Source organism: Mobula birostris, chromosome 26 (assembly GCF_030028105.1).
Source record: "Mobula birostris isolate sMobBir1 chromosome 26, sMobBir1.hap1, whole genome shotgun sequence".
Classification (NCBI taxonomy): Eukaryota; Metazoa; Chordata; class Chondrichthyes; order Myliobatiformes; family Myliobatidae; genus Mobula; species Mobula birostris.
In genome coordinates, this window is record NC_092395.1 from 46,136,553 (window position 1) to 46,424,910 (window position 288,358).

The 288,358-nt window shown below is 42.7% G+C and overlaps 2 protein-coding genes across 7 annotated transcripts in view; both read right to left on the reverse strand.

The window, feature by feature from the left end:
- Positions 1-63,265: 63,265 nt before the first annotated feature.
- On the reverse strand, positions 63,266-218,813 carry LOC140188390 (zinc finger and BTB domain-containing protein 7A-like). 6 transcript variants are annotated; one of them, XM_072244617.1, is made up of 4 exons: positions 218,682-218,813; positions 181,701-181,822; positions 86,888-88,039; positions 63,266-74,932 (listed from the first exon to the last, which is right to left on the reverse strand). In XM_072244617.1, the coding sequence occupies exons 2-4, from the start codon at positions 181,790-181,792 to the stop codon at positions 74,452-74,454; spliced, it is 1,725 nt and encodes a 574-aa protein (XP_072100718.1). In that variant the 5' UTR covers positions 181,793-181,822; positions 218,682-218,813; the 3' UTR covers positions 63,266-74,451. The 6 variants fall into 6 exon arrangements, with proteins under 6 accessions (XP_072100718.1, XP_072100720.1, XP_072100722.1 ...); XM_072244619.1 differs by lacking the exon at positions 181,701-181,822; XM_072244621.1 differs by lacking the exon at positions 181,701-181,822 and having other exon boundaries at positions 218,741-218,808.
- A 61,829-nt stretch (positions 218,814-280,642) lies between these two features.
- Positions 280,643-288,358, reverse strand: part of map2k2a (mitogen-activated protein kinase kinase 2a) — a 95,029-nt gene continuing 87,313 nt past the window's right edge. The window contains exon 11 of the mRNA XM_072244032.1: positions 280,643-283,889. Within this exon, the coding sequence (XP_072100133.1) occupies positions 283,779-283,889 (111 nt within the window). The 3' untranslated portion in view covers positions 280,643-283,778. The remainder of the gene's footprint in view (positions 283,890-288,358) is intronic.

Consider the following 288,358-nt stretch of genomic DNA (forward strand, 5'->3'; position numbering starts at 1 on the left):
TCGGATGGCAGAGGGGAAGAAGCTGTTCCTGAATCGCAGAGTGTGTGCCTTCAGGCTTCTGTACCTCCTTCCTGATGGTAACAGTGAGAAATGGGCATCTCCTGGGTGTTGGGGATCCTTAATGGTGGACTGACTCTGCCTTCCTAAGACACTGCTCCTTGAAGATGTATTGGATATTACAGAGGCTGGTACCCATGATGGAGCTGACTAATTTTACATGTTTCTGCAACTTACTTCAATCTTGTGCAGTAGCCCCCACCCCCACCAGCCAGTGATGCAGCCGGTCAGAATACTCTATGGTACATTTATAGAAGTTTTTGAGTGTTTTAATTGACAAACCAAATCTCCTCAAGTTCCTCATGAAATATAGCCACTGTCTTGCCTTCTTTATAGCTGCATTAACATGTTGCATCCAGACTAGGTCCTCAGAAATATTTGGAACTGGTATAATTGTTGCCCTTTTGAAGCAAGTGGAATCTTCCAACCGTAGCAATAAGAGATTGAAAATGTCTTTGAATACCCCCGCCAGTTGGTTGGCATAGGTTTCCAGAGCCTTACCAGGTACTCCATCAGGCCCTGCCGCCTTGCAAAAGTGAGCATAAAAGGCGTTGAGCTCATCTGGTAGTGAAGCATTAGTGTGATTCATGACGTTGGGTTTTGGTTTGTAGGAAGTAATCCCTGCAAACTATGCCAGAGTTGATGTGCATCTGATGTCGCCTCCAGTCTCCCTCAGAATTGCTTCTTGGCTCTTGAAATAGTCCTCTGCAAGCCATATCTGGTTTTCTTATACAGACCTGGGCCGTCACACTTAAATGCCACAGATGTAGCCCTCAGCAGGCTATGAACCTCCCAGCTCATCCACGGCTTTTGGTTTGGGAACATACAGTAAGTTTTCGTCGGCACACACTCATCCACACAGGTTTTAATGAAGTTGGTGGACAGCTGCAGCATACTCATCCAGACTTGAAGACGAATCCCTGAACACAGTTCAGTCCACTGATTCAAAGCAGTCCTGTATGCGCTCCTGTGCCTCGCTGGTCCACACCATCTTGCTCCTCACTACTGGTGTGCAGAGTTCAGTCTCTGCCTATACTTGGGGAGAAACAGTACAGCCAAGTGATCAGGCTTTCCAAAGTGTTGGCATGGAATAGCATGTCAGGCATTCTGGAACTCAGTGTAACAGTGGCCCAGTGTGTTATTTCCTCTGGTACTGTTGATAATAATTATTTAGTGACTTTATCAAGCTTGCCTGGTTAAAATCCCCCATAATGATGGGGAAGGCTTCAGGATGTGCTGGTTCATCCCTGTTGATTGCATCAACAATGATTCCCCGGTGAAAAAGCAATGGTCTGACTGCTTGGAGAGCTGGCGAAAGAGTTGGAGGACACTGGATGAAAATCAAGGTTGCCCAAGTGGTGTATTAACTGCAAACAACACCCTTTGGAGGGTGGATGGAAGTTTGAACTGCAACCGGAAAGAGACCTGTATCTCTTTTGCTTAAATTTTGGAGGTGACTATGTAATGTGTGCAATTTTTGTCATTTTTCCGATGGAAGGTTATGGAATGAAGAGAAGATTGACCAGAATTATCCCTGGGGTGGCAGGTCTGTTATATGAGGAGAACCTTTATTGTCCAGGCTTTAGTAACATGCAGGTGATCTCATTGAAATTCGTAAGAAGCCTTAGTAGATAGATGAAGAGTGCATATTTCACCTGTTAAGGAGTCATAGGGCAGTACTAAAATGAAACAGGCCCTTCTGCCCATCTAATCCAAGCCAAATAGTTATTCTGCCCAGTACCTGGTCAATAGCCTTGTATACCCTCATAGCTGTCTACTTGTCCAGACTTATGTACTATACTTAGATGTTGCAATCGAATCAACATCCACCACTTACACTTGCAGAACTATCTGAGTGAAGAAGTTCCCCGTCAGGTTCCCCTTAAATATTTTACCTTTCACCATTAACCTCTAATTCTAATCTCACCTAACATCAGTGGAAAGAGCCTGCTTTGCATTTATCCTATCTATATTCTTCATAATCTTCTTGTACTCTTTCAAATTTCCCCTCATTCGCCTGTGCTGCAGGGAATAAAGTCCTAACTTACTCAACAGTTCCCTAAAACTCCGGTCCTGGCTGGTACAAAAAGAGGTGTAAGCCATCTATCTGTTTTCTGTCTGTATTAATCATAGTCATTGTCATAGTCATACTTTATTGATCCTGGGGGAAATTGGTTTTCGTTACAGTTGCACCATAAATAATTAAATAGTAATAAAACCATAAATAATTAAATAGTAATATGTAAATTATGCCAGGAAATAAGTCCAGGACCAGCCTATTGGCTCAGGGTGTCTGAGCCTCCAAGGGAGAAGTTGTAAAGTTTGATGGCCGCAGGCAGGAATGACTTCCTATGACGCTCTGTGTTGCATCTCGGTGGAATGAGTCTCTGGCTGAATGTACTCCTGTGCCCAACCAGTCCATTATGTAGTGGGTGGGAGACATTGTCCAAGATGGCATGCAACTTGGACAGCATCCTCTTTTCAGACACCACCGTCAGAGAGTCCAGTTCCATCCCTACAACATCACTGGCCTTACGAATGAGTTTGTTGATTCTGTTGGTGTCTGCTACCCTCAGCCTGCTGCCCCAGCACACAACAGCAAGCATGATAGCACTGGCCACCACAGACTCGTAGAACATCCTCAGCATCGTCCGGCAGATATTAAAGGACCTCAGTCTCCTCAGGAAATAGAGATGGCTCTGACCCTTCTTGTAGACAGCCTCAGTGTTCTTTGACCAGTCCAGTTTATTGTCAATTTGTACCCCCAGGTATTTGTAATCCTTGACCATGTCCACACTGACCCCTGGATGGAAACATTTCTGGTGCATTTATTATGGTAATCTGTCATGTGGACAGGGGTGTAGTAGAAGCAAATGACTGTAGCTACATATTCTCGTCTTGTTAGTCGAGTGGGGAGTGAGTAAACCATGGGGACAATATTTTTTGTTGACTGCTAAATGAGATATTATTGAACACTAACTGGATCACTAACTTTGCTTAATATTGCTAATTAGACTGTTATATTGTGAATTTAGTTTTATTAGATTTTTATCGGTATAAGATCGCTCATCTTTTGCTGGTTTCATAATAAAGGATCGTACATACTTTTTTCGATTTGGAGATTTGTTATTTGTAACTGCATCACAGAATGTTGTGTACCCTGCCTTGGTCTCCCAATGGGTTTGGTTTGTTTTTAAGTAACTACTACAGCTACTTAAGATCGAGATGGGAAATTTTTCTGAGTATCATTAACCTTTTGAATTCTGTATCCTGAGGTGCTGTGGAGACTTTGTTTGCATACGTCACTGATCAATTTCTGGATGTGAAAAGATTCAAGGGACATGGTTCTGGTACAGGAAAATAGTCTTAAGGTAGAAGATCTAAAATGACCTTACTGAATGATGTTCAGGCTTGAGGGACTGGATAGATAATCCCAGTTCTGTGTTTGTGATAGAGTGTATGCTGAGAGAAGGGAAATGAGTAGCTGATTAAAGTCCCACTCTGGAGATTTGTGCTCATAATTGAGATGGGCAAATGTGCAGAAGCTTTGCTGTATAATCTGATTTGCCTTCTTTCCAGATGAAATGTTGTTCTGAAAACTATCATCCCTCTCAGGGAGATGCAAAGTGAAGAACACAGCACTGTTTTTGAAGTGGAGTGAGATTATTATGATCATACAACAAACTGTTAAAGACTTTGCTTATTAAGCTTGTACTGCACATGTCTGAAACATATTACTTAAATACTGCATCACTTTTTGTCAGCCACCTTAAGTACAGACATTCCTGTGCCTAGTGCACTTTATGAACATATGATCTACTGTATACATAGCCACACGCATACAGTGGCATGCAAAAGTTTGGGCACCCTGGTCAAAATTTCTGTTACTGTGAATAGCTAAGCGAATAAAAGATGACCTGATTTCCAAAAGACATAAAGTTAAAGATGACACATTTCTTTAAAATTTTAAGCAAGATTACTTTTTTATTTCCATCTTTTACAGTTTCAAAATAACAAAAAAGGAAAGGGGCCCGAAGCAAAAGTTTGGGCACCCTGCATCGTCAGTACTTAGTAACACCCTCTTTGGTGAGTATCACAGCTTGTAAGCACTTTCTGTAGAAAGCTGAGAGTCTTTCAATTCTTGTTTGGGGGATTTTCGCCTATTCTTCCTTGCAAAAGGCTTCTAGTGCTGTGAGATTCTTGGGCCGTCTTGCATGCACTGCTCTTTTGAGGTCTATCCACAGATTCTCGATGACGTTGAGGTCGGGGGACTGCGAGGGCCATGGCAAAACCTTCAGATTGCGCCTCTTGAGGTGCTCCATTGTGGATTTTGAGGTGTGTTTTGGATCATTATCCTGTTGTAGAAGCCATCCTCTTTTCATCTTCAGCTTTTTTTTACATACGGTGTGATATTTGCTTCCAGAATTTGCTGCTATTTAATTGAATTCATTCTTCCCTCTACCAGTAAATGTTCCCTGTGCCACTGGCTGCAACACAAGCCCAAAGCATGATCGATCCACCCTTGTGCTTAACAGTTGGAGAGGTGTTCTTTTCATGAAATTCTGCACCTTTTTTTCTCCAAACATACCTTTGCTCATTACGGCCAAAAAGTTCTATTTTAACTTCATCAGTCCACAGGACTTGTTTCCAAAATGCATCAGGCTTGTTTAGATGTTCCTTTGCAAACTTCTGATGCTGAATTTTGTGGTGAGGATGCAGGAAAGGTTTTCTTCTGATGACTCTTCCATGAAGGTCATATTTGTGCAGGTGTCGCTGCACAGTAGAACAGTGCGCCACCACGCCAGAGTCTGCTAAATCTTCCTGAAGGTCTATTGCTGTCAAAACGGGGGTTTTGATTTGCCTTTCTAACAATCGTAGGAGCAGTTCTCTCAGAAAATTTTCCTGGTCTTCCAGACCTCAACTTGACCTCCACCATTCCTGTAACTGCCATTTCTTAATTACATTACAAACTGAGGAAACGGTGAACTGAAAACGCTTTGCTATCTTCTTATAGCCTTCTCCTGCTTTGTGGGCATCATTTATTTTAATTTTCAGAGCGCTAGGCAGCTGCTTAGAGGAGCCCATGGCTGCTGATTGTTGGGACAAGGTTTGAGGAGTCAGGGTATTTATAAAGTTTGAAATTTGCATCACCTGGCCTTTCCTAACGATGATTGTGAACAAGCCATAGCCCTAACAAGCTAATTAAGGTCTGAGACATTGGTAAAAGTTCAAAAGCTCAAATCTCTTGTTGTGCCCAAACTTTTGCATGGTGCTCCTTTCCTTTTTTTCACTCTAAAATTGTACAAAACATAAATAATACACTAATCTTGCTTAAAATGTTGAAAAGAATGTTTCATCTTTAACTTTATGACTTTTGGAAATCAGTTCATCTTCTACTCACTTAACTATTCACAGTAACAGAAATTTTGACCGGGGGTGCCCAAACATTTGCTCCTCTATTGGTCATGGATCCAAGCTGTCTACATGATATGCAAGCTAGGACAGTACGGTATGGAGAGCAAGCTGTTGCCCACGTAGCAGACTCCCCCTCTCTAAGCAGCTGATGAATCCAAAGGAGTGGCAGATTCCGGTTCAGTTAGACACCAGTGCTGTCTGGAGTTGCCAGTTCAGTTAACTTTGAACTCAGTGTAGAACTGCCTTAGGGAGTCCAGCTCCAGAGTTTTCCCTCAAGGTTTACTCTGAAGCCTTCCCCATGAGTGGGTATAGCTGCAAAGCAGCAGAGGTTTAAGATCAGTTTTCCTTCTAGATGGGCTTAGGAGGAGACAATGGCACCTAACAGCAACTTCTTTAGTTATATCTTCGTAAACAGTTCTGTTTCCATTTTTAATATCTCTATTTTTCCCTATCAGGGTTCTTTTGAAGCTCTCGTTTTGTTAGTCGAGTGGGGAGTGAGTAAGCCATGGGGACGATATTTTTTGTTGACTGCTAAATGAGATATTATTGAACACTAACTGGATCACTAACTTTGCTTAATATTGCTAATTAGACTGTTATATCGTGAATTTAGTTTCTCGGGGTTTCACAACTGGTCATTATTCAGCATGCCAAGGGCACGGCCTAAGAGCTTCACTTGCCTTTGGAGGTTTGAGATTTTGTGGATCTGGAGAGGGGTGGATCAGAGGTCAGTGTCCGGGCAGGAGTCAGTGTGTCGTTGGGAGATGGAAGATCTAAGGCTGTGTGCCCAGAGACCCAGGAGTCGGTGTGTCGTGGGAGATGGAAGATCTAAGGCTGTGTGCCCAGAGACCCATAATCTTTGGGCACAGAGCTCAGAAAGAGCAACGCAATGGACTTTTAACATCGTAAACCAGCCAGTTGTTTGTTATGTCTCCCCTCTCGCTGTGAAGTGGGGACATCTTTTTCTCCCTTATTGGGGAGAGAGAGAGCCTGTGGTATGTCGAATACCAGGTGAACAAGTAGTCTTCTGGGTACTGCAAGTCTGTGTCTTTATTGATGCTTTGCTGCACGCTTGAGTGCTCGGTGGCGAGTGCTGATGCTCTTTTTTGCTGGTGGGGAGGGGGAGGATTGTTGCTTGCTGCTGCTTGCACGCGGGAGGGAGGGGAGCTGGGGAGGACTTTGGGGTTTTAACATTTAACTGTCATTCATTCTTTGGGGGCACTCCTCAGTTTTCGTGGATGGTTGGGAAGAAAAAGCATTTCAGGATGTATATTGTATATATTTCTCTGACATTAAATGTACCTTTGAACTGTGAACCACAGCTGATGAGTCCCATCTGCCCAAAGCGACTGGTTTTAAGGCGCCAGTAACCCGTCTTTGCCCCTTCTCCTGTGAGTAGAAACAGTTCTGCCGGGCTTAGTAGCTAAGCCACACGTGAAGGCCAGGCACTGGACTTAGTTGTCAGAGGCTATTTGAGACGCACACCATTGGGAGCACTTCATTGGTAGTGGGAACTTATTCCCACTACCTCCCCTGACCATAATAACCTTAAGGAACCTTGAATCTATCAATCTATCTATCTACATATGAGTCAGAGCTTACTACAGCATAGAAACAGGCCCTTTGGCCCATTTAGTCCATGATCTTCTGCCTAGTCCCATCTACCTGCACCCAGAGTATCCCTTTGCAAACCCCTCTCGTCCATGCACCTATCCAAACTTTTCTTAAGTTCTCTATTTGGTCGGGGATATCTAGTACTCGACGAGGCTGTGATGAGGTCTGTATTGTCTCGATGAAATTCTGACCAAGCTTTTGTCTGCAGATTATTAGCAAGTAAATTTAGACCAACCTTATTAGATAATCTTTATATCAGAAATAAATCAAGAGAATCTAGGGCCACTGTGACTGCAAGGTCAGGTGTTCCAGTTAACATACAGAGACCAAAATGCCACACGGCGGTCAAATGAAGTTTCACCATAGACGTATACAATTTCATAAAGACTTCTTGTTTTTTAGTATTCCAACCACTTTGCAATGAAGATGAACACACAGTTTCATTTCCAAGTTGCTCTGAGATTACATTCTATAAACATAACCAGTACATACAAATTTCTCTATCGATAAACATTTACCAGTTTTACGCCAATGGTGAAATATTCTGTTTTTCTGTTCTTCCTATCAATGTGGGGAATCTTACTTTTTCATATATTACACTCTTTAAGCTCCCTTTTTGAGCCCTCACTGAGCTAGTTTCTATGTATCTGCAATGTCCACACTGTCTTCATGACTGATTCTCCAATCTGTCCTTGTGAAATATGTTGGGGCTTCTGTGTTTTGGCTTTTGGTTCAGCTTGCATGTGTTTTCTCGGTTTCTTTTAAATTGCTGTTTGGTTAATTCTGTTTATTTGAAAAGTCTTTATTTGGTCTCTCAAACCGCAACTGAATCAAAATAGCATAATTGTTAACATTTAACATCGACGTTTTCAAATTAAAATATTTACTTACATTCAAAATATATACTTGCTCACCTATATAAAATATATGGTTAGGTATACATACTGTATATAGGAAAGAAGTAGGTTGATACTATTGTAACACACATCAAAGTTGCTGGTGAACGCAGCAGGCCAGGCAGCATCTGTAGGAAGAGATGCAGTCGACGTTTCAGGCCGAGACCCTTCGTCAGGTCTCGGCCTGAAACGTCGACTGCACCTCTTCCTACAGATGCTGCCTGGCCTGCTGCGTTCACCAGCAACTTTGATGTGTGTTGCTTGAATTTCCAGCATCTGCAGAATTCCTGTTGTTTGATACTATTGTGCACATTTGAGACTGATTCAGACAATGCATTGTAAGAAATCATGGGCTACATTTTCCATGAGTCTGGAGACGTTGGTGTACTTTCCCTCTGGTTACTGATGACAGATCTCAGAGAAGGAATTCTCCACATGTGTACGAGCTACATGTTGGCTATTACTGGCCAGTAGGTGTGTAACGCTTTACAAAATACTAATTCTGAAACATTTTAATTCTTATGTGAGCATATTCTGATTCTTTAACAACTCTTAATCTCCTTCCTATACAGAAAAACGATGGAAGAACAAATTATAATCTTTCATGGTTTGGGGAAAAATGTTCCTTGCCTAAAGATCAGAAGTCCCCCTATTTCAATCCATTGCACTTCAATCAGTGCTCACAGTTTAGTATTCTCTACACTGGAGAAATCAGATCGTTACCTGTAAATGGACTTTGTGGTCCTCGTGTCCTGTATTTTCTCTTCCTTTCCATGACTCTATAATTATTCCTCATTTTTCTTTGGAATGCTTTATAGATGATTAAATACATCTTAAAGTGTAATGCAAGAAACACAACAGCCAATTTGTATACAGCAAATTTCACAAATAAAAATAAAATAACGATCATATTATCTGTTTGGCTGTTGATAAAGTCTTATCCAAGCAATATCCTACAAGTGCAGCCCCCTGTCAGGGCTATAATAAAGTTTTAGCCCAGATGAATTCTTTTGTACCACCCCTTAAATTCTGCCTAAATGCTGTTTATGGAAAAAAAATTAGTCGCAAAAATAACAATATAACCTAAAAATTTGTTAAACTACTTTCCTTTTCAGTTAGAGAAATGGTGTTGGTTTTCCCTTGGATTTATAAAGGCCATGTAAGGATTGCTGTTAAGTGACTGACAGCATGAATAATTTAAGAAGTTTGTCTTTAACTCTTTGGTGGATTTTGACTCTTATCACAGAGTCATAGAATTGTACAGCTCTAAAAGCAGACCCTTCAAAACACATTCATGCCAGACTATTCCATATGCACTAATCTAATATGCCCACATTATGTCTTGATCTTTCAGTCCCTTGCCAATTTAAGTGTCTACCTAAATATATTTTTCATTTGGGGGGGGGGATCGCTACGGTAGCATTGCGGTTACCATAACACTTTTACAGCTGGGGACATTCTGGAGTTTTTTGGGGGGAGTGTTTACACAGTTAATGTAACACAGTTACTGTAACACTATTACAGCTCAGGACATTCTGCAGTTTGGGGGGGGGGAGGGTTACGGTAACACTTACAGCTCAGGACATTCTGGAGTCCAGGGGAGGGGGGGAGGGTTACTGTAACACTATCACAGCTCAGGACATTCTGCAGTTGGGGGAGGGTTACGGTAACACTTACAGCTGGGGGCATTCTGGAGCCCAGGGGGATTACGGGTTAGCGTAACACCATTACAGCTTGGGACATTCTGGAAGTCGGCAGTCGGGGGGGGGCGTGGTTATTCATGGACTATTTTTTTGTGTGCCTGTATTTTACTGATATCTTATGTGCTTGCTATCTTACATGTGTGTGCCTGTTGGTACCATGTGTCGAACCTTTACTCAGGGTAATGCAGTCTCCTATGGCTGTATTCATGGGTATTCATGTACGGTTGAATGACAATTAAACTTGAACTTTGAGTTTGGAGTTCAATTCCAGCACTGTCTGTAAGGAGTTTGTACGTTCTTCCCGTGAACCACATGGGTTTCCTCCAGGTGCTCTGGTTTCCTCCCACAGTCCAAAGATGTAGCGTTTAGTAGGTCATTGTAGATTGTCCTGTGATTAGGCTGGTATTAAATAAGTAGGTTGCTGGGGTGGGTGCAGCTCATTGGGCTGAAAGGGCTGGGACCACACTCTATCTCGAAATAAAATGAAATAAATAAATAGAGATGGTGTCTGACTCACCACCTTCTATGGCAGCCAAAGTTCCAGATACTAACAATAACCCTTGGAGTGTCAGAGTGGGCCTGATTTTCCTCAGGTTAGTCCTTTTGAAGATACTGACACAAAACAGGGTAGCTACTGAAAATATGACACAAAACCATATCTGCTGGAAACACTCAGCAGACCAGGCAGCATCAGTGATGATCCAGTTTAATATCACTGGCATATTCTGTGAAATTTGTTGTTTTGTGGCAACAGTACATTGCAATAGATTGTAATTTAAAAACTGTAAGTACATTAAGAAATATATATATATATAAAATAATTAAAATCATACAAAAGAAGGGAAAATTACTGAGGTATTGTTCCTGGGTTCATTGTCCATTCAGAAATCTGATGGCAGAGGGGAAGAAGCTGTTCCTGAAATGATGCATGTGTGTCTTCAGGCTCTTGTACCTCCTCCTTGATGCGGCAATGACAAGAAGGCAAGAGGCCTGAGTGATGGGGCCCTTTTGGGGTATCGCCTTTTGAAGATGTCCTGGATGCTGGGGAGACTAGTCCCCATGAAGGACCGGCTGAATTTACAACTTTCTGCAGCTTTTTCTGATCCTGTGTGGTGGCCCCCTCCCCATACCAGAAGGTGATGCAACCAGTTAGAATGCTGTCCATGGTACATCTGTAGAAATATACAAGTGTATTTGGTGACATCCTTATACTCTTAATGAAATATAGCTGCTGCCGTACCTTCTTTGTAATTGCTTCGCAGTGTGGATGATCATTGAAAGGGTGATGTCTACCCCTGCACTCTCATCTCATCCCCCACACCCAACTCATTACATTCACTCCAGACAGGGAGATTGTGTTTCATGCACCTACAGGATGCAGTCAGCCACTGAATAAAGGAAGTGGATCCACTCTCCTGAGTTGGAGTTGGACCCATCAATTAGGATATAGCTGGAGGGAAGTGAGACTTCACTGAGCTATGTAGGATATTCTACTTCTGAGTCTGATCACTATCCACATCTAGGAATGGTGTTATCTCAAGTTGTACCAGTAAGTTATAAGAAGCGAAAATTTTGTGCTTTATTTGGCAACTGTCCTATGAATCAAGTTAAAAATGGGGCTGTAAAGCTCAGTACATAATTTAGGGTGCCACCAATGCTGGACTGAGAATCACAGTACTCTGGTATTGAGTCATTTTGTCTGTCGACAATGAACAGCATTCTCAGAGTTAGAAGGATGCTGAATAATTGAAGCTTCTTCGGTGGAAGATAAATAATACTTCTATTTCAGGACATGAAATGACGGTATTTTTCTTGACTATCACAAGTTGCTGTGTACATCTTTCATGAAGTTTTATTATCACTTTAAATGTAGGTCAATGTCAAATGAGCTGTGAAAACCTAAAAACTTGGGGGGAAAAAGTGTGGGGATCAGGGAACATATATTAATCAATTTCAGCTAATGATAATTGAAGCCATAGAAGCAGAATGTGATACTAACTGATACATTAATTAACTTGGTCTCAGCCTTTTAGAGATATTCCCTTTGCTCTTCCTATTCCTATTCACCTTCTCTACTGAAAGCTAACCTGTTTTATCTCTGTCCCAGTACTGATGAAGGGTCTGGATCAAAAACTGTTTCCCTTTCCACAGTTGCTACCTGACCTGTTGAGTATTCCTGATATTTTTTTTGTTTTGATCATTGTTGACTATTGTGCCTGGTGACTCCAAAGGAGAGTGAACTGTCACTACTTATGGGGAGAGTTATTGCCATGACCTGGGCTCTACTCTTACTGAAGGCCATTAACCCAGAATATCCTAATCACTCCAGGCAGTGAAGTTACCACTATACGCCATGTCTCACAATTAGCTGAGAGCCATAACACGAGAGAGGCTGCTGATGTTCTCTGGTCAAATAACAAGAAGAAGTAGAAATGGGAATAAGCCATTCAGCCCTGTGTGTTTGGAATTTCTTGCACTGATGCCTTTGTTTCCCTTATTATCTAAAAATCTACGTATTTATCTTTCTCCAGAATATACTGATAGCTGGCTGGTGGCGTAGTGGCATCAGTGCCGGACTTCAGAGCGAAGGCTCCTGAGCTCAAACACAGCCGGCTCCCCAGGCACGCTTTCGATCTGTGCTGGGTTGAGTGTTCAGCTAGCAACTCGACCTCGTAAAAAAGAAATTGCCTGCTACAGAAACATCAGCAGCAAAAAGTTGATGACCTATGCTCTCTCATGAGTTTAAAAGGCAATTTCCTTTTTTCTTTGTATATACTGAGTGACTGAGAGAGAATTTCATGTAAGAGGGTATGGGCCCAGTGTTCCCTTGAAACAAACCTGCCAAACCAGGAGCAGAGCTGGTGAATCTTTGCTCACTCCCTCAATTGCATGTACGTCCCTCCTTAGGTAGGAAAACTAGACTTTCGCACCAGAGTTCCAGTTTCAGCCCTATTACCATGATATTACTACATTTGTACTCAAATCCTAGTTCAATAAATGGCAACATATTTCTCTATTGTTCAATTGATTGATATGCCTGCATATTAACTTTCAGAGATTGGTGTTCAAGATCACCTAGGATCCTCTGAATACCAACTAACCCCATTCAAACCTTCACCATTTAAAAAAAGCGCTACCTTTCTATTTTGTCTACCAAAGTGGATGAAATCATATTTTCTATTTCCCATTTACAAAACCTGTTCATGTCCACCTGAAGCCATTAGGTCTTTCTCACAGGCAACACTGCACTGCCACTCATTTTTGTATGTCAAGAAACTTGGATATATTGTCCCTGATGTTCTCGGTTCCCCTGAACAGCTGAGCCTCGCCGTCATATTTTTCACACTCAAAATTGATTGATTTTTTTCATTTCTCTCTCTCTTACTCTCTTGCTTTTTTCTCCCTCTCTCATTTCATCCTCTCTCCCTCTCCCTCTCCCACCATCCACTACCCAGCACATGGTCTCTTCTTGGTGCTGCCAACAGGAAGAAGGTACTGGAGCTTCAGGAATCACACCACCGAGTTCAGGAACAGTTATCACCCCTCAACCATCAGGCTCTTGAACCAGAGGGGATAACCTCACTTAACTCCACTGGTCCAGTCATTGAAATGTTCCCACAACCAATGGAGTCACTTTAAAGGACTTATCATCTCATGTTCCTGATAAATTGCTTATTTATTTATTACTATTTATTTATTTTTGTATTTGCACAGTTCATTGTCTTTTGCACACTGGACAGAGCCAATGACCTTAATTTGTTCTTTAACAGATTTGACATTGTGGCCCCTGCCCATCCCCCACATGAGCCATCTGTTGTCGGCCCCCAACCAACACATATTCCATTCTCGCCTCCTACCCCTCCTCACAGTCCCCCACCCTGCTCTCATGACTATACCCCTCCCCCAGACGAAATCACCACGGTGGGCTTCACAGCTGAACAGGTGAGAAGACAGCTGAAACGTCTCAACCCGAGCAAGGCTGCAGTACCGGATGGTGTCAGTACCAGGGTGCTCAAAGCCTGTGCCCCTCAGCTATGTGGAGTACTTCGCCATGTATTCAACCTGAGCCTGAGGCTCTGGAGGGTTCCTGTACTGTGGAAGACATCCTGCCTCGTCCCTGTGCCGAAGACATCCTGCCCCAGCGGCCTCAATGACTACAGACCGGTGGCATTGACCTCCCACATCATGAAGACCCTGGAGACACTTGTTCTGGAGCTGCTCCGGCCTATGGTCAGGCCACACTTAGATCCCCTCCAGTTCGCCTACCAGCCCCAACTAGGAGTTGAGGATGCCATTGTCTACCCGCTGAACTGCGTCTACGCCCACCTGGACAAGCCAGTGAGCACTGTGAGGGTCATGTTTTTTTGACTTCTCCAGTGCATTCAACACCATCTGCCCTGCTCTGCTGGGGGAGAAGCTGACAGCGATGCAGGTGGATGCTTTCCTGGTGTCATGGATTCTTGATTACCTGACTGGCAGACCACAGTACGTGTGCTTGCAACACTGTGTGTCCGACAGAGTGATCAGCAGCACTGGGGCTCCACAGGGGACTGTCTTGTCTCCCTTTCTCTTCACCATTTACACCTTGGACTTCAACTACTGCACAGAGTCTTGTCATCTTCAGAAGTTTTTGGATGACTCTGCCATAGCTGGATGCATCAGCAAGGGAGATGAGGCTGAGTACAGGGCTACAGTAGGAAACTTTGTCACATGGTGCGAGCAGAATTATCTGCAGCTTAATGTGAAAAAGACTAAGGAGCTGGTGGTAGACCTGAGGAGAGCTAAGGTACTGGTGACCCCTGTTTCCATCCAGGGGGTCAGTGTGGACATGGTGGAGGATTACAAATACCAGGGGATATGATTGACAATAAACTGAACTGGTCAAAGAACACTGAGGCTGTCTACAAGAAGGGACAGAGCTGTCTCTATTTCCTGAGGAGACTGAAGTCCTTTAACATCTGCCGGACGATGCTGAGGATGTTCTACGGGTCTGTGGTGGCCAGTGTTATCATGTTTGCTGTTGTGTGCTGGGGCAACAGGCTGAGGGTAGCAGACACCAACAGAATCAACAAACTCATTCGTAAGGCCAGTGATGTTGTGGGGATGGAACTGGACTCTCTGACGGTGGTGTCTGAAAAGAGGATGCTGTCCAAGCTGCATGTCATCTTGGACAATGTCTCCCACCCACTACATAATGTACTGGTTGGGCACAGGAGTACATTCAGCCAGAGACTCATTCCACCGAGATGCAACACTGAGCGTCATAGGAAGTCATTCCTGCCTGTGGCCATCAAACTTTACAACTCCTCCCCTGGAGGGTCAGACACCCTGAGCCAATAAGCTGGTCCTGGACTTATTTCATAATTTACTGTCAAAATTTACATATTACTATTTAACTATTTATGTTTCTATTACTATTTATTATTTATGGTGCAACTGTAATGAAAACCAATTTCCCCCGGGCTCAATAAAGTATGACTATGACTATGGGTTGGACTTCCAAGTCAGTGCAGTCTTTCATTGATTCTGTTATGGTTATTATTCTATAGATTCATTGTATATGCCCACAAGAAAATGAATCTCAGGGCTGTATATGGTGACAGATATGTATTTTGATAATAAATTTGCTTTGAACTTTGAACTTTTCTGTTTGTGGTACTCTTTTTTTTTTAAGCCACTAGTACTCTGAATAGGAATGTGAATTTGTGAATATTTCTTTATGGTCCATGCTGCTTAAATGAAAGTAGAACTTAATACAACTTTAACTTCAAAAGGATTTTGTATGACCAACAACTACTCCTTGAGCACCACCATTGAACGTATTTACAAGGAACCATGCCACAAGAATGTAGCATCATTCTCACTACTACCACCAGGCAGTAAGTACAGGAGCCTTAGTTCCCACACCACCAAATTCAGTAACGGTTGTTACCCTACAACTATCAGGCCCCTGAAACAGCGTGGATAAGTTCACGCGCACCAACTCAACTGATTTCTCAAACTACTAACTCACTCTCAACCGCTCTAAATCTCATGTTCTTGGTGTTATTTATGCTTTTATTTGTGCAATTTGTCTTCCTTTGCTCATGGGTTGTTTGTCAGTCTTTGCTGATATATAGTTTTCATAAATCCTTTACTTTCCTCTAAATATATGCAAGAAAATGAATCTGAAGCTTGTGTGTGGTGACATATGTACTTTGATAATAAATTTTTCCATTATGGTCCCATAGATAACAGATCCTTCTAAACTTGTCCTGACGAAGGGGCTCAGCCCGAAACGATGACTGTTTACTCTTTTCCATAGACGCTGCCTAACCTGCTGAGTTCCGTCAGCATTTTGTGTGTGTTGCTTTGGATTGCCAGCAGCTGCAGATTTTCTCTTGTCTGAGGTTGGATTACTTTGACTTTGACAAGTTTGTAGCTCTTAGCATTCACTGAGGAATCATTCATTTCAATTAAGTATATTCATTAAGGATTCTCACAATGAAAAGCTGTGACTACAGTATGAATATATGCAAATTTGTAGCATTACTTATTATGTTAAATACAATAGGTTCTGCTCTATTGGCACAGATCCAAACTTAGAATGCTCTGTTCTCTGTGGGACCATAAATGAAAATTAGAAGATTGAAGATTCCAGAATAAACACAGGAACTGTTGCAAGCACTCAACAAGTCAGACAGCAGCTGTGAGAAGAGTAACACTGTCCATGTGGTGTTCTGACCCAAACTGTTGACAATTTCTGACCCCCTCCCGACAGATGCTGCCCAATCCTCTGAGTTCCTCCAGCAGATTGTTGCTGCAGATTCCAGCATCTGCACTCTACTGTTTCAGGTTCATATTCTAACAGGTGGTTTTCCCACTTGAATTGTTCATTCGGTTTCCTCTTCATTGCAAGTATGCAATCTGCCTGTGAGTTTCCAACATTTTTAAAATTTATTTTTTCACTGGGCCTAGCATGTTTTTGTATTATAAACACACGAGATTCTGCAGATACTGGAAATCCAGAGCAGCACACACAAAATGCTGGAGGAACTCAGCAGGTCAGGCAACTTCTATGGAAATGTATGTTTCGGGCTGAGACACGTCTGAGTGTGTTGCTGTGTATTTGTATAAACTAGTAACTTTGGAAAAAGCTATTTTACTGCATGGAGAATCATTATGAAAAGGCAGAGCCACACAGAGGTATATCAGTTGTTGGCCAAATCAAAGGAGGTGACAAATTGACATGTTGGAGGGGGATTGAAAATCTGGTTGAATGTTGCTACAACAACAACCCCTCACTCAACATCAGCAAAACTAAAGAGCTGGTTATAGACCACAGGAGGAAGAAACCAGGGTCTGTGAGCCAGTGCTCATTAGGGTATCAAAGGCAGAGAGGATCGGCAGCTTAAAATTCCTTCGTGTTATTGTATCATAGGATCTGTCCGGGGACCCGCACAAAAGTGCCATTTCAAAGAAGGCATGGCAGCGTCGCTACGTTCTTATAAGCTTGCACAAATTCAGCATATTATCTAAAACCTTGGCAAACTTTTATAGATGCACAGTGGAGAGTATACTAACCGGTTGCCTCATGGCCTGGTATCGAAACACTAATGGCCAAGAATGGAAATGACTTCAAAAAAGTGATACAGCCCAGTCCATCACAGGAAAAGCCCTTCCCACCACTGAGCAAGTCTATAGGGAGGACTGTTCATCAAGAACCCCCACCATCCATCCATGCTCTCTTCTCACCGCTTCCACTAGGAAGAAAATACAGAAATCTTAGGTCCCACACCACCAGGTTCAGGAACAGTTAATATTCTTAAACCATCAAGCTCCTGAACCAGCATGGATAACTTCACTCACCTCAACACTAAACTAATTCTACAACTTAAGTACTCACTTTCAAGGACTCTACAACTCATGTTCTTGGTATTTTTTTATTTATTATCCTTTTTTTTTTATTTGCACAGTTTGTCTTCTGCATGTTGGTTGTCTTATCAGTCTTTGCATGTAGTTTTTCACTGATTCAGTTGTATTTCTTTGTTCTCCTCTGAATGCCTGCAAGAAAATGAATCTCAGGGTAGTGTATAGTGACATAGACTGAGTGGTCACTTTATTGGGTATACTTGTACACCTACTCATTAATTAATGCTTCTCCGTGGATTATCACCCTGTCGTGGTGGAGAAGCTTGTGTGGTCCTGTGATCCCGAGAGCAATGCCGTCTGGAGCTATGCTCCTGGTAGGGTCACCCATGGTGGTAAGGTCGAGGGTGAGGTCCCTGACAAAGAACAATCCAACCAAGACCTCAACGGTGGAACAGGCAGACGAAGTTACTTCAAACTCAACGGCTGTGAAGGCGGATGAAGTCTGCAACAAATCCATCAGCTCCAATCGTTGTGATTTCCATGCCACTGGAATCAGTTGGTTGATTTGTAAAGTATCATGTGCTTCTTGGAGTGCAACATCAAGTACACATTAAACAAATACACGCACAGGTGTCTTCGCTCTGTGGGCCACTTCTTCAGAATGAAAACCATCATCCTCGACCTCGAGGGATAGCCACGACGAATGCAAGTATCGAATCAGCCAATTATGTGGTAGCAACTCAATGCCTAAAGCATGCAGACATGGTCAAGAGGTTCAGTTCTATTCATCAGAGTGGGAAAGAAATGTAATCTAAGTGACTTTGGTGGTGGGATGATTGTTGGTGCCAGATGGGGTGGTTTGAGTGTCTCTAAAACTGCTGATCTCCTGCACAACAGTCTCTACAGTTTACAGAGAATGGTAAACAACAAAAACACATTCAGTGAGCAGTAGTTCTGTGGGCTAAAATGCCTTGTTAATGAGAGAGGTCTGAGGAGAATGGCCAGACTGGTTCAAGCTGACAGTAAGGTGACAGTAACTCAATTAACAAGATTAGTGTGCGGAAGAGCATCTCTGAATGTACAACGTCAAACCTTGAAGTGGACAGGCTATGGCAGGAGCAGCGGAAGACCACAATGTGGTCCAAGGAGTACTAATGAAGTAGCACTAGGTATTACATAGACCATAGAACAGTACAGCACAGTACAGGCCCTTCAGCCCACAATGTTGTGCTGACCCTCAAACCCTGCCTCCCATATAAGCCCCCACCTTAGATTCCTCCATATACCTGTATAGTAGTCTGTTAAACTTCACTAGTGTATCTGCCTCCACCACTGACTCAGGCAGTGCATTCCACGCACCAACCACTCTCTGAGTAAAAAAAACCTTCCTCTAATATCCCCCTTGAACTTCCCACCCCTTACCTTAAAGCCATGTCCTCTTGTATTGAGCAGTGGTGCCCTGGAGAAGAAGTGCTGGCTATCCACTCTATCTATTCCTCTTATTATCTTGTACACCTCTATCATGTCTCCTCTCATCCTCCTTCTCTCCAAAGAGTAAAGCCTTAGCTCCCTTAATCTCTGATCATAATGCATACTTTCTAAACCAGGCAGCATCCTGGTAAATCTCCTCTGTACCCTTTCCAATGCTTCCACATCCTTCCTATAGTGAGGTGACCAGAACTGGACACAGTACCCCAAGTGTGGCCTAACCAGAGTTTTATAGAGCTGCATCATTACATCAAGACTCTTAAACTCTATCCCTCGACTTATGAAAGCTAACATCCCATAAGCTTTCTTAACTACCCTATCCATCTGTGAGGCAACTTTCAGGGATCTGTGGACATGTACCCTGAGATCCCTCTGCTCCTCCACACTACCAAGTATCCTGCCATTTACTTTGGACTCTGCCTTGGAGTTTGTCCTTCTAAAGTGTACCACCTCACACTTCTCCGGGTTGAATGCCATCTGCCACTTCTCAGCCTATTTCTGCATCCTATCAATGTCTCTCTGCAATCTTTGACAATCCTCTACACTATCTACACCACCACCAACCTTTGTGTCGTCTGCAAACTTGCTAACCCACCCTTCTACCCCCACATCCAGGTCGTTAATAAAAATCACGAAAAGTAGAGGTCCCAGAACAGATCCTTGTGGGACACCACTAGTCACAACCCTCCAATCTGAATGTACTCCCTTCACCACCACCCTCTGCCTTCTGCAGGCAAGCCAATTCTGAATCCACCTGGCCAAACTTCCCTGGATCCCATGCCTTCTAACTTTCTGAATAAGCCTACCATGTGGAACCTTGTCAAATGCCTTACTAAAATCCATATAGATCACATCCACTGCACTAACCTCATCTATATGCCCAGTCACCTCCTCAAAGAACTCTATCAGGCTTGTTAGACATGATCTGCCCTTCACAAAGCCATGCTGACTGTCCCTGATCAGACCATGATTCTCTAAATGCCTGTATATCCTATCTCTAAGAATCTTTTCCAACAGCTTTCCCACCACAGATGTAAGGCTCACTGGTCTATAATTACCCGGACTATCCCTAATGCCTTTTTTGAACAAGGGAACAACATTCGCCTCCCTCCAATCCTTCAGTACCATTCCCGTGGACAACGAGGACATAAAGATCCTAGCCAGAGGCTCAGCAATCTCTTCTCTCGCCTCGTGGAGCAGCCTGGGGAATATTCCGTCAGACCCAGGGGACTTATCCGTCCTAATGTATTTTAACAACTCCAACACCTTCTCTCCCTTAATATTAACATGCTTCAGAACATCAACCTCACTCATATTGTCCTCACCATCATCAAGTTCCCTCTCATTGGTGAATACCGAAGAGAGGTATTCATTGAGGACCTCGCTCACTTCCACAGCCTCCAGGCACATCTTTCCACCTTTATCTCTAATCGGTCCTACCTTCACTCCTGTCATCCTTTTTTTCTTCACATAACTGAAGAATGCCTTGGGTTTTCCTATACCCTACTCGCCAAGGCCTTCTCATGCCCCCTTCTTGCTCTTCTCAGCCCCTTCTTAAGCCCCTTTCTTGCTTCCCTATATTCCTCAATAGACCCATCTGGTCCTTGCTTCTTAAACCTCATGTATGCTGCCTTCTTCCACCTGACTAGATTTTCCACCTCACTTGTCACCCATGGTTCCCTCACCCTACCATTCTTTATCTTCCTTACCAGGACAAATTTATCCCTTACATCCCGCACGAGATCTCTAAACATCGCCTACATGTCCATAGTACATTTCCCTGCAAAAACATCATCCCAATTCACACCCGCAAGTTCTAGCCTTATAGCCTCATAATTTGCCCTTTCCCAATTAAAAATATTCCTGTCCTCTGATTCTATCCTTTTCCATGATAATTATAAAGGCCAGGGAGCGGTGATCACTGTCCCCCAGATGCTCACCCACTGAGAGATCTGTGACCTGACCCGGTTCATTACCTAGTACTAGATCTAGTATGGCATTCCCCCTGGTCAGCCTGTCGACATACTGTGACAGGAATCCATCCTGGACACACTTAACAAACTCTGCCCCGTCTAAACCCTTGGAACTAATCAGGTGCCAATCAATATTAGGGAAGTTAAAGTCACCCATGATAACAACCCTGTTATTTTTGCACCTTTCCAAAATCTGCCTCCCGACCTGCTCCTCTGTATCTCTGCTGCTAGCAGGGGGCCTATAGAATACCCCCAGTAGAGTAACTGCTCCCTTCCTGTTCCTGACTTCCACCCATATTGACTCAAAAGAGGATCCTGCTACATTACCCACCCTTTCTGTAGCTGTAGTAGTATCCCTGACCAGTAATGCCACCCCTCCTCCCCTTTTTCCACCCTCTATCTCTTTTAAAGCACTGAAATCCAGGAATATTGAGAATCCATTCCTGCCCTGGTGCCAGCCAAGTCTCTGTAATGGCCACTACATCATAATTCCATGTATGTATCCAAGCTCTCAGTTCAGCACCCTTGTTCCTGATGCTTCTTGCATTGAGGTTTAGTTTGAGCTACAGGCTAAAGCCTGGGCTGTCAGCAGTGCAGGCAATGCATGTAATGCGGATGGCCAGTCAATGTACATGCTGATTCCATCCTTGCTGCTAACTTTACAAATGCAAGGTATTTGGGAAGAACTTTGTTGGAGTCATGTATCTATCTTCTATCTGTATTTTATTTTGTGGTGTATTTATTATGGCAATCTGTCACATAGGTTGGGGCGAGGGAGAAGCTAATGAATGTAGTTACAAATTCAGCCTTTGTCTTTAGTTGTTAGTTAGAAGCAGCCAGGAATGACACTTTTTTGCTAAGATTGCTAACTTTGTTATTTCACTAATTGTTATTACTGCTTAGTATCGCTAATATCGCTAATAGTCCGCTAATTAGACCCTTACACAGCTAATTTAGTTTTGTTAGTACTTTTATCACAACAAGATCATTCGTGTTTGCTGGTTTTGTAATAGACGATCAAATGTACCTTATTTTTGATTTGGAAATTCATTATTTGGAAGCACATCATACAATGTCAGTTGCCTTGGCTTAATCTCCTAGTGGTTTGGAGTCGTTTTCAAATAACTGCTACATTTTGACAACAAAAAAATAGTAATATCAAACACCAGTCTACAGTGAAGGATTGCTTGGGACCTGTTGGCAAAACTCAATAAACTTGCGGCAAGTACACAACCTTTTGGCGGTTCGTGCTGTGTATTTGTGATTCGAATACAGTTTTGTATGGTCAGCGTTGCCTGTCCACTGGGGACCTTTGCTCGATTATGTGGTGTTTGCACAAGGGTTTGTGGCTTAGTTTTATTGAAGTGCAGAATATTCTGGTGGCCAATGTTTGCACTGAAGGCTGTTTGTTTGGTCTGCTTTAAGCGGTGTGGATGTGCAGACAGCTTGTTTATTGCCCGTGTTATTGAATATCACTGGTGCTGAGGGCCAAGGGTTAATTGCGACTTGTGCAACTAGAAAAAGTAACTTCAGAATCAGAATTAGGTTCAATATCACCAACATATGTCATGAAATTTGTTGACTTGCATTGTACTGCTGCCACAACGTCAAGTCAAGTACATTTATTGTCAAAGAATGTATAAATTACACAACCTTGAGATTTGCTTGCTCTCAGGGTGCCAAAAAGCAAGAAGCCTAAAAGAACCCAATTAAAGGAAAGATCAACACTTGATGCGCAGGAGAAAAAATGTAATGCAAACAATTGAAGAAAACACCAGCATTCTGAGCCAAAATGGAGTCCTCAGATCTGAACCCAGGAGTAGGCCCAAAGCCTCACTTATTGTATTAGCGGGCATGGAGCACAGCAGCCAGGACACTCTCCTCAGTGCCGTGGAGATGATTCGTGAAGAACGAGGAAAATCGACTGTCGTCCTAGTCTATCTGGCCTGGCATTTAAACTGACCCAACAATGGGACAGCAAAAGTCTCCGCGCTCTGGAGAGAAGAGTGAAGATCGCGGAGAGTGAGTGAAATTGGTTCTTGCCTCTGATCTCACCAGTATTAAAATTTAAACAGTGAATTGTACCTCGCACTAGGACCAAGCTGCAGTGAAAAGCTCTGGGTCTAGGCCACACGCCCAGCAAATTGCTCCGGGCCCAAATTTCGTCACCCAGCCCGAAGCCGCTCTCAAGCTCTTCAAGTTAGCTCGGCGCCCAGAGCAATCCAACCTCACATCTGGGCCAGTTGAATGAGCACTGAATCTTCTCTGCCTGAGTGTGCCCAGAGTGGCCCAACCTCATTCCCTGGTCAGATGTAAGGGCATTGGAGGTCAGAATTCCATCTTGCTCACCATCGCTCATCCCTTCACTGTTGGTGGCAATAATTTAACACAATTTACCCCCAAAGGAATTTTTAGTGAAGTTTTTAGTCGGAATTTTTAGCTTTTTGACTACCAGAAGTTGTTGCACATGTTTGGTAGCACCATCTTTATTGGAAGCAATAAATGATAATAAATGCTTTATTTATCCCGACTGGGAAATTATTTCGTTACAGTAGCAACATTTGAAAACACACTTAGCAATGCTGATAAATAGTAATAATATTAAATAATAATAAAGTATAGAATAATAATATATACAATAATAATTCACCAATATGCAATAATAAGGTGCAAAATATAGAAAAAAAGATGGGAATTACAGTTCATATAATAGCTAAATTAAATAAGCAGTGCAAAAACAGAATTAAAAGAAGTAGGAGGTAGTGTTCATGGGTTCAATGTTGATTTAGGAATCGGATGGCAGAGGGGAAGAAGCTGCTCCTGAATCATTGAATGTGTGCCTTCAGGCTGCTGTACCTTCTCCCTGATAGTAACAATGAGAAGAGGGCATGTTCTGGCTAGTGGGGGTCTTTAATGATGGACGCCGCCTTTATGAGGCACAGTTCTGTGAAGATGTCTTGGATATAATGGAGGCTAGCGCCCATGATGATGCTGACTTAATTTACAACTCTCTGCAGCTTACTTCAATCCTGTGCAGTAGCAACCCCCCCCCCCCACCCATACCAGATGGTGATACAGCCACGGTACATCTGTAGACATACCAAATCTCCCCAAACTCCTAATGAAATATAGCCACTGTCATGCCTTCTTTACAACTGCATCGATATGTTGGGACCAGATTAGGTCCTCAGAGATATTACTTCCAGAAACTTGAAATTGCTTACTCTTTCCATTTCTGATCCCTCTATGAAGACGTGTTTCTTCCCTCATCCTACCCTTTCTGAAGTCAACAATCATCTCTTTGGTTTACTAACATTGAGTGAGAGGTTGTTGCTACAACACAACTCATCTAGCTGGTATATCTTGCTTCTGTACGCCCTCTTGTTACCATCTGAGATCCTGCCAACAATTAGCAAAATTATAGATGGCATTTGAGCTATGCCTTGTCACACAGTCATGGGTGTAGAGAGAGTAGAGCAGTGGGCTAAGCACACATTCCTGAGGTGTGTCAGTGTGGTGGAGATGTTATTTCTGATCTGTATAGATTGTGGTCTTCCAGTTAGGAAGTCGAGGGTCCATTTGCAGAGGGTTCAGAGGTTCAAAGGTTCAAAGGTGAAATTTAATGTCAGAGAAATGTATACAATATACATCCTGAAATGCTTTTTCTTCGCAAACATCCCGAAAACAGAAGAGTGCCCCAAGGAATGAACGACAGTTAGATGTGAGAACTCCAAAGTCCCCCCAGCTCCCCCCTCCCGCACGTAAGTGGTGGCAAGCAACAATCCCCCCTCCCCACCAGCAAAACAAAAACCACACCCACTACCGAGCACAAGCGTGAGCTAGGTGATAGCAAAGACACAGACCTTGCAGTTACCCCAAAAACTATCACAATTCATCTGGCATTCAGCAACCCACAGGTTCTCTGTCTCTCTCTGATTTTCACAGCGAGCGAGAAACATAACAACAACCCGCTGGTTTACGATATTAAAACTCCGTTTCTTCGTTTTTTTCAAGCTTTGTGTCCGAAGATCACAAAGACCTCGGGTCTTTGGTCCCACAGCAAAAGATTTTCCAGCCTCCCCGACAACACATGAGTCTCCTGCTGTGACATTGACCCTTGATCCACCCGTCTCCAGAGCCCTGAGATCTTAGGTTTCTGAACACGATCGAGACTCTCAGGTCAAACCCTTGGCATGTCGAATAATGGCCAGTTGTGGAACCCCGAGAACAGGTCCCATTCCCACAAAGAACCGAAGCCTGCATGTAACTCCAAGTTAGGGTCTTCTAGAGAACCCTGAAAGGCAAAAATAAAGATATTAAAGGTGGAAATAGAGCTGTTTCTGAAGCTGCAAACAAAGGAGTCACCGTTAGGTGCCATTATCCCTCCTAAGGGAGGTACAAAGGCTCATGTTCTGTAGCCTTTTGATCAGAACTGTAGGAATGATGGTGTTAAATGCCAAGCTGTAGACAATGAACAGCATCCTTACATAGGTATTTCCATTGTCCAGGTGACCCAAGGCCACATGGAGAGCCAATGACATTGTGTCCACCGTAGATCTATTGTGGCAAGAGGCAAATTGCAGTGGGTCCGGGTCCTTGGTGAGGCAGGAGTTGATTATAGCCATGACCAACCTCTCAAAGCACTTCATCACCGTAGATGTGAGGGCTGCTGGATAGTAGTCGTTAAGGCAGCTGACACTACTCTTCTTGGGCACTCGTATAATTGTTGCCCTTTTGAAACAGATAGGAACTTCTGATTATAGCAATGAGAGATTGAAAATATCTTTGAACACCAGGCACTCCATTAGGGACTGCCACCTTTCGAGAGTTAACCCTCCTGAAAGACAGAATGGCGTCAGCCTCTGAAACAGAGATCACAGAGTCACCGAGTACTGCAGGGATCCTCATATCTGTAATTTTATTCTCCTATTCAAAGCAAACATAAAAGGCTGTCTTTCAGGAGTCTTTTATGCTTCAAACATGAGTGTATCAAAGCATGGAACTGGGGGCAATGGCCCTGGATTTGGGGCATGTGAAAGAGAAATTAAAGCTAAAGCTAAATCTAAGGCTAATCTAATTGAAAGTCTTCAAAAGGAGTATGAAACAAATGTGAACAAAATTAAATGTTTAATACCATCAACTGATGATCTCATGAAAAGTAAAGAAAATGCCTTGTAAGTACAATCTCATCTTGAGGACTCCAGATGAGAATCTCTGTGAAGCTATTGCTAAGCAACATCACACTGCTAATCTCATTACTTCCCAAGCTTGAACAGAAGAGCAGAAAAGAGAAAATAGATATTTTTCAAACAATGATTGCCTTGTTGTGCATTCATAGGGGATGTGAAACAATGGCTGAACGAAACATGTTATATTGAAGGTCATGTTGCTGAAACAAGTGAATATGTGTCTCACTTTCCATCAGACAATGTTTCTCAAATTCCATGCCAAGTTTTGCCTATGCAGGTGACCCACAGGCTGACATGAAACTGAATGTCAGCGCTCGAAGTTCTGTTGCAGGAAGAAAATCTTTTCAATTAGGTCAATGATCAAGATTTAAATAGCAGAGATTTCGGGCAGTTTCTCTGAGTAGTGCAGCGACTAATCAACAGAAAGGGTGTTATTAAAAGGGACGAATAAAGATAATGCAGGTAGAAGCAGAGCGTCCATTGCTTTGAGTGTGCCACTCTTTAGAGAGACTTTGGCTCATCAGGCTTGGGCAAAGTAAAGTATCTGACAACTTTCTTATTGTTCTGTTTACTTTGTTCTTCATCTGTTAGGGCATAGTACTGTAGTGAGAATGGCTCCAGGGGCAGTGTTTTGTACTGTGTGTGGAATGTGGGAAATTCGGGAGTCCTCCAGTCTCCCAGATAAACACATCTGCACCAAGCAGCATTTTCTGAGAGGACATGTTAAGGAACTGGAGCTGCAGCTAGGTGACCTTTGACTCATATGGGAGAATGAAGAGGAGATAGATAGGAGCCCCTAGGTTGCAGGTAACTGGTTAACTGTCAGGAGAAGGAAGGGAAATGCACGGTTAATGCAGAGTACACCTGTTCCCCTAAATAAAAAGTATACAATTTTAGATCCTGTGCAGGGGACTGACTTAACTGGGGTAGCAAGAGTGACCAGCTCTCTGGCACTGAGTCTGGTGCTGTGGGTCAGATGAGCAGAGAAGTGAAGAGGTCTGCAGTGTTGATAGGAGACTCCATAGTCAGAAGAACAAAGACGAGATTCTGTGCGCGCAATAGAAACACCCAGATGCTATGTTGCCTCCCTGGTGCCAGGGTCAGGGATATCTCAGATCGTGTCTACGGCATTTTCAAGGGTGACAGAGAGCAGCCAGGAATTTTGGTGCGTATTGGCGTCAGTGACATAAGTAGATATGTGAGGAGGTCCTGAAGAGAGATTTTCGGGGGCTAGGTAGAAAGCTGAAAACAGGACCTCCAGGGTAGTAAGCTGCCTGGGCCACACGCCAGTGAGGGTAAGAATGGGATGATCTGGCAGGTGAATGCATGGCTGAGGACTGCTGCAAGAGCGGGGGTTCAGATTTTGGATTATTCTTACCTCTTCTAGGGAGTATAAGACCTGTACAAAAAGAATGGGTTACACCTAAACCCGAGGAGGTCCAATATCCTTGTGGGCAGATTGGCTAGAATTGTTTGGAGGTGTTTAAACTAATCTGACAGGGAGATTGGAACTGGAATGATATTGCTGGAAATAAGGTGGTAGTGGTGGCATCTGTTAGTCTCGTGAGACCATTGATCTGCACCTGGAAGGTCTTGCTTCAGTCTGTGTTGGTAGAGCAGTGTCTGTTGTGGCTGTAGAGGCCCACACGGGAATGACAGTCTCGGCTGCAGCAACTGCACTTGAAGGCACTGTCCTCCAGTGTTGTCTTGGTGCTGTTTTTCCGACAAGTGTGCTTTTCTTCAGCAGCAAGCCTCAGCTTCTCTTCTCCTCTTTTTAGACCTCTGCGTAGTTCCAGCCTCCAGTGAGAGCAATGTCCTCCCACCTCTCGACGTTCATGTTCAGTGACTTCATGTCTCTCTTGCAAACGTCTTTGAATCAAAGATGGGGCCGCCCTTGTGCTCTCTTGCTAGAGGCCAGTTCAGCAGATCTTTCCGGATCCTCCCATCTGACATGTGGTGTACGTGGCCCAGCCAACGGAGACGGTGTTGTTGCAGCAGGGTGAAGAGGCTGAGTATATGGGCAAGACCTCATTGTTGGTGACTCGATCAATCCACTTGGTGTCCAGGATGCATCTCAGGCTGTGAAAATTAGGTAGTTCGTTTATAAACAGTGGCAGTGTGTAGTGAGACTCCCAGTGAGGTGAGACTGATGATAGGGCAAAATTGCAGTCAATAAGATGAGTTGCAATGTTAAAGGCAGGCAAGATCGAAAAGGGTGAAAACAGGACTGAAGGTGTTATATTTGAATGCGTGCAGTATATGGAATAAGGTTGATCAACCTGTAAGCAGTTACAGGCAGGCATGTATGATGTTGTAGGCATCACTGAATCAGGCTGAAAGAACATTTTAGCTTGGAGCTTAACATCTAGGGATACGCGTTGTATTGAAAGGACAAGCAGGTAGGCAGAGAGGGTCTGGTGGCTCTGTTGATATAAAAAATGAAATCACATTATTAGAAAGAGGTGACACAAAGCCGGAAGGTGTTGAATCGTCATGGGTAGAGCTAAGGAAATGCAAGGGTAAAAAGATCCTAATGGGAATTAGATACAGACCCCCAAACAGTAGTAAGGATGTGGTCTACAAATTACAATGGGAGATAGAAAATGCATGCTGAAAGGGCGATTTTACAATAGTCATGGAGGAATTCAATATGCAGGTAGATTGGGAAAATTAGGTTGGTGCTGGATTCCGTGAGGGGGAATTTCTAGAATGCCTACAAGATGGTGTTTTAGAGCAGCTCATGGTTGAGCCCACTAGGAGACCAGCTATTCTGGATTGGATGTTGTGCAATGAACTGAAATTGATTAGAAAGCTTAAGGTAAAAAAAAAACCTTAGGGGCAAGTCATCATAATATGATCAAATTCACCCCGAAATTTAAGAAGAAGCAGCTAAAGACAGATGTATCAATATTACAGTGGAGTAAAGGGAATTAAAGAGGCATGAGAGGGGAGCTGGCCAAAATTGATTGTAAAAAACACTAGCAGGGATGACATCAGAGTAGCAATAGCAAAATGACACAACTGCAGCTAACAAGGGAAGTCAAAGCCAACATAAAAACCAAAGATAGGGTGTATAATAGAGAAAATATTAGCGGGAAGTTAGATGATTGGGAAGCTTTTAAAAACCAGCAGAAGGCAACTAAAAAAGGAAAAGATTGAATTTGAAAGTAAGCTATCCAATAATATTAAAGAAGATACCAAAAGTTTCTTCAGCAACATAAAGTGTAAAAGAGAGACAAGAGTGGATATTGGACCACTGAAAAGTGATGCTGGTACGGTAGTAATGGGGACAAGGAAATGGTGGACAAACTGAATGAGTATTTTGGATCAGTCTTTACTATGGTATGGTGGAAGTTCCACAGTGTCATGGTCAGAGGTGTGTCACATTGCCATTACTAGGGAGGAAGCTCTTGGGAAAGTTAAAGGTCTGAAGGTGGATCTATCACTAGGACTAGATGGTGTTTATCCTAGCATTATGAAGAAGGTGGCTGAAGAAATTGCGAAGGCATTAGTAATGACCTTTCAAGAATCACTAGATTCTGGAATGGTTTCAGAGAACTGGAAAATTTCAAATGTCACTCCACTCTTCAAGAAGGGAGAGAAGCAGAAAAAAGGACATTTTATAGACATGTTAGTCTGACCTCAGTGGTTGGGAAGATGGTGGAATTAATCGTTGAGGAAGTGATGTCCAGGTATTTGGAGACACATGATAAAATAGGCCATAGTCTGGCATGGTCTCCTCAAGAGAAAACCTTGCCTGACAAATCTGTTGGAACTCTTCGAAGAAATAACAAGCAGGATAGACAAAGGAGGATGGGTTGATGTTGTGTACTGGATTTACAGAAGCCCTTTGACAAGGTGCCACACATGAAGCCACTTAACAAGTTAAAACCCATGACGTTACAGGAAATATTCTAGCCTGGCTGATTGACAGGAGGGAAAGAGTGTTAAAAAAGAGAGCCTTTTCTGGTTGACTGTCAGTGACCAGTGGTGTTCCGCAGAGGTCTCTGTTGGGACCGCTTCTTTTCACATTATATGCCAATGACTTCGATGATGGATTTGATGGCTTTGTTGCAAAGTTTGCAGATGATATGAAGATAGGTGGAGGGGAGGTAGTTTTATGGAAGTAGAGAGGTTACCCAAGGACCTAGATTAGGAGAGTGGGTAGAGAAGTGGCAGATGGAATACAGTGTCAGGAAGTGTATGGTCATGCACTTTGGCTGAAGAAAAATTCACTATATATGCCTACAACGTCATACATGCCTGCCTGTATTCACTAGAATTCAGAAGAATGAGGGGTGACCTTATTGAAACCTATTGAGTGGTGAAAGGTCTTGATAGAGTGGATGTGGAGAGGATGTTTCCTATGATGGGAGAGCCTAGGACCAGAAGACACAGTCTCAGAATAGAGGGGTGTCCTTTTAGAACAGATATATGGAGGAATTTCTTCAGCCAGAGAGTGGTGAGTCTGTGGAATTTGTAGCCACGGGCAGCTGTCGAGGCCTTGTCTTCATGAACATATAAGGAAGATTTTGATAGATTCTTATTTGGTCAAGGCATGAAGGGATACAGGGAGAAAGCAGGAGACTGGGTCTGAGAGGAATAAAAGATAAGCCATGATGAAATGGTGGAGCAGACTCGATGGGCCAAATGGCCTAATTCTGCTCCTATATCTTATAGCCTAATACTTACCCTGCACGTAGTCAATCAGAGACCAATAAAGCAGAGGCTGACTTGGCTCCATTAATTGCATGTCAACTTTTATTGAAGGACAAGCAAGAGGAACAGTTATGGAAAAGGAAGGAACAGTATAAGTGGAGGAAGAGATTGCCACACCCGTCCAAAGTTACTGTGCTAGGAGTTTCAAGTGTGATGAGTGCTGAAAGTGCTCCAGCAGGATGGTCCTATGGTGAGAGTTCCTACACTGATAGGGCACAGAAAAAAGCAAAAACATTCGATGTCAATGTTGATTCATTTGTTCCTCAAGTATCTGTGAAACATGAGCTAGACCCTCAAGAGGTAGTTCAGGGTGTTTACTCTCAGCATATCCTAATGAGGCACTCTGAACCTACGTCATATCCAACAGCTCAAAGGGTTCACTGGGACATTCACTTACAGCACGGAAACACTCTTGGTTTAGACAATAGTATTAGTGATATTACGAGGAAGCAAAATGAAATGACCTTGTAGGCACAACAGCTTTGCCTAAAACAGATTCACATCTTCAACGGTGATCCATTACAGTATTATGCATTCATGAGGGCTTTTGAAAAATGTTGAAGGCAAGACTAACAGCTTTAGTGACTGCCTTTATTTCACTGAATAGTACACTAGAGGTCACCCTAGAAAACTTGTCAGACGTTCCCAGCATGTTGGCCCTAAGACTTGTTACTTGTTACATACACTTGTTAGGGTGCATTCTCCAGTTAACTTATAAGGTAACCGTAGCCTTCAACCAGGAGCAGATGTCATCAGGTGGTTCCCAACCTTCACCGAGTGTTTCGACCCTTAACCACGACACTCTCCAGTTGGTGGGTCTGCAGTGGTGGCCAAATCACTGCCCATCTGCTCCTGGCTTCCAGCTCTCCTCCTCTCGCCTACTCCAAATCCAACAAGAAGCTCTTTCTGCCTCTTCCCCCATCCTACGAGCTGCTTGTTTTTTGCTCCTTTCATCCAGGCCCAGATCTGACAACAACCGCCATGCTGATTTGGCTGGAAAACCTCTGCAGCAAAGGATATGTCAAAGCTAAAGCTTTACTATAGGTACACTTTGGTAATGATCAGAACATTACATCCATCTACATGCAAAAAGCCCTTTCTTGGGTACTTATCAACTCCAAAGACGTGAAAGCTCTTCAAGACTATAGTGTTTTTCTTAGAGGCGGTTGTAATGCCATGGAAGAAGTGCAGTACGTGTGTGAACTGGACCTGCTTGTCAATATGATGATTTGTCATAAAGAAATTGTCCACTTTACTTTGGGAAAAATGGAGAGTGATTGTCTGAACTGTATGAAAGGCACAACCATAAGATTACTTTCACTGACATTGTTGATTTTATAGAGAGGCAAGTAAAGATTGTTACAGACCTGGTGATCGGGAATATACAGAATGCTACATCACCAGCAATAAGAAAAGCTGTGAACAAAACCAAATCACAATTTTGTTCTCACTGTTGTGTCTGTGCACAACTACATACCAATTAAATAAAGGCATGCACACAGCTGATGGCTTTAACTGGTGTGTTCACATTGCAGCAAGAGGGCAAGAGATCAATGCCCATGCACAGTCAACAGATCAATATGTAGTGCTAAGGGGGGGGGGTCATTTCTCTAAGAAAAGTAGATCCATACATTACACTTCCTCCCACTTTAAATTAATGCAACATAGAGCTGTATATGTACAAAACATTCAATTTCCCTTTGATAAACCCATATTCCAAATAAACATGTTTTCACACTAATACTCCATAACTAACTTCACAGTTCTAAAGATTCAGTCTTTTGGGTGGTGCTCTGTTTCTTTCAGAATAGCTAGCACCTGGGGACCTGTGGAGTGGCATCAGGTTTGGCAAGTGTCTTATCAACGATAATGTTCTCATCGCACCGCTGGGCCTGTGGAGAGACATAGGGGTTGGAAGGTGTCTTGACTAGGACGATGTTCTCAGCTTCAGGGGTTACATTGTTATCTGTGACATCATCACTGAGAGGTAAGTCTGGTGACTGTAACGTGTCTGCCTTGTTGGATGCAGTCGACTCAGGTGTGTTCTTCGGCTGTGCGTCCAGTATCTGGTCCACATGACGTCTCCATGTCTGATCTCCAACATCCACTGCTTACGTCAGTGGTCTAGTTCTTGTAGCTATCCAGCAGGTGTCCACTTGTCTTCTCGGTAATCATGTGCTAGGGCTTTCTGTCCAATCTGCTTCACCTGGCTATTGGTTGAACTGTTTGTTCTGTACTTCTCTCCGTACATCTGGTTCCAGGAGGTCTATGCGAGATCTCAGGTTCCTGCTCATGAACAGCACTGCCGGAGTTCCGATACACAAAAAGGATGTTGCCCATCTTGCGCTGTAGAGAAATGTCCCCCTTGTCCATCACTTTAATGGATTTCTTAAAAGTCTGGAGAAACCCTTTCAGCTAACCCATTTGTTGCTGGGTAGCGAGGAGCTGACTTGAAATGCCTGATGCCATTTTTCTTCCTAAACAGTCGGAATTCTTCTGATGTATATTGTGGTCCGTTGTCACTCACAATTTGTTCTGCTAAGCCATTTCTGGCGAAGACAGTCCTCAGAGTGGAGACAGTCTTTTCTGACGTGGTTGACTTCAACGGTATGACCTCCGGCTACTTTGAATGAGCATCCACAGCAATCAGAGACATGAAGTCCGTGAGTGACCAGCAATGTCAATGTCTCTTTGCCATGGTGGCGGCGGCCTCTCCCACGGCTGTAATGCTGCCTGCAGGGCGCATTTTGAACTTTATGGCATCCCAAACAGCTTTTGGCCAAGTCTTCCATCTGTTTATCTATTGCCTTCTCAAGCACCTTCTCATTAGCTTTAAGCAGCTGTGATAGCCTCTGGTTAGTGCTACCATTTGGGCTGCAGATGCCTGTTGATGTCACACTGAGAGCTTTGATTATGTGCCAGTCTAGTTGGATTTTTCTCAACCATTCATGTCTGAAAAGTGCTGGCTCTCCACTTTCCAATACATAAAGCTCTAAATGTTGTGTTTGGCCTCCATACAAAGCCAAATAATCGGAAGATTGCTGAACAGCATGTTCTATATCTAAGGAAGAAGTTTAAGAAGGATTTGTCATTTCACACTGACTATGTAGTCTTCATGAAGGATGTCACCGCCAAAGGTTATGCCAGCAGAGGATCTGGAATGCAGTGATGGGCAAGTGTGGTATATTCCACATCATGGTGCTTATCACCCCAGAACATAGAACAGTACGGCACAGGAAAAGGGAAACTTGGTGTGGTGTTTGACTGTCAGGCAACCTCTCAATGCTCAGCTCTTACAGGTACCAGATCTTACTAGCTCACCAATTGGAGTCATAACCAGATTCAGAAAAGATCTAGTGGTGATCCTGGCAGGCAGTGAATCAATGTTTCATCTGGTTAAAGTACCAGCAGAAGATGCAGTTCTGTGGAGGTTTCTCTGGTGGCCTAATGGTGATCTCAGCCAAAATATGGTGGACTTTAGAATGGTGGTACATCTCTTTGGAGCAACTTCATCACTGAGCTGTGCTAATTTTGCTCTTAGGACTTGCATAGAAGACAATGAAGAACAGTTCAGCTGAGAGACGGTGGATAAGGTTTTGGGCATTGCTTTCATGTTGATGACTGCCTTGTGTCATTGTCCTCTGAGTAGAAAGTGGTGGCTGTCTATCACAAACATATCCATTTGTGCTAAAGGTGGCTTTCGACTCAGAAAGTGGGGAGGCAACAGATACAATGTACTAACTGGGATACCAGAAGAACGAAGAGTGAAAGACATGAAAGATTTGAGTTTCGATCAAAATATACCTTTAGAGGAGAGAGTACTGGGCGTGCAATGGTGCATTCAGTCTGGTGCTTTCAAGTTTAAGATCACGATCTGAGATAGACCACTCACCAGAAGGAGGATCCTCTCCAAAGTTAGTTCATTTATGCTAATTTAGGAATCTTGAGTCCGGTGGTGCTATCTGCTCAGAAGTTCCCATAATATCTATGGAAGAAAGCTTGTCTGGAATGACACTAAACCAACATCAGTTGCTCATGAGCAGACAAGCTGCTGGAAGAACTCTGCCAGTTGGAAAACATCAGGACTGTTAGATGTTTGAAACCCCTAGATTTTGGAGAAACTGCTGCTGCACAGTTATACTTCTTTACAGATGCAAGCGAAGATGGCTATGGAGCAGAGACCTACCTGTTGTTGCACAACACACACTCTTAGGTGCAGAACTTTTATCATGGGAAAATCTAGGGTAGGTCTGTTGAAGTCAGATTCCATCCCTCGTATTGAGATCATCACTGCTATGGTGGCGAGCTGTATGGACACATTGTTGAGGAAGGAGTTGTACATGCAGCTCAGGACTCAGTGTTTTGGACTGATGGTACTTCTGTGGTGAAGTACATCAAGAATGAAACTATCATGTTCCAAACCTTCACTGGAATGAGAGTTCAGAAATTCTTGAGGTCTCACAAGCATCTCAATGGAGGTATGCAAATGCTTCAAGCAGCCTGGCAGATGTGGCCTCTAGAGGGTTGAAGGTTAGATTAGATTATTAGATTAGATTAGATTAGATTATGAGGACACTCAGTCCTCATTTATTGTCATTTAGAAATGCATGCATGCATTAAGAAATGATACAATGTTCCTCCAGAGTGATATCACAAAAAAAACAGGACAAACCAAAGACTAACACTGACAAGACCACATAATTATAAAATAAAGTTACAGCAGTGCAAAGCAATACCATAATTTGATAAAGAACAGTCCATGGGAATGGTAAAAAAAGTCTCAAAGTTCCAATCGACTCCCGATAGTCCCTGATAGCAGCTGGCAGAAGGGAGAAACTCTCTCTATCATAAACCTCCAGGCACCGACAACTGTCGATGTATTGGAAGTGCCCGAACCCAGCCGATTCTGAGTCCGTCCGAAAACTTCGAGCCTCCGACCAGCCCTTCGACACCAAGCACCGAGCACCATCTCTGCTGAGTACTTCGACTCTGTCCTGGCCGCCGAGCAACAAGCAAAACCGAGGATTTGGGGCCTTCCCCTCCAGAGCTTCAGGATCACACAGTAACAGTGGCAGTGAAAAAGGCATTTCAGAAGTTTCACCAGATGTTCCTCTGTTCTCTCACGTCTGTCTCCATCAAATCAGGATTGTACGCGGTACCCTACTTGACAGATTACAGATATCATTCACCGGAGTGGCCACACAAGCTGCGTCGTGCCGCCATCTTCTCCTCCTCCTCAAGAAAGTATTCTTGAAGAATGGAGCATGGGTGTCAGGGCCTCAGTATCTTCTTCAGCCTGAATGGGAATGGCCTGTGAATCCCGGTGGTTCTGGAGAACTCGTGCTAGATGATCCAGGAGTCGAGAGGTGTGTTACAATGAATGCTATGCAGATTGAGGAGGAGGTGGTCGTGGTAACATGTATAATCTGTCACTCCTCGTCTTGGACCCATTTGAGGCAGACAGTGGCCCGGATTCTTCGCTTTAAATACTGCGCTTGTTTCCCAGTCAGAGGAGGAAGCAATTGAACATCGCTCTTGCTCAGTCTGACTGAGATGAAGAACAAGGGTATTCTTCATACCCTACTCCTCAGCACATCTGGATGACCCACCCAGCCAACACACTTTTCGTCCCTCTTCCCTCCGGGAGAAGGCTCAGGAGCTTGAAGGCTCGTACGGCCAGATTTGGGAACAACTTCTTTCCAACTGTGATAAGACTGATGAACGGATCCTGACCCGGATCTGGGCCATACCCTCCAAATATCCAGACCTGCCTCTTGGTTTTTTTGCACTACCTTACTTCCCATTTTTCTATTTATGATTTATAATTTAAATTTTTAATATTTACTAATTTTAACTATTTTTAATTGTTTAAATATTTAATATTTGTAATCCAGGGAGTGTGAAGCACAGAATCAAATACCGCTGTGATGATCGTACATTCTAGTACCAATTGTTTGGCGACAATAAAGTATAAAGTATAAAGTACAAAGATGCCACCACGTATACACATAGTGGCCTCTGGGGGGGCCAACCAAAGGTGTTTTTTCCCTTGTTGAATGTGTTTTTATACATAGTAAGACTATTCCTGACTACGTGCATGCCAGGTACACCGCATCAGTCAGCTGCTCATTGTTTGGAGTAGCTAGCCTGGGTGTCGTAAGAGCTGGCCGGCGGTTCAGAGAAGGCGAGCCCTCTCGTCACCTTGGGGAAGATCAAGCCGGGCCGTCGGACGGGGGGAGGAGCTGGACTGGGTTTGGAAGAGCTGACCTGGGTACAGACCATGCTGCTGCCTGCTACTTGTAGGCACCGGAGTTAGTGCGAAAGTAGCGTGCAGTGGAACCGTGAGTGACTGCCTTGGACATTTCTTTTGCAATTGCAAGACCCTGTTGGACACTGGTTGCCGCAGGCCTGCTTCCCTTGTTTGGTGGAAAGACAGGCGGCAAGGCAGCTGTGTCACTTTTGTTGTAGCGAGGACCAGGCCTCAGTCCTCAGACTTGCGTTGTAGTGTGATGCCCGGCTCGGTTGGGGGGTGGCCTCTCCCGTCAGGGCTGCCCTACAGTATTGGATTGGTGGAATTACAGGCTGGACTGCCAGGAACCGTCAATTTGCAAGACTTGTCGCTCAGGGATTTGGACTAAAAATTTCTTTTCTTACATGACTACGTTCTTCATTTTTCCTTTCTCATTATTTTGAATGCGTGTGTATGTTTTTGTACCTTGGCCCCAGAGGTAGGCTGTCTCATTCGACTGTTTCCATGTATGGCTTGAATGATAATTAGCTAGATCTGATTTAATTTTGATTCTTTGGGGAGAAAGAGAGATTGAGAAGATCAAAGGTCAGGTCAATCGAGATTATCTCTCAATAGAGGAGCTCAGAAAGGCTGAGGTGGAGATCACTGGGTTTTGCCAGAAAAAAGAGATTTCCAGTTAAATTCTTAAGTTTTCAAAGGGCAGAAAGTGTGAAAGGAAAGAGCCATATTTTCAAGCTCAGTCCAGTACTTGAAGGTGGTGTCTTGAGAGTTGGTGGACAGTTTAGCAGGGTGGCCATGCCCAAATATCCTGTTACACTGGCAAAGGATTTCCATCTCAGACATCTTTCTGAGGCATGAACAGCAAGAGATGGGACATGGTGGCCATAACCACGTTATCCAGGTTGAGTCAAAATTACTGAACTCTCGGCACTAGTACAGCATAAGAAGGGTCCTGTCTAATGCTTTGTTTGTCGACGGCTGCATGCAACTCCAGGATGCCAGCACATGGCAGATCTCTCTGGACATGGTCTCTCCAGATGAACCTCCATTTACACGTGTAGGGTGGACTACTTTGGACATTTTGAGGTGAAGAGGTAAGCAGTCATATTCACCTGTCTAGCTACACGAGCTGTTTACATGGAAATAGTACCTTCTTTAGACACAGATTATTTTGGTAATGCACTTTGACGCTTTATAGCAAGATAAGGACAGGTTCGTGAACTACGGTCTGATACTACGACAAACTTTGTTGGAGCTGAGCATGAGTTAAGAGAAGCCATTGAGAAGTAGAATCATTCTCGGATCGGTGATGTCCTACTGCAGAAAGGAATTCTGTGGATTTTTACACCACCCCACTCCCCCAGCTGGGAACACGAGAGAGATTGATCAGGTCTGCGCAAAAGGTCCTCAATTCCACCATGTCTTTGAAAACCCCTCCAGGTGGGTGGCACAGGTTTCCAGAACCTTACCAGGAACTCCATTGGGGACCTGTCACCTTGAAGTTTCAGCCCTTTGAAAGACAGCCTGTTGTCAGTCTCTGAGACAGAGATCACAGGGTCACTGGGATCCTCATTGCTGTAGTTTTATTCTACCTTTCAATGCAAGTATAAAAGTTGTTGAGCCCATCTGGGAGTTATGCTTTGTAGGAAGTAATGGCCTATAAAACCTGCCAGAGTTGATGTGCATCTGATCCAACCTCACTTGGAATTTTTCCTCAGCACTTGAAATATCCCTCTTCAAGTTGTACCTGGTTTTCTCGTACCGACCTGGGTCACCAGACCTGAATGCCACTGATCTAGTCCTTGGCAGACAATGAACCTATGAACCATCTGGTTCACCTGTGGCTTTTGTAAGTTCCCATAGGCACACACTCGTCCGCACAGGTTTTAATGAAGTCAGTGACAGCTGTGGTGTGCTCATCCAGACTTGAAGATGAATCCCTGAATGCACTCCAGTCCACCAATTCACAGCAGTCCTGGTGCAATCCTGGATCTCTCTTGTCCATACCTTCTTGGTCTTTATTGCATTTGCTGCAGTCTTCAGTCTCTGCCTTTATTCAGGTGACCAGACTTCCCAAAGTATGGGTGGGGGCTAGCATGTTAAGCGCTCTTGATGGTGGTATAACAGTGCTCCAGTGTGTTGTTTCCTCTGGTACTGCAAGTGATTTTTTTGGTAATAATTATTCAGAGGCTTTCTCAAGCTGGCCTGGTAAAAATCCCCTAAATGATGGGGAAGGTATCAGGATGTGCTGTTTCATGTCTGTTGATTACATTGGGGGACTTCCGGTAGAGCTCATGGAGTGAAGTCGCGTTCTTGACTCGCTCCATTACCTCTGAGTTTTTCTTCTTATGATCAGCTGTATTTTAATTAACCATTAAGGCATCGACTTTTATAATAATTTGAAACAAATTGGGCTCTTTGATAATCGGATGCGTTTAAGGTCTGCTATGTCTAAGAATGGAAAAAACGGGAAGGACGGCAAACCTCCGGTTAGACCGAAAGGTACCGATTTCCCTCCGACTGAACCACCAGTGACTTTGAAAGCTATATCGGAGCTAATTCAAAGGGAAATTTCAACCTCTATTACGGAGCTGATTCGTGAGGAAATTTCAACTAGTTTCCAGAAAATTGCCGATTCAATCGAGAAGATACAAATATCTATTACAGAACACCAGTCGGCTATATCTGATCTTCAAAAATCCACGCAACAAAGTGAGCTCAAGATGGAGAAAATCGAAGAAACAATTAATGTAATGAAGAAGAAACTCGACTTTCTGACCTTTAAAAACTCTGACTTAGAATCCAGAATGCGACGGCAGAATCTTCGAATGATTGGGGTGCGTGAAGCTGTTGAATCTCATAACCCTATGAAGTATTTTTCTCAACTTTTAAAAGATGCATTTCCTACTGTATTTCCTAACCAACCACCATTATTGGATCGTGTTCACAGAGTTCCATCATACTCGCTTAGGCCAGATAAACCTCGACATGTCATTTTACGTTTTCATTACTTTCAAGACAAGGAGAAATTGTTTCGTTTTGTTCGATCTAAAGGTTATATTGATTTTCTGGATCTTAAGTTCCGATTCGTGGAGGATTTCAGTAAACCAATCCGGGATCAACGGGTTCGTTACAGATCTGTGATGTCGGAACTCTACAAGATGGATTTAAAACCAGTGCTGCTTTACCCTGCACGTCTAAGGATTCGTACGTCGGATGGAGCCCTCCGCTTTTTTGAATCTTCTTCGGATGCCCAGAGTTATCTCGATCAATTTTCACCTTCAACATCTTAATCGTAATTTTTAACTATCTCCGTTGAGCGGAGGTTGTGAATTTGTCAGTCTTAATGTTTTTGTGTCCTATATGGCCAGAAAAGTTTATTTTTGATTATTTAATATGGTTGCTAAACTTTCCTTTCAACTGCGTCATTCCTTTCTTTTTCCCAGGGGATTCTGGGTGGTTATTCCCTCACTGTCATTTTACGTATTTCCTCTGTGGCCTTAAATTTTGTAGTTTTTTTTAAATCAACTTTGTTTTGTAGGTTTTCGTAACTAGTTTATGTTAGTAATCTCAATTTTTTTTTGTTTTGTTTACTTATAGGGTCTGGGGTTTGATGCGTTTTTTTTATATTTTCTGGCTTTTACTCTGTTATATTATGTGTTTGTTTTAATTGAGTTACCTTTTTTTTATTCTCTTACTGTTTTATAATTAGCTGATCCTTTTTTATATTTACACTTTTTTTAGGGAGCGTATACCGGAAGTCATGGGGGTAGTTTTAGTGCTTGCTTCTTTCGGGCTGGTCTGCGTTAGATTTAGCCTTGGGCTCATGGGGTGGGGGGTGGAGGGAGGGGCTTCACGTTTTAGTTTCTTTCTTCTTGGACTATGTACATTATTGAAGTATTGGTTGCGTTCTTCTTCCCGGTATCTCTTATTTGTTCTGTTCCCTTTCCGGGTTCGTGGGTCGAGCCTATCGTCAATCCTCCTTGATGCGGGTTGACTTTAGGGTTTATGGAGTCTATTATTAATTTTGTCTCCTGGAATACTAATGGTCTTAATCATCCTATTAAAAGGAAAAAAGTTTTTAAAGTGTTCCGGAGACTTAAAGGACAAATTTTATTTTTACAAGAGACCCATGTGCGGAGGGGAGACAGACTTCGTTTTTTTAAATTCTGGAAGGGTCAACAGTTTCATTCGAACTCCAATGCTAAGATTCGAGGCGTCTCTATTTTTATAGACTCCTCAGTTACTTTTATACAACATGATATTATTTCTGATCTGAATGGTAGATTTCTATTGGTTACTGGTCTACTATTTAATAAAAAGGTAGTTTTGGTTAATGTTTATGCTCCTAATATGGACTGTCCGGAATTTTATAAATCATTATTCAATCAGTTCCCGAATTTGAATGAGTTTTCATTGATCTGGGGCGGAGATCTTAATACCTGTTTATCTCCAGCTTTGGACCGTTCGGCTCCTCTACGGACTTTACCTAATAAATCTGCAACTTTGATTAATTCATTCCTCTCTGATTCTGGGTCGACGGACATTTGGCATTTTTTGCATCCTCAGGAAAAAGATTTTTCTTTTTTCTCACATGTTCACCATTCCTATTCAAGAATTGATTATTTCTTTATTGATTCTCGTCTTATTTCTTCAGTGATTAAATGTGATTATGACTCTATAACCATTTCGGATCATGCTCCACTTAAGCTTTCTATTAAAATTCAGGCCAATACACAAAATAATAGACAGTGGCGTTTTAATTCGTTGTTGCTTCAGGACTCGGACTTTGTTAACTTTATGAATGAACAGATTGATCTTTTTTTTACAATTAACTATACAGAGGATATTTCTGTGAACATTCTTTGGGATACTTTTAAAACTGAAATTCGTGGTCAGATTATCTCGTATTCTGCTGCTTTGAGGAAGAAGTTGAAGCAGGAGGAGTTGGTAATCGTGGACAAGATTAAGGAAATTGATAAGAAATATGTTATAGCTCCTTCTGAGGAGTTATATAAACAAAGAACTGAACTTCAAATGGAACACAGTTTATTACTTTCGTCCTCGATTGTAAACCAATTAAAGAAAACAAGAAGTGAATTTTATGTACACAGTGACAAAATTGGCAAACTGTTGGCTAATCAACTGAAGTCTAATTATGCTAAATCTCAAATTAATCAGGTTTATAACCAAAATGACCGACTGATACTTGACCATGTGGGGATTAATCAAACTTTCTGTGATTTTTATTCTTCCTTATATCAATCAGAGTCTCCTCGAGATTCTAAATATATGAATGATTTTTTAGATAATCTAGACTTCCCTGAGATTTCACAGGATATATCTTCTATGTTAGATACTTCCATTACCACGGATGAGATTAAGAATGTTATTTTCTCTATGAATTTGGGGAAAGCTCCTGGCCCTGATGTGTTTACCGTAGAATTTTATAAATGTTCCGCACCTTCATTAATCCCTTGGCTCTGTAGGGTTTTTGAGGCTTCATTAAAACTTGGTAAACTTCCTGAATCTTTCAATAGAGCGTCAATCTCTCTAATATTAAAGAAGGATAAAGATCCTGCTCAATGTGCATCTTATAGACCAATATCTTTATTAAATGTTGATTCTAAAGTTTTTTCTAAGTTATTAGCAAATAGATTAGAAAAAGTACTTCCTTTTATTATTTCGGAATACCAAATGGGTTTTATTAAGGGTCGTTACTCTTTTTATAACATTCGCACACTGTTAAATATTGTTTATACCCCCTCACAAAATGTTCCTGAAAGTGTTATCTCTTTAGATGCTGAGAAAGCTTTTGATAGAGTAGAATGGCCTTATTTATTTAAGGTGCTTGAAATGTTTAATTTTAGCTCGAAATTTATATCCTGAATTAAATTGTTATATCATTCTCCTGTGGCCTCGGTCCGTACTAACTCTTTAAGCTCACCTTTTTTCCCTCTTTTTCGAGGTACTCGACAAGGGTGTCCTCTTAGTCCTTTATTATTTGATATTGCCTTAGAACCTCTTGCAATTGCCATTCGAGAATCTCCAAATATTACTAGGATAACTCGGGGCTTAAAGTCCCATAAAATATCACTCTATGCTGATGACTTACTTTTATATATTTCTAATCCCCAAAAATCCATCCCTGCTGTTTTAGAGTTATTAGCACAATTTGGTCTTTTTTCAGGTTATAAATTAAATCTTAGTAAGAGTGAACTTTTCCCGATTAATAAACAACTTCCCTTATATCATAACTTTCCTTTTAAATTGATTAATAATTATTTTTCATATCTTGGGATTAAAATTACTTGTAAATACAAAGATTTATTTAAGATTAACTTTTTACCCTTAATTGACCATATTATTCAACGTTCATCTAAATGGTTTCCTTTATATTTAACTTTGATTGGTCGTATTAATGCAGTTAAGATGTTTTTTTTGCCAAAATTTTTATATATATTTCAGGCATTACCAATTTTTGTTCCAAAATCTTTTTTTGATAAAGTTGACTCCAAAATTTCTTCATTTATTTGGCCAAATAAAAACCCGAGACTGGGTAAAATACATTTACAGAAAGCTAAGAGAGATGGAGGCTTAGCATTACCTAACTTTAGATTTTATTATTGGGCAATTAATATTCGACATATGAAATTTTGGTTACTTGACCAGGATATACTATCCATTCCTAAATGGGTAGCATTGGAATTACAATCTGTTCAGGGCTATACACTTGGCTCTATTTTAGGTTCCTCTCTTCCTTTTGATTTGAAACGCCTTAAACAGGTGTCTAACCCAATAGTTAAATATACCTTACGTATTTGGTTTCAATTCAGAAAATTTTTTGATCTTAATCAATTTGGGCTAGCGATTCCTATTTTAGGTAACATATTTTTTCCTCCCTCTTTTACGGATCATGCTTTTCAAATTTGGAAGACTAAGGGTATTTCACGGTTTTTGGATTTATTTTTAGATGGTTCCCTTATGTCTTTTGAACAATTATCTAATAAATATAATTTATCAAGAATACATTTTTTTAGATATCTACAAGTTAGAAATTTCCTAAGTACCATACTTTCTTCCTTTCCAATGCTTCCTCCTACATAGATTTTAGATACTATAATTAACCTTAATCCATGTCAGAAAGGTGCATCGGTTATTATTTATAATATTATTATGAAACTTAGGAAAGCTCCATTTGATAAGATTAGGTCAGATTGGGAACAAGAATTGGGATCTATTATTTCTGTGGATGACTGGGGGCAGATTTTACAATTAGTCAATACTTCCTCTATCTGTGCTAAACATTCCCTAATTCAATTTAAAGTTGTTCATAGAGCACATATGTCCAAAGATAAATTAGCTCACTTTTATTCTCATATTAATCCTTTTTGTGATAGATGTTCGGGGCAGATAGCTTCTTTAACTCATATGTTTTGGTCTTGTCCTACTCTGGAAACTTTTTGGAGAGACATTTTTAATATTATTTCCAAGGTATTGAATATAGATATCTCTCCTCATCCTATTACTGCTATCTTTGGACTACCTAAAACTTCCAGTAATCTTTCTTCTTCAGCCCGTAGAATGATTGCATTTCTTACTTTAATCGCGAAAAGATGTATTTTACAACATTGGAAAGAGCTTAATGCTCCAACTACCTTTTTTTGGTTTTCTCAGACGATATTATGCTTGAATTTGGAGAAAATTAGAAGCAATCTTTATGACTCTTCATTTAAATTTGAACAGACCTGGAGATCTTTTATTCAATATTTTCATTTAATGTAATATATACCCTTCTTGTTTTTTTTTACTGTTTTTAATGGAGGTTGGGATTGAGGACGTGATTTTAAGTTTTTTAACTCTGTTTGGTTTCAAGTTAGCCCATTGCTTTGTTTTGCTTTTAGTTAGTTGCACGGTGGGTTTTTTTTGGGGTTCTTTTTTCCTTTTCTCTATTGATATACATATAAAAATTAGTATACTGCTATGTTACCTTGGTACGTTATGTTTAAATTACATTGTTTGTATTATTTTTTTGTATTAATATCTCCTGTAATTTTATTATATTCTAACAGTGTATTAGTGCCTATATGGCTTACCTTTTGTATACTTATTCAATAAAAAGATTTAAAAAGAAAGAAAGGATTACATTGCTCAGTTTGTCTAGAGGCTGTATATATTGGCCTGAGGTGGGATGTACACTGCTACCACGATGATCGCTGAGATCTCTCATGGCAGATGAAATGGATGACACTTGATCGTGAGCTGTTTCAGGTCTGGCGAACAGGACTGGGACGGCACCACCATGTTTGTACACCACCAGGAGTTGATCATGAAGCACTCTCCTACTCCCTTGCCTTTGAAAGACTCAGCAGTCTTGTCTTGGCAGTGTAGTGTGAACCCTTCAATGTGAATCACTGCATCTGGAATGGAAAGGGTTAACCAAGATTCCGTGAAACAAGAAATGCAAGTGGTCCTCATATCCCTCTGGTACAGAACTCCAGCTTTGAGATCTTCAATTTTATTTACCAGAGACTGGTCGGTATTGGGAGTCAAAAGCCACACTTCCTTAAACAAACTTTTAACCCAGCTCGGCACCCCTTCTTCTGCTGTCTTAGAGGAGAACCGCACCATCGACTAGAGTCTGTTCTTTTTAAGAAGCAATAGGTATTTTAATTGCATTAAAACCAAGTTACTAACTGTGCTAAATGTTAAGATGCCTGTCCTTGATGATTTCAGGTTTCCTATTTTAGGAGTATGTAGTTGTAATTATTATAGTGTAATAATTAGGGTCTGGGATGGAGGAGCCAAGTATCTATTTTCTGTCTGCGTTGTATTGTGTAGGGTGTATATTATGGTGATCTGATTGGGACATGGTAGAAACAATGGCTATAGTTGTGTTAGTTGTTAGTTAGAGGCAGCCAGGGAAAATCGCTAACTTCATTATTTCGCTAACTGGAACACCTAATTATGCTATTATGCCACTTAGTACGACAGTCTCAGTTACCCTGGCTTTGTCTCTCAGTGTTTTTGGTTTTTCAAGTAGCTGCTACAAACAGAGAACAATACAGTGCAGAACACACCATGTAGCTCATTATACTGTGCTGACCTTTTAACCTACTCCAAAATATTTCTAACCCTTCTCTCCCATATAGCTCCCCATTTATCTTTCATCCATGTGCCTCTCTAAGAGTTTTAAAATGTCCCTAATGTACCCGCCTCCACTACCAGCCCTGGCAAAGAATTCCATACAATTACAACTCTCTGTAAAAAAACTACTTCCGATACCTCGCCATACTTTCCTCTGATCATACTAAAGCTTTGCCCTATCGTATTAGCCATTGCCACCCTGGGGCAAAATGTATCTGCTGTCCACTTGGTCTATGCCTCTTATCATCTTGTACACCTCAATCAGGTCATCTCTCACCCTACTTCGCACAACCTTTCCTCACAGGACATACTCTCTAGTCCAGGCAGCATCCTGGTAAATCTTCTCTGCACTCTCTCTAAAGCTTCCACATCCTTCTATAATGATACGACCAGAACTGATCACAATATTCCACGTGTGGTCTAACTGGAGTTTTACAGAGCTGTAACATTGCCTCACAGCTCTTGAACTCAATCCCCTGACTAATGAAGGGCAACATCATCTGAACAACCCTATCAACTTGCACAACAGCTTTGAGGGATCCACAGACATAGACACCAAGATGTTTCTGTTCCTCCACATTGCTATGAATCCTGCCGTTAACCTCAATCTCAGGCTTCAAACTTGACCTTCCAAAGTATCCCTTAAAAACTGCTGCGTTCACCAGCAATTTTTATGTGTGTTGCTTGAAATTCCAGCATCTGCAGATTTCCTTGTGTTTGCAAAGTATCCCTTCACACTTTTCCAAATTGAACTCTATTTGCCACTTCTCAGCCCAGCTCTGGCTTCCGTCAATGTTCCATTGTAACCTATGGCAATCATCTACTCTATCTACAACTCTACAAACTTCATGTTATGTGCATATTGACCAGCACGCTCTTCCAGTTCCTCATCTAAGTCATTTAGAAAAATCACAAAGAGTAGGGGTCTCAGAATAGATCCCCGTGGACCAACACTAGTCATAGACCTCCAGACAGAATACTCTCCCACCCTCTTGCCTTCTATGGTCAAGCCAATTCTGAATCCACAGAAACAAATTCCCCTGGATCCCATGCTTTCTGACTTTCTGAAGGAGCCTACCATGGAGAACCTTGTCGAATGCCTTACTAAAATCCATTTACACCACGTGTATTGTTTGACATTCATCAATTCATTTTCTAATTTCCTCAAATAATTCATTCAGGCTCATGAGGCATAACCTGTCCCTCACAAGTCCATGCTGATGATCCCTAATCAGACTACATTTCTCCAAATGTTCACAAATCCTTTCTCTAAGAATCCTCTCCGATAGTTTGCTCATCTTCCATGTAAGACTTGCTGGTCTGTGATTCCCATGATTATTTCTAGTATCTCCCTTGAACGCAGGAAAACCATTTCCCACTCTCCAGCCATCTGGTACTACTGCTGTGGCCAGTGAGCATGCAAAGATCTTTGTAAAAGTCTTCCATAGTAAGCTGGGTTAAAACCCCTGTCTGGACCCTGTGACGTATTTACCCTAATGTTTTACAGAAGTTCCAGCAATCCTCTTTTTTTAATGTTGACATATTCCACCACATTTGCCTGATCTACAATGACTTTACGTTTGTCAAGGTCCCCCTCACTGGTGAATACTGAAGCAAAGTATTCATTACGGAACTCCCCTAACTCCTCCAACTCCAGGCATGTTTCCTCTTCTATCCCTTATTGGTTCTAACCCTCCCTCTAGTCATCCTCTTGTTCTTCACATACTTGTAGAATGCCTTCCCCTAACTCCTCCAACTCCAGGCATGTTTCCTCTTCTATCCCTTATTGGTTCTAACCCTCCCTCTAGTCATCCTCTTGTTCTTCACATACTTGTAGAATGCCTTGGGGGTTTCCTTAATCCTACTCACCAAAGCCTTCTCAAGTCCTCTTCTAGCTCTCCTAAGCACATTCCTAAACTCCTTCCTGGCACCTTGTACTCTCAAGATCCCTATCTGATCTTTGCTTCCTAAACCCTAAGTATGCTTCCTTCTTCCTCTTAACTAAATGTTCCATTACTCTTGCCAGCAATGGTTCCCTCACCTGACCATCTTTTCCCGGTCTCAATGGGGCAAACTTATCTGGAACCCCATGTAAGTGCTCCCTAAACAACATCTAGATTTCTGTTGTTCATTTCCTGAGTACATCTGTTCCCAATTTATCCTCCCATGTTCCTGCCTAATAGTATAAAAATTTCCCTTCCAAAAATACTTCCACTTGTCTTGCCAAAGACATATCTGGCAAGGTCAAGGAGTTGTGGTCACTGTCTCTGAAATGCTTACCCACTGAGAGATCTGTCACCCAGCCAGGTTCATTGCTTAGTACCAGATCCAGTATGGTGTCTCCTCCAGTCAGCCTGCCCACGTATTACATAGAACAGGAACTGGCCATATGGCCCAAAATGTTGTGCCAAATCAGCTAGTAAGCAAATCAAAAACACTCAAACACTAAACCTCCTACTTATGCAATATCACACCTCCACTTTCCTGACATCTATGTGTCTATCTAAACGTCTTTCAAATAGCCTCTAATGTATTTGCCTCTGCCACCATTCCAGGCGTCCACCACTCTCCAAGTAAAAAAACTTGCTCCTCACATCCCCGTTGAACCTACCCCTCTCACCCACAATGCATGCCCGCAGGTATTAGACATTTCAACCCTGGGAAACAGATGCTTATCTATGCCTCTCATAATCTTATGAACCTTCATCAGATCTTGCCTCAGCTTCTGCTGCTCCAGAGAAAACAACCCAAGTTTACCTAACTTCTCATGATATCACCTGCCCTCTAGACCAGGCAGCATCCTGGTAAATTCGCACCCTCTACGAAGCCTCAATATCCTTCCTATGGTGGGACGACCAGACTGTATGCAATACTCCAGATGTGGCCCAACCAGAGTTTTATAAAGTTGTAACATAACCTCTTGACGTTTGAACTCAGTGCCTTGACAAATAAAAGCCAGCATTTCATAAGCCTTCTTAACCATCTTGTTGATCTGTGTAGCCACTTTCAAGGAGCTATGAACTTGGATCCCAGGATCTCTCTTGCATTTTGCCTTACCAAGGTGCAACACCTCACATTTACCTGGGTTAAACTCCATCTGCCATTTCTCTGCCCATATGATCTATATTGCACTGTAGTCTTTGCCAGCCTTCTACACTATCCACATCCACACCGTCCTTCTTGGGCACACCTAACAAACTCTGGCACCTTCTCAGTGCAAAAGGTTTAGATAGGGCAATCCATATTAGGGAAGTTGAAGCCATCCATGGCAACAACCCCATACATTTCCAAACTCTACCTCCTGATCTGCTGCTCAGTATCCTTGTTGCTATTTGGAGTCTATGAAATACTTTCAATAGAGTGATTGCTGTCTTCCTGATTATGCCTTCCCCCCCCACCCCCCACACCGACTCGTGGACAATACATCCACAACATCTTCCCTCTTTGCAGCTGTGATACTCTCCCTGATTGGCAATGCCACTCCCCCAACTCTTTACCTCCTTCTGTTCTCTTTGGAACATCTAAACCCCAGAACAGGCAACAGCTATTCCTGCCCTTGTGTCAACCAAGTCTCTGTAATGGCCAAGGAGGTTCTAGTGTTCATGCTCAGCAAACACAACGGCCTTTCCGTTCAAATTCTTGTTGAGTTCTGGTTTCTCACCTGATCTTTAGAATGCCTTCACCTCTCAATCTCCTTACGGTTAATGTCAAGATGTGACTTTCCAGAAATTCCATGGTGCTGGGTCATGACCAAAGGAGCTCATGCCCTTAATGGTTTGGGGGAATCTACCACAGATACACGGCTGGAAAAATTTACACAGACTTAGAAAGCAAAATGATTTGAGTGACCTGCAACATTATTGCTTCCTGTCACTACAACAAATTTCATCACAAAGGATGAAAGGAGACCTTTGGAATCTGCTTACATTGAAGAAGGATTACCTTTCAAGCACATTCAAAAATGAATGAGTAATTACAATTACACAAATGAAAATCACATATTGTCAAGCACTTGGATTGTCTAGACATGGAAGGATGCAAGAAAACTGATTAATATAGATGGATGTCCATTGGTAGGCATGGACGTGCTGACCCTAATGGCCTGTCCCATGGTTTATGACTCTACGAGTCCAGCATTTGGAAGATACTCAGTCACTCCTCTAAATTTTATTAAATATTTTTTAAATATCTTAATAAAATGCCAATGACAAGAAAGGATATGTACTTTACATTATTATTAATTAATCACTATGGTGGTTACCATTCTGCATATATTCTAATATGCTTGCTGATCGATTACTTCCAAGCTGTGTCCCCATCGTGGGTGTATCCAGCTTGGTGACAGGCTCTCCTGCATTGGTTGGGAGGACACAATGGGCACAATGGTTGCCCATGGACAACTCTGGCCCAGGAATGGCTGCCTGATAACTGCAATAGCTCAGTCTGTGGGGCAGAGATGGCCTTTTAAGGTGGCAACCCAATTCCACCTGTACATTCGTACGCTGACTGCAGTGAAATGGCATGTCATGTGACAGCTGGGTGTACAAGTGCATTAACAAGGACTGATTCTCCAGTTTCAGGCAAGTGAGCTCACTCACTGGCCAGGTCACCCTGGGTGATCTTTCTTCTCTCCCCTTCCACCGAGAAGAAGACACAAGAGCCTGAACAAACGTACCACTGGGCTCAAGGACAACTTCTACCCTTCCGGTGTAAGACTATTAAGTAGTTCCCTCGGATGATAAGTTAAACTCTGGACCTCACAATCTACCTCAATATGATCTTGTACCTCTTTCACTTTCTCTGTAGCTGTTGCACTTGATATTGTCTTCCCTTGCTCTTCTTTGTTGTACTATGTAATGATCTGATCCGTATAGACAGTGTGCAAGACAAGCTTTTTCACTTTATCTCAGTGCAATACACTAATTCCAATTTTCATCCTTCAGCCACTGCCACCAAAACCTGCCTATCTACTCAGATACTTTATTTGCTGTTCATGGGGAGTTGTCTTTGTTGGTTCGTGTAGCCTCATTCATGTAACTCATGACTGTGATATCCTCCTGTTTGCAACATGCTACATGATTTCTCTCTCTTTGCAAGCCCATGACCTCAAGCATTTGGAGGACTAGGAGCATGGGATCACCACGTGGAAACTTGCCCTCCATGCTGACCAGGGAATGTATCACTCTTCCTTCACTGTCACTGGCTCAAAATATCATGGCTTTCCAAGACAGGTAATTCCACACATGTTGGAATATTATTGTGTTGCACCTGCAGATGAATTCAAGGCACTGGCAGCAATTAAAAGACCGTGGATCATTTAGTTTGCCCACTACACCACCAGTACAATTTATAAAGACAAGAGATTCTGCAGATGCTGGAAATCCAGGGTAAAACACTGGAGGAATTCAGTAGGGCAGGCAGCATTTATAGGAGGATTAAAGAGCCCATGTTTTAGGCTGAGACCCTTCATCAGGACTGGAAAGGAAGGGGGAGGAAGCCAGAATAAGCTGGGTGGGGGGAAGGAGTACAAACTGCTAGGTGATAAGTGAAGCCAGAGGAGGAGGGTGGATGAAGTGAGAGGTTGGGAGGTGACAGCTGGAAAAGGTAGAGGGCTGAAGAAGGTATCTGATAAGAAGGGAGAGTGGACCATGGGAGAAAGGGAAGGAGGACAGGCCCCAGAGGGAGGTGAAAGGCGGGGGAGGAGAAGAGAAGGGTTAGAAGAGGAGCTAGAATGAGGAATGGTAAGGAGATAAGGGGGAAGTAGGAGGAATTACCAGAAGGTGAAGAAATTGATGTTCATGCCATTAAATTGGAGGCTACCCCATATGAAATATGAAGCGTTACTCCTCCATCCTGAGAGTGGCCTGACTGTGGCAGCGGAAGCTGACTGTTGGAACAGGAATGGAGAGTGGAATTCAAATGGCTGGCCACTGGGAAATCTCCCTGTTGCAGATGGTGTGAAGGTCCTCGACTAGGCAATCACACCAATCTACATCGCATCTTACCAATGTAGAGGAGACCGCACCAGGAACACCAGATGCAGCAGATGACCCTGACAGGTTTGCAGGTGAAGTGTGGCCTCCCCTGGTGCTGATGGATAAATGGATAGGCAGGCGTAGCACTTGTTCCGCTCACAGAGATAAGTGCCGGGCTGGGATGAATGGACAAGGGAATTACGGAAAGAGCAACTCCAGTGGAAAGTGGAGAGTGTGTGGGGGTGATGGAGGGAGAGAGCTAAAGATATGTTTGGCGGTAAGATCCCATTGCAGATGGTGGAAAGTTATGGAGAATGATGTGTTGGATACGGAGGTTCATGGGGTGGTAGGTGAGGACAAGAGGAACTCTATCCGTCTTAAAGCGGCAGGGAGATGGAGTGACGGAGGATGTCTGGGAAATGTAGGAGAGGCAGATAAGGGCAGAGTCAATGGTAGAGGAAGGGAAAACCTGTTCTATGAAGAAGGAAGACATTTCAGATGACAAGTTATCTTTTTTTGCAAACAGATTGGAGTTTAAGAGCAGAAAGGTTTTGACACAGCAATATGTGGTGGTGATGAGAGTATACGTGGCACATCATGCACAGACGTGGTCCCTTTACTTTAAAAACAGCATTAAGCAGTCCATAGGAGGTTCACTGAACTAATGTCTGGGCTGAGAGGTTTGTCCTATGGACAGAGGTTAGTCAGTCTGGGTCTGTATTCCTTGGAGTCTAGGAGACAGGGGGCGATGTTATTGAAACACACGTGATCCTAAATGACAGGATGTTGGGAGATGTTTTTGCTAAAAAGAGAGTCACAAACAAGGGGTCATAACTACAAGGGGCTGGTCGATTAAAATTGAGGTGCATAGAAACTTCCTCTACCAGATGGTGTGAAAGGAGACATTGAGGGTAATGGGGAACTTGTACAGGAGTTGAGGCCACCTGCAAAAATCAGCCATGGTCATGTTGATTTGTAGGACAGACCTGAATGGCTGGTTGCCTATTTTCTTGTGTATTAACAATTAAACTCTGTTAGTCTGGATTAGCCCCACACGTGGAGTTGGAAAATCTCAGAGGGAAATGTCTTGGAGAATTATTACTTTACCTGTTTATCCTCACTCATCTTGTTATCTTTCAGGTTACTCGAAAACTGAATTCTAACGTAAATATTAGATTAGATTAGATTAGATTAGGTTAGATTCAACTTCATTGTCATTGTGCCGAGTACAGATCCAAGCCAATGAAATGCAATTAGCATCTGACCAGAAATGCAAAGAATAGTGTTATTTACAAAGTAACTGTGAATAAAAAGTAAGTGCTACAGCACACAAATATAAAAGTACTGAGACAGTACAATATGGGTGCAATACTGCTTAGTGCTGTGATGTGAGGTTCAGCAGGGTCACAGCCTCAGGGAAGAAGCTCTTCCTGTGCCTGCTGGTGCGGGAGCGGAGGCTCCTGTAGCGCCTACCGGATGGGAGGAGAGTAAAAAGTCCATGGTTAGGGTGAGATGCATCCTTAATAATGCTTTTTGCCCTACCCAGGCAGCATTTATGGTAGATACTCTCAATGGTGGGCAATTGAGTGCTGATAATCCGCTGGGCAGTTTTCACCACACGCTGGAGTGCTTTGCGGTCTGATATGGGACAATTGCCATACCACACTGAGATCCAGTTGGTGAGTATGCTCCCAATGGTGCAGCAGTAAAAGTCCGTCAGTATCCTGGGACAGAGGTGAGCTTTCTTGATGCTCTGCAGGAAATAAAGGCGCTGTTGCGCCTTTTTGATCAGGATGGAGGAGTTCAGGGACCAGGTGAGATCCTTGGAAATGTGGACACTAAGGAATTTGAAGTTCGATACACGCTCCACTACAGCTCCGTTGATGTAGATGGGGATGTCAGTGTGGCTCCTAGCATGCCTGAAGTCCACAATGATATCCTTGGTATTCTGGGTGTTAACGGCCAGGTTGTTGTCGGCACACCACGCGGCGAGGTGCTGGACCTCGTCCCTATAGGCCATCTCATCATCCCCTCTGATCAGGCCAACCACCGTGGTGTCGTCTACGAACTTGATTATGGAGTTAGAACCATGTACAGGAGTGCAGTCATAGGTGAAAAGGGAGTACAGAAGAGGGCTCAGCACACAGCCTTGAGGCACGCCGGTATTCAGGGTGAGAGTGGAGGAGGAGAGGTTGTCTAATTTAACAGATTGGGGTCTGTTAGTCAGAAAGTCCAAGGTCCAATTGCAGAGGGATGAGCTGTTACGAAGCTGATGAAGTTTGACCATCAGCTTGGAGGGGCTCACAGTATTGAATGCCGAACTAAAGTCAATGAACAGCATTCTGACGTAAGAGCTGGGGCTGTCCAGGTGGGTCAGGGCGGAGTGAAGTGCCGTGGAGATGGCGTCCTCTGTTGACCTGTTGGTGCGATAGGCAAATTGATGGGGGTCCAGGGTAGTGGGCTGACAGGATTTAAGATGTGATAGAACCAGTCTCTCAAAGCACTTTGCAATGATGGGGGTGAGTGCAACTGGACGGAAGCCATTCAGGCCCGTGGCAGTGGAATGTTTCGGCACTGGCACGATGGTAGCGATCTTGAAGCTTGTGGGGACAACTGCCTGGGCCAGGGACAGATTGAAAATGTCTATGAAGGCCCCGGCCAACTGCCCTGCACAGACTCTGAGCACGCGGCCAGGTATTCCATCCGGACCAGGTGCCTTCCGTACATTCACCCTGCTCAGGGTGGCGCAAACATCAGAGGTGGAAAGTGAGAGAAGCAGTTCACCAGGTGGGAGATCCACTTTGAGGGTGACCTCCTTGTTCTCTCGTGGAAAGTGAGAGAAGCAGTTCACCAGGTGGGAGATCCGCTTTGAGGGTGACCTCCTTGTTTTCTCAGCCAAAGTGAGTGTAGAAGTGATTGAACTCATCAGGGAGGGAAGCAGAGCTGGAAGGGGGCACAGTACTAGGTGGTTTGAAGTCTGTAATAATCTGTATGCCATGCCACATGCTTCGGGGGTCCGAGGAGTTGAAATGCTCCTCGATTCTCTGTTTGTATGTGTGTTTAGCCTGAGAGATTCCCCTCCTCAGATTGGCCCTGGCTGAGCTGTAAGCCTCCTGGTCTCCAGACCTGAAGGCTGAATCTCTGGCTTTGAGCAGGAGGCGAACTTCTCTGTTCATCCATGGTTTCTGATTGGGGAAAACTTTTATTTGTTTTTAGAACATAGAACATAGAACATAGAATAGTGCAGCACATTACAGGCCCTTCGGCCCACAATGTTGTGCCAACCCTCAAACCCTGCCTCCCATATAAACCCCCGCCTTAAATTCCTCCATATACCTGTCTAGTAGTCTCTTAAACTTCACTAGTGTATCTGCCTCCACCACTGACTCAGGCAGTGCATTCCACGCACCAACCACTCTCTGAGTAAAAAACTTTCCTCTAATATCCCCCTTGAACTTCCCACCCCTTACCTTAAAGCCATGTCCTCTTGTATTGAGCAGTGGTGTCCTGGAGAAGAGGCGCTGGCTATCCACCCTATCTATTCCTCTAAAGCCCTAGCTCCCTTAATCTCTGATCATAATGCATACTTTCTAAACCAGGCAGCATCCTGGTAAATCTCCTCTGTACCCTTTCCAATGCTTCCACAACCTTCCTATAGTGAGGTGACCAGAACTGGACACAGTACTCCAAGTGTGGCCTAACCAGAGTTTTATAGAGCTGCATCATTACATCGCGACTCTTAAACTCTATCCCTCGACTTATGAAAGCTAACACCCCATAAGCTTTCTTAACTACCCTATCCACCTGTGAGGCAACTTTCAGGGATCTGTGGACATGTACCCCGAGATTCCTTCTGCTCCTCCACACTACCAAGTATCCTGCCATTTACTTTGTACTCTGCTTGGAGTTTGTCCTTCCAAAGTGTACCACCTCACACTCTCCGGGTTGAACTCCATCTGCCACTTCTCAGCCCACTCCTGCATCCTATCAATGTCTTTCTGCAATCTTTGACAATCCTCTACACTATCTACACCACCACCAACCTTTGTGTTGTCTGTAAACTTGCCAACCCACCCTTCTACCCCCACATCCAGGTCGTTAATAAAAATCACGAAAAGTAGAGGTCCCAGAACAGATCCTTGTGGGACACCACTAGTCACAACCCTCCAATCTGAATGTACTCCCTCCACCACCACCCTCTGCCTTTTGCAGGCAAGCCAATTCTGAATCCACCTGGCCAAACTTCCCTGGATCCCATGCCTTCTGACTTTCTAAATAAGCCTACCGTGTGGAACCTTGTCAAATGCCTTACTAAAATCCATATAGATCACATCCACTGCACTGCCCTCATCTATATGCCTGGTCACTTCCTCAAAGAACTCTATCAGGCTTGTTAGACATGATCTGCCCTTCACAAAGCCATGCTGACTGTCCCTGATCAGATCATGATTCTCTAAATGCCCAGAGATCCTATCTCTAAGAATCTTTTCCAACAGCTTTCCCACCACAGACGTAAGGCTCACTGGTCTATAATTACCTGGATTATCCCTACTACCTTTTTTGAACAAGGGGATAACATTCGCCTCCCTCCAATCCTCCGGTACCATTCCCGTGGACAACGAGGACATAAAGATCCTAGCCAGAGGCTCAGCAATCTCTTCCCTCGCCTCATGGAGCAACCTGGGGAATATTCCATCAGGCCCCCGGGACTTATCCGTCCTAATGTATTTTAACAACTCTAACAGCTCCTCTCCCTTAATATCAACATGCTCCAGAACATCAACCTCACTCATATTGTCCTCACCATCATCAAGTTCCCTCTCATTGGTGAATACTGAAGAGAAGTATTCATTGAGGACCTCGCTCACTTCCACAGGCTCCAGGCACATCTTCCCACCTTTATCTCTAATCAGTCCTACCTTCACTCCTGTCATCCTTTTGTTCTTCACACAATTGAAGAATGCCTTGGGGTTTTCCCTTACCCTACTCGCCAAAGCCTTCTCATGCCCCCTTCTTGCTCTTCTCAGCCCCTTCTTAAGCTCCTTTCTTGCTCAATAGACCCATCTGATCCTTGCTTCCTAAACCTCAAGTATGCTGCCTTCTTCCACCTGACTAGATTTTCCACCTCACTTGTCACCCATGGTTCCTTCACCCTACCATTCTTTATCTTCCTCACCGGAACAAATTTATCCCTAACATCCTGCAAGAGATCACTAAACATCGACCACATGTCCATAGTACATTTCCCTGCAAAAACATCATCCCAATTCACACCCGCAAGTTCTAGCCTTATAGTCTCATAATTTGCCCTTCCCCAATTAAAAATTTTCCTGTCCTCTCTGATTCTATCCTTTTCCATGATAATGCTAAAGGCCAGGGAGCAGTGGTCACTGTCCCCCAGATGCTCACCCACTGAGAGATCTGTGACCTGACCCGGTTCATTATCTAATACTAGATCTAGTATGGCATTCCCCTAGTCGGCCTGTCCACATACTGTGACAGGAATCCATCCTGGACACACTTAACAAACTCTGCCCTGTCTAAACCCTTGGAACTAATCAGGTGCCAATCAATATTAGGGAAGTTAAAGTCACCCATGGTAACAACCCTGTTATTTTTCCATCTTTCCAAAATCTGCCTCCCAATCTGCTCCTCTGTATCTCTGCTGCTACCAGGGGGCCTATAGAATACCCCCAGTAGAGTAACTGCTCCCTTCCTGTTCCTGACTTCCACCCATACTGACTCAAAAGAGGATCCTGCTACATTACCCACCCTTTCTTTAGCTGTAGTAGTATCCCTGACCAGTAATGTCACCCCTCCTCCCTTCCCCCCCCCCCCCCCCCCGATCCCTTTTAAAGCACTGAAACCCAGGAATATTGAGAATCTATTCCTGCCCTGGTGCCAGCCAAGTCTCTGTAATGGCCACTACATCATAATTCCATGTATGTATCCAAGCTCTCAGTTCATCACCTTTGTTCCTGATGCTTTTGCATTGAGGCGCACACATTTCAGCCCTTCTACCCTACTGTCTTTACGCCCTTTATTCTGCTTCTCTTTCCTCAAAGCCTCTCTGTATGTTAGATCTGGCTTTACTCCATGCACTTCTTTCACTGCTCTATCACTCCGGGTCCCATCCCCCTCGCAAATTAGTTTAAACCCTCCTGAACCATGCTAGCAAACCTACCTGCAAGGATATTGCTCCAACTCAAGTTCAGGTGCAACCCATCCAATCTGTACGGGTCCCACCTTCCCCAGAAGAGATCCCAATGATCCAAAAATCTAAAACCCTGCTCCCTGCACCAACTCCTCAGCCACGCATTCAACTGTCATTTTGTGAAGTCACTCTATCAACTCATTGATGTACTCAGGGACAGAGGTGACAATGTTAATCTGAGAGTCTGTGGTGGTATGGGCAGCAAACGCACTCCAGTCTGTGTGCTGGAACTGGTGCTGAAGAGCAGAGTCAGCACCCTCCAGCCAGATCTTAATAGTCTTCATCGTGGGTTTCACACATTTAATGACTGGGCTACACTTAGGGAGCAGAAACAATGAAAGATGGTCGGACTGTCCCAGGTGGGGGAGGGTAGTGGCTTTGTAAGCATCAGCCACATTTCTGTAGACATGAGCTAAGGTTTTATTTCTCCTTGTGGTGCATGATACATTTTAGTAAAATCTTGGAAGCACAATATGTAGGTTGCAATGATTAAGGTCCCCAGCGACAACAAAGTCTCCGTCTGGATGCATTGTCTGCAGCTTGCTAATAGCAGCACTAAAATCCTTCCTGGCTACTTTAGCGTTAGCATCCGGTGGTACAGAAACTGCGACAGCAATGATGCATGTGGTTGATAAAAATGTCTGCACTTAATAATCAGGTATTCCAGATCAGCAGAGCAGTAAGTGTCAGTAGTGGTAGAGTTAGTACACCATGATCGATTCATGTAGACGCATAAACCACCTCCTCTACTTTTACCTGTCGCTGTTGCAGCTCTGTCAGCCCTGGAGACCGAGCGCCCTTCCAGTTCCACCACGTTGTTTGGGACATCACTGTTTAGCCACGTCTCTGTAAAAAACATGACATTGCAATCCAGAAGCCTTCTTTGTGTGAGGGTCCAACTCCTTAGTTCGTCCAGCTTGTTCATCAGAGACCGAACATTGGTGAGGAAGATGCTAGGTAGCGCTGGCCGGTGTAGATTTAGCGTTAGCCTAGCACGCAAACCTCCAGGCTTCCCCCGTCTTTGTTTACGGTCTCGATGCCGGCGCCCGGCCCTTCTGGTCGGAGCGAGTTGAATGTGAATCCGCGGTGTCCTTACTAACTCCGGAGGTAGTTGGTCAAAACTATGTTGGTGCATCGGTAGTTAATGTCCACAAGTGACTGTTTGTTGTAAAGCAACACACATAAAAGTTGCTGCTGAACGCAGTAGGCCAGGCAGCATCTCCAGGAAGAGGTACAGTTGACGTTTCGGGCCGAGACCCTTCGTCAGGACTAACTGAAGAAAGAGCTAGTAAGAGATTTGAAAGTGGGAGGGGGAGGGGGAGATCCAAAATGATAGGAGGAGACAGGAGGGAGAGGGATAGAGCCAAGAGCTGGACAGGTGATTGGCAAAAGGGGATACGAGAGGATCATGGGACAGGAGGCCCAGGGAGAAGGAAAAGGGTTGGGGGGGGAACCCAGAGGATGGGCAAGGGGTATAGTCAGAGGGACAGAGGGAGAAAAAGGAGAGAGAGAGAAAGAATGTGTGTATATAAATAAATAACGGATGGGGTACGAGGGGGAGGTGGGGCATTAGCGGAAGTTAGAGAAGTCAATGTTCATACCATCAGGTTGGAGGCTACCCAGACGGAATATAAGGTGTTGTTCCTCCAACCTGAGTGTGGCTTCATCTTTACAGTAGAGGAGGCCATGTATAGACATGTCAGAATGGGAATGGGACGTGGAATTAAAATGCGTGGCCACTGGGAGATCCTGCTTTCTCTGGCGGACAGAGTGTAGATGTTCAGCAAAGCGGTCTCCCAGTCTGCGTCGGGTCTCACCAATATATAAAAGGCCACATCGGGAGCACCGGACGCAGTATATCACCCCAGCCAACTCACAGGTGAAGTGTTGCCTCACCTGGAAGGACTGTTTGGGACCCTGAATGGTGGTAAGGGAGGAAGTGTAAGGGCATGTGTAGCACTTGTTCCGCTTACAAGGATAAGTGCCAGGAGGGAGATCAGTGGGGAGGGATAAATGGACAAGGGAATTGTGTAGGGAGTGATCCCTGCGGAAAGCAGGGTGGGGGGGAGGGAAAGATGTGCTTAGTGGTGGGATCCCGTTGGAATTGGCGGAATGGGTCCGAGCTATGCCCGTCTTTTTGTTGGCTTTGTGGAACAATCTATGTTCCGTGCTTATTCTGGTATCTGTCCACCACTTTTCCTTCACTACATTGACGACTGCATTGGCGCTGCTTCCTGCACGCATGCTGAGCTCGTTGACTTCATTAACTTTGCCTCCAACTTTCACCCTGCCCTCAAGTTTACCTGGTCCATTTCCGACACCTCCCTCCCCTTTCTAGATCTTTCTGTCTCTATCTCTGGAGACAGCTTATCTACTGATGTCTACTATAAGCCTACTGACTCTCACAGCTATTTGGACTATTCCTCTTCTCACCCTGTCTCTTGCAAAAATGCCATCCCCTTCTCGCAATTCCTCCGTCTCCGCCGCATCTGCTCTCAGGATGAGACTTTTCATTCCAGGACGAGGGAGATGTCCTCCTTTTTTAAAGAAAGGGGCTTCCCTTTCTCCACTATCAACTCTGCTCTCAAACGCATCTCCCCCATTTCACGCACATCTGCTCTCACTCCATCCTCCCGCCACCTCACTAGGAATAGGGTTCCCCTGGTCCTCACCTACCACCCCACCAGCCTCCGGGTCCAACATATTATTCTCCGTAACTTCCGCCACCTCCAACGGGATCCCACCACTAAGCACATCTTTCCCTCCCCCTCTTTCTGCTTTCCGCAGGGATCGCTCCCTACGCGACTCCCTTGTCCATTCGTCCCCCCATCCCTCCCCACTGATCTCCCTCCTGGCACTTATCCGTGTAAGCGGAACAAGTGCTACACATGCCCTTACACTTCCACCCTTACCACCATTCAGGGCCCCAAACAGTCCTTCCAGGTGAGGCGACACTTCACCTGTGAGTCGGCTGGGGTGATATACTGCGTCCGGTGCTCCCGATGTGGCCTTTTATATACTGGCGAGACCCGATGCAGACTGGGAGATCGTTTTGCTGAACACCTACGCTCTTGTCTGCCAGGGAAAGCAGGATATCCCAGTGGCACACATTTTAATTCCACATCTCACTCCCATTCTGACGTGTCTATCCATGGCCTCCTCTACTGTAAAGATGAAGCCACACTCAGGTTGGAGGAACAACACCTTATATTCCGTCTGGGTAGCCTCCAACCTGATGGCATGAACATTGACTTCTCTAACTTCCGCTAATGCCCCACCTCCCCTTCGTACCCCATCTGTTATTTATTTATATACACACATTCTTTCTCTCTCTCTCCTTTTTCTCCCCCTGTCCCTCTCACTATACCCCTTGCCCATCCTCTGGGTTCCCCCCCCCCAACCCTTTTCCTTCTCCCTGGGCCTCCTGTCCCATGATCCTCTCGTATATCCTTTGCCAATCACCTGTCCAGCTCTTAGCTCCATCCCTCCCCCTCCTGTCTTCTCCTATCATTTTGGATCTCCCCCTCCCCCTCCCCCTCCCACTATCAAATCTCTTACTAGCTCTTCTTTCAGTTAGTCCTGACGAAGGGTCTCAGCCCGAAACGTCGACTGCACCTCTTCCTAGAGATGCTGCCTGGCCTGCTGCGTTCACCAGCAACTTTGATGTGTGTTGCTTGAATTTCCAGTATCTGCAGAATTCCTCGTGTTTACGTTTATTGTAAAGTGTATTTGGCATAGCTGAATCGAGCGAACATGCAGGGAACAAGCAGATAAGGATCATTATTTCTGGAAGAGATCTAACAGGTGGATGAATCAACTGCCTTCTTTGACTGTGCCCTTGGGGAGCTACATGGTCCGGGCTGCGTAAGCTCTGCTTTCTCTGATCAACTTTTAATTGTAAGAGGGTAAGTGGGTACAAATTGATTGTTCACTTTTGAAATGTGCCTTATTGCTGGAGGACCAGGGCAATCTGCAATATTGATCCAGTATGGTAGTGTATTGCAGCATACATTCTGATAAACAGCAGTCGACAGCACTCTGTTAATAATTGCACATTTCTTTGGAGTGAGCAAACAGTTTGTGAACAGTTAGAGAGCTTAGTGAATAATCAGGCACCTCTTCCCAGTTTACAGAGGCACGTGCACTAGCCAAACCCTGCCCTCCTGAATCCTGGAAACAGGCAGAAACGAATTGTGCTGAAACTGTAGCTGGGACCTGTTATCCCAGATGGCATGGCTGCTAGTGATCTGTGCTCAGTCACTGGCAGAAACTCTCCCGATTTCTCGGATTTCATGGTAAATGCTGGGTGCAGGAGTGGTGCAGCAGTTAGTGCTGCTGACGCTAGGTACCTTAGTGGAACTTGCATCCTTTCCTGTCACTGCGCGGGGTTTCCAGCCTCTCCACTTTCCTTTACATCCACAAGGGTAATTGGTGGCTGCAAATTGCCCTGGTGTAGGTCAGTGGCAAAAGATTCAAGGGGACCTGACGAGCATGTGTAGAATTAGCTGCAGGGAGCCAGGAGAATAAGGAGAGAGGGAATAGGATTGAGGAGATTGCTCTGCTGGGAGCCAGCATGGTTCAATGGACCGAATGGCTTTCTTCTGCGTCGTAATACGTTATAAATACTCAATAGAAGACTGAAAAAGCAAATTAACCCTATAATTAACCTTATTATTTCAACGCAATCTGGAAAGTTTACATCTGTGAACTGTGAATGGAAGCCACACAAGGACATAAACAATTAAAAAAAGTCACACAAACACAGCTTGGGGAAACTCAAAAGTCTATTAGTGCAAAAAAACATATCATTAAACAAGTTACAGTACAGTCTTCAAAAAGTAACAAAGTCTTGACTGCTTTGCAAAACTAACCCTGAAGAGGAGTGAAAACATTACTTTTGTTTATAAATGGGTTTGAAATCTGCTCGGTGCCTGTAATGAGCCTTGGAAATCATCTGTAGGGATGAGTTCCTCTGTTGCACTCTGGCATCCTGCTGATTTGGAGTTGATCCAGCAGAAACTATTGAACTGGGAGGCACAGAATGCTGTCAGCCTCAGCAAAAGAGACCGTAGGAATTAAAAGTTTTAGAGAATTCAAAAATGAGGCAAGAAAAAACACCTCAGTCCCAGGACACAAATTAGACTTAACAGAATGCCAGACTGCATTCTAACTGCCTTTGTGGCCCTGAATTACTTTACTCCAAATGCTTCTCATGGGTTTGCAACTAGCTCAGATATTCGAAGGGTTCTCCCTCCCTATTCAGAGCTGGTAACTTTTGGGAGGTATTGGCAGCATGAATTTGCATTTTCAGTGGGTGGGGGAAGCTGATCGAGTCACCGCCTTCTGCCTGATCTTTGCCCTCTCTCAATGGCTTCTGCTAGCCCATGATAAGATGTCTTGACTACACTCTCAAAATGCACCGTGCACAGAGTTTGTGTTGCATGAAGCTAAATACTTTAATGGGCCATTAATGGGGGTGAAGAGAAACAAATGTTTCAACAGAAATCTTGTGAAATCTGCTGCAAATATGGATGTGTTTTGCTTTTGTTGTTCCAGTCCTATTCCGTGACTGTGCAGATCAATGGGGTGATTAATATTGACACCAATGCACGAGGAAAAGCCTGACATACGTGCTGGAGTTTTTGGTATCGTGGAATATCAAAGGGAAGTAGCTGTGTCCTACTCTGATGATGATGTTTTTGATTATGTGGTTCCAGTTGTTTATTTCAGGGCTACCCAGTCAGAAAATGGGCTTTGGTCAGAGTGAAATGGGACAACGACCATTCTCGGGTCATTTCGTGTCACGTGAAAGGACTTCCCGGCCTGAATTGAGTTTGCCTGTCTGCTGCCACTTCAGTGCTGGGGAAACCGGGCTGTGTTGTCCGGGCGCGGCCTCTGTCAGTCACTTCCAGTGACCTGACAAGAGGTGTACAGTTCATCAGAGTCAGGGACAGGGTGAAAGGGCAGAGCACTCCTTTCCCTAACAAGGACTAAAAGCAAGAGGGCATACATCAAAAGTTAGAGACTTAAAAGGGACATCGGGGCAGTTTCTTCACGCAAAGATGATGTATATTTGGAGCTGCTAGAAATAGTGGCAGGCACTTTGGCAACATTTAGAAGACATCTAAATAAGTACACAGGTAGGGGAAATGTAGAGGGATTTGGGTCAAATGCAGACAGGGGCTAGCTCACTAGGCATCAGTGGACCATGTTGTGTGACTCCAAGGTTTCTGTTGCCCAATGCTGGACTGGGATCTCACCAAGCCCCATACTTCTCTCCTCCACTGATTGGCCCAGCCTGCAATCACTGCGAGCATCTGATCCACTGATAGACTTGATTTCACCTTAAACTCCCGGCACCCCAAAAGGGCCTGGTCTTCCCCCAGTAGAGCTCCAGACCATCAACCCTGACTCCAGTGTCCTATTAGCCCAAATTGACAGCCCTTTCATCACCCTCCATCAACTCTCAGCAGCTCCAAACCTCTGGTTCCACCATCGCTGTCTCTCCTCCCCCACCTCATATCTGATCACCAACCCAACCCGCACCCAAGGGAACCCACACTCTTTCTCCCTCTCTCTTCCAATGCCTCCTGTCGCCCACTCTGCCCTGGTTCAGGAAGACCCAGGATGTAAAGGAAACTGTTCAGAAGCAAAGTTCTGGTCTCAGCTCAGCTGATGTTCACTGCAGTGAACTCACGACTGACGATTGCTGGTGTGTCACACAGCAACCGTTCAGCGGGCCAACAGAAGACAGTGCAACGTTGTCCACACTTACAGCCCTGGCTTAAGTTTGTGGATTGGCCACGAGAGGGGAGTAGAGAGCAGTGGGTGTTTATATAACCCTCTGTCTGGAGACAAAAGAAATGAGAATTAGAGGATAACCGCGACGAACGATCCCGATAAAAGACAGCAGCCACACTTCAGTGGTTTGTAGGCAACTCAGGAGCTGCACATTTAAAATATCTGCAGACCACTTGGCTTTCCTAACACGTTCGCCATGATTGATGATCATGGGACAGCCTCACTGAACCAGCAGACTCATTGCTCAATGTACACCAGGACATCCCATTCAGCCACAGTGTCAATCTCCCTTGGCACTGACCTGCAGACTTTCTGTCATCGTTCGCCCAGTTCAACTGATGCTACATCGCTTGTTAAATGGAAGAAACTGGAGATTTGCATCTGCTGGGCTGGACTGGATGGATTGGAATCCCTCACATTTGACACCAATAGTCACCAAAGGCAACAGGTACGAACCCACATAGGCTGCTGTGCTGGTGGTAAGCCCTGCCTTTCCCATACTTCCAACCACATTAGGGTGAGGGGAGGAGATCAGTGAAGGCGGGGAACGGAGAACAGTCACAGCAGAGATGGAATGAACCTCATTTACAATATGAAGCTCCTACATCATGAATGGAATTAGACTGGGACTTACTGACCATCCAAACTTTACATCAAGATTTTAATGCAAGAAGTTGGCCAGTTGTCAGTCAACACTGATCGTATAGGGCAAGCAGGAACTGGGAGAGGGGTCATTATATTTCCCACCAATCTTTAGATCACTGTTAGTTGTGGATGGGAAGTATTAAGTTCACCAGGCAGAAGAACAAAACTTTTTAATCATGGGGTGCTCATAATTGAACTCAAATCCATGCAAATTTTGCTGAACAATTCTACCAAATGGAAACAGGAAACAAGTTACTGGTGTGAGAGAGAATGTAACATCCAAAGCAGTCCAGAAAAGTAATTACACAGTTCATACTCATATTATCACAATATACAGAATACAGATTTTATTTTCCATACTAATTTTGGAGAAACTTAAAAAAAGACATTCAAAGTATTTAAATAAAAAAAACTTTACACTTTCAGGCTACACCCAAGGAATATTTCTTTAAGATCTATGACAGAATTTTTTTAAATCAATTTTCTTTAAAAAGATGAGATGCAGGTTTGGTAATTGGAATAACCAAATTAAGAAAATAAATATAGTTGCAGACAGTTGGTGTCCTACAGGAGTTATTTTGATGGGCAGTTTTAGGGAGGGGTGAGAGGAGGGAGGGTGATAATGAGATGCTCATCCAAATTTCTCGAGCAAATTTCAAACCTTGGATCCCACCCTATGATAGAACCTGAGAAAATACCCATCATCTGTTACAGTACAGCATATCATTACACAATGATAACAGTAAGGCATTACATCACTCAGCCACAGCAAGAAAACACAAGACTTTGGAATCTACTGGACCTGGTTTCCTTCCCAGTTCTTGAGCTCCAGTGACATGGAGAAACCAAAGTAAAGGTGAAAAAAAACCTTTTTCCAAATTCTGAACTCTGTTGTTTTATATTTGACCAGCATGATATGTGAACAAGGAAGGCATTTGAAATGTTATGCAGGTAACCAGGCAGCAGGTGTCAACACCAGAGAGGGCAAGTATGACTACAGAAGAGAAATGAGACTCTCGGGGACAAAGATTTTATGCATTCATACATCATTCCTGTCTGTTACATCTCTAGAGGACATGTTGTCCCATTAGCACTAGGTTAACTTTAAAACAAGAAAGGAAAAGGAATGTCAAACATATTCAGCATTTATTCAGGAACAATGACATCACAGACCATGTAAAATGCCAAAAAGGTGCATTCCGCTCCCCCCCCCCCCCACCTTGGGGTATATGTTGGATAGTGGATAGAAAAAGATGACATACAGAGGCATTCTCATACAGAGGACTGGCAGGCTCATGTACATCAGAGACCGACCACCCCCTCCCTCTGTAATTGTAACAAGTAGCGGTGCCGACCACAGAAATGCCAGGGTCATGCATACCTCATTCCAATCTCCAGAGACAGTACCATACACTCCTTTTTTTTGCTGTATATTTGCAAGGCATCTCAAAAAGTTTAAGGAAAGTCCACATGGCTGCCAGCACAGGTCGGCTTTAATCCAGCCATCCTTGTGATTTTTTTTTCCAGCTTTGAAACAATTGCTTTCATAGTTTTAATTCTTACAGAGTAAATCAGCTCTCTTGTTGTCTGTTGCATTTTAGTGTAGATGATGTGGTGGGTTCAAGTTATAAGGAACCATGAGACTGTGCAGGTGACAGCTTTCTGTACGAGCTGGGATGCCCAGTTCGAAGAAGTTTGGGAAGGTGAGGAGGAGATGAGGGAGTTTGTGTCAAAATCATGAGAGTGGCAAGCCCCCACAGGGAAGAAAAGCAGGAGAAAGTCTAACATAATAGCAATATTCTGCTTTTGAAATGATTAAATATAATGCTAATGAATGTGGTGGAAAACATTACAGTATATTGATCAAACTCAACTATTATAATGAAAAAGCACTTTAAATCAAAAGACAGAACTAATTAGGGATTTCACTCATCAGAATCATTAAAGCAAAATTAGGAGCTTCAAGAACTGACAGAAACAGTTTCCACTGAGTCCCAAAGCCCTTATTCCAAAGCGCATTATTATAAATACAAGTCTCCAAACATTCCCAAGCTGCCAATTGTGTAGAATAAAATCCTGTAATCTTCACATGCTCCCTATTTTGCTTGTGTGTTTTTTTATCATTTTTTAAATCTTGCCCGTTGTATTTTTTGTTGTATAATTTATAAGGTTGTGCAGCAGTCAAATGCAAGATATGAAACTTAAAACTGGAAAAATTAATAATGGGCAGAAAAATTCAAAGTATACAATATATGCATAACAGTTCTCAATTTCTTTGGATTTTTCAGTATAAAAGCTATGTATTTTGGACTATGCTGATTGATTTAGTGGTTTTATTTACAACAAGATTTACCGATAGCCCAAAGTGCAATTTGAAATTCTCTCTATTTCTCCACATACCCAGTTTAAGAGTCTATGCACACACAGTATGGAATGTCCCCTCTCTGCTTTGGCAATGCATTACACACAACATGCCACCTTGCATCTAAGCTCCTTTGCTCGGATTTTGGAATAAAGAAGGGAAACTCATGAAACACAACAGTAAGTTTTCTAAAACAAACTGCTGGAGGAACTCAAAGCGGCATCCCTGCATTGACATCTGAAACATCAACGATTCCTCCTCCCACCCCCCCCCACCCGCCAAACAGATGCTGCTCAATATCCAGAGTTCCTCCAGAAGTTTGCTCTCTGCTCCAGATTCCAGCATCTGCAGTCTCGTGCCCCCAGTAAGTTTTCTAAACCCTAATTAGCTTCTATTACTGCATTTCATTCCAGATGTTACATAACTTTAAGCTTTAAGCTCGAGAGGTGCACGCAAAGCCATTTAGCCCAATGAAGATTATTTCTCTAATACATCAACTCTCCTGGCATTGCATCCAACTGCATCTTGAAGTCCTCTGTATCTTTTGCTCTTCACATCATTGCCAGACAGAAGATTACAAAAACTTTATTTCTGGGCTAACAGCTAGTTTTCAGATGCATCTTAATTTCACTTCTCACTGATGAAACAGTTCTGACAACGGGTCCTGGGCCAGAAACTTTAACTGTGTCTACATTCCGCCTAACCTGCAGGACGGCTCCACACCTTCTGTCCTTGTTGTTGAAACAGTGATTTATTCATTCTACATTTTACCGGCGTCTTTGGGATGCAAAGACCTAGCCTTTCTAAGCATTGCTCATAGCCTGTACTCTCTATGTGTACAATTGGTTTTGTTGCATTATGCCTCCCCTCTACATGCTCCATCTGGTTTACTCAGTTTTCCAGTAAAACTCCAAAATGAATTTAAAATATTCATTCTAAAGTACGGTACAAAAAATGTGATATTCTTGCGATCTCAAACTCTAAAGTTACTGGATGTCACAATAAACATCTCAGGGTGGAGGGAGATTCTAAATGGACACAGTAAGGAACTAGACAATAACTCTTTGCTTTTGTCTATCATTACATGTGCTAAGATGTGGAGTGGCCAGAGTGCTGATTCAGCTAGCAGGACTGAACAAAAATGAGCAGATTTAAAAACGATTAGACCATTTTCAAAATTCAGACAGAAATAAATTACATGAATTGTTACGTTGTGATCAAATCGATCTCAACTCCTTCAGTGGATGTTAGAAAGCTACAAAACAATATTTGATCCACTAAATGACCAACAGGGGGAGTTCAGTTCTATAAGATTTCCAATGTACTGCTTAGAAATAGTTTGCACTATTTCAGTTTCTGGATTCTAACAAATTAAAAGTTATTACATGTCAGTCATTATCTGTTCACATTATGGAAAACCAGGAATGGGAGAGGGTAGGCTTAACAATGTGCTTATTAATCTATCAAAGACTCATTAAAAATAATTAAAATTCCACAATAGGAATGTTTTCTGACTATCTGTTCACAAGGCACCAGTAAATAAAACCTACCAATACTTACAGCTACTAAAGGGATTTATTAATCATCTTCCAAGGAACCACAATTGAAATGATGCCAAATCAGAGCATTTTAATAGTTTTAGAGCATGTTTACACTACAGATTAATTCTAAAGGTGTGACACAAATCTGAAGTTGTACCCAACCCAATTCTACAGTCAAATGCCCCGGAGGGGCAGCCTCTCACTTGACAAGATATGGTGGGGCAAACACAATGTGGCACCAAAATCAGCTTCAAGAACTGATGGTTTAGCTTTGCATAGATTTGAAGTGTTTTAAACGAGAGCTGCTGGTTGCACTGGCCACGTTTGACTAAAAGGGACATATTCAGAATGATGTGATAGCAACATTTGTCAACAGCACATAATCATCACACACCGCTTCCCCAAGTATGCACTAGAGGTTTACAACGTGTGCGATCCAGCTGTTGTGCGACTGACAATATCCTAACTTGTATCCAATATGGTTTTGAATCAGGACTGCCAATTCTTGTAAACTGTTCTGGATTCTTATGGGATTATAGATAGGAAGTGTGCATCTTTCAATTCATTGAATATTTTTATTTATTAGATAGTTTTACGAAATATCTCTGCCTTTCTTTCACTGTTTAGAATGTTTGTAGATCATCCTCAAAACGGACCACATTAACCAAGCCCCATTGCTGTGCCCTAACTGCTTAGTAACCTAACCTCTTTCACTAATTTACTACCAAGTTTTCCTGTATGTGCTGGGGTGTGGAGGGTTACTACATTAAAGGTGCTATACAAATGCAAGTTGAGATAGGCTAGTGGGGTGGGGCTGCTTAAGGTGGCAGGTAGTGTGATGGAATTCTCCACTGCGCTTAGCCAAGGTTGTACCGGCTGATCAGGAGAAATCTGAATGTTCGTTCCCATGGCCTGCAGATGAAATGGGACAATGAGGGAGGCCAGGCACCACATGGAAAGCCTGGAGTTAAAGAGGTGACAAAACCCGAGAGGCCACGGCTGAATTTCAGGGAGTTGAGGAGATATAAGCTGGCATAGTTACGTGGCCAGTAGGGTTACCGTCTCACAGCGCAAATGACTTGGTTTAAGTCTGACCTCTGGCACTGTCTCTGTGCAGTTTAAACGTGTTCCCTGCAACCATGTGGGTTTCCCTCCAGGAGATCTGGTTTTCTCCCACATCTGCAGTGTAGTAGATTAAATAGCCCTGTAAGTTGTCCTGAATAGTAGAATCTGGGAGACTGATGGGAATGTGGGAAGAATAAAATGGGACTTGTGTAGGATTAGTGTAAGTGGATGTTTGGTGGTTGGAACGGACTCAGCAGCCTGAAGGGCCTGCTTCTGTTTTATATGATGCCATTTCTCCAAATCATCAAATTCACAAATTGTTTAAAGTGAAGTGAGAGGTGTGCTACTCCGAAACTGAACTCTACATTGAGCCTGTGAGGAGGACACGGAGACACAGGTTCCAACTCGTGAAAGGTACTTCTGACTGACATCAGGGACTCTCCCTCAAACCACCTTGCATCCATCACCACACACAGTGCAGGCTGAGTGTTGGAGGGGCAAACACAAGTTCATTCAAGGAAACAGCAGCTAGGAGCTTGCAAATGTAGACCTCCTTCAGGGCACAGAAGTTGTGCTTAAAGAGAAAAAAAAATCTATCCAACAGTACCTGAAACCCAATTTCCAATTTCCTTCAGCTATTGAAAAAATGTTCAAGCAACGATTTAGTGTATGGCTTCAGCAGATTAAATGCAGCAAGGGGGTGATTATGACAGGAAAGCATAATTAAAACAAGATCAAATACAACATATTACCAGAACAGAAAGGCAGACAGAACAGTTTATAATAATCCAGTGATTTGACAAAGCTCCACAGGGATAGAGATTGGGTGATTAGGTTAGGGGAAGGAGAAAGGGAGATTTTTCAATATATTATATATGTACATATATATCTGATTGCCCACATTTATATGGCTATCCACTAATTATTCTGTTCATTAAAAATCTATCATTGCCAAGGGCACAAATATTTGCAAAGGATATGCCTGTCAACCTGGCACATCAGTAAGTCCAGTTAAATGGTCCAGACGTTTTCGAGACCACAACTAACTGATGCTGTGTTTCATGAGGATTCCAAGTACAATGTTACTCTAATATTTATGACACTTCATCACATTTGTCATTGGGATAAGAAGTTTACAATTACATTACGAGCCTTTTCATTTGAACACTCTCAAATATACCACATTCCTGCATAAAACATGCATCTTGTTTAAACAATTCTAAAATAGTTTCTCTATCAAGAGAAACTACTGTATATTTCAGAACAAAGATTTAAGCAAAAAGAGAGCCACCAACCCTTTTCATTACACACACCTTGTTCAAACACATTTTCATACAACTTCCAAAGACACAGTCTATGGCTTGTATGAAAATGACAAAACGCTCCAAGCACAACATAAAATTGGGTTTTGACTGTTGGTATTTTTGACCTTGCTGACTATTTGTCAACTAGAAATGCATGCTGAAGGTGTTTTCTGCAGCCAGCCGTGCCTGCTACTGCACGCTGAAGTCTGTTTTAGTGCAAAAAGAAGGAATGTGGTAAAAGGTTGCCTGTAGTGGTGTCTAACACTCATTTCCCTCAAAGCTCCCACACCTGCTCCTTTTCATACAGTGCTGAAATACACAACTTGCCCCATAAATTCACTATCAAAAAGTAAAAGGTCAATCCATTAAATAAAATCTCATTAAGTGAAATACATATTATTTACAAACCCACACTAGGACTTGGTAGCCAGAACAATTCACCCAATGTTGCTTCAGTTCTCCGTATGAGGCTAGATATGGTTGCAGGGAAGAAGCCCAGCTGGAGGGGATTTTGTGCTACAGATAACCAATCAAGTTACCAGGCAGTTCTGGAGGAGCTGGTTATTCAGTTAAATACTCAATAGAAATTGGGAGATTTTGTCATCAATAATAAACTCCAAATCTATTCTTGAATGATGAGGGCTTAATTAGAATATACATTCTAAAAAACGTTGTTAGAACTCTTCTCTTTCAAATGTCCACCTATCTTTAAAACTCTGCTTTAAGGGGTCAGTAAACTGTCCCAATCTAACCGTGATAGAATGATATGAATACTTTAGGAGGTGTATTGTCTGCCTCACACATTGTACTTGGTAGTAAATTATTTTATGAGAAGTGGAGGAGTCATTATAGAAATATTTTTCATCTTGGCGATTCATTATCAACTTTCAGCAATCGTTTTCACATTTTGTTTGGTTGGATACAGTCTGACAAAGCTAAAATTATTCATGGGATGTCACTCCATGCAAGAGAGCTCTGTGGCTAAATTTAATTACTTGAAAACAAATTCCTGATAAATATTCTTGATTAACTGGGATAAAATATTTTTTCTTCATAACACTTTAGGCCTCTAAGATTTCTCAGTTCTCACGATTTTCAAGAGAGAATAGCTACAATAAAATAATTTACAATTTCTGCCTTAAAATTAAATAAAACCTCATTTCTTAAAATTACTTTGCAATTTCATTATTTTACCCCTTTCTCATATGGACCAAACTGATCAACACTGGGCAAGGGCTTTGTATGACCCAGCCCAAATTAAGCTCTTGGCTATAAGTGCAATGAGCTTAGAGGGTCTATATAATTATTATGTTACAAAATAGAATTAGTAGTTTTCTCACCCTTTCCCTTTCTCCATATTTGATTGATTAGGGATATCACTTGTAAACATTTTTACAAAGGGTCCAGATCAATAAACTGATTGAACCCTCTATATAAAAGTGCTAGGCCTTCCAAATTTATTGCTAACCTGAAAAGGTATAAGCCCTTTCCACACCGTCTCACTCCCGAATCCTTTCAAATTCACTATTGTCACACATACCATACATTCAGTAAACGCTCTTTTAAAAACAACTAAATTCTTAGATTTCAAACCAGTTTGCAAAATTAGCAAAAAGGTTTGTTTTTAAAAAATAAAATGACTTGGAACCTGACTTTTGAAACAAAAAGCTAAATTTTCTTTTAAAAACTCTTAAGAAACTTATTTTACCATAATTGATCTCATTACTGCTGTTCCTGTCCTGTGTTTGTACTGTATAGTCATAAACTTGAACACTAAAAAAGTTACTTAAATCAAACTATGAATTTTTTAAAAAATCATAATTTAACGTTATTTTCTAGTTGATTAATATTAGAAGTTGACCAATGCTAATACTGGGATCTGTGGCTTTGTTGGGATAAGTACCTGTACTAGCCTTGGTCGCTGATACATTTATCAATTAGCAGAATCTGCACTGATAGCAAGCATCTCACTTTGTACCAAGGATCAATACTCAGAAGTAACCAGTGCTTCATGAGTGTAGCATAGATCAACTCCTACTTAAGATTCTAGCAGTGATTTCCTTTGTCTAAACTGTAAAACAAGAGGTCTAGCACTGTACTACTAAGCTATTTCTGAAATAAAGTAAAAAAAAATCCTTCTCGCCCATTTTTGTTTAAAAAGGATGAGGAACTACTAATAGAAGAAGATTTGTGCCCCTTTACCCTGCCCATCCCACCCACCTTCTTGTTACCATAATTTGGTTTAGCTTTCACACAATTGGCTTTTGCCTTCTGCAATTAAATCCTCATTTACATTCAGCCTCTCAGACTCTTCATTCTCCAAAAGCTTGGAATAATTTTCTTCAGATTGATTTTCAAAGTGCTGCGGGTTGCTGTTTTCTTCCAACTCCATGCTTGTGTTGGCAGCCTCTTCCACGGTGCCCTCTCCACTGACAGGATCGTTTGATCCCTCGGACACAAGGCCACTGGTGTCCCTCACCCGAGGCTTGCGCCCTCTTGTGGAGGGGGTGCCGTTGCAGCCCTCCTTTTTAAGGTGCCTGTGCAGGTGGTCTGAGCGAACGAAGGTCTTGAAGCAGGCGTCGCACTGGTACGGGCGAAGACCTGTGTGAACGCGCATGTGATTCTTCAGGTCGTAGTTGTGCGCAAACGCAGCTCCGCACTCGATACACAAGTAGGGTTTCTCTCCTGTGTGCTTCCTCATATGAACTTTCAACTTGTCCTGTCTGGGTAAACAAGGAAAAAAACATTGGTTAGAAAAAGTAAGGTGTTCACTTCAAAGAAATGGAGTTTATCTCTGGGCCCATCAAATAACCTTCAACCTTCCTTCCATCTTTAAAACACGCATTTTTAAGCCGAACCTTTGGCTGTACTTTGCACCATGAAGCTGGCTGTCATATTCGACCACTTCTGCACTCCAGCATCAGACTCAGAGCTCTTCATATGAGATTGTTTCATTGTGCAGCTTTTGTAAAAGGAGTATCTAATTGGGCTCTTTAAGGGATGGTATGGCGTAAACACGTTTGATAAAATGCAAGAAATTCCAGAAAATAATGACTTACGAAAAATATCTTTATAGACGATAGTTTCATATTCAGAGAAAATGGGTGTCGTAGCGGTGGGAGCAATGTGAGTGGGTATTGTGTACAACGGGAACATCAGGTGGAGGTGATCAGAAAACGGGGCAACACAGAACGTTAGCAAAGCAGCCTCACACCTTTCGGACAAGGGCTGTGGGTTCCAGTCTGGCTACACCCAAGGCCATTAAGACCATACCTCTTCCACTGATGTTAATATTCAGAAGCTCGCACTTTTACATATTACCTGGCCCTGTAAGAGGATTACCAGAGCTGCAGCCTCATGGTTCCAGTGGCCCAGGTTCAGTCCTGATTTTGGGTGCTGCTTGCAGGTTCTCCCTTTGATCACTCCCGTTTCCTCCCGCTTTCTAAAATCACGTCAGCTGGTAGATAAATTGGCCATTTAAATTGCCCCTGGTACGTAAAAGTATAGCGTAACTTGAAGGAAGGGAGGTGCTGATGGGAACGCAGGGAGAATAAAACGGGTAAAACCTGTGTGATAGGTTAGTGCAGACTCGATGGGCCAAAGGGCCTGTTTCTGTGCTTCTATGGAGGCAGTCCACACTGTGGCTTTTTGAGTAACAGAAAGTCTCCCTGAGCACAGCAGCCCGTACACAGGACAAGGGCCTTGGCCCAGAACCACACCCCCACCCAGAGGTAGAAGAAAACCCCAGTTACCAGAATACAGTGATGTTACACTTTCAAAGGAGGTTCTGGAGGGAGATTCCTGGGGACAGGGATAATAAACGTAAATTACACAGCCCATTCTCAGTACTAAGTTAGCAGCTGACTGTATTCCAATCACTTCTGCAAACGTGGTACAACAATACAATGGCTTGTTTCTTCTCTCCACCCGCACTACCCACTAATTGGCACCATGCAGGATGGGGACATTCTTAATATGTGGCAGTAAACACTGTGTTATGTTGCCAAACCACTCACACATTCCTTCCTAAAACCCTTCCTCCGACAATGCCTCTGCTCAAAAGTTGATCTGCTGATGTCACAACATTAGAAACCTACTTCTGGATCAGAATTTCATTCTGTGCTCTCCTGCTTGTCCTGGGTGCAGCAACCTGGGTATTGTGCTTTAATAATAAATGCACCCAAGACTCCAGGCAAAGCCACTTAATTCATTAAAAATTACTATTCAACTTGTTTTAGTAAAATCTGTGCCTTTGAACATTGCTCCATTTACTAGTTGAACAATGCTGACTCTCCCCCACACAGCTTCACTGCATCATACAGAGTTGGGTGGAACAGATAATCTGCTGGAGGGGAGGGAGCATGTGGGGTGCCCAGCACTCCCCCCACAGATGCTGCCTGACCCTGAGCTCCTCCAGCAGATTGTTTGCTGCTCCAGATTCCAGCAGCTGCTGTGGAATGTGTTTCCAATACAAAGGTCAATGTTTAGCAACAAAATCATTTTGTGAAAAACCAGCTCTCTTCAAACCATGCTAAACTGCAGGATGCAACATTATTGTTTGGTAAATTTAGGAAGAAAACAGAATCATGCAAGAACTTTCTAAGTGCTGTTAATGTACCTGTCTCAACCACTTCCTCTGGCAGCTTAGTCCATATACTGACCACCCTCTGGGTGAAAAGATTGCCTCTCAATTTACTGCTAAATCTTTCCGCCCTTCACCTCAAGCCTGTGCTCTCTAGTTCCTGATTCCCCAAACCTGGGAAAAAGACTGTGTGCATTTATCCTTTCTCTGCCCCTCTCTGTTTTATACACCTGCATTCCAAACTGTGGTAAAAACAAGAGGGCATATGTTTAAAAACAGAGACTTAAGAGAGACATCAGGGCAAACTCTCCACGCAAAGGGAGGTGCTTATTTAGAACGAACTGCCAGAAACGGTGGTTGAGGGAGGCACATTAGCGACATTAAAAGCCCATCTAGATAAGTACGGTACCTGGACGGGAGAGGTTTAAAGGGGTACGGGCCAAATGTGGCCACTTGGGACTAGCTCACCGGGCAACGTGGTTGGCATAGTCCAGTCGGATCAAAGGGCCAGTTTCCATGCTCTATGACTCAAGGACCCCACACGTTTCCATAACTCAGACCCTCAATTCCCACCAACATTTTTGCAAACATGCTACAAAACTAATGGCCCCAAATCCAAATCAGCTTCTGCTGCTAGTTGTGAACCATTGAAGGGCATCAGCAATTTCTCTGGAGTTGCTTTAGAAAGTTGTTCTCCTTTGCACCGGACCCCAAGCTTCTCAAAAAACAACCTCAACCAATAAACTTGAACAAGAAATGAACCAATAAAAGTAGAAATGAAAGAAAGAAATACGTGCAAAACACCTTCCTTACTAGGCCCTGGCAGGTTGCCTAGTAACCTTTGTGCTGGCAGATTCAGAGGTGTTCTGTGTGAACTTGCTCTCAGATTCCATCCTTTTCCTGGATGTTACAGGAACCTTGGTAATGAGTCATCGAAATCTGACTGATGTGATGCATTGTAAGAAAGTGAATCCACTGAATGTAGAGGAAGAAATGTACCACAAACAAGAGAAACTCTGCAGATGCCGGAAATCTGAGGAACAGACACAAAATGCTGAAGGAGCTCAGCAGGACGAAGCGTTGACTGCACTTTTTTCCATAGGTGCTGCCTGGCCTGCTGAGTTTCTCCGGCATTTTGCATGTGTTGTGAAGAAATGTATCAACTCTATTTACTGTGTATGGATAAAGTACATGTTTGAAAATTTAAAAAATGAATTGGTATGTTTGTGATGGACAAGGGAGGTCACCTCAGAATGACCCTGACAGCTACATTTCTGTCTAGCTACTCAGTAAGGAAATTTAAGTGTGTTGTCTCTGAGAGAGGATGCTACATTCTGTTCTCCCGCACCAAGCAGCCACACAAAGTTGCACTGGGTGTAGAACAGTAACAGTGATGAGCACGTTTCAGGCCCAGGGGAGCCATGGACTGGATCGATGTTACAATATTACAAGAGCTTGGTATAACTCTCAGTGCACAGTAACTAACAATGATGAGACCTGCTGGAGGGTTTCTGCCCAAAACATCTACTGTCCCTTTTCCCCTGTAGATACACCCCGACCTGCTGAATTCCTGCAGTGTTTTGTTGTGTTGCTCCAGATTTCCAGCATCTGCAGACTCTCGTGTGCCCTTTGTAGTAGAGTGGTGGGTTCTAACCTGGTGCCAACTCTAAAGTCACTCTCAGTTGTGCCAACATCAGACACCAAGGGCAACAAGCATTCAATACTTAGTGTCAGTCCACGTAGGACTGCTCCACGACGGCATTCTTGGTCCTCCAGTTCCAACATTCACACCTATGACCCCACCTGTACTTTACAAACTGCACAGCCCCATTACCCATTTCTGAGCTGTTTCTGTTAGTGCTCACATTCCTCGGAATCCACCGAGTACAAAGTGAACAGTCAGTGCAACAGTGAAATACCCTCAGAGACCATAAAACCAAATGACATAGGAACAGAATTAGGCCATTCAGCCCATTGAGTCTGCTCCATTATTCACTCATTGCTGATTTAATTGTCCCCTTCAATCCTGTTCTCCTACCTTCTCCCCATAACCTTTGATGCCCTTACTAACCAAGAACCTATCAACCTCCACTTTGAATATACCCAATGACTTGGGCATCCACAGCCACCCATGGCAATGAATTCCAGACATTCACCACCTATTGGCTAAAGAAATTCCTCCTCATGTCGCTCCAAAGGGACATCCTTGTATTCTGAGGTTGTACCCTCTGTTCTTAGACTCCCCCGCTACAGGGAAACATGCTCTCCACATCCACTCTATCTAGGCTTTGCAATATTCATTAAGTTTCAATGAGATCTCCCCCTCTTTCTTCTAAACTCCAGCAAGTACAGGCCCAGAGCCATCAAATGCTCCCCATACGATAATCCTTTCATTTAAGGAATCGTTCTTGTGAACCTCTTCTGGACCTTCTCCAATGCCAGGACATCATTTTGAGATAAGGGGCCAAAACTGCTTACAATTACACTACTGAATAAAGCCTCAGCATTACAACCTTACCCTCATATATTCTAGTCCCCTTGAAATGGATGCTAACATTGCATTTGCCTTCCTCACCACCGACTCTACCTGCAAGTTAGCTTTTGGGGAATCCTGTATGAGGATTTTGCACCCCTGGTTTCCAAATTTGCTCCCCATTTAGGAAAGAGTCTACACCTTTATTCCTTCTGCCAAAGTGCATGGCCATATATACTTCCCTACCCTTTATTCCACCTGCCACTTCTTTGACCTTCAGCAGTTTCTTTGCTTTCTCAACACTATCTGCTCCTCCACCTATCTTCATATCAGCCGCACTCTTGACCAAATCCATCAATTCCGTCATCCAAATCATTGACATATAACGGGAAAACGAGCAGACCCAGCACCGAACCATGCAAACACCACTAGTCACTGGCAGACAACTAGAAAAGGCCCCCTTTATTCCTACTCTTTGCCGGCCAATCTTCTATCAATTCTAGTATCTTTCCTTTAATATCAAGGGCTCCTACCTTATTAATCAGCCTCATGTGCAACACCTTGTCAAAGATCTTCTGAAAATCCAAGTAAATGGATCCACTGACTCTTCTTTGTCTATCCTGCTTGTTACTTCATCAAAGAATTCCAAAAGATGCGTCATTTCTCCTTGAGGAAACCATGCTGACTTTGGCCTGCTTTATCATGTGCCTCCAAGTACCCCGAAACCACATCCTCAGTAATTGATTCCAGCATCTTCCCAGGCTAATTGGGCCATAATTTCCTGCCCAATGCTTCATCCAAATGGGGGCACACTTGGAAGGGGCACCCTAAAGGGTGTCTACCCTATCAAACTGTGGCCAGCTCTTATCTGATGGCAGATTGCCTCTGAATCCTGTCTAATTGGAGGAGATAAGAATGCCCCCAGCTTACTAATGACTGTTTGTGTATGGATGGATGTGGGTCTCCAGAGTGCCTTAGTCATGACTGAGATTTTACAAACATTCAGGGCCTCCGCCACGTTGAAGGCATAGTGTTTAGAAGCTGAAAGATCTGCACTGATCACATCTTTAGCTAGTTGGCCCAAATGTCGGTAGAAGACACTCATCTAGTGAACACCACACTGCACAGGACAACACCAGGACAAGAAACTACAGCTTATTCCTTTAGCTTTATGATAACCTGGATGCCATTTATTGTCTGTGTATAACAAATAAAAGCTCCTCAACTTCAGTGGTTTCAGTAACAGAGCTGAATTGGACCATTATCCAGACCAGATTAAAGTCTGTCACGAGCCTTGTGGCCCATCAGGCCTGTGCTTATGCCTGTTTCTGTGGCGTGAAGCAACTGAGAGTACGAGACTCACCTCCCCGGATAGGACGCCAGTCTATCGCGAGGTTACCCCCCAGCATTTTGCCAGTACCCATTCTCAGCTGGGTAGACCGGAGCATTGTGTGGTTAAGTGCCTTGCTCAAGGACGCACACACTGCCTCGACTGAGGCTCGAACCCACGACCTTCAGATCGCTAGTCTAATGCCCTAACCACAAGGCCACACGCCACACTATTATCCAGACCAGACCTTGTATCAATAGCGTCAGCAATGCTCCCCACTCTCCTTGTATTTTGAAGTTTATGTAATTATCATTCAAAGATATTGTAAATTGTCTGACAGTCAAATCATGGACCAGGCTATTACACTGTAGTGAATTCTAGATATTTAGATAATATGACAAATAACTTATTTTAATGGAAATATGTGGAGTGTCTGATAGGTAGAATATTAATACTTGTAACGAAACTCTCAATGTCCTGCTCCCAATTAACCAAAGCCCAACCTGCTGCTAACGGCTAGGGCCTGGGAGATGAGGGTCGATGTGGAAAGGAGGTTGCAGTTCCCGGATGTGGTGTACACAACCCCACGCCTGGACATTGTACTGTGGTCAACCGAAGACAGGAAAATCATTCTGGTTGAGCTGACTGTGCCATGGGAGAAGGGATGGGAAGAGGCCCATGAGAGAAAGGCCTTGAAGTACCAGCCCTTAGTGCAGGAGTGTAAAGACAAGGGATGGCAGGCATCGTTGTTCCCTGTGGAGATCGGCCGCAGAGGTTTCCCAGCCAAATCAGCATGGCGGTTGTTATCAGCTCTGGGCCTGCACGAAAGGAGCAAAAAGCAAGCAGCTTGTAGGATGGGGGAAGAGGCAGAACGAGCCTCTTGTTGGATATGGAGTAGGCGAGAGGAGGGAAGCTGGAAGCCAGGAGCAGATGGGCATGTCTTTCACAGTTGGGGTTGCCAACTTTCTCACTCCCAAATAAGGGACAAAAGTAGCAGTCAAATCCCGGGACACTTTACCCCAAGAAAGACTACCATGACCATTAAGCCTTGTGCGGGCACCTGTGTGCGCATGCACGTACGTGCCGATTTTTCCCCCCCACAAATCGGCTTTGCCTTCATCTTCCCGACTATACTGTACATACATTATTTCTACTTTATATGGGCTGTGTATTTATCATATCATTCCTGCTTTTACTATATGTTACTGTGCTTCATCCTAGGTCATATGTGTTATTTGGTATGATTTGTTAGGTTATTTTTTGGGTCTGGGAATGCTCAAAGATATTTCCCATATAAATTAATGGTAATTGCTTCTTTGTTTTACGCCATTTCGGCACGAAAGGTTTCATAGGAACACTCTACCTTAGCGGGGGAAATACGGGAGAAGGGCGGTCCCATACGGGACAAACTAATTTAGCCCAATATACGGGATGTCCCTGTAAATACGGGACAGTTGGCAACCCTATGTTCAAGTTCAACAGTGTGTGACAGGGAATGAGGAAAGGTGTAGCTGACTCATATCGTTTTCCTCTCGGCCCGGTGGTTGGGGACCGCTGTCTTAAAAGACCCTATCATATCTGCCTCCACCGCCGTCGCCGGCAGCCCATTCCATGCACTCAACACTCTCTGAGTAAAAAACTTACCCCTGACATCTCCTCTGTTCCTGCTTCCAAGCACCTTAAAAATGTGCCCTCTCGTGCTAGCCTTTTCAGCCCTGGGAAAAAGCCTCTGACTATCCACACGATTAATACCTCTCATTATCTTGTACACTTGTGTAAACTTGGAAACAAAAGTGTAAACTTGCCCACAAAACAGAGGACAAATCCAACCTACACAGCTACAGGCAATCAGTCTTCAATAGCATGGTGAGGAAAGCCATCTTACAACATTTCTTTGCGAATAACAATAACAACAAAACCCTGCTTTACACAGTCCTTCATAGAGAGAAATCCCAAGATACTACATGGGAGTATAATATTAGGTCGATTAGGGTGAATAATTGGCTTGTTTATCGTTGCAATAAGCACTCCTGCTCAGGGCTTAATTTGCCAAATCCTGCCCGTCCAGCTTGCTAACCTTGTGGTCTGCATCACTGGCCCTCACATCTCCTTCGGGAAGTCCATTCGCTTATGAATGAAGCCCCTGCCAAAGATGAGTGTATATTGGACGAATGCATCTACACTGTGCTGGTGAAGGAGACCTGAGTGCAGGATGACGACGTGTCAACTGCCCAGTTCAGAGGGGAATTTGCAACCCCTCCGATAATACAACCCGTATTATCCTGAATGACTTCTCCAGGCTTGGGTTTACATGGTCAGCAACATTCATGCCTCATAAGTGTCAGGAAATGTACCACAGAAATTCCACAACGCACTTCAGCACAACTTCTTACCAGTTACAGAAAGGTCAGAGAACAAGCATGATTATATTCTAATGCTCCCAAAGAAAAAACTAGATTATATCAACAATAAGATCCTGTGAAGGCTCCCGGACATGATATTATTCCAGAGAATTTATGTGCTGGGATCTACAGTGACACGGATGGGTCCTGAAGTCAGTCTGCCAGCAAATAATAGTTGACCCTTCTCGCCAGGGTGGTCAGGCACGATGGAATCCACAAGTAACCATCCCACTGAATTACGTTCCCTCAGGCCAGTGGCAGCACAGAAAATGGTGGCCATCATAAACAGAACACTGTTGGCTTGATCTTACTGTGTGGCACAATGTGTGTTTCTCTTCCACTCTCTTTCTCTGTACAGTGTGTTTTTTTTTTGTTTTTTTTTAAATATTATTTTATTGCTTTTTAATTGGGTTATTCGAGTTTCTTGCTTTGTGGCTGCCTACAAGCAGACAAATTTCAAGGTGTATAATTCATACATTCTCTGATAATAAATGCACTTTGAATCTTGAGTCTTTGAATCTATTTAATTCTACTCACCACCTTGAATGGTGTTGGGTTTTAATCTGAAAAGACAGCTCTGGATTGTCTATTCAGAAAACACAATGTACTTTTAAAGGGACGATGAATACTTTTGAATGATATTACTAGAAACTGGACTGTATAAGTCCAGTTTCCACTCATATCCCAAAGATGAGTGGATTGGTGAATTATCTGCTCCCAGTGTGTGGGTGACTGGTGCAATCTGGGGGTGGCTGATAGGAAGGTAGGAAGATTGGTTACAAAGAAAACTAGTGGGAGAAATGGATCTGCTCTGCGACCTGGCATAGGGTAGATGGGCTGAAATGGCCTCCCATATCTCACTTCTCAGCCTGCAAAAATACAAACGGGACAAGGAGTCGGTTTTGTAGAGAGATACAAGAGAATTTAGAGCTGCACTGTTTCAGAAGACACAATCTGGACACCCAACTACACAATCCAGGACTATTTTGTTTCCAATCTGTAAAACCAGTAAAAGGCAAATCAAGTGGTCGTGTTTCTGGTGAGGTAAATGCTGTGAAATCCAGTGGGCAAGTTGTACCCTGAGATGGTCAGAGTGCGGAGGGAGATATTCTCTACAGCAGAGTGAGTTCATTGTTCCTGAACGCTGCCCTCAACTGTGCTACAGACCATGGGTCTCCACCACCCAATTACACTCGCGTGACCTCTAAACCAACTAACCCATGCCTTTGGAATGTGGCAGGTCACGGGAGAAAGCGGCGGGAATTGAACCCAGGTCACTAGCGCTGAAAGAGCATTACGCTAACCGCTAGACTACCATGCAGTCTTTTTCAAACAACATTCACTGAAAGATCGAAGGGTCTGACAGTTATACAAGAAAGCTGATTATTGTGGGTACACAGCCTACAATTCTCCATCTGTTCCAGCCCTAAGTACACTTGTTTAAAAATATCTACAAATCTGGAATAAAGATTTCATTGTTAGTGTTGTGATGCACTCCTGTCAGTGGCACTTACAAAGTTGTCTCCTCACTGTAATGTGCTTTGTATATTGGTATACCAATGACCTCTTCTACTTGTTTGTGAAATGATTCATCAGCAGTTCACACCAATGGTAACAAGTATTGTGAGTGGAACTAACTCCGGAAGTTTACATTCTTAAATTTGACTGCTTGAGGAGTGTCAGAATGGCACTTAAATTGACGCTGGCATTAGCTTCCTAAACACAATATATGCAATCAAAATGTTGCTGAGTCTTTGCCAGAAGATGCTGTCTGCTATTTCAGATAAAATATTGTGCCCACTGGCTGCAGAAGTTTAAGTACAATCAATCCGTGTAGCTGGACACAAACTCTTTTTGGGTTCTGTGCTAATTTGCCCCTTTTGCTAATTGAGTTCAATCTGAAACCACCTTCAGAAATTAGAATAAAGCAGGCTACATAGGTCGGCTCTGACAGGCTAACACATTAAAAGATACGACAGTAAACAAGTAATGACGGGCAGTTACTGTGTTAATACACAGTTTACATGTAATATTTATCCCTTGGAGGTAAATAAGAATCCAACAGGAAAAGCAATCCAGCCACAGTGATCAAGAGAAGTTAAAGGTAGCATCAGGTCAAAGGAAAAGGCTTATAATATTGCCAAAATATATAGCATTCAACCAAGGAGGATGGAGGTCGGGGTGAAGGGGAATATGATAGTTGTCTGGAAGAATTGCAAACTGATGGTAAGTACAGGTGTCCCCCGCTTTACGAAAGTTCGCTTTACGCCACTTCGCTTTTACGAAAGACCTATATTAGTGCCTGTTTTCGCCAACCGAAAGAAATCCGAAGAGGATTTTCACTTTTACAAAAAAAGGCACCCACTTTAAACTTGTGTTTACCCCGAGAAAGGCTACCATGACCGTGAAGCCTTGCGCGGGCAGGTGTGTGTGCATGCCTGTACGTGCCGATTTTTTTCTACAAATCGGTTTTGGCTAAATCTTCCCGATTCTGATAAGTGAAACTACACTGTACATTCATTATTTCTACTTTATATAAGCTGTGTATTTATCATATCATTCCTGCTTTTACTATATGTTACTGTTATTTTAGGTTTTATGTGCTATTTGGTATGATTTGGTAGGTTATTTCTTGGGTCTGGGAACGCTCAAAAATTTTTCCCATATAAATTAATGGTAATTGCTTCTATACTATACGCCATTTCGGCTTACGAAAGGTTTCATAAGGATGCTCTACTTTCGGATAGCGGGGGAAACCTGTACTTCTATATAAAAAAGATTTCCTGAAGTTAATATGGGCCTCTTGCTGACAGGGGTAGGAGAATTTACACTGGGCAATAAGGAAATAGTAGGGAAATAATGAAAATATTTTGTGTCTCTGTCTTCCCTGGAGAAAATATGTAAATATCTGAGAACCACAGAACTGGAGTGAACGAGGAGCTGACAGAAGTTAGAAAAATATTAATGGAGAATTGAATGAGACAGGACCCACAGGGCCGATGTCCTCCATCCTAAAGATTTGAAGGCTGCAGTGACAATGGAGAAAACAGATGCTTTCTTCCAAAATTCCACAGGAAGGTTATCACAGATCAGATGTAACAAATGTAACTATTATTTAAAAGAGAAAAGAGGAAACAGGGAACTATGGGCCAAGTAGTTTGACATCTGTGGTAGGGAAAATGGCGGAATCCATTTTTAGAGAAGTGATAACAAGACAGTTGAGGAGAAACAGGACAGTGTGAAAATAACGAAAGGGACATCACATTTGCTGAACCCAGCAGAGTTCTGTGAAGTTGTAAATAGAATATATAAGGACAAACAGTTGAAATGCTACATTTGAGCTTACTGAAGGCCTTTGAAATGGTGCCACTTGGGGATATTAAACAAAATTGGCGCAGAAGGTTCTTGTGCTGGAATTAATTAGGGATTGGTTAAAGAACAGAAAAGAAGATAAAATATAAGTGGGTTGGGTGGCTATGACTACTTGAGTGCCAGAAGAATCATTGCTATGGCCTTAGCTGTTCACAGTCTAAATTGGTTAATATCCAAGTTTGCTGAGGATATTAAACAGAGTGGGTGGCAGTAGGTTTTGTGGGTGCATGGCCATGCAGTAACTGAAATGCCCCCACACACATACCCTTTGTTGCTGTGCAGCTGAATGGTAGCGGAAGCAGTAAGGGCTTCTGTTTCTTAGACCCTTACTGAGCTGACCCAGGGGCCAGCTACCCTTTATGTACTGAACAAAATTTTGGAAATGATATTGATGTTTGGTTTAGTGAAAGGTTAAATCTCACCAGGTTTCTGCTTTGAATTATCGAAAAGAGGAAATGAAAAAAAAAGGAAACAAAACCAAGTTAAAATCCCAGTATTTAAAACAACACTATGATTTACCTTGTAAAGCGGACACTGCAAATGTTACACTCGTAGGGTTTCTCTCCCGTGTGAGTCCGGATGTGACGTGGCAGTTTTCCAGCTCCCTGGATCACCTTCTCGCAGATTGGACACTTCTGGAATGCCTTTGCTCTCACTTTTTTCTCGCCTTTTTTAGACCAGGAGGAGTAGCCTTCAACCTCAAGGGAAGGGTTGAAAAAATTCAAGTATGATTCGAGATCATTCTCTTCTTTTGCCAAGTTCTTGGTGTCGTACGTCTCATCGACTGAGTTGATGATCTGTTCGAGGAAGGCTCGAGAGGAAAGGGTATCATCGTCTTCCTTGGTCATCTCTGGTTTTACCTCTTCACCTGGGGTGAAGTTCGGATGCATAGGTTGGTGTTCCAGAAGTCCTTCTTCCTCAGGAAGGCGGAAGTCACTGTAGTCCCCGTTTTGTGAAGGGGAAAAGGAAGGGCCGGTTACATCTTCTCTCTTGAGCCACACCAGGGGCTTCTCCACTGTTTCTGTTGGCTGCTCACCTTCCATCATTTCTGCATAAGCCCCCTCTGCCTTCGGTGCCAGCTCCTCGCTAACTCCATTTTTAAAGTGCACTCTTGGAAGGTCTTTTATCTCAGGACCTGTCCACTGGCTGTCGACATGTCCATTTGCCGGGCTGCATTGGAAGTACTCTAGATATTCTTTTGCTCGTAGGAGGTTTTTCTGATCAATTTGATCTACGTAATCTGCCATCTCCTTATTGGTCAGGGCATTCGACACAAGGAGATCATGGCAAACGTTGCTCACACATTGGATCTCCAGTAGTCTTGCCGCATTTAAAATCTCATTTACATTCGAAGTGCTTATAGTCAGGGTTGCCGTGTATGCAAATTCCAAGAGTGCAGACAGCGCTTCTGCCGAGACAAAGTCTATTTCGTAAACATTCTGTTGGTCCACAATGGCCCCCAGTGTGAAGAGCTTCTTGAAGTATTGACTGCAGGCTGCCAGGACAGATCGATGGGTCCGAAATTCCTGACCATCCACTATGATAATAACGTCACAGAGATAACCATAGTTCCTCTGCTCATTAAGACTACTGAGAATCTCACTGCTGTGATCTGGGAATGGGATACCTATAGGGCCATCTACTCCATTGGCCATCTTCATGGACAAAAGTCTGGAAGGGAAACAAAGTAGAAATAGATTTAGCAGCATAATTACAGTCATTTGCAACGGTATAAACATTAATCAAGTGTTTAATAGAACATGAATGCATTTACACAACACACACAAAATGTTGGAGGAACTCAGCAGGTCAGGCAGCATCAATGGAGGGAAATGAACAGTTGAAATCTCAGGCATAGACTGGAGTGAAAAAGGACTGAAGGCAGATTGAAAGAGTGGTGAAGGGGAAAGCAGCTTGAACTGGCAGGTGAAGGTGTAGATAGGTGGTAGCTGAGGGAAGAGGGAATGATGGGAGAAGCTGGGAGGTGTTAGGTGGAAGAGGCAAAGGGCTGAAAAAGATGGGATCTGATATGAGAGGGCAGTAGACCATGGAAAGAGGTGGGAATTAGTAGGATGATGGGCAGGCTTTGATGGTGGGGGAGGGGAAAGGGCCAGAGAGTTAAGGGAAAGCAAAGAGGTTACCAGAAGTTAGAGAAATAAATGTTGAAGGTGGCAGGTTGGAAACTACCAAGACACCACACTTACAAACTTTGCCCTCTCACCTGGATTCACCTATCACCTGACATTCCCTCCCCCATCATTTTATTCCAGCTTCTGGCCTTGTTCTTTCTCATGCTGATGAAGCCCAGAATACCAGCTGTGTATTTCCTGCTATAGACGCTATTGGACCTGTTCAGTTCCTTCAGCATTTTGGGTGTGTTTCTCCAGATTTCCAGCATCTGTCACAGTTCTGTTAACATAAACTGTGGAATAAACTTGTGAAGGCATCAGCTTCTCTGCCCAGAAGCAGCTCTCACAAACAGCAAACTGGTAACAAGAAGACAGGTTTCCTTTTCCTAAATAACTTCTGCCTGGTCATCAGGAATTTCCCTACTTTTCTAAATTTTGGGATCTTTCACATAACCCAAGGAAGCAGACAAGGCCTCAGTTTAATATTTCTACGTGAAGGGTGGCAACCCCTCAGAACTCTATATTAAGAACTAAACCTTCCTAATGAGATGCACTGATTGGGCCTTGGCTGCAGCGTCAATGGCAAGCCTTTGCTATGTTGCAGCACTGCACCTGTTCCAAAGAGCCCAGGTTCATAAAAACAACCCCAGATAAAGCAAAAGGTTGAGATCCTTATCACAGTACAGATAACTATCAAGGTGTGCGTGGAGTGCTGTGATTCACAGAGAATGCTATTTCAAATCCTTCCAAATCTGCGAACTTCAACTGACCTTGATATAATCACAGCTGTGACAAAATTCAATTCAATACTGGGCAATGTCTGGCAGGTACCAGCACTGAGATAGCACCCTCCAAATTTACATGCATACCTTAAAGAGGAAAGACATTGCAGGAATTTGGGACTTTAACCCACTTGAAGCAGTCTACTGGCCTGCTGCTGGAGTTAGTGGAACATTTGTTCTCAGTTACACTGCATACCTCCCCCACACCTGACCCTTCAACCCTGTCGTTCCATTAATAACTAACTAGTTACCCAGTTAGATTGTGATGGTAATTCAAGATCGTTTCCAGTACACAAGTGTAAAGGGAACAAAGTAATTGCTACTCCAGATCTGTTGCAGCACCGAAAAACCTGGTAAGATAAAGAACGTGGTAATAAAGAGACACAGTCAATAAAGTTACACGCGTAAGGCAGCTTACATACATAGACTGAGTATATGCCCATGACACTAGGCACAGGGCTGTCTACATTAGGTGACCGACAGGAAGTGATAAACTAGTGGTGTGGGGGTGTGGGGTGGAGCTGTTGATCAGCCTTCCTGCTTGGGGAGAGCAACTGTTTTTGAGTCTGGTCGTCTTGATGTGGATGCTACGTAGCCTCCTCGCTGATGGGAGAGGGACACAGAGTCCATGAGCAGGGTGGGGAGGGATCCTTCATGATGTTTCTGGTCCTTTTCTGACGCCTTTCTGGGTAGATGTCCTTGATGGCACTTAGGCTAGTGGGGCTGATGCACTGGGCAGTTTTGGCTACCTGTTCACTAGCCTTCCCCTCCACTCCAGTGCCTTTTCCGTACCATGCAGCGACGCAGCGTGCTAGGATGCTCGCTAGTGTTAATCTGTAGAAGGATGTGAGCTTTGATCTGCCTCCTCTGAAAGCAGAGGCGTTGGTGCACATTCCTGAGTGTGTAGGATGCGTTCTGGGACCATGACAGGCTGTGCAAGAAGTGCCCTCCCAGGAGTTTGAAACTGTTTGCAGTTTCCACTGCTGTGCTGACAATGTAAAGGGGGTTGTGAGTGGTGCAAGTTCTCCTGAGGTTGATAACCATCTCCTTTATCTTGCTGATGTTAAGGAAGAGGTTATTTGCCTGGCACCAAGCCTTGAGCTCTTCCACCTCCTCTCTGTAGGCTGTCTCATCGTTGTTGGTGATCAGCCCCACCACTGTCACACCAAGGACATATTTGACAATGTGATTACTCGGCTGCTTGGCCGTGCACAGTGTACAGCAGTGGACCCAGCACACAGCCCTGGGGGATGGGGGGTGGCACCAGTGTTGAGGGTGATGGGGAGGGAGGAGCGACTGTGCATCCTGACTATCCGAAGTCTGTTGACTAGCAAGTCCAACTCCCAGTTGTACAATGGTTTATTCATCAAGGCCTGTGGGACCAGAGTGTTGAGTGTCAAACTGAAATTCAGAAACAACATTCTGGCACAAGTGTCCTTGCTTTCTAGGTGTGCCGGGACCAGGTGAATGATAGGTGCTATAACATCCGTCACAGAGCGGTTCTATTGGGAAACACATCGGTGAGTGTGCAATGTGGCAGGAATGGAGTTTCTGATATGTGCCATTATCAGCCATTGAAAGCCCTTTATGATGATTGGCGTCAGTGCAACCAGGCAGTAGTCATTTAGTTCTGAATGTGTAGAGTTCTTTGGTACAGGAAAGATGGCAGTTGCTTTGAAGCGTGTGGGGACAGCAGCCTGGATGAGTGAAGTGTTGAAGATGTCCTTACAGAGGACAGAGAGCTCTCCCTGGGTACACAGCCTGGGATGTCGTCTGGCCTGGCCACCTTATAGTGGTTGACTCTCCTCAGAATCCTTCTCACATCTGCTCTGTTACAAACGGTGGCTGTTTGCCTGGGGTGAACAGAGCTGGAACAGGTTGTAAAGCAACTGGAATTACTGTCTCCCTCTAACCGTTCAAGCTTTACCATGAACTCTGTGCCCCCTAAATTTTGACATTTCTCCTACTGGAAACGGGCTTCTCCAAGCTACTCTAAGCCATCGTAACTTCCTCTCAGTTTCTTTCATTTCACAGAAAGCAACCTTAGCCCAGTCCTGATGAAGGATCTAGGGCCAAAACATCGACTCTTTATTCTCCACAGATGCTGCCTGACTGCTGAATTCCTCCAGCGTTTTGTGTGCGTGCAACCAGACAGCCAAACTTTTTTCTGCTCTCCTGATCCCTCCCCAGCGCAGCCCCGGGGTCTTTGATTATGCTGGCAGCTTTACTGAGGCAATGAAAAGTACAGTGTTTAGTAGTAACAAAGAACATTCTTGCAATCGTTGATCTACTTTAGGGTCACAAGATAAAACACTTAGCAGAAGTTTACGGTGCACAGCCAGCAGAATCAAACCACCCCAAACATTCCCTCTTCTCTCCCTCACTGGCCAGAGAATACAAAAGCCCAAAAGCACATACCACCCAGCTCAAGGGCAGCTTCTAGCCCACTGTTATCAGCCCCTTGGACTTCACAATTTACCTCATTATGATCTTGCAGTGTATGGCTTACCTGCCCTGCATTTTCTCTGTAGCTGTTACACTCAATTGTACACTATTGTTTAACTCTCTCTATTGCAATGCACTGTGTAATGGTTTGATCTGTATGAACAGCATGCAAGAGAAGCTTTTCAATGTATCTTGATAATAAACCAACACAGTGTTTAACAACCTCAGTGAAATCAAGGTTCAAAGTACATTTATTATCAAAGTATGTATACAGTCTGCAATCTTGAGATTCATCTTCTTGCAGACAGCCACAAAACAAGGAAACACCACAGGACCCGTTTAAAGAACACACCCTCCCAACCCAGTCACACACACACACAAGACCATCAGACATGTGAAATCACGCAACTAGCAAAAAGCCAAGAAATAACACACAAAACATTAAACGTTGAACTGCAGAGTCGTCAAAGGTGAGTCCACAGCTACGAGCCGCTGAGGTGAGCAAAGCCAGTCCAGGAGCCGATGGCCACAGCCACAGCTGCCCAGTGAGTCAGCTCAGAACTGCGTCGACGACTTTGGACTACAGCCGCAGATGCAGTTCCACGCTGGAGCGCCACGATCCAATCGCGCAAATAGTGAAGTGTGTTCGGCACTGGAGATGTTAAACATCAAACCGCAACTGAAAGTGAGTCTACAGCCACGAGTCATGAGCCGCTAGATGCCGTGGGACCCAACACTCCTGCAGTTTCCGCTGGCAACAGCGAGCAGCACACCAGTCAAAGCAGGCAGACGGCACTGAACACCCACTCCTTTTCCACTCTCGTCCTCGCCAATCTCAATCTTGCTCGGCGCAGAGTAATGCAGCCAACCAGTGGTTCATATCCCGCCATTAGCAATGGATGTAGCGCACACCCCCAGTGAGGGCCACAGCTGTACTCCATGCCAAATCCCCTGGAAAATCGCAGAGGTTCCAGACTGTCCAGTCGGTGCAATAATACGTTCTTTAACAGGAAATTACAGCCTGCAATTGATCCCAGCTGAGAAGAAGAGTGTCCAGCAGTTTTGTCAGCTGTCTGCGAAAAGTCACCATTGGTCACTGGTGCCTTCTTGCTAGAAATGTGAATTCTCTGTGTATCCAAGGAGTTGGGAGGGTCTTCAGAAAGCTGCTCCAGAGTTATCTGATAGTCAAAGTGTGAGCCGTTTCAAGTTCCTGGGTGTCAACATCTCTGAAGATCTATCCTGGGCCCAACATTTTGATGTAATTACAACAAAGGCATGACAGTGGCCATATTTCATTAGGAGTTTGAGGAGACTCTCACAAATTTCTACAGATGTACCGTAGAGAGCATTCGAACTGGTTGCATCACCGTCTGGTACGGAGGGGCCACTGCACAGGATAGGGAAAAGGCTGCAGGGGGTTGTAGACTCAGGCAGCTGCATTATGGCTACCAGCATCATCACCATCGAGGTCATCTTCAAGCAATGATGCTTCAGAAAGACAGCGTCAATCATTAAGGACTCCCACCACCCAGGTCATGCCCTCTTCCGATTTGACCATCAGACAGGAGGTACACAAGCCTGAAGACACACACTCAGTGCTTTAGGGACAGCTTCTTCCCTTCTGCCATCAGATTTCCGAATGGACAATGAACCCATGTGAACTCTACTTCACTATTTTTTTCTTTTTTGCTCTCTTTTTGCACTACTTTTATATTCAGTAGATTCCAGTTAATTCCTGAGATCGTCAGTATCATCAACTTTCTCTCCAACTTTCACCCTGTCCGTAAATTCACTTGGTCCATTTCTGAAACCTCCCTCCCCTTTCTTGATCTCTCTCTGTCTCCATCTCTGGAGACAAACTGTCTACCGACATCTTTAATAAGCATATCGATTAACATGGCCATTTTGTCTATATCCCTTCCATCCCGTCTCCTGTAAAGATGCTATTCCTTTTTCTGAATTCCTTCGTCTCTGCTGCATCTATTTCCAAGATGAGGCTTTCCTTTCCAGGACATCAGAGATGTCTTTCTTTTTCAAAGAACAGATTTCCGTTCCTCCGCCGCTGATGCAGCTCTCACCCACATCTCCTGCAGTTCCCAGACATCTGTGCTCACCCCATCTTCCTACCATCTTACCAGTGACAGAGTTCCTCTTGTCCTCACCTGCCACTCCATGAACCTCTGCAACCAACACTCTCCACAACTTCCACCATCTCCAAAGGGATCCTACCACCAAACACATCTTTACTTCCCCCTCCCAATCTCTGTTTTCCACAAGGATCACTCCCTCCGTAATTCCCTTATCCATTCATCCCTCTCTGCTAATCTCCCTCCCAGAACTCATCCCTGTAAGCAGGCAAAGTGCTACACCTGCCCATTCACCTCCTCCCTCACCTCCATTCAGAGCTCCAAACAGTTCTTCCAGGTGAGGCGACACTTCACATGTCAATCTGCTTGGGTTGTTATTGTGTCCGGTGCTCCCAATGTGGCCTCCTCCACATTGGTGAGACCCGTCACAAATTGGGGGACCACTTGCTCAAACACCTCTGCTTCATCTGCCAAAAGTGGAACTTCTGACTGGCCAAACATTTTTATTCCAATTTCCATTCCCGTTCCAACATGTCAATCCACAGCTTTCTCTTGTGCTGTGATGAGGCCACCCTCAGCGTGGAGGGAGCAATACCTTATATTCCATCTGGGTCGCCTCCAACCTGATGGCATGAATATCAATCTCTCCTTCTGGTAAAATAAAAATCCTCTCCTTCCCCTCTTCTTCTATTCATCACCCTGGCATCTTACCTCTCCTCACCTGTCTATCACCTACCCCTGGTGCACCTCCTCCTTCCCTTTCTCCTATGGTCCACTCTTCTCTCGTATCAGATTCCTTCCTTTCCTACCCACCTGGCTTCACCTATCACGTTCTAGTTATTTTCCTTCCCCTCCCTCCCACCTTTTTATTCTGGTGTGTTCCTCCTTCCTATCCAGTCCTGAAGAAATATCGACTGTTTGTTCCTTTCTATGAATGCTGCCTGATCTGCTGAGTTCCTCTAGCATTTTGTGTGTGTTGCTTCAGAAAATAGCTGTGATTTCCTTCCGTTTATTTAGGGCACTATGCCACTTAATTGGCACAGGAGGTTATCCCTGAACAGGTTTTAACCACTGTCAGTCGCATCATTTTTGTGGCCGTTAGGCACTACACCGTGCTTAGAGCAAACAGTTTTTAAATAGTGTCACTTACAAGTGTTTGTGTTCAAAAAGCAGTAGTTTTTGTCACTGATAATTGGCGAGAAATAAGTAGTAAGACAATACAGAACACTTTTGCTCACTGCAGTTTTGAGCATTCAGCCTTGGAGAGGCTTTTAAAAATGGCCAGGAGTGAAAATGAAATGATTTCACTACTTCAACAAATTAGGAATTTATGAAGATTTGAAGGTATTGACAATCATCTTGAATGTTCCAATGAAAACGAATATTTGGAGGATGTACTGTATGAAGACACTCCATGAGATGTCTATGCTTTTTTTCTTCATTTACAGTTAATCGAAAGAACGATGGCATGTACGCCAAATGAATTCCTCCATTGATAACTATTAGGAACTTATATACAACTTTATAGTACTGTAATAGTGTTCTAATTTGTTCTACATTTCGTTTAAATACATAATTTGTTACTCAGTTAAATGGTAGTTTGTATTTTTTATACCTTTTTAACTATTTCCATGAAACTTTGGCTAACTGGTCCAAAATATACTGGTCCCAATATGTCTTAAATTAACTGGAATCCACTGTGCATATATACTGTATGTATTTCTTATTGTAATTTATAGTTTTTTTTAAATTATGGATTACAATGTTCTGCTGGCACAAAACAACATACTTCATGACATATGCCAGTGAATTTTAACCGATTCTGATCCTGCATCTGAAAGCACACGACTGTATTGTAGTAGTTTATAGGGCAACACGAGTGGTCAGTGATGGCAACCCTCAACAGGTACAATCACACAATGATACAGCAAAGGAGAATCCCATTCAATCCACCTTTGACAGAGACATCCTACTAATCCAAATCCTCCATTCTATCCCCTTTGTATCCCCCTTCCAAGATTCATTCAGTTCTCTTCCAGTGCTGCTATTGAACACAAGTTCATTGTCATTTCAGGCAGTACATTCACAACTCACAGAATTAAGGAAAGGTTTCATGTATATTTGGAACTTTGCCAAGCTCATTAAATTGCCCAAAAGCTAAAAATCTGTCAGAAATCGGAAGTATAACTGAAAATAATGGAAATGTTCACCAGAGAGCTTGCTGCACCTGTGGTGAGAGAAAGAACTGTGTTTAAGGCCACTGGTCATTCATTAGAACAGGAAAAAGCTAAAATACAGCAAATTTTAAGATGTAGAGTTAGGAGAAGGGGAAGAAAGTTATACACAAAAGGTGGTTTGTGACAGGGTGGACAATGGGAGAGATTACATGACAGAAAGGAATGTAACGAATAAAAAGTTGACCCATAAGACATAGCAGCAGAATTGGACCATTTGGCGCATTTGAGTCTGCTTCACCGTTTGATCACAGCTGATTTATTATCCAAGGATTCACCACCTCTGGCTAAAGAAATTCCTCCTCTTCTCCGTTCTAAATGGACATTATTTTATTTTGAGGCTCTGCCCTCTGGTCCTAGACTCTCCCACTATTGGAAACATCCTCTCCACATCTACTCCATCTAAGCCTTTCAATATCTGGTCAGTTTACCCAGAGGAAGTGTAAACTGCGTTGAAGCAGAATAATTAATAGAATTTTTAAGAAAAAAGCTCTAAATGAAGGAAATATGAAAATATGAAAAGTTAAAATGGGAATGGCTGATTATCAGGAATTGATGACCTCAGTGTTGAGTCTTGAAGTCAATGATTTGCCCAGTAAGAGGACAAAGTGCTTTATTGGAATGGGAGACTGAAGTTGGAGAATCAGATAAAGAGAAAGATGAAAAATTGCAGGGATGGATGGAGAAGTGGAAGTTCAGAATTCACACTTGCAACTGAACAGAGGTGTTCCACAAATCACCTACCCAATCTGTGTAATTTCCCTCATGTGGGGAAGATCACATCACAAGAAGTGAATGCAGCTTGGTAAATTGCAAGAAGCAAGTAAAACTGCTTCACCTGGAGGGTCCAGTAGTGCGGCTGGAGATGACAAGACAGATGGAGTATCACTTGCAGTTGCACAAGAAGATGTCGGGGAAGGGGAGAAGATACTGGTGGATCCAGAAGAGTGAACCAAGTGTTTCCCAAGGGGATAAAGTCCCTTCTCAATGACAGATGGGGAAGAAATATTTCTACTGGTGCCTTCATGTTGAAAGTTGCCAGAAAATACTGAATGTGGAGGCTGACGAATGGAAGGTGAAGACGAGGGGAAGCCTTTGCTGGTTCTGCACGAGAGGAGATGGGGTGAGACAGAAGTATGGAAATGACTGACTATGTTGGGGAGAACTACACAGCTGAGGAAAGCAGACATATCTGAAGACCCTGTTGGAAGGTCAGAAATGGAATCAGGTTTATTATCATCACAACAGTTGTGCCAGGATGGAGAAATTAAAAATGCAAATAGACTTGGATTCCTACAATGAGTCGGATGTCACCAACATTAATAAACCACTGTTGGGATGGCTACATGCAAATTAGAGGAAAAGGACTTCATATTCCACCTGGATAGTCTCCAACCCAATGGCATGATCATCGAATTCTTCAATTTCAGCCAATTTCCCCTCTGTTCCTTTCCCTCTCTCACTGATCTATCCAGTTCCTCTACACACATCCTTTATTTCAAACCCTCCACATTAGCCCAACATCTTCCCTTCTCTTCCTCAATCACTGCATTTACCTATCACTCACATACTCCTCCTACTGGACCCCCCCCCCCCATCTGCTCTCCACTCCCTCTTATTTGGTTCTATGCTTCACTTCCATGTTCCAAACCTTCACTGGTTATGTCCTACAATTCTTTCTACGCTACATTCATGACTGCATTGGTGCTGCTTCCTGCACCCATTCTGAGCTAGGCAATTTCATTAACTTGCCTTCAACTTCCACTCGGTCCTCCAAACCTATTTGGTCCATCACTGATTTTTCTCTCCTCTTTCTTGATCTCTCTGTCTCATCTCTGGAAATAGGCTATCTACTGATACATTTTACAAACCCACTGACTTGCACCATTATCTCAACTATACCTCTTCCCACACTGTCCGTTTTCTCAGTTTCTCCGTCTCTGCCGCATCTGTTCTCAGGATGAAGACTTCCATTCCAGAACATCTGAGATGTCTTCTTTATTTAAAGAACTGGGTTTCCCTTCCCTTCGATGCTGGTCACAACCACATCTCCTCCATTTCCCACATGTCTGCCCTCAATCCATCATTCCGCCACCATAACAGGAATAAGGCTTTCCTTGTCCTTACCTACCATCCTACAAGCTTCTGTACCATTCTCCAGAACTTCTATGATCTGCAAAGGGATCCTACCACTAAACACATCTTTCCCTCCCTCCTACGGTCTGCTTTCCAAAGGGATCGCTCTCTACGTGACTCCCTTGTCCACTCACCCCTCCCCAACGGTTTCCATCCTGGCACTTATCCCTGCAAGCAGACAAGAGCTACACCTGCCCCTACGCCTCCTCCCTCACCATCATTCACTGAGTATGGCCGCAAGAAAGCGGATCTCAGAGTTGTATATGGTGACAGGAATGTACTTTGAGAAGAAGTTTACTTTCTGAGCTTTGAACTGTTCGCTATCTCCACTGTTCCCATCTGTAGCTGACTTCCCTCACCACCACCACACCCGCTACAAACGCAGCTCAATCTGCTGAGCTCCTCCAACAGATTGTTTGTTGCTCAAAAATACCGAAAGCCCTCGAGGGACAACACAGGAGCACGGGTGAATCAAAATCAGAATCAGGTTTAATATCACCGGCTTTTGTTGCGAAGTGTGTTGTTTTGCGGCAGCAGCACATTGCAATGCATAATAATAAACAGAAGTAAATTACATAAGTACATATAAAAGAATAAACTAGTAGTGTAAAGAGAGGAGAAAAACAGTGAGGTAATGTTCATCCATTCATTGTCCATTAGAAATCTGATGGCAGAGGGGGAGAAGCTGTTCTTGAAATGTTGAGTGTGGGCTTCAGGCTCCTGTATGTCCTCCTTGATGGTAGCAATGAGAAGAGGACATGTCCTGGGTGATGGGGCTCCTTAACGATGGATGCTGCCTTTCTGAGGCATCGCCTTCTGAAGGCGTCCACAATGCTGGGGAGACGACGAGTGCCCATGATGGAGCTGGCTGCTGCTTCATCACACAAGTTAGGAGGGCTGATCAAATGCTTGGTCGAAGAGATAGGGTTTAAAAAACGTCCTAAAATGTAATGAAGACAGACAGACAAACAGATTTTCTATTTATGTCATGTTCCTTTCAGACACTCCAAAGGACTTCATAACTATTTGGTTGTTCTGAAAGGAAGCTGAAGAGGTGGCGAGGTTTACACAGAAAATTCTGAGCGTAACGCTCAGGCAGTTCAGAATGCAGGGATTCACATGATCAATCCCGGAACGCAGAACTGATTGAGGTTACAGTGGTAAGACTAAGAAGGCATTTGAACTTGGAAAAGAGAGCTGGCCTATGAGTTGTCTTCTTTCAATGGACTACATTCCAAATACATGACACGATAATGCCAATTGGTTGTGTTTGCCTCTGCTGGGATAATGAGGCTGTTCTTCCTGCGCATTACTTAGGTTTACACATTTAGGGAGTATGGCCATGTTAAATCTGGATGAGGGCTCAGCAAAGATATTGGGAACCTCTGGTCTATTATTTTCGATACAACTAGGTTACCCTACCCACTCCTAATCTCACTTTCTGCTTCAATATTCCAGCATTCTCTTACGAGGGGTGATTGATAACTTCGTGGCCTAAGATAGAAGGAGTCAATTTTAGAAAACCTAGCACATTTATTTTTCCTACATTTACACACTTAGTCCAGCAGTCGTGGAGCATACGGATCCCTTCTTTGTAGAAGTTGGCATCTTGGACCTCCAGAAGTGGTCCACATCAGGGGTGATTGATAAGTTTGTGTCCTAATGTAGAAGGAGATGAGTTATTAACTTCAAACTTTCTGCATTCTCACTCAAAGAGTTGAACTGCATGTGCATGTAACAAGAGCTGTATAACTCATCGCCTTCTACTGTAGGCCACGAATTTATCAATCACGTCTGCTGTGGACCACTTCTACAAAGAAGGGATCTGTATACTTCACGACCACTGGACTAAGTGTGTAAATGCAGGAGGGGACTATGTTGAAAAATAAATGTGCTAGGTTTTCTAAAATTGACTCCTTCTACCTTAGGCCATGAACTTATCAATCACTCCTCATAATATAATCTTCAAAGTCAGAATCTGGTTTATCACTGACATGAGGTGAAATGTTTTGTTTTGTGGAAACAGTACAGTGCAAGACATTAAAATCACTATAATGAAAGAGTTCAAAGAGGTATAGCTTCCAAAAAGGAATTAATTTGGAAAATTTTTGTGAATGAACTGTTGCCTAATACATTCCCATCTGCTCGCTTTGCTTTGTTGAAGGCGACTTAATTTTAAGACAGGATGTATAAATTTCAGTCATTATATTATTGCCATTGACCCTGGTCTTTAATTCTCTCATACAGCACAGAATGAGGACATGAGTAGATTCAGAGTTACACACCAAATGGCTTCACACGTTATGTCGGCTCTGTGCGAGTTGTTGCCACGTTTGTTTGACTATGAAGAGGTAATCATAATCAAACATCCCACTGCAGAGATTCAGCAGATCACCTAAACTGGCACACCAGTACTGAACCGAGGCACTGCCACAATGTCAGGGATGCCATCTTTCAGATGAGAAATTAGACAGGAAACCTGATGTCTTTTAAAGTTGCAAGGCACTGTTTCAGAAAAGAGCAATAGCATTTTTCCCAGTACCCTGGTCGATATTTCTCTCCTAAACTAGGCAGAGTATCTTTGTCAGTGAGAACTTCCTGTGCATAAACTGACACATTTCCATTATTCCAGAGTAAAGTACTTCATTTCCTGTAGATACTTTGTAGATCTTGACATCGCAAAAGGCCGGAATCATCACATAAGATAATTCTTATTTGATGGTTCACTACATAAGAATACAGGCCTCATCTCTCCTTTCACAAATGCTTAACCCATGGGGTGGGCGGGGGGGGGGGGGGGAGTGGAGTAACAGGAGGTTTAGCTGGAAAGAAGGGAATTATAGAATGCTTACTGAAAAGGGAGAATGGAACACAAGGAAGGTGCAAAACGTAAAAGGCCACAGCCCAAGGCTACAGCAAATTTGGGGTCAAAAGTCTCAGTTACAGGACAAGGCTTATGGATGAAAAGAAGACAGGTATGCTGTGGAGAAGGGGCTATCATAAGCCAACAAGAATACAAAGGTCAGCAAGTGAAGCTTAGTTTAGGACAGGCTAAAGATAGTTGAATTGTGTACAAGCTGGACTTGTGGAGGGCAAGAAGATAGGTACAAGTTATGAGAGAAATATTTGTACACTCTATTCTGCCCTCAAATGGGTGGGCAGCGATCGAGAGGACAGACCGGGATGAGGTAACTGGAGCTCACCCCAAACCCTCCTGCACATCTGTTCAAGAGCAGCAAAAATCTTCAAACTTAAAAAAAAAGGTAGCAAGAGATGGTCGAGTTACAAAAAGCAGCACAACATGAGTTCTTTGGAAGGGAAGACATGATCGAGTTTTTATTTAAAAAGTCAGGGAACAGAAGGAATTCATGGATTCATAAAGAATAAATATTGGGTGATAATAAAAAATAGAAATGGCTGCCTACATTGGAAAGATTAACATAGTTGATTACTCAACAGGTAATTGGCTCATGCATACTGAGCTATTGGAATGGTAATTTGAAGGAAATGAAGTAGCCAATGAGAAACAAGTACGTACCAATTTTGCCTAGTGCATTGGGTTTATAGGGATATAGTTTGCCTTTAAGTTTATCTGCTCCAACCAAACCAACAGAAATGAGATTTGCTGCTGCTGTCAAAGTAATGCAAAAACATTCAGAATTGAAGCCAGAGTTAATTGCAGAATGCTTCAAGTTTCATAAGCAGAATCAAAAAGAAGGGGAGTCCATTTCAGCTTACACGGCTGTATTGAAGACATTGTCAGTTTGATAATGGGCTGAATGATACACTAAGAGATCGTTTAGTTTGTGGAATCTTGCAAGAAAGCATTCAAAAATAGCTCCTAATTGAAACACAGCTCACACTTAAAAGAGCAGTTGAAATTGCTGTTTCAATGGAAACCACAGAAGCTCAGTTGAGTTGCAGTCAGGAATAAAAGTCTGCATGAACAAAATTGCAACATCTAAACAGAAACTGGCCTGGCCAAACAAATTGTGTTACCGTTGTGACAGGGGCTCATGTACACCAGCTCAGTGCAGATTTAAAGGTGAAACTTGCAAAAAATGCAACCAAGTAGGACACAATCAAAGAGCATAACACAGAAACATAGAAAACCTACAGCACAATACAGGCCATTCGGGCCACAAAGCTATGCCAACATGTCCCTACCTTAGAAATTACCTAAGGTTACCCATAGCCCTCAATTTTTCTGAGCTCCATGTACCTATCCAGGAATCTCTTAATAGACCCTATTGTATTTGCCTCCACCACCATCGCCGGCAGCCCATTCCACGCATTCACCGCTCTCTGTGTAAAAAATTTACCCTTGACATCTCCTCTGTACCTACTTCCAAGCACTTTAAAACTGTGCCCTCTCGTGCTAGCCAGTTCAGCCCTGGGAAAAAGGCTCTGACTATCCACATGATCAATGCCTCTCATTATCTTATACACCTCTATCACGTCACCTCTCATCCTCCGTCGTTCCAAGGAAACAAAAAAGGCTGAGTTCACTCAACCTATTCTCATAAGGCATGCTCCCCAATCCAGGCAACATCCTTATAAATCTCCTCTGCACCCTTTCTATGGTTTCCACATCCTTCCTATAGTGAGGCAACCAGAACTGAGCACAGTACTCCAAGTGGGGTCTGACCAGGGTCCTATATAGCTGTAATATTACCTCTTGGCTCTTAAACTCAAACCCACGGTTGATGAAGGCCAATGCATCGTATGCTTTCTTAACCACAGAATCAACCTGCGCAGCAGCTTTGAGTGTCCTGTGGACTCGGACCCCAAGATCCCTCTGATCCTCTACACTGCCAAGAGTCTTACCATTAATATTAATACTATATTCTGTCATCATACTTGACCTACCTAAATGAACAACCTCACACTTATCTGGGTTGAACTCCATCTGCTACTTCTCAGCCCAGTTTTGCATTCTATCATTGCCCTGCTGTAACCTCTGACAGCCCTCCACACTATCCACAACACCTCTAACCATTGTGTCATCAGCAAATTTACTAACCCATCCTTCCACTTCTTCATCCAGGTCATTTATAAAAATCACAAACAGTAGGCGTCCCAGAACAGATCGCTGAGGCACACCACTGGTGACCGACCTCCATGCAGAATATGACCCGTCTACAACCACTCTTTGCCTTCTGTGGGCAAGCCAGTTCTGGATCCACAAAGCAAAGTCCCCTTGGATCCCATGCCTCCTTACTTTCTCAATAAGCCTTGCATGGGGTACCTTGTCAAATGCCTTGCTGAAATCCATATACACTACATCTACTGCTCTTGCTTCATCAATGTGTTTAGTCACATCCTCAAAAAATTCAATCAGGTTCATAAGGCACGACCTGCCTTTGAGAAAGCCATGCTGACTATTCCCAATCATATTATTCCTCTCCAAATATTCACAAATCCTGCCTCTCAGGATCTTCTCCATCAACTTACAAACCACTGAGGTAAGACTCACTGGTCTATAATTTCCTGGACTATCTCTCCCTTTCTTGAACAAAGGAACAACATCCACAACCCTCCAATCCTCCGGAACTCTCCTGTCCCCATTGATGATGCAAAGATCATTGCCAGAGGCTCAACAATCTCCTCCCTTGCCTCCCACAGTAGCTTGGGGTACATCTTGTCTGGTCCCGGCAACTTATCCAACTTGATGCTTTCCAAAAGCTCCAGCACATCCTCTTTCTTAATACCTACATGCTCAAGCTTTTCAGTCCGCTGTAAGTCATTCCTACAATTGCCAAGATCCTTTTCCATTGTGAATACTGAAGCAAAATACTCATTAAGTACCTCTGCTACCTCCGATTCCATACACACTTTTCCACTGTCATACTTGATTGTTCCTATTCTCTCATGTCTTATCCTCTTGCTCTTCACATACTTGTAGAATGCCTTGGGGTTTTCCTTAATCCTGTCTGCCAAGGCCTTCTCATGGCCCCTTCTGGCTCTCCTAATTTCTTTCTTAAGCTCCTTCCTGCCAGCCTTATAATCTTTTAGATCTCTATCCTTACCTAGTTTTTTGAACCTTTCGTAAGCTCTCCTTTTCCTCTTGACTAGATTTTCAACAGCCTTTGTACACCACGGTTCCTGTACCTTACCATCCTTTCCCTGTCTCATTGGAACGTACCTATGCAGAACCCCACGCAAATATCCCCTGAACATTTGCCACATTTCTTCCGTACATTTCCCTGAGAACATCTGTTCCCAATTTATGCTTTCAAGTTCCTGCCAAATAGTGTCATATTACCCCTTACTCCAATTAAATGCTTTCCTAACTTTTCTGTTCCTATCCCTCTCCAATGCTATGGTAAAGGAGATAGAATTGTGATCACTATCTCCAAAATGCTCTCCCACTGAGAGACCAGGTTCATTTCCCAATACCAGATCAAGTACAACCTCTCCTCTTGTAGGCTTATTTACATATTGTGTCAAGAAACCTTGAACACACCTAACAAACTCCACCCCATCTAAACCCCTCGCTCTAGGGACATGCCAATCAATATCTGGGAAATTAAAATCTCCCACTACGACAACCCTGTTATTATTACATCTTAACAGAATCTGACTCCCTATCTGCTCCTCGATGTCCTTGTTACTATTGGGTGGTCTATAAAAAAAACACCAGTAGAGTTATTGACCCCTTCCTGTTACTAACTTCCACCCACAGAGACTCTGTAGACAACCACTCCATGTCTTCCTCCTTTTCTGCAGCTGTTACACTATCTCTGATCGACATTGCCACGCCCCCACCTCTTTTGCCTCCCTCCCTGTCCTTTCTGCAACATCTGAAGCCTGGTACTTGAAGTAACCATTCCTGCCCCTGAGCCATCCAAGTCTCTGTCCTGCCACAACATCATAACACCAAGTACTGATCCACATGCCAGGCAGATAGAAATAAATGGACTGCATAGGGAAGAGAAAAAGATAAAAAGTCAAGTTCTAGTTTCAAGAAGCACTAATCTGTATCCTACTGATGCAAAGTCTGATGAGAATGGCACAGGACTGGGTAGCCTTGAAATTTACAAAGTAAAAACTAGCAATAGATACATAATATAGCTCACATTAGAAGTGAATGCAAAATTAATTAAATTAGTAGCTTTTTCAACCATTCCACAAAATGAGGTTGAGAGAGGTTAAACTGAAGCCTGCAGATATCCAAATAATAACTTATCTAAAGGAAAGATAACTCCTGTGGGAATGATGTTTGTAACTATGAAATACAATGATCAACAAGCAACATTGAGCTCGTATGTGATAAAAACAGAAGGACCAGTGTTGTGGGACATGAGTGGCTGAGGCAACTGCAACTTGACTGAAGATCCATCCATAATTTACATGCCACATCCCCTGCAATGAAGCCATATGAATGCAAATTTAGAAAGGTACTGGATGATACCACAACCATCTCCATGCCGAACACCATGCGGTGTTGCCCAACAGTGGACAAACAGGTGTTGGTGCCAACCCCTGTGCTTCTGGATGGAAGGAAGGACCACGCTGCTCAGACGAAGCGTGAAAGTGACGAAAGCACCGGTCTGACTACAACAGGGTTTTGTACGCAACATACCTGAGAAAGTTCCTGATGTGTTAATCAGGCAGTTACTGCAAAATGTGGCTTGGTTTTAAGTTGGAAGAGAGTTCAAGGATCTTCAGGAAAGTTGCAAGCATCTGGCTTTTGTGAGTATAAACAACCAGAATCCACTCTGTGTGCATTAAGGTTATTGCATGAACTTCAAGTGGGAGACAAAAAGCTGCTTGTAAAAGTAGATGCAATAACCAAAGCCCAGCTGAATGAATGGAAAGTCAAAAAGGAGTCAACGGAGATATGAAAAGAGAGGATTCATCAGACGATGTTGTGGATGAGGAAACCAAGAGGAGAGATCAGATCATAAAGGGAGCAACAGGAGAATTAATAAGAGAATAGTCCAGTGAACTAAATCAACTTCCACAGGATCAAGATGCACAAACTAAAAGAAGAAAAAGGAAGAAGAAGAAAGGTGGTTTCCACTGTAAGAACCACTTCCTGCAGTCTCAGTCAGAGTCAACGCCTACACCCACCACGGAGGAGGACCCAGAACCTGAGATTGTTTTCACAGCTGCAATTGTCATCTACCAAGCAAAGTGATCCCCCTTGTCAGGAAATATGTTATTCCAGAAGTATAAGAAATCCTCCACAGCAATTAAAGTCTTTAGGCCTGAATGAGACAATTTAAAATTCACTATGCTGTGGATGTCTGTACAGTAGTTATACTAAAGAATACACTGAGTATACAGTTGAGATGCATTCTCTATTGAGGTGGAGTTTAGAACAAAGCAGGGAGGAGTGTTGTGTATTTAATATTTCAATAATATTTGCGTAATGTATATATATTGTTTCATTAAGCATTCTTGTTCATTTCATTAATTCGTTACAGGTTATATGTATAAAAACGTGAATTGCACACTTCATCACACTACCACGTGATATGTGCACACCTCACTTAAAGTAAACACGAAGTTAGATCTGCATTCCCAGACTCCCGTGTCTCCCTTTGAATTAGTTTAATCTTTTGAGGATTTAAAAAACATAACAGCAACCAGTAGATTTTTGTGTGCTCAGAGACAGCCCTGGCAACAGTACCTTTTAGGGTGTCTGGGATTTCTGTCCCCAGAAGCTTTTAGACTATTTGTGTTAAATACCTTTGTGACAAAGGAGTTTAAACATTCAGAGGTGTCTCCCACCGTAGATATGTAATTTAAAGGAAGCATTATCAACCCAAGATACCGAAGGAAACAATGCCATTGTAACTATTGAAATTGTATTGAATCACCTGCTGTTACCTTTGACCTTAAGGGTATAAGAAAGTGATGTGAGACTTTACCACAAGTGTCTCCACAAGAGTGCCTATTGTGATGAATAAAGATTTCTATATCACCAGCTTCAGTGTCTCTCCGATGACTTTAATCACAGTCACAATAACGTCAAAGTGTAGAAAGTGAAACAGAAATTAACAATTGAGGTCCAAGTTCTGACAAAGCATCTTTGATCTGAAACATTAACTGTTTCTCGCTCCATAGATGCTGACTGGTCTGCTGAGTGTTTCCAGCATTTTCTGTTTTTATTGTGGCATGTTGTACAGCTGAGGCTGGGCACTGGGAGTGACCCTCGCATGAATGTCCTCACATTCTACAAATCTTCCCGCAACCAGGAATGAATTGGGAGTCAGATAATTGGGATAACCTCTCTAACTTTTTTTTTTAAACTCAGAGATCTAGCTTATTATTTGACTGAAGTACAGAAATAGAGAGGAATCGATATTGTTCTAATTAAAAGAGAGAAGATTTAGAAGGATATTGAACCAAATGCAGCAACTAGCTCATTCAGGTAACTTGGTTGCCATGTACGTGTTGGGCCAAAATCCCCCTTTCTGTCCTGTAAAATTCTGTGACTTTATGGCACTGAAATGCTTTTTTTCCCCATATGCTCCAAAGAGCTCAGCTTTCATTTTAAACTGTAGTGATGGCGTTGCAAACACAGGCCTGCCCCAGCCTGTCAACTTTATCTGCTGAGCCCCAGATTCCAAGCCAAATCTCAGATGAATCCAGCAGAAATGACACAGAGGCATATAAGTCTGCAGGATGGCTGGGAGTCACGGTGAGGGTAAGTCCTGACAGTGCAGGGGTATTGAGGCTTGCTTCTCCCGGCTACAAAGAAACCTTAAAAATGAAATCACTAATCTCCTTGTCTCACTGCTGGTCCTTGGCACTCACTGATCCTGGCTAGAGACACTCAACAATGATGTAAAAATAGAATCAGGTTCTGAATGGTATCATCAGATTGGTGATTTAGACATTCAAATAGGGCTCTTAGCTGCCCTGGGCTAATCAACTTAAACGTTGTGCTTTAGGAAGTCTTTAATTAACATGCTGTAGTGTCAGTATGAAATAGCAAGTAGGATATTACTGTCTGTTAATACCCAACACCACTGCCAAGGCTCCATCCTGATGGTTAAAATCAGAGTTTACATATTTTGATATCAGGATTATATCAACAGCAATTCTAATTCTGGCCTTACTCCTTACTTATTTAAACCAATGTTATCAATGATTTGAGAAAATGACAATAAGAAGTGATTGTAATTTCCAAAAGTTGAAAAGGTTGGTAACTAATCAGCCTCAGCACTGAACCTAAAAAGTCTTAAAGCTGCAGGCACTGTTACTGCAGTGACAGCACCTTGCACACATGGTCAAATGGTCTCCCACTATCAATTCAAGGACAAGGGGAGAGAAGGACAATGAAGCTTGTTTTATTGGGTTGGAGCAGGTATTAAGATGCAGTCTATGAACATCTGGTAATCTAGTTTGTATTTTAGCAATACAAATAAGGTAAATTTCCAAACTGTAAATGAAAGGTTTTTCAAAAATCCATTCAGCCAACAACATTTTGTACTTCTTCAGCTGAGGATTTCTTACATAGCCAACAAATGCTAAGTAATATATTTTGCCTGTCCATTCTTTGGTCAGCAGGGGTTGGCACACATCTTTCAGATGAGCCATTACATCCAGGAGATGGAGCAGAGTGATGATGGCACTAAATGGCGACTCTTTTGCTTGCATCTTCAGAAACAGCTCTACTTCCATCTTTAATATCTTTATTTTTCTCTTTCAGGGTTCTTTTGAAGACCCTGACAATGAGTCACATGCTGACTTTGGTTCTTTGCGGGAATGGGACCCGTTCTCTTGGCTGTTATTCGGCATGCCAAGGGCTCGGCCAAAGAGTCCGGCTCGGATTTGGAAGCCTAGGATCTTGGGGCTCTGGAGACGGGAGGATCGAGGTTGGTGTCAGGGCAGGTGACCTGTGTGTTGTCAGGCGAGTGGGAATATCTATGGCTGTGTGCCCAGAGATTAGTGATCTTTGGACACAGAGCTGGAAAAAAAAAAGCAACGTGGCAGACTTTTAACATCGTAAACTAGAGAGTTGTTTGTTATGTCTCCACACTCGCTGTGAAAACAGAGACACTTCCTTCTCCCTTATTAGGGGGAGAGAGAGCCTGTAGTATGTCGAACATCGGGTGAAACACGAAGCCTTAGGGGTAACTGCAAGTCTGTGTCTTTACAGTTGCTTTGCTCGTGCTTGAGTGCTTGGAGTCGGGTCCGGTTCCTTTTTTTTGCTGGTGGGGAGATGGGGGGATTGTTGCTTGCTGCCGCCTACATGGGGGAGGGGGGAGCTGGGGGGGGACTTTGGGGTTCTAACATTTAAATGTCATTCATTCTTTGGGGCACTCTGTTTTTATGGATGGTTGCAAAGAAAAAAAATTCAGGATGTATATTGTATACATTTTTCCAACAATAAATGTACCTTTGAAACCTTTGAAAAATCAGACTTCACTTTTCTGCTCTTTACAGTAGAACAGGGAAGTCATCCGAGGTCCACTCCAACAGTCGAACCCCACAAACTAATTTAAGATTTAATTACCTTGTACTGCTCAAACAGCACTTCAAATTAAAGTACATAATAGTCATTGAACTGTTTCTTCCAGAACACATCATTCTCTGCAACTTGTGCTTACATTCCTGCCTGTTACTATTTCAGACGACCTGTCCTGGACCCAGCACACCAGTGCAATGGTAAAGAAAGCTCGGCAGCACCTCTACTTCCCCAAGAGTCTGCGGGGATTCAGCACGACATCTAAAACTTTGACAAGCTTCTACAGACGTGTAGTGGAGAGTGTATTGACTGGCTGCATGATGGCCTGGTACAACAATACCAATGCCGCTAAATGGAAAATCCTACCAAAGGTAGTGGATTTGGCCCAGTACGTTACGGGTAAAGTCCTCCCAACCATTGAGCACATCTACCTGAAACGCTGTCGTAGGAAAGCAGCATCCATCATCAGAGATCCCCACCACCCAGGCCTGCTCTTTTCTTGCGGCTGTCATCAGATAGAAGGTACAAGAGCCTCAGGACTCACACCAACCGTTCAAGAATAGTTACCACCCCTCAACTATCAGGCTCTTGAACAAATGGGGATAACTATACTCATTTGTCTATCCATTGAGACATTCCCACAACCAATGATCCCACTTTAAGGACTCTTCATCTCACGTTTTTGTTATTTGTTGCTATTTATTTATATTTGCATTTGCACCCTTTGTTGTCTTCTGCACTCTGGTTGATCTTTCACTCAAATCTGTTATAGTTAATATCCTATGGATTTATAGGAAAATGAATCATATGATGTCATATATGTACTTTGTAAATAAATTTACTTTCAACTTTATCTCTAAAGGGATCCTACTACCAAACATATCTTTATGCTCCCTCCGTGATTCCCTTATCCATTCATCCCTCCCCCCCCCACTAATCTCACCCCTGCAAACAGCCAAAGTGCTAACCCGTGCCCATTCACCTCCTCCCTCAACCCAATTCAGGGCCCAAACAGTCCTCCCAGGTGAGGCAACACTTCACCTGTGAATCTGTTGGGGTTGTCTATTGTGTCCGGTGCTCCAGATGCGACCTGCTCTGCATTGGTGAGACCTGGTGTAAATTGAGGGACGGCTTCATTGCACACCTTCGGTGCATCCATCAAAAGCGGAACTTCCCGGTATCCAAACATTTAAATTCCGATTCCCATTCTAACACGTTGGTCCATTCCTCATCTTGTGCTACAATGAGGCTATCCTCAGGGTGGAGGAGCAACACTTTATATTCCATCTGGGTGGCCTCCAACCTGATGTCATAAATATCGATTTCTCCTTCCGGTAAAAATTCCCTCCTCCTCCTCCCCGCCTTCATCTATTCTCCACACCAGCCTCTTGCCTCTCCTCACATGTCTATCACCTCCCCAGTGCCCCTACTCCTTCCCTTTCGTCACTCCTATCAGAGATTGCTTCTTCACTAGCCCTTTACCTTCCCCACCCACATGGTGGGAAACCACCCTATCACTTTCTAACTATCCTTCTTCCCTCCCCCACCCCACCATCTTTTTATTCTGGTGTCTTCCCCTTTCTTTTCTAGTCCTGACGAAGGGTCTTGGCCCAAAACGTCGACTGTTTATTCATTTCCATAGTTGCTGCCTGACCTCCTGAGTTCCTCCAGCATTTTGTGTGTGTTGCTCTGGGTTTCCTACATCTGCAGATCTTCTCTTGTTTGTGTTTCTTCCACATGATCTAAAGAAGTGTAAAGGAGTCAGGAACAAGAGGAAATCTGCAGATGCTGGAAATCTGAGCAACAGACACAAAATGCTGGAGGGATTCAGCAGGCCAGGCAGCATCTATGGAACAGAGGACCGTCGACGTTTAGGGCCAAGATCTTCCGAAACATTGACTGTCCCCTTTACCATAGATGCTGCCTGGCCTGCTGAGTTTCTCCAGCATTTTGTGAAGTAGTCAGGGATGACCTGAGAACCAGGTGATATATAGGCCATTCTTCTCTGTTGGCCAAGCCTGGAGTTCACCACAGAACTCAAGTCCTTTACTTCTGATAGCACTGCCTTCATGGAGTCAGCGCCTCTCAGTGTTTGATTACACAGATCTGAAGGGCCATGGAAAGTCTGACGACATTGAACACCTCTGAGATGTAGTTCCTCTCACAACCAAAAAGCTTTCATTTTTGCCCACAAGCTACTCTGTGGTCTCCGAGTACCTGAAAGAAATGTGAGAGAATGGAAAGTTTTCTGTTGTGGCAGCTTTGACGTCCCAGTCCCTGGGCATGCAGTCACCCAGGACAGGAAGTTGAGCAGTGGCTTCACTGAAGGTTTGAAGGCTGATGGAAAAAGGGGACTTTCATCCTCTCCCTCTGGGCTGAATTAAACCCAGTTTCTTAAGGGCAGTGTCAATGCACTATGGACTTCTGCTCCCTCTAAGTTAAATCTGCTCCTTGCCTGCATCTGTCCAAAATGAACTCAGGTCATGAGCTAGTTGCAGATAATCTCCTTGCTCACCTGCTCCATGCTGGGGAAGGTGGTGGTGTGAAGCGAATCAGTCCTTTGTGCTAAAAGTCAAATCAGCCTGGCGTCCCGCCACAATCGCTACCCAACAAATCTGTGAACTTGGTGGATTCATTTCCATAGAAACACCTCCTCATCACACTCACCAACTGCTGAACTTAGAGAACAACTGAGAGAAACCCTTGCCAACAATGAGGTTTATTCACTACTAACCCAAACAGCTTACAAATCAGATATTCAGCCAACTGACTATATATTTAGATTTAAACGTAAGCTAATCAAGGGCAAAGTGTAGTTGAACTCAAACATTCGGGTTTCCACGTGACATGCAATGGTAGTGATGCAAACCAAGTTCCCAGAGGACGTCTACAGCCTTGCAGCTGGCAACCCATCCCTGAAGCTTGTTCGCATGTACAGAAATTGGGCTTGGTCATCTGGGGAGGATCTGTGTAGAACTGCAGCAGCAAGTTTCCTCAAAGGACAAATGATAAACCATTAGATTATTTGCTTTTTAATTTGTGAAGTGACTTTGCCTTTGAGCAGAAGTTCCTAACCTTATTTATACCATTAAACAAGGGGTCCACAGACCCCAGGCTGGCACCCCTACTTAACCACTGGGACAATGCATCTGCTTTAAAATAGTGCCACCGGATTAGTCACATTCACCTGAGGACACGTTAGCGTGACACCTTCAGTAAATATCACCGGGTTATATAAGGTGCAGTGCTCCCTCAGAAGGTTGTCTTCTGACTCTGTAGTTGATGCCCAACCTACAAAGCTCAAAGTCTAAAGGAGGAGGTGACCTTAATGTGCCAGCAGTTGCTTCTCCTACTCATAAAAATCGCCCTCTTTCCCTTCCCTGCCCTTCAGAATCCTAAAACTAAGCTGCTCAGTATTTTATAATCACATCATTGTTCCTAGCTCCTGAGCCCTAACAATGCACTCCTCAAATCACAAATTGCCTGTTTAAATGGAGGAGGGAGTGGGTGGTGGCGAGGTGGTGGTTGGGAAGGTTCAGTTGACTAAAAGGCTAGGAATTTTAAGAGAATAGCAGCAACTCCTAAGTCCCCTTACACCTCTGATGTTTGAATCTTCTCCCCTTTTAGATAATAGTCCGCACTATTGTTCCTTTTACCAAAATGCATTATCATACATTTCCCCACACTGTATCCCACCTGCCACCTTTTTTGCCCATTTTGCCAATTTGTCTAAGTCCTGCTGCAATTGCATTGTTTCCTCAGCACTATCTACCCCTCCACCTATCTTTGTATCATCTGCCACAAAGCCATCAATTCCATTATCTGAATCATCGACAAACAATATGAAAAGTAGCGGTCCCAATATTGACCCTGGAGGAACACCACTAGTCACTGGTAGCCACCCAGAAAAGGTCCCCTTTCATTCCCACTTGCTGCCTCCTGCCTGTCAGCTATTCCTCTATCCATGCCAGATCTTTCCTGTAACGCCATGGAATTTATATTGTTAAGCAGTTTCATGTGTGGCACCTTAACAAATGCCTCAGAAAGTCCAAGTGAATGACATCCACTGCCTGTTCTTTGTCCATCCTGCTTGTATTTCCTCGAAGAGCTCTAACAGATCGGGTCAGGCAAGATTTCCCTTTACACAAACCACGATGACTTTGACTTATTTTATCATTAGTCCCCAAGTACCCCAAAACATCATCCTTAATAATAGACTCCAACACTTTCCCGACCATAGGCTAACTGGCCCATAACTTCCTTTGTTTTAAGACCCATAAGACCATAAGATATAGGAGCAGAAGCAGGCCATTCAGCCCATTGAGTCTGCTCCACCATTCAATCACGGGCTGATCCAATTCTTCCAGTCATCCCCACTCCCCTGCCTTCTCCTCATACCCTTCGATGCCCTGGCTAATCAAAAACCTTTTGCTTCCCTCCCTTAAAGAGTGGAGTGACATTTGTAGTTTTCCAGTTCTCCAGGACCATGCCAGAATAAAGTGATTCTTGAAAGATCATGTCCAATGCACCTGTTATCTCTTTGGCAACCTCTCTCAGGATTTTAGATTGTAGTCCACTTGGTCAGGTGATTTATCCACCTTAAGATCTTTCAGTTTGCCTAGAACTTCTTCCTTTGTAATAGCAATGGCATTCACTCCTGCTCCCTGACACTCACGGACCTCTGGCACACTGCTAGTGTCTTCCATGGTGAATTCACAGTATTCACAACGAAATACAATAGAATTAATGAAAAGCCATGACAAAGATGAACAAACAAGCAATGTGCAAAAGACAACAAACTGAGCAAATACAAATAATAATAATAAGCAATAAATATCGAGAACACCAGTAGTGAAGTCCTTAAAAGTGAGTCGTTAGGTTATGGAATCGGTTCTGCGTTGGGGTGATTCCGCTCTGGTCAGGAGCCTGATAGCTGAGAGGTAATAACTGTTCCTGAATATGGTAGTGCAGGACTTGAGGCTCTTGTACCTCCTTCCTGATGGTAGCTGTCAGAAGAGAGTATTGTCTGGATGCTGGGGGGGGGGGGTCCTCGATGATGGATGCTGCTTTCCTGCGATAGTGCTCAGTGCTGGGGAAGGCTTTACCTGTGACTGGGCCGCATCCACCACATTCTGTGGGTTATTCCATTCAAGATTGTTGGTGATCCCTTAGCAGGCCATGGTGCAAACCACTCAGAATACTCTCCACCACTCAACTATAGAAGTTTGTCAACGTGTGCAAAGCACCGAGAAAGTAGAGGTGCTGCAGTGCCTTAAAGACTGCAAAATGTTACGCTAACTGCTACAGCACTGTCTTGCCTGTACAATGCAGTGAAAACACCCCAGGCTACTTCCAGGAGATTACATAAAGGATGAAATCAAATACTGAAGTGACTCAGAGAGGTGCATACAGACAAAAGCAGGAAACCATGTTGAAAGATGGATCAGGGAGGTTGACCAGAGATAAAGTTCATTTAAGCAGGGTCTTGGAATTTTCGGCTGATGGAATGGTTATGTTGCTTGGAATTCTGCACGCTATAAAAAAGGAATGTTCATGAAATGAGAGGCAAATTTGCCTAGAAGTTCAAGTGCATGCACATAGGTGTCTACCATTAGTAGGGAGTCTGCAGCTTGGACCCCACTGTGCAAATTCTGGTGGGGAGGGTTGGGGAGAATGGCTGTCACAAATTGTTAAGTTTGAGAATGTGCTAACCAAGACTGAGGCCACAGTTAGGGAGGGATTCAGGGAGAGAATACGTAACCGTTGGTGTGGGGTTGGAGGGTGTGGCTGAGGACTGGAGGCCTTGTTGGGATGGAGATATGGTCTGGAGGTGTCTAGGGGAGGGAGCTCGCTAGGAGAATCAGTAGCAACACTGGAGGATGGTAGGAGCAAATGGCGCAGAGCTAGAGGTTTGCTGGTAGAAGGATGAAAGGTAAGCTTTTAACAACTTAATATAGAAACACAGAAAACCTACAGCACAATACAGGCCCTTTGGCCCAAAGTTGTGCCGAACATGTCCCTGCCTTAGAAATTACTAAGCTTACCTATAGCTCTCTATTTTTCTAAGCTCCATGCACCTATCCAAAAGTCTCTTAAAAGACCCTATCGTATCCGCCTCCACCACCATTGCCGGCAGCCCATTCCACGCACTCACCACTCTCTGCGTAAAAAACTTACCCCTGACATCTCCTCTGTACCTACTTCCGAGCACCTTAAAACTGTGTCTACTTGTGGAAACATTTCAGCCCTGGGAAAAAGCCTCTGACTATCCATATGATCAATGCCTCTCATTATACACCTCTATCAGGTCTCCTCTCATCCTCCGTCACTCCAAGGAGAAAAAGCTGAGTTCACCCAATCTATTCTCATAAGGCATGCTCCCCAATCCAGGCAACATCCTTGTAAATCTCCTCTGCAACCTTTCTATGGCTTCCATATCCTTCCTGTAGCGAGGCAACCAGAACTGAGCACAATACTCCAAGTGGGGTCTGACCAGGGTCCTATATAGTTGCAACATTACCTCTCGGCTCCTAAATTCAATTCTATGATTGATGAAGGCCAATACACTGTATGCCTTCTTAACCACAGAGTCAACCTGTGCAGCTGCTTTGAGCGTCCTATGGACTCGGACCCCAAGATCCCTCTGATCCTCCACACTGCCAAGAGTCTTACCATTAATACTATATTCTGCCATCATATTTGACCTACCAAAATGAACCACTTCACACTTATCTGGGTTGAACTCCATCTGCCTCTTCTCAGCCCAGTTTTGCATCCTGTCAATGTCCCGCTGTAACCTTTGACAGCCCTCCACACTATCCACAACACCTCCAACCATTGTGCCGTCAGCAAACTTACTAACCCATCCTTCCACTTCTTCATCCAGGTCATTTATAAAAATCATGAAGAGTAAGGGTCCCAGAACAGATCCCTGAGGCAGTCCACTGGTGACCGACCTCCATGCAGAATATGACCCGTCTACAACCACTCATTGCCTTCTGTGGGCAAGCCAGTTCTGGATCCACAAAGCAAGGTCCCCTTGGATCCCATGCCTCCTTACTTTCTCAATAAGCCCTGCATGGGGTACCTTGTCAAATGCCTTGCTGAAGTCCATATTCACCACATCTACTGCTCTTCCTTCATCAATGTGTTAAGTCACATCCTCAAAAAATTCAATCAGGCTCGTAAAGCACGACCTGCCCTTGACAAAGCCATGCTGACTATTCCTAATCATATTATGCCTCTCCAAATGTTCATAAATCCTGCCTCTCAGGATCTTCTCCATCAACTTACCAACTACTGAGGTAAGACTCACTGGTCTATAATTTCCTGGGCTATCTCTACTCCCTTTCTTGAATAAAGGAACAACATCCGCAACCCTCCAATCCTCCGGAACCTCTGCTGTCCCCATTGATGATGCAAAGATCATTGCCAGAGGCTCAGCAATCTCCTCTCTCACCTCCCACAGAGGCCTGGGGTACATCTCGTCCGGTCCTGGTGACTTATCCAACTTGATGCTTTCCAAAAGCTCCAGCACATCCTCTTTCTTAATATCTACATGCTCAAGCTTTTCATTCTGCTGCAAGTCATCACTGTAATCACCAAGATCCTTTTCCATAGTGAATACTGAAGTATTCATTAAGTGCCTCTGCTGTTTCCTCCAGTTCCATACATACTTTCCCACTGTCACACTTGATTGGTCCTAATCTCTCACGTCTTATCCTCTTGCTCTTCACGTACTTGTAAAATGCCTTGGGGTTTTCCTTAATCCTGCCCGCCAAAGCCTTCTCATGGCCCCTTTTGGCTCTCCTAATTTCCTTCTTAAGCTCCATCCTATTAGCCTTATAATCTTCTAGATCTCTAACATTACCTAGCTCTTTGAACCTTTTGGAAACTTTTCTTTTCTTCTTGACTAGATTTATTACAGCCTTTGTACACTACGGTTCCTGTACCCTACCATAACTTCCCTGTCTCATTGGAATGTACCTATGCAGAACTCCACACAAATATCCCCTGAATGTTTGCCACACTTCTTCCGTACTTTTCCTTGAGAACATCTGCTTCCAATTTCCTGCCTGATAGCCTCATAATTCCCCTTACTCCAATTAAACCCTTTTCTAACTTGTCTGTTCCTATCTCTCTCCAATGCTATTGTAAAGGAGATAGAATTATGATCACTATCTCCAAAATGCTCTCCCACTGAGAGATTTGACACCTGACCAGGTTCATTTCCCAATACCAAATCGAATACAGCTTCTCCTCTTGTCGGCTTATCTACATATTGTGTCAAGGAACCTTACTGAACATACCTAACAAACTCCACCCCATCTAAACCCCTTGCTCTAGGAAGATGCCAATTGATATTTGTGAAATTGAGATCTCCCATCATGACAACACTGTAACTATTACACCTTTCCAGGATCTACTTCCCTATCTGCTCCTCCATATCCCTGTTACTATTGGGTGGCCTATAAAAAACACCCAGTAAAGTTATTGACCCCTTCTTGTTCCTAACCTCCACCCACAGAGACTCCATAGACAATCCCTCCATGGTGTCCACCTTTTCTGCAGCCGTGACACTATCGCTGATCAACAGTGCCATGCCCCCACCTCTTCTGCCTCCCTCCCTGCCCTTTCTGAAACATCTAAAACCCGGCACTTGAAGTAACCCTTCTTGTTCCTGAGCCATCCAAGTCTCTGTAATGGCCACCACATCATATCTCCAAGTACTGATCCATGCTCTAAGCTCATCGGCTTTGTTCACAACACTCTTGGTGTTAAAATAGACACATCTCAAACCTTCGGTCTGAGCGCGTCCCTTCTCTATCAGCTGCCTATCCTCCCTCACGCACTGTCTCCAAGCTTTCTCTATTTGTGAGCCAACCTCCTCTTCCCCAGTCTCCTCAGTTTGGTTCCCACCCCTCAACAATTCTATTTAGAACTGATTTAGAACTAATTTAGTACCTCAACATGAAGACTTTGACATCATAGAGTTTCACAGCATGGAAGCCAACCCTTCAGTCCAATAGGTCTGTACTGACCATCAACAACATCCTACAATAATCCTTTTCTTTCAATCTTATCCCACTTTGTTCCACCCACATTCCCATTTAGTTGGCCATATTGATCTCCAATCATAATTACTTCCTGGGATATTGTATGCAATGTTCAAAAAGACTGTTTAGATTCAGATTTATTTATACAGTGAAATGGTCACTTGTGTTAAGCAACACAACCCAAGGATTTTCACACACACAATGCTGAAAAACTGCCCTGAAAATTAATTTCAATGCACTATGTATGCCTGCCTCCTGCACACTATCAGCACCACAGCTCGGCCATCGTTTCACTCAATCACTATCATTAGCATTCCTTCACTTAAACTAAACTGATCAGCTCCAAAGTAACTATTTGCCAGATGTCTCATTTCTGTGGCAAGGTTTCTATCAGCTCTTTCTCAACCTGCAGACAAAATGGTTGAATTGATTCCTTCTGTGTTGTAAATATTCTATGGTTCTAAAACAAAATCTAGAAACCCAATTCCTCTTACTGGCAAAAGCAGGGCAAACTGCAGAGAGCAATATTTTATAACCAGATTAAATAGAACTTTATACAACACTTCCTTAAATCTCAGGTTCCTTAGCAGTGCTCTCCAACCTCCGGGCCGCGAAGCATGCAGCAGTACAGCGGTAGCCAGGAGGCACCCAGCACATCTTTAAGAAAAGACAAAATAAACAAGCTAATTAATTAGGTGCCACCTGGCCATAAATGTCGGCCCAGATCAGAGGCGATTGCTGATTTCACTTGCTCTATGTGGTGTTCACTCCTCTTTCCAGGGCGCTGGGGCCTTTAGCTGTTCCATTGTTTGGCCAATTTAAACGTCAGCCCAGACAGGCTGAAAGGACAGGGCTGTCAGGATCAAGGTGACATGTTGAATCTACACAAACTTCTAATAAAGTATAGGTGCTGCCGTGCTTTCCTTGTAATGACAGTTACGTGCTGGTCCCAGGACAGATCCTCTGACTCTTTCCAGAGAGAGAAACGTTGATTCTTAATGCCGAAGAATTTAAAGTTATTGACCCTCTCCACCTCAGTTCCTCTAATGAAGACTGGCTTCTGGGCGGCACCTAATTAATTAGCTTGCTTATTTCGGCTTTTTTCTTAAAGATGTGCTGGGTGCGCTCCGGCTACCGCCGCACCCCTGCATGCTTCGCGGCCCGGAGGTTGGGGACCACTGCCTTAAGGCTGTTATAGCTGGGGGTGGTAATGGAGATGTGCTCCCACTACCTATTAAATGCCCCCAATGGTGTGTGCCTCAGATAACCTCTGACCACCAAGTCCAGTTTCCAACCTTTAAGTGTGGCTTTGCTACCAAGCCCCCAAACTGTTTCTACTGACAGCAGAAGGGGCAAAGGCGGGTTACTGGTGCCTTAAAATCAGTCGCTTTGGGCAGATGGGGCTCGTCACCCATGGTTGACAGATCATCTAGAGGGAGGAAAACTCTTATTTCTAATCTCTGCTGCCTTACAGCTACACACACTCATGGGAAAGGCTTCGGGAGTGAACCCTGAGGGAAAAATGCGGAGCTGGAGTCCCTGAGGCAGTCCTAGATTGAGCCAACGCTGACTGGCAACTCCTGCAGCGGGGCTGGTAGCAAACTGTATCGCCGTCTGCCCTTCCTTTCCGGTTCATCAGATGCATGGAGAGGGGCAGCTTGCTACATGAGCAACAGCTTGCTCTCCATATCATTCTGCCCAGGCCTGCGCATCTAGACAGCTAGGACACCACATCCATGCTCACCTCTGACAGACAGAGGCCCTCACTCAGTCATCTTCTATCTCAGTACAGTCTAGAATGTCTTTGTATAGAACTTAATTACTTGGACCTAGTTACTTAAATGGAAGCAAACAACACAGCTGTTTTTTCCACACAATAACATGCCACAAGTAATAACACATGATCAAAACTGCTGGTGAACTCCTTTCAGAAGGTCATTCAGTTAGTCCTGACGAAGGGTCTCGGCCTGAAACGTTGACTGTACCTCTTCCTAGAGATGCTGCCTGGCCTGCTGCGTTCACCAGCAACTTTGATGTGTGTTGCTTGAATTTCCAGCATCTGCAGAATTCCTCGTGTGAACACATGATCAATTCCCTTTGCCTGGTAAAGCCAGGGAAAAGAATTTCTGATCATCTTGTGATGAGAATACACATAAATTAAGATGTTTGCTGGCCTGGGCTAGCATCAGTGGCATCAGCAGTTGGTCTGCCACCTGTCCTCAGGGGAGGGAGAGATAAGGAACAATGAAGCAGCATCTGGAGATGTGTAATGAAGGGACGGGTGAGAGAGCTGTCTGGAGCGGCTCCCCTTTTGAACCCTGAACTGTTTGAAGTGATGGACAGGCGATCTGGAGATGTGTAATGAAGGGATGGGAGAGAGAGCTGTCTGGAGCGGCTCCCCCTTTGAACCCTGAACTGTTTGAAGTGATGGACAGGCGATACCCCAGCAGGGGGATAGAAAGGGACAGGTTCGCTAAGGAAGGACACACGACGACACCCGAGGTAACGAGACCCTGGAAGCGGTGCGTCTCTCACGAGTCGGTGGGAAGTACCGGACCATAAACGCACAGGGTGGAAAGGTACGATCAGCAGGAACCCGGTGTGTGTCCACCCTCGCTTGGGTGCCGGGTTCACTGCAGAGGATCGACTGCATCTGGAGGAGGGGTCACAGTCGGTGACCTCAGGTGACATCACAAAGGACCTGCCCGAAAGCTGCTTGTGAGCAATATCGCCGGTCTGTGAGTGGAAGCCGTTCTGAATGATCAGTCGTTCTCGTTCTCTCCCCCCCCCCCACGTTGTCCATCACCATGGCAACGATTACTGCGAACTGAACTACTAAATTGGACTGAACTTTGTGTCACTTTGAAACTGGTCATTTATCCCTAGACAACGATAGAGCTTGATTGATGCTGTTATCTTAATTCTGTGCACATGTGTGTTTATCATTGCTGAACTGTTGCATTTATTATCCTTTCGATTACTGTGTTGCTTGTTTCTTTAATAAAACTTTCTTAGTTCTAGTAATCCAGACTCCAACTGAGTGATCCATTTCTGCTGGTTTGGCAACCCAGTTACGGGGTACGTAACACTGTAGACAGACTATACACCATGGTCCAATACACACCGTAGACAGACTGTACACCATGGTCCAATACACACCGTAGACAGACTGTACACCATGCTCCAATACACACCGTAGACAGACTGTTCACCATGGTCCAATATAGACTGTACGCCATGGCCCATTTCACACTGTAGACAGACTGTACGCCATGGTCCAATATAGACTGTACGCCATGGCCCATTTCACACTGTAGACAGACTGTACGCCATGGTCCAATACACAAACTGTAGACAACCTGTACGCCATGGTCCAATACACAAACTGTAGACAACCTGTACGCCATGGTCCAATACACACAGTAGACAGACTGTACACTATGGCCCAATACACACCGTAGACAGACTGTTCAGCATGGCCCAAAACACACCCCAGACTGTACACCATGGTCCAATACACAACATAGACAGACCGTACGCCATGGCCCAATGCACACTGCAGACAGACTGTACACCATGATCCAACACACACTGTTGTGACGAGAATACACATAGATGTTAGCTGTCCTGTGAGATCAGCAGTTGGTCTGCCACCTGTCCTCAGGGGAAGGGGAGATAAGGGACGGGAGAGAGAGCTTTCTGGAGCGGCTCCCCCTTTGAACCCTGAACTGTTTGAAGTGATGGACAGGCGATACCCCGGCAGGGGGATAAAAAGGGACAGGTTCACTAAGGCAGGGACACACGACACCCTAGGTAACGAGACCTTGGAAGCGGTGCGCCTCTCACGAGTCGGTGGGAAGTACCGCACCTTAAACGCACAGGGTGGAAAGGTACGATCAGCAGGAATCTGGTGTGTGTCCACCCTCGCTTGGGTGCCGAGTTCACTGCAGAGGATCGACCGCATCTGGAGGAGGGGTCACAGTCGGTGACCTCAGGTGACATCACAATTGACCCGACCGAAAGCTGCTTGTGAGCAATATCGCCGGTCTGTGAGTGGTGCCGTTCTGAATGATCAGTCGTTCTCGCTCTCTCTCTCCCTCCCCCCACGTTGTCCATCACCATGGCAACGATTACTGCGAACTGAACTACTAAATTGGACTGAACTTTGTGTCACTTTGAAATTGGTCATTTACCCCTAGACAACGATAGAGCTTGATTGATTCTGTTATCTTAATTCTGTGCACATGTGTGTTTATCATTGCTGAACTGTTGCATTTATTATCCTTTCGATTACTGTGTTGCTTGTTTCTTTAATAAAACTTTCTTAGTTCTAGTAATCCAGACTCCAACTGAGTGATCCATTTCTGCTGGTTTGGCAACCCAGTTACGGGGTACGTAACAATCTTCAATGCGGAATTGTTAAAGACTGTGTAAATCATTGTAACAGGCAATCATGGCTACTATTTATATGTCGCATTTGGAAAAAAAAATGTCCAACTCTGGTGGCTTGTGGATGGAACTTGAGTGACTTCTGCTGCTCTGGTTCACAAGTGCCAGGATGGGTGTCAGTGAACGTACTTCCCTGAGGTACCGCAACCGAGCAGTGTACTCGAGATTGATCAAAATAAACCAACTTCAGAGGCCTTTTGCCCTTCTGATTTACTGGACTTCTTCTGCTAATGTTGTTTACACTTAAAGATCACAAGATTGCAAACCGCAGATGCTGCAGGAGATATTTTGATGATTTGCTCTGAGATTGCCTTTGGCAGCTTTTCACAAAATCAGAAATACTACCATGTAGAATATTTAAGACCAGGAACCATTAAAGTGTTGACTGTACTGCTCACCTTCCCAAAGTAATCTGAGCTAAGGGAATGGTATTACAAACACAAGAGATGCTGGAAATCCAGAACAACACACACAACACGTTGGAGGAACTCAGCAGGTCAGGCAGCATCTGTGAAAATGAATAAGCCGTTGATGTTTTGGGCAGAGTGTGCTCAACAGGAGTTGATGAAGGGTCTTGGCCCGAAACTTCGCCTGTTAATTCATTTCCATAGGTGCTCCAAAGGCGTGACAGATGTAGGTGCATCGTAAATGTGAGAGAGACTGGTTCTGTTCTGGACTGAGCCTGTCCATGTTAGATCAAACTAACCTAGGCCTGGGTACGCATAATGGAGGAGAGAGGCACTGGCTCAAGTTCCCGAGTTGATCAGTTCGAGAGAAGCAGAGAGTAAAGTATCCTAACTGGTTGCATTTCAGCCTGTGGAGTTTTGGATATCCTCAGCATAGCTGAGGAGATGAGCCTGCCACAAGTGGGAACATGCTTCCACATCACGAGACCAGGAAGACTGACAGATCATTCTGAAGTCTTCTCAAGAGGACGTTATATTGCAGCGTCCTCGAAAACAGTGTCACATCTTTAAAACCACACACAGGAGTTAGGATATGGTTACTTATTAGCCAGTACAGATTCATTTTTTCCATACATTGTTGCTACTTTATTTCTCTAATGTAGTATTACAGCTGTCGATCTTTGCCCAGCATCACCTTGGTAACCAGAGTGTGGGATGTGGGGTGGAGTCTATGGTGATAAAACCGGTCCTAATGTGTTACAGCCCGATGAGTGGTTTTGCTTTCGTGTACACTGTGTTAAACAGGGTCGAGCCATTCTCACTGTCATCTGGAGATTCCGGGCAGGAAGTATTTACAAGATTCACTACTGAATAGTGGTATTCCAACTAACTGCCACATCCCAATTATTACATTTGACATTTTGCAATTAAATTAACTGGTTATGGTTCTATAATTAGTTGTATGTCACATTGTACAAGTTAAGTCACCAATTGTGCAAGGCCACTCATTCCTGATCAATGTCCAGTGGTTATTGATCAACTAAGTTTTGGTGCCCTCTCTTCGTTCCTGGCTTAAGCATCAACACCTGGCTCTCCAAAAATGTTCTTCAGTCCAAGCCTTAGAAGGTTACCCCGTCTTCTTCTACTACTACTTCTTCTTCTGGGAAAGCCATGCAATTTCTCACATGCCATCCTATGAAAGATCAGCAATCAGTACTAGATTTGAGTCAGTTATGGAATGTGGATCTGGGTGTATTTAGAACAAAAAAAAATTCTACAGATGCTGGAGGTCTTGAGCAACACACACAAAATGCTGGGGGAACTCAGATCAGGCAACATCTATGGAGTCAATATTTTGGGCCAAGATCCCGATGAAGGGTGTCAGCTGCCTGACCTGCTGAGTTGTGTGTGTGTGTGTGTGTGTTGGGTCTGTTAAGAGCAAGACTGAAAATGTGGGTGTGCCTCATGTCAGACTTGAGGAAAAGTCATTCTTGAGAAGTGGATTCCGCTGAGAAAGCAAGAATTTGTTGCACCACATTCTCTTTGAGCAAAGATTCTTCTCCCAATTCCAAAAATCTGCTACCTACTGTATCAGTAGGTTCTTTGCAATCCATCCTTCTATCACAGAGAAATATGAACATACACACACATCTCAGCTAAGGGATGCAGAAAGACACTGCCAACAATTATTGCCCATTTTCCTACTCTAAGCCAAGAAGGTAATGTCAGTTTGAAGACTTTGCTGGCAACATGCCCAGAATGTGTTAAATGTGCAGTTGAAACTGTGATGGAGAATATCATTAACCTGATGCTTGGAACACAATATGTTGAAACCAATAAGTTGGTGTTACATAAAGTATGTGTCCCCTGCATTATAGTGAGGATGTCGATATAATGCATTTTCTATGAAAACATAGGAAGGTACTCCAAAATGCTGTGAGTGAGGGGTTTTCATACTTGTAGGTGGTCCAAGCCCTGGAGTTCATCTGGGCAGTGTCTGTGACTGATCAGATAAAGCAGTGTCAGGCTCCACTCTATGGGCAACACTCTCGCGCAGGCTGATGAATGACCGCCTCCATGCAGAGGTCCCAGGCAATGACCATATCCAAGACAAGATCCAACTCTTCAGCTTGACTGAAATCCCCTCCTTCGGCAACCTGAAGAATTAATATTGCCCAGACACGTAGCTGAACTAATCACACCATTACAGTGGTTACGTCACCAGGCCCGAGCCTGAGGATTCTGTGCAAGTTATGTGAGGCCTGATTCTTCAAAGCTTACTCACTACTGGGACTGTTTTCATTGAAATGTAGGAAAAAAATCAGGGGTGATTTTATAGAGGTGCATAAAATCACGAGGGGCCTGGACAGGGTCAATGTGCACAGCCTCTTCCCCCAGTGTTCGGGAATCGAGAACAGAGGGTACTAGTTTAGGGTGACGGGGAGAGATGTAGTAGGAACCCAGAAGGTAATATATTCACCCAGAGTGTGATCAATGTGTAATGAGCTACCAGCGAACGTGGTTGAGGCAGGTACACTAAGAACATTTAAAAGGTACCTGGACAAGTACATGGAAAGGTTTGGGAGGATATGGGCCAAACAGAATTAGCTTAGTTGGGAATCTTGATCAACACAGTCCTGTTGGGCTGAAGGGCCTGTATGAATCAACACTTGCCCAAATGTGCAACATCATCAGAGTTAAATCACTGTCATTACATCCCACCCTCAAAATACAGTCCCTGCACTAACACTGTACTGTGCTTGTAGCAGACATTATGTGCAGCATTTAATGCAGGGGCTCAGCATGGTTTTCTCAACACCGCATCCAAACCATAAATTCTTCCGATTAGCAGATCGAGGGCATCAACGAGAAAGCCACAACTTAAATTTTCTTCCAAGACAGACATTACCTTGGCGTGATAATGTCTCACCATTCCTTCATCACACTGATCCAAATCCTGAAAATTCTCAATTAATAGTATGCCTACCTCCACCACAAGGACAACAGCAGTTCCAGCTCACCGCCAATGCTGCTTAAGAATGGGCTACAATATACCAGATTTGGAGAAGTGCATGCAACCAGGAATATAGGCACTTTACAACCCATCATGATCAATCATACCATGGCCCTATTGCAGCCAATACCTGCCACCACTTTTTAATGTGACAGCAATCTCCATTCATGAATGTTCCCAAAACTCCTTACAAAGAGGATCGGCCCAATGAGTTCTGATTCTTCAGAGTGCTCAGTTTCATTCCCTGACCAAAGGTGTGACAATATTTCACATTCTGGTTATATGCAACATTGATTGATAGTTCCCTCCCACATTGCAAGGATGTGTGGTTGGTAGCAGCTCTGTAGATTGCCCCCCGGTGTAGTTAGGTGGAGGAATCTGAGAGGTGTTGGTGGGATTGTGAGGAGAACAAGCCTTGGGTTGATGTAAGGGGGTGCCTGGTGACCAGTGCAGGTGCAGTAGACCAGCATAACATAGAGAACCTGCATTATGTTATGGGACGAGAAACGCGTCTTCACTTGTACGGGCTCAATCCACGATGTGGTAACATATTCACGGTAAGCTGTGCCGGGAGCACACACTGGTGGTAAGGGATGAATTTCTCCGCCATTGAAGCCATTGAGCCCACTATAGTTATGTGCTCTCTGGGTTCTTGACCACTGATGAAGTCCACTGTGGAATATACTGACAGACACACACAGTGTGCCCGTTCATCAATTATCTTTGCAACGTTCTACAACATTTTTGCCTGCTGTTACTCCAATAACACTTCACAGTGAGTCTTTCAATAAGTTATTGTTCACCCCCTATATTTCGTACGCTACACTACTTCCCTTCTTCAAGAATAATGCTATAGAAAGATTGGTATACAAGTTCAATCCCTCATGAGAGTTTTTGTCAAACACTCTTGGTTTACTTTAGAAACATGGAAAACCTACAGCACAATACAGGCTCTTCAGCCCACAAAGTTGTGCCGAACATGTCCTTACCTGAGAAATTACCTAGGGTTACCCGTAGCCCTCTCTTTTCCTAAGCTCCATGTATCTGTCCAAAAGTCTCTTAAAAGACCCTATCGTATCCGCCTCCACCACCATTGCCGGCAGCCCATTCCACTCTCTACATAAAAAACTTACCCCTGACACCTCCTCTGTACCTACTCCCCAGCACCTTAAACATGGTGGCAACCATTTCAGCCCTGGGAAAAAGCCTCTGACTATCCACACGATCAATGCCTCTCATCATCTTATACACCTCTATCAGGTCACCTCTCATCCTCCGTCGCTCCAAGGAGAAAAGGCTGAGTTCACTCAACCTATTCTCATAAGGCATGCTTCCCAATCCAGGCAACATCCTTGTAAATCTCCTTTACACCCTTTCTATGGCTTCCACATTCTTCCTGTAGTGAGGCGACCAGAACTGAGCACAGTACTCCAAGTGGGGTCTGACCAGGGTCCTATATAGCTGCAACATTACCTCTTGGCTCCTAAATTCAATTCCACAATTGATGAGGGCCAATACACTGTATGCCTTCTTAACCACAGAGTCAACCTGTGCAGCTGCTTTGAGCATCTATGGACTCGGACCCCAAGATTCCTCTGTTCCTCCACACTGTTAAGAGTCTTACCATTAATACTATATTCTGCTATCATATTTGACCTACCAAAATGAACCACTTCACACTTATCTGGCTCCATCTGCCACTTCTCAGCCCAGTTTTGGATCCTATCAATGTCCCACTGTAACCTCTAACAGCCTTCCACACTATCCACAACACCTCCAACCTTTGTGTCATCAGAAAACTTACTAACCCAACCTTCCACTTCCTCATCCAGGTCATTTATAAAAATCACAAAGAGTAGGGGTCCCAGAACAGATCCCTGAGGCACTCCACTGGTGACCGATCTCCATGCAGAATATGACCCGTCTACAACCACTCTTTGCCTTCTGTGAGCAAGCCAGTCTGGATCCACAAAGCATGCATCCTTACTTTCTCAATAATCCTGGCATGGGGTACCTTATCAAGTGCCTTGCTGAAATCCATATACACCACATCTACTGCTCTTCCTTCATCAATGTGTTTAGTCATATCCTCAAAAAATTCAATCAGGCACGTAAGGCACGACCTGCCCTTGATAAAGCCATGCTGACTATTCCTAATCATATAATACCTCTCCAAATGTTCATAAATCCTGCCTCTCAGGATCTTCTCCATCAACTTACCAACCACTGAGGTAAGGCTCACTGGTCTACAATTTCCTGGGCTATCTCTACTCCCTTTCTTGAATAAAGGAACAACATCCTCAATCCTCCGGAACCTTTCCCATCCCCATTGATGATGCAAAGATCATTGCCAGAGGATCAGCTATCTCCTCCGTCACCTCCCACAGTAGCCTGGGGTATATCTCATCCAGTCCCGGCGACTTATCCAACTTGATGCTTTCCAAAAGCTCCAGCACATCCTCTTTCTTAATATCTACATGCTCAAGCTTTTCATTCTGCTGCAAGTCATCACTACAATCACCAAGATCCTTTTCCATAGTGAATACTGAAGTAAAGTATTTATTAAGTACCTCTGCTATTTCCTCCGGTTCCACATTCAATTGGCCATGGGTATCGGAGAGACCGTCATCCCTACTAATTTAGTGCATAAACTTAACCCCAATCTAATAAGGGTTATTTTACAATCGCCAGAGTTGGATGGCTTTGATTTCATCAGATAGGACTCCAATGGGTGTCATCAACCACCCTGTGATAGTTCCACCAGTATCCTCATCACCAGCTGTTTGCTGGTTTTCTACCTGGGCCTTTAGTACACAAGGTACAAGTCTAGCCTTACAACAGATTAGGTTGGCATCTGATTTTCTACGTAGGCTTGTTTTATTTTAATCCCTGTCTATGAATTCTTAAACATGTCTGACATTCTGCCAAAAGCATCTTTAAACATGATCATGATGTACTCAGGTTAGATATATATTTTAAATTCATCCTAAACCCTTCCACCCAGGTCCTCAGGAGCCTTGGTTTGTTCACATAATCACAGACATGCCGGGTCAAAAGCCCTGTCTTTATACAGCTCTGTACAACAAAGTGGTAACCTTGTCTTGCGACCCTTAAAAGGACCATACACTCCATCTGACCTAATATTTCCAGGTCTTGCAAGGATAAGTTCTCAACTTTAATACATGTGTCCTTCTCTTAGTGGAGCAGATGTGGTTGTGTGAGTGCTCCTATTTTCACCTTGGTTATTTTACTTTAACCTTAAAAATCACTGTCTTATTCAATTTCAAATGTAATGTTTAAAATGCAGCCCTTACATTACTTAATATCCTCATATGTATTCCATTTCAATTTATTTTCTTAGCTTGGGACACAATCGCTGTCACTGCTTTGTTACACTTCGTCTCATCCTGCGTATTCAGGTTACATGCCTTTCTTTCTACAGCTGAAACATCTTGTAGCTCTGAACTGACACATTGATGTGGTGTTGACTCCCATTTCAGCAGTAGCAGAGCTCCCCCCTGCCCGGCATCTCTCTGTTACTCCTGCGATGACATCTGGCCTTGACATTAGGACACAAGGATCAAATGGTGAAAGTTCCAGTGTTCTGTGCTGGTTGAAATTTTGATAGACGTAGCTATTCTGTACAACTGTTTCCAAGTTAGAATGAATCTGCTGACCAGCTCCAGCAGAATATGCTCAGCTGTGAGACCACGTACGATACACCATGTGTTGCCGTTGGTCCTGATTCATATCCTTGGGTGCGTTGTTAATGAAAATGATGTATTTCACTGTACATTTTGATGTACATGTGATAAGTAAATCTGAATCTGCAAGTTATCATTGATTTTTGTTCTCCTTTTCTTCCGGAGCAGAATACCTTGCTAATTAAAAATCATGATGTATCATAAATGTGTGGCCCTGGTTGCTGGATTCCCGCCAACAGAAACAGTTTCTCTCCACACCGCTGAATGCTTGTTGTCAGTTCACTTTTTCTGCACAAGTATTTTTCTGCATATTCCACCAAACCGGCTCCTCACCTCTGGTACCACTCCAAAGATCTCCCTGAACCACAAATGAGACCTGAACCCCAGAACTAGCAGTGCACCTTGGAACTCTTGGGCACTGACAGGATGAAACGCAGGAGAATATTGACCCCCAGTGCACTCCATTCCATACACCAACTTCCATTAAATTCAATGCATTTTGCATTTTAGGTATTTACATTTCCTCAAGAATATCCATGACTCTTGGGGCTGCGAAGTCAGCTCTGGGGCTGTTGTCCATCTGGTCTACTCTGCACCCTCGTTAACATTCTTGCTTAGTCAGAGCAACGTTCTGGGAACTAATTTGCTGCATGTTTTAAATCTGTTTGGTGTGGACCAGTCAAGGCACCAGCCAGCGTGCATGGAGGATCCTGAACAGGTGGGGACAGCTAAGAACAAATAGGTGACCTGGTGGAAATAGGGTTTTAGATAGGTATTTTTGTCTGTTTGTCTTTTAAAGAAGTTACAAGAGTCATGGAGTCAGAGAATAGAAACACATCTGCTGGTCCACACCTGCACTAGTGTTCCGCATTACATTTCCCCCCATCTTTTTGCACTAAATAATATTTAGGCCTGGTACTTCTCCCAATAATAAGGGTCTAGCAATAAACTAAGAAAACTCAGTTCACAGATATGACTTTTATATGCCAAATGGAATTTCAGAGTACTTAGCCATATGCTCTTTCAGAAAAGATCCCATGTTCGACCTTTACAGGTACAGGTACAGGTACTCTGCATATGATCAGTAAAAAAAAAAATCACCTCGCTGCATCACTGGCCATATTGTTCAGATGCATTTTTAGATATCCTGAGTCTGCAGCAAGGTGTTTGCATTGACCACATGCACTAGGCCAAAGGAAAATAACTACTGTTTGAATAAAATACATTGAAAGCAAAATATCAAGGACTCATCACTCTCACCACATGCTCATTTGTTTTGGAACATTATAACCAATTAAAAAAATTTTCATTCCACTTCCAAATCCAGATGGTTTATTGGAGGTCAGAATACTAAAGCCACAGCCCTGGTCCCACTAAGCCCGGGTAAGACACTGTGCGAATTCCCTAAAAGGTGACACTGCTCACCCCTCCTGCTCCCAATCAAAAGAACCCATCAAAAATGGGTCAGAACGGGAGCCTAGAACTGCCTACCCGCAGCTTTCACGGTGCGTGGTGTCGTCCAGTGCATTAGAGCTTCCTGGCCATCCGTTCCAACCTGTACTGCACCTGATGATATGGTGCTTTAGGGACCAACTTGTTTTTGCATTGCCAGCAATTAAGAATCACAAGCTGCTGTGCTTTAAAAACCACTGGAACACTTCCTCGGCACCTGGGAATGCTCAGATTATGTCAGCTCTTTTGGTTTCCATCAGAACACAGGCAGATCAAATCACAGAAGCAGATCACCCTGTGTATACGTGCCAGAACAGAGCCATCATCTCTTACAGTCAATATTCCTGTGGCTTTCCGACAGCCAGGCAGATGGCCCCTCAGCTCAGACTCGGACTCCAGCTTATTGGAAAAGTAACAGGATGTAGTGAATAGACTGAGTGTCTCAGGCAGCTTTTGTAGGAGAGAATTCAGCCTCATTAGGATCCCAACTTATTAAAAATATACCCAAAATAACAAAAAATGCTAACCGTACAATGTAATACAATATTTTTAAGTGTTTATTCTGAAATGCGGCTGCAGATTTGTTTCTCTCTGGGCTTTTAATGAGTGCAAATACAAGGGCTGTGCATTTTAAAAATTATACTCATCTCCTCACTGCCAAGCTTGCTCATGCAAGAATGGGTTTCACTCTGAAGTGCAACTTTAACATTGGAACTTCCTTATCTACTCTGGGGGTCACAGTTACCACAGAGAACTTCATTTTCACAACACCAAGAACCGCAGAGCCTGGGTAAAGGACACATTAGATGAAGGTGAATCAACAAGGCAGGAGCCTGAATTTTCAAGCAGGTGTTTATTTCGTGGATCTCTGGAACCTTTCTTGGTGATGCTTGCTCCAAATTGTCTATTTCTTGAAAACCAGCAGACTCACCCGAATTGGAAGCAAGCCCACTGGTCTCTGTGGTGCTGCAGCCCGTGCAGCATTGGCTGCAAAGGCCCTGGACTCAATCCTGACCTCAGGCTCCGTCCACGTGGAACTTGCACGTTCTTCCTGACCAGGTGGGTTTCCCTCCTGCATCGCAAACGTGCGCAGGTCAGTAGATTAAGCGGGCACTGGGTGTGGCGACTGGTAGGACCTGGAGTTGGGTGGGGAATTGAGGGAAATATATGGAATTGGGATTTGTGGAAATGGGTGGATGGCTGATCAGCAAGGACTAGGTGGGCCGAAAGGCCTGCTTCCATCTGTTATACTCTTATAACTCCACATCTGTTGCAGGTCAGGCAAAATAAAAGCAGGCAATATACAGACCCAGACTTCAAAATATATATTAAAAAAAAGCTGATTAGCTTTTTATCCGATATTCCCCTTCCCTTAAAGAAAGAACATGCACTGGATCTAAATGAAGGGTGTAGACCTGAAATGTCAAATGTCCATTCCTCCACATAGATGCTAGTGGAACTCAGGCAGCATGATTGTTCCAGCATCTGCATTCTCGTATCTCCGTAATGAAACAGCTCTCCTGACTTGGTTGTATTTGGTTACGTACACTGGTGTTATCTGTAACTCAAGGCAATTCAAGCATTCCCTCCCTCTGAGGTTTATATCCATCACCCAGCTGTGTTTGTGCATGGTGAAAGACCTACATCAAAGGCCTTGCACTCACTGCAGCCCGAGAGGCTGGGCCTTGGCCTTGCGCTCACTGCGGCCCGAGAGGCCGGGCCTTGGCCTTGCGCTCACTGCGGCCCGAGAGGCCGGGCCTTGGCCTTGTGCTCACTGCGGCCCGAGAGGCTGGGCCTTGGCCTTGTGCTCACTGCGGCCCGAGAGGCCGGGCCTTGGCCTTGTGCTCACTGCGGCCCGAGAGGCTGGGCCTTGCACTCAAAAATCTTCCACCAAACTATACCACACTGCACTCCAACAAAAAAAAAACTGTTAATGGGGGGGGGGGGGGGGAGGGATTTCCTGGAAAATAACTATCCATGTTTCAGCAGCTATCTTTTTACAAAGGCAGACATTAGACGTGTGTCCACATACCTTTTCCTCAATCGAGTAGAAGCCATTTGAAGATCATGACCACCGACATGGCACAAAACTCATGGTCAATTGAATAAAAGTGATCCGTGCCCTCATCTTCCCTCTGTGGGCAACTCGGGGCAGCAGAACAACATCACAAATGCTGTCTACAGATTCATAGGAGGGACAACCGAGTCAATGTTCGTGTCCTCTCCGAGACCGACAGGCGACAGAAGCACCTCACCACCATCTTGGCTGAGCTCCCGTGCTTCATCAGGTCTAGGTGAAGGGCCCAAACTGAATCGTTGGCCATTTCCCTCTACAGATGCTGCCTGGCCACTGAGTTCTTCCAGCATTTTGTGCGTTAATGCGAGGCCAATCAATTTGTGCAGTCTGACAGTGAGCAACGAAACAAATGATCAGCTCATCTGCTGGAGGTTTGGTTGAGAAATGAACATAATTCAGAGCCAAAGGAGACTCTCCTACTCTTCTCCAAACACTGAGAACACAGCCAGAGCTACAGTCTAGCAGCTCAACTGCACCCAAGTGTCTAGGTTTGTTCTTGAATCATCTGTTTCGGATGAAAGTGCTACCACTATCTAATTATTTAGTATTTGCATGTATTATATGCCAAACAACATTCTCTGTGACCAAATGTGGCTGTCATACACAACATGGCGAGGCAGTCTTGTCCCCTGACCCAGAACTTGTGAAAGTGACCATTCTACCTACCATAGGACTTCTCTGCCATTATCCTGACTGCAGCTCCCATCTCACCTCAGGCAAACATCAAGCTGGCATTTGAGGAAGTAGAACCATAATCACCAAGAGTGTAAGGGCGTACGCTGACACCTGTCACATCATGGCAGGAGATTTTAAATCAGCCAAGCCTGAAGCATCTGCCTAACGACTAACAACACATCATCTGCTACATCAGAGGACCCAATACAATCAACCGCTGTCATGGATTCACACTCGTGTACCTGGGGCCTTTTCTTGCCCCTACACCCAAAACTGCCCCTTTGCCAACAGACAACTGGATAGCAAAGCCCTAAAGAAATGAAAGTCTACTTTTCCTACCAAGATATGGGCAGTGCCCATTTCCAATTCTGAGTTACTTCCCCCTACGTGCATTGACACTGGTACGTGCCAAAATTAATGCACTTTTCTAGGTCCAAGAAACCAGTGACAACAATGGAAAGGCTGCTCAGTTCACATTGAAGGCACATGTGGCTGAGATTTATTTGGTACACCAGTGCTGGGCTGAGCCTCTGCTTTTGGCATCATTAGACACAGGGTCAGCCTGTGCCTATTGGAGAGGTTCCTCTAATGGTCCTGTTATCAAAAAAAAATAAGCATACAGGAGGCATTGAGCATACTCTGAAGCAGCTTTTGATTTTAGCTACTGTAATGGAAAAGTAAGCCCCCAATTATGTCCATTAGAATCTACTAAATATTTAATGTTATGAATCCTTTAATGGTGGTTAGTGTCTGTGCTACTGAAAGAGGCTTAACTTAAACTGCATTGCTCTCTCTGGAGATCTCTCTGCAGCATGCTTCATATTTGGCTTGCAAGCGACATGGAGCGCCTTCGGAGCAGAGCAGTGCTCATTGTGAAACAATGTGCAGGGGACAAGGTCACAATACCCAGCTAGCACCAGCAAGGGCACTGTAAATCGCACGTGTCAAGCCTTTCATGGGGGAAATACCGGCTTAAAACAAAAACAGGCAGCTCCTCAACCTTCCTTTCACATTATTGTTCAGTCAAACATTACCAGCAGCTTTCTATCAAAATGCATTCCTGGGAGTCTACAGATGATCTACATTATTTTTTTCCCTGAAAACAGAAAGCCTTAAAATTTAACGAGACAATTAATTTTTATCAGCATTAGTAATTTTCAAATAGTTTCTCCCCCAGAGTGAAACACGGTACTGCCCATTTCCAGGTTGTTATGTGGCACTTCAAAAAATTGACCAGGTTCTTCCATAGGTTAGACACCAGCACAGTCCATTGGCTGCCCATGTGTCAGGTGCAAGGGAGGGAGTCATTCCTTTGGCACCAGGGCACTGCAGGGGAATGTGGTGCAAGTTTTCATGAGCAAATGCCCGTGGGCACCACTCACACAGCCGAACACTAATTTGTTCAGTTCCATTCCCTCTCGTGGCGGTGGGAGTGGAAAAGGGAGGTAGGGATATCCTTTACTCCACTCACCTGTCCTTACTGCCAGCTTGGCTCCAGCACTAATTTGATTAGCTGCTGGAGGAACTTGGCAGGTAGGCAGCTCTGTTGGGGAAGTGGTGTGGGGAAAGGGGAAGAAATTTTGGGTCTAGACCCTGCAACCAGACAGAGAGGAGAAGCAAGGCAACTGGTAAAGAAGGTTGTGTGTAAATGAGAGAGTGAGTGAGAGACAGAGACAGAGCAAGACACACAGAGAAAGAGAGACAGAGGAAACCTGAACAGAAAATTCAATGTTTGTGCCATTGGGTAGTCGACTACCCAGGCTGAACGTGATGTTGTTGTGCCCGTCTGTTCACCCCTTCCAGTCCCTACCACACACACACGGCAGAACACCTTAAAGTTCTTTCTGGAGCCCATCTCATTGTCCCTCTTTATGGGATAAACCTTAACAAAGGCAACTATATCTCTTTCCAGGCCTTCTCTTCCAGAAAGAGGAAGAGCACTGTTTTATCCTCATCACTACAACCTGCAGAGCAATTGAACAACTCTTTTTGTCAACCAACCAGACTTGGCTCGTTCGAAAGTCTTGGCACTCTACCAGATAGTTCTGACCATCCATTCAGGAAACCACCCAGTGAGATCGTCATCTACTTTTCACTCCATACCTGGTACATATTCCATGCAGCCACTGTTGACTTGTAAGAGAAATGTTCTTCTGTATAAACTCCTACTTAAAGGATAGTCAAAGTTCCTGGTAATATGGCCTGATCCATCCCTTGCAAGTCTCAGGACCAAGAGACCCTCAGCACCTTTAGGCAGTTGGAAATGACCCTGGGGGAACCAAAGGATCATCTGCATCTCAGACTAGCCTTGATTTTGCTGCAATTCACTCTGGCCCCAGAAGCCAGTTTAAAACAATCAAAGATGCTCATCAACTCAAGAACTGACAAGCGGATTGGAGCAGAAATTGATGATGTTGTCCATGCACAGAGTTTGACCTTTGCCCTGTTGCTTTGTATGGTCACATCACCCTTCTTACAGACTTACACGCTTTCTAATGGATTTAGCAGGAGGCTTGAACAGATGGATAAACAAGACAGAAGAGGGAAGGCCATCTTGCCCAACTCTTGATTGCTGTGTAGAGCAATTATGTCCATTTGCAGACTCACTCCCAGACCCCATTTCTCATCGGGGTATGTGTGTGATCTTCTGTTCCAAGCTCACTAAGCAAGTGCCTAAACCCCTATTTTGTGAATTTAACATTGTGAGGGCCACAACTCCAGTGGACTCTAATGCTAGAGTAAACCCAACCCTCCAGAGAAATAGTTCACGGTGTAACTAAGTCCATAGTGTATGGACTTACATTTGAATGGCATTAAAGGATTTTAAAGGTTTCGATAAAACTCAAGTCAGAATTGTTAGGAGAGAAGACTAGAAGACTGTTATTAGCTCACCAACACAATACTGAGTGGTCACATGCCTCTGAATAAGATGTTTATAGGTCCTAGTCCCACCCAAGAGAGCTGAGCACCAACTCCAGTGACTGGTGGTGCTATTTCTTCAGATCAGTAATTAAGTTAAGACATTATCTATTCTCTATGCTGCATGTTTTTTTTTAAAAAATCTAGTAGTATGTTTTCAAACAAGATCCTGTGAGAGTTTTCCCTGATTCATGCCTGGCCAGCTAATGCCACTAAAAACCATTATCACTCTGCTATTTACAGTTCATTTATGCAGAATGTTTCCTGCATTCCAACAGTGACTAGATTTAAGAAGTACTTGGGTGGTTGTGAATGTTTTGAAATATCAAGGCCGTGGAAGGTGCTTTTTATATCAAATGAAGGGGGTGGGGAGAGGAATAAAAGACACAGCTTGTGAGATTCTGACGAGAAATCATCGAACTGTAATGTTTAACTCTTTCTCATATCATAGTTGCTGCCTGGCCTACAGACAATTTATAGCAGTTTTTTTTAAAAATTCTAAATTTCCAGCTTATCGTTTTTTTTTTCCTTTAAATGATATAGATATATTTCTGGGATGTGAATGTCAGTGGTAAAGCCAGCATTATAATCCATTCCCAGGTGGGGTTCTTTTGCCCACTATCATTTGATTTGAGTTAATTAAGATGGTCCCCTTCTGATTCTTGTTTAAATGGATTTGAGTTGGCGGATTGATGTTTTTCTTTTCTGGAAGCTTGTATGGCGTATAGCTCCAGGGTTGCGCTCCCAATGTTTTTTTTTCGTTCCCCCCCGTTAGTAGGGGTTCTTTTTTCCTAAAAAAGTTTTAACATTTCATTTTTTCTTCTTATTATTGATATATTGTTTAGCTTTGTTAATCAGTTGTTTGATAATTTAATTCTTATTGTACATATTGACATGTTGATTTGATTACTTCAATGTATTTTTTGTTGATTTTCAATATTAACAAAAAAGATTTAAAAATGGAAATAATCCATTCCCAGTTGCCTTCCAGGTAGTGGTGAGCCACTTTCCAGGCTTGCTGCATTCCTTCCAGTGAAAGTATTTCCTTCTTTGAGGGGTGGGGACTTCTAGGAATTAAGTTCTACAACAAAGAAAGACTGGCAAATTGTTTACAAGTCATAATGGTGCAGGAACCTGCAGGTATTCCCATGAAGCTACAAGACTGTAAAAAATGCCACAACTTTGTTAATGCCATCAGAGAAATCTAGGAGAGTAACCAGAGCAGTTCATCAGTGAAATTTATTTGTGAACTTTCTGATGGAGATGCTAGTTCACCACAGCTGTCAGGAGTTCCTACAGCAAGGTTGGATTTTGACTTTAGTTTTACCAGGATAATTGATGTGACACAGCTCAAATGTCCAGGGCAGTTACTGTTGCTTTGTTTCTAGAATTCAATTCTTCCATCCACAGCTGCGATGAGACCAGGAGCTGAGTGGTCCTGACAAAATTCTAACAGGCCAGTGATGGGCAAATTGCTGGTTAGTAAGTTGCTCGACTGCACCACCACTGACACCCTGTCACAGACAATGGAGGCAAACTCATTGAGGATAATTAGCAAGATCAGACAATCTTATTTTTATGGCAAATGGAACTTAATTGGGTAATTTTCCATTTCTCTCACAGAATGTTGTATGTGTGCTGGAACAGATTGTTTGGAATTGTATTGGTTCTGAGACTCATGTCACCTGGGTAGGCTTTAGTATATTCAGTGCTTTCGGCTGCTCCTCAAAATCACATGGAGTGAATTGGTAGTAGATGTGTTTCTGGTTTAGTGGGCATCCTGGAAAGATGGGAGGTGTATCATCCACCTCCTCAACAGGCTGAGCACGTCTGCAAAATCTTCAGCCCAGCTTTCAGCACTCACGCTCTGGGCCTCACCATCACTGACCTTTTAAGAAGGTCACACCTAAACATTTAAAATTCCAATTAATTAACAATATTCTCCAATCATGACTTATTGTCTGAAGATACAAAGCTCAGGCTGTCAAAAATTACTGTTGGAAAGCAATCCCTCAATGGACAAGAGAGCGATCAGAGCCCAAGTTGCACCTGTAGGGGAAGGAGTCCAGTTTGCGTAGCCCACAGAGGACCTCGTGGTAATCTTGCTTCAATACACCATTTTGTCCAATGTTAGGAAATGGCAACTTTTCTAGTTACTCACTGCACCTTGCACATGAAGTACACTAACTAACCGGATTACTTACTGGGAAATACAAGTTGTCCAGTGTAGCTCCAGTCACTGTACAGAATATACATCTGGTGTTGTTCTTTCACTACACACATTCCTCCAAAAGTGAGGAGCAATGCTGCAATTCGCTGACATTTCTTTGGCGGGACTGAAATGAACAATTTCCTTACTTACTTGTAACAGAGCAGATGGAGTTTTCATCCTTACCTAGAAAGTAGTAGCTGAAATTTTAAGTATTAAATTGACCTCAGAGCAGCTAACTAGAGCTTACCAGTCACAAGAAAGCTATATTTTTGAAAAAAAACACACTGCTTTCCAGAAACATCTCCTGTCTTTTAGATGAAATGTTAGACAGAATCAGTCCCTGTGAACTACTGAAAATTAAGCAAATCTCTCGGTGTTCTTCCCAACATTTAGTCTTAGCCATCATTTCCTCAACAAACCATCTGATCGTCATCCTGTGGCTGTTCATGGGAGCTTATTTTGTACATTATGACAGGAACATTAGAAGTATATAATTGGCTATTTGGGGATGTTCAGGGGGTTTTGAAATCCACTCTGTTTCTGCAAAATAATCTGTTCATTCGCAATTGCTTAAAGGTGGCAGGAGACGACTCACTTTCAAATTGTTCAATCCCAAACGCAAGTGGTAATGAAGCCAACATTAAATCCAACAAAAGAAATTATATATTCAAATATTAGCTAGGATAATGTACTCAGGGCTGGGCTACTGAAGTGCACAAACCTCTCAACCTCCTACAGATGAGCTAGAATTTTCTTAGATGCCTACCTGTCTCCTGCTAATATCGCCCCAAGAATTTGTGGAATCTCCTTCCAGTAGATGACATAGTAACCATAAAGGCACTGTTGCATTAAGGACTATGAGCTCCAAAGAGGAATTGTTAATAGTATCCTCCACAACCTTGGTTTATGGCATTAATATTCAGTGACTTGATGTACTGCACTCAGAATGGAAGACCAGTGGTGCAGATCATAGTGTGCCATCAATTTCCATCCATTACGACAGTGTCTGGGTACGGAGAGCAAAGTGCTGTACAGTCACTAACGCCAGGGAGCATGTGCTTGTGAGGGTGTGGCAACCAGGGCCTGCACCAGCAACCAAGAGCACTACGCAACACGATGACAGCAGCTGATCCTCCCGAGGATCATCACTGGCCAAAGCTACCTGCAATTCAAGCTGGTTTATGTGGCAGATGCTTTGAATCAACTTTATTCCGTAATTCTGCAGATTAGCAATATATCCAAATCAAAAATCCCTATGTGGAGGTTTTGGTAAGGTCACAAAATCAGTTTGAATGTTGGTACTCTGTAGAGTCATTGTTAAACTTCTGCAAAGTTATTAACTTTAAAACACTGACCCCACAATCAAACTTTACTTCTCCAACCCGAGTGACAGATGAGTGAAGAGTGGAGGCAACTTCATCGTTTCCTTTTTAAGAGGGCACCTTCACATCAGCAGCTTCCATTACAGGTTTTCGACTTGTCCTGAAGTACCCTCCTGTACACCAGAAGCTCAGTGTCAGCGAAACAAATGGGAACAGTCTTAACGTGGCAGAAAATGCTTGCTTTAATGCAAAATAAATCTGCTCGTTTGGAATGAGAACTTGTACTTCATCACAAATTCAGATCTTATTATACTCCATGACTGAGTACTGGAAATTCAGAAAGACCGATCATGTTGATAGGAGGAAAAATCAGAATAACACTTTGTTCTGTTGCAAAAGGGTACCAGATGAACACGATAAATTTAAACATACTGTGAGACAGCGAAAAGCTTGTCTTGCATACTGTTCATACTGGTAATTCATTACAACAGTGCATTGAGGTAGCACAAGGGAATACCATGCTGTCTGGCTCAGACAGAGCAAGACTTTAACTCAAGGTTTCAGCTGAGAGACAACAATTCTGAAATTGGTGCATTCCCCAAGTACAGCACTGAAGTGGCAACCCAAGTTAAGCTCGGAGTGCGGCTGGAGCCTAGAAGTCCAAGTCAGAGAGCCAACTTTGTTACTACGAAGCCCAGGCTGACAAAAGCACATGACGGAAACTCCAAGATCCTTTGTCTGCTGCAATTCAGCTATTATTTTCTCTCTAGCCCACAAACTGCATTTTGTGGATCTAGGCAATAATTAGATTATTATTGTGGTATCTGTAATGTATGGATCTATTTCTTTTAGAGCAATGGCGTCCCCCCCCCCCCGCAGTACTATGTTTGATGTTGTGTTCCCTCTCTCGCTGCGATATTAATACACCAGCTAAAGCCAACACCCACGTGCTGTTTTTATTTTAATATACATGTAGTTGTGCAGAGACACAAAGCTATCCCGCAGCTGATATTTCTCTCCAAAAAGAGGGGCCCTGATCCATAGCGTATCTGGAGTGATGGTAGAGAACAGCTTCTCTTTGAAACCTGGGTAACCGAACCCTAAATGATCGACACTGGGAACTCAGTTCCACCTGGTCCATCCCTTCAACTCTGAATGAAAATGAGCAGGTGAAGAAAGTGTGCCATCTCCTTACCAATAGGGAGAATAATTTCTAAAACACACATGTATCTTTCAGTAAAACACAGCTGACAAATATTTAAAAGTGGACACAACAGGAAAACTGGGGGAGATGTCGGATCAAGTCAGATTTATTTTACTTTTATGCTTAATAGAAATAGTTTGCCAACTTAACAGTAAAGGCTGATTTATATTTCTGCATCAAATGGATGCCGTAACCTACACACGTTGTGAGCATTTATACTTGTGCGTTGGTGTGTTTGCGTCGCTCTGCAATTCACACACGTCGTGCATGCAAACACACCTGCCCATGCAAAGCTTCATGGTCATGGTAGCCTTTCTCGGGGTAAACAAGTATAAAGTGAGCGTCTTTTTTCATAAAAGCGAAATGTGTCCTCCATAATTTCGGAGCTCTGTGAAGCTTTATGGAAAGCATTGCAGCCAGAGTTCCTTCCCTGCCCTTCAGCCGCCCAATGGGAAGCTGTTGCAGCGTAGGAGGAAATGCGATGCTCCCAAGCGGACCAATCACAGTTGTTGCGGTCAGCGTTGCCACGACGCGTAGTTACATTTTGGAAGAGGTGCGGGTCAGGCTACGGTGTAGGGATCCGCGTAGGCTCTGCGTAGGGTTCGTGGCTACGCCGTACCTACGGCGTTGATTTGACGCAGAAGTATAAATCAGCCTTAATAGCCATACAGTTTGCTGATGCTGATACCGATCTAAAGACAGAACGAAGATCAGGTTGATTTTAATAGTATGGGTACTTCCACTTTTTTGGGTTTTACTTTAGAATGCAGCACACAACGATTCTCTTTTAAACTTTGGGGAGACAGACACACGCCATAGTCCTAGGCCTCTGTTTCAGGGGTACTTCCTGCTATCGTTTCACTGCGCATTGTCGGAGGATGACATCTCCTGACTGTTAAACCACAACATCCAGGAGGCTTGTCTCAGTTTCTACTGGCCCCACAATCAGCCCAGCAGCTAAAAGGGAGCACAATTTATAAAAAACTATCAGTAAAACCGACCAAACTGTCAAGTATAGAGGGCCTAACTGGTTCACTAATGCCCTCTAGAAATGCAAACCTGCTGTCTTTACCTAGACGGGCCCCATTAGCAATTCACTTGGGCATAAAATTAAGACCTGAACTGAACCCGAGGACTTGTCATTTCTCATTCCCCGCCCCCAATCAGTTCCAAATCTTACCACAATGGCCACCATCCAGTCAGGAGGTGGGGGGGTTAAGGCGGCATATACTCTGCTGCCTGATTAGCCGGGGAATCGAGTTCAAGAGCCATATGGTAATGCTTCAGCTCTACAAAACTCTGGGTAGACCACACTTGGAGTATTGTGCTCAGTTCTAGTTGCCACACTGTAGGAAAGATGCAGGAGCTTTAGAGAAGGTGCAGAGGAAACTTGCCAGGATTCGACAGCACATCTCACAACGATCGGTAGGATGTTCCTGACTCATGGCCTGAATGGATCCTGGCAAGGTAGAAGTGAAGGAGGAGGAGAAGTGACTTGATAGGGGTGTACAAGATGATAAGAGGCATGGGTCGAGTGAACAGTGGAAACCTTTCTCCTCCAGGGAGGAAACGGCTGATACAAGGGGCTCATAATTTCAAGGTGATTGGAGGAAAGTATAGGTGGGGATGTCTGATATATTGGGGACATTTAAGAAGCTCTTAGATAGGCACATGAAAAACTCACCAGTATCATGATTAAATTTTCAAAGTATTCGTTCACAGACTGTGGGATAGTTGGAATGTTTGCCAGAAGCCAGCACTGAGGCAACCCTTATGGTGGGGGGTGGGGGGGTGGGGGGGGTGCATCGTATGGTGCAAGTTTATAGTGGCGTTCAGGAATGGTAAGCCAGAGACTTGCAGTGATAATCCATATATATGGGAGGATGGGAGATCAATCCCACTATGGCCACTGGGAATTATAAATAAAGTTAATTAAATTTCTGATTAATTATTTTTTAAAGCTGGCTTCAGTATCGGTACCAATTTATCATAAAAACCTACCAGTGTGGTGGGACAGTGGTGTAGGTGAGAACGTGTTGGTCTTGTTGCCTCTGAGCCCCATGAAGTCACATGGTAACAGGTCAAACATGCACAAAGGAGACAAAACTCCATCATAACAGAAACAAGAGGCTATAGAATGGAATTAAGAGCAGCAAACCATTTTGCCGGAGGAATTCAGCAGGTCAAGCAGCATGTACGGGAGGAAAGGAATTGTTGATATTGATTTGGGTCAAAAACCTCTGGAAGCCTTGCACCCAAACTTCTTTGGAGCTCCACCTGGCCATGAGATTCTTGCCTGTTTGTGCCACAGTGGTAAGTGGAATTATTTCAGTATGATTTGGAAGGTTGTCCATGAAGCACTGCAGGCTTTTAGCTGAGGCTGACATGTATCTCACCAAATCTATCATTCCACTGGCACCATCAGGCTAGGGGATCCAGTCTGGTTTAATTTGTGCAGAGGAGCATGCCAAGAACAGTATCAGAAATACTTTCAGCTGAGATACGATCCTGGTAAAGCTGCAGAACAGGATTACACAGGCCAAGGAGGAGGCAGTAGATAAAGCCGAGCTACCTCAACCAATCAGATTAAAGCTCAGCAATCTTGCCACAGCCACTCCTCTTTGATAAGCAAGCACCAGGGAAAGGCTCATTCTTCAATGATGCCTGAGCCCAGAACAGCAGTGTCAATAAATAAGGATTCACAATCATCTTCAAACCATTAAGTTCCATCTGCAGTTCCTTCTGAAGTTCCGAACGTCACAGAAGCCAATCTTTAAGCACAACAATTCATTCTGTGTGACCAAGAAATAGCTGGGAATACTGGATACAGTGAAAACAATACAACAAATCCTAGTTGCTGTGTTGAATATTTGTGACCCACAGCTAGCCACATCTCCAGCCAATCTACTCGAGTACAGCTAAAGCACTGGCTCTGACCCAGCTCTGGAAAAATTTGCCCAAGTTCGTGGAAAGAGGAACAAATGACAATCAGCAGCATCGTGGAATGTGCTGTTGGCCGTGCAGTGAGATGACACAAGAAGAAAAAAACCTGCTTGATTTGGGCATCATCATGAACACATGGCTGTGTGACGCAGTCTTAAACCTGTCACAGACCAGAAAACTGCAGCTTAGGAGGCGGAGTGAGAGACCGCCTTTCACATGAAAGTATTATCAAACAGCCCTGATAAAACTGAAGCCAAAGGGAATCAAACAGACAATTCTCTTCACTGGCTGATTTTTTTTTAAACAAGACAAGAACGATATTGTTGCGGTTGGAAGCCAATCATCCAAGTGTAGGAGCTTCAGTTCCTCAGGGCAACGTCCTGGTCCCAACGAACATCAGTTGCTTCACTAACTAACATACTCTGAACGAGGCTAGAGATGGGTACACTCACTGTCGATTGCAGCATATTTACAATTCCACAGTGAGCAAAGCAGTCCACAGCTGAATGGCTACAACCATTTTCAGGCCATGAGCCAGGTTCATTCATGCCTCCAACGTGCCGGGTAAATGACCATCCCCCAAAAGACAGTCTGACCACCTTTCCTTGATGTTGCAGAGCTCCACATCAATATCCTGTGTGTCACTGCTGAAACGTAACTGGAAGAACGGATCAGAGGCTGGGCGTCCTGTCTCAAGTGGCTCAGCCCTGCTGACTGTACAAAGCCTTTCCGTGATCCACAACTGACAATAGGTGCAGGAGTAGGCCATTTGGCCCTTCGAGCCAGCACCACCATTCACTGTGATCATGGCTGATCATCCACAATCAGTACCCCGTTCCTGCCTTCTCCCCATATCCCTTGACTCCACTATCTTTAAGAGCTCTATCTAGAAAGGATCCAGAGAATTGGCCTCCACTCCCTTCTGAAGCAGAGCATTCCACAGATCCACCACTCTCTGGGTGAAAAAGTTTTTCCTCAACTCCGTTCTAAACGGCCTACCCCTTATTCTTAAACTGTGGCCTCTGGTTCTGGGCTCTCCCAACATTGGGAACATGTTTCCTGCCTCTGGCGTGTCCAATCCCTTAATAATCTTACATGTTTCAATCAGATCCCCTCTCATCCTTCTAAATTCCAGTGTATACAAGCCCAGTCGCTCCAATCTTTCAACATATGACAGACCCGCCATCCTTGGAATTAACCTCGTGAACCTACGCTGCACTCCCTCAATAGCAAGAATGTCCTTCCTCAAATTTTGAGACCAAAACTGCCACACAGTACTCCAGGTGCGGTCTCACCATGGCCCGGTACAACTGCAGAAGGACCTCTTTGCTCCTATGCTCAATTCCCCTTGTTATGAAGGCCAACATGCCATTAGCTTTCTTCACTGCCTGCTGTACCAGCATGCTTACTTTCAGTGACTGATGAACAAGGACATCTAGATATCGTTGTACTCCCCCTTTTCCTAACTTGACACCATTCAGATAGTAATGTGTTCTTACCACCAAAGTGGATAACCTCACAGGAGCCATTAAATTATGCAACTTAATAAGCAGATCATTGCCTGAACAGTTAAGTGTTTTACAAGCAGGAACTTCAAACTTTGTACAAGGTTCTTACAGCTGGTACTTGAAATTTATTTTCAATGGGGAAAGCGATTGCAGAAGACACTTAAATTGCAGGGATATTCATTATTCTGGAAATGGGCTGAGAAGCACAGAGCTAATTTTTATTTATTATTGCTAATTTTATGGCTAAGTAGTGGCCTGGAATCACAAAGAACTCTCCCTCTCTTCAGTACATTTCCATGAAATTCCATTTCCATTACAGAACTGGCAGGGCCTTGGTGTAATGTTTCACCTAAAGAGAAAAGATCTCCAACAGTGCAGCACTTTTTAACGTCACACTAAAGAATTGGCCAACTTTAAGTGCTCAAGGTTTTGCATAATGGAGTGGCAGCTTTCTGCTTTTATTTATATAAACTTCATGGCATTGAGGAGACAGGTACTCTGTCAGTGTGTTACATCAGAAACAAAGCTGCTGTTTGCCAGCTGTAGACAAAAGCATAAAACATCCCCTGATGATTTCCCTAGATTCAGCTATTCAGTGAAAACATTATGCAAGAATGTGAATTTGATGCTTTAAGATGTCATTTAATGAGTTTACATCCTGGCTTGCTTCTGTGACTAAAGCTCCTTCAGACAGTAACATCTTTGCTTTACAGCAAAATAACACATCTGCACAATGTAGATCACTGATGATTAATCATTATATTCTCACACCTTCCCCCTCTTGATCAAGGCCAAATGAGTTTTAAAAGAATAATTAACTCCTTCTTGGAAAAGAGGAACCTCTTAGTCAGTAAAATGGGTTATGTGGCTATCTATTTTCTGAATGAAAACAGGCTTTTTCTGTTATAAATCAATTTGGATTTATACAGTGTCTGAAAGCTGTCCAGAACATTGCTAACAGGAACTGACCCATTTTTAGCTTCCACCTCTCTTCCCCACCACTGTCTCTGAGCAGCGAGGGCAGATATCCATCTCAAGTGGACAGGAAAGGGTGGGTGGGTTACAGGCATCCTGCGAGTCATTTGCTTTTAGCTGATCTGTATGTGAAATGGGCTCCTGGGTTAGATAGAGACTGGAGCAAGATAATTAACAAAATGGCACAGCAAAAAGAAATTTTATTTGCTCTAAGTTCTGCTTTTGTCTTCAGCACGATTGGCACATGGAATTGACCTAATTGACAAGGTTTTAGGAAAAGGAGGAGAAAGCAAACAGTAAAATGATTATGGAAGCTGGTGCTCTCAGAGTGCCACACACAGAATGCTGGAGGAACTCAGCAGGTAAGACAGCATCCACGGAAAGGAATAAAGAGTTGACGTTTCGGGCCGAGAAAGTCATTACTGGAAGTTAGAGAAATCAATGTTCCTGCCATCAGGTTGGAGGCTACCCAGACGGTATATGAGGTGATGCTCATCAAACCTGCGAGCGGCCTCACTGCGGCAGATGAGGAGGCCAGTGAGTGACATGTTGGAATGGCAGAGGGCAGTGGAATTAAAATGGTCGGCCACCTGGAAATCCCGCTTGTTGCGGGCCGACTGAAGGTGAAGGAAGCACATTAGACATTGCTTTGTTTCTAAATCCCCTACTCCAAAATAACTTGGATTGCAGATGCACTTGTACCATCTTATATAACTGATTAATAAATGTTTTTACAGAAGCACCTCAGAGCAGGAGATACAGAAGCTTGCTCAGGAGCAGCTATTTTCCTATAACTATCTGGCTCTTTAACTGGTTCAGCTCAACCTCAACTCTACCTCAGCAGTGTGACACCATGCATTTGTCACTGCACCTTCTTGCATTAAGGCCTGTTTGTACAGGCTTTTATTTGCACTGCATGGTATAATTTTAAGTCCAGTTTATATTCTGAAAGTTGTCTTTACGTCAGCCTGTGAAGCTGCTGCAGGCTAGTTTTTCATTGTACTATATACCTCACTACACTTGTGCACATAATAACTCAACCCAGCTACACTACTGCCTGCTTTAACTGGCTGTTCAGTGTCAGGTGGCTAGGCAGTGTATCTGACCATCATTCAATTTCCATCAAGGTGCCAACTACACTGGTATGTGGTGGCTCAGCCACCTGCCACCAACTCTGCTGAATCACCTTTGCAAGGTGGAGAAAGATTCACATTAGTTAGTGGTTGCAAAGTGGTCATGGAGTGTTAACCTCTTGGAAAGGGCTTTGGGAGTCTAGGTCAATCATCAATGAAAGCAAATTCATATCCCACCATGCAAGTTTGGGGTTTGAATCCAATTTAAAAAATACAGCAAGTTGGTATAAGTGACCATGTCATTGCCACATTTAAAAAAAAACTCCGTGATTTGCTGACATAAACTTAAGGATGAAAACTCATTCCCTTTGCCCAGGTGTCTCACCAGGGGTGCCAACAGAACTGAACATGGGTGTGTCACCTAGCAAAATGCCTGGCGAGCAGTTGTTTCATCATAACCCCGGCAACCTGATGTAGACAACAACATTACTTTGCAATCACTCACCCTCAATCTGAATTCAAAATAAATGTCCACCACCTCAGGCAATTAGTCACTTAGAGGAACAACAGAAGGATAACTGAAGCTCAAAACAGCCGCATACAATGGAGAATAATGCACAGAAAACATGGAAGAAGTTTAGCAGGTTAAGCACCCTCTATAGTGACAAGTTCCTGAAAATAACAGGTGAATGAACTATCATTAAAACCAGGTTATCGACCCAAAACATCAATTCTGTTAAAACAAGCAACACACACAAAATGCTGGAGGAACTCAGCAGGCCAGGCAGCACCTATGGAAAAAGAGTACGTACAGTCAACGTTTTGGGCCGAAACCCTTCGGCAGGACTGGTTTGTGACATGAATTCTGTTTGTGAATTAAGATATTCAGGATCTTTTGCCTTTTGAGAATAATTGATTCTTTTGTACAATACAATTTACAGGACTTAAAATCAAATTCAAAACAGAATCCAGATATTAATCCCTTGTAAATTAGCTAAATAACACAATGCAACACAAGCCTTCCGGTGATGCTTGAAAAGACTTCATTGTATTACTTTCAACATTGGTCATCCTATTTTTTCTCTCCATGGATGCTGCCTGATCTTGTGAGTACTACAAACATTTGTTTTGGTCTTTATATAGTCAGCCTTCTGTGGACTGACCCGAGGTTCTCAGAATGAGCAGAGGAAGGTTATTAGTCCCAGAACAGATCAGGAGACTGCTGCTGCTCGGCATCACTGGGTTAATACATACAGCTGTGTGGGCTTGGCCACTGCTATATCGCCTTTGCATTATTTGTCAACAGTCCTGTTCATTTAGATCCCAATCTGAACTTAATAGGCAAAGTAACATCGCCAGTGATGCGTCCTGATGAAGGGTCTTGGACGGAAATGTTGACTGTACTCTTTTCCACAGATGCTGCCTGGCCTGCTGAGTTCCTCCTGCATTTTGTACGTGTAACTTGTAGTGTCCTCTGTTTTAGACTTTCCCAAACCTCCCCCTTCTCCTGTTAACTTTGAATGAGTTGCCTTTCTCAGCGAGTGAATTTGGGAGGAAGGCAACCGTTCTCTTGTCTGATTTTAGTGAATTAAGCCTTGGACCCCTTCATCCCCATTTCCACACACCAGATAATTGCTCTTACAGTTTATAATATTCACCCTCAGAAAAGTCCATGCACATAATGTAGACTAACATTTCAGCGGGGAGAATGCTCTGTTGTTGGGGTGCCATTTTTTGGACGTGATGTATTCCCATACAGATTGCAATACCACTATCTGAAAAGAAAAGGCTCTCAGTAAATGGCCAATTTTATACTTCAATGTTACTACAACAGAACATTTACCAAGTACTACATACTGTAGGATCTTCCTGTGCAGTAACTAGTCACTTCTGCTTAGATTTTAAAAAACTCACATTTTAATGTGTGTTCTATTGACTGGCAAGTGCTTTGGAACATCCCAAGCACCCAAAAGGCAGTCACTGCCAATCATTTACAGTAAAAAAATTTGCTTTCTTTGTGGGCAGGCTGGTGGGTGTAGTTTTCAAACTACAGGATGAAGAGTGAAACAGCTGTCATGTATATATGCCACTTGGGGATAAATTCACTAAAATCAGATAACAGAGCACTTCCTTCCCTCAACCACTCCTTGAGATAGGTCAAGGTACATTTATTATCAAAATGTATACTATATGCAACCTTGAGATTCGTCTCCTTACAGGCAGCCACAAATCAAAAAAAACCTTAAAAGGACCCATTTAAAAAAAACAAACACCAATGCACAGAGAGGGGAAAAAACAAATAAAAGTAAGGAAATAGCTTCAGAACTTAAGCTTTATGAAAGACACAAAGCCAGACATCACAGCAGCTGGAGTAGGATGTCACCTCAGTTCAGTGCAGAGCTGAGTAAATGTCATGGAATAGCGAGCTGAACCGGCCCTTTCCTCACCTCCAGTCCCGACAGTGACCTTTACGATCTGGCCCGGTGCTTAAATTGTCCAAACATCAGGTCGTTACTCGCTCTCACACCACTCTACCACCACAATTCGACCCGTACCTGGCCTTTCCAATTCAGCCCGGTGCTTAAGTTGATCAGACATCGGGACTTCCTTCACTCCTGGGACACCATGACTCTCTTTCAACCCCACCTCCCACCATGCCACTGCTCGCCTCTCCACTGTTAGCATCGATCATTATTATGCCAGTTATTAATAAGGTATGTAGTAGTTTTCTTTGTTTTGTTTTTTTTTCCCGCCAATGAACAGGTGCTGGGCATCACCTGCACCATCTTCACCCGGAAGACAGCTGAGACAAAGTTAAGGAGGATTGCGGAAGGGAAAAGGAGACACTAGTTGGATTGTTCATAACAAAATTATTTTCCCAATGAAAAAACTCCCTGTAAATAACACCACCAGCAGAATAGTCTGGGATCACTTAGGCAGTGAAAGCACCCACATCCTACAGTACTGAATAAGCCAAACATCAAGGCTTGACTTACAGTAGTTCTATTTTCTAGCATGTGGCTTGTGGTTTTCAATGCCAAGGTGATTCAAGTGGTCATTTTAAATGTTGAGAGTCTGTGCCTACACCCTCATACTTTGTTCTCCTTCCCTTCTATCCAATCTTTTCAAGCTACAGCACATTGAGGTTAAACCTGTGACATGTTTACTGCACACAGAGAAGACTACAGTAACACTTCCACTGATTCAAAGGTGCATTGTAACTCAAGCCGGCAGTAGGTGGGTCTACGGCTCAGCGTCTCATGTTTGCATGGCGAATCACAGTTCCACTCACCAAAACTACAAATCAACAGTGACGACTAATCGGCTTTGGTTAAAATGTTAACAGAGGTTACTTCGACGTAACATCGGATCCCGGTCAATACAGCTGCTTTTGATCCAAGAAAGACCTATCACTTGTGCATCATATCTTCCCCCCCACCCCTCGGAAAACTACACTCTACAATTCCCTGGCATTGACTTGTATTGGTTCAGGGATACATTCTGAATTCATACAAGAGTTAATCTTTTGCCTTTGCTGACTTTATCTGTTTGTCAGTATTCAAATATTATAAATGCAAGATGTATCCATATACATTTCCATTTGAAAATTGTGCCTCGGGGAACTAAAGGGCAGTGACCAAGTTGAGGACTGTTTGAGCAGGTTCCAGTCCCAGTACAAAAGCCAGCTGAGTGAATGAACCCAGCTGTGCTGCCCGCTGGGTCACGCCAGGATCTACCCTCTTCTGGTGAAAGCACTCTGAATGACAAGGAAAGAAGTTCTTTCAACATCCCCATTACAGGGCAAAATGAGACCATTCCACACACCACACCTGTGAAAAATCTGCTCATTAGTTCCACTCACCTGTTGTTTCCACAGAGCCGTTCAACATTTATTCGTGCTCTTAAATACTACTGAATTTGTTACTGCCAACACTTCAGGCAGAGAATTCCAAATTGCAACTACATGTGCAAATTAAAACTTTCCTCATCTACTACAGCTTTTTTTCTGCCAAATACAATGTCTTCTATAATCTTCTCCTATCATTTTGGATCTCCCACTTTCAAATCTCTTACTAGCTCTTCTTTCAGTTAGTCCTGATGAAGGGTCTCGGCCCGAAACGTCGACTGTACCTCTTCCTAGAGATGCTGCTTGGCCTGCTGCGTTCACCAGCAACTTTGATGTGTCTTGTCTTCTATAGTTACTTGTCAGAGTAAACAGCCTTTCCTCATTTGCTGTATCAAACCTGCTTGGAGTTTTCAACACCTATCAAGTTTCTGCATGGGCTCTTCATGGCAAGGAATGACCTCTTGTCACCCCAAAAACTTCTATAGATGAGTGGTGGAAAGTGTGCCGACTGGCTGCATTACAGTCTGGTATGGGAACACCGATGCTTCTGAGTGGAAAATCCAACATAAGGGGGTAGATTTGCCCAGTACATCACAGGTAAAACCCTCCCAAATATTGATCTCATCTACATGAAACATCACCTTAGAAAAGCAGTATCCAAAGATCATCCCCACTCAGGCCATGCTCTTATCTCACTGCTGCCATCAGGTAGAAGGTACAAAAGCCTCAAGACTCACACCAGCAAGTTCAGAACAGTTACTACCACAACCAATGGTCTCACTTTAAGGACTCCATCTTGTTATCTCATGCTTGTTACTTACTGGTATTTATTTATATTTGTAATTGCATAGTTTGTTGCCCATTGACAAACAAGAGAAAATGTGCAGATGCTAGAAGATGAACACACACACACACACAAATGCTGGAGGAACTCAACATGCCAGGCAGCATTTATGGAAAAAGAGTACAGTTGAGGTTTTGGGCCAAGACCCTTCATCAGGACTTGGGGGGGGGGGGGGGAAGATGGACTCTTTTTCCTCCAGGCCTAATGAAGGGTCTCAGCCTGAAACGTTGACTGTACTCTTTCCTATAGATGCATGTGCCTGTTTTTGCCCATCGATCCTGTTTACCATTACTGTTCTATAGATTTGCTCGGTATGCCCAGAGAAAGAATCTGTGGTGACATGTATGTACGTTGATAATAATTATTTCAAGGTTTAAAGTAAAATTTATGTAGAAAAAAAACATCTGCACAGGAAGATTGTATGCTTCACATTTTGGCTCAGCAATCTACGTGCAAACATTTGTGATTGACAGTCTGCAGAGGGGTAGACTGGTTCCGTAAGCTGCATTTCTCTAAAGCCCACACTTTGCAGGGTCAGATGTGAAAGGCCTATTTCACTGAAGCTCCAAACCGTCACATCCAGTGGAGTGATTGGAAAGATGACTGAACTGTGGGTGTGCAAGTTCAGAGCTCCCCCAAAGTCCCACAGGACGAGCAAACTTACAGCTGGAGCTTTGTCAGCTGTGACGTAACTTCAGAAAATATGAAATAAATAACTTTTAAAATATCGATTAAAAGCCCTTGTAAAAGCAAAAGTACACTGAGGTAATATAATTAAAGTTTATTTACCTTCTACTCACCTTTCATCTCCTGGTCTAGAACCTCCAGTGAAATTAATGGTTTTGTGGACTCTGAGCCAAGTGAGGCCTGATAGAGGACTGCAACAGTGATTTCCCTGGTCACAGCAAAACTGGGCTTCACTGCTGGTCATTTACATAGAGCAGAGGACCCAAACTATACTTGCATGGCAATTTTCAGTTTGGAGCATGTTTCCGGACCTGAATTGTTCCTGCATATTTGAAGCACAAAACCAATACATGTTGGTGCACAAAGGCCACAGGGCAGACTACTTGTATGTGTTTATAGTCACTCGGGAAAGATTCTGCCATGCATACGTCATACAAACTCATGGGTTAAGTATCAACACGGAGGCAGCTATTAGTAAGAGGATTGAGAATTGCTTCTGCATTGGCTAAACTGCGTTAACAACCTGAGCTCCTGCTGGAGTTTGATGATTATATCTTCCTTATTAATCCTTCCTCCCTTCTAGATTGCTTCCAGCAACATCACCCACCTGGCTTAAAGCTCAAAGTAAATGAGCAAAGTACATACATGTACCATTTGGAAAGACATACAATCTATGAAAAACTACACAGAGAAAAACTGACAACCAATGTGCAGAAGACAACAAACTGTAAATGAAAAGAAATACTGAGAACAAGGGTTGTAAAGGGGGTTTGGAATTTGAGTCTGGAGGTCATAGAATCAGTTCAGAGTACAATTCTACCCTTACAGCAGATGAACCCATTGTTGTTTGGTCAACAGCTTCTAAAGACTAAAGCATCTTTTAATTTAGGAAGTCCCCTCATGCTACAAAGGCTTATAGCACCACAGTGGTGCAGATAGGTGAGCTTCTGGCTCATAGAACCAGAGACCTGGATTCAAACTTCACCTCAGGTGCTGTCTGTGTGGAGTTTGCATGTTCTCCCCTTTCCTCCATATGCTCTAGCTTCCTCCCGAAGGTGTGGGATGGCAGGTTAATTGGCGTAGTGTGTAGATGAATGCAGAATCCAGGCAAGACCAAATGGGAATGTGAAGAGAATTTAAAAAAAAAGGAATTAATGTAGGGTTGGTGAAAATGATTGGCACAGACTTGGTGCCTCTATATAGAAACCACATATCATTCCTCCGACAAGATTGGAGAGGTGACTAGTCTTAAAGAGATCGATTTTAAAACAAGTTCAGTAAAGAGATCACGGGTATTCAAAACCAGGTGACCTAACAAAGGCATCGATACCTCGATTAAACCATCCATGGACCTGGTAACACGGACAATTCTTATTGTATTGGTGATGTATTGTTTATGGTGATCAGTTCAGGGACTCTGGAACAGGCCTGAAAGCAGATCCTTTTGTAAACTGGGTGGTGATTTAATTTAATATTCCTTTTGTTTAAACTCTTGCAACAATTAAGCTCAAAGAATTAGATAATGTTAACCATAATTCTTTTGTTTACCTAGCTCAGAACATTATTAAACAAAGGTAAAATCTCATTTTAAGTTTAGCTATTAACAAATAAATACTGGAAGTGCTGGAAACACTCAGCAAGTTAGGCTGCACCTGTGGAGTCACAGATTTCATGTTTCAGACTGATGAACTTGCTTTGACCCAAAATGTTCTCAGTTTTTCTGTCCCTTTCAAACTAATTACAAGTTATCTCAATACCAACATTACAGTTCAAATTCTGGAGAATACTCAGTAGAGTAATAGACATAAAATCACTTATGACCATTTAGACTGCTACATATGGCTCCATTAAACTTCCAAGATAAACCAGCCTCGACCACATACATGACCATTACTGAACGTAGATAAATCAGTCGGTGTACAGATGGAGTTGGAATGATTATATGTTTTAGCTTGGTCTGCTGAAAAGTTACTTACAAATTGAAAGTCATCACATTCTGTTACCTGCATTTCCTTTTAACCTCTGGGGCTTAGTTTCCTGCTTCCTCTAGGTTAACTAGATTCATTAGAAAATTTATTATGCTACTGTGGAATACAAACAAAAAGCTGAAAAAAAGCTAGTTCTGCACTGGCTGCCAGGTTAGTGGAGCTTTACTGTATTTGGGATTATGGGATCGCTGCGAGGCCTACACCTATTTATCCAGAGAAGGTGTGCAGCTACCTTCCTGAACCATAGCTGTGATGAGAAGAGGCTCTCATAATGCTATTGAAGTTCAAAGTAAATTATCAAAGTACATACATGTCACCATATACAATCCTGAGATTTGTTTTCTTGTGGGCATATACAGTAAATCCAAGAAACACAATGGCCTGGGTGGTGGGGGTCCTCCATGGTTGATGCTGCTTTCCTGCGACAGCGCTCCATGTAGATACAGTGAATGGTGGGGAGGGCTTTACTAGCGATGAACCATCTTTGATTTAGCCGACAGCAGTGTGACAGCAGCAAACTCAAATACAGCATTGAAGTTGTGCTTAGCCACACAGTCACAAGTACAAAATGAGAATACCCAGAATAACCCGTTTCAATGTTTAGACCCAGTAATAAAGGGATGATACACTTCCACGTCAGGATGGGTGTGGAACTTGGGAGTGGAACCTGCAGGTGGTGGTGTTGGTGGTTCCATCTCCTGTCCTTTTTAGCAGTGGAGGTTGTTGGCTTCACACACAAAATGCTAGAGGATCTCAGCAGGCCAGGCAGCTTCAGTGACAACATCATCGTGAATGCTTTGGGCCAAGACCCTTTATCTGTCCTGATGAAAGGTTTTGGCCTGAAACATCAACTGCTTACCCTTTTCCATAGATGCTACCTGGCCTGCTGAGTTCCTCCAGCATTTTGTGTGTGTCGCTTGGATTTCCAGCATCTGCAGATTTTCTCTCCTTGAGAGAATAAATGTGCATTAAACTTCGTTGTTGGCTTGATATGTCCTGCTGGAGAAGCCGAGATAAGTAAATACCGTTCACTTTACATACAGGATGGACAAACAACCAATGTGCAAAAGACAACCAAACAGTACCTACGGCAGACACTGTGTGAAGGAAATTAATGTTTAGCAAAGCAGGTCAAGTATCAATTGAACCCATTATGTCTTCTGAGTTATTAGAGTTAAATCCCCTCCATTGTAGTAGCACACTCCTAACTTGGACTTTGTAGATGGAGGCAAGGATTTACAGATCAGAGGAGTTGCCTGCTGCATGATCCCACCTTGTTTGCGGAGATAGTCACCGACTTGGCTCCTTTGTGGCACAAATCTTACTTGACATGTATCATCACATACCTGAAGAATGTCTGCCTGTGTATGAATCCTCACTAATAAGTTCTTATCTGGCTCAGTCCCAACAGATTTTAAAAAAATAACTTTTCTTGGGCAGTGCCGCGATTCATTTTAATTGGCTAAAAGGTGGTACAAAAGCAAATTGTGAAGGACATCAGGAAAGCGTTTATAAACACAAAGCACAATGGAAGTCTGGAAAAGTGTTCCATATAATTGGACAGTGAGGGACAATGGAATAATCCGTGATTGTCAGAATTTTGTTGGTGTAGGGCAGGGGTTCCCAATCTGGAGTCCATGGACCCCTCAGTTAACAGCAACAAACAGGTGGCTCAATGTATTTGTGCCGCAGGTGAGACATGACCTAATTAACTGTTAGAGCGAACTCAAGGGGCCAAGTGGCTGAAATGAGAAATCAATCAAAGTTCCTTTCAATCGTTAATGACCTATAGCTGGGTTGACACCCAGGGACAATCAGTGATTGGGTTGGGCTCTGTTGCAATAGAAATATTCACATAGCATGCCAATGCTTGCTATAACAGCTTGTGGGTTTTGTGTGTCCTGAAGGATTGTACCCCAGGAGAGATCAAATTGAGGGCTGTGGGTGTGGAAGACAAGCGACCTCCTTAATTGAACGACCAAGAGGAATAAAGTCAACTCGAGTTACATTAGCCTGTGAACTACACTATCATTACAGCAAATAATTTAGAGGGAAAAATTAGCTCATGTTTCTGGTGTTTCTTTCTGTTGCTCTACGAGAGAACTTGCTCTAATGTCAAGAGCACAGCAAAAACCATGCAAATTCTGCAGAGTTATGATGACAGTAGGAATATAAAGAACAAGTCCAGTTAGTCAAGCTTTCACATCTTCTTACTGGAACCAGAACACATTTTCCAGTGACAACCGGGCAAACAGTTGCAGGAAAATAAGAGAAAGAAGAAAAGAACTGAAATGATAATGAAAGCACCTCGCCTGGTTAAAGGAAGTGTGGTCACACTAGTTTAAAGATTATTTCGGTGGACTAATGATCTGGAGGGTGTTTGGCAACTAGGAAATTTTAATATAACTAAAATAGCAATAAAAATCTAGATTAAAGTCACGGTGACCCTGAAACAAATGGATTGCCAAAATAAAAGTTGCATTGTTTCGAGGAGTGCAAACCTACATGTCTGGTCTAGATGAGACTATACAGATACAGTACATGCTGATGTGCTTGACTCTTAGCTGCTCTGTGAATTGACATGCCAAACCACACAGCAACTGGTGATGGGCAATGGTGAACTGGGCAGATCTTTCAAAGTGTCGCACAGTCTTGATGGATTTTCTCTAGGCTATGTGAATCTGCAACGCTCCTCCAAGCCTGGTGTGTGCTGGGTTAAACCCACATCCATCCATGATTCACCTTCCAGGATCATTCTAGGAGATTTCATTGTGCTACAGATCTTTCATTGGGCTTCGTTCCCAGAGGGTGGAGCACTGAAGTATGATCAGCAGAAAAATGAATTTAAAAAAAATAAAATGCGACAGTAGCCCAGGTGAAATATAGGCCTTTTAGACATCAGTGACTTTCCTTACCCCATCATTAAAGGTCATGTCATTACAGGCCTTGACTTGGGAACAGAATTAGGTCATTTGTTCCATTGAGTATGCTCCTTCTTTAAAATCCATTATTCATTATACCATTAAGATACTCCTTAAATCTACCCAAGTTTTGATCATCTATCTTAACATCTCTCTGAAGGAATTGGTGGTAGGCTTCTCCAGAAACATTGTACCTTTATTGTTGTTGAGGGGATGGTGTCTGAACTGAGATCAGAAGGCAAGTGAAAACTAGTTTGGTGATGCATTTATTTTCTCTGTAAATAAAATAAGAGTAATTCCCGCTAAAAGGTCTTGGGCAAGTTCAATTCAACATGTTGCTCAAATCCTATGGAAGCATCTATGTTCAATGATCCTTTCCAAGATGGACACACCTGCCCCCTTGAACTTGGGGCTTCCCAATTCTAACACACATTAATACAAAACATCGCTCTTGTTCATGAATATAACAAGTTGCTGGCCTGACTCATCTTGCCCTTGAGCTTCTGACAGTAAATATTCATTGAGGATGTAGCATTTCAGAAATGGGTAGAAAAAAAACAAGTTCTGGCAGGGATTTCAGATCCTTGGACTGTTTTGAATATACAGAAGGTTGGGATGACTGGGTTTTATGATTTCTAATTTTCTAAAATCCAAGTTGTTGAGCTCTCCATAGATGTGGTTGGAGGCTTCAACAACATTGTTACAAGCTTTTATTTAGGAGCTGCATTTAACCTCTGGAGACTTTTACCATGCAACAATAGCAACTGTTTGCATTTGTGTACCATCTTTAGATATCTTGGAGAAATAGTTACCAAATAAGGTTAGTATTGATGCTATGCAGAACATTGTTTATGCCGTCATTGGCAGTATGCTGGGATGCATGTTCTCATTTACAGCAAAGGTGGGGACTATGCAGCCCACCATCTCTGTGCTAGCACTTTACAAGAATATTATGTCCCACTCTTTGCAGTATATATCCAAAACACCTTTGCATCAGTTTTTAAACCAAATCTGCTTCTGCCTTCCTTTCAGGCAACACCTTCCAGATGTTTATAGACCCTGGAGTGAAGAACGATGCTCCTCTGGCTACTGAATTTGCTTCAATAAGATGTTTTATTATCTTTAAACACCTCAGATGTTCCCATAACTTTTCAGTGTGAACAGCAGTGGATTCTTTAGGCTTTCTATGAAAGTAAAGTCTCCCCTGCCTGATAAGAAAGCTCTGCACTCTTTTCAAAACATGTATCAAAAGTGTGATGCCCAGATTTAGACACTGTTTCACAGAATCTCATTGTGCTATCTGCAGCCTCCTTGTTGATCTTCAGCCTAGTCTGTGGGATCTTGCCTCTACCTCCGAGGACAGACCGAGTCTCGTGTTAAGTTTGAAGTTTTTTGGCACCTCCAATATGACATGGTTCTATGTGGTAGGCAAATCTCAAAGAACAAGTCAAATGGAATTCATGGAGAGCTGGTAGGTTGGATTTAAACTGGCTTGGCCGTAGAAGATGAAAGGTGCTTCACGAACTAGGGGTTTGTTATCAGTGATGCTGCACTGAGAATCTATGCTTGGACCTATGGAGGTGTACATGGTCTGATTAGCAAGGCCACAGAAAACACAAACATTGGTGGAGTTGAGGATTGCGAGGAAATTTGTCAAAGGATGCAGCAGGATATAGATCCACTGGAAATTCAGACAGAAAAATGGCAGATGGAGTTTATTCCAGGCAGATCTGAGGTATTCTATTTTGGGAGATCAACTGCAAGAGTAAATTACACAGTCGGTGGTGAGACCCTTAGGAATATTGATATATTGAGGGATCTTGGGATTCAAGTCCATAGCTTCCTGAAAGTAGCAAGACAAATGGACAGGGTGGGAAAGAAGGCATAAGCACATTTAAGAAGCATTTAGACAGATATAAACAGGCAGGGAATAGAGGGATATAGACCACATGTAGACAGATCAAATTAGGTTGGACTAGCATCATGGTTGACAAAATCTCAGGCTAGAAGAGTGCTTGGAATGCAACTTCACTCCACAATCTTTTAACTCTAGGTCAAGAATGAGAGCAATTTAACACTTGAAGCTGTTGGTCACATGGAGGTGAAAATTTCATAGGGCTGTCACTGTGTGGTCCTGTAATATTTGTGTGCAACCACCTCTTCTCCCTTCATCAGCCAACTTATCATTTTAAGAGAAAGCCTCACACTTGAACATCTCCAAGTTTAATATCACTATTGCACAGCAAGATCCTTTGCAAATTATTTATTAAACTTGGGTTCAGAATTTATTTCTAAGAAAGCAACATTCCTCAGAAGAGAAACAATGTTAAGTAAACAAAATGAATTTCCTAGAGTTCTATGGGGTGCTACTGGCTTTACATCAGACGCAGGTCCTACATAACTGATCTAGTCAACACTCTAGCAATTCTGCAGATTCTGGCAAACCAGTGCAAGGCAGCAAAGTAACAGCCGTGAGTGAACTCTGCCGAGTTCTCTTGTTTATCAGCTGAGTGCCACACAACCGGTACATAAATCTGTAGGGCAACAGCACAACTTTCGGGACACATGAAATTCTGCAGATGTTGGAAACTCTGAGCAAGATGCCGCAGGAACTCAGTAAGGCAGGATCTATGGAGAGAAATAAATAGTCAACATTTCGGGCCAAGAAACTTCCTCAGGACTGGAAAGGAAGGGGGAAAGAAGTCAGAATAAGATGGTGGGGGTAGGAAAGGAGTACAAGCTGGCAGGTGAAACCAGGTTGGGAGGTGGGGGAGAGGGGGATGAAATAAAAAGCTGGAAGGAGATAGGTAGGAGAGGTAAAAGGCTGAAGGAGGAAACTGGTAAGAGATAACAGTGGGCCATGGAAGAAAGGGAAGGGGTAAGAGGGGAGCCCGAATGGGGAATGGGAAAGGGGAGGGGGAGAAACACCAGAAATGAGAGAAAATGATGTTCATGCCTTCGGGTTGAAGGCTACCTTGTTGGAATGAGGTGTTGCTCCTCCAACCTAAGAGTGGCCTCACAGTGCCAGTAGGTGTCACCAAGTTGGAGTGGGAGTGGGAAGTCAATCTGAAATGGGTGGGTGGCCACTGGGAAATCCTTTTGTGGAAGAGGCTCGACAAAGTGGGCCCCCATCTACCTCGGGTCTCATGGACGTAGAGGTGGCGGCACTGGGAACACTGGATACAGTAGATGACCACGACAGTCTAAGGTGCAGTGTCACCTCAACTGGAAGGACTATTTGGGGCCCTGAATGGTGGTGAGGGAGGTGATGTAGGGGCAGGTGTAGCATTTGTATATCTAGCCTATATCTGACCACTACTTTGCACACAGACATCAAGAACAGCACACAGGGATATCAGGCTCTTTTAAGGTAATACATCTCACTTTAAATATATTACAGTAGCAAACATTTAATTCTATCCAATTCAATTTAAGTACTTGGGAACAAGCCTGTCCCACCATCCATTTAGACTTGTATTTTAACTTAATTAACCTGCCTTGGCACCATATAACTTGCCTTCAACAACAGTTGTATCCAAGTTTAATGTTGCAAATTTTTTAATGATCATCTCAGCCTTGAGGAAAAGTGCTCCATATATCTGTAACTCTGTAGGAAGAGCTACTTCCTTAACTTCAGCTCTGAACAGTGTAGCTCTAATTTTGATGTTGCACCATCATGTTTTGAGCTCCCCAACAAATTATTCACTTGCTTTCCCTATCATTATTTTATTCAGTTTAAAAACATCCCAGTTAGGCCACCCTTCAGTGTTTTATACTTCAGGAGAATACTAAACAATTTCAATGTGCCAAGACAAAAATAGAGCAAAATTTTTAGAAAACATACACAAACAAACAAAAAGAGTCAAGTTAAACAGTCAACACACATCAAAGTTGCTGGTGAACACAGCAGACCAAGGCAGCATCTCTAGGAAGAGGTACAGTTGACGTTTCGGGCCGAGACCCTTCGTCAGGACTAACTGAAGAAAGAGCTAGTAAGAGATTTTAAAGTGGGAGTGGGAGGGGGAGGGGGAGATCCAAAATGATAGGAGAAGGCAGGAGGAGGAGGGATGGAGCCAAGAGCTGGACAGGTGATTGGCAAAAGGGATACGAGAGGATCATGGGACAGGAGGCCCAGGGAGAAGGAAAAGGGTCGGGGGGGGGGAAACCCAGAGGATGGGCAAGGGGTATAGGCAGAGGGACAGAGGGAGAGAAAGGAGAGAGAGAGAAAGAATGTGTGTACAAGTTAAATAGTACTCTGGGTCTTCTTGTTTTTTCCCCAAAAGCAAACATATGGTGTCAGAGGTGACCAATGGGTAATAATCAGCTAGATGGTCAACTGTGGATTTTAATTCCAGCTCAGAGACTTGATTAGTCTTACATCCCAAAGCAGGACAGTAGGAAGGGAATAGTGGTGGGTATACTTTTTAAACAATAGGACCAAGGGCTGCCACAGCTCCCAAACCCGATGGTCCAAATTGTAGGATTCCAAAAGATGTCAGGCTGCATTGGATATTAGACACACTACATGTTCATGACAATCTTCCTGTGTGTGAAATCTTCGGTTTTACCAGCACTCTGGTATTCAGCTCTGTAGTGCCAAGGCAATGCTGGAGCAGGGCTGACTCTTTCTGGCAAGGTTCAAACTCAGCACTGCTGAGCAGGTGCCACTCAGTAGGACGAATGATACCATCTTCCATTATTCTCTTGATGACTGCGTACAGTCTGGTTCGGTGATAAATAATGAGTTTGTCCTGCTTTTTGTGTAGACATACCCGGGTAATTTTCCACATTATTGGGTAGATGCTAATGTCGCAAGTGGAATAGCTTCAGTAAACTTGCAGCTTATTCTGGAGTGCTGGTCTTCAGTGTTAGAGATATTGTACAGCATTGTAGTCTATGATGAATCCAATGTTTCTAGCTTTCTTGATTTCATGCAGAGTGAATCAAAACTGTATGATAATAGCTCTGATTACAATGCTGTAGGGCTCCTTGGGACTACTTAAAGCTGCTATATAAATCGATCTTTCTTAGTTAGCAATGCAGTGACGACATTGTAAGAATTTGATTCACTTTCCTTTAATGTAAACTAAATATTCCTATATTCTAAAAAACATGCTACACTGGTGAATAGTGCTAGTTAAAATACCAAAGGAGCTGTTCTTCCAGTTTGAACTAATCCATCCACACCCAGGTGCTACAAAGCCAATGCTTACCACTGAAGTAATCAGAATTGGCACACAAGGAACTGAAAAGCTAAAAACAAATTTTAACTTCCCACTTCCCCTAAGCCTGCATAATTTCCAAAGAGCCAAGAAATATTATGTTCCATAGCTAACGAAAAAAAAAGTCACTCTCACTCCCCTACACACTTCAAAAACATCTCACTCTAAAGTAACAAAGCAGGATTTGGTTTTAAAGCTGCAATGTCTATATTAAACAGAGGCGGCAGTGGCTATGATCTCGGTCCTCTTGTCTACAATACTCTCTCCCACTGTCTGCCTGGTCCAACCATATCTTCTCACTGAATATACTGTCGATCAATAACTAACTAGAGCTGACACACTCAGTTCAGGGACCCCAGATTTGTGTATTTTTTTAAGGAGCTGAAGATCAATGTGCAAAATTAATGCAGGCTCCCCAATACAATTCAGGTTTCACACTCCTCTTTCTCCTCTTCCCCCACAGTCCCTGCCCCACCTCCAATTTAGAACATTTCAATTGCTCAGAACTCTATGTCCTAGAAGACAGGTTAAGACAGATTTTTTTAATATATATATATCAGGTTAAAAATAAAACCTGCACTTCAACATTGGATTTGATCCAGTCAGCGAGCAGCCACACCAGAAGTGTACAAAGGTGGGAACCTGGGCAATCTGATCAGTCTCTGGTGCCATACCTGGCTCTACCTTTTATTGAGTTTACACTGAATCCTCCAAGAACTTGGTTACCGGCTGGAGTAATGTGTAATGTACACCATTGCTGTCGTTCCATATTACTATTCTTTACAAATACCAACAAGAAAGGCTTTCTGTAACAATCAGATACCTTTAACAATGTCTACATTTCAGGTGACAAAATTGGAGCATTACACTAAAAATTAAACCTATTTTGCCAAAATACGCGTAGGCCCAAATTTCCTGTTAACTTCATTAACGTAAACTGGCCTCTAACGATATTGGACTTAAAGCAGAAATCAGAAGTCACACTTTACAATCTTTATTAATACAGGATAATTAACTATCATCCCAGCACATTTAAAAACCTGCAAATAATGGAAGCTTTTCTATTCATGATGCCACAGTCAAACACAAACAAAAAATACAGAGCAAGACCAAAATGAATGTGCGTGATAAACCAACAAAACAGAAGGAAGGTTGATCAGGTTTTTGTAAGTCTAAAAATTTGGACGTGACTTTTAAGCAACATAATTTGCACACCAGACTCTTTCTCTGGAGTAACGCATATACAGTGGCATGCAAAAGTTTGGGCACCCTGGTCAAAATTTCTGTTACTGTGAATAGTGAAGTGAGTAGAAGATGAACTCATCTCCAAAAGTCACAAAGTTAAAGATGAAACACTCTTTTCAACATCTTAAGCAAGATTAGTGTATTATTTTTGTTTTGTACAATTTTAGAGTGGTAAAAATGGAAAGGAGCACCATGCAAAAGTTTGGGCACCCCAAGAGATTTGAACTCTCAGATAACTTTTACCAAGGTCGCAAACCTTAATTAGCTTGTTAGGGCTATGGCTTGTTCACAGTCATCGTTAGAAAAGGCCAGGTGATGCAAATTTCAAAGCTTTATAAATACCCTGATTCCTCAAGCCTTGTCCCAACAATCAGCAGCCATGGGCTCCTCTAAGCAGCTGCCTAGCACTCTGAAAATTAAAATAACTGATGCCCACAAATCAGGAGAAGGCTATAAGAAGATAGCAAAGCATTTTCAGTTAGCCGTTTCCTCAGTTTGTAATGTAATTAAGAAATGGCAGTTAACAGGAACGGTGGAGGTCAATCTGAGGTCTGGAAGACCAAGAAAACTTTCTGACAGAACTGCTCATAGGATTGCTAGAAAGGCAAATGAAAACCCCCGTTTGACTGCAAAAGACCTTCAGGAGGATTTAGCAGACTCTGGAGTGGTGGTGCACTGTTCTACTGTGCAGCAACATCTGCACAAACATGACCTTCATGGAAGAATCATCAGAAGAAAACCTTTCCTGCATCCTCACCACAAAATTCAGTGCCAGAAGTTTGCAAAGGAACATCTAAACAAACCTGATGCATTTTGGAAACAAGTCCTGTGGACTGATGAAGTTAAAATAGAACTTTTTGGCCGCAATGAGCAAAGGTATGTTTGGAGAAAAAAGGTTGCAGAATTTGATGAAAAGAACACCTCTCCAACTGTTAAGCACGGGGGTGGATTGAACATGTTTTGGGCTTGTGTTGCAGCCAGTGGCATGGGGAATATTTCACTGGTAGAGGGAAGAATTAATTCAATTAAGTACCAGCAAATTCTGGGAGCAAACATCACACCGTCTGTAAAAAAGCTGAAGATGAAAAGAGGATGGCTTCTACAACAGGATAATGATTCTAAACACACCTCAAAATCCACAATGAACTACCTCAAGAGGAGCAAGCTGAAGGTTTTGCCATGGTCCTCACAGTCCTCCGACCTAAACATCATCGAGAATCTGTGGATAGACCTCAAAAGAGCAGTGCATGCAAGATGGCCCAAGAATCTCACAGAACTAGAAGGCTTTTGCAAGGAAGAATTTGAGAAAATCCCCCAAACAAGAATTGAAAGGCTGGCTACAGAAAGTGTTTACAAGCTGTGATACTCGCCAAAGGGGGTGTTACTAAGTACTTATGATGCAGGGTGCCCAAACTTTTGCTTCGGGCCCTTTTCCTTTTTTGTTATTTTGAAACTGTAAAAGATGAAAATAAAAAAGTAATCTTGCTTAAAATATTAAAGAAATGTGTCATCTTTAACTTTATACCTTTTGGAAATCAGGTCATCTTCTACTCGCTTAGCTATTCACAGTAACAGAAATTTTTACCGGGGTGCCCAAACCTTTGCATGTCACTGTATACGAGTCATGGTGTGTTCATACACAAAACAGGCAAATGGAACACAAAAGCCACATGCAATTATAGGCCCGCTGTACCAAACTTGTGTCAGAATTTTCTTGGGTACTTTTTGGCTTCACAGTTCAATACCCCCCGGCTATGTTGGTGTAATATTTGCTCTATATTGTTATAAAATGTTTCCACTATATTTTGTCATAAAATGCGCTATCTTCAGTTTCAGAACAATTCGAGGGAAGTGGTGGTGTGGGGAGTGGGAGCTTGGGACAACATCAGGTTGGTTTTTGTGCCCGAGTTTGAAAGAAAGACTTTTCTTTAGCAACTTAGTTTCAGGATCCCAAAGGAATTTACAACCAACAAGAGCATCTTTTAGCTTGATCTCTGTTGTAATGTAGGTAAGCAATATCTCCACATCCCATAAATATTAGGACAATAATGACAGTCTTCTCTAAATTTTACAAGGGTATTGGAGATAATACAATAGGTAGTGCTGGTGCCTCATATTCAGGCAAACCAAACAGTTATCTCCAGTGTTGCCTGCATTGAGTTTACATATTCTGTGACCGCATTGGGTTTCCCCTAGGTACTCTGATTTCCTCCCACATTCCAAAGACATGCTAGTCAGTCAGTTAATTCACTACTGTAAATTACCCTGGTGTGGGTGCATGGTAGGAAAATTACAATGGGTGTGTTGGAGAGAACAAGTCAGAGAATGGGAATGACTAGATTACTGAGTCAGCATGAACTCAATGGGGCAAAGAGCCTTGATGGTGGAAATTAATATTTGAATACTATTCTTCTTCCAAAGATGCCACTGCATTTTATACCGTCACCTCTTCCATTTCAAATGTCACAAACTTAACACTGAAAAGCTGGTTTTGAAAATAATTTGCCAACAGTGTCTCATGATCATAGAAATTACATACAAAAATGTCTAGGGTACCAGTCTTTGACAAGGCACTTAAATTCACGTGAGAATTTTAAAGTAAACAACTTAGCAATTGCAAAGTCCACCCTTTGCCCAAAACTACACTCCTGGGATCACAGGAAGTTGTGAGTTTACTGTGGCAGTGAAACTCCACACTGCCTACATTCCTAGTATGTGGGAACTAAATGGTTGCTGAATTGTCCCTCAAGTTGGAGAGTTCATATTATTCATTACAGTTGGGCCATCTTGTGCAAAGGCACAGGAGGCAGAACATGCAATCCCCAACTCTGCTTCATCATTCAGTTATAATTTCAACAGAATGCCTACCCTAATGTTCACAGCTCCTCCAAGGTGATAATCTCACAAACAGCTGTTTCTCTTAAAGCTCCATGGGTGTACCTTTGTAATTATTTAACCACACAATGTGCACCATTCTCAACTTAAGCAAAAAAAACATGCACACATTGGTGCAAGGGGGCAAGAGTCATGATGGGAATTAGGAGAGGGAGCACCCCACCTCCCCTAAGCAGAAAGATGGCGATTGACAATAACAGAATAGCTGTACAGGACGGGGTAGCGTCACTGGGAGGGGATCTGACACTGCCTGCTCAAGGTGCTGCTACATCTCACCCCTTGGCGGCTTTAACTAATGGTCAACAGGAAAGCTGATTAACAACACAGGGTCTGTCTGCCTTTACCACAATCTGCAAGGGATGTTTTTATTTGAAAGATTGAGAACTGTCAGCACAATTTACAGCAACTTCTTACAGTAATTCATCAATTCACTTCAGGTGTACATTTATTTCTATTTATTTAGAGATACAGGCCGGAAAAGGCCCTTCCAGCTACACTGCCCCACAACCCCTGATAACCCCCATTTGACCTTAACAGGGCAATTGACAATGACCAACTAAACTACCTGGTACGTCTGTGGCCGGTGGGAGGAAACTGAATAATCCCGTGAACACCCGGGCATTCTCCTTAGACAGAGGAGCCCCGGAATTGAACTCAAACTCCAGCTGTAATAGTGTCGTGCTAATGGCTACACTAACCATGGCACCCAAATGTTAACTGCTGCAAAAAGGCCATCTGAACTCTCAATTTGCTTTGCAGTTCCAGTGAAGTTAGAAGCTGTGGTGAGTGTTTAATGAAAACATGTCGCTGTTGCTGATTTCAATAATAAGCCTTTGGCAGCTTAAAGGAAATTAGAAGATATGCAATGTTTTGAAAACTTGAATTTAACCCTTGTCAAATAGAGATAGGTTCTTTTAATTAATGGATTTTAGATAAGGTGAGGATAAAGCAAAAGTCTATAAATTAAGAAATAAAGGCTTAAATAAAGCACCTTTTATATCCACTAGCCAAGTATTAGTTCCAGATGGTTGATTTACTGTCATTAGCAATATTCGATATATTTCCCACTACAACAACAATGACAACTGGCTCCTTTAACATAGTAAAGCAATCAAGGAGTTTCATAGGAGCACAACATGGACATCAAACTGCAATAGATGTTAAAAACAAGAGAAAATCTGCAGATGCTGGAACTCCAAACAGAGCACACACAATGCTGGAGGAACTCAGCAGGTCAGGCAGCATCTATGGGAAAGAGTACAGTCGATGTTTCAGTCCTGCTGAAGGGTCTTGGCCCAAAATGTTGTCTGTACTCTTACCGACGTCGAATGCAAAGTTGTTGTTGTGATACCACTCAACCAGCTGGTCTATCTCCTCACCATCATCTGAGATTCTGTCAATGATAGTTGTGTCATCAGCAAATTCATAGATGGTTCTTGAGCTGTGCCTAACCACACAGTTGCGGGTGTAGGGAGAGTAGAGCAATGGTCTTAACACACATCCCAATTGCTTCGGCAAGAGTTGATTCTGGCCACGGCTTCATCACTATAGATGTGAGCACAGCTGGGTGACAGTCGTAGAGGCAGCTCATCCTGCTCTTCTTGGGTACTGGTACTTTTGAAGATGGGAACCTTCAATTGCAGCATGGGAGACTGAAGGTGTCATCGAACACACCCACTGGTTGGTTGGCACAGGTTCTCAATGCCCTACCAGATATACCACCAGGGCCTGAAAGCTTGTGAGGCCTTATCCTCATGAAAGACGTTCTAACATCTTCCTCTGAGACAGAGGTTACAGATCACCAGACACTGTAGGGATTCTAACAGGTGTAGTTTCATTCTCCCTTTCAAAGTGTGCATATCTGGGGGTGAAGGATCACACCAATTCATTATAGTAGCTTTCACCTTGTATGAAGTAATGGCCTGCCAACCCTGCCAGAGCTGATATGCATTCAATTCAGTCTTGAACTTCAATCAGATTTTTTTGTTCACCCTTAAAATAGCCTTCCACAGACCTTGTACAGTTCTGGATTATTGGTCTTGAAGGCAACAGATCTAGCCCTCAGCAGACCATGAATCTCCTGGTGCATCCACGGCTTTTGGTTTGGATATCTCGAGTATGTTCTCGAAGGCACACACTCATCCACACAGGTTTTGATGAAGTTGGTGACATCTGTGGCGTATCCACCCAGATTGAAGATGACGCCCTGTATACTGTCCAGTCCACTGATTCAAAGCAGTTTCTCTAAGCACTCCTTCTCCCTTGACCATTCCTTCTTGGTTCTCACCATTGATGCTGCGGTATTTAGTCTTTGCCTATTCACTGGGTGTAGAATAACAGTCAGGTGATCGGTCTCCAAGATGTGGGCGTGGGAAGGCACAGTAAATGTTCTCGATGGTGGTAAAACACTGGTCAAATGTGTTGGCTCCTCTGGTTCCACAGCTCTTGTGTTGGTGGTAGTTGTTCAAAAACATCTTCAAGCTGAAGTTTTCCCTGGCTGAAATTCCGCAGAATGATAGGGAAACGCTGTTTCGTGCCTGCTGATTACAGGGTGCTCAGCTCTTCCAAAACCTATCTGACATTGGCTCGAGTTGGAATGAACACTGCTATCAGGATGATGGTGGAAAACCCTCAGCAGATAAAAAGGAAGACATTTGACCACCAAATGCTTGTGGTCGGGTGAGCAGGACTGAGGCAGAACCACTACTTTATACATCACGATGAGTTAATGGTAAAGCAATATCCACCTTTAGAAGACTGAGCAGTCCTGCCTTTGTGGAGAACGGTGAAGCCGTCAAGCTGCAGCGCTACAGCCAAAATGTGAGTCATGTTTCCATAAAGCAAAGTAGCACAGCAGTCACTGAGGTCCATCTGGGAGTACAGACTTGGTCTGAGGTCTTCAGTTTTCCGGAGACCGTACATTCGCCAGCAGGATTGTCAGAAGTGGGAATCTAAACCCTCTGCGGTTCAATCGTACCTGTAGGCCTCTTCAGATTCAGCATTTCTGTTTTCTTAAAGAGGAAATGCTCTCGCAATGCTCTGCCACCCGAGGTCTGCCAATATTGTTAGACTTGAGTATTGACAGATCTTAGAAACATCTTAAAACAATGTTGCTTTTTGAAATGCGTATGGCTGTGACCGTGAATTTCAACTGTTGTAAACCCAAACAAGAATATATTATAATTTCCACTGGAGCAGCACACAGAGTTGCCATTTATAGGCAACATCTGGGATACCATCTTTCTGTATCCGCCTTTACATTTTTGGCCAGCTTACCTTCACATTTCATCTTTTGTCTCCTTATGACTTATTTTTAAGTTGTCTTCTGCTGGGTTTTTAAAAGCTTCCCAATCCTCTAACTTCCCACTAATGTTTGTTATATTATATGCATTCTTTTCCTATTATACTGTCTTTGGCTTTCCGTGTCAGCCTCATTGGCATCATTCTCCCTTTAGAATATTTCTTCTTCTTTGGGATGTATCTGCCCTATGCCTTCCGAATTGCTCCCAGAAACTCCGGCCACTGCAGATTTGCCATCATCCCTGGTACCGTCCCCTTTAAATCAACTTTGGCCAGCTCCTCTGTCATGCCTTTGTAATTTCCTTTACTCCACTGTAATACTGATATATCTGACTTTAGCTTCTCCCTGTCAAGTTGCAGGATGAATTGTATCATACTATGATCACTGCCTACTAAGGGTTCCTTTACCTTAAGCTCTCTAATCAAATCTGGATCATTCCACAACATCTAATTGAATGGTGGGGACCTGGTCCAACACAACCTTGACCCTGGCACCTGTGAGGCAACAAACACCTCCACAGAATCTCCCCTCTGCTCCTCTAACCATTCCAGTTCCTATCACTACTGCACTCGTCTGCTCCTCGTACTCCCTTCTGAGTCTCAGAGCCAGACTTCGTGTCAGAGACCCGGCTGCTCCTGTTAGGTTGTCCCCACCAACTGTATCCAAAGTATTGAGGGGAACGGCCACAAGGGTACTCCGTGCTATCAGCTCATTCCCTTTCCCTCTCCTGACAGTCACCCAGCTACCTGCCTCCTGCAACCTGGGGTGACTACCTCCCTGTAGCTCCAGTCGATCATCTCCTCAATCTCCTGCATGAGCCAAAGGTCATCCAGCTACAGCTCCAGTTACCAGGGAGACTGGAGGTCTCCCAGAGTTCCCATAGCTCACACTCACATTCTACTAACCCAGGGTCCATTCTGAATGCAGTAGGTACATACTAATAGACAAAGGAGGGGGGAAAAAGAAACTTACTAGAAGTTTACTTAGAGCATCCCCCTATTCTCACCCAAGCACAGATAGAGGTAGTTTGTCATGTAGGGTATCTGCTGTCACATCCTTGCTGATATCCTTGATTATATGCCTCTGTGTCTCATGTTGAATTATTGGTCCAGATCTCTGTCATTACTTCAGCTGAATCCAAATCCTGTTGTGTATAGGGGTCTGTAAAAAGCACTGGATGTAATCTGGAACAGGAACCCTTATCAATCAGTGACCACAATATTGTAGAGCACCTATCCAAAATTAACTAGCTCAGCACTGACTGAATTGCAAACCCATTTTGTCATTGTGAAATTTTAAAGCACAAATAATCTTATCGTAGTTTAAAATAAAATTTTTAAAAAATGCCTGGTCCCTGATCCTGATTGTTATTTAGATTTTATGTAGAAAGGTGGGCGAGTTTGCTAGGATACAGATGAAATGTTAACAGACGGCATGCATATCTGGCCTAGGTGTGGAAGGACTTGTTACTATGGAGACCACACTCCAGGTACAAGACCACAAAATATGTCTGACCCAAACCTATGTTCAAGCCCAGACTGCAAATCAGTAGCTCAGGGAGAAGAGACATTGAAGAGAGAATAAAACTGACTCAGCGAGAGAGACTAGAACCTGAATACAGGGTGGGGTGTACCAATCAAATATTTTAAAAGAGGGTTTGGCATCTGACGCACCTTCACATTGGGCCATTTGGCACCGATTCTGCTATACCCCAGATTCAGCTACTTCCTTACTAACATCTGTAAATCTTTAGTCACCATTTCCAAACAGGTTTGACCATGAAAATCCAAATGCAATTTTTAACATCTAACTTCTCAAAATTCTTTGAGAATTTTATCTCAGTCTTAATTTTTGTAAAATACTTGAGTTCTCAGAGTGTTAAAGCGCTTTTATTCCCAATTGTGGACATCCTTGTCAGGGGTTATTCCGGAGTTATGACATAATGAATAACTAATTATGGATTAACTTTAAAAAAAATGTCTTCAAGAAATAAAAACTGTGCACAATTTAATGGGACATTCTGATTCAGTCCCATTGAACTTACACAGGGGAAGACAATAATTCCTTCTACTAGCACTTTGTTAAAGGGACATCTCTGCCACAATGCACGACAGATCTGTTTAATGTCTTAACCTTCTGGATAGCTGTATATTCATGGTGCCATCCCTCAACACTGTAACAAAAAGGTGTACATTTTGGGTGTCTAGATCTTTAAACCATCACCAGGTTTGAATATTCTTATTTTCTGGGATGTGCTACCACTGCAACCTTGTTGTTTCTTTAGCATTTTGTCGTGTTTTTTTTTTAAAAAAAGGAGACTGGGTGACTAGCTCAACACTCAGCCCAGCGCAGATGGAAAGCGTGCAAGGAGCCGGTCAGATTTGAACCCGGGACCACTTGCCTCGAGGTCCAGTGCTAATGCCGTTACACCACCAGCTGACCATAATAAATATACAATTCTAAAAACCTGACTAGAAGGGTGTTACCATAGCATAGTGGTTAGCACAAAGACCATAATAAATATACAATTCTAAAACCCTGACTAGAGGGGTGTTACCGTGGCATAGTGGTTAGCACAAAGCTTTACAGTACAGGCGATCCAGGTTCAATTCCTGCTGCTGCCTGTAATAAGTTTGTATGTTCTCTTCATGACCGCGTGGGTTTCCTCCAGGGTCTCCGGTTTCCTCCCACAGTCCAAAGACGTACCAGTTGATGGGTTAACTGGTCATTGTAAATTGTCCCATGGTTAGGCTAAGATTAAATCCGGGCATTGCTGGGCAGTGTGGCTTGGAGGGCTGGAAGGGCCAATTCCGCGTTGTATCTCAATCAATATATAGAGTGAACATCCCGAGGGTGCTTCCAATAGCGGGAGAGTCTAGGACCAGCAGTGGAGGTGAAGTCACTGAGTTTATTTAAAGCAGAGCTTCATAGGTTCCTGATTAGTAAGGAAGTCAAAGTTTATGAGGAGAAGGCAGGAAAGGTGGTTGAGAAGGAAAATCAATCAACATGATCAAATGCAGAGCAGACTTGATGGGCTGAATGGCCTATTTCAGCTCCTATGTCTTGTGGTATTGTAAATATTCAAAAGGTTAAGGTTATATAGGTGATTATAACAATTGAAACTGTAGGTAATAGTTTGTTATTTTTGTGATTAAGAACTATAAATCATTGTGTCGAGAGAGATTTCCTTGGATTCTCTCTCCTGAAGGTTTGCTGTGTAAACAAAGACTCTTATATTTCCCAGTTACAGCTTCCCTGTTACTCAGTTTTAGTTCAGTCACGACAATCCTTTACCCAGAGTAGCTCAACTTTTGATTCCACATAATGAACTAGGCCATCTTCAAGGGAAGACCACTTTCATCTGGCCATTTGGGGTAGAGGGCTCACATGACAATGGTAATGGAGAAAGGTATTGCATATTGTCAGGCATCTGGCAGAATTGAATGGGGCAGTTGCTGGTTTCCATGAAAATGGCTCAAGGAAATAATGTACATCACCAAATACATAAACACTTAAATAAATTTCTTAACTATACGTTACCTCCTTTACTCTTTAAGAAACAATATTTTACACTACAATTCTATAGTATTTTAAGACTAAACTGCATTGTGAAATACAAAAACAACACAAATGAATGACTGTATTCACCATTACATGAAGTACCAATTCTTCAAAGCGGATGCAACTACAAATCACGCAACAACTGTACTGCCCCTATCTATAAATGTGACAAACTAAAAATGTCTTTGCACAATTATTTTGCAGAACACTTGAAACAAAATCCAGAATTTGAGTTTATTTTCGTACACAATTTTACATGGGCTATGCTGAGTCTTTCACACCTTGTCTGGGCTCCCCTCCCCCCCACCCCCAAAATGTGAACAGGGCATTTACATGCCATGCTCTGGAAACTTTCATGGCATTTTATTAGGTTAAGTAGTACATTTGTGAGTTGAAGTCAAAAGCATAATTTGTTTCGATTTTTTTTGCTGATTGTACGAGAATTCCAAACGCAATAAGCTGGAGAAATAAGAATTTACTGTTTTGATGCTGGCATCCATGGATGAAAGGGCATTTTCAAAGGGAACCTCTGGTTCAAACCTCTCAATAACCCCATGGCTACACAGAAACTCAATAGTGACAGAGGAAGGGGTGAAGTGTGGGACATATTAATAAAAGAGGGAAAAAGTACTGCCTTCTTCTCTCACATGGTGTGAGAGTGATATGATTTATTGAACATTACTCAGCTCGAGTGATCATTGGGATCCTCAGCGGGTACTCACTGAAGTCACGGGGTAGGCCAGGGCACTTCAAGCCCACCTCACCACTCCATACGATCATGGTTGACTGAAGATGGTACTGAAGCACTCTTGGCTGAAGAAACTAGACAGGTTGCAGTTATGCAAAAGGTAACTGTTCTGCACAACAGGTAAGGGTGTACAACTCCATCCAGGTGATCAATTATACTCATGTTTGCTTGATAGCAAAGATCATCACAGCTTTTTACCCTTAGCACATCATGCATCCTTCAAATTTGGAAATATGAATTGCCGTTGCTGTAGCCCATCCCTTCTGCCATCATTGCCTATAATGCACATAAAAGAAACTATGGGTCCGTCCTTCCCAGGTAAAGGCAGTGATCGATTCCTGTGAACCGCTGATCAACCAAACTGTGCAAGTCAGAAGTGCAGTGGCAAATCAACTTCCCACCCAGCAGAAGATACCTGTAGCCCTGTAGCAGCTGAAAAGTGCATTCATTCCAGCAGCATCCCAAACTCTGGGGTGCAGGTACAGCTTGTCGAGTGATGATAATACCAAGGTATTCCTACATCCACTTGCTGCAGCTGTATTTCAATTCACTTCATAAATGCTCAATATGGTTATCCCCATCTGCACCAAACTCATTGATTAGAAATCCTTCAAACTTGGAGCTTCACATATCCCCAGAGACAACACAAACCGAACAGTCTCAGAGTTATACTGCAAGGATAACAGGTCCTTTGACCCAACTCATCCATGCTGAACAAACTGCCTTCTGAGCTGGTTCCTTTAAGCCTTTCCTACCCATGACCATCCAAATGTCTATTAAATGGAGTTACTACTTTCAAAATAAACAGGGGGACCCCTACAGCCGGGGTTAGAAATAAATGAACACTTACAATTATACAATGCTTTTCATAATTTATAGCTGTCCTCCGATTATTGACCTCCAGCCTACAAAATGCTGTTTTAAGAATAGCCACTTCTGTGGTATGGAATATACTCTAAGCTCCTGCTAATAGCAGCGAGATGAAGTAATCCATTCCAATAATGTTGGATGAGGGATTAACATTATTCAGCACAACAGGGAAGATTCTCCTGCTCTTCATAATACGTCAACCCATGTAAGCGCTTTCAACCCCAGTCCAACACTTCATCCACAGTGTCAGTCTGGATTATGCAGTCTGTCAGCCCATAACCTTCCGATTCTGAAGGGACAATGAGGTGACTAAGCACTTCTCAGTAGATCACTGATGATTCTTTCTTATTGCAACTGGTTAATATAGCAGATGCAAATTAACTATCTTTTTCCTTTGTATGAAATTCCAAAACTAACATCAGGAAGGCAGTCCGGAAAGTGAAGTTTCATAACGGGAAAAGGTTATGTGAGAGGAATTGTAGCTGTTGCTCTTCTGTATACATATTCCCAACCGAACTATTGGTTGCAGTGAAAAATGAATTCTGAAATCAGATGCTTATCCCAGGTGCTAATTCATATACCAGATGTTCTTAAATTAAGTAATTATTTGACATTGAGGCACCCCTTGTATTGTGGAGTCCACTGGGCGGAACGCACCAGATAACAGCAGGGAATTCAATGAAATGTAATGACATCCGAAGACTATCATGAACAAAGGCAAATGCAAGTGTGCGGTTATTGATTTGTGCTTTGAATCTTTACTGCCTCTGTACCTTAAAGGAGTGTAGAATAATAGGCAAAGTATCTGCTTTCAATCAGAAATCTTTCTGTCAAACTACGCATGGTAAAGTCCTCCCTAGCACTGAGCACATCTACACGAAATGCTGTAGCAGGAAAGCAGCACCCATTAGAGATCCCCACTGTCCAGGACATACTGTCTTTTCACTGCTACCATCAGGAAAATGGGACAGGAGCCTCAGGACACCCTCCACCAGGTTCAGGAACAGTCATTACCCCCCAACCATCAGCTGCTTGAACCAACAGGGATCACTTCACTCAATTTCACTTGCCCCATCATTGAAATGTTCCCACAACTAATAGATTCTTTCAGGGACTCTTCATCTCAGGTTCTCGATATTCATTTATTTCTTTTTGTATTTGCAGTTTGTTGTTTTTTGCAGACTGGTTGAACACCGAAGTTGGTGAGGTTTTTCACTGATTCTGTTATGGTTATTATTCTATGGATTTATTGAGTATGCCCACAAGAAAATGACCCGCGGGTTTGTGTATAGTGACATACATGTACTTTGATAATAAATTTAGTAAACTATATGTTCAAAGTTTAAAAAAAGATGCTTGGATTAGTAATCCAGACAACAGAAGCTCAAATTGAATGGTGAAATTTGCAAGTTTGGTTTAAAGTGTCTAGAATTAGAAGATTTGTATTAATAAAGGTGTTTCAAAAATGGTGGACTATTGTGAAAAATACTTCCAAATGGGTCAATCTTAATGTAAGTCCTTATTCAGTTTGGCCCATATACAGATCCATGTCCATATTAAAACGGGCTCTTTCATAAACAGACAGCACAAGAATAGTTGCTGACTCAGCACTAGAGACCCAGCATTGTCTGTATGCAGCACGCACTTTCTTTATGACCTCGTAGGTTTCTTCCGGAAGTCAATAGGTTAACTGTACATTGTAAATTGTACCTAGTGTGAGGGCAAGGGAGACAATCCATGGGGAGCTGATGAGTGTATGGGGAGAACAAAAAAAAAAGTAATTTAGGATTAGTGCAGGTTGCAGTTTGATTGTTGGTGTGGACTCAGTGGGCTAAAAGCTCTGTCTCTGTGATGCACCTCTCCAGGACTCCAAGGCCAGATATACTGTATACTCCACCAAACCACTCAGATTGGAGGGAACTACTCTTGGGTTCCCACCTATTATGTGGTTTGAAAAGATGGCTTACCAACCACCACCTTCTTGAGGACAACCAAGGATAAAAATATATGCTAGCCTTGCCACATCCCAACAATGATCTTCTGGCACGAATGCCACTGCATTGACTTAATAGGTGAAGATGAGATATACTTGTACTTAAATGGCAGCACAAGGTTAGGAACTGCCAGGACTCAGCAAGTTGGAGGACAAGGTGGGTGTTGAAATCTTGAAAATGGAATAAAATGCAAAACATTGTGTAAAAAGCAAATGGAGCCAAGTGAAAGACAAATAGGTTCATAAGACTGAAATAAATTGGCCTAAGATTAGTCATTTAAATGCTAATATTGTAGCTGCTATGGAAATGGGCCACTAATACTTTTTGCTTGAGAGTCTGGAAGGGCATATCAGGTAACATAACGTTGAAAACACGTACAAGTTACATCAGATGGTGGTTTCCTGCTAGTGCCAGTTTCTAATTCCTAATTACCTTAAAGAGAAGATAAGCTCCTCTTGTCACCATGTGTCTGTTAACAATGGAGAAAAATGGGAACTACTGAGATATAGATGGCCCAGAAGGATGCTGGATTAGTGCAGAATTGATCTGGGCTATAAATGTAGTAGAATATTAAACAATATTTTTCTTCTCCAAACAAACCCCCCACAAACAAGAGAAGCTCACAGAACCAAAATAAGAACAAAATTCTGACAGGTCAGCTGAAATTCAGTGGAGGCGATCATCTCCATGTTCAGAAGGTAGTTGGGTCGAGTCACTTGAGATTTGAGTGCGTAATCTAGGCTGACATTTTCAGTACAACACGGAAAGAGTGTCATATTGCCTTTCAGAAATGATCATTTGGAAGGACAGATAGCAAGTGTGCTCTCTCTTGTGGATGTAAAATATCCCAAAGGTATGATATAGAGAAGGACAGGGAAGGTTTTCTTTTTAAAGTACTGGCTAATGTTTATTCCACAATTGACACATAGAACACAGAACTGCAAAGCACTGTACAGGCCCTTTGTGGACCCCAAGGTCCCTCTGTCCCTCCACACTGCTAGAAATCCTGCCATTAATCCTGTACTCGTGTCTTCAAGTTCAACCTTCCAAAGTGTATCACTTGACACTTTTCCAGATTGGACTCTGTTTAATACTTCTCCGCCCACCTCTGCATCCTATCAGTGCTACAGTAACCTACGCTATCCACAACACCACCAACCTTTGTGTCATCTGCAAGCTTACTAACTCATCCTTCCACTTCCTCATCCAAGCCATTTACAAAAATCATAAAGAACAGTGTGCAAATTAACTGCAAAGGTAACAACATCACCATGGTGACTGCCCTGAAGCTCTAATTGATTGTGGAAAGTTTAGTGACATCTCTAAAGTAAGTATCATCGATTTACCACCTTGAAATCTAGCTACAGTTTGAGATGAACAGACTCATACAGTGAGATGATCATTCGCATCTGGCAGACAGTCCCTGGAGAGAGAAAAGATTGTCATGCAAGGCAAGTCTGAATGCTACAAAACAAAACAAAACAACATGAGAAACACACAAAATGCTGGAGGAGCTCAACAGGTTATACGGTAACTACGCAGAGGAATAAATAAAGAGTCGATATTCCAAGCCAAAACCCTTCGTAATAACATGGCAGTCTGACTCAATTTACAAGCAATGCTCTTTTAGGAATATGCCAAGGGATAAAGTACACTGTGTTTATAATGAGTTGATAACACAGAACAGTGCAAATGCACCCATGTTGCAATATGCCATAATTCAGTATTGCGTGTCAATAATATCACCCTTTAGTATCTGGAACCCCACCCAATCAGCCACATTGCTTTTAATCCATACACTTATTCTCTGCCATGCCTTCTCTATATTTAACTTGTCATTTCTACTTGGGTCTTTTGCATTAAGTGGCGGTTGCTGTGTTCACTCTGTAAAAGGGGTGTGTTACGGGTTTTTTTGGCAGATGAAGTTCCTGGTTTAAACAGACTAGTGTAGTCAAATTATCTGTGTGGGGGCAGTGGAAGGAAAGTTAGGAGCCCGTACTGTAGTTAACATGGCTTCTCAATTGTACTGTGCAATATTAACAACTTTGAACCATTTTCACTGGAATGATCCATGCTCTAGAACCAAGGCAGCCAATGTCAATCAGTAAGCAGACTTGCTGTCAGGGAGGCACTGAAGCGATGCCTTCACCCAATCCCAAAGTAGGTAAATGACAATCAAGAGAGGGAATCCCAGCTAATTTCTCCTCTTCAATCACATCTGTTTGGCTTAGTTCCATAACATTTATTCACTGAAACTCTGTTGTTTCAATGACAATTTACTTAACTTCAGATGAAACACACTAGTGCCAAACACACTCACCAAAACCACTGTCACACTGCCAGTAAGGTCAGTGTACCCCTGTTCCGTGTTGAAACAGGATTAAAGTGTTTATAAGACATCGTGCCTATTGGTCCTTTTCTCTTTGATATAAAAGCCAATATGAAGTAAACAAAATCAACACAAGAATATTTCTCTAAACCACTGGGTAAGTTTAACATTATGTTTTATGATGTCAGAAGAGATTTTTTTGTTTCAGCCCAGGGTATGCAGAACCCCACGATACACTCCAAGAAATTAATGGATTTTTGCAACCCAAGCTCTTGTGCAATATCCAACATCAATTACAAAACCACCTACTACCTGCTATTTAAATACGCACAACCACAACTCCTTAAACAAAAGCTGGTTAACAGTGGCCATAAAGGTTTTGAAACAGCCATGACTATAGAATAAGGAGAAATGGGTAGGATTGAAGAACAGCTCAACAAGTTCAGCAGAGGGATCAGAGACTGGAAACTACTTCAGGCAGAGGCAGCTGAGAGAGAAAGAACAGAAATGCCAAGTCACACCACGACTTGCAGATCTATTCTTGGCCGATTCGAGAGCAAGACTAAGAAACTGTCTCGAACAGGTCACCTGATATGACTGGAGAAGGAAGTAACATTCGAGAGCGAACAAAACGTAAAGACAAAACTACTCACATTTTACGACTGACATTTCGCTTTCCCTGTTGGTTTTTGCAGTTGTTCTTTTTGTAATATTTCTGTTTCAACAACATGGATGAAGACATCATCGTGCGCCAACCGGAGGAGTTTAATTGTACCTGACAGTGCGAGGAAGCTAAATTAACAGACGCAAATTGATGTTAACTAAAAACATTACAAGACTCCTTAGGCACCTATAAGGAAAGAGAAGAACCTTTCCTGGTGCCAGTTCAGGTTCCTTGCACTACAAGGTTCAATAACTCCTCCCTGCCAGCACCTTGCGTGTTAATGATTGTATCTCCACTGGGGTTAATTTAGAATTCTTTACCGACGAGGGCTCAGTGACTCCTCCCATTCAAACGCACAGAAACACCCTTCAGCACAAGGAAGTCTTTTCTTTCATAGTTAAAAAAAGACAACGAAACTACAATTACATGCTGACGTCCAAAACAGTTTTCTAAAAAAAACTGTAAAGAGCCCCTTTCTGTCCCTATCGTAGCTTTTTTTAAAAAAAAGTAGGCAATCTTGTACGCAGTTGTGGGAAGGCAGAGACTTTGCTCAAAAATTGCACCATGGGTTAAAGTGGCAAGCACTAGCTTGCTGCTGGCTGCCAGGGTTGTTATTGATTGGTGGGCTGGTCCGAAATCATCCAGAAACATTGCTATAGTTACAACATGGCCTGAAGCAGAAAGATGATCAAATATATCACCAGATTTGTCTGGATACAGATACACTGGGACCCAATACTCCGGGCTTCAAATAATTTCTCATCAACAAGTAGGGTAGGCTCATGACCAAAAATAAACCAGAATATACAAGCTGTTTAATTTAGCCCCTCCCTGCAATTCCCTCACCACTGTGGTTAAAGTGCGAGAAAGCTCAACTGTTTTTTTTCCAGCCGCCCCCACTTTTTAAAGGAGAAGTATCACCACAGTGAAGAATTTCCTGGCGAGCTCAGTTCCTGGATCAGCCTGCTCCGAGAACTAAGGAACCAGATTGTCAGTTGCATGCTGCATGGAGACTGTGTTATAGTTCCTCCTTTAACAACAGCAGCTTCATATTCCACAAGTTGTTTCCTGCATTGACAGCCCTTTAAATGCTCAAAGGCTAGGGGATAGGATAGGGGAGAATACCTTTTCTTCTATCTCATCCAATACATATCCTTCCCCCCTCTCCCCAGTAGGATGGATGTCTGATCTCTTCAAAGCAACACAGAGCATTGCTCAGTTTATATACACCGTACAATACACTGTCAGGGCGACTTCTCAGTTATAAATTATCAGTTTGTAATTTTGTTGCATTTCCCCACAAAATTTCACCCGATATAACAGTATCATCCTAATCCAGAGCACAATGCAAGATAACAAGATTAAAACTGCAGTAGTAATAGCTTTAGTTCACAGGGAAGTAATGCATAATCTGAACTGATTCTCCAGTTAAACACTAGGAGTTTTAAATCTTTGGAAAGTGATGATGCATTAAACTGAGAACCTATCTGCTGTCTGAGGAGGATGCAATAGCTTCAATGGTGCATTTTGACAAAGGAGCAGAGTTCTCCAATGTTTTTTTCCAATTGTTCAATCACTACAACTGATTAGCTGGGAATATTAGCATATTACTGCTTGCAAATAAAGAGACTGGAATATTTCTTATACTGTGAGTGATTACACTTTAATATTTCATTGGCTGTAAAGCTCATAACATCCTGCTATTTTATAAGGATATATATATACACACACACACACACATATATATATATATATATATATATATATATATATACATACACACACACACACACACGCGCGCACGCGGTGATTGATAAGTTCGTGGCCTAAGGTAGAAGGAGTCAATTTTAGAAAACCTAGCACATTTATTTTTCCTACATTTACACACTTAGTCCAGTGGTCGTGGAGCATATGAATCCCTTCTTTGTAGAAGCTGGCATCTTGGACCTCCAGAAGCGGTCCACAACAGGGGTGATTGATAAGTTCATGGCCTAAAGTAGAAGGAGATGAGTTATTAACTTCAAACTTTCTGCATTCTCACTCAAAGAGTTGAACTGCACGTGCATATAACGAGAGCTGTATAACTCATTTCCTTCTACTGCAGGCCACGAACTTATCAATCACCCCTACTGCAGACCACCTGGAGGTCCAAGACACTCTCGTTACATGCACGTGCAGTTCAACTGTGAGTGATAATGCAGAAAGTTTGAAGTTAATAACTCATCTCCTTCTACCTTAGGTGACGAACTTATCAATCACCCCTGCCGTGGACCACTTCTACAAAGAAGGGATCTGTATGCTCCACGACCGCTGGACTAAGTGTGTACATGTAGGAGGGGGCTATGTTGAAAAATAAATGTGATAGGTTTTCTAAAACTGACTCTTTCTATCTTAGGTCACAAACTTATCAATCACCCCCCCACCCCGTATATATCTTTTAACTTTTCAAAAACAGTTTCAAAACTATTAAGCAAACATAACTTGATCACAAGCTGCCACGGTACAATCTTCTTTCAATAAAGAAGGATTCCTAAACTCTTTTAAGGAGTAACAGAACAAATGAGGTCTTTGGATTACATCCACATTGCACTAAACCCAGTGGATGCAACTTTTGTGTTCCTCAGTGTGTTCCTCAGTACTACAAAATTGGCCAATGAATTGGTGGTCTGTTTCAAACCCTGTTGAAGCCAGCACACTTCTAATTCTCCTTGGGCATTCTGTGCAACGTTCCTGGGTTAGAGAGGTGGGATGTTGGGACAATAATATCAGTTAGATTCACTCCACATACTTTAATGCTAATGAAGTAGCAAGACAGTGAACAAATTCAATTAAAATATGATTACTTTCTATAAAACAGTCAATTCCCTGGGGGGGGGGGGCCGGTTCCTGGAACCCCCCCCCCCCCACTGTATTCATGGTGACCGCATGGTCCCTCTCCAAGGACAGGTGGGTGAGAATGTACCCCCGGAAGAGGGGCAGACAGTTGGTGTGGGCCAAAGCCTTGCCTGCCCGCCACCTGGAACTCTGAACGGCCAACTGTTCCAGGCCCAGCAGCAAGCCCACCGGTAGACCTTCAGATACTCAAACAAGGGCTGCACCCTCTCACACTCCACACAAATGTGGTACACGGGCTCCTCCTGGCCACAGAATGGACAGGTGGATGGGGTGTCAGTGAACCTGCTGCATTGTACTATGCAACACCTTCCACCCCAGGTCCCCAAAGTACAGGGGAAAGACTGCTGCATAAATAGACTTCCAACTAGGAACCTCTCCTGCAGCCGGATGGTAAAACAGATTGTTTGGTCGGCAGATGAAGGCAAGGAAGTGGAAGGTGTGCAGAAGCGGCCCATACAAGAATCACCACGGCGGTTCACGGAAAGGCATAGTAAGCAAGACTGCTCACGTTATGGGAGACCTTCTGCTGAGAGGAACCTCAGGCCTTGGGCCCAATGAGCAAATCTGGCTGCCCAGCTGAGACCCACACCAACACCCACCAGCCTGATGGACACTGACACAGCCAAACCTCATGCCCAGGGATTGCAGAGAAGGCACAACACCTTCATGGTAGACAATTAGTTCATAGACTTTCCACTTCACTGCCCTCCTTACGGATTCAGCATGTGTGCCGGCCAATTTCCACAAAGACTCGCGCATACAGCTTTGGAATTATATTGTTTGCATCTGTATCTCTGTGACTGAAGGTAGTCCAGGTACAGATACTGTAGGAGGAGTCATTCACTTGAATGCTAGCCAGTGACTAATGCAATGACTACGTGACACTCTGACATTGTGTCTATCTCTACTGGTTCAGGTGCATAAGGGAGAATGGAGGGAAAACTGTTGCAAAGTGCCAACACTTGATACTCATGGACTGCGGTCAGGTGAGAGTACAATGATGTCTCCTCAGCCAGCTTGGTGGAGGGCAACTCCACACAAAGAGGAATCAGATTGCGACCACGACAGGGAAGCATTCAGGATACGATCAGTGGGGATACATTGGTGCTTTGGATCAAATGCACAGGAGTTCTCCTCACTCATTCAATTGGAGATTGTGCCGAGCTGCAATATCCAGAGGTGATGTACACTTCCATCCCAGGCACTATTTATATTTTGGTTATGGCTTCCATGGGGGCATTGACAGATGCAATTCAAAGTCTTTATGTTACCACTAATCCTCAGGTCTGCTGAAGATAAGTGAGCAGGTCGACTCGCAGGAACAGTGTCGTTCCTTACTGAGGACACTCCAACCATTGGGGAACAGGCACCGGTTTTCTGAAAGGGAGTTGCAACGATCTGGACACTGGTTACAGAAGTGCGATGCGCACACTGCCACTGGCTCAGACATCTGCGATCCAACAGGCAGTATAACGTTTGGAAGTTATTTTCTTTCTCAGGGGGCCAGGATTTCATCCACCACCAGCTTTCAGGTGATTTCCTTACCTGTGTCCCACAGCCAGCTCTGTCAGGCAGCAACATTACCTGGTAGAATGTGGAAAACAGAAGCTGGCTCCTGAAGAACTCATGATATTTAATCAGCACCGACATAGCTTTCAGCACCTGAGGACTGGGCTAGTGGTGATGGAGTTTTAGAGAGAACAAAGCATTTAGTACGAGGATAAGGAATTATTAAGATTTGAAATTACGTGAATTATGTGAAGAACTAAAGGATGACAGGAGTGAAGGTAGGACCGATTAGAGATAAAGGTGGGAAGATGTGCCTGGAGGCTGTGGAAGTGAACGAGGTCCTCAATGAATACTTCTCTTCGGTATTCACCAACGAGAGGGAACTTGATGATGGTGAGGACAATATGAGTGAGGATGATGTTCTGGAGCATGTTGATATTAAGGGAGAGGAGGTGTTGGAATTGTTAAAATACATTAGGACAGATAAGTCCCCAGGGCCTGACGGAATACTCTCCAGGCTGCTCCACGAGGCAAGGGAAGAGATTGCTGAGCCTCTGGCTAGGATTTTTATGTCCTCGTTGTCCACAGGAATGGCACAGGAGGATTGGAGGGAGGTGAATGTTGTCCCCTGGTTCAGAAAAAGTAGTAGGGATAGTCTAGGTAATTATAGACCAGTGAGCCTCACGTCTGTGGTGGGAAAGCTGTTGGAAAAGATTCTTAGAGATAGGATCTGTGGGCATTTAGAGAATCATGGTCTGATCAGGAACAGTAAGCATGGCTTTGTGAAGGGTAGATCGTGTCTAACAAGCCTGATAGAGTTCTTTGAGGAGGTGACCAGGCATATAGATGAGGGCAATGCAGTGGATGTGATCTATATGGATTTTAGTAAGGCATTTGACAAGGTTCCACATGGTAGGCTTATTCAGAAAGTCAGAAGGCATGGGATCCAGGGAAGTTTGGCCAGGTGGATTCAGAATTGGCTTGCCTGCAGAAGGCAGAGGGTGGTGGTGGAGAGAGTACATTCAGATTGGAGGATTGTGACTAGTGGTGTCCCACAAGGATCTGTTCTGGGACCTCTACTTTTCGTGACTTTTATTAACAACCTGGATGTTGGGGTAGAAGGGTGGGTTGGCAAGTTTGCAGACGGCACAAAGGTTGGTGGTGTTGTAGATCGTGTAGAGGATTGTCGAAGATTGCAGAGGGACATTGATAGGATGCAGAAGTGGGCTGAGAAGTAGCAGATGGAGTTCAACCTGAAGAAGTGTGAGGTGGTACACTTTGGAAGGGCAAACTCCAAGGCAGAGTACAAAGTAAATGGCAGGATACTTGGTAGTGTGGAGGAGCAGAGGGATCTGGGGGTACATGTCCACAGATCCCTGAAAGTTGCCTCATAGGTAGATAGGGTAGTTAAGAAAGCTTATGGGGTGTTAGCTTTCATAAGTCGAGGGATAGAGTTTGAGTCGCAAGGTAATGATGCAGCTCTATAAAACTCTGGTTAGGCCACACTTGGGAGTACTGTGTCCAGTTCTGGTCGCCTCACTCTTGGAAGGATGCGGAAGCATTGGAAAGGGTACAGAGGAGATTTACCAGGATGCTGCCTGGTTTAGAGTGTATGGATTATGATCAGAGATTAAGGGAGCTAGGGCTTTACTCTTTGGAGAGGAGGATGAGAGGAGACATGATAGAGGTATACAAGATATTATGAGGAATAGATAGAGTGGATAGTCAGCACCTCTTCCCCAGGAAATCACTGCTCAATAAAAGAGGACATGGCTTTAAGGTAAGGGGTGGGAAGTTCAAGGGGGATATTAGAGGAAGGTTTTTTACTCAGAGAGTGGTTGGTGCGTGGAATGCACTGCCTGAGTCAGTGGTGGAGGCAGATACACTAGCGAAACTTAAGAGACTACTAGACAGGTAAATGGAGGAATTTAAGGTGGGGGGTTATATGGGAGGCAGGGTTTGAGGGTCGGCACAACACTGTGGGCCAAAGGGCCTGTACTGTGCTGTACTATTCTATGCTCTATGAAAAAGCTTCTTTTAGCAATTACTATTGCATTATTTTTTTCCTAAAATTAAAAATTGTGCTGAGATTTAAAGTTTTTGACATGTACTGCTCAACAAAACTCTTATTTAAACTTGAAATCAGATGCAATGCAAAGAAATTGTGCAGACAATATAATGGCCATGCTGAACAGAGATGGATTAACACATCACACAGCAGATGTGGAGACACATCTCAACTCTGAGGCACAATTGCCAAGTGTACGTGGCTGAGAAGTGTAAATTCACTTATTTTGTCAAAAAAGATATAATAAAACTTGAAAAGGGATTCAGTTCTGAGAAACCCTACGATGGGCTTACAAACATCTTTTTTTTAAGTGGAAGTATATTCAGAGAACTGTTAAAAAGGCCAAGGAAACCAAGGCAATTAAATTATAATAGTCTTTGTTTACCCTGGCACCAAGCTAGAAAATATGTCAATGCTTTAGAAAGGATGGAGGAGATTTACCAGAAGGGCATCAGGGTTGAGGGATTTCATTGACAGGAGGGACCAGAAATTCTCCCTGCAGAAAAGATTACGGCGGAGAATGTAATAGATAGAGGCGAACAAGATTGAAAGGTTTTATGTTCTGGTAACAGAACAATTAATAACCGCAGATCCCTAAGAATAGGCAGAAAATTCAGAAAAAAAAGACACCTTGCTTGGTAATTATGACCTGGAACACATGGTCTAAAAAGGGTGGTAGAAGCAAATACTATAATAGTTTACTAAAGAGAATTGAACAATTCCAACTAGAATATTATTGTCACATGTACCAAGGTACCATGCAAAGCTTGTCTTATAAATAAAGGCATCCGTTAGTCTTGCAAGACCATGGATCTGCGCCTGGAAAGTCTTCACTCTCCAGGGCGCAGGCCTGGGCCAGGTTGTATGGAAGACCAGCAGTTGCCCGTGCTGCAAGTCTCCCCTCTCTACGACATCAATGTTGGCAAGGGAAGGGCATTAGGACCTATACAGCTTGGCACCAGTGTTGTCGCAGAGCAATGTGTGATTAAGAGCCTTGCTCAAGGACACACACACGTTCCCTCGGCTGGGGCTCGAACTCAAGACCTTCAGGTCACTAGTACAACGGCTTAACCACTTGGCCACGTGCCCACACAAAGCTTGTCTTACATACTGTTCATATAAACCAATTCATTAAACCGCGCATTGAGGTAGTACAATGCAAAACAATGATAGGATGCAGAATGAAATGTAACAGCTACAGCAAAAGTGCAGTGCAGGTAGACACTAAGGTGCAAGATAAGCTGGACTGTGAAGTGAAATGTCATACCGGGGAACCAACTGAAGAGCTCTAGATTGTGGTCAGCTGACCTTGAGTCTGGTGGTACATGCTATGGGGGGGGGTGGGGGAGAGAGAAAGACAACACTTCAGAGCTTAAGCAAAAAGTAGGGAGTAGGAATTTCTTCAGATTTTGGCTACGTTGCTGTCCCTAATAATTGAATGCCTCCAGGCTGAAAGAACAGCCATTCGAGAGGCCCGTGAGTGGCCATGCAATTGACCCCCACACCCCACTAACTTAAGGACAGATGTGATGAGAAAAGGAGGCAGATGGATACTGTATATTTTAAAATGAAATGGGCTAATCAGTGACTTGAGGGTGTTCAAATAGATCACTGTTCAGCTCCATCTTAAATTTCAGCCACTCGCCCAAGTTCCAAACATCCCTACTTAACAATAACAAATGTCATTGTTTCAGTAGTTTGACAGTGTTCCAGAATCCCACTACTCTGAAGTGTCCATCAACATAGTTAAGAAGTCACAAAGAGTACTTTCCTCTACTGCCCAAGTCTGAATACAGGAACAGGAAGGCCAGGAACTATTTGAAACAACAGCTCTGTCATAATAGAGTACATTACAGCACTAGAAAGGGTTCAGAGGAAATTAACAATGGGGTTGTCAGGCCAGAAGTTTCATTACGTGGTAAGATTAACTAGGCTGATGTTGTTGGAACAGAGAAGTCTGAGAGGAAATTTAATTGATAGGTATAATATTATGACAGGCTAGTCAAAGTGAAAAGGAAGTATCTATTTTCCTTAGCAGCAAAGTTAAAAACAATATGGAACGAATTTAAGGTACAGGGTGAGAAGTGTTAGAACACTCTTTTTTAAAATCCAATTTGTACAATTTCTAGCATTCAGTCTGAAGAACAAGCACACGCAGAAGAATCTGAAAAGTATTGGATAAAAGACATGAAATCTGAAGCCAAAGAGTGGAATTGGTCTCCATGGCTCTTATCTTGGCTGGCACAGACACAATGGATCAAATGGCCTCCTGTTCTGCACATTTTTACCATTCCATCATTGATCAGTTTTGATTTTTAAATTCTTCTTCTAGTTCTGGACAACCCCACCAGAAGAAATAGTTTCCTATCATCTGGAATAACAAGTCACTGAGTTTATTTTAAACACCTTACTTGGATAACCCTTTACTCAAGTATAGTTTATGTAACCCATCATCATCATTTACTCCCTGGTGTCCTGGTACTATTCTGGCGAGTCTGCACCCTCTCCAAGGCCAATATATCCTTCGTGAAGTGTGTGGTCCACAGCCGTTAATAGATGGAGTCCAAGCGGAATTTTATATATTTATTGAGATACAGTGCAGAGAAGGCTCCTCCAGGCATGTCGCTTAGCAACCCCCCAATTTAACCATAGCCTAATCATGGGAAATTTACAATGACCAATTAACCTACCAACCAGCAGGTCTTTGGACCATGGGTGGGGGGGGGGGGGGGAAAACCACAGTACCTGAAGGAAATCCATGCAGTCACGGGGAGAATGTACAGACTCCTTACAGACAGCGGTGGGAAATGAATCTGGGTTGCTAGTATGGTAAAGCATTGTGCTAACCACTATGCAAATTTATACAACTGTGATATAATCTTATACTCTAGCCCCCTGATAAAGACCAACACTTCATTAGTCTTGATAATTGCGTTCAAAAGAAAAGCAAATTAGCATTATAGAAAGCCATTACCTGAAATTGCTATAGCCACCCCTCTTCCTCAAGATAATTCTTCCATGTTGCAGCTAATCTGAGATGAGGCTCCTGTTAAATGTACTGTTCTGCAGCTCAAACACAAAGCACCTTGAGAAAGATGAAGGAACTTAAGAAGGGGGAGAAAGGAAAGCAGGACAAAGTATCTTCAGTTGCAAACACCAGAGGGTGGGGAAAAAGGTTGGAGAGATATCAGGTCCTTGTGGAACTGCAAAAAGCAGTCTAGTCCTGATCAGACTCTAACATAGGACAAAGGATATAACAATATTTTCTACTCTTGGGGTGAAGAAGAACCACATTTTATTTGATGAAGTATTGAAGTGTAAACGGACAGGCCTGTGAGCAGAATAGTGAACATTTTACATTGAAGTGTTCCACCCAGAGTACATTTTGTGCCCTAACCATTGTTTCCAGGTGCTGTTCAATATGGAGAAACACTGTCTGATCACCAAGGGAGGATGGTAAACGGTTAACTGAGGAAGTGCCCCTGACCCAAAATATTAACTACTTTCTCTTCCCACAGATGCAGTTTGATCAACATTTCTCTGTTTACCACCACCCCCCGCCCCCGCCAAGATCCCAACATTTGCAGTTTGTTTTCCATGAAAGATGATAATCAGGTTTTATAAATTTCAGATAATTCCATTAGAAATTCCAGATACTATAATCAACTTCCCGTCAAGATGGTGCAAGCAAACAACAATTCCCTGGGTGACACCTGCCAGATAGCAAATCTTTTTAATTGTTTCACATTTTCTACACCTTTACTTCTTTTTTGTATTGTTTGCATTATGGAAACTGTTGGTGCCGGTGATCTCAATCGAAGGATGCTGTGTCCAGAGAGCTGCCTCATGGAAGTCAGAGACAAGAACCCGGAAAGGACCCGGAGCACAAGTTGACTCATGGAAAAAACCAAAGACAAGACACGGGGTCACAAATGACTCCATCTCGAAATGGCAAGAAAGGTTAATGCATTGAGGAGAAGGTGTTGGGATCCAGTCAGCAATCACTCCCAAAAGGAGGCCAGAGGGTCAGCAATCGCTTCCAAGGGGGAAACCACCGTTTGGATCGGGCTCAAGTTCTGAGGTTTGTGTGACTGGTCTGTACCTCATATAGGTCTCTTTCAGTTTTTGGATTTTCTTTCTTGTAGCCAACTGGTGGATGGGTGATCTGCAAGTTCTTTGTGTATGGGTGGGGCAGGGGGGTTATGGGGTTTTTGATGCTATTGTTGCTGTTCTCTTTTGAGAGACGGGGGTTGGTCACTGTTTTTTCCTGTGGGGGAGGGGCTGGGGAATGTGTTGCTATTGTCCCTGGCATTTTTTTTTGCTGTGAGAGAGCAGGTCAGGGATTGTTATTGTTGCTGTTCTTCCTATGGGAGGGGGGGGGTCGAGGATTGTGGGGTCAGCCAGTTTTGTTTCTTTTACTTTTTCATGTGTATTTCATTGCTATCTGGAGAAGACAAATATCAGAGTAGTATGTACATACAATAAAATGATCCTTGAACCTCAACTGAATTTAAACTCTGCACCTGCTCTGGTCCGATTTGAATCATTATGCAAGACCTCTGCCTAGTATGGTAACTGCTAACTCATCATTCTAATCTTCAAGTCCAAGAGCAATCCACAGGGAGCAAGACTACAGGTCTCATTTTAGCATATCTCCTATTGTCATTTCTTCACCTTCTGTCCTACTCATATTTTGCCTGAAGGGGTTACTCATGCAAAGATGCAAATAGCTAATGTTGGAAGCTATTTGACCATGGTGAAAGAGGACAAAATAGGAATTAGATTTAATTATAGCAGGAATCATATTAAATTTGAAGAACTCCAGTTATTTTGCTGTTTCTTATGACTTGGGCATCAGGTTGAAGTCATAGTTGCCAAGGCTCAGATCAGAAAAGTCAAAGTAGATCAGGAATCTGACAATGATCTGACAATGACTTTGCTCAATTTTATTTACATCACAATTTGTGAAAGGTGTTCAAGCAATTAAATATGAAAATCCTTATTCAAGCAAAGAATAAACCAAACTCAGTTTGAACTCCTATTACAACCAGGCCAAAAAAACCATAAGTTTTGCTTTGTTTGAACTCAAAGTTTTGATTAGTTAGGCATTTAAATTCTATATTGAGAAAACCCCAACAGAAGGCATAAATGTGGTTTGCAGGCTGTCTGTGTGATCAGCAGGCTCAGAATATACAGTGCCTCAGACTTTGTGATAAGCACAAAGATGATGTAGTTTTGTGAAGTTTTTGACATCAGCATTGCTGGCTCGCAGAGTGAACATTTGAACCACATGGGCTTGGAAGGTCCCAAGTTTTATGTCAAATCCATCCTAACATAGATGAGTCAGCAGGCACATTACAATTTGCCACAGATGGCATTCAACAAACGAAAAACCTAAACAAAGCATATTTTCCCTGTGACCACGTGGGAGAATTGATAGAGATATGGAAGAAACAAATGCAGCAGGGTAGGATAAGTGTAAAACTTGATGTCTGATATCAGCATGGACTAGTACAGTTGAAGGACCCGTTTCTGTCTTGCATTTCTCTATGAAGATAACTTCACACTTGCTCTAAATTGTGCTTTGGAATTTTTAACTACCATCTGAGAGATTTTAGGGGCCGGCTGGTGGTGTAGTGGCATCAGCACTGTACTATGAGACGGTTAGTCCCAACATGGCAGTAGCAGTATCTGCGTGGAGAAAAAAGGCCTGGCAACCTACTTCTGTATCTTGCCACGGAAATCCTATGGACAACTACACTGTGAAAGTTCAAATTTATTATCAAAGCACAGGAATATCACCATATACAACTCTTTCGTATTTGTTTTCTTGTGGGCACACTCAATAACTCTAATAGCCATAATAGAATCAATGAAAGACCACACTCAGCAAGCAACCAGTGTGAAATTACAACAATCTGTACAAATACAAAATAAAAAAAATATTATAATAATAAAAGTAATAAACATCGAGAACGTGAGATGAAGAGTTCCTTGAAGGCGAGCCTGTAGGTTGTGGGATCAGGGCAAGTGAAGTTATCTCCTCTGGTTCAAGAGCACAATGGTTGATGGGTAATAACTGTTCCTGTAGCTGGTGGCATGAGTACTGAGGCTCCTGAACTTCCTCCTGATGGCAGCAATGAGAAGAGGCCGTGACCTAGTTGGTGGTGCTCCTCATTGATGGATGCTGATTTTCTGCGACAAGACTCCATGTAGATGTGCTCAATGGTGGGAAGGGCTTTCAATTTACAACTATGACATCATTTCAATTTACAACCTATTTGCATTGCAAAACCACTAGTTCCAAAATGTAATGGCTCTGTATCACATTGCCCCCCCCCACCAGTTGCAAAACTTCAGAATAGTGAGATCTCATTGCTTTTGCAGTTTGTTTAATGTCATATTAAAGGATACATGTTGTGCTGGCACCCCTGCAATAGCATTAGATAGGGAATTCCTGGCCACAGGCCCAAGGACAATGAAGCGATAGCAATACATGTTTAACTACGGAGAGGACACAACTTTAAAGAAAACTTAGATCTCTGATGCCCTACAGCACTGCAATTCACCCTTTTTTTTGGTGATGGACGTGGGGGACTGAGGACAAAAAAAAATTAAGCTTGCTCTAGTGCATTCTATTAGAAATGAAGCAGGGTGGATCCAGGCAAATACTTCAGCCCATGCAGGAACAGAGATGGCTAGATACTCAGAAATTTTGCTGCATAGCATAGCATGCGTAGTTTTAACGCGATAGCTTAGTTACACTTCTCCTGAATTATGATCAGATGTTCGCTGTTCTGAACTGGATGTCAGTTTTGACAACTGGAGCTGGATGTATTCTCGGTCATAAACAGAGTAGGCAGTATTCATTCTCTTTAAAGAGCAAAGATGATTATGATATTTTGAAGATCAAGGATTTCCAATGTCTGAATAACATTCCCTCCTTAAACAAATTCACTCATCTCAATATTTGCAGGGACCAGTCCAATCACCCTATCCTGTGCAAATTGGTGCTTCAATTTCAAGATGGTGCCTGTGTACAACACTCCTTCGGTTGACATCTTCTGGATAGATCATGTAACCATATATTTCACTTATGTCTTTTACATTCGTTTTTCATCTCCGCTGTGATTCTGGAACTGTTGGAGCCTGCGATTTGCTGTTTGGAGATCATTCGAGCGTTCTAGCGCTCTTCAGTGTCCAAGAGGATTCTGGGAGTCAGAGGCAGTGTGCGTGAACCTTGTGGCGGGCAGGCTGCAGGACGGGGCGCAAGCTGATGGTCGACTCCGTTTCACCGATTAGAGCGACGAGGGAGATTGAGGTGAATGCAGAAGGTGAGCACCGGCTGCCCACCTTTTCATCACTCTGCTACTGGAGAGGGGAGACTGTGCCCGGAGAATGTTACCTAGGTTTTCTGCGTTTTGGATATGTACATGGACTGTAGACTTTTTTCAGTCTGATAGTTTTTAAAAAAATATTCTGTGTTTTTTGCCCTATCTTTCTTGATTTTTTTTGTGCAGGGAGGGGGTTTAGGGGGAAAATCAAAATGCCTGTTCCATTTTGTTCTTTTTTGTGTGAAAGGAGGGATTTGGGGGTTGATATGCCTGTTCCATTGCTCATTTTTTTGTGCAGGAGGTGGGGAATTTGAGGGTTGATAATCATGCTGCCTTTCTCTTCTTTCTTGGCTACCCGAAGAAGAATTTCAGAGTTGTATGCTTTGATAATAAATTAGCCTTTGAATTAATAACTACAAGATGTTCTATTTTTAAACATGACATGACCTTTTCCTCTCTTTGGTGGTGGAAGATTTTTTTAAAAACATTTGTGTTAACTTGCTCTTTAATCTTTCAGTCATTGCTTTCGTTCAATTACATAGGGCAGAATATTTTCTTGTTAAAAATATGGATGTTACTCACTTCCCACCTTGCCCCATTCTTAAACTGATCCCGTTCCAAATTAAATACAGCAAGACCTATAGTATACCCCAAAGTTCAAAGTTAACAGTAACTTTATCTAAGTACATACAAGTCACCATACACAAACCAGATATTAATTTTCAAATCAAAAGATGGTATAAAAAAAATCACACAAATCTTAGAAAAGGAAACTAAAAAAGAAACTGAGAAAAGAAATTAATTGCCTTGAATTGACTACAGGTGCAGAACTTCCTCAGAAAATTTATAACAGTAATACTAGCAGAAATTCAGAGTTTCACTCTAAGTTCTTGAACCACAAGTAAGGCGTCTTCCACATTGGAAACTGTTCTCAATCAGACTTGCTTGCTGTTGCCAACAGACAACAGCTGATGCCTTCTATTCAGTAGCTGGATTTGCACAATGTTATATAGGATACCTGCCGAGTTAGCACGCAAGTATAAAGTAAACAGCCTAAATAGGAAAAATAGTTTACCTCTCGAGAATGATGAGCTGCTTAGAGTCTTATTTAAAAACAAGCTGACCTAGTGCCAAGAGAGGCAGAGATAGGCTGTCAATGTGAAACACATACATGTACCCTTACCTATGGGACTACAGCCCAAATCAAGCCCAGGCTAGGAGCCTGCGGTGCTGTAGGCTGGCCTTAGACACACAATGGTGAGCCCAGCTGACACAGTAAACAAATAGTTCTACTAGGATCAGTTTAAACAGGGTGTAGACCCTTCATAAGGTTGGAAAGATAAACAAGTCTCTTTATAGAGCAGAACAAAATAGTGGCAGAGAGAAAAACAAGCAGGGATCAATGTATCATGTGTATTGTTACAGAGAGGCAGTTAATGGATTTAATGAGGTGGGGCAGGGCAGGGGTCCAAAACCAGTTTTATTACAATTGAAAAAGGACTAGGTTATATTTTTTTAAAAAGGCCCAAAATGAAGCAAGAAAAAGCAAATAAGCACAGAATACCTAAAGAAACAGAATAAAGAATGAAAAGACTGCCTCAATTTCCACTGGAGGGAAAGATTTCAAAATGGAAGAGATTGAAGTGTTAGTTCAGGTAAGAATATAGCAGAAATAACAAAGCTGAAGTCAACATTCAGACCAGTAAGCGGTTTTCAGGAAAATGATGAAACGTTTGTCAAGACTACAATGAAAAAATGTGTTCTACTCTGAAGGTGAAAGGAAAAGTCCTGATAAGAATAGTGATCTGGGAAATAATAGCCAGAAGTAGGTAATGCAGATGGTGTTAAAAATATTTACTTTGAAATATAGGTAAAGTGATGTCAAGATCCTGCCCAAATTCTTGGAATAATTGGATTGAACAGGTGGCTGCTTAAAGTCAAAATGACAGTCATTTTAAAATCAGGTTCCTGTAATTTAGTCTACTCATCACTTTGATTTGAAACAACGATAACTTCACAGTATATCAAATAAATGTTACAAGAAAACCTCATCAACCTGCAATAAGCACACAGTTGGCAAACACTCAAGGCCTATTTTAACAAAAATCATTCGTAAGGCAGGAATTGAGTACTTCTAACTGAAATACATCTATACTTGAAGTTACTTATCAACTAGCACTGTTCACAAGCTGGTATGGAGGTAGCCCTGGTTGAGCAGGCCAAAGGTAGGAATTTCATTGCACCTTGAAATATAAAGCAACATATGGTTATCCACTAAAAGTAACAATGAGCTTCTAAAATATGCAAACACTCATTAACCATGGAATAGTCTCTATTTGACCAGCAGCAGTAGGCAACAGTACCCAAAATACTCCATTCAGGAAAAGGCAGTCCACTTAATCAGCAGCCTATCCACCGGCTTGTAATCATTACCCCACCAACACACACATATCTGCAGACTACCTTCTATCACATACCAATCCAACTCCGAAAATCGGGAATCTTATTGAATACAAGTACTCAGATTGTTCATTTTTGTCCCCAGCTTCTAATTTGCTTTAAAAATAGATAGAAAGTGTAACTATATTGCAGACACAGAACACCCTTCATTAGGCAGCTACCAGCTGCAACTCATTTTGTCCACCCAGCATCAAGTTCCAAAATCAACACTGTTTATGGAGAACCAATGGCTGCTGTCAGCATTGGACATTTTTGTCTTTTAATAAAAAAGTTGGAAGGTGATTCTATAAACAACCTTCCAGCAGTAGTTAAATGGGCATGTTCTGGATCAACATCTAGTCATTGCGTGGAGTAAAATAAGAGATCTTAAGTTAACTCAGGCCGGTGACATCATCATATGGTGACCACAGGCTGGTGACAATGACTCCAATTGACTGATGGATGTTCTTAATTAGAAGTCTTACAATTTGAGACTAGTTTTCCTGAGCAGACAAAATTATAAATTGGAAATTAAGTATTGATGTCTGTATTTTTAAATTATCAAAATTTATTAGGAGGTCAAGAAGTCATAACAAGTCCATATAATATTATCTACCCCTAGTTGATGTTGGATAAAATTTGAAGGACTTATCTTTCATCTATCCTCATATCGATAGCCATGAAACAATTGTCCTCATGGTATCCAGACTGCCCTATAGATGATCTCAAAAGCAAAATGCTATATATACTGGAAACCTTGAAAAATATTAAGTGCTGGAAACAGTGGACCAGATCGTTTCTGTGGAGAGAAAAATTAACAATCTTGGCCTCCAGTTTCTCTTTCAAATGATTATTTTTCCCTCCTTAAGCATGCAAAGTAGGGGAGGTAGGCCATATAACTGTGGGAAAAGAGAAAAACTTTGCAATTGGGTCTTCATCTGAGCATACACATGGATATTACAGCAAAAGGCAATGGACAGAAGCTGTGCTGAGCAGTGCTAAAGAACTTTTCTTCTGAAGCGCAAACAACAGGAATTCTGCAGATGCTGGAAATTCAAGCAACACACATCAAAGTTGCTGGTGAACGCAGCAGGCTAGGCAGCATCTGTAGGAAGAGGTGCAGTCGACGTTTCAGGCCGAGACCCTTCGTCAGGACTAACTGAAGGAAGAGTGAGTAAGGGATTTGAAAGTTGGAGGGGGAGGGGGAGATCCAAAATGATAGGAGAAGACAGGAGGGGGAGGGATAGAGCCAAGAGCTGGACAGGTGATAGGCAAAAGGGATACGAGAGGATCATGGGACAGGAGGTCCGGGAAGAAAGACGGGGTGGGGGGGGACCCAGAGGATGGGCAAGGGGTATATTCAGAGGGACAGAGGGAGAAAAAGGAGAGTGAGAGAAAGAATGTGTGTATAAAAATAAGTAACAGATGGGGTACGAGGGGGAGGTGGGGCATTAGCAGAAGTGAGAGAAGTCAATGTTCATGCCATCAGGTTGGAGGCTACCCAGACGGAATACCTGAGTTCCTCCAACCTGAGTGTGGCTTCATCCTTACAGTAGAGGAGGCTGTGGATAGACATATCAGAATGGGAATGGGATGTGGAATTAAAATGTGTGGCCACTGGGAGATCCTGCTTTCTCTGGCGGACAGAGCGTAGGTGTTCAGCAAAACAATCTCCCAGTCTGTGTTGGGTCTCGCCAATATATAGGCGGCCACATCGGGAGCACCGGATGCAGTATATCACCCCAGCCGACTCACAGGTGAAGTGTCGCCTCACCTGGAAGGACTGTCTGGGGCCCTGAACGGTGGTAAGGGAGGAAGTGTAAGGGCATGTGTAGCACGTGTTCCGCTTACAAGGATAAGTGCCAGGAGGGAGATCAGTGGGGAGGGATGGGGGGGGGGGGGGAACGAATGGACAAGGGAGTCGCATAGGGAGCGATCCCTGCGGAAAGCAGAGAGCAGGGTCTCCCAGTGAGAGCAGGATCTCCCAGTGGCCACACACTTTAATTCCACATCCCATTCCCATTCTGATATGTCTATCCACGGCCTCCTCTACTGTAAAGATGAAGCCACACTCTGGCCTGCTGCGTTCACCAGCAACTTTGATGTGTGTTGCAAGTATTTGGAGTTGATTACTGGTAGATTAAAGATGCACAATAAGGGCTTGTCCAGCAAAGCTTCCAAATCATACATTTTAAAAGTGAATAATTTAGGCGGATTCTAGTGGGAATGGACTGATATTGAAAATAAAAAGGGGCTTGTTGGACCAGCAAGTTTATTCCTGTTGGTAGAAATGCATTTGCTTTTATAGACAATGATTGGTGGAAGCATTCTGAACTTTGGAAAGAAAAATAGTCCTGCTTCAGAATAATGATCAACTTTGAAAACAGTAGTTACATATCAGTTGGATCCTGACAACCAACGTGAAGTAATTGTTGTTGGTGTTTCTAGATTGCATTGTTTATAAAACAATTTGGAAAGAGAGATTTTCCACAAAAGACTTGGATTAAATCAGCAATGATTCACACCCCAAACCAGTTTCTGCTGACTTGTGACATTCCAGGTTCCGATTTCACCTCGCCCACAGTGGCTTAACAACTGATCTGACATACACGAGGTCTACTTATATCTGGGAGCAGGGAGAAGAGTGGAGAAGTTAGGGGAGGGGACTCTGTTGCAGAAAACCTGTGCAAAAGGCACTACAATTGTATGAAATACCTCCCGAGAATCCCGAATCCAGGTCCGAATCCAGTGCCAAGTATATTTTATGGAATTATTATTGCCATCTGAGAATGAAGGATCCAGCAGCAGCAAATTTAAGTCTTTGATTTGCAAAATCTTTCTCTATTCTTCTGAAGTTTCAAAGACCCTGCCTCAGACATAAATGCGGGTTGATAAGCGGCAAGCAGATGTCATATCTTGCTTACCAAGCTTCTTCAACAGGGTAGTGTAACAACGCCCCTTCTCGTGCAATGGCTTTACCATCCGTTCCCCCACTGCTCACCAATTAATGTTATGGAGACTCGCCATGGATTAAGCAGATAAAAACTGGCCATCACAGCTGATTAGAGGCCAGAAATCATGTGAACTACCCAAATAACGACTTCTTAGGCCATTTCACTAATTGAAGATACAAGTCAAAAAGTCATGATGTCTCTCCACATTATGACTATGACTCTTAGCCAAATGGAGTTAAACCCCAACATCACTTAAGATGGATGCCATCTGGGACAAAGCAGCCTGGTTAACTGCCACACTGTCATCCACCACACTTATACTAAGTCTGCAAGATGCACCTTTGTCCCTAACACCCAGTTCTTATAACCTGGGGAACACCGCCTTTAATAGTCACTGCGTCAAAACTGTGGAACTCCCCAAGTAACAGCGCTCTGGGAGGACTATGCTATAAGGACTATAATAGGTTAAGTCAGAAGCTGTCAATCATCTTCACAAGACTAATTAGGGATGGGAATTAAATTATAGAATACGACTTTGCTGCCTAAAAAGTGAAGGAAGGAAAAGAAATAGGTTCCGCAACAAACCTGTTCTCGATATATTCTTGAAAATTTTGAAAATGAGCAAACTCCTATTTATATTGTGCCTCTAAAGATGTCATGGTGTTCCAAGATGCTTAAATAAAAAAATCAGCTGTTTGTAAAGCATAGGTATTCTTGTAATATAGGAAGCAAAACAGCCAATTTGTGCAGATTTTGCAAAGTGTTATTCCATAAATATCAATGAGGCAGCCCTATAACTGCTTTAAGTGCCAGTTCAGGGACAGATATTGTCCAGGATAAATGGTGAACTCCTCTACCCACACCCCCCCCCCCCACACCTCACCCTCACTTAACGCCATGAGATGCTTTTACATTTATCCACAAGGACACACAGGGCCTCAATTTAACATCCAGATTGAAAGACATCAAACTTTCTTGGTGCTGATAATTCAATCTAGTATAGTAATTTAAAACGCCTTCTGTGACTGGGTTCAAGGGCAGATTGAGAGCTGCTAATATGCATTTCAACACAAGGAGCCTGATCTTTATAAAAACTGCAGAGTTTGTTTCTCCTTTTTAAAGAAAAGGCGAAAAGGCAAAGGAGAGAGGAATTTCATTAATCTGATTAAGATGATATGAAATTCTTTGAAGAAAGTTGCTTCAAATGCATTAAGTGAATAATGACAAGAATAACCTTATGGCAGTAGTAGGCTGCAAAGACTGAAATATTAGGGCAGATAAAATGTAGCTCAAATTCTTGTTGGTGATTATCCAATATTAAAGCGACTTGGCTTAGGTAGTGTACAGGATACAGTAATGCTGATTATTACTGAGGTTCTTACATTTAGCATTTTACAGTGCCAGCTTTTGTCAATAATTCAATTGGTCACACTCACTTGCTTCTTCCCTACAGCCTGGCAAATTGTAGCAATGCGCTTGTATTGGTGAGGGCTTGGGCACCATCAGATTCAATCGAGAGAAAGGGCAATGAAACTGATGGCTCAACAGATTCAAATAACATGGCTTGGATCTTTCTTCAGGGTTGTTTCATGTTATTTTCAGTACACAAGTGTAAAGGAGAACAAAATAATCGACAATCTAGATCTGATGCAGCACAAACAAATCCAATAATAAAAAATGTATAAATACATACATAGATAGCTAATATATGTAGATTGATTGTACATCCATAAAGTGACACTAAGCACAACAGTGTCTGTACATAAAGTGACTGACAGGTAATGATAAAGTAGGGGTGGTGGGTAGGTTAGTGGGTGGAGGTGTTGATCAGCCTTACTGCGTGGGGAAAGTACTGTTATTGAGCCTGGTGGTCCTCGTGTAGGTGCTACATAGCCTTCTCTCTGATGGGACTGGGACAAACAGTCCATGAACAGGATGGGGTGGGATCCCTTGTCTTGTTACTAGCCCATTTCAGGCACTTTTTTTGTACATAAAAAGTATTCAACCCCCCCCTCCCCCCAGCCCCCGATTTTCATACTTTATTGTTTTACAACATTGAATCACAGTGGATTTAATTTGGCTTTTTTTTTTGACAGTGATCTACAAAAAAATTTTCATGTCAAACTGAAAACAGATTTCTACAAAGTAATCTAAATTAATTACAAATATAAAATACAAAATAATTGATTGCACAAGTATTCACTCCCTTTAACATGACACACCAAATCATCACTGGTGCAGCCAATCGGTTTTAGAAGTCACGTAATTAGTTAAATGGAGATCGCCTGTGCAGCCAAGGTGTTTCAATTGATTGTAGTATAAATACACCTGGATCTCGAAGGTCCAACTACTGGTGGCAGTAATGCACCATTAAGCTGGATGCCAAATGCCGTAAAACAAGATACAGACAGGTCCAACTACTGGTGAGTTGGTATGCTTGGAAAAACCACCAAGCAACTCCATGAAAAGGTTATTGAAAAGCACAAGTCAGGAGATGGATACAAGATAATTTTCAAGTCACTGAATATCCTTTGGAGTACAGTTGTCAATCATCAAGAATGGAAAGAAAATGGCACAGCTGTAAATCGGCCTAGAGCAGGCCATCCTCAAAAACTGAGTGACTGTATAATAAGGGACTAGCGAAGGAGGATACCAAGTGACCTATGACAACTCTGGAGGAGTTAAAGCTTCATTGGCTGAGATGGGAGAGACTATACATACAACAACTGTTGCCCAGGTGTTTCACCAGTTGCAGATTTGTGGGAGAATGGCGAACAGAAGTCACATGAAATCTCAGCTAGTTTGCCAGAAGGCATGTGGGAGACGCCAGTCAGCTGGAAGAAGGTTCTATGGTCTGATGAAACCAAAAATCAAGCTTTTTGACCATCAGACTAAACGCTGTGTTTGGCATAAGCCAAACACCATCAAGAACACATCATCCTACTGTGAAGCATAGTGGTGGCTACATCATATGTGGGGATGCTTCACTACAGCAGGCCCTGGAAGGCTTGTGAAGGTAGAGGGTAAAACTAATGCAGCAAGATACAGGGAAATCCTGGAGGAAAGCCTGAGACTATAAGAGAATTGCAACTTGGGAGAAGATTTGTTTTTCAGCAAGACAATGACCAAAGCTACACAGGAATGGCTTAAAAAAAACAAAGGGAGTGGCCAAGTCAGAGTCCAAACCTCAATCCAATTAAGAATTTGTGGCTGGACTTGAAAAGGGATGTTCACTTATGATCCCCATGCTATCTGACAGAGATTGAGCAGTAAAGAAAAATGGGGAAAAATTGCAATGTCCAGATGTGTAAAGTTGATAGAGACCTATCCACACAGAGTCAAGGCTAATTGCTATCAAAGGTGCATCTACTGAATACTGACCTGAAGGGGGTGAATACTTACATAATCAATTACGTTGTATTTAATAATTGTAATAAGTTCAGACCAATTTGTAAAAATTTACTTTCACACAAGTGTCTTTTTTGCTGATCAGTGTCAAAAAAGCCAAATTAAATCCACTGATTCAATACTGTAAAACAATAAAACACACTTTCCAGGCGGGAATACTTTTTATAAGAAAATAGACACTGTATACAGCAGATAGGCTGCTGCCAGTGATGCATTGGAAGTTTTGACTACCGGTTGTAGAGCCTTCCTGTCTGCCACACTGAAGTTTCCATACCATGCAGTTTTTTAGGACACTCTCTATGCGCATCTGTAGAATGGCGCGAGTATAGATGGGCAAAGTCCAGCTCTCTTCAGCCTCAGAAATTCGAGGCGGGCCAGCTGGTGGCGCAACGACATTGGCGCCGGACCCGGGAGCGGAGGTTTCTGGGTTTGAAACCAGTCGGGTCTGCTCCCGTGTACGCTTTCCATCCGTGCCAGGTTGAGTGTTGAGATCGCAACTCAACCTCGTAAAATAAAGGGAAAATACTGCGAAAATGTCTGCGTGAGGAGTGGAGCGCCGCAGTCTCTCTCTCGTTCTGCGCCTTGTAAAAAACCATGAAAAAGACATCATCATGGACACACGCACAGACGTGCACGCACGCACATGCAGACGCACACACAGATGTGCATGCACATGCAGACACACACACACAGACGTGCACGCACGCACATGCAGACGCACACCCCAAAAAAAAAAAAAAAAAAAAAAAAAAGAGGCATTGGTGCTTTTGTGATTGTATACAATGTGTTCTGGGACCATGAGAGGTTGTGTGTAATGTGCTCTCCCAGGAGTCTGAAACCGCTCGTGGTTTCCACTGCTGTGCTGCCAATGTAAAGAGGGGTGCAAGTTCTCCTGATGTTGATAACCACCTCCTTTGTCTTGGCCAAACACCCAAGTCATCACATTGTCAGGCTTACCGATGACAACAGTGGTGGAGTTCATCACCAACAATGATGAGACAGCCTACAGGTCTGTCTCACAGCACAATGGTCTTGTTAACATCGAGGACAAGGTTATATGCTTTGTACCGGGCCTGAAGCTCTTCCACCTCCTCTCTGTAGGCTGTCTCATCATTGTTGGTGATGAGCTCCCTCACTGTTATGTCATCGGCAAACTTGACGATGTGAATACTTGAGTGTTTGGCCGAGCATTGTGCGAGCAGTGTTTACAACGTTGGGCTCAGCACACAACCCTGGGAGGGCACCTGTGTTGAGCATGAAGGGGTGGGAGGAGCAGTTGTGCACTCTGACCATCTGAGGTCTGCTGATTTGGAACTCCAAATCCCAGCTGCACGATGGTAACCAAGGAGTGGGAGTTTGCTCATCAAGGACCTGGGACAATAACTTTGAATGCCAAACCGAAATCCAGAAACAGCATTCTGCCATAACTGTCCTTGTTTTCTAAGTGTGTCAGGGCAGGTGCATAGCAGATCTAAAAGTTCAAAGAAAATTTTAGCTCATCTGTGCTTGATGCCAGGTAAATTGAATAACAAAAAAAAACTGGGTGTTATCTCCTTACAAATGGGATTGATTTGAGGCCCATTAAGAAGAGCAGGGAAATAAAAAGCAGCCTTTAATAATAATCCTTCAATATATCAATCTCTGACAGGACCTCTGATCATAAATCTAATGAAAGACCACTTAGATGAGTTTTTAAAAAATGCTGATTTCTCCCTTATAATTCAAAGGTTAGATTGTACTGAAATGAAACATTCTCTCCACATCCACCTTATCTAGTCCTTTCAACATTCAGTAGGTTTCAATGAGATCCTCTGCATTCTTCTCAATTCCAGCGAGTACAGGCCCGAAGCTGCCAGATACTCCTATGTTAACTCTTTCATTCCTGGAATCATCTTCATGAACCTCCTCTGGACCCTTTCAAATGACAACATATCCTTTCTGAGATACCGGGCCAAAACTGTTGTCAATACTCCAGGTGCAGCCTGACTAATGTCTTATAAACCCTCAGCATTATCTCCTTGTTTTCATATTCTATTCCCCTTGAAATAAATGCCAACATTGCATTTGCCTTCTTTGCCACAGACTCAAACTGTAAATTAACCTTCCGGGAGTCTTGCACAAGGACTCCTTAAGTCCCTCTGCACCTCTGATGTTTCAACCTTCTTCCCATAGATAATAGTCTGCGCTATTTTTCCTTTTACCAAAATGCATTATCATACATTTCCCAACACTGTATTCCATCTGCCATTTTTTTGCCCATTCTTTCAATTTGTCCAAGTCCTGCTGCAATCACATTGCTTCAATACTATCTACCCCTCCAACTATCTTCATATCATCGCAAACATTGCCACAAAGCTATCGATTCCATTATCTAAATGTTTGACAAATAATGTTAATTGTAGCAGTCCCAATACCGACCCCTGAGGAACACCACTAGTCACTGACATCCAACCAGAAAAGGCCCCCTTTATTCCCACTCACTGACTTTGACTTTATCATTAGTCTCCAGGTATCCTGAAACCTCATCCTTATCAATAGACTCCAACATTTTCCCAACCACTAAGGTTAGGCTAACTGGCCTATAATTTTCTTGCTTTTGCCTCCCTCTCTTCTTAAAGAATTGAGTGACTTTTGCAATCTTCCAATTCTCCGGGACCATGCCAGATTCAACTGATTCTTGAAATATCATGACCAACGCATCATCCGTCATCTCTTCAGCAATCTCTTATGGGATGTAGTCCATCTGGTCCTGGTGGCTTATCCACCTTAAGACCTTTCAGTTTGCCTAGCACTTTTTCCCCTTTGTAATGGCAATGGCACTCACTCCTGCTCCCTGACACTCACAGACCTCTGGCACACTGCTGGTGTCCTCCACAGTGAAGATGCAAAGTACTCATTAAGTTCATCTGTCATATCTTTGTCCCCCATTAGCACCTCACCAGCATCATTTTCCAATGGTCTCATATCAACTCACTTCACTCTTTACATATCTGGAAAAAAATCTTTTAGTATCCTGCTTTATATTGTTTGCTAGTTTTCTCTCATTTCATCTTTTCCCTTCTTATAGCTTTTTTAGTTGCCTAGTTGGATTTTAAAAGCTTCCCAGTCATCCAACTTCCCACTGAGTTTTGCTACCTTGTCCCTGTCCTTGGATTTATGCAAGCCTTAACTTCCTTTGTCAACCACGGTCACCTTCCCCTGCCATTTGAGAACAACTTCTGTGAGAGTTATTTATCCTGCGCTTTGTGAACTATTCCCAGAAATTTCAGCCATCTCTGCTCTGCCCTCATCCCCGCCAGTATCCTCCTCCAATGGACCTGGGCAAACTCTTCTCTCGTGCCTCTGTAATTCCCTTTATTCCATTGTGATACTGATACACGTGACTTATTCTGTGGTTTCAATCTGCTGGTACTAACTACTCCATCAGACACACTTTTTTTTTCTTAATTTCAATTCTTCTACCCTTAAAAAAAAAATGTGGACACTCCTCACACTAATGTTGTGTGGCATGAAAATGAGACTGTTAGGAAACAATACTCTGAAAATGGAAAGCAGAAAGTAGACTTAAGGAATTTATAAAATGTCACATAACCAGACAATTATTAATCAATTTGTAGAAAATTGACATGATCATTGACTATTAAATTGGCTCAAATGTTTGTTATAATGGGAAAGGTATTGTTTAAAATGTGAATATAAAACTACAATTGATTTCTTGCAATTATGACATTAAACCTATCAGATACAAGTACACTGAAATAGATAATTCAGCCATTGGTTAATCGGAGCAGCTGCTCATTCAGACTCTTAAAGAACAAAAACTAATCAAGCAAATAACCAGGTTTCCCTTTGATTACTTGCGGCACTATGCCGCTTAATTGAGACAGAAGATTCTTGCTGAACTGTTTCTAACTAGCATCAGTTGCGTGGACTTGTGTAGCTGTTAGACTCTACACCATGCTTAGAGAGTGTACGGTTTAAAAAAAATAACATGAGTTGTGTATGTTTTTAATTCAGAAAGCAGTGATTTTTGTCACTGATAGTTGGTGAGAAGTAAACAGTAAGACAACTTAGAACAGTTTTGCTCACCATTGTTTTAAGCATTCAGGCTTGGAGATGCCAGAAGTGGGCGGGAGTGAAAATAAAACTATTTTACTACTTCAACAAGATAAGAACTACGAAGAATTAAGGCATCAACAATCACCTTGAATGTTACCATGAAAATGAAGACTTGGAGGATGCAATCATCCAAATCATTATATGAAAGTACTCCATTGTCTGCACTTACTTTGTTTACTTACAGTCAAAAGAACATGGCAGCATACATTGGATGAATTCATCCGTCAAAAGAAACTAATAGTTTTATAGTACTGTGAAAGTATTGGTAGTTTTCCAATTTGTTCTATGTTTAATTTAAATACATAACTTGTTACTCAGTTAAATGGTAAATTTTCTTTTTTTATTTTTAACTATTTCCATGAAACTTCAGAAAAATGGGGCAGCCTCTTATTTGGGCCAAAATGTACTGGTCCCAATTAACCGGAACCCAAACTACAGACAGGTGTTAAGACTGACAAATCTTGAGAAAGGAGGTTTTTCTACTTTCTTAGTAGTTATTGTTTTCCCAGGACCTGCTTAACATTTTATATCATTTCTTTCCCAGCTACTACTATTGGCACTACACATTTTGACAAAATGAGACACCTTATTTTTTTTCCTGAATCATTAACAAATCTTTACACAGTTTGGTTCTTTAATTACTCTAAAGGTACTTAGTTTCACATTCTCAAGGAAGTCTGCTACAATGTTATTAGAAGTCATAGCCCAGCCCTGCCTTCGATTTCATGTGCACTCCTTAACTCTCAAACCATCGTCATTGTGTTTTGTACATCAACCCCTCCCTGTTTACTTTAGTCAATTCATTCTAAAACCAGTTTTTTTTGTTGGCAGGATGTCAGATTTCCACTGCAATTAAAAGAAAACTTGAATGTGGATAATATGGAAGGTTGTCGTAGGTTACAATTGGACTTTGATAGGATGCAGAGCTGGGCTGAGAAGTGGCAGATGGAGTTCAATCCTGAAAAATGTGAAGCGATACACTTTGGAAAGTAGAACTTGAAGAAAGAGTACAGGCAGGGGTGCAGTGTTAGCCGGAGCGCGTCCGGCACATCTTTAAGAAAAAAGCCGAAATAAACAAGCTAATTAATTAGGTGCCACCCAGAGTGATCTGAGTAGCTCAGAAACTGCTGATCTGCTGGGAATTTTACGCACAACAGACTCTAGAGTTTACAAAGAATGGTGCCAAAAACAAACAAAAAAATCCAGCGAGTGGCTGTTCTGTGAGTGAAAACATCTTGTCAAATCCACTCGCTGGATTTTTTTTTGTTTTTGGTAGATGCAGGTACATTATGGACATTTAAGAGACTCTTAGATAGACAAATGGATGAAAGAAAAAATGGAGGGCTACGTGGAAGGAAGGTGTTAGACTGGTCTTGGAGTAGGTTAAAAGTTGGCACATCTGGGTCAAAGGGTCTATGCTCTTCTGCACTGTTCTATTTTCTATGATCTGTAGCAACTACACATGGACAATTCAAAATCTACTTCTGTATCTTCCTCCATTACTGCAACTTTAGGGGCTGGTGGTGGTTGGTGTTGTGTGAGGAACTACCATGGTTAGCTTTTGTACATCTACATTTATATTGGATGTTAGTATGGTTCCTTCCACACTTCAATCACTTTACCCCTTCCCAAGTCTAGGGTCACTGTAGCCAATTACGATATACCAGGTAGGATATGATCACCCACTGCTGTATGGCAATTAACGTCCGGGCACTTGTATGGTTTAGTCTTACATAAAGCATCAGAATTCGCCACAAATTAAGTTCTCAATAACAAATCTCAAAAATGAGGAGAGTTATAATTGCTAGTTGCAGTTTTCACGCTTCTACTGTTGGTGGCACAGAAGTGGGGGGGCGGGGTGTGTGGGGGGGCGCGTAGATCTTGATGGAAGCACATTCCCTAACCTACTGAATCAGTAATATGCATGGGGTTCACATTACTAACAAGGACAGGCTGCAGCTGCTTGTTGCTAAGACAAAAGTAAAAGTAAGTACACAACATTTAGTTGATTATTCCATAGTTGGGGAATGCATACAACATGTATTATGATTTCCAGAAACAGGACTTATTGATAGAACATTGGTAGAATGGCTCACTCCCTAATATTAATATAATGCCTAATTTGGGCAGAAATTAAAGATTTGGCTGCCTGTGTCCTTTAGGATCAATTTTTAAATACTTAGTTGTAAATAAGGGTCTGCATAATCTAGCTCCTCCGAATATTTTGGAGTGTTTATCCCCTTATATCCCTAATCGTAACCTTAGATCCCCAAATACTGGTTTGCTTAGTGTACCTAGAGCCAAACATACAAGAACTAGTGAAGCAGCCTTTTGCTCTTATGCACCAAAAATCTGGAATATTCTACTGACTGAGATACGCCAGGCTAGTACTGTGGAACATTTCAAGACGCTTCTGAAAAAATATACTCCTTTAAAAAAAATTTGGCCAACATACAGGATTACTTAGTGTGTTGATGTTGGTTGCATTTATAGAATTTAGTATATTTGATTACATTTTATTATGTAATGTTTGTTTTTATTTATGAATTTTTAATTTTCTCATTTCTGTGACTATATTGATGTCTATGTAAAGCACTTTGGGCCTGCATCTTAAGGTATGAAAGGTGCTTTATAAAGATATCATTGGTACATTATTTACTTGAGTTCTGGGACACAAATCGAGAATAATTGGCTCATTGCATTTACTATTCATCTTCACCTCATTAACGCAATTTTCTTGGAAGAGAAACCTTAACACTAATTTTGAAAATTTCTTCCAACTACTTGTATTCATTCCAACATTTTTAATGAGACAACTAATGTTTCAACTAATTTGTTCATGAGATCACACCACTTGACTCCATCCCAAAGATGTTAGTGCCCAAATATCCCTTTCCCAGTCTCACACAAACTGAAATCTAAACCAATCTTTCCCACAACTCAGTGGTAATTTCTTCCTTTGCTAGAGTGAATGTTGCAAACGACCTGATCTATCACTTGATGCAGTATTCCTCATTACCCTCTCTTCAATACTTGCCACCATCATCTCCACCGTGATTAGAAAGGCTGGCATTCATGTATAATAGTGGCTAGTAATTTGCCAATGGCTTTCTACTTTCATCCACATCTCAAAATTCCCCCAATATATCCCACTTATCCTACCTCATCCAATCACTGGTTGAACATCCATTATATCAGATAACTTCAGCTTGGGCCAGTATTTCTATCTAGTCAGACATGCCATTAGAGTCACAACTTCTTCCAATTAAACATTACAAAAACCATAATCTAGATCAGAATCAGGTTTACTATCACTGATATACATCATTAAATTTGTGTTGTGCCAAGACATAAAAATCACGTTAGAAAGATAAATAGTGTACAAGAGAAATAACAAGGTAGTGTATATTGGTTCATGGACTGTTTAGAAAGCTGATGGCAGAGGGGAAGCTGTTCTTAAAACATTGAACGTGGGTCTTCATGACCCTGTATCAACACGGCAGTAGTAATGCTACATACCATTGATTCTATTCATTGCCAAATATCAATATCCCATTCAACTACATTAGATCTTCCAGACTAACTAACCTTTAACAAAATGACACAAGAGCCATGACACATTGTCTTGGTAGTCCCCAACCTGACAGAATCAACATTGATGTCTCTAACTCCCACTAACCACTCCCTTCTGTCCTTCACTCACCATCTTAGTTTCCTCATCCTTCTGGACCCTTTAACCCTTCTCTTTCCCCTCCCTACTCTCACAACCTGCCCATCACCCACACCTTTCTTGCTTTGATTTCCCACCTCCTTCCTTTTATTCCTTGGTGTGTGTGTGTGTCCTTTTCTATCAAATTCCTTCTGCAGCCATTATGTCCAGCTTTTCACATCATTCCCACTCCCCCTACCCCTCACTTTGCCCCCCTCATCTGTATTCACTTATCACTCACCAGCTCGTGTTCCATTCCCTCTCTCACCCTTCTATTTTAGCCCACCTCCTTGATTGTTCCCTTCCCTTCATAGATCCTGCCTGACCTGCTGAGTTCATGACAAGAAGCTAAATCAAAATATAAAAACAAATAAATTGAGGGTTCCATTAGACTGCAAAATAGCAAATGGGACTTTTTTTTTTAATTTCAAAAGGGAATAACATGGAAAGTAAGCCTGTCAGCTACCAACATTTTCTGTTACAGATATGATTAACGATGTTATAGCAGGGCACTTAGAAAAATTCATGGTAATTAGGCAAAATGAATTGTTTTCTAAAAGAGAAATCAGAGCTGAATAATGTTGGGAGGTGTTCAATGAAATAACGCACTGTATATAAAAAAAAAACAATAAGTGCATCATGCTTCGACTTCCAGAAGGAATTTGTTAAGGGTCATTGCAGAAGGTAGAAGTTCAGGGTATTGGTGAGGACAAACAGTAGGCATTAATGGCTGGCAAGATGACATGAGTGGTCTGCCATAGTGATCACTGCTGGGGTATCTTTTTACAATTTATTTCAATGAAAACTGAAGGTGCAGTTGCTATAGTTGCTGAGTGATTTAAGTTGTGGAGAGACTACAAAGATGTGGAAAGATCAACAGAGTAGGCAATGTAATATACTGTGGGAATATGAAATAATTCACTGGCAGAGAAAATTATCTAAAGTGGTGAAAGAAAGGAGAGCTTTGAGATACAGAGAGATCCAAACATTAGCAGAAATCATAAAGGGGGATGAAAGTTCTGAGAAGCTAACAGAATCTAATAATTTATTGAGTTGAATACAAAAGAGGGAATGCTTCACCTACCAAGTGGTTTAGTGAAATCACATCAGGAGCTTTGGAGGGTATGGGCATCATTTAATACAAGGACGTTTGAAAAGTTTACTAGACTAATACCCTAGAAGGCACTCCTTATAGTATAAGGTTGGACAGGATAGGCTTATAGTTCCTGGAGTTTAGAAGAGTGAGGTGACTTGATTGAAACACAGTATCATTGGGATTTTGAAGAGGAGAGGACATATCTTTTCATGGGAGTGGGGTGGTGAACTGATGGCACACCCAACAATTTTGTTAACACGCAGTGTTACTCGACTCTTTAAAACCCACCCATAAGAAAAATATGTGAAACGGTGAATGGTATTTTTACAACCTGAGAGCAGTGAGATGTTTTCACAGGAAACGTCTCACGCCAGCCTAGTACCAGCTAGATAGTTGTGAGAATACGTGACGTTGGATGATACATTTTGAAATCCTTGCAGACCTGGTGTACACGGTATTTGGACAGTAAATGGTTATAACAATGCTATTTAGAAATGTTATTTTTAATTGCCTTTTTAAAGTTTAATATAATTTTGAACAAGTTTTCTAAAATGCTTCATTTATTTCAATCTGTCTCTGTTATACTTTTATTAACAGTAAAACAATAGGCATAAGCAACATGACTAATTTTTCTCCCCCTTTCAAAGGCCATAATTGCCGCTCCTGAGAACATCAGTCACCATTTGAGAATTATGACAGTAGGGGCATTTTTTTTTCCTCTGAGGGCTGGGAATCTTTGGAAGTATTCCTCAAAGAGAAGTCGGAGAAGATTTAAATAGGTTTGTGGCAATGTTACATTGACTCTCAATGAGCTAATGCACATGACAGCCTCTTAGGATGCCCAACAAGCAAAGAAAGGAGTACATCTTATAAACAAGAACAGCTAATATATGCTTTTGAGGAAATTGTAATTAGTGCATCCTTGTTTTTTCATCCACCCTCTCAAATTGCTTCCAGCCTGCAATCATACACAGTGGCTAATGCAGATTTCCACTAATGATGCTTAGAAGAGCTGATGATGTAAAATTAGATCTAATAACTTTTTTTCCTTTATCTTAGGAGACAGGTAATTGAAAATTTAGGTTAACTTACAGATAAATTCTGAACAAACATTACTCTCTGTACAATGCAGTTAACATTGTGGAACCTTCCATAGTTTAGACCCGCCCAACAAAAAAAATATATATACACACACATTTATTTCAAGTTGGAAACAATTGGAACACTTTCAAGGTTCGACAGCAATTTGCCATTACTTTAGATGGCAATCTGTACCAGTAGTGGAAATAGTCTTGTAAATGTGCTGTTCATATACAATATTTTGTATAAATAAAGCATTTGGAATATTCCAGGATGTATTTATGAATGAAAAACTTGGGAAGGATTCCTTTCAATCAGGGAAACACATGCTTTCTATCTGAATTAGTCAATTTTAAGGCAGCCTGATTTAAATCAGGCCCTGTAATTTTACACAGTCCTAATTTCCTTCACCCAAAATAGTGGTGGATTTTCAGCAGTTCAGAATTCATTTGTCTCTGAACTAAACTGAAATCTGGAATTTATTCTCTGAACTCTCTACATACAATTCTTTTAGGATGCGCTTTAGAACTGACCTGACTATGCTGTCACACTTTTGATGACTACCCTTTATATCTCTTTTTTTAAAGACAGTACTCCTTTGAAGGATCTTGGGATGTTTTACTATACAAAAAAAAGTCAATACAAATTGTCAATGGAGGATTGTTGTACAAATTGGGAGACTAGGGTGACTTGTGTGCATAAAATTATTTGGATTCAACTTTTTTTTCCCCTAGCTACTCTAATTATCATTGTGAACTTTACAGCTGGTACGGCAAGCAATAAAGCTGTGTTTAGTACTGCGCCAGTTTGTGTGTAGCAGCCTTTGGGGCTTATTGACAATGTTAATTTTGTCTTTACTTTTGGAAACTTATTTTTCTTTTAAACACATTGACAGAAATTTTAACAACATTACTAAAGATCAATTACAGCTGTTTGTAAAATACTGTGACACATATATCACTATTTTGGACTAAGGATTAGAAGAAAACGGTATTTTGGTACCAAATACCATGAAGCTTGCATCCAATTTTCAGATAAGTGAGCCTTTAGGAAAGCCTATTAAGTTTTGCCAGATGATTGTAAAATATACGCAACAATCCAGAGCACATACTTAAATATTTTTCCCTCAAAGATCACTCCACTATTGGAATAATTGTATTGATCAGCTCAACCTTCCTGCAGATTGTACCAAAGTAATATTACAGCAACCTAATAAAGTAGTATCAATCTCTGTATCTGTGGGTGGGTTTGGGCGCGTCAGTAAACTGGAAGTTCTCAGCTGGTCAAAGGCCACGAAACAGATTGCAAGGCTCGAACTCAGCGGAACATCTTTACATCGAAAGCGATCTACTTGCCATTTACCGGAGTTTAGCTTCGTTAAACATTGATAAGAGCTGAAGCGGTCGACCCGACAGCAGAGTTTTATTCTTACGGCACTGCGTTCGGTCAGTGTTCCCCGTCTTTATAACATCGTCAGCAGCACGTTAGCGTCGAGGTCCAAGATCGGCGACAACTGAATTTTTTTTAGTTATAGAAGGTGCTCAGTTATCAACAGAAATACAGCAGGAAGCCACTTTTGTCAGGGAGTTAAGGCCAAAGGTCAGGCAGCTATCGTATGCAAACAGGATGCTGTCAGCTTTTCCCAATTGAACCACCGTTCTGATCGAGTCACTGTGAGTGTTAAAAAGTAACAATCAGCTCTGATACTACTGACTGAGTACAGAAGTACTGACAACTGGAGCTAGAATTTTCTGTCAATGCCGCAGAAGATGCTGATAAGAGGAAGAAGTTGATAAACAAGAAAAGGAAAATTACATCTTTTAAAGCGAAGCACTAGTTGGCTAGTCATTGTGGGAAGTGACTTCAGCAAACTAGGGGCAAATGCACCATGGGGCGACGGTGTTAAATCATACTTTTTTAAAAAAAGTTAGGGATTGTGATACAAAAAAAAGTAACAGGAGTGAAAATACAAGCCCAGAAAGATGGTGCCAGTACTGACTGAGCATTTAAAATTTTACCAAAAAAAAAGTCAGATGTGAAGTTGTGCTACTGCCCTACAGATTTGTGGCAGTTTGTGTGACACCCAGCTGATAAACGAGAAAACCCAGCAGTTTACGCACAGGTGTTATATTGCTACCTTGCATTGGCATGCCAAAGGTGTACATAGTCTTGTGATAGAGCAAATTGGTTGTTGAATCATAATTAGTCTGCGTTAGCAGCATATTTATCTGCTCCCACCCCTATTAACCCCCTCCCCCAGATGGAAGCACAAACATTGCTAGCATCCCTCAGCCATCAAAGCAAATCCAGTTCATATTTGGCACTAACTGAAATACTGGAAGATTAAAACAATAAAAATACCATTTGAATTGACTTTTTGACGAGTCATTTCTTAAAGGAGCAGGGATTTGGTATTTTTAAAAGGTCAATGACCAAAAGGAACATTTCTAACCTGCTTAAAAGTTTAAAGCTAAGCTAACTAGTCACACTTTCTAATAGTAATCAAATCATCTATTCTTACTGCATTAAAAATCTTCAATCATTTCCAAAATCCTTCATTTCTTACCCTATGATAATCCTCAATTTTCTCAATTCATCCTCATAAACAACAACTAAATTTAGTATCATACTTGTGACCTGCCCATGCATTCATGACAATTTATGCAAGTCAATATCAGCTGATCCAAGACCAAGAGATCAAAATCGGACACTATGTCCAAATTATTGATCTAGAACTATATTTGCTTTTTTACTTTATTAGACCAGTAGTATAAGTAATGCTTTTTCATTCACATAGCTATAGCTTCTTTAGCATATTTGTAAAATCTCAGTTCCAAACCCATATGTCATTGTTCAAATATTTTACAAAAGTACATGCAAAGTATTAATCTAGAAAAAGGTGTAATCCTCTTTCCTTTGAGTTTAAAAGCTTTTGAACTGTTGACATATAAGTTTTTTAAATGAAAAAATGATTTTGTACAAAAGATAATCATTCACAAATCATACTTAAATTCAAATGTATATTCAGAAAATTAACAGCAGTGACAGTCATATACAGTTTATAATATGCCACAAATTTACAGCATTCACTCAGGTGCAAAATGATCTTTTTTAATGCCTTAAAATAAGTCTGACTTATTTTAACTTGAATTTCTCCTAGAGTATATTTCATAGACAAACTTTTTGTATATATCAGTTCTTCATAAATATTGAACACATTCGCCTCCTCAGATGCTGCCTGCCTTGCTGAGTTCATCTGGCAGTTTTTTTTAAACTCCAGATTGTGACATAGGCAATCTCTTCTGCCTTCTTAAATATGTCCATTTTAAACACAGAAGTCAGCAAACCACATCACCACAATTTCAACATCAAACCAGGAAGCTAGTGTTTAACAAAAATGTTCTCTCTGTGGCCTGCAGCTATTGTGCACCAAACTGCACCTGTAATTTATACATCCAGGGAAGCTTGCAAAGGGTTCCAGTTTAACAAATGACTCATGACAAACCCAACATACAGACCGACGAAATGGCAAAGCCCATTAATCAGTGAAACTAACTGCATCTTGGAACCGAATCCCTGCATGAGATGTCACCTTGGTTGACAAGGACAAGGCCTGCATTCATAATGCCTAACATGTGTAACATTCATGAAAAGTGGAATAAATTAAAGGCAAGCTTTGGTGGAAGTGAGAAGGTCGCGCCTTGGTGGGGGTAGCTGAGAGAGAATTAGGAGCTTCTTCCTCTTTTAACTTTCATTTCATTGTTGTCCAACTGAAGGCACCAACTAACCACTATTTTTACATTATTAACAGGATAATCAACGGTAGTTAACTCATAAAAGGTACAGGAACTTGCGTTACTGAGCAATTATTACAACATAGTGATGTCTAAGCCCACCTTCCCATTAACATTGGGCTCTTTTAAGACGCTCGCCCTCTTGATGACTCAACCTAACTTGATTAATAACTTCTCCCGCCTCCGAAGAATCTACGTCAGCCCCACAGCAATTGCCGACTGTTCATTGGGTAGCGTTGTTGTCAAACACACCACTGGCGCGCGCGCAACACCTGACAGTTAATAGGTTAGGTTGTACCACGCCGAATTTCCTCCCCACCCCCTTCTCTTTAACGCGTTGTATTGTGGGAACAGCAGTCCTCTTCCTTGCGCTGCCAGGCAACAGGGCGGAGGCCTGCGGACTACAGCTCCCGGCAGTCGCGGCGTGGCGCCTGCGCGTTCTCTCTCCCCGGTCAGTCGGGGGGCGAAACGTAAGCAAATGTACAGTATTGAGTACAGTAGGTAGAGAGAAGCCGGCCGGTGCGCCAATTTCCGCATAACAACACGCTGCAAACGTCAGTTTTACCTCGGGTCCGAGGCGTTCAGGCGGTTGGGGGAAAGTAGAAGCGAAGGTTGAGAAGGTACCTGGTGGTCTCGAGTCCGGTTGTGTTCAGGCCCAGGTTGGATGTGTCACCCACACTCACTCCCTCCCTCTCTCTGTTACTATCTGCCAATGGCCCGTATGTAACTCACTCCCTTCCTGGTTCCACCAGGCCCTCCCCCCTCTTAAAGCGGTCTTGTGCCCTCCCTCCGTGTCTCAGGGTCCTACTTCCTCAGCTTCATGCTCCCTTTCAGAGCCAAATGCAGGAAACCACTGAAATGAACTAGCCTCGCCTCCTAAATGACAATTATCTCCTTTTTCTACCCAATCCCACTGTGAGGGTCTCTAATGCCCACCCCAAACCACCCACCCTCACTCTTAAAGCTGCAAAGAACCCCTCCCGATGCCGTGTTCCTAACCTCTCCCTTCACCAAAGTAAACCATGATTAATTTCTTTCATCAAAGGCATTTTTTGTTTCTTTAGTGTTATTGTAGGTGTAATGATAGGTTTCCCTGTTGTGTCCCTATAGATTTTCTAGTATTTAAAGCTGTAATGGTCCCCCTTCTTGAGGTCAGAGTGATACATTTTAAATTACCATCTTCAACACTGGTATAACTAGTGGGTTATTGTGCTGGCTGCAAGGGCTTGCCTAGTTGGATCTCACAGGTTCCAGTCGGAAGATTCAAAACAATAAATGAATTATACTTTGGCGAGTTCTAGTCATTCCAGCTTTAGCTTGAATATACTGAAGCAAGGGCAAGAGGCAATCTGGTCTTTCTCCTCGCAATATACCGGCATGAAGATCAAGATCAATTAAGCAATCTTAATTCATCCACTTAATTCAGTCCTTCACAACCATGATTGCTGCATCTGATAAAATCTTAAATTATTCTATGATTTTATTTCCACTATTTGCACAATCCATTCCTAATGCAGATCACACTTTGCATTAGAAAGTTCTGGTTTTTAATTGCATATTTTCCAACCATCAATTTTTATATTTTGGTGGAACTACGCAAGTACAGGTTATTGATGATATTAGTATACGAAGTCCATTTCAGCCATATCCTTTTGTATTTCAATGGATTCTAGCCTATTCCATTCCATAAGGCAGGTAAATGATAAAGTGCGAGATCATAACAAGAAAGATTGTGAGGGCAACAGTCCTTATTGTATGAAAGGTCTGATCAAGAGTTTGATAACAGTTTGAAGCTGTTCATGAGCCTGGTAGTACAGTATGTGCATTCAGGCTTTTCAATCTTCTGCTTTATGGGAGAGAGGAGAAGAGAAATTCTGCCAGGTGGGTGGGTTCTTTGATTATGTTGGCTGCTTTACTGAGGCAAAGAGAAGTATAGACCACGTCCACATCATGTGATGCGCTGAGCTGTGTCCACATGTCTTTGTAGTTTCGTGTGGTTCTGTGTAGAGCAGATACTAGAAATTGGTTGCAGATCTGTTCCTCAATCCAAAACTAAATTACCTCGAAGATTAAGTATCTTATGATTAAGGAGGTGATACAAATGTTCTTAGAGCTTCTGGATTGGAGAAGACAGAAAAATCTGTCACAGTGCAGATTTACTGATCACTGTCCAGAAATTCATGACCTTGTGCTGGTGGTCAATGTAACAGTAGATTGTGCACTGTTTCTTGTTAGTCTTTGGTTTTGTTTTGAAAAAGGTCTTTTCTGGTTTATATTAAGTATCAATTTGACTGGATTGTATATTTGATTATTATATAAGTTCTGCTTTTTAAAACAAGCCACTTGTGGTACTAGCTTCTTTTAGACGATATTTGTATACCTTGGTATGATCACTGACTGCACTGTTAAAAAAGTTGTCACAGGGATGAGATGTTAAACCAAGGATCAGTCCACCTTCTCAGCTGGCATGGGATCTTTACATGTACCAATTTGCTGCCGTGTTTCAGAAAAAAAAATTACTTAATTGGCTGGAAAACACTCCTGCAATGCCAGGTCATGATAGTAACTAGAGGAACAGAAGGAAATAAAATTATACAGCAGAGCACCACCTGGTGTGATTCTGAATCAAAGATTATGAGTAGGCCATCGAGGCGTTTGAGCTTGCTCTTCTATTTAGCAAGGGCATGGCCAATCTACAGCTCCATTTCTACCAGTCTCAGTTTTCAGTGAACTCAGTAATCAGGCCAACATAGCCTTCAGGGTTTCTTGACCCTCCAGATTGTAAGGAAATGTTTTCCTAAATTGACAGCTCTTTATTCTGAGACTGACCACTGCCTGAGGATGCCTCAGCTAGAACCAATATCCTTTCTACATGGAACCTGAGAAGGCCTGTAAGAATTTTGAATATTTCAATAAGTTTGCCATTCATCCTAATAAAAATCTAATGAATATAGGCTTGGTCTACTAGTACTTTTCTTATGCAGCAAATTCACATGGATTTGGAAGGCTTTTTGATCTTCTCTCTGTGTTTGGAAATATATGATAATGCATCTTCGTAAAAGAAACAATAGTGCGGACTATTATCTGAAAGGGCAGAAGATTCAAACATCAGAGGTGCAGGGGGACTTAAGGAGTCCTCGTGCAAGACTCCCAGAAGGTGAATTCACAGGTTGAGTCGGTGGTAAAGAAGCAAATGCAAGGTTGGCATTTATTTCAAGGGGAATAGAATATAAAACAAGGAGATAATGCCGAGCTTTTATAAGGCACTAGTCAGGCTGCACTTACAGTATTGTCAGCAGTTTTGGGCCCCATATCTCAGAAAGGATGTGTTGTCATTGGAAGCAGTCCAGAGAAGGTTCACGAGGATGAATCTGGGAATGATAGGGTTAATATATGAGGAGTGTTTGGCAGCTTTGGGCCTGTACTCACTGGAATTGAGAAGAATGCAGGGGATCTCATTGAAACCTACCAAATATTGAAAGGAGTAGATAAAGTGGATGTGGAGAGGATGTTTCCTATGGTGGGGGTATCCAGGGCTTGAGGGCACAGCCTCAATATTGAGGAGCAATCTTTTAGAACAGAGGTAAGGAGAAATATTTTTAGCCAGAGAGTAGTAAATCTGTGGAATGCTCTGCCACAGTGTAGTGAAGGCCAAATCCATGCGTATATTTAAGGTGGAAGTTGATAGTTTACTGATTGGTCAAGGCATCAAAGGATAATGCGAGAAGGCAGGTGTATGGGGTTGAATGGGATGTGGTATCGGCCATGATGGAATGGTAGAGCAGACAATGGGCTGAATCGCTTAATTCTGCGTCTATGTCTTATGGTCTTAACAAGAAGACCCTAACCTGGAGTTATACGCTGACTTCGGGTCTTTTTGGAAATGGGACCCGCTCACAGGGCCTCACAACTGGCCGCTTTTTGATACGCCAAGGACACAACCTGGAAGACAAGTGCACCTTCAGGGAACTCAATTTTCGTGGCTCTGGAGGTGGATGGATTCGAGGGCAGTGCTGCCGCTTGGTGTATCATGGGAGTATATGGAAGATTGAAAGCAGCGAGCTGGCTGTGTGCCCAGAGACCTGAGTTCTTTGGGCACATCGCTCAGAAAAAGCGATGCAACAGACTTTTAACATCATAAATCAGCAAGTTATTTTCTTATGTCACCCCTCTCGCTGTGAAACAGAGAAATCTCTTTTTCCCTTATTAGGGAGAGAGAGAGATGTTGAATTACCGGGTGAACAAGTAGCCTTTGGGGTACTGCAAGCCTGTGTCTTTATTCATGCTTTGCTGCACACTTGAGTGCTTGGTGGAGGGTGCAGATGCTTTTTTTCCTGGTGGGGGAGGGGGTCGTGGCTTTGCTGCTGCTTGTGCATGGGAGGGGGAGGCTTTGGGGTTCTAACATTTAATTGTCATTCATTCTTTGGGGCACTCCTCTGTTTTCGTGGATGTTTGTGCAGAAAAAGAATTTCAGGATGCATATTGTATACATTTCTCTGACTTTAAATGTACCTGTTGAAACCAATTGAAATATATCCACCTGTAAGATGTTTTGGAATGACTGGAAACAAACAGGAAAGATGCTATATAAATTCAAGTCTATTTTTTCAAGATTTTATGTGATTCTGCAAAGTATAAATAGGGTCAAAACAGGAAAAAGAATCCTAGCTTTTGTAAAGAGCCAATAATATTTTTGAGTAATTGTTAAGGATCACTTCGAATGTGATGAGTGATGTGCTGGTAGATTGCTAGGATGTCTGACTAAATTCTTACCTACAATATGTAATAGCTGGCTTGTGAGGGGGTAAATATCTTAATGTTTTATTCACTGTTGCTTCATTTTCTGTAGCTACATTCTCTTAACTATTGCCAAATATATGTGGAAAAATTCTCACCCCTCACATCAAAATCACTCTATGAATCATAAAGAAAATGCCAAGCTACTTTGGAGGCTCTTAAGCAATCTATGTATGTAGACAATATATTCACATTTAATTTTTCTATCTGTCATGATGTACGAGCAAATGTATTGTCCATTTCCAGTGTTTGGCACTGTACTAAGTATGTGTCTCTCTTTGCTACGCAAACACGTGGAATTCTGCAGATGCTGGAAATTCAAGCAACACACATCAAAGTTGCTGGTGAACCCCGCAGGCCAGGCAGCATCTCTAGGAAGAGGTACAGTCGACGTTTCAGGCCGAGACCCTTCGTCAGGACTAACTGAAGGAAGAGCTAGTAAGAGATTTTAAAGTGGGAGTGGGAGGGGGAGGGGCTGATCCAAAATGATAGGAGAAGACAGGAGAGGGAGGGATGGAGCCAAGAGCTGGACAGGTGATTGGTAAAAGGGATGTGAGAGGATCATGGGACAGGAGGCCCAGGGAGAAGGAAAAGGGGGAGGGGGGGAAACCCAGAGGATGGGCAAGGGGTATAGTGAGAGGGACAGAGGGAGAAAAAGGAGAGAGAGGGAAAGAATGTGTGTATATAAATAAATAACAGATGGGGTACGAGGGGGAGGTGGGGCATTAGCGGAAGTTAGAGAAGTCAATGTACATGCCATCAGGAACAACACCTTATATTCCGTCTGGGTAGCCTCCAACCCGATGGCATGAATATTGACTTCTCTAACTTCCGCTAATGTCCTACCTCACCCTCATACCCCATTCGTTATTTATTTATATACACACATTCTTTCTCTCTCTCCTTTTTCTCCCTCTGTCCCTCTGACTATACCCCTTGCCCATCCTCTGGGTTTTTCCCCCCCTCCCCCTTTTCCTTCTCCCTGGTCCTCCTGTCCCATGATCCTCTCATATCCCTTTTGACAATCACCTGTCCAGCTCTTGGCTCCATCCCTCCCCCTCCTGTCTTCTCCTATCATTTTGGATCTCCCTCTCCCCCTCCGACTTTCAAATCTCTTACTAGCTCTTCTTTCAGTTAGTCCTGACGAAGGGTCTCAGACTGAAACGTCAACTGCACCTCTTCCTAGAGATGCTGCCTGGCCTGCTGCGTTCACCAGCAACTTTGATGTGTGTCTCTCTTTGCTATTTTATTTCCTGATTGAGGACATAACTGGAATGTTACATGTAGGTCCTGCCAAAGGGTCTCGCCCCGAAACGTTGACTCTACTCTTTTCCATAGATGCTGCCTGACCTGCTGAGTTTCTGGAGCATTTTGTGTGTATTGGTTTGTATTTCCAGCATCGGCAGATTTTGTGTTGTTACATTTAGGCTGTAATGTTCGATTGAATATTAGTACAGTGGATGCGGAGAAAGTGCAGGTCAATGATAATCTGCAGAGCTGGGGAAACTGAACTACTCACAGGTTATTTATAACCTACCTACGTTATCCCTGCAAGTGGCCAGAATGCTACAGCTGTCCATTCACCTCCTTCCTCACTTTCATTCAAGGCCCCAAACTCCTTCCAGGTGAGGCAATACTTCACCTATGAATCTGTTGGGGTAACCTATTGTGTCCAGTATTCCCGATGGGGCCTCCCCTACATTGGTGAGAACTGTCGTAAACCTCCACTCCATCTGCCAAAAGCAGAACGTCCTGGTGGCCAAACATTTTAATTCTGATTCCCATTCCAACTCCAATACATCAGTCCATGGCCTCCTCTTGAGCCACAATGAGGCCAACCTCAGGTTCGAGAAGTAACACATTATATTCTGTCTCGGTAGCTTCCAACCTGATGCCAGGAATGTTGATTTCTCCTTCGGGTAAAAATAATTCCCTCCCCCTCCCTCTTCTTATATTTCCCACTTTGGTGTTTTAGCTCTTCTCTTGTCTACCACCTCTTGCTGGGTTCCCTCCTCACTCCCTTACTCCTGTGGTCCACTGTCCTCTCCAATCAGATTTCTTCATCTCCAGCCCTTGATCTTTTCTACCCACCTGCTCTCACCTATCACCTCCTAGCTAGTCTCCTCCTCCCCTACCCCTTTTATTCTGGCAGCTTCCTTTCCGGTGTTGAAGAAGTGTCTCAGCTCAAAACGTTGACTGTTTATTCATTTCCATTGATACTGCCTGACCTGCTGACTTCTTCCAGCATTTTGTGTGTGTTGCTCTACATTATTTAAGTCTAATGTGAGAGAATGGAGAGCCATCAAACAGCTCGGAGAGAAAGAGGAGGGATATCTCCGTTAAATTTGCTTTCAAATCTGAGGCATGCAATTAAGGCCTACAATTTGGACCATTTCTAAATGCCTTAAGAAGATATTGGTGATCCACCACCGCAAACTTTTACCAACCATATGATGGAAGTGCTATCACAACTCTGTTAGATTTTTCCTCCAAGGCTATGAAGGAACAGAGGTAAATTTCCAGGTAAGGGTGGAGTGTGATCTATAGGTAGACTTGAAGTCAATCCTCGTGTGGCTGCTGCATTTCTCCTAGATGCGAAACAATGCTGTGGAAGCTACCTCTGAGTTTCTGTAGTGATTTGTACTCATACTGCAGCCGTGCTAACTTGCAGGAGGCTTAGAGTTGTGAATGAGCGCCAGTCAAGTGACCTACTGTATTTAGTTATAGCTGGTGTTGAGAGATCCTTCGTTCTCCTGAATTTAATGAAGAATTACTTTATGCATACAGATTAGAAACCTCCTTCCCACCAATCCTTACAATTGGAAAAAAAGAATTAGTGGCACTAAATTTCCGCAGAATGTGATCCTGTATGTTATGCCAGGATTGGAATTTGTTAGATTAATGCAAGGTTATCTAATCAGCTTGAGGAAGTGCCATTGCAAGCATAACTGACCATACCAATCATAGTTTAGTATCATTTCATTCTAATACTTGCCTCTGGTGATGGAACTGTCCCAACTCTGCCAGTGCAACAGATACTGAAAACAATGAATCCTTGGCTGTTGATGACATTTGCTTTGTGAAAAGTTAAAGCTGGTCTAAAATTTTGAAAGCATGAGGCACTCAATGTAGAGAGCACTTCTCTTTAATTAGATATGATCTAAGTCAAATAGTGTTTTATATCTTATTAGTGAAAGAAATTATACACAAAATTTAGCCAATATATAATCAAAGAATATGGAGTTAAAATGATAAACCCAAGTAATGTAGTTTACCTGTATCCATGGTACAAAATGAAAATATGTAACCATTTTGAAAAAATATTTGTTAAATATTTTTGAGATGTATTGTTACTGGCAACACTTATGTTAATTCAAAGTTCAAAGTAAACTTATTATCAAAGTACATATATGTCACCATATACAACCCCGGGATTGATTTTCTCGCAGGCATTCACAGTAAATGCAAGAAACAGATTGAATCAATGAAAGACCACGCACAACATGATGGACAAAAATAACAATGTGCAAGACAAGGGACTATGCAAATATTGAAAGAAATAACAATAATAATTATAACAAATAAACAATAAATATCAAGAACATGAGGTGAAGAATTTTTGAAAGTGAGTCCCTAAGTCGTAGGAGCAGTTCAGTGATGGTTGAGTGAAGTTGCCTCTCTGGTTCAGGAACCTGTTGGTTGAAGGGTAGTAACTGTTCCTGAACCTGGTGATGTGGGCCCTGTGGCTCCAGTACCTTCTTTCTTATGGCAACAGTGAGAAAAGAGCATGGCCTGGATGGTGGGGCCATTGATGATGGATTCAGCTTTCCTGCGACAGTGCTCTGGGCAGATGCATTCAATGGTGGGGAGGGCTTTACTCATGACAGACTAGGCCATATCCATTACATTTTGTAGGCTTTTCTGTTCAAGGTCGTTGGTGTTTTCATACCAGTCTGTGATGCAACCATTCAGTATACTCTCCAGAATACAGCTATAGAAGTTTGTCAACATTTTAGATGGTATTTAATTGCCCATTCCTGATTGTCCTTGCAAAGGGCATTTTCCAAAGCAATTGCAGTCCTGGTGATATAACTCCTGGGAGGGAGTTTTAGGGGTTAGTGACAATCAGGATAAAGAGCTGGAGACATATTTTCACTTCGTGATGGTGTGCAATATGCAAACAGAGATGTTTCCGTGCACAAGTCACCTTTACATTGCTGGCTTGTAGTTGTGAAATTTGTATATGCTGTCAGAGCAGCCTAGGTGAGTAATGACAGCTGATTTTGCAGATGGTTCCCACGAATGCCATGCTCACTGGCAGTGGACACAATGTGTAGTTAGGGTGATAGATTGATTGCAAAGCAAGCAGGCTGTATTATCATAAGCAGTGTCAAACTTCTTGCGTGTTGATGGTCTTGCACTGAGTTACACAGCATTCCTGACATGCCTTGTACGTTTGTAGATGATGAAAAGCCTTTGGGATGGCAGGGCATGAGTCATTCACCTTAGGAGACCTGTGTTGCCTCAATATTTGTGGTTGGTCCAGCTGACTTTCTGGTTAGCAGTAGCATCCCCCAGGATATTGAAGGTAAAGAATTTGGTGAAGTTAATGCCATTGTATGTCAAGGATATGTGAGTGGAACAAAAACAAATCATTGGAGAAATTCTGATACTTCAGGTTGGGACCCCTTCTTTAGTGCTGAGAAAGCTGAGGGAATAAAGTTGTGGTACAAGGCAGATAGCTGGGGGTGGGGGGGGGGGGATGAGACTAGGGCTGGTATGTGAGCAGGCTCCCTCTTGTTGGAGATGATACTCATTTCATGTCACTTACAGCATCATATCATAACTGAACACTGACTAGGTCTCACTGTATGCAGATATGAACTGCTAAACTTGCTAAGGAACTGTGAATGAAATTGAGCATTATTCCATTATCATAATGCATCCCCAGTCTGACCTTATGAAAGGAGATAGGTCACTGATTGAGCAACTGAAGATGATTGGACTTGTAACCCTGCCTTAAGGGGCTCCTTAGCATATGTAGTCTATGCTACACAACCAAGTACAAAGTTTTGAAAGAGTTACAATGACCTGCTATAAGTAAAACCCTGGACCCTGTTATCTCAGTTGATTTATGTCAAAGGCAAACAATGTATTTCCCGCATGGTTGAAAAAGTACTTTTTAGAATGACTTGCATTTTTAAAGAAATCTGTGTTTTGTGACCTTAGGGTGTTGCAAAGAAGTCTTCTAAGAATGAGTTACTTTTGAATTCTGGGCACTACTTAAATGTAATACACTGTATGCACAATTTGTATGAATAGTTATATGATGATGATTAGATAATCTTTTCAGAATTAATTTATAAACACTGACTTGGATAAAGTGAAAACTGTTGCTTTGCAGCAGCAGTAAAGCACAAAGACTAAAAATACTATAAACTACAAAAAGTAAATAGTGCAAACAGGAAAGGAATATTGAGGTAATGTTAATGGGTTCATGTATTGTACATCATTCTGATAGTGGAAGGGAAGAAGCTGTTTGAATCATTGACTGTGGATCCTCCCCCCGATGGGAGTAACGCAAAAAGGATATGTCCTGGATAGTGAGGGTCCTTGGTGAAGATGCCGCCTTCTTGAGGCATTGTCTCTTGAAGATATCCTAAATGGTAGAGAGGGTTGTGCTTGTGATGGTGTAGGTTGAATCTACAACCCTTTGCAGGCACTTTAACCCTCTGCATTCTGAGACATGGTACTTACAAAGCCAAGCCACGGCCTTATCTTGGCCCCTGACCATTTCTCCATGATGTTAATCCCAGCATACCAACCACTGCTGAAAATGGAGAAACCAGTCAAGAGGAGCCTAATGCGGCAATCTCTATGCTTCAGAACTGTTTTGAACAGACTAACTGGCAGATGTTCTAGGACATCACCACTGGCAGAGAAGACACAGGCCTCAAGGAATATGCCTCATCTGTCTGCAGCTGCATCAGCAAGTGTGTAGATGAAGTTAGTACTTCAAGAGCAGTCATCTCACGACCCAACCAGAAGCCATGGCTGAACACAGAGGTGCGCTCCTTACTAAAAACCCGTGATGCTGCCTTCAAGTCTGGGAACAGAACAGCCAAGAGAAATCTCATTTTAGGCATCAAGAGGGCAAAGACTGCCTATGCACAAAAAAATTCAGGAACACCTGTCCACTAACAATTCCCAGCATACGTAGCTGGACAGCAAGGGCATTACTAACCAGCGTCAACTGTATTAGTGTCGCCTCCCTCCTTGATACTCTAAATAACTTTTATGTTCTCTTCGAGGCACGTAACACAACAATGGGCACAAAAACTACTCCCCTCCCAGATGAGCAGCCTCTGTCTGTAGCAGCAGGAGACATGAGAAGGACTCTGCAGTGAGTCAATCCCCATAAGGTGGCCAGTCCAGATAACATCACTGACATCTTTAAGGATATCTTCAACACTTTACGCATCCAGGCTGCTGTCCCCACACGCTTCAAATCGGTCATCATCCCTATTCCAAAGAACTCTACACCTTCAGAACTAAACAACTACTGCCCAGAAGCACTGAGGTGCTTTGAATGGCTGATAAAGGCACATATCAAAAATTCCATTCCTGCCACACCAATATGCTTAGCAACAGAACCACTCTATGCTATAGCATCTGTCACGTACCTGGCCCTGACCCTAGAAAACAAGGACGCTAACGTCAGAGTGCTGTTTCTTGATTTCAGTTTGATATTCAACACTATTGCCCCACAGACCCTGGTGAACAAATTCCTGTCCTTGATCTAAAGACACAACTGTGCAACTAGGTGTTGGACTTCCTACTTTATACTTTATACCTTATTGTCGCCAAACAACTGATACTAGAACGTACCATCATCACAGCGATATTTGATTCTGCGCTTCCCGCTCCCTGGAGTACAAATCAATATTGAATATTAAAAATTTAAATTATAAATCATAAATAGTAAATAGAAAATGGAAAGTAAGGTAGTGCAAAAAAACCAAAAGGCAGGTCCGGATATTTGGAGGGTACAGCCCAGATCCGGGTCAGGATCCGTTCAGCAGTCTTATCACAGTTGGAAAGAAGCTGTTCCCAAATCTGGCCTAACCAGCAGACCTCAGATAGTCAGGATGCACAACCACTCTTCACTCCCCATCATCCCAGGACTGTGTGCTGAGCCCATTGCTGTACGCACGGATCACACAAGAGAGGAGGTGGAAGAACTCAAAGCCTGATGCCAGGCAAATAACCTCTTCCTCGCTGTCTACAAGACAAAGGAGATGGTTATCGACTTCAGGACAACTTGCATCACTCACACCCCTCGTCACATCAGCAGCACAGCAGTGGAAACTGTTAGCAGTTTCAAACTGCTGGGAGGGCACATCTTGCACAACCACTCATGGTCCCAGAACACATCCTACACTGTCAGGAAAGTTCACCAAACACCTCCACTTTCTGAGGAGGCTGAGAAAGCTGGACTATGCACATCTATGCTCTCACATAGCTTAGGAGGATGATGGTGCCGAATGGCGACTCCTTTGCTTACATCTTCAGAAGCAGCTCTATTTCTATCTTTGATATCTCTTTTTTTCCTTTTCAAGGTTCTCTTGAAGACCCTGACCTGGAGTTAGACGATGATTTTGGTTATTTGCGGAAATGGGACCCACTTTTGGGGCCTCACAACCGGCCGCTTTTCGATATGCCAAGGATGCAGCCTGGAAGACTAGCGTGCCTTCAGGGTGCCGGATTTTTGTGGCTCTGGAGGCGGGCAGATGCAAGGCCAATACCACCGCCGCCTTATGTGTCAGAGAAGGAAGATCATAAGCAGTGAGCTGGCTGCTGGCTGTGTGCCCAGAGACCCGAGATCTTTGGACATAGAGCTTGGAAAAAGCGACGCAACAGACTTTTAATACCATAAATCAGCGAGTTGCTTGGTTGTCTCCTCTCTCTCTGTGAAACAGAGACACCTCATTTTCTCTTATTAGAGAGAGAGAGAGAGCCTGAGATAAGTCGAATACCGAGTTAATGAGTAGTCTTTGTGGTACTGCAAGTCTGTGCTTTTATTGATGCTTTGCTGCATGCTTGAGTGCTTGGTAGACCTAGAGGGCACCGATGCTTTTCTGCTGGTGGGGGAGAGGGTGTCATTGCTTGGCTGCTACTTATGTGTGGGAGGGGGAAGCTGGGGGGGCTTTGGGGTTCCAACACTTAACTGTCATTCATTCTTTGGGGCACTCCTCTGTTTTCGTGGATGTTTGCAAAGAAAAAGAATTTCAGGATGTATATTGTATACACTTCTCTGACATTAAATGTACCTAGTGAAACCTATTGAAACATCATCCTACTGATGGCACAGTAGAGAGCATCCTAACATGCTGCATGGTACGGAAACTGCACTGTGGCAGCCAGGAAGGCCCTAAAGCAGGTCGTCAAAACTGCCGAACTCATCACCTGTCCACCATCCAGGACATATATACAGAAAAGGGCCAGCACTATCAGAAAGGATCCCTCCCCACCCTGCTCATGGACTGTATCCCACTCCCATCAGGGAGGTGGCTGCATAGCATCCATGCCAGGACCACCAGATTCAAAAACAGTTACTTTCCCCAAGCAGTAAGGCTGATCAACACCTCCCCCCACTTACCCACCCCTCCACACCTTCCACCACCACTATTTCATAATTTCCTGTCAGTCAGCTTATGTACAGACACTCCTGTATCTAGCATCAGTTGATGGGTATACTGTACAATCAATCTCTATATATTAGCTATCTTATGTATTTTATTGTGTTTTTTATTATTGTGTTCTTTATCTTATTGCGTTTTTGTGCTGCATTGGATCTGGAGAGACAGTTAATTTGTTCTGCTTTACACCTGTGTATAGGACATTACATTAAACAATCTTGAAATAATCACTGTACATCTATAAAAAATTTGTAAGTTGTAACATACTGAATCTCCTCAAACTCCTGACAAAGTTGATCCACAGGTGTGTGCTCTTCATGTCTGTATCAATGTGCTGATCCAGAATAGATCCTCAAGGTATTGGCACCCAGCACCCTGAAGCTATTCACCCTTTCCACTGCTGACCACTCAATGAGAACTGTTAACTTCCCTTTCTGAAATTCACAGTCAGTTCTTTGATCTGTTTTTAAATATTGTTTTAAGGAAAATCACAGATCACTAACTCCCCTTTTTTATTCAAAGTAGTGTCATGTGATAATTCTTGTTCACACAACCTTCTGACACGTGAGTGCTATCACCGAGGCAAGGCTGACATCTGGAGGCCATGTGTGGCTAAATTATTTGGAGCTTGCAAAAGATTTGGGTTAACGTCAGTTTAAATGGCAAAATCTTCTGCTAATTATTCTTTTTCTTAGAAAACTTACTTCTGTGGTAAAATTTGAATTGGTAACGTTAAAAAATTAACTAACGAAGATGAGTAAAATGAAATAAAAATGTTTAAACTGAATTCTTTTTTTTCCTTCCATTTTGTTAGCTTAGAGCTCTATGAAAGAAGAATTCCAAAATTTGTAGAGTTTTTATTTAAGGAACCCTGTCTAAAAGAGTGAAGCCTGAGAAATACAATGGGGAAAGTTGGAAAAGGACAGCCCCAGAAGAATTGAGAATTGTCAGTTTTTAAAACTAAGAAGAATGCTTAATCAACCTATGTATATATTCAAAAGCAGACTTTCAAAATGCGGGCCATGTTTCATTGAAACTCATGGAGCTGCACAACAAGGTCGAAGACATGCTTGTGCCCTGTACAGACTTACCCCACCACCATTTTCTTCTCTAACTGTAACTCCAGCCACCAACTAATTATGACTCCAGAGCACTCACCATTGTCTTTATTTGTGACTGGCCCTACTGTCATCACTGCACCCCAAGAGCCAATCATGGCACCTACCCTAACGCCCAACTCTATCTTTCTGATTGCTCTCGCCTGAAGCACTAACCACCTCACCCCAATCCTCCTCCCGCCTCAGCACCGTACCTCTCAACACAGTGCAAGGCTGTGCAGTCGTCTTGAAGAGTCCTGCCAAAACCCAGCCTGGGCAGGTCATTGGTGAGCAAGTCTTGTTTTTGACAGCATTGCCAATGAGCCTTCTATCACTTTGCTACTGATTGAGATTAAAGGGGCTGTAGATAGTCAAATTGAATTTCCCCCGCTTTTTGTGAACAAGACGTGCCTGGCAATTTGTGACATTATCTGGTAGATGCCAGTGTTGTAATTGGAGAGGAACTGTTTGGCTCAAGACACAGTGGTTTTGGACTGCAAGTCTATACTCCTGCCTGGATGTTGACTGCTCCCTTAACCTTTCCTGCATCTAGTACACTCAGGCATTTCTTGATATCATGTGTCTTATATGTTAGTGGGGTTGTTGGGGAAACATGTATCATTCACACAAGCCTATATATTTCCATATATATTCATTTGCCACCTTCTTATCTGCTTATTTAACATATTTATTTCCCATTATGGACTTTTGATACCACTTTGTATGGGCACCAGACTTGGATATATTACACTTAAACTCTTTATTATTATATCATTAATATAAGTTATAAATAGCCAGCACTGACCTTTGTTACCCCACTAGTAACACACTGCCAACTTGAAAATGGCTTTTTCTTTCAGTCTGTTAATTTCTTGTCATTAACCTGCAGTCTGCCCTCGTATGTAGTCGTCAGCCCCCTGAGTCACACCCCATCATGTGTCTCCTTACCACAACAGGTCTCCACACCACTAGTCAGATTACTTAAAATGTTTTTATTCGGTTTGTCAACAGGATTATTTGTTCATAATATCACATAGGCTCTGGCTGGTTACTGCACTGCTAATAATGAATTTCAACAGTCTTCTTTCAAATTCTCTGGGCAGTTCTACTTTAGTTTACCTCTTGTTTTCTTTCTTGAATGTTTGTGTTACATTTGCTAACATTCAATCTACAGAAAACATAACCAAGCCTATGGAGTTTTGGAAGATCGTCACTGCTCACTCAGTTATTTCTGTACCCACTTCTTTTTGAATTTTGGGAAGCAGATTATCACATTCTAATCCTATTAATTTTTCCGGTATTTTCCTTCACTAATATCCATTATGTTAAGCTTCTTACCCTCATTAGACACTTTATTACCCATTTTCAGGTGATATATTTACACAGCTGATCCTTTTAAGTATTTGTTTTAACCTTTTTGTCATTTCCTTGGTTCCCCTTGTAATTTCTCGATTTTCAGCCACTGAGGTGTACACTTTGTTTTCACTAGCCTTTCCACTTTGCATCTTCTGAGTTTTGATATATTTCCTGTTACCTTGCTTTCAATTTTATTTTTGCCTCTCAATCAAATCTGTTGCTTATTTAAATTTCACCAATCTTCAGGCTTGTTACTGTTTCTCAAAATTTTATAAGTGCCTCTTAAAAGATTTAAGTTTGATTTATCCAAGCTCTGTGAAAGTTAAAATTTCCCATAGTTTATTACAAGCTCTTTAGTTCAATCCTACATTAAATATACTGTTAGGGGATTTACAAACTACTTTCAATTTCTATTCTGCTCCCCATCCCCATAATTTTTAATACTTTATTAAAGTAATGGAAAAAGAGCAAAAATGCATACAGTGCCTTGAAAAAGTATTCAGTCACACAACTATTTTCACAATTTACTATCTCATATTCTAAGTTTAAAATATATTGAAGTAGGATTTTGAGCTAATCTACAAAACATTGTGCATCATGTCAAATCAAAAGAAAAATGTCAAAACCTGTCAACAATTTGCTAAAAATTAAAAACCAAAATTGTGAGGCTGATAAGTATTCATCTCCATTGCAATTATCATGCTAACTTTCCTCAGCCTCAATATATTAACATAGCAACTCACCCAATTTGTTCAAGTGGAAAGCTGGAGGATCACATGTTTTCAGTGAATTCCCAAGAATTCTGTAAATACCCCCTCTCTCTTTAAGGTCCAACACTATGGTAGATTTCCAAACCAAAATCAAGACAGACATAAGAGCATTCATGGAAATGATAACAGTGAAGCACAAATTTGGGGAAGGGTACAAGACCATATCAAAGGCATACCTTGGAGCTCAATACATTCCATCACAAAAAAAGCAGAAAAGATATGAAACCAAAACCATAGACATACTGCCTAGGTCGGGCCACCCCTCTAAACTTAGTCGCTGGAGAAGAATGGCACTTGGAAGGGAGGCGACTGTGACACCAACAATCATTCTGACTGAGCTGCAGAAGTTAGTGGCTGCAATTGGAGATGAAATTCATGGTTCCACAACCTCTAAGACCTTGCATTAAAAGGGTTGGCAAGGAAAAGAAAAAGCATATCCTTGTCCATAAAGACATTGCAAAGCATCAATTAGAAGATACTGTAAAAATGTGGAAAAAAGTCTTGTGGTCAGATGAGACTAAAGTGGAACTCTGTTCTCAACACTAAATGGTACATGTGGTGTAAATCTGATACTGTGCATCAGCCAGGTAACATAGAACATAGAATAGTACAGCACAGTACAGGCCCTTTGGCCCACAATGTTGTGCTGACCCTTAACCCTGCCTCCCATATAACCCCCCACCTTAAATACCTCCATATATCTGTCTAGTAGTCTCTTAAATTTCACTAGCATATCTGCCTCCACCACTGACTCAGGCAGTGCATTCCATGCACCAACCACTCTCTGAGTAAAAAACCTTCCTCTAATATCCCCCTTGAACTTCCCACCCCTTACCTTAAAGCCATGTCCTCTTGTATTGAGCAGTGGTGCCCTGGGGAGGAGGCGCTGTCTGTCCACTTTATCTATTCCTCTTAATATCTTGTATACCTCTATCATGTCTCCTCTCATCCTCCTTCTTTCCAAAGAGTAAAGCCCTAGCTCCCTTAATCTCTGATCATAATGCATACTTTCTAAACCAGGCAGCATCCTGGTAAATCTCCTCTGTACCCTTTCCAATGCTTCCACGTCCTTCCTACAGTGAGGCTACCAGAAATGGACACAGTACTCCAAGTGTGGCCTAACCAGAGTTTTATAGAGCTGCATCATTACCCCGCGACTCTTAAACTCTGTCCCTCGACTTATGAAAGCTCACACTTCACGACCTTTCTTAACTACCCTATCTACCTGTGAGGCAACTTTCAGGGATCTGTGGACATGTACCTCCAGATCCCTCTGCTCCTCCACGCTACCAAGTATCCTGCTATTCAGGTACTCTACCTTGGAGTTTGTCCTTCCAAAGTGTACCACCTCACACTTCTCTGGGTTGAACTCCATCTGCCACTTCTCAGCTCACTTCTGCATCCTATCAATGTCTCTCTGCAATCTTCGACAATCCTCTACACTATCCACAGCACCACCAACCTTTGTGTTGTCTGCAAACTTGCTAACCCACCCTTCTACCCCCACATCCAGGTCATTAATAAAAATCACGAAAAGTAGAGGTCCCAGAACCAATCCTTGTGGGACACCACCAGTCATAACCCTCCAATCCAAATGTACTCCCTCCACCACGACCCTATGCTTCCTGCAGGCAAGCCAATTCTAAATCCACCTGGCCAAATTTCCCTGGATCCCATGCCTTCTGACTTTCTGAATAAGCCTACTGTGTGGAACCTTGTCAAATGCCTTACTAAAATTCATATAGATCACATCCACTGCATTACCCTCATCTATATGCCTGGTCACCTCCTCAAAGAACTCTATCAGGCTTGTTAGACATGATCTGCCCTTCACAAAGCCATGCTGACTGTCCCTGATGAGACTATGATTCTCTAAATGCCCAGAGATCCTATCTCTAAGAATCTTTTCCAACAGCTTTCCCACCACAGACGTAAGGCTCATTGATCTATAATTACCTGGACTATCCCTACTACCTTTTTTGAACAAGGGGACAACATTCGTCTCCCTCCAATCCTCCGGTACCATTCCCGTGGACAACGAGGACATAAAGATCCTAGCCAGAGGCTCAGCAATCTCTTCCCTCACCTCGTGGAGCAGCCTGGGGAATATTCCGTCAGGCCCCAGGGACTTATCTGTCCTAATGTATTTTAACAACTCCAACACCTCCTCTCCCTTAATATCAACATATTCCAGAACATCAACCTCACTCATATCGTCCTCACCATCATCAAGTTCCCTCTCATTGGTGAATACCGAAGAGAAGTATTCATTGAGGGCCTCGCTCACTTCCACAGCCTCCAGGCACATCTTCCCACCTTTATCTCTAATCAGTCCTACCTTCACTCCTGTCATCCTTTTTTTCTTCACATAATTGAAGAATGCCTTGGGGTTTTCCTTTATCCTACTCGCCAAGGCCTTCTCATGCCCCCTTCTTGCTCTCCTCAGCCCCTACTTATTCTCCTTTCATGCTACCCTATATTCCTGAATAGACCTATCTGATCCTTGCTTCCTAAACCTCATGTATGCTGCCTTCTTCCACCTGACTAGATTCTCCACCTCACTTGTCACCCATGGTTCCTTCACCCTACCATTCTTTATCTTCCTCGCCGGGACAAATTTATCCCTAACATCCTGCAAGAGATCTGTAAACATTGACCACATGTCCATAGTACATTTCCCTGAAAAAACATCATCTCAATTCACACCTGCAAATTCTAGCCTTATAGCCTCAATTTTCCCTTCCCCAATTAAAAATTTTCCTGTCCTCTCTGATTCTATCCTTTTCCATGATAATGCTAAAGGCCAGGGAGCGGTGGTCACTGTCCCCCAGATGCTCACCCACTGAGAGATCTGTGACCTGACCCGGTTCATTACCTAGTACTAGATCTAGTATGGCATTCCCCTAGTTGGCCTGTCAACATACTGTGACAGTAATCCGTCCTGGACACACTTAACAAACTCTGCCCCGTCTAAACCCTTGGAACTAATCAGGTGCCAATCAATATTAGGGAAGTTAAAGTCACCCATGATAACAACCCTGTTATTTTTGCACCTTTCCAAAATCTGCCTCCCAATCTGCTCCTCTGTATCTCTGCTGCTACCAGGGGGCCTATAGAATACTCCCAATAGAGTAACTGCTCCCTTCCTGTTCCTGACTTCCACCCATACTGACTCAAAAGAGGATCCTGCTACATTACCCACCCTTTCTGTAGCTATAATAGTATCCCTAACCGGTAATGCCACCCCTCCTCCCCTTCCCCCCCACCATCCCTTTTAAAGCACTGAAATCCAGGAATATTGAGAATCCATTCCTGCCCTGGTGCCAGCCAAGTCTCTGTAATGGCCACTACATCATAATTCCATGTATGTATCCAAGCTCTCAGTTCATCACCTTTGTTCCTGATGCTTCTTGCATTGAAGTATACACACTTTAGCCCTTCTACCTTACTACCTTTACACCCTTTATTCTGTTTCTCTTTCCTCAAAGCATCTTTATATGTTAGATCTGGCTTTACTCCATGCACTATACTTGCAGTTCTCGCATGACCTTTATCCTCCTCCACCTCACTATCTGCTCTAACACTCTGGTTCCCCTCCCCCTGCAGATCTATTTTAAACCCCCTGGAGCAGCACAAGCAAACCTTCCCGCAAGGATGTTAGTCCCCCTCCAGTTCAGGTGCAACTCGTCCCGTCAGAACAGGTCCCACCTTCCCTGGAACAAGGCCCAATTGCTCAGAAACATGAAGCCATCCCTCCTGCACCAACTCCTTAGCCATGTATTTAGCTGCATTATCTTCCTATTTCTAGCCTCACTAGCACTTGGCACGGGTAGCAATCCTGAGATTGCAACCCTGGAGGTCCTGTCCTTCAACTTTGCACATAACTCCCTAAATTCTCTTTGCAGGACCTCCTCCTTCTTCCTATCCATGTCATTGGTCCCTTCATGGACCACGACATCTGGCTGCTCACCCTCCCTCTTGAGAATACTGAGAACTCGATCCGAAATATCACGGACCTTGGCACCAGGGAGACAACAGACCATCCGGGATTCTCGATCTCTTCCACAGGACCTCTTGTCTGTCCCCCTAACTATCGAATCCCCTATCACTACTGCTCTCCTCTTTTCCCTCCTTCCCTTCTGAGCTGAGGGTCCAGTCTCGGTGCCAGAGACGCATCCACTGCAACTTGTCCCCGGTAGGTCGTCCCCATCAACAGTATCCAAAACAGTATAGTTATTATTCGTGGGAACGGCTACAGGGGTGCTCTGCTCATTCTGTCTATTCCCCTTCTACCTCCTGACAGTCACCCAGCTATCTGCCTCCTGACTTTTAGGGGTGACTATCTCCCTGTAACTCCTGTCTATTTCTGCCTCTGCCTCACGAATGATCCGAAGTTCATCCAGTTCCAGCTCCAGTTCCCTAACTCGGTTTGTCAGGAGCTGCAGCTGGATGCACCTTTTACAGGTGAAGTCATTAGGGACACCATCCAACTGTAAAGCATTATGCTATGGGCAACACACATCAAAGTTGCTGGTGAACGCAGCAGGCCAAGCAGCATCTGTAGGAAGAGGTGCAGTCGACGTTTCAGGCCAAGACCCTTCGTCAGGACTAACTGAAGGAAGAGTGAGTAACAGATTTGAAAGTTGGAGGGGGAGGGGGAGATCCAAAATGATAGGAGAAGACAGGAGGGGGAGGGATAGAGCCAAGAACTGGACAGGTGATTGGCAAAAGGGATACGAGAGGATCATGGGACAGGAGGTCTGGGAAGAAAGACGGTGGGGGGGGGACCCAGAGGATGGGCAAGAGGTATATTCAGAGGGACAGAGGGAGAAAAAGGAGAGTGAGAGAAAGAATGTGTGCATAAAAATGAGTAACAGATGGGGTACGAGGGGTAGGTGGGGCATTAGCGGAAGTTAGAGAAGTCGATGTTCATGCCATCAGGTTGGAGGCTACCCAGACGGAATGTAAGGTGTTGTTCCTCCAACCTGAGTGTGGCTTCATCTTTACAGTAGAGGAGGCCGTGGATAGACATGTCAGAATGGGAATGGGATATGGCCACTGGGAGATCCTGCTTTCTCTGGCGGACAGAGCGTAGATGTTCAGCAAAGCAGTCTCCCAGTCTGCGTCGGGTCTCGCCAATATATAAAAGGCCACATTGGGAGCACGGGACGCAGTATATCACCCCAGTCGACTCACAGGTGAAGTGTTGCCTCACCAAGAAGGACTGTTTGGGGCCCTGAATGGTGGTAAGGGAGGAAGTGTAAGGGCATGTGTAGCACTTGTTCTGCTTACACAGATAAGTGCCAGGAGGGAGATCAGTGGGGAGGGATGGGGGGGATGAATGGATAAGGGAGTTGTGTAGGGAGCGATCCCTGCGGAATGCAGAGAGAGGCGGGGAGGGAAAGATGTGCTTAGTGGTGGGATCCCGTTGGAGGTGGCGGAAGTTACGGAGAATAATATGTTGGACCCGGAGGCTGATGGGGTGGTAGGTGAGGACCAGGGGAACCCTATTCCTAGTGGGGTGGCGGGAGGATGGAGTGAGAGCAGATGTACGTGAAATGGGGGAGATGCGTTTAAGAGCAGAGTTGATAGTGGAGGAAGGGAAGCCCCTTTCTTTAAAAAAGGAAGACATCTCCCTCGTCCTAGAATGAAAAGCCTCATCCTGAGAGCAGATGCGGCGGAGACGGAGGAATTGCGAGAAGGGGATGGCGTTTTTGCAAGAGACAGGGTGAGAAGAGGAATAGTCCAGATAGCTGTGAGAGTCAGTAGGCTTATAGTAGACATCAGTGGATAAGCTGTCTAAATAAAAAGTGTGGTCGAAAAGTTGAAGAGCCGAAGAAATTACAGATGGGGAGCAGTGAGAGATGGCATGAACATCGACTTCTCTAACTTCCGCTAAGGCCCCACCTCCCCCTCATACCCCATCTGTTACTCATTTTTATGCACACATTCCTTCTCCCACTCTCCTTTTTCTCCCTCTGTCCCTCTGAATATACCTCTTGCCCATCCTCTGGGTCCCCCCCCCCCCGTCTTTCTTCCCGGACCTCCTGTCCCATGATCCTCTCGTATCCCTTTTGCCAATCACCTGTCCAGCTCTTGGCTCCATCCCTGCCCCTCCTGTCTTCTCCTATCATTTTGGATCTCCCCCTCCCCCTCCAACTTTCAAATCCGTTACTCACTCTTCCTTCAGTTAGTCCTGACGAAGGGTCTCGGCCTGAAACGTCGACTGCACCTCTTCCTACAGATGCTGCTTGGCCTGCTGCATTCACCAGCAACTTTGATGTGTGTTGCTTGAATTTCCAGCATCTGCAGAATTCCTGTTGATTATGCTATGGAGATGCTTTTCACCAGTCGGGACTGGAAATTCGGTCATGTTTGATGGGAAGGTGAAGGCTGCTAAATACAGACAGATTCTTGACAAAAACCTGCTAGTCTCTGCCAGAAAGCTTAAACTGGTGAGAAAGTTCGCCTTTCAGCAGGGCAACAATCCACAACACGCTTCCAAAGCAAACATGGAGAAGTTTTAAATGAAGAAAATTGATGTCCTTGAGTGGCCTAGTCAGTCCTGACCTTAACTTGATGGAACATTTTTAGCAAGATTGCTGTCCGCTGCTGCCCAACTAACCTGGCACAGCTTAAGCAATTTTGCAAGGAGGAGTGGGCAAACCTTGCTCAATCATGTTGTGCAAAGCTAGTAGAGACTTATCCAAAAAGATTACTGGCTGTAATAGCTGCAAGAGGTGGTTCAAATAAGTAATGAGCAAAGGGGAATGAATACATTTGAAATGCTGACATTTTAGTTTTTGAATTTTTATTTTTTCATGTTTTACGATTTTCCCTGTTTTTGGTGCTCTACCATGAAAAAAGAGCATGTGATTCACAAATAAAAAATCTCAGTTAAATTGATCAAAATCCCATCTTGTAATACTCATTTGTGTGAATAAAGGGTTGGGGGATTAATAATTTTTCAAGCCACTGTAATTCATACAAAAAGCCAAATTCTTTTTTCACATTTTAACAATCTCTTTAATTTTATTTGCACCACATAAACTGAACCCTCTTGTATATTGGTTGCAAACAAAGTTTGAAAGTGAGGGCATTACTTACAAATTGTTTTCAGAGTTGCCTGTTGCTGGAGAATATTTTGCAGCTCATGGTGTTGGATGTTGGAGTGTGCTAATTGATAATATCTAGTCAACGAACATCAGCAGGTTTCAGATGAACTTCTGGGTCATTTTCAGACCAAACTGATGGTCTTCTAATGGAAAATAATGTATGCCTTGGTATTTGTCTCAGGAAATAGCCTGAAGAAAACTACAGACTACCGTGAACAAACTGGGGCAAATACATCTCTCTCCACACCATACGCTGATGAGAGAACTTCAGAAGGAGCTAGAATTTTTCCAAGCAGTGATTGTGAGTGTGTTAAAAGGAACATATATGAACTTGTATTCCTCATTGTCATCCAGTCGACATCGTATGCCTGTCAAACAGTCCAAGCAACTAGATGTTCTGCCACATGGAATTGGTTGTCTTGGCGGGGAGCTGACACATTTTATCTGCCTTCTTTCCAGAAACCTTGAACCACCAAGCAGCTTATCTTCAGTACTTCTGCTCTGAGGAGAGGAGGATGGAGGGAGGTGGTTCAGTCTGTCACAATGTCCAGGGTCTGCTTACTCTGCCCGGCCCGACTCAGGCAACCCACGGTAAGGAACGAGTAGCAACCAAATAGGCAGAAATATTGAGTTTACGTGTGGGGACTCTGCACACCTTCACAGTCAGCCACACTCAAAAGTTGCCATCAAAACCACTTTGAAATTGGCAGGCACATTCCCACCAACAGTTTGCCTAAAATCTTGCAGATAGTGCCACTATGAAATATTTTCTAGTTTAGATATCTAGAGAAAACAAACTAGTTTGTGTGATTGTAGCACTGGTGTTGTGGGGAATGGGTCATGTTAAACAACACACTGTCTCCTCCCATGTAACTGCAGTTTCTGGGAGCCATTCGGACGGTGCAGGATGAATACTTCCCACAGAGGAAGAGGTATTCTAAAGGCGGGATGATGCAACCATGGCTGACAAGGAAAGTCAAAGCCAACATAAAAGCATAAGAGAGGGCATATAATCAAACAAAAGTAGTGGGAAGTTAGAGGATTGGGAAGGTGGTAGTATGTGCAGCTTCAGAGCTGTGTGTCAGACATGGCTTTAACTGGGGCCCCACAGGGGACTGTATTGGCTCCCTGTCTGTTTCCCCCGTAAACCTCAGACTTTAGGTACAACACTGAGTCATGACAGTTGCACAAATTCTCTGATGACTCAGCAATTATTGGGTGTATAAAGGGAGGATAGGAGGATGAATACAGGGCCCTGGTGGAGGATTTGTCAAAAGGTGCAAGCTGAATCATCTGCAGCTCAACATCAGTAAGGCAAAGGAGGTGGTGATGGACTTTAGGAGGACTAAGCCTGCATTGCTCCCTGTTGCTATTGATGGTGAGGATGTGGATGTCGTTTGGACCTTCAAGTACCTGGGGGTGCACCTGGATGACAGACTTGAGTGGAGCACCAACACAGAGACTGTGTACAAGAAGGGCAAAGTCACCTCTACTTCCTGAGGAGACTGAGGTCCTTCGGAGTATGCAGGCCTCTCCTTCACATGTTCTACCAGCCTGTTGTCACCAGTACAATCTCCTATGCAGTGGTGTGCTGGGACAATGGCATCAACACAGGTGATGCCAACAGGCTGAATAAACTGATTAGAAAGGCTGGCTCTGTTATAGGAGTCAAACTAGACACACTGTTTAGTGTGTAGAACAAAGGACCCTCCGGAAAATCCTGGCAATTCTGGACAATGTTTCTCACCCTCTGCATACCACCTTGGCTGAACAGAGAAGCATTTTTAGTAATAGACTAAGACAACTGTGCAGCTCCAAAGAGCGCCATCAGGCTCTATAATGATCCAACCTATTGCTGGGGAAGTTATGACCCCCTCCTGTTGGACTGTTTGTGGTAATTTATTTTTATTCTTTCTATTTTTCTTGTAATATTTATATATGTACACTTGTAATGCAACTGTGACACTGTAATTTCCTTTAGGATCAATAAGGTATCTATTTATCTAAAAGAGAGGTGAGAGTAAATAGCAGACCACTGGAAAGGTAGTAATGAGGGACAAGGCAGTGTGGATGAGCTGAGTAAGTATTTTGCATCAGTTTTCACTGTGGAAGACACCAGCAGTATGCCAAAAGTTTGAGAGTGTTGGAGTAGAAGTGAGTGCAGTTGCTATTTCTAGGTAGAAGGTGATTGAGAAGCTGACAGGTCTGAAGGGAAATAAGTCACCTGGACCAGAAGAACTACACCCCAGGGTTCTGAAAGAGGTGGCTGAAGACATCGTGGAGTTATTAGTAATGACCTTTCAAGAATCACTAGATTATGGCGTGTTCTGGAAGACTGGAAAATTGCAGATGTCACTCCACTCTTTAAGAAGGGAGAGAGACATAAGCCAGTTAGCCTGACCTCAGTGGTTGGAGTCGATTGTTAAGGATGAGGTTTTGGGCTATTTGGAGACACATGATAAAATGGGCCAAAGTCAGCATGGTTTCCTTAAGCGAAACTCTTGCCTGACCAATCTGTTGGAATTCTTTGAGAAGATAACAAGCAGGATGGACAGAGGAGAATTGGTGAGCGTTGTGTACTTGGATTTTCAGAAGGCCTTTGACAAGGGGCCACACACATTAGGCTGTCTAGCAAGATAAGAACCCCTGGTATTACAGGAAAGATACTAGCACGGATAAAGCAGTGGCTGATTGGCAGGAAGCAAAGAGTGGAAATAAAGGGAGCCTTTCCTGATTGGCTGCCAGTAACTAGTGATGCTCCGCAGTGGTTGGTGTTAATCCTGCTTCTTTTTAAGTTGTATGTCAATGATTTAGATGATGGAATTGATGGCTTTGTGGACAATACGAAGATAGGTGGAGGGGCAGGTAGCGCTGAGGAATCAGAGAGGCTGCAGAAAGACTGAGACAGATGAGGAGAATGGGCAAAGAGGTGGCAGATGGAATACAATGTCAGAAAGTATATGATCATGCACATAGGTAGAAGGAATAAACGCATAGACTATAGTCTAAATTCAAAATCCAAGGTGCAAAGGGACTTGGAAGTCTTTGTGCAAGATTCTATAAAGGTTAACTTGCAGGTTGAGTTGGTGGTGAGGAAGAGAAATTCAATGTTAGCGTTCATTTCTAAAGTTCAAGAATATAAAAATGAGGATGTAATGGAGAAGCTTTATAAGGCAGTGGTGAGGCCTCACTCAGAGTATTGTGAGCAGTTTTGGGCCTCATCTCAGATAGGATGTGCTGACATTGGAGAGGGTTCAAAGGAGGTTCATGAAAATGATTCCAGGATTGAAAAACTATCATATAAGGGTCTGGGGAGAAAGCGGGGGAGTGGGGATGACAGGAACAATAAGATCAGCCCATGATTGAATGGCGGGGCAGACACAATGGGCCAAATGGCCTACTTCTGCTCCTATATCTTATGGAGGAGGCTCATCATACAAGGCGTGTTTGACAGCTCTGGGCCTGTACTCGCTAGAATTTAGAAGGTTGAGGGGGGAATCTCATTGAAACCTATTGAATGTCAAAAACCCTAGATAGTGTAGATGTGGAGAGGATGATTCCAATAGTGAGGGAGTGTAGGGCACAACCTCAGAATAGAGGGATGTCCATTTAGAACGGAGATGAGAAATAATTTTTTAGTTAGAGGGAGGAGAAACTGTGGAATTCGTTTTCACAGGCAGTTATGGAGGCCAAGTCATTGAGTGCATCCAAGACATAGGTTGATAGATTCTTGACAAGTTAGGCATGAAAGGTTATGGGGAGAAGGCAGGAGATTGGTGTTGAGAGGTAAATGGATTTGCCATGATGAAATGGTGGAGCAGACTCGATGGGCCAGATGGCTTAATTCTGCTCCTATATCTGTCACCAAACTTATGCTAGTTATGGTTAGAGAGTGACTCACCCTCCATACCAGCTCCACCCAGTTTTAAATACAGACCTATGGGTCCCTGACTCCTTATACCTCCAGCTACACAGTTTTACACACAACAAACAGAATGCCGGAAGAACTCAGCGGAGGCAAAAGGTAACACACATCAAAGTTGCTGGTGAACACAGCAGGCCAGGCAGCATCTCTAGGAAGAGGTACAGTCAACGTTTCAGGCCGAGACCCTTCGTCAGGACTAACTGAAGGAAGAGTGAGTAAGGGATTTGAAAGTGGGAGGGGGAGGGGGAGATCCAAAATGATAGGAGAAGACAGGAGGGGGAGGGATGGAGCCAAGAGCTGGACAGGTGATTGGCAAAAGGGATATGAGAGGATCATGGGACAGGAGGCCCAGGGAGAGGGAAAAGGGGGGGGGGAACCCAGAGGATGGGCAAGGGGTATAGTCAGAGGGACAAAGGGAGAAAAAGGAGAGAGAGAGAAAGAATGTGTGTATATAAATAAATAACGGATGGGGTACGAGGGGGAGGTGGGGACATTAGCGGAAGTTAGAGAAGTCAATGTTCATGCCATCAGATTGGAAGCTACCCAGATGGAATATAAGATGTTGTTCCTCCAACCTGAGTGTGGCTTCATCTTTACAGTAGAGGAGGCCGTGGATAGACATGTCAGAATGGGAATGGGATGTGGAATTAAAATGTGTGGCCACTGGAAGATCCTGCTTTCTCTGCCGGACAGAGCATAGGTGTTCAGCAAAGCGGTCTCCTAGTCTGCGTCGGGTCTCGCCAATATATAGAAGGCCACATCGGGAGCATGGGACGCAGTATATCACACCAGCTGACTCACAGGTGAAGTGTCGCCTCACCTGGAAGGACTGTTTGGGGCCCTGAATGGTGGTAAGGGAGGAAGTGTAAGGGCATGTGTAGCACTTGTTCCGCTTACACGGATAAGTGCCAGGAGGGAGATCAGTGGGGAGGGATGGGGGGACAAATGGACAAGGGAGTTGCGTAGGGAGCGATCCCTGCGGAAAGCGGGGGGGGGGGGAGGGAAAGATGTGCTTAGTGGTGGGATCCCGTTGGAGGTGGCGGAATTTACGGAGAGTAATATGTTGGACCCGGAGGCTGGTGGGGTGGTAGGTGAGGACCAGGGGAACCCTATTCCTAGTGGGGTGGCGGGAGGATGGAGTGAGAGCAGATGTGCGTGAAATGGGGGAGATGCGTTTGAGAGCAGAGTTTGTGAAATGGGGGAGACGTGTTTGAGAGCAGAGTTCATGAAATGGGCAAAAGTTGCAAGTTTTGAGACCCTGCTTTAGGCTTGATCTAGCATTCTGTACTTGTTCCAAATTTCAGCATCTGCAGTCACACAGATATTACTCCTTGATTTCATGAGTCAGAATTATTCTTCACAATAATCCTTCTTTCTTTTCCTTGTTTATCCTTTCAAAATGTCAATTATCCTGGTATACTTAGCAAGCAGCCTACTAATTGGCATTGGATAGGTATGAGATTAAACTCATTAATCATTCTTGGTGCTATTAATTTGTATTGGGCTTGTGTAGGAGTTGTCAAATAATTGAAGATGTGATTAATCAAATGAGTGGGAAGTTTATTATGTATTTATTTGCACTTATAAACAACAGGATATCAATATTTCTGAATGGTCCAAACAAAAATATTTTGCTTTTAGTTTCAAATGGACTGACTGAAAATAGTTTGCCTTTACAGTCTCTAATGGTATAATGTAAAGTAAGTGTTTCATTTCTTCTTTGGGTTGAGCACTGTCTCAGTCACCTCTATAACCTTTATAGCCCTGCATTCCTGCAGTTTTGACCTTTTGCATATTGCCAGTTTTCTTCACTGCACTGTTGGTGGTCTACTGTTAAATAGCCTGATTTTGGATGAGATACTGCAAGGGTAAATTAGTCACTCATTCTCATATGTCGCAAGGTATAGTGGAAAAACTTGTCTTTTACACTGTTTATACAGATCAATTCATTATAACAGTGCATTGAGGTAGTATGAGGTAAAGCAATACCAGAATGCAGAATAAAATGTTACAGTACAGAAAATGTGCAGTGCAGGTAGACAATAAGGTCATAATGTGGTAGATCAGGAGGTTATGAGTCATGTGAGGGAGCCATTCTATAGTCTCATAACAGCAGAATGAAAGCTGCTCTTGAGACTGGTGGCATGTACTTTCAAGCTTTTATATTTCTACCAGATTGGTGGGGGGGGGGGGTTTAGAAAAGACAAGGTCCAGGATGGGTGGAGTCTTTGATTTTACTGACTGCTTTACTGGAGCAGTGATAAGTGTAGACAGTCCACAATCTCAGCACCATTGACGTAAACAGGTGCACTCTTCTACCACTCTTCTTGAAGTCAATGACCAGCTCTTCTGCTGACAGTGAAAGAAAGATTGTTGTCATGACACAATGCCACTAGGCTGCCTATCTCCTTCCTGTACTCCAACTCATCATTATTTGAGATACGGCCCATTAGGGTGGTATGACCTTGAGAACTCTGTTTGGAGTTAAAGCTGAATCTGACCACGCAGCCATGACTGTGTATGAGGCACCAGTGCTGAGGATAGAAACATAGAAAACCTACAGCACAATACAGGCCCTTCAGCCCACAAAGCTGTGCCAAACATGTCCTTACCTGAGAAACTACCTAGGGTTACCCATAGCCCTCTATTTTTCTGAGCTCCATATACCTGTCCAGGAGTCTCTTAAAAGACCCTATCGTATCTGCCTCCACCACCATCGCTGGCAGCCCATTCCATGCACTCACCACTCTCTGCGTAAAAAACTTACCCCTGACATCTCTTCTGTACCTACTTCGAAGCACCTTAAAACTGTGCCCTCTCGTGATAGCCACTTCAGCCCTGGGAAAAAGCCTCTGACTATCCACGTGATTAATGCCTGTCATCACCTTATACACCTCTATCAGGTCACCTCTCATCCTCCGTTGCTCCAAGGAAAAAAGGCCAAGTTCACTCAACCTATTCTCATAAGGCATGCTCCCCAATCCAGGCAACATCCTTGTAAATCTCCTCTGCACTCTTTCTATGATTTCCTCATCCTTCCTATAGTGAGGCGACCAGAACTGAGCACAGTACTCCAAGTGGGATCTGACCAGGGTCCTATATAGCTGCAACATTACCTCTTGGCTCCTAAACTCAATCCCACAATTGATGAAGGCCAATGCACTGTATGCCTTCTTAGCCACAGAGTCAACCTGCGCAGCAGCCTTGAGTGTCCTATGGACACGAACCCCAAGATCCCTCTGATCCTCCACACTGCCAAGAGTCTTACCATTAATACAATATTCATAGTATGATTGTGGTGGAGGCATTGCAGCCTATCCTTACTGACTGTGGTCTATAGACAAGGAAGTCAAGGATCCAGTTGCAAACGGAGAGGTTGAGTCCCAGGTCTAGGAGCTTGGAGATGAGTTTGTTTGGAAATATAGTTGTATAGTTTCGAAATATAGAAGGTAAAGCTGTAGTTGATAAACAGTGATCTAATGTAGGTGTCTTTACTGTCCAGGTGGGTTGAGAGGGAAATGGATCAGTCATGATGAAATGGCGGAGGAGATTCGATGGGCCAAATGGCCTAATTCTTCTCCTATATCTTACGGTCTTGTAGAAGAAGTGAGATCGGGGTGTGAATGAAGAAGAGAGAATTATATATTGTGCAGTGAATATTAAACCAGCTACCCACCTGTCATCTAAGAAGCGAATCTGTCATCAAAGCGAATTGTTACCAGCAGTAAGTCACGGACCCTAAACCAAGAAAAACATGGCCTGCGCGAAAAAGCACAAAGTCGACCAGGAAAACCATCAGTTCAAACGCTAAACCGACATGCTTAATATGCATGCAGTCCGTAGCTGTCTGCAAATCGGAAAATCTAAAGTGGCACTTCAACACTATGCCTGCTGCCAGTTTTAATGCCAACTACCCTGCAAAATCAAACGCAAACAAAAAATTGCAAATATGATAACATCATACAAGCACTTCGTTTCTACTGTCTGTAAGTCAACATCTGCACAAGAGAGCATAACATCTGCATTATTGCATGTGTCATGGAATCTTGCCAAAGCTAAGAAGCTATTTGCTGATGCCGAGTTGATTAAAACGTGAACAATTGATATGGTTGGCGAAGTTTTAAGTCATGATGAGAAAACCAAGGAAACGGTTGTGGAGCTATTAATGGCGGTGCCATTGTCGGCTAACACGGCAACAAGAAGAGTAGAAGTTTTAGCGGAGGAGTGTTTTTCCAATCTACTCACCGATTTGGAGAAAGCAGAAGCCATATCACTAGCCATAGACTCATCCTGTGACCAGACCGATATGGAAGAGCTGTCTGTGTTCGCAAGATTTTTTGATGGGAAGACCTTTCGAGAAGAGGTACTTTGTTTGCTTCCTCTGCCTGGGTGCACAACTGGGGAAATAATTTTTAACGAATTGACACAGTTCTTTGAGAAGAATGGCTTGGATGTGAGCAAAATAGTGCCCGTTGTCACCAATGGGGCTCCGTCGATGGTGGGACAACACAAGGGCTTGGTAAGCAGGTTTGCCGCTGTTAACCCAGCACCCTTGACATTTCATTGCATTATTCACAAATCAGTGTTGTGCGCTAAACTGTGTGGGGAAATGAAAGAGGCGATGGATACTGTGACGAGACTGGTAAATTTCATTCGAGAGAGTTCTAGTCTGCAACATTGCCTTTTGAGAGCATTGCTGGAGGAAATGTCAGTGGAACACAAAGATCTTTTGCTGCATAATGATGTTCGCTGGCTGAGCAAAGGCCGTGTGTTGCAGACGTGTGCGACCTGCGTGATGAGCTTGTGTCATTTTTATCCAGCCTGCAGAGCCAAAAAACCCAAGGATTTAAGAGGGGTTTAAGTGACAACAAGGCGATGGCACATGTTCTTTTTTGTGCGACATCATGTCTCATCTAAATCCACTTAATCTGCAATTACAAGGCAACAACCACACTGTTGGGGACATGTACGAGGCGATTGAAGCTTTCCGGTCAAAGCAGAACCTTTTGGAGAGAGACAGTCACAGGAGAAAGTTCCACTTTCCACGTTTGCGGGAAGAACGAAATGCGGGAGGATCCAGTGATGAAGGATTTCGTGAGGAGCCTGGCAGAAAACTTCAGGGAACGATTTGAAAGCTCCCCCAAACTCTCAGATGACATCCTCCTCTCCCTGAGACAGCCGTTCTCCGTTTTGGCTGACGGCCAGTGGACTGCAGAGGCCAAAAGGCTGGTGCCTTCCATAGATGAGGCAACTCTTCAGATGGAGGTCTTGAAAATGGGAACATCTGATTTCCTCAAAGCACAACACAAGGAAGTTGGGGTGAGTGACTTTTAGATCAATGTGGTTCCCCAAGCTCAATTCAAAAACACGAGAGCTATTGCAATGCTCCTACTCACACTGTTCCCCTCCACGTACATATGTGAGTCATCGTTTTCTTCAATGAACTCGATCAAGAACCAGGATAGAAACAGACTCTCCAATGCACATCCTGGCCAGTGCCTCAGGATTGCCACAACAGAATACAGGCCCGACATCAGAAGGATTGTCTCATCCTGTCACTGTCACTTCTCTCACTGATCGGTGTGTGAATCAATTTATTTTTGTCCATTTGTCAATCTTATTGTGGTATAATAATATTACAACAACAATAATCCTGATAATTTCATTTATAGCTACACTTCACACTTCAAATGCTACACAACTTAATTAAAAAAAACAAATAGATTAAATGAGAGAACAGAAACAGTGGAAAAGTAAGTACTACTAAAACTCTTTGTCTGGAAGAGAAGTGGTGAAGACTACCATGTTTACAGTGTGTGTGTGTGTGTGTATATTTAAATCCTAAATGAGTTCTCAATGTGACAGCTGACAGTTGTGATAGCTAGAGTCATAATTAAATGGTTGGTTGGTTTTGGACTTATTTTGTTTCAAGTGTGCTTTTTTTTTCTTGTGTGACCCACAACACAGGCTTTGAGAATCCCAGGCCTGAATAATTATTACTACCACTAATACTACTACTGTACTAGTAATAATATTAATAATGGTAATAGTAGCAAAACAACAACATTTGCCCATAAAACAACTTACTGGCGCAATGAAAAAAACCCTGCTCTGGGAATCAATTGTTCAGACTTATCACCATAACCAATGTGAGTCATTTACTACTGGCAATAATCCTAATGGAGCTGCAAAAGAAAAATAATCTGCGGATTTTACTGGTAGATTACCTGCCCATGTGTTAGGTGATAAATAATTTGTATAGTAAATTGCTTAGCAACCCTTCGATTGTGGGGACGATATTGCATCATCAAATCATATCTATGTAAGGTAGCAAATTAGAACATAGAACATAGAACATAGAATAGTACAGCACAGTACAGGCCCTTCGGCCCACAATGTTGTGCCGACTCTCAAACCCTGCCTCCCATATAAGCCCCCACCTTAAATTCCTCCATATACCTGTCTAGTAGTCTCTTAAACTTCACTAGTGTATCTGCCTCCACCACTGACTCAGGCAGTGCATTCCACGCACCAACCACTCTCTGAGTAAAAAACCTTCCTCTAATATCCCCCTTGAACTTCCCACCCCTTACCTTAAAGCCATGTCCTCTTGTATTGAGCAGTGATGCCCTGGGGAAGAGGCGCTGGCTATCCACTCTATCTATTCCTCTTAATATCTTGTACACCTCTATCATGTCTCCTCTCATCCTCCTTCTCTCCAAAGAATAAAGCCCTAGCTCCCTTAATCTCTGATCATAATGCATACTCTCTAAACCAGACAGCATCCTGGTAAATCTCCTTTGTACCCTTTCCAATGCTTCCACATCCTTCCTATAGTGAGGTTGCCAGAACTGGACACAGTACTCCAAGTGTGGCCTAACCAGCGTCTTATAGAGCTGCATCATTACATCACGACTCTTAAACTCTATCCCTCAACTTATGAAAGCTAACACCCCATAAGCTTTCTTAACTACCCTATCCACCTGTGAGGCAACTTTCAGGGATCTGTGGACATGTACCCCCAGATCCCTCTGCTCCTCCACATTACTAAGTATCCTGCCATTTACTTTGTACTCTGCCTTGGAGTTTGTCCTTCCAAAGTGTACCACCTCACACTTCTCCGGGTTGAACTCCATCTGCCACTTCTCAGCCCACTTCTGCATCCTATCAATGTCTCTCCGCAATCCTTGACAATCCTCTACACTATTTACAACACCACCAACCTTTGTGTTGTCTGCCAGCTTGCCAACCCACCCTTCTACCCCAACATCCAAGTCGTTAATAAAAATCACGAAAAGTAGAGGTCCTAGAACAGATCCTTGTGGGACACCACTAGTCACAATCCTCCAATCTGAATGTACTCCCTCCACTACAACTCTCTGCCTTCTGCAGGCAAGCCAATTCTGAATCCACCTGGCCAAACTTCCCTGAATCCCATGCCTTCTGACTTTCTGAATAAGCCTACTGTGTGGAACCTTCTCAAATGCCTTACTAAAATCCATATAGATCACATCCACTGCACTACCCTCATCTATATGCCTGGTTACCTCCTCAAAGAACTCTATCAGGCTTGTTAGACACCATCTGCCCTTCACAAAGCCATGCTCACTGACCCTGATCAGACCATGATTTTCTAAATACCCAGAGATCCTATCTCCAACAGCTTTCCCACTACAAACGTAAGGCTCACTAGTCTATAATTACCCGGACTATTCCTACTACCCTTTTTGAACAAGTGGACAACATTCACCTCCCTCCAATCCTCTGGTACCATTCCCGTGGACAACGAGGGCATAAAGATCCTAGCCAGAGGCTCAGCAATCTCTTCCCTCGCCTCGTGGAGCAGCCTGGGGAATATTCCGTCAGGCCCCGGGGACTTATCTGTCCTAATGTATTTTAACAATTCCAACACCTCCTCTCCCTTAATATCAACATACTCCAGAACATCAACCTCACTCATATCGTCCTCACCATCATCAAGTTCCCTCTCATTGGTGAATACCGAAGAGAAGTATTCATTGAGGACCTCGCTCACTTCCACAGCCTCCAGGCACATCTTCCCACCCTTATCTCTAATCGGTCCTACCTTCACTCCTGTCATCCTTTTTTTCTTCACATAATTGAAGAATGCCTTGGGGTTTTCCTTTACCCAACTTGCCAAGGCCTTCTCATACCCCCTTCTTGCTCTTCTCAGCCCCTTCTTAAGCTCCTTTCTTGCTTCCCTATATTTCTCAATAGACCCATCTGATCCCTGCTTCTCAAACCTCATGTATGCTGCCTTTTTCCACCTGACTAGATTTTCCACCTCACTTGTCACCCATGGTTCCTTCACCCTACCAGTCTTTATCTTCCTCACCGGGACAAATTTATCCCTAACATCCTGCAAGAGATCTCTAAACATCGACCACATGTCTATAGTACATTTCCCTACAAAAGCATCATCCCAATTCATACCCGCAAATTCTAGCCTTATAGCCTCATAATTTGCCCTTCCCCAATTAAAAATTTTCCTGTCCTCTCTGATTCTATCCTTTTCCATGATAATACTCAAGGCCAGGGAGCGGTGGTCACTGTCCCCCAGATGCTCACCCACTGAGAGATCTGTGACCTGACCCGGTTCATTACCGAGTACTAGATCTAGTATGGCATTGCCACCAGTCGGCCTGTCAACATACTGTGACTGGAATCTATCCTGGACACACTTAACAAACTCTGCCCCATCTAAACCCTTGGAACTAATCAGGTGCCAATCAATATTAGGGAAGTTAAAGTCACCCATGATAACAACCCTGTTATTTTTGCACCTTTCCAAAATCTGCCTCCCAATCTGCTCCTCGGTATCTCTGCTGCTACCAGGGGGCCTATAGGATACCCCCAGTAGAGTAACTGCTCCCTTCCTGTTCCTGACTTCCACCCATACTGACTCAAAAGAGGATCCTGCTACACTACCCACCATGGCTCATGAGTCAACTCTTTGAAAAAGCTTTCCAGTGCAGAACGACAGTTCAGATATTCCCCAAATGTTATTCCTTTTCAAGTGCATCAGCAAGTGACAGGATAAAATAGGCCAAAGTCAGCATGGTTTCTGCAAGGGGAAATCTTGCCTGACAAATCTGTTGGATTCCTTTGAGTAAGTAACAGGATAGACGAAGGACAGTGAGTAGATGTTGTTAATTTGGATTTTCATAAGCTGTTTGACAAGGTACTGCACATAGGCTGCTAAATCATACCTTCTGGTTCGAGCACAATTGGAATATTGTCACAGACAAGAGAAAATCTGCAGATGCTGGAAATCCGAACAAAACGCATAAAATGCTGGAGGAATTCAGCAAGTCAGGCAAAACCTACGGAAAAAGTTACTTTTGATGTTTCAGGCCAAAACCCTTCGACAGGACTGATTCTGAAGGGTTTTGGCCAGAAATGTTGACTGAAGTGTTGTAATGTTCTATGTTCTAAATAAGATAAGAGCCCCTGGTGTTGCAGGAAAGGTACAGCACGGATAGAAGAATGGCTAAATAGCAAAAGGCAAAGAGTGGCAATTAAGAGACCTTTTTCTGGTTGGCTGCCAAGGACAAGTTGTGTTCCTTAGGAGTCAGTGTTAGGTCCGCTGCTTTTCACGTTATATGCTAATACACAGATAATGGAATTAGTAGCTTTGTGGCCAAGTTTGAGGATGATACAAAAATGGATTGGGGGGTAAGTAGTTTTGAAACAGCGGGAGGTCTGCAGAAGGACTTGGACAGATTAGGAGAATAGGCAAAGAATTGGCAGATGGAGTACAGTGTAGGGAAGCATACAGTCATGTACTTTGGTAGCAGGATTAAAGGTGCAGACTATTTTCTTAATAGGGACTAAATTAAGAAATCAGAGGTGCAAAAGAATTTGGGAGTCCTTGTGTTGGATTTATTAAAGTTTAATTTGCAGGTTGAGTTGGTAGTAAGGCAGGTAAATGCGATGTCAGCATTCATTTCAAGAGGACTAGAATGTAAAAGTAAGGATGGAATACTGAGGCTTTAAAGGTATTGATCAGACCACATTTGGAGCATTGTGAGCAGTTTTGGACTGTACGTCAAAGAAAGGATGTGCTGGCATTGGAGAGGGTCCAGAGAAGGCTTACGAAAATGATCCCAGGAATGAAAGGGTTAATGATTGAAGAGCATTTGTTGGTCTGGACCTGTAGTTGCTAGAGTTTAGAAGAATAAAGAGGGATCTAATTAAAATCTGCTGACTATTGAAAGGCCCAGACAGAAGGTCATGGAGAGGATGCTTCCAGTAGAAACATAGAAAATAGGTGCAGGAGTAGGCCATTGGGCCATTCGAACCTGCACCGCCATTCAGTATGATCATGGCTGATCATCCAACTCAGAACCCTGCCCCAGCCTTCCCTCCATACCCCCTGATCCCTTTAGCTACAAAGGCCATATCTAACTCTCTCTTAAATATAGCCAAAGAACTGGCCTCAACTGTTTCCTGTGGCAGAGAATTCCACAGATTCACCACCCTTTGTGTGAAGAAGTTTTTCCTCATCTTGGTCCTAAAAGGCTTCCCCTTTATCCTCAAACTGTGACCCCTCGTTCTGGACTTCCCCAACATCGGGAACAATCTTCCTGCATCTAGCCTGTCCAATCCCTTTAGGATTTTATACGTTTCAATGAGATCTCCCCTCAATCTTCTAAATTCCAGAGAGTATAAGCCTAGTCGATCCAGTCTTTCATCATATGAAAGTCCTGCCATCCCAGCAATCAATCTGGTGAACCTTCTTTGTACTCCCTCTATGGCAAGAATGTCTTTCCTCAGATTAGGGGACCAAAACTGCACACAATACTCCAGGTGTGGTCTCACCAAGGCCTTGTACAACTGCAGTAGTACCTCCCTGCTCCTGTACTCGAATCCTCTTGCTATGAATGCCAGCATACCATTTGCCTTTTTCACCGCCTGCTGTACCTGCATGCCCACTTTCAATGACTGGTGTATAATGACACCCAGGTCTCGTTGCACCTCCCCTTTTCCTAATCGACCACCATCCAGATAATAATCTGTTTTCCTGTTCTTGCCACCAAAGTGGATAACCTCATGTTTATCCACATTAAGTTGCATCTGCCATGAATTTGCCCACTCACCTAACCCATCCAAGTCACCAGCCTCCGGGTCCAACATATTATTCTCCGTAACTTCCGCCACCTCCAACGGGATCCCACCACTAAGCACATCTTTCCCTCCCCGCCTCTCTCTGCATTCCGCAGGGATTGCTCCCTACATAACTCCCTTGTCCATTTGTCCCCCCCATCCCTCCCCACTGATCTCCCTCCTGGCACATATCCGTGTAAGCGGAACAAGTGCTACACATGCCCTTACACTTCCTCCCTTACCACCATTCAGGGCCCCAAACAGTCCTTCCAGGTGAGGCAACACTTCACCTGTGAGTCGACTGGGGTGATATACTGCGTCCGGTGCTCCCAATGTGGCCTTTTATATATTGGCGAGACCCGACGCAGACTGGGAGACCGCTTTGCTGAACATCTACGCTCTGTCCGCCAGAGAAAGCAGGATCTCCCAGTGGCCACACATTTTAATTCCACATCCCATTCCCATTCTGACATGTCTATCCACGGCCTCCTCTACTGTAAAGATGAAGCCACACTCAGGTTGGAGGAACAACACCTTATATTCCGTCTGGGTAGCCTCCAACCTGATGGCATGAACATCGACTTCTCTAACTTCCGCTAAGGCCCCACCTCCCCCTCGTACCCCATCTGTTACTCATTTTTATGCACACATTCTTTCTCTCACTCTCCTTTTTCTCCCTCTGTCCCTCTGAATATACCTCTTGCCCATCCTCTGGGTCCCCCACCCCCCTTGTCTTTCTTCCCGGACCTCCTGTCCCATGATCCTCTCGTATCCCCTTTTGCCTATCACCTGTCCAGCTCTTGGCTCTATCCCTCCCCCTCCTGTCTTCTCCTATCATTTTGGATCTCCCCCTCCCCCTCCAACTTTCAAATCCCTTACTCATTCTTCCTTCAGTTAGTCCTGACGAAGGGTCTTGGCCTGAAGTGTCGACTGTACCTCTTCCTACAGATGCTGCTTGGCCTGCTGCGTTCACCAGCAACTTTGATGTGTGTTGCAAGTCACCCTGCATCCTCTTAGCATCCTCCTCACAGCTAACACTGCCGCCCAGCTTCGTGTCATCCGCAAACTTGGAGATGCTGCATTTAATTCCCTCATCCAAGTCAAGTAGTGGGAGAGTCTTGGACCAGAAGGCACAGAGTCAGAATAAAAGAACATCCCTTTAGAACAGAGATGAGGAGGAATTTCTTTAGCCGGAGAGTGATGAATCTATGGAATTCAATGCCACAGATGGCTGTGGAGGCCTAGTCATTGGGTATATTTAAAGCTGAGGTACATAGATTCTTGATTAGTAACAGCATCAAAGGTTACTGGGTAAGTCCAGAGAATGGGTCTGAGATGGATAATAAATCAGATGTGATCAAGTGGTGGGCTCAACAAGGCTAATTCTGCTCCTGTGACTTATGGTCTTATCAACATTCTTATGCAATGTGATTACATCCCACTTTCATTCAAGATCTGTCACCAGCTATGTGAAAATAAATTTGAACTTCTATTAATTTTGAACACAATCTAATATACCTCTCCTTAAACTTTTTTGCATTCTGAGTAAACCTAGACGACTTAAACTTGCCACAGAAGTCCTTCCTCCCTGGTATCTCTAGTAAATGTACTGTGTGCTCTCCCAGTGACGTGGCCATTCTTTCCTAAAGTCTGGTGCTTGGAATTATACAACTGAGAGCTACCCAATGACTTATACAGATTTACCTGACACAGCTTCCTTGATCTCATGTTTCCCTGATGTGCTTTCTCCAGGTCCGTTAAAATTCTGTTGACTGTTTCCCCACATGAGCAGGTTTCACATCATCTACAGCTTCCAAAGCTGCTTATGCCAGTGGGATATAAACATTTGCAAGGGCTGAGGAATGCTTACATATGAACTGTTTTATCTTTACTGAATGGATGTTGAGTTTTTAGTTACATATGTAAAAACACAAGTGCCTACATTTTTCAGTAGCCTAGTATCTGTTCTGATTTCCTGATGCAGGCCACTTTGCTAAGAAGGTAGTTCTAAATGCTGTGTATCCATTTTTGAACATGCCACAATTTTCTTATCTCCTGATATGTTTCATTATCTTGCCTTGAACTCCACTCTCCTCTGTGAGTACTTTCTCAAGGCAAATCGTATTCTTTGTAACCTTGACATATTGTTCAGGCATTTTATAATAAACATCTTCTCTTTCTACTTTGGCAACATGGGAACAGGAGTAGGTCTTCAGTCTCACAATCTCAATCTGTTAGCCCTTCGGTGGCACTGTGGTCTGTATGTGTATCAGCCACACCGACTGCTTTGGTTCTGAAGACTGTCTGCTTCATCTCAACCTATCCTTTCCACTTTGTTTCAGTCACCTTCAGACTTCATTCTTGCAGCGTTGCTATCTGACAATCCCCAAGTCATTTTGAAATTGATTAGGGGACTCCAAGCCGGCTACAGTGGTTACGAGGGATTCCAGAATGCTTCCCAGTGTTTCGCCATTCTATTTCACAAATTACACCCTTCGTCCCCGAGAAACCAAACTTACCCTGGGCACAGTGCAGTAGGGTTCGTGTTTGCTGTAATGCTCAGGAAACTTGGTATTATATTCGTGTTTGTTGTGTGTAATTGCTAAACTCTAGTATACTAAAAAAGTATATTGAAGTGTATTAAAAGTATAAGTAAATGAAAGAATTGGTGACACAGATGATGGAGGCAAGCAGTTTACTTCTCAGAAGACTTGGAGGTTTATAAACCCTCAGGAAATTAAGAGTTAATTGTGTAGCAACTTTGCTGGCATGTGGCATGACGTACCAGTTAGGAAACAGCAAGATGCCAGTTTCAAATATTACCACAAGTTCTGAAACATCGTCATTGCACTTCAAATTAAATTACACCTCGCATAAAGTGAATCATTATGTGACCGTTATGTACTTTATAAATGACTCTTCAGACTTGCTACAAAATTGTACAGCATGCAACGACCCATCATGTTCATGCTAATCGTTTTGCCCATCTACACTCATTTATTTGCCTGCATTAGGACCGTATTCTTCTGTGTCTTGCCTATTTAAGTGGCTGTCCAAATGCCTCTTAAATGGTATCTGATTCCACCGCCACCCACCACTGGCAGCGTGTTCCAAATATTAACCATGCTCAATGTAAAAAAAAAGAAACATTTTGATACCTCTACAATGAGGAAAAAGATCTTGACTATCTACTCACAATCTAATATACTTCTATCGATTTACTCCTTGGCCCTTGTTGCTCCAGAGAAATCAAAATCAATCTATGCCATCTCTTCCTTTAACAAACATCCTCCAACCCAGACAACATCCTGGTGCGTCTCCTCTGCACTCTCACTTAGTACTACTACATCCAATCGTTTGTACCTTGTCTGTCCTTTCCACTACCAACCAATATCTGTTTCTCCTTGTCCTTCTCAATTCTCAGATTACATTTAAAACTGGATGCTTGGGAGGCTCAAAGACCAGCTTCTGTTTATCTCCGGTAATTGTTGTTCCTTTTCGAGCCTTGTGGCGAATTGGGTGGCATTTTTGCCTTTTCTGTAGTATTTGACTGTTTTTATGAGGCTGAGTTGCTAGCTCGATGCTCAACCCTGCAAGGATGGAAAGCATACAAGGAGCTGGCTGATTTCGAACTCAGGACCTTTTGCCTTGAAGTCCAGTGCTGATGCCACTACACCACCAGCCAGCTTTATCTCAGGTAAAGGTTTCGTTGAATTAAAAGTAACAACTTCCACTCTAGAATCCATACAGTTTTAAATTGTCTTATCAAAACATCTTGGCAAAAGACTGCTTGAGATGTGCTTGCAAATTTAACTTGAATAATTGTTAACACTAGGAACATTACCCTTATATGCTTGACCAAGACACAACGGACTGCAGATGCTGGAATCTAGAGCTAAAAACAAGATACTGGTGGAACTCAGTGGGTCAGGCAGCGTCTGTGGAGGTGAAGGGATAATCAATGTTTTGGGTCAAGGCTGCATCAGAACTGAGATGGTAGAGTGGGCCTGGACTGGAAGATTATCATAAAATTATGTTGAATATTCTACATTATGTTGACTCTCTCCAATCTTCTAAATGTCTTGTTTCTACTTCCTCAAAACAGATTTTAGCATTTTCCAACATAAGGCTAGAATGCTTTTCAATCCCACCTCTCGTCTCCCTCCTTTTTTTAAATTTGGAGCCTTATATTATATTGGATTATATTCCAATCCACTGAAATCTTTCCAGAACATAGGAAGCTTTGGAAGACCAGAGTCAAAGCATGCAGCACATCAGCAAATAATTTTAACAGCCTTAGGTACAGGTCATTGGCCCTAGGGATTTGTCAATTTCCATTATTTTACTTAATTCCTTTTCTCTAGACTGGAGTCTGGGATTGTGTTAAATTATCCCTGTACTCACTCGATCTTTTGTTCCTAATCTTTCCACTATCATTGAGATAGCATCAGGTTTAATACCAAATATTTGCTCAGTCTCGGCCGTTCCCCATGTTGATTCACCATTTAAAATAACATTTATTTTAGCTGTTTTCTTTTAATGTACTTGTCGAAGTTGTTATTGCTAATATATTTCTTGCAAACTTAATCTATTTTCTCCCATTATTCTTTTAGTTTGTCTTTTAGCCAGAGGAAGGGATAGAGGCAGATGCAGTTGTAATGGTTAGAAGGCACTTGGACAGGGATAGGGTAGCTAAAGAGGGATAGGAGTAGGCACTCTGTCTGGCTGCAGCTGATGTGAGAAAGACCATAGCCAGCTTCGACCCACGTAAAGCTGCAGGGCCTGATAACCTACCTAATCCGGTGCTGAGGGACTGTGCAGCCCAATTAACTCAGGTACTAAGGACATCTTCAACATCTCTCTGGAACAGTCCACTTTCCCTTCAGGCATCAAAGTGGCCACCATCATCCTGGTGGTCAAGAAGATGACAGTAATCTGCCTTAGTAATGACCATCCAGTGGCATTAATCTCAACAAGAATGAAGTGTTTTGGGTGGCTAGTTATGGATTGCATTAAATCCCATCTTCCTGCTACATTGGACCCTTCCCAGTTCATTTATCGCTCAGATCGGTCCACTGATGATATTATAGCCTCTGCACTCAATTCCATCCTGTCTAACTTGAAAGTAGTGCCTCATATGCCAGGATGCTGTTTATTGAAGCAAGAAACAACCAGGAGAGTGGAGGTCCCTAACTATACTTCACCTATTGCTCTGTGGTACACGAGGATGAAAGATGAACTGATATAGTGAGTCTCTGTGCAACAATGGATATCGGATTGCAAATGTTGGAAAAATCTTTATTTCCAGCCTGCCAGGAGGCTTTTGCAATAAAATTCTTGGCCACAATTAGCTTGTCTTTCACTACTAAAGTGAGTCTGACCTTGCTGTAAGCTGGAGCAGTAGATTTCAGTGAAGATGCCCATTCTGACGTGAAGATTAGTCTGGGTGAACATGAGCTTCTGCTGAGAGCGTTTCTCTTTAGCCTGGTCCTTCTCCATGGAAAAGTTTGCCCACTGCCCTCTAATGGGAACTCTGAGTTCTAAGGGACTTGTCTACTCCACCCTTGCCTGGGACAATGAGAAATGTTAAAGTTCGACCGACCGTTTTCTTATCCTGCTGCACTGTAGACTTCATTAACTTTAAAGAAAAGTAAAATGTACCATATCAGTAACAAACTTGAAAGTAGGTAACTATCCCCTTAAATAGAGCTGTCGGGAAGTCTTTCGTGCATTGAATGTGGTTAAGAGGTGGGTATTAACTGACTATTGTACCTTAAAGTAGCATAGCTGGCAGAAGAATCTGCGTTGTATGGTGATTAACCGGTGTCTGCAAACAGAGTGTCCGGAAGGCTTGACACCGCAGATATATTCATCAAATGTCACATTAGTGTCTCACATGTGCAAGGGCTGGATTTTGTGGCTTGTGTCTTCTGGTGCTGAGTCATTCTAATACATAGACAGGGCTAATGATTTTATGTGAGCATTAGTTTGAAGGCTTCTGAAATTTAAATGAGGTGGATTTGACATAAAATATAGTGTGTTTAAAGAAAGATGGTACATAAGAATGTAAGAAATAGGAGCAGGAGTCGGCCGTCTGGCCTGTCAAGCCTTCCCCACCATTCAATAAGATCATGGCTGATCTGGCCATGGACTCATCTCCACCTACCTGCCTTTTCCCAACAACCCTCACTTCCCCTACTATGCAAAAACCTATCCAACCTGGTCGTAAATATATTGTATTTACTGAGGTAGCCTCCAGTGCTTCATTTGGGCAGAGAATTCCACAGATTCACCACTCTCTGGGAAAAGCAGTTCCTCCTCATCTCTGTCCTAAATCTATTCCCTTGAATCTTGAGGCTATGTCCCCTAGTTCTAGTCTCACCTACCAGTAGAAACAACATTCCTGCCTCTATCTTATCTATCCCTTTCATAATTTTGTATGTTTCTATAAAATCTCCTCTCATTCTTCAGAATTCCAGCGAGTACAGTCCCAGGTGACTCAATCTCTCCTCATAGTCTAACCCCCCATCTCTGGAATCAACCTGGTGAACCTCCTCTGCACCGCCTCCAAAACCAGTACACCCTTCCTGAAGTAAGGAGACTAGAACTGCCTGTAGTACTCCAGGTACAGCCTCACCAGTACCCTGTACAGTTGCAACATAACCTCCCAGCTCTCAAATTCAATCCCTCTACAATGAAGGCCAACATTCCATTTGCCTTCTTGATAGCTTGCTGTACCTGCAAACCAACCTTTGTGATTCATGCACAAGCCGTCCCAAGTCCCTCTACATAGCAGCATGTTGTAATTTTTTACCATTTAAATAAAAATCTGATCTTCCACTTTTCCTTCAAAGTGGATGACCTTGCATTTACCAACATTGTACTCCATCTGCCAGACCCTTGCCCACTCACTTAACCTATCTATATCTCTCTGCAGACTCTCCGTATCTTCTGAGCAATTTGCTTTTCCACTCAATTTAGTACCATCAGCAAACTTAGATACACTTCTTTTGGTCCCCTCTTCCAGATTGTTAACGTATATCGTGAACAGTTGTGGGCCCAGCACACTGCTCACCACTGATTGCCAACCTGAGTAGCACCCATGTGTCCCAACTCTCTGCTTTCTATTAGTTAATCAATCCTCTATCCATGCTAATAGATCACCCCCAACTCTATGCATCCTTATCTTTTCGAGAGGTCTTTTATACAGCACCAAGTAAATAACGTCCTTCTATTTCCCTCTATCCACTGCGTTCGTTACATCCTCAAAGAACTCTAGCAAATTTGTCAAAACAGGACCCGCCTTTGCTGAACCCATGCTGCGACTGGATGGATCCATTTCTTTCCAGATACCTCGCTATTTCTTCTTTAATGATAGTTTGAAGCATTTTCCCAACTACATTTGTTAAACTGACTGATCCATAGTTACCTGCCTTTTGCCTACGATCTTTTTCAAACAGTGGCATTACATTCTTCCAATCTGCCGGGATTATCACCAAAACCTCTAGTATAACTTCTGCTATTTCTTTCAGTACCCTGGGATGCATTCCATCAGGACCAGGGGACTTATCTATCTTCAGGCCCACAAATTGCTCAGCACTACATGTTTAGTGATAGCTATTGTATCGAGGTCCTCACCTCCATTGCATCCATAACATTCTCTCTTTGGCATGTTAGATGTGTCCTCCACTGTGAAGACTGACACAAAACAGTCATTTAAAGCTGCGGCCATTTCCTCATTACCCATTATCAATTTCCCCTTCTTGTCCTCTAAGGGACCTACGTTCACTTTAGCCACCCTTTTCTGCTTTATATAATTATAAAAACTTTTACTATCCATTTTTATATTTTGTGCTAGTTTATTGTCATTATCTAGCTTCCCTTTCTTCATTGCTCGCATAGTGTTTCTTTGTTGATTTTTGAAGCTTTCCCAATCTTCCAGTTTTCCACTACTCTTGGCGACTTTGTATGAATGAGCTTTTAGTTTGATGCCTTCTTTTATTTCCTTAATTATCCAAGGCTGGCTCTCCCCTCCCTTACTGTCCTTGCTTTTAACTGGAATATACTTTTTTGTTGAGCACCGTGAAAAATCTTTTAAAGTCTTTCACTGTTCCTTAATTATCCCATCATATAGCCTGTGTTCCCAGTCTACACCAGCCAAATCCTCCCTCATCCCATTGTAGTCTCCATTATTTAGGCATTCACTGGTTTTAGATCGAACTGTTGCACTCTCCATTTGTATGAGAAACTCAAATCATACTGTGATCACTCTTTCCAAGAGGATCCCCAATGACAAGATCTCTAATTTTATCTGTCTCATTGCATAGGACCAGATCTAAGATAATATGTTCCCTTGTACGTTCAGTAACATGCTGTTCAAGAAAGCCATCATGGATGTATTCTGCGAAGTCCTCCTCAAGACTGCCTCGACGAACTTAATTCACCCTATCTATGTGCAAGTTAAAGTCCCCATGATAACTGCTGTTCCATTCTTATATTCCTCAGATATTTCTTGGTTTATTGCCTATGCCACTGTAATATTATTATTCAGCACAATCTATTATTCATTAAAGGGATACTGTTCCAAAGTGACGAAGGTTGGGAACCAAATATTACAAGATAAGTAATTCTAGAAGAGGTGGGTGAAATGGTGGGGGGAGAAGGCAGTGTACCTCTGTCTGATATTTAGTGATGAGGAAGGACCTTACTCAGAGCATCAAAACTGGAATCAGATAGGTTGAAGCTTAAGATGGAAAGATGGAATATTTTTAAACAACAACACACTGGTGTTGGTGTTCAGAGGGAGCGGGATGTTCTTCTCACTGTTAATTAAAATGCAGGTCGAGGAGACACTTACAAGGAAAATCAGTTACACAGACCTTTGTTACAAGAGGATCTGAGTGCAATTATAGAATTTAAACAAGTCAGAACAAGACTGATTGAATACTCGGTTGCTTTCTCTACATATGCTGTGTGTTTAAGATTTCCAACATTTTCTATTCTGTACAGATCTCTAGCAACTGCAGCTTTCACCTTTGCTGCTGAGGTTTGTTGGCCTTTAACGTTGTGCATTTCAGATTTACTGGAATGATAGGCTAACATAACTAGCTCTCAAATCCATTGTGGTCTATTTACTTCTCCCCATCACACATACTCTACTCTTGTTCACCAATCTCCTCAGTGAGACCTGATTAAATGTCTTCCAAAAGTCCAGATATACCACAACAACTGATTCCCTCTTCTATTCTACTGGATGCATCCTCAAAGAACTCCAGTAGATCAGTCAGATGTGATTTCCAGCTCATAAATCAACGTTGATTCTGTTCAATCAGCCATTGGAGATTACATTCACTTTACAGATTTCAGCATTTCGTCACATACTGACCGGTAGTTCTCCATGAGCTCTCTCCCCCTCCTCGAATCATGTTTGTTGCCCTCCAATTGCAGGACCTGTTCCAGAATCAATAGAATGTTGGAAGATTATAAAAAGAATCACTGTAGTCACTTTTCAAAACTCTGGGAGGTAGATCATTAAGTCCTTACAATCTTGATTTCTATTTTCATGCCGTAAGATTGTTCAATGAACCCCTTTCAGGGCTTCAGTAATATTTACCGAGACACTAATTTCTGCAACTCATCATCTCCTGTTTGTTAGTCTGTTTCACAAAAGCAGAAGCATTAATACATTATGAAAATGATCATGGGTTCATCTGCAACAGCAGATAGTCTAATAAAAGGGACAGCTGTTCAAATAAAGTCTCTCACTCTTGTTTCTTCTTGGCATCTGTATTCTCCTGTCTTGGTTGGACTGAAAGCAACAATTTGTTTGGAATTTCCCCACCTCTGCACTCCTTGCTCCTGGTGCTAGAGTGAATAAAAACATTTGGACAGAATTCCACATTCTTGAATAATTGAAAGGAAGGATTTGTGCCCAAATGTCCATTCTCATATAATTTCCAAGCATCAGTGTTAAATGAAGGGTCTCAGCCTAAAATGTCGACTGTACTTTTATTTTCCATAGATGCGGCTTGGCCTGCTGAGTTCCTCCTGCATTTTGTGTGTGTGTTACTTGGATTTCCAGCATCTGCAGATTTCCTCTTGTTTGTGACAACTAAGAGCCTGGGTTGAAGGGTTGAATGCTTGCAAGTACTATTTTTTTCCCATAACTCTAATATATGTGATTCAGCAGTACCTTGGCAACAAAACTCAAAGAGCTTTTCTGCTATTAATCTGCAGAAGCTCAGCCTGGAATTCATTCAGCCCATTGTACACCTGTGCTGATATCTTAAAGTGACAACAGTTAATTCTTGTCCTCTCTTCTTTCCCCAATGCCTTGCAATTTAAAAAGTGTATATCCAATTCCCTTCCTTATCTGCATCCACATCTTAAATGTCTTTGTATTAAATTGCTTCTCCTCAGCAGCCCTTAGGCAGTTTTTAGTCAATTTACTTAAATCAGTGAACCTTAGTTACTATCTCTCCTGGGAACAGAATCTGTTACCATTATAAAATGGATTGTATTAACCTTTCTTCTAATGAGAGAAATCCCAGTCTCTGGTCTTGTGGGATCACCCTCCTGGAGAAAGAGGTTCCAATATTGATGGGATAACGGGAGAGTGAGGGTGGTTGTGGACAGGTGTTTCTTTAACTCGAAGTCTATAACCAGTAGGGTACAACAGAGATTGATACTGCAGCCACTACGTTTAGTCATGTACATAAATAACTTGGATTAAAATGTAGGTGGACGGATTGGTATATGTGCTAATGACACATTAGCACATGGAACAGTAGATAGTGATTAAGTTCTGAAAGGATAGAGAGGGACATAGAAAGTTGTGCAAAGCAATGGATGTTGGAATTTAGTTCAGACAAGTGTGAGGTAATGCACTGGTAACATCAAATGGTCATAGGCTACAAGACCACAACGTATCGGAGCAAAATTAGGCCTTTTGGCCTATCGGGTTTGCTCTGCCATTCAATCATTGCTGATTCTTCCCTCAACCACATTCACCCCCTTCTATCAATAACCTTTATTCATCTTACCAATTAAGAAGCCATGAGTCTCTGCCTTAAATACACAAAATGACTTGGCCTCCACAGCTTACTGGGTTTATTCTCACTGGAATGGAGGAGGACAAGGAGTGGCCTCTCTATCCTTTCAGTACTTGTCTTTTTCTAGAGTGGAGGAGCCTAAAACCAGAGAGGACAGGTTTAAAAGAGAGAAGAAATTTACAAGGAAATCTGAGGAGCAGGTTTCTCAAAGGGTGGTGAAATCCAGAACAAGCTGCCGGAAAAGACAGAAGAAACAAATAAAATTACAGTGTTTAAAAGGCATTTGGATGGGCACGGTGGACAAGGTGGGCTGAAGGACCCATTTCTGTGCTGTACAATGGCTATACTAATGCTTCCTGCTCCAGATGTGACATGATTCAGCCTGCACCCATCTAGTCTTACTGATCATCTGTCAGCAAGGTACAGCCCAGTGGATGACTTCTAGCATGCTTCTGCAGCAGACAACACTTACTGGGAACTTTGAATGATGTCAACGGCTGACTAAGCGACATTTCCTCTTAGCCGTGCCTTGTGTTGGTTTCAGTAGTTTCTTCTTTCTTCTTCACTGTTCATGGCCTGCTCAAGGATATCTGTTGACATCCTTTTGTGCTTCCAGAACAAGTGTAGGCAGCACTCCTTTTAATTAGTAAGATGTATTTAAATTAGCAGTAACATTCCCTGTAAGTACTTCAGACTGCAATCGTAGGCGTGACCGTGTCAAAGCCAAAGTTCAGTGCTGATGCAATGCTGTGACAACATTTAAGTGACAAAGATCAGAAATGAATGAAATCATAAAGATAACCCCAAGACTCAAATAAAAATCCATAAACGTCACTAGAATGAGCTCTTCAATTTCCAAAAACCTCCCACAGGGGTCTAATTATAAACAGGACCAATCAAAATCCTGGAATCTCTTGTAAAAATGCTGATATTGATCATAAAATAATGAGGCTGTGTACAACTTTGAAACAAATTCAAAGGACACTTTTAGACTGAAGTTCTTTTTAATGCTTAATAGTTGCATGTCCAGAGTCATTGGCAGCCACCTTCAACCTTCATGGACACTAAATACCATGAAAATCAAAACTACAGGTGCTGGAAATTTGAAATAAAAAGCAGAGAAAGCTGGAAAAACTGAGCCAGGCAGCACCTGGAGGGAGGGAAATAGATTTACTGCTTTAGGTTGAAAAGCCTTTCTCAAAAGTTGAAATATCTTTACCCCAAAACCTAACTCTGTTTCTGCTGCTTCCTGACCTACTGAATCAAGAGTTGTAAAGAATACAGCAAAGAAAGACAGCCTCTGCATGTGTGCTTATTAATAATTGTTGTATGTACAAACCCCATTTCCAGAGAAGTTGGGATATTTTCCAAAATGCAATAAAAACAAAAGTCTGTGATATGTTAATTCACATGAACCTTTATTTAACTGACAAAAGTACAAAGAAAAGATTTTCAATTATTTTACTGACCAACTTAATTGTATTTTGTAAACATACACAAATTTAGAATTTGATGGCTGCAACACACAACAAAAGTTGGGACAGAGGCATGTTTACCATTGTGTTACATCACCTTTCCTTTTAATAACACTTCTTAATCGTTTTGGAACTGAGGATACTAATTGTGGTGGATTTGCAATTGGAAATTTTGTCCATTCTTGCTTGATATAAGACTTCAGCTGCTCAACAGTCCGTGGTCTCCGTTGTCTGATTCTCCTCTTCATGATGCGCCATACATTTTCAATAGGAGATAGATCTGGACTGGCAGCAGGCCAGTCAAGCACACGCACTCTATGTCTACAAAGCCACGCTGTTGTAGCCCGTGCAGAATGTGGTCTGGCATTGTCCTGCTGAAATAAGCATGGACGTCCCGGGAAGAGACGTCGCCTTGATGGCAACATATGCCTCTCTAAGATCCTAATATACGCCTTAGAGGCAATGGTACCTTCACATACATGTAACTCACCCATGCCGTGGGCACTGATGCACCCCCATACCATCACAGATGCTGGCTTTTGCACCTTTCGCTGATAACAATCTGGATGGTCGTTTTCATCTTTGGCACGGAGAACTCGATGCCCGTTTTTTCCAAAAACTAGCTGAAATGTGGACTCATCTGACCACAGCACACAGTTCCACAGTCTTTCGGTCCATCTGAGATGAGCTCAGGCCCAGAGAACTCGCCGGCATTTCTGCATAGAGTTGATGTATGGCTTCCTCCTTGCGTAATACAGTTTCAAGTTGCATTTCTAGATGCAGCGACGGACTGTGTTGAGTGACAATGGTTTTCCGAAGAACTCTCGAGCCCAGATGGCTATACTTGTCACAGTAGCATGATGGTTCCTTAGGCAGTGCCGCCTGAGGGCTCGAAGATCACGTGCATTCAACAGTGGTTTCCGACCTTGCCATTTATGCACTGAGATGTCTCTGAATTCTCTGAATCTTTTCACAATATTATGTACAGTAGATGTTGAAAGACCTAAATTCTCTGCAATCTTGCATTGAGAAATGTTCCTTTTGAACTGATAGTTGAATATTCTGTGCACTTTTCAATCTTATTTTAACTCTGTCCCAACTTTTGTTGAGTGTGTTGCAGCCATCAAATTCTAAATTTGTGTATGTTTACAAAATACAATTAAGTTGGTCAGTAAAACTATTGAAAATCTTTTCTTTGTACTTTTGTCAGTTAAATAAAGGTTCACGTGAATTAACATATCACAGATTTTTGTTTTTATTGCATTTTGGAAAATATCCCAACTTTTCTGGAAATGGGGTTTGTACTTTAGTACTGCTAAACTCATTTTATTCTGCTCAAGTTCCAACCGATTTCCTCCAGATTCTACCCACCTGCACCTCTCTGAATATGTTGTGGAATACCCAGGGGTTAACATGAGACAAAAGAAAACTCCAAAAGTAGGTTATAATAAGTTAACTACAATAGGTTGAGAGTGAGTTACGTTACCTTCTGCAACACAAACATGGAAGCTTACCCACAAAATGCCACATACCTCTGTAACGACTTACTTAGTATGTCAAGAACACATGCTCACTAGAACTACCAGAAAAGCAAGCAGTTTCCAAGGGAGGGAGGGAGGGAGGGAGGGAGGGATGGATGTGTGTGTGTGTGTGTGTGTGTGTGTGTGTGTGTGTGTGTGTGTGTGTGTGTGTGTGTGTGTGTGTATATATTAGTTGTACAAAAGTGAAATGTTTTGGTCACCTGTACTTTTCAGTAATCTTGGTTGGCCAAAGGGCATTCAATTCCATAACAATCTATTTTATTGTGACAACCAACAATTATTACTTAATCCTGCATCATCATATCTGTTTCAATAATATTAAAGGACAATTTTGCATGGGGAATGATGTCATTAGCTCGGTATGTGATGGAGACACTTAAATATGAAAGTAGGTATCCTGAGTTTCAGTGGTGTAATACAATGGGAAAGTATGTATTTGCAAAAACTATTGCAATACTGTACAAAGCGCAAGATTTCTTAAATCAGGAATCTTTGTATATATTATACTGTTCACTTATAGTCCCATACATGACTTACTGTGTAGAGGTATGGGGAAATACATACAAAACAAATACAAATTCAAATTTTCTACTCCAAAAGAAAGTCATATGAATTGTAAATAAGACAAGTTATTATGAGCCAACCAATTCACTATTTATTCAACTAAACACTTTAAAATTCAGTGATTTCATAGATTTTAAAATAATACAAATTATGTATAAAGTAAAAAATGGACAGCTACCACAAAGTATCCAAAGGTTGTTTAAAATGAGAGGAAGTCAGCATGATTTGAGAGGAACATGTATATTTCAAAAACAAAGGATAAGAACAAATGTAAAAAAACCCATTGTATTTCAGTCAGAGGGGTGAATCTGTGGAACAGTTGTAGTGAGAATTTAAAAACATGTACACTTAACAAGTTTAAAAAGTTCTTTAAAAATAATTTAATGAACAAATATAAAACACGATTTAAAATGAATGGGAGTAATGTAAGTACATGATGCTTGGAATTGGATTTTGTGTTAAAAGATTATGGAATTTTTTGTTTTGATGTAATGATTGACGCCAGATATGTTGTTGTATAAGGGGGGGGGGGGGTAGGCGTAATAAGCTGTAGCTTCAGCCTACACCCTGTTGGTCTGTTTTAAAGACTATCTACGTTTTTGTTGTTGTAATTTTGTCCTATGAAATCATCGTTGAAAATGATGCTTTTTGTTATGTTTGTACTGACTGAAATAAATTTAATTCATTCATTACCATTGAATTCCACTCCAATTTAAAGTAATTTTCCAATGTGCAACACTGAGAAAGCAGAGTACTGTGTATTTTAATTCCTAGGCACACATTTAATCAGAATCCAGTGATATGGGGCTTTGTAGATCTGTATAATACCAGAGCTAGAGATCAGAGAGTATGCCAGTGGTTCTAACCAACATACAAAGAGGTATTCCTTCCAAATACCCAACATTTTCCAGGATTTTTTGCACTAAAATCACATGGATAGAATGGGAACATTGAAACAAGAACTGTACAAGATAAATCATCAGGGTTAAGGGGAAGTGCTGGGACCAGAATTAATTGTGTGTATCCTTCACAGGTAGAAAACACTTGTTCTATGTTATTATAAATTGGGTAGAAATGGGAGAAAGAGACAGCAAAGTTAGAACTGCCCTTTTAGGCATGCGTGAGTGAAATAAAATTGTTTTATAGTTCAAATATGCTGCTGCTACATCAGAAGTGAAAACAATAATTTTCAGAACTAATTCTCCCATCAGTGTTTCCTTAATATCTTTCGTCGTGGTGTGAAATTTCCTCTTAGATTGCTATTATTCTGGTAGAGATTAAGCAAGTTTCCTGTGTGAAAATAATACAAAACAGAAATTCCACTGCAACGTCACAATATTTCAAAAATACACTGTTGGCTACAAAGTATTTAATTGTGATGTCCTGGACCTGAGGTACTACACGATTCAAGTTTTTATTATCCTTGTATTTTCAGAGAAACCAACAAAATTTACGTTAGCAAAATTCTGTAGAAGCTAAAAACCCAAGTTAGAAACAAAACACAGGATATTGTCAGCATGCCCGACACAGCTGAGAACTTGATACCTCTTCATCAGAGATATACTGCAGCAAATGGTGGCAGTGCCCCACGACACTCATACTAGCAAGCATCCATTTACATTAATCCCATTTCATTCTCACCCATTCCCATAAACTTCCGTCAGATTTTACCACTCACCTACCATTTGAAATGGCCCACCAACCCACGTGTCTGTGGGATGTGGGAAGAAACTAGAGAGATCAGGGAAAACCCATGTTGCCACAGGGAGAATGTAAAGTCCACATAGATAGTGCCTGCATCAAGTTTGAATCTGGGGTGAGGTGGATATCTACGTCACTCTGCCTAATCAGATTGAGTAAAGTGACTAATAAGTATTGAACAAATTCATTCATCTCCTAGTTCCTGTGCTTGAAGAAGCTAACCAATTAGTTCTACACCCCAACCCTCTATCCAACTGCCTTCAAATTTTTCATTTTTAAATCATGCATGCAACTCTGAAATTTATTATTGAATTTGCATTAACTGCACCTTCAGTCAGTGCATTCCCAATCAGAATTAGTGATTAAAGAAAAATTTCTAACTTTCTTCACATTCTTTGCCAATTATTTTAAATCAATGTTTTTGAGCCACTGAAAACAGTTTCTATCGACCACTGGACCACTCCCTTTAAACTATTTCCAGTCATCACACTACAGAATGTGATCACTCCGGAGCTGGTGCGGAGGAGATTTACTAGGATTGGCAGAATTAAGTTATGGAAAGTCTTGTTATCCCTGAAGCAGATGCTAAGAGAGGATCTGGAAATAAGATTATGAGAGATGCAGATAGTAAAAATCCTTTTCCATGGTAGGGAAATTAAAACAAAATGGAATAGGTTTGAGGAGAGCTCAAGATTTAAGAGGGATCTTAGGGAAAAGTAGCGCAGATGGCTGTTATCTGTTGTGTGCTGTCAGAAGAGAAGATTGAATTGGATACAATCACATTTTAAGAGACATTTAGACAGGCACTTAAATACACATGGCGTCCTAATGTAGGCAAATGGAATAGTGCAGCAGGGCAGAAAAGTTGGCTTGGACATGATGGGCTCACAGGCCCACAACTCTATAATGCTACACCAGCAAACAGATTGTGAGGTTTTGCATGTCTACTGCCCATAGTGAGTAGGCAACCACAACTATCACCAACATGATGGCAACCAAAGTGATTCTTGTTTTACTTTATCAGTAAAGATATCAAACTGCTCTCTGAACACCCTGGACCAAAATAAGTTCTGGCTGAGGGCTCTTTCCGGCTCTCCTTGATCCTCCACAAATGTGCCTTCTAAGTCTGGTCTGCTCATTTCTCCAACCTTGTCCAAAAATGATTGATTTGTGCAGAAGTCTTGCTTGAAGCCAACCTTTCAGCACCAATTGTTATTCCCTGTAGAGTTTATCAACTGTAAAATATTCTGTTAAGTCCAAAATGCTTGTACAGCTGTAGAAATGCTCAGAAGTTATCTAATCAGAATGTGATTATCTTTCTACAAAATACAAATGGTGTCTACTTTCTGCTAAGTGCACCTCAGTTGTGTGACATTAAACAAAGATCAAGCTCCAAAGTGAAACCACTAGTTTTGTCAATTTTGCATGTTATACAACTCCACAGTCTTATAAATATAGCACACAAAGTATTCTACTCAGAGGTTTAAAGTTAGTAATTTAGGACAAAGTGATCCACCAGGAAACTGGGTCAAATTTAATTATTACAGATTCCAACTCATGGAAACAGTCAAAATTCTGACACAATATTTGAATTCTTTAATCACTTAAACACTGATGGGATGCTACCGGTCCCTTTCAACATTAACAGAATTATACTTATAAAAGTAATTAAGATTACATCTCAATATGTTGTTTTGCCTCAAAAATATATTTTAACCAAAGGTTTCAGGCAAGCCTTCCCTTCTAGAGAGTTTGAGGTTGAGTTGCTCCAGCAGTTGAGGAAACTATATAAATTTACATTCAGCACCATCAGAAATGCTATCTTGAGATTTATATTTTACACCTAGAAACAAATCAAGCATTAAAATAGACCAGTTGGATTTATTTGGGAACAGGGTAAAATGTAAAGTAATATTTCAATCTCATAAATGTCTTAATGTTATACAATTTTACTAAAAATTCAATGACTTGTGGAGAAGTTGTGGTTTATCAGAATTTATCACTGCAAACAGACAGCATCAAGAGCTTTTGTTTGGCAAGGCTCTGGAGTTGTACAGATATTTAAAGGGGGGAAGCAATTATAGAGCGCACCAGAGTATCTGCTGGAATTTGGACTGAGTTTGATAACCACGATGAATCACTCCTTGTTCTGTGATTTCCTGGAATTCAAGCTGCTCTCCAGGATCTGAACACGCAGTTACAACTTATACTTCACTGCACTATTGGAAGCATCGTCTTGCAGGTGAGATGTAAAACGGAGGCCTCATCAGGGCCGCTTCTTAGATTGACATTAAAAATTCAATTTGAAGAAGGGGAGTTCTTTCAGATGTGACAGCAAATGGTCATTTAACACTGCAAAAATTGCACTTTACTTAGTGTCTACATTCAAATGATGTCATTAGTTGGAAAACCCCAAGATGGGAGGCAGGCCACAAAAATGCAATTTCTTCTTTAGCCATAATATGTGCTCCCGAGCTAAACCACAAGGGAGATTTCGGATGGAATTCAGCTTCTGAGAATTATGATGCAATGTGGGAGTTACTGGCGTAGTGAAGATACAAGACAAAGTCGTAAATGCTGAAGGGAAGCAATTCTGTCATGACAGCAAAAGGCAAATCTTTATTAATACCTAGTAAAAATTACATGGTGGTTAATCCAGAGGAAAAAAAATAAATACAACTTTAGAGTCTCCTGGGGTTAGTGAATCCCAGTCTTTTAACTTAGTGGCCAGAGTGGGTGTGGACTGTGGAAGTTGCAAGAACTTCCACAATGAAACAATTTCACAAACAGCTGTCAGTGCTAAAACCTCCTTTCAAACAATTTATGCAAAACAGACCCCAAAATAGCTGCCAATACCTGTCATAATGAGATGCAAAACCATGGAACAAAATTTAAATTGTGGTCATCAGCAGTGATGGTAATGCCTTGGATGTTTCAGCCAGGCACAATTAACCAACGCTGTACCATTGAATGCCACCAATCCCTCAAGAGCATCTCAGGCATGCTTAATGTTTCAAGGGAAAACACTGACCTGTGCAAGTTAAACCATCCAGCATGAACACATCATGCTGCCACCTGAGGATCTGGTGAGTTAGCCTCCTTGGAGGATGACCATGATAGAACTTGGCCACCTCCTGGACTGATGGGTGGATGGAGCGATCTTGCTCCTGTGATCGCCATCTTACAATTCCAACAAAAATGTTCTTCAGGTTTTGGATAGAATTGGGCTTGTACACAAGTCTCTTGCTGCTGAACAACCAATGATTAAAAATAAACTTCTCATCAGTGGTTACCTGAATGAAGTACTGGAACCAATAGTTCAATCCGGATTAATACATTTTTATCCAATTCTGAATAACTAGGTGCACACTGCAGGATCACAGCTACAATTTTGGTGTTGAATTTCAATCTTGTTCAACTCTCAGTCACCAACAGCAGTAATAGTAGTAGTCAAGCTACAAATTAGATTTGAACTCTATGAAATGAACCTTGAAATGCTGCTTCACAAAGCTTCACCATATTGGAGATCTGCCTTACTTGCTACCCATTTTGCACTTAGAGGAAGTGACAGGCATGGGCAAGCAGCACAAAAATGGGTTAATCAGCCCACTGAGCCTATACTAACCACCTACCACCCATTTACACAAATCCAACTTTTTCTCCTCACATTCCCATCGACACCCCCTAGATAAAGTGGTAAAGCGGTGGATGTTGTCTATATGGACTTCAGTAAGGCCGTTGACAAGTTCCACACGGAAGGTTAGTTAGGAAGGTTCAATCATTAGGTATTAATATTGAAGTAGTAAAATGGATTCAGCAGTGGCTGGATGGGAGATGCCAGAGAATGGTTGTGGATAACTGTTTGTCAGATTGGAGGCCGGTGTCTAGTGGTGTGCCTTAGGGATCTGTACTGGGTCCAATGTTGTTTGTCATATATAATAGATCTGGATGATGGGGTGGTAAATTGGATTAGTAAATATGCAGATGATACCAAGATAGGTGGAGTTGTGGATAATGAAGTAGGTTTTCAAAGCTTGCAGAGAGATTTAGGCCAGTTAGAAGAGTGGGCTGAATAATGGCAGATGGAGTTTAATGCTGATAAATGTGAGGTGCTACATTTTGGTAGGACAAATCAAAATAGGACATACATGGTAAATGGCAGGGCATTGAAGAATGCTGTAGAACGGAAGAATCTAGGAATAATGGTGCATAGTTCCCTGAAGGTGGAATCTCATGTGGATAGGGTGGTGAAGAAAGCTTTTGGTATGCTGGCCTTTATAAATCAGAGAACTGAGTATAGGAGTTGGGATGTAATGTTGAAACTGTACAAGGCACTGGTAAGGCCAAATTTGGAGTATTGTGTACAGTTCTGGTCACTGAATTATAGGAAAGATGTCAACAAAATAGAGAGAGTACAGAGGTGGTTTACTAGAATGTTACCTGGATTTCATCTCCTAAGTTACAGAGAAAGGTTGAACAAGTTGGGTCTTTATTCTCTGGAACGTAGAAGGTTGAGAGGACACTTGATAGAGGTATTTAAAATTATGAGGGGGAAAGATAGAATTGACGTGGATAGGCTTTTTCCATTGAAAGTAGGGGAGATTCAAACAAGAGGACATGAGTTAAGAGTTAAAGGGCAAAGGTTTAGGGTAACATGAGGGGGAACTTCTTTACTCAGAGAGTGGTAGCTGTGTGGAACTAGCTTCCAGCAGAAGTGGTTGAGGCAGGTTTGTTGTTGAAGTTAAATTGGATAGATATATGGACAGGAAAGGAATGGAGGGTTATGGGCTGAGTGCAGGTCGGTGGGACTCGGTGAGAGTAAGAGTTCAGCACGGACTAGAAGGGCCGAGATGGCCTGTTTCCATGCTGTAATTGTTGTATGGTTATATATTTTCCCTCACCTACACACAAAGCTAATTAATCGACCACCCTGCAGAAACCCACATGGCTACAGGGAGAACATGCAAACTCCACACAGACAACACCCAAGTTGAACACTGAATCTAGGTCTCTGGAGCTGTGAGGAAGCAGTCATATCATCTGCACCACTGTACTGCCCCAATTTAGTCTGATTCTGATCACTCACTCTTCTTCCAACAAAACTGTGGGATCTTTTAGCACCTTGAGGAGCCTCAATCTGATGTTCTATTTAAAGGATAAAACTCCCAAAAGATTAAACTTGCACTTTTCACTGGATGCCCCAAACTCTTTCTAGCCTAGTACATAGTTTTTGAATTGTAATCACCATCGAGTACATAACTTACATGGATAACAAGTAGATAATCTCTTTCAATGGCATAGTCCAATGGTATCTTATATGCTGATCAGAGACAACAGTTGGGGACTTTGTTTAAAGTGATATTCAAAAAGGCAATACCTGACAGTGTAGCACATAGTCAGTCCTGCACCGGATTGGCAGCTGGTGCGAGTCAGAACTTATGACCTCCTGACCTGTTGAGCATTATTTACATTCAACAATTTAATCAGCAGGTAGAATGGTAGGGGCTAAAAAGACCAAGCAGTAACCTCCTGAATTCTCCAACAGATTCCTACCCTCTGCATTATTAAACATCCCCTTTATATACAATCAGCATCATAAATAAATTAATAAATATTATTTATTTTAATTTTTTTTAAATTAATATATCCCTTATTATAAGCAACACACATCAAAGTTGCTGGTGAACGCAGCAGGCCAGGCAGCATCTGTAGGAAGAGGTACAGTCGACGTTTCAGGCCGAGACCCTTCGTCAGGACTGGTTAGTCCTGACGAAGGGTCTCGGCCTGAAACGTCGACTGTACCTCTTGCTAGAGATGCTGCCTGGTCTGCTGCGTTCACCAGCAACTTTGATGTGTCTTGCTTGAATTTCCAGCATCTGCAGAATTCCTGTTGTTCCCTTATTATAAGCTAGTTTCTTTAATTTGTATTTTAAACTGATTCTGAGAGCTGGATGCCTACTCTTCTTTCTTTTTCTTCTCTCCTTTCTTTCCTTTGTCTTTTATGTTTTCTTTCCTCCCTCCTTTTTTCTAAATGTGGGGAGATGGTGTTGGGATAGGTGTTCTTTTTTTTCCTCTCAGACTTAATGTATTTGAATTAATTTTTTTTCCAATATGTATTAATTGAGTCCTTATATTTCTTCTTTAAAAACAATAAAATATATTTTAAAAATCAGCATCATAACCTTAGACTTGTCTGTGGTTATGCATATACAAAGGAAGTCCAAAACATTCAACTGGTTGCACTTTACACTTTTGAAAAAGTAACCAAACTTTGGGTTCTTTGACGGGCAAATCAATGATTTGAGTAAGATGGGTCTCAAAGAATGTAAATGTATCAGAAGTAATTTTTATATGGCCGAACAAATAAAAGCAACAGCTTTGCTTTATAGAAGTAAGCTGAAACTCTCAGTTGGTTATCACTAGGTGATGTACTTCTATTAATATGGGCTGTCACTACATCATTGCTTTTGTTCACTTAAATTTTTTTTTACAGGCTGCTGATTTTGGAATAATCAGGGTCACATCTTTAATCTAAAATCACATCGGATGAGGGTGCACTGTATCAGAGTTACTTAAGACAAGTAACATACCAGTGAAATGACTTGGGATTATTTCCAGACACCACATACAAGGAATTGGAGATAGCATTAGAACTAAAATATTGTGCCCAAGGTTGACTTAAAATTAGAAAGTAATTTTTTTAAACCTTATTTTGCTTCAGAGTAAACTCACATCCTAATTTTAAAAAGTAACAAGTGTTTTCCTACATAAGTCAGGAGGGCAATCCCATGCATTATTTCACTGTGGAACTTGAAGTATTATGCTACAAAAAGACGAACTCATTCATAATATGCACAACATCCAAGTTTCTGTCTGGGAGGTGAGAGATTGCTTACTGAACATTTGAGGATGCTGGAAGTGTAATAGAGTGTCTTTTCATAAATGGCAGGTTCGCTTGTTTTCATTTCCCCTCTTGAAATCTTGACACCTCACTTAGACAATAGAGTGCAGTGTGGGAAGAATTTAACAATTAAAACCTTGACTGTAATTTTAACTAGAATGGCTGCTGACCATTTCACTAAAGATTTTCTACAATGGAACAATTTAATGTAAAGTGCAATTTATTTACTATGATTTTTTTCCACTCCGTGTTGAAAATATGTGGCAAAGTATTTGAAGTGAACCGGCAACATTTGGCTATCCCTATTGGAAGCAGCTCATTGTAAAACAAAGTCTGTGCTGGTCTTCAGTAAAAGAGAAAGGCTCTTTTTCCTTAGTACACAGAATTCAAAGAAAATGGTACATTGCTTGTATTTCACACAGAACAATTGCCACTTCAGTTTAATAACTTTTTGCAACAGTTGATTAAATTATACATTCAGTTCACAATTTGCTTTGCAAATTTAAAAATAGCTTAAAACAATCAGTACAGTCCTTGTGCTACTGAGATTTTCCTTTCAATAAGCCAAGTCTGTTTTACACATTGCAAAATTACTCTACTCTACCCTCCCCCCCACCCCCGAAGAGCGTAGCACAAGGTGCCGACTGGCTTCACAAAAAAACAAGTGCATCTAACCTGATATAGTAATATACACCAATGTGCACTAGTGCCTTAACAACAGCTTACAGATATTTTATTTAAAGGCATAGGCATATACAATCCATTGACAATACAGGAGCACAACACAAACAACTGAGATCCCAACACAAAACTCCACCCCATCATTGTAATCACAGTGCGTTTCTTTTATTTTCGACACCTCAGTGTAATAAACTGGTTTCACATGCATTTAAATTAAGTTTCACTTCCTCCCCCCAGGCACTTAAAATGGATTCACATTCCCTTAGAAGTACATTCAGGGTGCAGTTTGTGTCAAAAAACATTTGGCTGCTATATAGTTCAGTGACAAAAATCTTCAGCAAGCCAAAAGCACAAAAAAAACCCCTAAATTTTCACAAATAATTACGTGAATTGTTCTTTGAAGTGTGTAAAATATAAACTTTGCTCTTTTTGACTCACTCTATCTCCATTCAGGAATAATAATTTTATTTTTCATGATTCTGATCTGGATGCGATTGGGTATGTAGCACCATCAGTGGAAGGTGCAATCCACAACGTAATGGGTTTAGATGTCATACTTGATCAATATTTATCATTTAGCTTTTCCTGTAGATGAAGTCAATCACATTTTGATTGGTAGACTGGCCCTTGGAGTCCCTAAAGGTTGAAATTGCAGGCTTGGATTTATGTAGGGGCCTGTAATGTAACTACAATACGCATCAGCTAACAGGCCACTGGGTTGTAAATAACATCCTTGAACCAAATTGAGCACAAGTGCCCAAATCTAAACTACAGTAAGTTCTATCAAATGTATACTTCATAAATGAAGTAGATTTTGTCGTTCTGGTATACAGTAAATTAAATTATAAAATGTATTTACTCTAGGAAACCTGATGGCCAGAAGGTCAGACAAACTCCCAGGAACATTACTAGGCATGGTGGGTGTAGGACAGTAATCACAGTACTATGAACAAATTTTACCTGCAAATAAGAATATTTAGTAAGCCAGTGCGTGCCAAGACCAAACCCCTATTCAATGGAAAAAAGCTGTTACCCAGCAAACAAGCCACTTCCAGCAGTAAAGCAGCAAAATTAAACATTTAATAATTGTGAACAAAAGAATGTACCTACGAATGGAAATAAAGGTAAAATCTTCCTTTGTTTTAAAACAATATGAACTAAGACATTACGATTTATAACTCAAGGAGGCAAAGCTAAATTGAAAAATAAAACTGTCTTTCTTTAGGTGATTAATTAAAGCTCCATTCCTACCTGAAATACCATCCTAATGTAGATCAATGGTCTGAACAGTGTCAGTTTGAAGATAGAGGAGATATTAAGCCGTGTCAATAGCATTCCCACATTTTACTACCTTTAGGAATATTTTTCAACTAACCTACCACTTCACTCTAGCTCAGAATCAAATGCTTCAAAACATCTTGTACCATCTAATGGGCGAATTTTCTTTGTTGAAAATGAGCAAAATTCTGATCAAAAACCGAGCACATCTCAGTCTGAGTTGATCACAAACTTCTAGTTCCGAGTGCAAGATCTAATTTTCTTGCAGTGCTTACTGGCATTTTGAAAGAATTTATCAAAGATTCTAAATGATTTAACAATAAAATAGGATGTCTGTATATAACATCTCTAAGTCGAGATATACAGAAGGATGGATTTTTTTTTTAAAAGTACACTTCTAATTAAATTAATAAAAGAACTCTCCCTTCCATCCAGTCTTTCCCATTACTGTGAATCACCTGTGATTTTGAGGACTGATCAGTCACCAGTCACCTACCAGTAAACATCTGTAATCTACAAGAACCTGTAACAAAAAATAAATTTAAATGTTCATTACATTATTGCTCAATGTTGGCACTCAAACTACAAATATTAATTCCAGTGAACCACCATGTAGGGGCCCTCGATCTTCTTCTAGACCCCAAACTGTAAGGAATTCTGATAACACTTTACAAATCAAAACAGTTAAAGTAACATCTATACACATTATTACTACATTATGTACCTGTGACCAATTATGCACTTAGATATCAATTTCTCCATGAACAGATTTCTAGTATTGGTTATATGTACAGAAAGAGCATACCTGTGAAGACTGAATTCCACTACCCTCATCTACTTTGGAAGAGGTACAAGAAAAATAAAATAGGTTGCTAATTCACTTGCTTGCACAATCACTGGATGAATGTTATAAACACTCAACTAGAAGAAAAGTTACCAATATTGAAAACTTAAGATTTTAAGATACCTTTCAGTTTTAAAGTTTAATTCAGAATCCCTGGGACATTAAATACAAGAACACTCACAATTACGCTTTTTATATTTTTCCTACCTCATCTTAGTTGTTACTTAAGATCTGTACCCTGAATAAATTCTGAATGTGCTGCTCTTCAATCTGCTTTTCTTTAAGAACAGAATTTCATATGGCACTGTGGTTTAAAAAAAATCACATTGAGTATGGCTAATGGAAATGTTGACTCTAATAGATGAAAATTATTCACAGGTGACGTTATGTAGGGTTTTGAAATTAGCTGCTGTAACTTGACAACTACTGAAACTCACTGATAAAAAAAAATTCTGTCTCTTGAATAACAGACTTCTATCAACCACATCACTGTTACCTTTAGTATTAATATCCATAACCAAGCGCCACTAAGAATTAACCAGCTAAAGAAAGACAGTGGCTCTTTTGAAAAAACTGCCAATGCTGCCTGAATGAAAGCCTCCTCACACAGTTTAAGAATGCAGGGAGAATTCTTCTCTGTTTTACGCCACAGGCACGACAGTAGTGGTTGACATCAGCAGAGGTGAATGGGAACACTGGGGGAGCGGGGGAGGGTGGGGAGGCAGGCTCTCCGTTGTCACTCACACAGGGATGCGTGTTGGGGTGCTGGGCTGGTTCAGCCCCATGGTTTTACACAACCAGCCGGCAAAATCCACCTCCTCTACTTCAGATCGTTTAATAAACGTGTGGCTCTGTGAAAGTGCAAGAAAAAGTCAGTATTTTACAGACACAGAATATTGATACTATTAATACAATTTGGGCAGAAGACAAGAATGAAAACCAACTTCATTCCAAACATCTTATTAGTACTGCAATTTGCTAATGGAAGTATTTATTTTGAATTCTTTCTACAATGAAAGCCTACTTAATGAAAAATCCTTCAAATATTTAACGTAAAACTACAAAAACTGCAAAATTAACTTGTGTATTGCTGCATAAAATCAAAAAATGTCATCATGAAATTTTCAATTTCTTCCAAGGCCTTAGTTGTATAAGATTCTACTGACAAATATACACAAATACATTTGAACATTCTACTCCCACAATGCAATTCCCACTTCCATTTGATTTTTAAGCAAATGTTCAATGAGCTTAATTGCATTAAATAGGAAGAAGCACTAAAGTCCAAAATCATGCACAATTTGAAGTGCAAGCCCTTTCATTTTGAAAACAGATTATAAATAGATCATTAATCACTATTTTCCACCTCACACTTCCAAAATGAAGCACCTGCAAACCATACAGCAAACAAAATGTTGAGGAAATACATGTGGGGGCTTGACTATGGCAGAGGAGAAGCAACTCTTCTGAAGGGAGGGTGGGATAGAAACTCCAGAGCAGAAGACCTCAGCTAGAGCTCAGATGCAGCGGGTGTGGAGAAATGATACCCTTACAAGTGGCAGGGTGTGAAGAGCTATAGTTGAGGTAGCTGGTGGGAATTGTTGAGTTTGTAGAAGCCAAATCTGCCTCCATCTCAGGAAGCAGGAAGATCCAGAAAAAGAAAAAAAAATGTTGGAGATGGTCCAGGTGAATTTGCAAATAGGGACAAAATTGGTGGTGAAGAGGAAAAAATTGGTGAGATTTGCACTAATGCAGTTGATGTACTGCAGTGGAGAAGGATGCTGCTGGAATCGGTTATGGTCAATAAAAAGATGAGCATGGATGGGACCAATGTGAATGCCCTTGGCTGCCCTCCTTTGATTTATAGTAAGTTGGTGGAATATAAAAAATGATAAGGGTTGTGGAGAAGATGTGAAACATACTTGCTGTGTGTGGCCTTTAAGACACTACACCATGCTTAGAGTAAACAGGTTTTAAACAGTGTCAGTTAGTTCTGCTTGTGTTCAAAAACAGTGATTTATGTCACTGATAGTTGGCAAGAAATGAGCAGTAAGACAATTCAGTCTTGATTACTGCAGTTTCAAACATTCAGGCTTGGAGATGAGAGAAATGGCTGGGAGTGAAAAATGAAACAATTTCACTAATTCAGCAAATTAGCAACTACGAAGAATTTGAAGATATTGATAATCATCTTGAATGTTACAATGAAAATTAAGATTTGGAAGTTGCAACAATTTCTAACTAGCATCAATTGTGTGCACTTGTATGGCTGTTAAGACACTACACCACACTTAGTGCAAATAGTTTTTAAATAGTGTTAGTTGCATATGATTATGTTATTCATTTGGGATGACTGATGCAGAGTTAAATAAGTGATTTTTGACACTACTTCATGTAGGAAGGCATCTTTCACCACTCCATTATCTGCACTAGATGTCCGCACTGACTTTGTTCATTTAGTCAAAAGGACACGGCAACATACTGTATGAATTCCTCCATCGATAACCATTAGGTTTTATAGCACTGCAGTAATATTGGTGATGTTCTAATTTGTTCTGTACTTCACTTAAATATTTGTTACCCAGTTAAAAATAGTTTGTCTTTTTTAAAACTATTTCCATGAAACTTCAGCTAGTTAGGACAACCACTGAACTGGGCCAAATTCTACTGGTCACAATGTGTCCCATTTAACTGAAATCCACTGGAAATAATAAATTTTATTTTCACTAAAGATTCCCCCCTCCACCCAAGGTACATCTTGTGGATACAGTGCCTTGAAAAAGTATTCAGCCCCACTATTTTCACATTTTACTGTCTCATTTTCTGAATTTAAAATATATTAAAGTAGGATTTTTTGAGCGAACGTACAAAATATTGTGCATTGTGCCAAATCAAAAGAAAAAAATCCCAAACCTGTCAATTTACTAAAAATTAAAAACCAAAATTATGAGCATGAAAAAGCATCCAACCCCTTTTAATTATTATGCTAACTTCCCTCAGATACAGTATACGTATTACCTTACTATCTCACCCAATTTGCAGATATAGAAAATTGGAGGATCATCTGAATAATTTCCCCCTTTCTCAGTAAGGTCCAACAGTATGGTAGATTTTCAACAGACCAAACCAAAATGAAGACTAAAGAGCATTAAAGACAAGTCAGGGAAATGATAATAGAGAAGCACAAATCTGGGGAAGGGTACAAGACCATCTCAAAGGCACTGAACATACCCTGGAGCTCAGTGCAGACCATCGTGAATAAGTGGAAAAGGTATGAGACTACAGTCATACTGCCTAGGTCAGGCAGCCCCTCTAAACGTAAGAGAGGATACTGTGACTCCAACAGTCACCCTGAGTGAGCTGCAGAAGTTCATGGCTCCAAGGCCCTGCACGGAAGAGGTACTTATAAAAGAGTGGCAAATAAGAAACTTTGGCTTAGAACAAAAGCATATTCTTGCCCACAAGGACTTTGCAAAGCATCACTTAGAAAGTACTGCAAAGATGTGAAAGGAAGTCTTGTGATCGGATGAGATTAAAAGGAACCTTTTGGCCTCAACGGTTAAGCGGTATATGTGGCATAAATCTAATACTGTGCATCAGGTAGGTAACACCATCCCTACTGTAAAGTACAGTGGAGGTAGCATCATACTGTGAGGATACTTCTCAGCAACAGGGCCTGGAAATCTGGTCAGGATTGCTGAGAAGATGAATGCTGCTAAACAGAGAGATCCTGGATCAAAACCTGCTAGCCTCTGCCAGAAAGCTTAAACTGGGGAGGAAGTTCACCTTTCAGCAGGACAACAAGCCAAAGCACAACTGCCAGAGTAACCATGGAGTGGCTTCAAATGAAGAAAGTTGATGTCCTTGAGTGGCTTAGTCAGAGTCCTGACAATAACCTGATCGAACATCTCTGGCAAGACCTCAAACCTGCTGTCCAAAGTCACTCCCCAACTAATGTGGCACAGCTTGAGCAATTTTACAAGGAGGGATGGGCAAATCCTTCTACATCTCATTGTGCAAAGCTAACAGACACTTATCCAAAAAGGCTACTGGCTGTAATAGCTGCAAGAGGTGGTTCAAATAAGTACTAGTAGGAGGGGGGGATGAATGCTTTTGAACTGCTAGCATTCCAGTCTTTGAATTTTTAGTATTTCAGGCTTTACAATATTCCCCGTTTTTGGGCTCTCTTGTGAAAAAAGGAGCATGTGATTCACATATTAAAAACTCTCAGTTAAATTGATCAAAATCCCTGGTTGGATAACTTCACTCAATTTCACTTGCCCCCTCATTCGAATATTTCCACAATCAATGGACTCACTTTCAAGGACTCTTCATCTCATATTCTCAATATTTATTACTTTTTTATTTATTATTATTACTACTTTTCTTTTTGCAATTGCAGTTTTTTTCATCTTTTGCGCACTGGTTGAATGCCCAAGTCGGTGCAGTCTTTCATTGATTCTCAACTCAAGTCACTTTTTATTGTCACTTCAACCATAACTGCTGGTACAGAACACAGTAAAAATGAGACAACGTTTTCCAGGACCATGGCGCTACATGAAACAATACAAAAACTACACTGAACTACGTAAGAAAAAAACGCAAAAACTACACGACACTATAGACCTATCCAGGACTGCATAAAGTGCACAAAACAGTGCAGGCATTACCATGAACAATAAACAAGACAATAGGCACAGTAGAGGGCAGTAGGTTGGTGTCAAGCCAGGCTCTGGGTATTGAGGAGTCTGATGGCTTGGGGGGAAGAAACTGTTACATAGTCTGGTCGTGACAGCCCGAATGCTTCGGTGTTTTTTTCCAGATGGCAGGAGGGAGAAGAGTTTGTATGAGGGGTGTGTGGGGTCCTTCATAATGCTGTTTGCTTTGCGGATGCAGCGTGTGGTGTAAATGTCTATGATGGCGGGAAGAGAAACCCCGATACTGTTATGGTTATTATTCTATTGATGTATTGAGTATGCCCGCAAGAAAACAAATCTCAGGGTTGTATCTGGTGTCATACATGTACTTTGATAATAAGTTTACTTTGAACTTATAACACTCATTTATGTGAGCAAAGGGTTGGGGGCTGAATACTTTTACAAAGCACTGTATATGGACTATGGGGGCGGTCTCAGGGAATTTGGCTTCAGGATAGAAAGATGTCCTTTCAGAACAGTGATAAGGAGGAATTTCTGTACCCACAGGGTGGAGAATTTGTGGGATTTATTACCACAAGTGGCTGTGCAGGCCAAGTCATTGGGTATATTTAAAGCAGAGATTGATAGGTAATTAGTTAGGACGTCAAAGGTTACAAGTGGGA

Bases quoted from the DNA above. Each gene is read 5' to 3' on its own strand.
- LOC140188390 (XM_072244617.1), bottom strand. From the start codon at position 181,792: ATGATGTCTTCATCCATGTTGTTGAAACAGAAATATTACAAAAAGAAC. The intron at 88,040-181,700 runs GTGAGTAGTTTT...TTTCCCTTCCAG, and splicing joins CGAAATGTCAGTCGTAAAAT to ACTTTTGTCCATGAAGATGG. The intron at 74,933-86,887 runs GTAAATCATAGT...TTGTTTACCCAG, and splicing joins TGCAGTGTCCGCTTTACAAG to ACAGGACAAGTTGAAAGTTC.